This window comes from Amphiura filiformis, chromosome 12, assembly GCF_039555335.1.
Source record: "Amphiura filiformis chromosome 12, Afil_fr2py, whole genome shotgun sequence".
NCBI classification, from domain to species: Eukaryota; Metazoa; Echinodermata; class Ophiuroidea; order Amphilepidida; family Amphiuridae; genus Amphiura; species Amphiura filiformis.
The window spans coordinates 38,187,308-38,475,665 of record NC_092639.1 but is presented as its reverse complement, the minus strand read 5'-3'; the positions used below and the strand labels follow the sequence as shown (position 1 = coordinate 38,475,665).

Sequence of the window (288,358 nt, the reverse complement as noted above, 5' to 3'; positions counted from 1 at the left end):
TACAGCAGGATGATTTAAATTGTCAATCTCGACACAAAATTACATGATATGTTGAACACCAATTCAACTATGTTTAATTTGGAACTTTATACTGAATGCAGAATTTATCACACTATGAAAATCTAAATTTGATTTTCCCGCCAAAACAATAATTTAACTATCACAAGCAAAGCTTTCTTTAAATACCTAATTCATCATTAATTCCACTTTATAATTTACAAACAATATTATTTTACTTACACGAACAATGTCTTAAACCAGCATGGTTCTCACAAAGTTGGAAAAGTCAAAGTGTCAGCTTCAACCACGACGACCATTTTAAACTTCGCCAAACCCGACTCAAACACGAGGCACAAATTAGCTTCTATTGCTGATTCTAGCTTCCATAAGACCTGGTATATCTTTCTGTATGAAGCATCGCAAACTGGTAAAGCCCTTTTAGCCATACGATGTTAGTAAAGAGAAATATCCATCATGCTGAATAAAACAACATTTCACTTCCTCAGTGAAATGGGCAGCAGATCTTATCTCAATCGGATGTTAAAATTGAATGCCCAGATATTCTGTGAACATGCATCCACCAAGCCAGAAACTAATTTACATGACACACAAAAATCTGAATATTGACAATACCTAAAGAATTGTCCACAAAAGAAATGGGCTGACCTAGGATCCAGGTCTGACCACTACATACAATACACACACACATCTAGATTGCAAGCTTCAGTGCACATACCTGCAACTAGATTTAAGGGATCACGACATTAAGGTGAATTACCCAGAAAACAATCCACTTTTATTTTAAGGGATCCACTCCAATTATGACAGCCGCCAAAAATTCAAAATGGCCACCGAAATCAATTTATTTCCTTCAAACATACAATAAGCCTACATCAATCTGGTAACATGGCAGATTGGACATGTGACATTAATGTTAATAACAATGACACACACAAATCCCATACTTAATTACTTAATGCACATACACCCCCCCGCCCCCCCCCCCCCCGCGACCTATATATGTTTATCACATTGAGATGATGATTTCATTTCGTATATTATAACATTTTAAAGTGCCATAGAAATATATAAAAAACATTTTTTTGGCTCATACGGGTATACAAGAACAAGAACACATGGGTGCTAGTTTGGGCTACAGGTTGTATTACTACGTACATTCATTAGCACATGGCAGCGGGCGGACATGTCATTGGCCAGACATTAGGTATTGAGGGGTATTGGGAATATGGTAAAAGGTACCGAGTGGTCCCAGAAATGGGTTATGGGTCCCGGAGGAATGGGGAGAGTCCCATGGTCGGTGTTAGGACACCTAAAACAATGGGAAGGTCGGTTTGAAAAATATTGGATAGGGTGAGGGGTACTGGGGATGTAGTTAAGGGTCCCAGGGTTTGGATAATGGGTACCGGGGACATAGTTAGGTGCACCGAGGAAGGGCTAGGTGTACTGAGGACAGGGTAAAGGGTACAACGGGTTATGGGTCCCCGGTGAAGGGGCTATGGGTTTCACTCCAGGGATGATTGGTTATGGGTTCCAGGAATGGGGTTAGAGGTCACATGATCATATTTGAGGTCCCAGGGATAGGATATGGGTTACTGGGATTGAAGTTGGGGCAATGGGTTACTGGGATTGAAGTTGGGGCAATGGGTACCAGGAATTGGGTAAGGCGTACTGGACATTGGGTAAATAAAGTGAACTGGATGTGGGCTAACAGGTTCCGAAGATGGGATTAGGGTCCCAGGGATGCTTCATGGGTCTCAGGGACGGAGTTTGGTGCTCCATGAATTCAGTTAAAGGTGACATAGTTAGTGTTAGAGGTCCCAGGGAATAGGGTAATGGGTATGAAGGCCAGGGTTAGGGATATGAGTACCAGGAACATGGTAAGGGGTATCAGGCATTAGATCTGGGGAACCAGATGTGGGGTTACAGGTACCAAAGATGGGATTAGGGTCCCAGGGATGGGTCATGGGTCTCGGGGACGGAGTTCCAGGTTCCAGGAATAGAGTTTAAAGTCCCATAGTTAGTGTTAGAGGTCCCAGGGAATAGGGTAAGGGATAATGGGGATAGAGTTAGGGGTCCTAGGTTGGGGGTAACGGGTACCAGGAACAGAGTAAAGGGTACTGGGCATTGGTTAAGGGTAAACAGGTTGTGGGGTTGCATGTACCAAAGGTGGGATTAGAGTCCAAGTGACGTGTTATGGGTCTTGCGCGAGTTCCAGGTTCCAGGAACGAAGTTTAAAAGTCCCAGCGTTGGTGTTAGAGGTCCCAGGGAATAAGGTAAGGGATAATGGGATGGAGTTAGGGGTCCCAGCGTTGCGGTAATGGGTACCAGGAAAGGGGTTAAGGGTACCAGCATTGGGTAAGGGGTACCGGATGTGGGGTTACAGGTACCAAATATGGGATTAGGGTCCCAGAGACGGTTCATGGGTCTCGGGGAAGAAGTCAGAGGTTCTAGGAATGGAGTTAAAGGTCCCATAGTTGTTATTAGGTGTCCCGCGGACATGGTTAGGGTACTGGGGATGGAGTTCCGGGTTTCCAGGTTTGGCGTTAGGAGTCCCAGGGATGGTGTTAGGGGTACCGAGGACTGTGTAAGGGTACTGGAGTAAGAGACTTCGTATGCTTAGGGTACTAAGGATATGGTTAGGGTGCCAAGGATGTGGTTATGGGCTGGTCCGAGTAAATCAAACGTAGCCGGAACATTTCAGGTTATGGGCCACTGGGCAGTGGATTATGTGTCCCGGTGTTGTGTTAAGGGGTCCCTTGGATGGGTCTAGGGGTCCCAGGGATGGGTAGGGCTACTGGCCAGGGATGGTGTTAGGGGTACCAAGAATACAGGGTTATGCCAACCGAGGAGGGTATAAGGGTAGGACATACGGGTACTAGTGCAGAATACATGTTATGGGTTATAGATATCAGAGTACTATGTACGTTTAGCAGGGTAGGCCTACGGGGTTATGAGTTAGGTACCGAGTTATGGGTGATCGGGGTAAAGATCAGGATTACGGGTTAGGGTATGGGTATGGGCTGGCCCCGGTACATCAAACTTAGCGGGTACATAATTATTATTATCATATCCAGATGAGGAGACATGAAGACATTTAAGGTGGAAGTTACAGATCTTAAATTCAGGAACTTTTTTTTATAATAAAATGTTATCATAAAGAGCGAATTCATAATTATAGGTAAGCATTTGAATGTGGGGGTGGGTGTATGGGGGTGGTGTGGAGTGTATTTGCAGTGCAGTATGGAGTTTGTGTATGTGTTGGTATATTAATTAACATGTTACTTGCTTAAACTTATATTTTACAATGCTCATTGCATGTTTAGAGGAAATAAGTTGAATTTGGCGGCCATTTTGTATTTTTGGCGGCCATTTTGAATATCAAAATCATCAATATTAGTGCATACATGTCATAGATAATATCCTAGACCTAAAACAATAGCTATTGTACCCATAAATTAGGAAGGGTCAGTTTGAAAAATATTGGAAAATTATTGCCAAAATGGTCGCCATTTTGAAAAACAAGATGGCCGCCATCTGCTGCATCTGGATTTTTGTAAACATGTATAAATATGTTACTTAGGACCCAAACAACATGGTAGGATAGGTGGCACATTGTCTTCAAAAAAAGGCCACGGAATTTAGTTTGCTGCTTGACTAAACTAAATAAGTGCAATATATTAGCTTGATTATGTTAATGACGATTACGACGACTACTATTATGATGATAATATAAGTGATGATGATGATAATGATGATGATGCTGATGCTGTTGCTGCTGCTTCTCCTGATGATGATAATGCGACGATGATGAAAAAGATATGACAAGATTAACCCAAATCGATGATAAAACCTTGAGGAGATATTCTCAGTCATTACAAACCTATTAACATTACTGCAACTTATGTACGTGATTACATTATAATAACACCCAATTTAATATAACACATCAATTTTCATTTTACACTCTCTATATCGTTTTTTGTACGCATACATTGAGACCAAATAATTTCATTAACTGTTGGTGAATATTAAATTAATTCAACTGAAACTGTACACACTGTAATTTTCGATCCCGTAATTCTTTAAACTATTCTTTTAAGTTCTTAAACTTTTTTTTAAGCCGGCGTTTATTAACATAGCCTCTCTACTAATAGTTGGTTGAAGCCATTAAACTCGGTGCTGTTTAAAGCTTTAAGCAATAATTGTTTAAAACTTTGACTAATAAACGTATTATGTGCTTTAAACCAAGACAGGTTAAACCCTTAAACAGTACCGTTGTTTAAAAAGTTCTTACATTAATTGTTTAATATCTTAACCAATAATAGTTTAAAGTGGTTTATTTTCTTTCTTTCTTTCTTTCTTTCTTTCTTTCTTTCTTTCTTTCTTTCTTTCTTTCTTTCTTTCTTTCTTTCTTTCTTTCTTTTCTTTCTTTCTTTCTTTCTTTCTTTCTTTCTTTCTTTCTTTCTTTCTTTCTTTCTTTCTTTCTTTCTTTCTTTCTTTCTTTCTTTCTTTCTTTCTTTCTTTCTTTCTTTCTTTCTTTATTTATTTTATACTGAAACATAATTCATGATAGATTTGAAGTCATCAGATCTTGGTCAACTGTGAGATTCGTTCAAAAATACAATTTCCTGCATAAAGTATTTTGGTTTGTTTTCGTTTCTTTTTTTATCAGTTCAACCCGCTATGTATCAGGGCTATGTATCCGAGTAAAAAATTAAAATCTAGTAAGCCTTTCTCTCTCGCATGCACTATGATACAATGCTAAAGTACAATGCATCAACCCTAATAAATTCACATACTCGATACGGTATATCCTACATTGTAAGCTATTGTACGTATGCCCTATACTGAACATCGCGGCACACACATTGGTGATGCACCGTGCACGTAGAACAGTACAGTACAGAATGTCAATCCCAATGATGTTGATAAATCTAGCAAATAAACCTATAAACATCTATCTCAACCAAATGTCTCAACGATGTCTATGCATAACTTATCAAACGAATCGCGAGTTGGGTGCAAGCTGATTGACTCAAACCTACCTATTTGAACGAAGATTCAGGAGACCATACGCAGCACGACCAGCATACACGTGTGGCCGCCATTTGCCTGTGTCATTTTAAACAATAATTGGTTACAATTCCGCGGCGCGAGATAACTAACCCACTTGCTTAAAGGCTTTAACTTGTGAAAAGTTAACGGATCTTAAACTTTTCTGTTTAAACCTGTTAAACCAAATTGTTTAAAAGAAAATGTGTGCCTTTAAACAGATATTGCTTAAAATCTATTTTCTTAAACAGCGCAATCTTGACTTTTGCGGTAAGAGTGTATGCACGATTTACCCGTCTCTGAATAAATATTTCTACACTTAACATAACATGGCTGCAATTTTTGCTATTAATGTAAATTAAGTAGGTAATGGGGCTACGCATTCTGCACAAGAACATGTAAACACAATAGGGAACAATTGCTCGCTACAAGAGGAAACTGAATTGTAATGTTTGTGTGTATGTATAATTCGAATGCTTACATTATTAGTACACAGTTTTCAATCATTTATTAGTGGGAGCTGGTAGCTTAATGGTTAAGGCATCCGTTTAGAGATCAGATGGTCGTGGGTGTGTATCCCAGCAGGCACATTCCCTTACTTTTTTTCAAATTTTGTCTATTTGTTGGCTTGTTTAACACTTTGGGTTGATAAATTGTTCTTTCTTTCTTATTAATGTAAAGCTACAGCGTATGAATGTTGTGTATCCAAATAAAAGATGAATCGATAAATATGAAAAAATAATCTTCATTGATACGTTTTTGTCTGTCTTTTTTGTTTTTATACCGCCTTTATACAAGCCGACATTTTAACATTTTCTGTAAAACGCTGTGTGTTTGCTGGGATAATTGAACCACCTTAATCAAACTTTGCCCAGGTATATCAACTAGGCGTGGATCCACGGTTTTGAAACGAGGCAGGCCCGACACTACATACCTATCCGACCCAAAGCGCTGAAGGACTGGCACCCCCTCAGCCCCCCCTTTTTTTTTTAAATGTGTTAAAATGTAGTTTTAGCTCAAGGTCATACGCCCACTGTAACAATACACACCCCACCCCACCACAGCATAGTATTATTATTAATGGTATACATTTGTGTTCTAACAAATATTATAACAAGATATATAGTTGGTGCATACGCACCAATATGAACCTCGCGCCAATCGATCCGTGTTCAACGTATAAGTGACGTATATTTCATTGCTTAAGCATTGGAGAAATAGGTAACCTTGAAAATAGGGACCCAAATTTTATGATTTTTCTTATAACTTTAATACTGTTAGGTGTACGACCCCAGGTTTGTTTTATTGTATTTGAGCCCGATCGGACAAAGTTTGAAATTTGAACCCTCTGTGATGACCTTTGACCTCGGTTGACCTCTATTTTATTTCAGGCATGTCTTCCCCTCGTATCAAGGATTCCACCTACCTAGTTTGGGCCTGATCGGACAAAGTTTGAAATTTGACCCCTCCATACTGACCTTTGACCACGGTTGACCTCAATTGTATCTCGGGCATATATTCCCCTCGTATCAAGGATTCCACCCACCAAGTTTGAGCCCGATCGGAAAATGTTTGAAATTTGACCTCTTTGTAATGACCTTTGACCTCGCTTGACCTCAATTTTATTTCGGGCATATATTCCCCTCGTATCAAGGATTCCACCCACCAAATTTGAGCCCGATCGGACAAAGTTTGAAATTTGACCCCTCCGTAATGACCTTTGACCTTGGTTGACCTCGATTTTATTTCGGGCATGTAATCCCCTCGTATCAAGGATTCCACCCACCAAGTTTGAGCCCGATCGGACAAAGTTTGAAATTTGACCTCTCCGTAATGACCTTTGACCTCGCTTGACCTCAATTTTATTTCGGGCATATATTCCCCTCGTATCATGGATTCCACCCACCAAATTTGAGCCCGATCGGACAAAGTTTGAAATTTGACCCCTCCGTAATGACCTTTGACCTTGGTTGACCTCGATTTTATTTCGGTTGTTTATTAATTGTATTGAGCATGTCCCTTATGGTACACCGTAGTAACCTCAAACACCCCTATCGAAGAAAAATGTCGATATCAATTTGCCCATGACTATCACTGACGTGTCACTGGCCTCAATGGTCATGTGCAATTCAGCCTCTACACAGCAAACAAAAGTCATAGAACGTCTAAAATATACAAAAACTCTGAAAATACTAAAATTTCACGTTTATTATATTACACATTATCATCGTTTGAATATTTGTTTTGACGTACGTGTCATAAATATTTAAATGAAGGTAAATGTAATTTACTATATTCAGGCTTTCCCCATGTCCCCACGTTCGATTCAGAAGTAAACACTAATAGCTCGCGCCTACCGGCGCGAGCAACAAGTTTTCAAAAGATCCTTGTAATTATTAATTAACCTTTAATAGTAGACTCTATCCACGCGGGTGGTTTTTTTTAATTCTTAATCAATTCTTTTTAGATTTTTTTTAGAATTCTTTAGAATTCTTAATCAATATTTTAAGCAACTGGCTGTTTTGTTCACTCGCATATGAAAAGGTATGATTACAAAAACGATTCTCTTATAAATGCATCTACGCAGTTTCCACCTCGATACACCCAAGCACACAGATATCCAGCACAGCGAGTCTAGCCTAGTACGCAGTCTGTGTTATACTACACGGTTTTACATCATAAGAACTGTGTGAGATCCAGTGGAAAATAGGATTCTGTGATTGTTTTTTGTCAAAACCTCAAGTGTTCCCTTTTATATCAAACGAAAGCTAACACTTACCCTAAAACACTTTTCCCTATTAGGTCAACAGATAACGCAATTCAATGTTATAGCAAGGCGAATGTCAGTGGTAAATCTGTTGAAAAGTACCTATCCAAGCACATTTCTGACCAAAATGTAGGCTTTAAAAGTCAAAACCTAAAGTGTTCCTTACAATATTTTTCAAATTTTATGTCATTAAATGAAAAGAACACACTTATATTGTCCTTATACAAGCCTCATTTTAATGAGCAATGGCCAATTCTCTTCAAATTGCAAATCGTGTGCAAAAGGTTACTATTTTCGCCTGTTTTGTCATACGGTTGTAAATTCCATGAACTATGACTTTGCTAAATATGTTACGCCGCGCTGTTTAAACTTTTAAACGACGTTTTAGCAGTGTATTATATATTTTTAAAAAAAATCACCTACCGTGTGTCCCCTCCCGATGCGCTCCCCTAAAAACAATGTCAGTTTATACAGGGGTCTATTAGGTGAAATCGCATATTCATAAAATAAATATATTATAACAAATTTTCAAAAGAATTATTCAAAAGCTTAATATTTGTGTAAAACTGGCCAAAAGAGATGCACACCGCGCTATTGGACCAATGTTTGATTTTCTGCCTGGTAGATCGAGCTGGACACAACGCGGTAAGCAGCTGTCTTAGCAACTATTTAATAAAAATGCACTTAATTTGATGCTCACGTGACCCATGGGCGCCGCCATACCAAGACCACTAACAGAACTTTTCAGACAAATATCGAAATTTTTAATGTTTAAGGATAATTCATTACACATTGGGAGATTCTGAATTTTTCGTATGTTTTCTTCAAAAACTAAATTTTGGAAGTTTTTATCGACGGAAACTCTTACAATAATACTACAAAGTTGAAAAAAAAAACCCGACATGCCGCGTTTTCAATTGAAATACACGGGAAGACCACCCGCTGTGCCAAAGGTCACTTTTCCTGACTTCCTGTCTACAAGCTGTAATGATATCGCCCATCTGGTCACGTAGGCGTTATATTAAGAGCCTAAGATCACTAGTAAGGCGCTCTTACGGGCCCGATTCTGTTTTAAATATTTACAGCCCTTACCCTGTCCACCCACCTGGCAACGCCACTGAAAATATTTTTAAACACTACGAACAAAATAAAAAGTACTGGTTCAAATGGCACGTCTGTTGGGCCCAAGTTCTTCTTCCCGGGGAAACCACAACCGATGTCAAGTAAGTAAAAATGGGTAAATAAATTTGTATAGTCATTCATGATGTTTGATATATTGAAATCATCTATTTGAGTGACTTGTATACAGTTCATTTAACCTTTAATACGAAATTTCAATCACATATCCATATACTTTACCAGGCTTCAATGATGTTCAGTTCAGTTCCCATAACCCAATGGGATTTCTGACCTTGTATTTCGGGCTTTTGTACACATGTGGCACAGTTGACCATACCTTGCATTGGGATTGTGTGCAAATATCTGGTGTTTTCATCCTTTTATTTAACATTCAAATCATTGAGACTTATGAATAAAATTAATGCAGTGGGACAATATGAATGTTTCCTGTAAGAAAGTCAAGTTATAAGTCTCAACTATTAGCTTGTTGGCTGCAGTTTTAAAAGTACCATTTTGTGTGTGTAGCAATGGGGACTTTGCCTTTAAAATTAGGTTATATTGATCAAATTTACCAATCATAGTGCATTGTAGGAATGCCTTTAAGCCTCCTCTGGAAGAAGATACGACGCGGCTTCAATTTTGCAGCCAAACTTTATTCCAAAAGGGAACTGTGCAGTTGGATCGTAAATAGAAAGCCGTAAAACTAATATGGAAAAAAAATGAAACAGGATATTTGGGTAAAATATATTTTTTATGGATCGATTGACTTGCACTTGTGATAAGCGCCTGTTATTATGATAAAAGGGAAATGACCTAATCATGTAGAAGTCCATTTCAATGACATATAAACACAAGTTTATTCTTGTATTGGGAAATTCCCAGAAATATATTGACATCATGGGAACAAACATGGAGGGGGCAAGTTTTTATGCAATGTGTAATAAAATGGGCAAATATGAGGTTAATTTGTTCAGAAACCCACATTCAGGCGTCAACATTGCAACATTGGGGGATGATTGTATGGACCACCCCTGGGGACGATTTACCCCCCCCCCCCATCTCCCGGGATCTACGCCTATGTGCGTAATAATAGGTATAAGAAGGTTTCTTGCGCTAATGTGTCTAATTAGAGATGATATGAGAGGATATTGCCAATTGGGAACTGATTTGATTTAATACTAATAATAATAATAATAATAAATAACTTCAGCATTGTAAGTGTTATATACCTCTCTTTATTAACGCGCTATGTATGGGTCTATTAAAAAGTATAGAGGGCGTTCCAACTCCATTATTTACGCGGGAAAATAAATTCAATGTTTTTATGGAGACATGATTTTGTCCACCTAAATGAAAAATGTCTCCCGAATATACTTTATATAATACATTTTGTCACCTGAATGTCCCTACCTAGTAATAATAATTACATTTCGTAACATTGTCGCGTAACACTTTGTTTAACGTTGTAAATTGGCAATATTCCCTGGCCAAACTAACCATAAAATGGTGTAACTCTTGGCATAGCCTTCTTCCATATCCGCCATTTCTTGAAAACGTCTCCAAGATCAAATAACATGAAACCGTCAACAAAAGATGAGATTTTCATACCATTGGAAATCTCTGGCTATATACATCCCAAAAATCACAAAATCCCAATTTACAAAGTTTAAGCCCAATCGACCAGCAGCATGATAGCGACACTCTTTGACCACAATGATCTCATATGACCTTTGATCCTGGATGACCTCCGTTTGTTGACCTTTGACATGTTCCCCCTCATTACCGATTTTAACCAAAAGTAGTTTATAATACTTCTCCTTAATTCTGCCCCCCCATGATTCCAGTATTCCTCTATCTCCCGTGTAAATTTGAGAGATTTGGATCAAAACTCATTATGGATCACAAGAGCCTCATCGCAATGGCATAGTCCAATAACCTCAATTACATAATCATAGTGCAAAATTTGACCTCAAGTTGCAGAGTATGAGTTTTTGTATCCAAATCTTCAAAGGTCATTTAATGAATGTACAAATGTATTGGGGTTTAAGAACTGTTCCCCTGATAGATGAGCATGTTGTGGATCCTAGTGACTACCAGAAAGAGACGAGAACCTAAACCAAGAAATAAACTAATCAACATGAGGGAGTGTCTCGATCCCTTACATTCCGAGACTCTCGGAGTCCATTCAGCGGTTGTTACTCTCCAAAGGTGTCACCACCGGCGCCCTTAACAAACCGACAAACCCTATCAGATCCGATTTAGTCAATCCAAAAGATAAAAAGATAAGACTGATAAATTGGATGTGGTGTGCTGTACCACATCCCTTATCATCTTACATCGGTAAGAGTGCCTGCTCACTCAGGGAAAACGTGGGGGTGTATATGGGAAAATATCATCTTCACCTGCCAATGAACATGCCTCATGCTCCACCCACTCCATTGATTGGGATGAGGTCAAAATCTTAACGCCTTGGATTGACTACCCTAACACGCACTGACACTTATAAGTACTTACCGAACTTTTCTTTGTTATTTGCCAAATTTTGCATTTCAAAAATACCAAATGACAATTTGAATGACTTATCCTTCACTTTTAAGCAATTTATAAAGCACGAGTTTATTCAAAATAGGGGAGGGGGAGCAAAAATGCAAAATCACCTCGCTAATTCGCTCCTACAATGACTTTCGGGAACAAATGCGCACAGTGTAAGCTTTGCTAATGTTGATCTGAAACAAGATGCAAATGACAAATTTTGAGCCGGGACAACTTCCGCCTACCACTGTCGGTAGTATGCCACTGATCAAAATTTACTTTACCCCACACTTCCTCTGCTCATGTATTTTCTTCTGGATAAATTCCCTTTTACCAAATCCTCTTTCATACAATCCTTCCTTCCATCTGATACCACTTTTCACTTTAGCGAGAACAGAAAATGAAATAATAATCAAGGTCAATTTCGGTTCTTTTCACTAACGAGAGCAAAGAAATAAATTTCCTCCATTCTCAATAAATATAAGGCTGATGATATTTTGTTATTATGGGATGGAAATAGTACAAATGAACCACTTTTCAACACTGAGCAATAAAAGTTTTGTATTATCTAGAAATATACATTGGCAACATAAGCAAAATGGCCTTAAACTTTCCTTATTTTCGCTCTTTTTTCTTATCCCAAAAATCCAGGTTCTGTATTAAGTTTCAACATTATAAAAGGTCCTGCTATCACCTGTTTACATAGGTATAACCTTCTATTTTCGTTATATAAATCACATAAATAAAAGTTTCAACGATCGACACGTACCGGATAGGACATGCTAAGTGGCCTAAGTGTTGAAGTACGAATTCGATATATGATCTAAAAATTAGAGCAATTATGCAATGTTTCTCCGGATACTTAATAAAAAAGTGATACTTTTAATAATTGGAATCACATAGACGCTTACCTTTTTTTCGTTGAGGCCATGGAAGCACGCAAAAACAAAAATAAGTTTCCAAAACAAAACGAACGTACGGATGGTTCTATCGGTAAACGGTAAACGAGAGCTAACAGGTATACTGAGTTCAGAACCCAGGCACAACTGCGAACTTAAACTGTTTAACGGGATACTACACCCTGCCCAATTTTGTGCCTATTTCTCAAAAATTATAGCGCATTTATAGTAAGATATATTATAGAGGAAAGGACTACAACTACTGCACTGAACATTTTATTTCAGCACAGACAACAGTTGTGGAGTTAAAAAGAGAGAAACCCAATATTTGATCAATAAATCAATAGCTACTTGTCTTGAGTCACTGAAATTCCAGTGTAGTAACTAGATTCCTTGCCCCTATAATATACATAACTTTTGTTACCAGTGTGTTATTACTTTTTGAGAAAAATGCAAAAATAGTCACAAATTTATCAAGGGGTGTAGTACCACCTTCATGGATCGATCAATAATTAAACCAGAGAGATCTTATTCAGTAGGCGTGGATTTTAAAGAATTCACATAATTTGATTGTTTTTCGGGTATATAATATCACTCAATAGTGTATAGTCATAATCATAAGAGAGCGCCGCCACGAAAAGGCAAATCAATTCTTAATGATAGCGTGATATTGCGTTCGTGTAATACGCGTGCGCGAACTAAGAACGCGGTTCGGCGGCTTAGATGTTTTGGTGATGTTTCGGTTTCGTCCATTTTGAACAATGGGGATGTCCTCACAAAAGTAACTTTATTTTTTTCCTGGAAAAAACAGTTTTTCTTACAAATTGCGTCCCCAAAAATATATGTTCCACCATTTTACCATAAAAACAAGCAAAGGTGTTCCCCCCTTTTCTGACAAAAACCGTGACTAGGTGTAAATATTGATAGGCGAAGTGCCTACTAACAGTTTTCGAAGGCTCTGGCATGTGGTTTCAGTGCATTTGTTTAGAAAACATCCTGACATTTGACACATTTCCTTATGTTACGAAGGCCACATGAAAGATCTATACGTTACCATATGTTTGCACTTTCCTGTCGCACTCCTGTCAGGATCTCAATTGTCATGGAACAGTTATTATTATATACTGCGAACAAAAAGTATCTGTACACTTAAAAACAAAAGCAATCTTAAGGTGGTATTACACCCCTTGATAAATTTGTGACTATTTTTGTATTTTTTTCCAAAAAAACCCCACACTGGTAACAACAATTATGTATATTATAGGGCATGGAATCCAGTTACTACACTGGAATGTAAAGTGACTCAAGACAAGTGGTACATTATTTATGTTAAGAAAAGAGGCACTCCTAAGAATGTACCTCATTTCTTAACATATATAATGAACATCTTGCCTTGAATCACTGAAATTTCAGTGAAGTAACTGGATTCCTTGCCCCTGTAAAATACATAACTTTTGTTACCAGTGTGTAGTTTTTTGTGAGAAAAATGCCAAATTAGGCACAAAATTTATCAGGGGAGTACCACCTGAAATACACAAATAAGGTAATCAATAGATGTATTATTTTGTTAGGCGTATTGTGACACGTTATTTGGCTTTCGTTCCCTCAATTTACATGAATTTGATTGGAAAAGTTACATCAATTTGAATGGAAAAGGAGGGCTTTTAAATTTGGGATATTTCTTCCTTCAGGTTATTCCCACCGGCTTTTGTAACGGGCTAATTGACAGATGAACACACACTCACCGTGCTCATAATTATCGTATTTCGGTAGAAATATCTATGTACCCAGCAAACGCAAAATGTTTTACAGAAACCACGTTTAAATGTCGGGTTATATAAAGTTTATAAAAACGTTTTAATAACATTCCAAAAAAAACATTTTGAAAACTTTATCCAAAACATTCTAAACAGAATGTTATTTTGGGGTTGAAAAAATATTTTGCGAAAAATGTTTGCCCAAAATTTTTGCAATAACGTTTTAAAAACGTTTTCATGACCTTTATATAACCCGACATTTATATGTTATTAAAACGTTTTGAAAAAGAAAACATTTTAAGAACATTTCGGTGTTTACTAGACCTGTGCAAATATTTTAACATAATGTTATTTAAGACTGGGGGTCTGGATCAATTCAGCAATGTGCGGACAAAGCCAAAAATAAAGGTTCATGGAATTTGCCTAAATCTTGTGATAGGAAAGGTATTTGGGTCTAATGATTTTGTAACTTGATCAAAAATTCGAAAATCCCTTGTTGCCATGGTAACGGTTCTTTGAAGATTGCCACAGGAAAGTTCATTTTTCAATTTTACAGTTCGAAAAAGACACATTTTTCTAGCTAGCACTAATGAAATTGCTAGAAGTATGGAACAATTTAAATTGCTGCTGATAAATACCTATGTATTAGACGTTACAAAAATAGTATTGCCAGTTTTCTCACCCACCTAGAATATTGTGTAATATGCAATGCAAAATCCTCTTTTTGCAATTTTTTTCATTAGTAAAAGTGGTATAACTTTGAAATTCAATAACTCTCAAGAAGAAGTTTGCTGATTAAAGTCAGGGGCTGGATGAGAATGACTATTAATGGGGATGATCAACCAACCAATAAAAAAATTGGGGTCTTTACCCCATAACGAAGTTTTACTTTGAAGAAAGTTCGCTATTTTCGATAAAAATGAACTAATTACATAGCACTTTCACAGTATAAAAATCCTTTATTGGCTTGTGATTTGCAAATAACATACCCAGAATAGTTCATTGACCCATCATAACCATTGGTTATCATTTATTTAAATAATTTTCACTTAGTAAACTGCCAGTGACCCCTCCCCCAGCCATATGGTTTAATGCATGAAAAATGTGCAAAATGGTTACTATGGGCATTAATTTCTTGGTGGTGGTGGATAAATCGATTATAACTATTGAAACCAAATAAAACACATTATATTTCAGTTGGTCACTACTCTGGAGTAGCCTAGGGGTTTTCCATGTATAATAATCATTTCTACTTCTTATTTAGGCCTATATTCACTACTGGACTCATTGATTGACTTTATCTGAAATACCTCACCAATAATCTAAATATGGTTTAAACATAATGAGAATGTGATAATTTCGTGGATTTATAATATTAAAGTCCTTTTTACCAGTTGTTTCTACCTTATCTGGGGTTTATAGCAACAACAGCAACTGACATACCAAGTAACATTTTTCTTTGTTTTATACAATGTTATCTATAAATCTAGTTCTAAGACTGCATGATACTGAAAACAAATCTCAAATGTAAGAAAGATCAAACATTGTACAAAACAATAGAAAAATGTTTATAAAAACATGGGGGACTGGACATTGCACTTGAATTATTGTTTTTAAAATGCAATATCACATTTTTTTTAAAGTTAAATGTGGACATGGTGAAGCCATTGCCAACCCATCATAAAGTGATGCTCAAGTCTTTACTTTGTGTAGATTGTTGTTAGAATTATAAACGGAGTCGCTCATGTGTGGGATTTTCTAATGAGATCATGAACAGTGCCTGGCAGATGTCTGTGAGAGTTTTGATGCTGACACTGCTAAGTTTGTCATCTTGTACTCTAAATAATCTATTTGTCCCCAAATTTAAGTAATAGGAGTAATGGGATGATAAAGTTCTGGTTTCTGCACCGTTTGCTTTAGGCACTCTTGATATACCATTGTATCTGCAGGATCTGCAAGTTCATCATTGGTCTCTCGTAAAAAAACTACTTGTGTGTTGTGGGGTCAGATACTCGTCTCAGATGTAGGCCTACTAAACATGCTAAATGCCCTCTTGTTGCTATTTTACATCCGCCAAAAAACGCATTTGCTTAGCAACAGCAGAAGGGTCTCTTTATTCCGAACCCGGATTCCCAGTGACCTCTCCATGCTCATACCCATCAATAATAAATTCTTTCTGCTTCTTGGAAATTGGGTTTGTTTGTTTCTTGCTGACTATAGGTTAAATACCACTAATTATGTATTACACGGGGTTCAATGGCAAAATGGCTAATTTCGGGTGGACGTTTCTCATATTCAGAACTCTCACAGTTAAATGCCACTAATATCAGGTGAAACTATATGATTTAGATGCCAAATGATCAAAAACACAACATAGATTGACCTGAGACTTTTCTTGTTTTAACGCACTGAACCGTAAACACCTCAAAATGGCAGTGCGCACTCGAAGCTGAAAGTTACAATATGGTAGGGCGAATATTTACTAAAAACCGTAGCCGTGCGTATGAATTTTGGTACTATTACAACAAAAATGTCATATAATGAGAGAAAATATACCATTTTGAAGCATCAAACCCTAAAAAGTACTTTTTTGGCTATATTACTTGGTCAATTTCAGCGATTTTAAAGCAGTCTTTTCAGATGCCATGCAAACAAATAGTTACTCGTCGTATTTCCATGTATCGCCCAGGCCTATTAGTGGTATATAACCTTTAGGGCCAATTCATGACCTAATCATATCTCTGATTCAGAAAGAATGCATTGCTGTCCGTTTGTATTTCCTCTTATCTTGGCTAGAAGGCTTTTTAATTTTGATGTTTGTAATTTTGTCATATTTTCCTGACTGAATGTGAGCTACTAGCGTCAATGCTTCAACGCTTTATGTATGTCGATGTACATGTTTCCTTGGGTAACTGAATAGCGTTTGCAATACCCCTTGAATCCACCGTAGCTAGTAGATTCATTTACTGAAGATAAAGCTTCACATACTTCCTATTGCTGATTGGTGTTCTCGTAGAATTGGTGAACACTGTTGAATGTACTGGGTTAGTACTAGTAGCTGCCTGATGTTAAAAGCAGGACATAGTTCATGATGTTGATGATTTTCAAATGTTTCTTGGTTAACATTTTCTGATGTTGAATTCTCCCTGAAGATCCATCTGCTGGAGATGAAACTTTACATGCTTCCTGATGTTGAGGGCTAAGCTTAAAACTTCCAAACGGCGTGCCAAAAAGAATTGCTTGCCCTTCCGGCCTGCCAACAAATCTTTGCCCCCCCCGCACATGACATATGTTTGAGTTCCCAATTTGCAAACCTTATAATAATGGTCTAGATGTACATGTATAATGCAAGCGTAGTGAGCAAAGAATTTGGCATATTTGAACATTTCTGCACTGTTTTTCTAAGCCCTTATCAGAGCGTGTCTGTAGTATAGTCTGCCCTGTAAATGTGCTCCAATGTCCATTGCCACCACCTAGCTTGAAGTGGCAAACAAAAACCTGGGCAAATCATTATTGCACAGCCCCTGATTGGTGTTCTCGTAGAGTTGGTGAACTCTGTTGTTTGTACCGGGTATCTAGCTGTCTGATGCTAATAGCAGTGGCAAACTTACAAAAACCTGGGCAGATCAGATATGTCGTTTACCGGTATATTGACACTACCCTATATGAGCTCCTCTGCGACGGCTAGGAACCATGGTATCCCCATGGTATAGGTTCATTTGACCTGCCAAAAATTGCTCCCCCCTTTTTGGGGGTTGCCAAAAAGCCTTGGCCCCCCCCCCATAGTTACCCTTCCTACAGGGCTTATCATTATTGCACAGCCCCTGATTGGTGTTCTCGTAAAGTTGGTGAACTCTGTTGTTTGTACTGGGTAGCTAGCTGTCTGATGCTAAAAGCAACCTGTCTTCCAAGCGCTGCCCTCTATCTGTATTTGAATAGCGCTGCGATCTGTCTAATCTGCTTAACATGCTTAAAAGGCCTGTATGTATAATATAGCTTGTTTGTACCATTTAAAACTGAGACTCAAATTTAAGAAGACACTTAATCTTTTCATCAATAGAAATATATTCAATAATTATTTCATTACGGTTATTTAAACACAATCCTTTTAAGCGAAACTTGTCTTTTTTGCCATAAATTCCCCTTAAAAAATACACATTTTTTCAAAAACTTGGTACTTTTAAAAAGCCAGAACTTCTTTAGAAGTTGAGACCCCAATTTTTTGAAACTATATATCTGTCAGCAAGGCTTCACTCTAGCTATGCCACCATACAATTACAAAATATCAACTTCTTCTTTACAGTTACACCCCTTCAATGTTGGGGTAAAATGACATTTACAATTTTTGCCCAAAAATGTGTTTTTTCTACTTAAAATTAAAGGATCTTTTAAAAGAGTGACAAGCTCTTTCTTCATTTGCAAGGACTACCAAAGCATGCCCCTATCTGAAGAAAAAAAATAAAAAATAATATCACATCTTATATATTTGTGGCATTCGACCAAACTTTGCCCTTTTTCAAAAATGAAAATTGTAAATTTTGGTCATTTTCGACTAATATTTGTTTTGTCCGTTATCATGCCAACAGGTCAAATGCAACTTTTTAAATGTAATTTTAAAATGTCCCCCCTAAACCCTTTCCATGCTAAAAGAATCAAGGATTTCTATTTTTTTGAGTTTGTCCACATATTTAAAATTTTGCTTGACGGTAACAGACCCCTAGTCTTAAGTCTTTGGCAAAATATGTTTGCAAAAATAGTTTACAATACCATTTTGAACACATTTAAAAATATTGTTGTAGTGTTTTCATACAAAACGTTATAAAACGTTTTCATGACCTATATATATACCGACATTTACATGTTATTAAAACGTTAAAAAACCCATTTTAAACACATTTCTGTGTTTGCTGGGTGCAAATATTTTAACATAATGTTTTTTAAGAGTTGACAAAATATTTTGCAAAAAACAGAATGTTATTTTGGGGTTGAAAAAATATTTTTGCGAAAAATGTTTGCCCAAAATATTTACAATAAGTGAATGGATACTTCTTGTGCGCAGTATATTTCTATAGTAAATGAAAGTTATAGGTTTATGGTTGAATCCAACCAAAAGTGTCCACGGGCCAAAAATAAAAGTCCAAAATAAAAATGTCTCCACAATTTTTTCCTTTTGCCCATTGATTGATGGCATGTTGGCCTTATAGGAACCAAAAGTGCCATCACTAATCTTGAAAAATAAATCCAGGACGTGTGATAGTAAATGTGACATCAAAACCCAATGTTACCTACGAATACCACTAGGATGCTTTCACTATCGCAATACTAAATCAACCTAAAACAAATGGAATATTCCCATTAACACTTTTTTCGTGTAATGTAGACCACGGGGTGTCAGGAAAATGCTAGCTCAACCAGAAAATATTTGTTTTTATTTTTATAACGCGATCAATATGATCTTAGTCAATTTATGCTAGTTTATTTTTGAAAATGAAGTTTAGGTCAGTTTCTGTATTTTATTTATCAAATGAGTATGAATAAATTTACATATTGTGCCCTGAACATGCCGTGTACACTTTTCGTTGGATTCGACCATATATAGGTTAATATACACCACGTTTACCGGTACTGACTACGTTTGAGACCGGACTCTTTTCAACGTCAATAAATGTTAATCGCTTCACAATATGTTAACTAATATGTGAGTGTGGGCCAAGCAAATCAATAAGCAAACTATTAAAGAGACTTGTAATTGGCATGCATTATGCATGTGTGATATCATGTTTGAAAATATCACACAGAAAGAAATACAACCGTCTACTATATATATGTAGTGTGATCAAGTAAATTCAGTGTGAAGTCGGGCATATTAAATATTTTACATGATTTTACATGGGTTGTATCAAAGATACTCACACAGTATTGATCCCTCTTTGATTTTGTAAAGCATTATCAAATTTACATTTTGCAAAAAAAAAGAAGATCATTTTGTTCAAAAGATATGAACAGTAGAAGTGTTTCTAAAACAATATGCAACAAAAGAAATGATTTCTTTGTTTGGCTATAATTATGTGAAAATTAATATGTCCAATTTTGCTTGATCACATCACATATCTTAATAGCTCTCAGATTTCGATTTAATTGAATATTATAGTTTATTCATCAAACACAGCTTTTAAAGTAAACATTCAATATCATAAGCAACTATTATAAATGGCAACTAATGCTTCTAGATTATACGAATATGAGACAAATACATAACATCAAGGGCGGCGGAACGATTTTGAAAGGGGGGGGGCAGTCAAGGTGATGTAGAATATAAAATAATCCCTGCGACGCAGGGGGTGTCTGAGGGGGGATGTGCCCCCCTCAGAAGTGAGAAACTTTTGCAAACTGAAGGCCTAATTGAAGCCATTTGGTGGACCATTCTGGCACTATTATTGTGTACAATTTTAGTTTGAAAAATCCGAAAAGGCCCAAATTGAAGCCATTCGTGGAAAGTTTTCACTATTAATTGTATATTATTGCTTTTAGTGTTGGGTGTCCAAAGTAGAAGCGAAAAGGGAAATTCATTTATCCATAGGCCTATACACTGTGTATTAAAACAGGGGAGTTGGAAAATTGTGGAAAATGAAGGTCCAATTGAAGCCATTTCATGCATCATTTTTATACTTTCTTTAATATAATAGAGATTTGATTATTTATGTTCACCCAGACATGTGACACACAACACATTATGGGTTAAAAGTGGGGGGGCAGGCCCCCCAGTCAAAAAAGTGGAGGGGCCACTGGCCCCTGCCCCCCCGGTTCCGCCGCCCTTGCATAACATCGAATATGTGGAATTTCATGTAAATATATGAGGCCAGATCAACAACTGCAACTTTGAAATTGTTTATATCACCGCTTTGCTTTATCCTAAAACCACCAAACAGCTCGACAGTTTACAGCACAAATAAAATCGAGGTCATCCAAGGTCCAATGTCATCCCGGGCACCTATCATAGCTGTGTTAGCACCAGTAGCAATACTGTTTGACCCATTATGACCTTTGTTGATGAGGATAATGTCACATACGATTCATTTTACCATGAGCTCAATTGGGCATACTCTTAACGTTTGACCCCATATGACCTTTAACCTCGAGGCCATCCATTACTTTAATTCTGTAACCTAAATGAATAGGCCCTATGGCAACAAAAAAGCGTTGAAATACTTTCAAGATGAAAATGACCAGCTGCTTCAAGTCTCAAACGGTGATAATTTTTGTTTTATTTTCAAGTTAACGGGGTACTACACCCCTGGTCAATTTTTGTGCCTATATTTGCATTTTTCTCAAAAATTATAACGCATTGGTGACAAGTAAGATATGTATATTATAGGGGCAAGGACTACAACTAATGCACTGAAAAATCAGCAACTCAAGGCAAGTAGTTATTGATTTATTGATCAAATATTGGTTTTCCCTCATTTTTGAGTGTAACTCCACAACTGTTGTCTGTGCTGAAATAAAATTTCCAGTGAAGTAGTTGTAGTCCTTGCCCCAATAATATACATATCTTACTTGTCACCAATGAGCTATACTTTTTGAGAAAAATGCAAAAATAGGCACAAAATTGGGCAGGGGTGTAGTGCCCCCTTAAGTTTGTTAATTTTAATTGAGTGTTACAAATTTGTTTTAATTATTTGAGACTAGAGAAAGCTATTGTTTACCTGAAATAATAGCTTTTTAACATTAATGATAATTTTCAGTAAAAAGTTTTAGCATAATTAATTGTTGACCTAATGTTACCAATCACGAACTGTATCTAGTTAATTCGTACATTAATTAGTTATTCATCAAAGGTATGCAATTGTTTAATTTTTGGAAACAAAATAAACTATAATAATTTCTATCATTTATGTAAAATCCACATAAATATATACATGTAGAATGATTTATTGTGAATGACAAAAGCATACAATACTTCATACTCGAACACAGAAATCACAATACTCTGCCATTAAGTGTTAATTAAATCTTAGCTAAATAATTAAATATAAGACTGTAAATCTAGATTTTAGTAGCTGATTTTGCATTAAAATATGTGCTTAACTTGTGCAATACAAAAACCTCTATTGCTCTAGTAGTTTGAATTTCACAAAAATTATAACAATAATGGTCATGTCAAAAAAACCCATATCTTCATAGACTTAACGCATGTTGCTGCACCACGGCTCTTCCGCAATTGACTTCGATTGTGTTTGCCTTAATTAATACCACAACAGTAGTTACTGATGTACATAAGTAATAAATATTTTTAAAAGAGAAATGAACAAATAAATAAGTTAAAAAGTGTATAAGTGTATAGTTAAGAATTGGTCAGAAATTGTTATTCATATCCGTCGGACTTATGAATTCATAAAACCACTGACCGTGGTGGTGAATTCTTTCTGGACATGCTGGAAGCGGTTCCATGACCCTGTCCCAGCTGTCGAGATGGAGCACTCGATACCATCGATGCCGACCCCCTGCTGCCTTGAACATCCTCACTTTGGTAATAAATCGCGTAGATTTTGGGCAGATATAAGCAAAACAAGGAGAGGTATGTATTCACTAGCAAAGGTACACTCAAAGCGCCAATCTTCTGTGCAACATCAATGGCTGTGGTATACACTGGTATGGCAGCTAGACAAACTATCAATGTAGAATAAACGCTAACAGCGATGAACTTGGATTCGTTGAAATTATCTGGCACTCTGCGGGCTCTGAAGGCGTAGTAACAGCAAGTAACGATGACAACGGCATTGTAGGCACAAGATGCGTAGAAACCATAGCCAAATTGACAGATAATTTCCAAATATGGCTTGCGTCGAGGAGGAATTAAAAGATCTGGTGTTGATGGAGCAAAGAATATCGACGAAATTGCCACCAGCACCTGTGAGCAGGGGAAAGCGAGAAGGGAAGTATTAATGTCATGTTTTATTAAGTCGATGAAGTTTTGGATTTGCTACACTAAGCTTTTGGTAAAACTACAATCACAGTTACAATTTGAAAAAGGACTTCAATCATGATATTAAAATGTTTTTAAGAGTGTGTCAAGGGTAGCGGCGTTTTTACGTTTTTTGAGACCTGAGAGGGGAAGTATTAACTTAAAATGAAATAAACCTGTTAAGTTAAGTCGATAAAGTTTTGGATTTGCTACAAATATATAGCTTTTGGTAAACTACAATCGCAAAAGTAATTGATATAAAATTTCATATGCTAATTTGATAAAGGACTTAATTCAATCATGAATTTGAAATGTTTTTAAGAGTGCGTCCACGGTTCGGGCAGAGACATTTTTACATATTTTTTGTGAGACCTGAGAGCACATCAGACACAGCATATTGCATTTTGAATACGGGGAATGTCCTTCTGATATCAAATAATTTCGATTTTGTGAAATTCGCACTGTAATAGACATTTTATGGCAAGTGATTAAAAATTAATATTTTTGAAATTTAATAGTCGTGGAAGTTACTCGTATAAATCTAATAATGATAATGTACTTAAAATGTATGTAGCTGGGATGAAAAGTCGTCCATCATATAAAATATTTGACATTTGGTGTGGAATATATACAGCCTGTCTCAAAAAAATTTGTGCAAGTGAAAAGCGCCCTCTCTGGCAATTAGAAAATACCATTGTGACATGATGCTTATATCAACGTTAAGGGCGTAGTCTTAGCTCTCAAATGCCGTTTGTTCTGTTCAATTTGCTTGTTTTAATCTCGAGATATGTTTAGTTAAAGACGAAAGGGTAAAATCACAATTGTGCCACTTTTACTATGGAAGAGTGGCACAATTGTGATTTTACCCTTTCGTTGTTAAATAAACATATCTCGAGATTAAAACAAGCAAATTGAACAGAACAAACGGCATTTGAGAGCTAAGACTACGCCCTTAACGTTGATATAAGCATCATGTCACAATGGTATTTTCTAATTGCCAGAAAGGGCGCTTTTCACTTGCACAATTTTTTTTAGACAGGCTGTACATCCCCCAAAAACATAAACATTTGGGACAAATGTATATCTTCAATAAAAAAGGTCAAAGTTTAAAATTAACTTATCATCCCAGCTACATACACATAACAACCGTTGCCCGCCCGACAGCTCCCAAGACCATGAAAGAATCCTTTTTTGAAGCTAACTCGGTCATCTTTACTGATATTTGAGGGAGGTAATTTCGCAGATTTGAATGTTCCTACAATCTGCGCACGTTATTCTGCTGCTTCAGGTTTGAGAGGCTTCCAGTATGCTTTCTCACATGCGACGATCAACAATGGACGAATGATTTAGATTATCAGGACTCAAAAGTTATCGACATGACCACCAGATGGCTGAAAGAAGCCATCTGGATACGCCGAAAAGTAAAAAGACACGAGTCAGGCCTATTCACACAACCAAGGGCTATTTTAAAGGTCAGGTCTATTGCAAAAACAAGTTTATCTCTTTTCGAAGAGAATAATTATTACATTACATGTTGACACTTGTTGCAATTTTTTTATGCGTATTTCTCCTGAAAAAGGAGAAATTGTGTGGGTAAAGTTCAGCCTCGTACGTGTTCTTCCCCCGTTTGAAGCGTACGTGTTCTCCCCCGTTTGGCTGATGACGTAGGTAAATGAAGCGGACACTATACCATGCTCTCATCATTCAATCACAATCACTTTGACAAGTTTGACATTAGCAACAATGAGTTGTACTATCATTTACCATAACAAAGCAAACAAAGCCAACACAGTATTGTTACTATTCGTTTGCTTTGTAATATTTCATCCAACTGAAACTATAATAACAACATGAGTTTGTGGACTATGCTAGTCTCAGATGAAATTCTAAGCTCAAATTATTTATTTATTTTTAGGCCTAATATTTCTTATGATATGATATTGATTTACATATGAATTGTAATATCACATATTTACTAATATATAAAAAAGAAGCGGCTGATTTTATCCATATGTTTAAAAACCATTAAATTTGTAACAATTTTTAGAGTTGTTTTCTGTGAACAACAACAGTATACGTTATGTCCATTGAGAGCGTTTATGGTCCCTTTTCTCAAAGCGGGCACATCTCATTTCATGACGTCACCGTTTTTCAAGGACAAATCTGTCTCGTTCGAAGGAACTCACCGCTTAAGTTGACCTTTATATAACCCGACATTTAAATGTTATTAAAAGGTTTTGAAAAAACCATTTTAAGAACATTTCTGTGTTTGCTGGTTTCAAATATTTTAACATAATGTTATTTAAGTATTGACAAAATATTTGGCAAAAATGTTTGCAAAAATAGTTTAAAATAACATTTTTTGAAAACATTTAAAAAATAGTGTTGTAGTGTGTTTTCATACAAAACGTTTTAAAACGTTATCATGACCTTTATAATAACCCGACATTTTAACGTTTTTGCCAAAATATAACGTTTTTAAAACGTTTTTGTGTTTGCTGGGATGTTGTTTTTGCAATAGACCTGCCCTTTATGAGGAAAAGTCATTGCAAGCGGGCAAATGGAAAGTTTTGGACAGAATTTGTAATCGTTAGCAAAGCGTGGGGTGGGGTGCTCGGCAGATCTAAAGTCTGCACAAAAATTAACTCAGCTGTTATAAATACGCCTATAGCTTCAGAACTAATAATTGTTTTCACAATATTTCAACATAGAAAGAAGGGTAATTTATTTACGCGTATTTTGATACCTCATTTGTCAAATGTTGTTCAATATTACAGTAGTGCTTTTAAAGAAAAATACCCGAATTTAAAAGTTGCAGTTTATACCGATCAATGGTTATTACGCAGCATTGTGGCACGTAAAATCCGCCATTATCTTCGCGCTGACTTCAAATCCATACAAATAGCTGCAACTTTTAGATTCGGGCATATTTCTTTCAAAACACTGCTGTGTTGTTAATATTGAACAAAACTGGACGACTGAGCTATTAAAATCCGCATAAATAAATTATCCTTCATTCTATGTTGCAATATTGTGAAAACAATGATTAGTTCTGAAGCTATATGCGTATTTATAACAGCTGAGTTACTTTTTGTGCAGACTTTATTTAGTTGTGATATAAAATAACAATATTCATGTGTAAACCGTCCATTTTGTACACAAAATTTGTATGCACAATGTTCTTTATACTTGAGTCTATAGTCTTTTTAAAATGAATATTCAAGTTATAAATCATGATCATATAGGATCGGAATATCGAATTTGCATTTAAGGACAAACACTATACAATAGCGCCTCGTACAAATTGGTTTCTTCCAGAACGCTATAAGAAATTCACCTCCCTTACAAAACATTATTTTCATAAAATGACTTCTTGCTTACACTCGTAAAACAGGATATCACTTAATGGCTTTATTGATACGAATGCGTGTTTAATTGTCATTCTCATATTACGATGTTGAGCACGTTTTCCACTAAAGAAGGAATCACACTCTAAAAGCTTTTATCTATAGTGTATAAAAGCAGTGATATAAATTGTATATTTAATTTTGTAGCTACCTGTGTCGTAAGATGTTCTCTGAAGTGGACTTAATTTCAGATAATATAAGTCAAAACATTAATTTCTTGAACTTGCTTTTCACTTAAAGAAGGAGTTTAAAACTCTACAAAAGCTTTAACTATGATATGTAGTGTAACAATAGCTAAATTTGTTTACAACAAAAAGACATTGAAACCGTTATAACCATAATACATTTTAGTGTGTATTTTGTCATTTTTATGTGAATTGTGGAAAAAAATATATGAATGAATGATTGATTGAAATGAACATTGACTAAGTCAAATTGCCACTAATTATGTCTAATTAGCTTCGGAATAGTTAATGATATGAAAACCAAACATCAGTTACGTTAAATTGTTGCTCTGCCAATAACCAAAAAGGTACGCAGAATCAAGGTTCAAAATAATTTTCTTTTACCTCAAGTTAGCGCTTATGTATTCCTTTCTACATGTCCTATCAGCATCTGGTATTTTGACTATAACTTGAACTGACTGAATTTGCAATAATTTGGGTGGCTGTTAATCAAGTTGTGTTTTCATATTTCCAAGGTGTAACAATCAAGAATTTGCATACAAGGAGATTTGAACTTGACAGGACATGCAGCAACAGACTGCAGTTAAAGTTTACAAAGTAAACATTTTTTTGCTCGTGTTGATATGTTGTAGATAATGTCGCACCTGAATAATGTCTCCCATGTGTTTAGTTGTTTTTTAAATTTCACCAAAATGTGCCTGTTTGTCTTTCTGTGCCTTTGTGCCTTTTTCAAGCAAATTTGGTTGGCATGGGCATTTATCTCTTCAGAGCAAATTCATTTGTCTATTGTGAAACAATTCTTTCATCCCGATGTATACTCCGCTTCGCGACCGCGATTTCGCAGGCCGCGAAGTAATTTGAGCTGAAATGTTACGACTTCCGCGAAGGAATTTCCTTCGCGGAGCAGGTTTCTTCGCTTCGCGGAGAGTTGGATTTGGTTCAACTTTTGGGGGGTAGGCCAGCGAAGTTTCTATATGAAAGCACAGAGCGGGCAACAATTCTTCGCGATACTCGGTGATATTTTGATGAAGTATACATGAATGCCTTCGCGCGAAGCTGCGAATTAATTTTTCATCACAGGTTCTCGCGTAGTGGCGAAGTGGAGTATACATTAAAGCTTAAATAATTTTTGAAATTTTCTTTTGGATCTAATCACTTGGAATTTTTGAAATGTTTTTGTGAATCACAGATCAAGTTTTCTTTTAATTTTACAACTTAATTCATGTTTCAAAATTAGTCAAGTTTCATGTTTATAAGTTTAAGTGGTCATATATCAACTCTAGTGAAAGTAAGTAAGTACAGTTTTGTCATAAATGCCACACTGAAACTAAGTTTAGGCGCCGGAATGTTGATGCCATTTAGCAAAGTCTTCGATCCTGACTCCACATCGCAGCGCGATGCAATGCTGCGATGTTATAAAATCTGTGAGCCAGGTTTTTATGAGCTCAGCGTTGAAAATTTTCTTCGCGCGGTGGATATCGCAGCCGTGCACGCTTGTGATTGGCTGCTGGAAAGTCAAGGTCGGTACGGTAGAATGACCTTAAAAGGAGATGCAGACCCCACATGCTTTTCAAACATCGCAACATCGCGCGATGAAATTAAAATGTACATTTTAATTTCACCGCGCGATGCTGCGATGTTTGAAAAGCATCGCAGCATCACGCTGCGAAGTGGATCGGAGTTTTTTGATTGCGAGTCTCTAGGTTTCTGCTCCCTGTTGGCTTGTTTATTTATGTGTAATAGCGCACTGGCTTTTCCTGTAGAGCCAGGCATTTGGCCATGTTATTCCTGCAAGTGGCCATCTTGAAACAAAATGATCATTTAGTGTCGTTTGAGTGCAGAAATTGTCGGATCGATACAGTCTTTTTACCGTATTTGCAACAGACCCATTCCATGTCAACTCCAGGGATGTGCACCGCAGCACCTCTTCAATTTTTTTCTTTTTCTGTGTGGTGGTAGATATTGATGAGAAAGAAAAATCCCGAAAATGTGAGCTTCATACTCCATTTCGTTTTCCCGTGGCATCAATTTGAAATTTAGTGGGGTCATCGTAAAAAATGTGTCGCAACGCGAAAGACAACGTTTGGAGGTCCATAAATGTATAAAGGGAACCCTTTGCAACTTTGAAAAGTATGTATCCTGGGGTTCTTATTTGTGTAGAATTCAAATCTGGCATCAGAAATCTTGTAACTCCTTTACTTTAAAAGTAATAGGGCCCTCAAAATGCAACTTTGTCCATCCAGGACCAACTTTGGGGGGTCAGAACTCCAAAAGTGAAAATAATTTTATGGTCCACTTTTTTGCCAGTCAGAGCCCTTTGGTAGGATATTACTCTTATCCAATATTGAGCCTATTAGAATACTTTTAGCTGAGATATTACCCATGCAAAACCCCAATGTGTACATTTTGACCCCCCTGAAAACCAATGTCAGACATTTTGATCGACCATCAATTCAGGTATGTTGAAAATATGTCCTTGGACAAAAGATATTTGGTCTCGATGGACGAAGTTGCATTCTCCATTTGACGGGTCTACATGCGAAATCTGTTTAAAGTAAAGGAGTTAAGTTTTCTGATGCCAGATTTGAATTCTACACAAATAAGTGCCCCAGGATACATACTTTTCAAAGTTGTAAAGGGTTTCCTTTATACATTTATGGACCTCCAAACGTTGTCTTTCGCGTTGCGACACATTTTTTACACTGACCCCCCTAAATTTTAAATTGATGCCACGGGAAAACGAAATGGAGTATGAAGCTCAAATTTTCGGGATTTTACTTTCTCATCAATATCTACCACCACAAAGAAAAAGAAAAAAATTGAAGAGGTGCTGCGGTGCACATCCCTGGAGTTGACATGGAATGGGTCAACATAATTATTAATTTCAGATGCAACTAGAAAAAGAGAACCAAGTGCAGATAATAAACCTTCATCAAAGTGAATTTTTTGTCATTTGAAGAGACTTTTAAAGTTGTTATTTATATGCGTTGAAAAGCGTAAGTAACATTCCCAGTTTCAGTACAATTAGGCAAGGTAGCAATCCAAATTTGCTCCAACAATGCTCATGGCAAAGAACAATTAAAAAAATATTCACCCATTAAACAAATCAATGTAATTTTTTTCAATTTATTCAATAAAGGTAGACTAAATCACTGGGTAAGTGGTCTAGGTGACTAAACAAATAGTCATTTGACTAATCAACCTGAAAGATATTTTTCACCTTATTTTTTATCTTACAAGCTCACTTTCTCATGAACACATTTTTATAAGCTGAAAATTGTTGTGTGACCCTTAAGGGTATCCGTAGGGAGAACACTTTGTTTTACGGCCAGGTCTGGCCAGGTGCATGTTTGTTCGCAGTCTACAGGTGTAACTAGGTTGTTGTATATTCTATAATTTTCCTGGTGTGTTAACTGTGATTACATCTAGACACCAGTTTATTTTTTATTTGAACGGCACCCTAATTTAATGAGAAAAACGCCGAAAAAGAGAGGCCCGGCAAAAGCCGATTTGCAGACAATTTTGTAGCTACAGACAGCTCGTATTCCATATAACAACTACGGAAACCAATCAGTGCCAGAAGTGTTGATTTATATTTCATCCACTTAGGTTTGGCTTAACCCACTAAAAGGTAAAACTTTAAGGCTGATCATTTTAATTATAAATGTAGTGTGTGTGTAAAAGTATATTTCTCAAAATGGAGGAGAGCGCCTATGACTATTGTCCGTTCTGTCTACATGGTCTATGATAATTATTTTCTTACCGAAATATATTCACTTAACACAGACCACGGTTGCCAAACAAATGAGGGCAAACCGCGGGTCAAATCATTGAAAAGTCGCCCATAAATGTAGTGTGTGTGTAAAAGTATATTTCTCAAAATGGAGGAGAGCGCCTATGACTATTGTCCGTTCTGTCTACATGGTCTATGATAATTATTTTCTTACCGAAATATATTCACTTAACACAGACCACGGTTGCCAAACAAATGAGGGCAAACCGCGGGTCAAATCATTGAAAAGTCGCCCAATATTTTTTTATCAACCGTTGGTTTCTATGAGATAAAAACTACCAGAAGTCGCGTAAGCCAATGTTGAGAAGTCATGCAATATTTTTCTTAACCATCAATTGGTGTCTATAGGACAGGAAATTGTCGCGAGGAAAATCTTCAAAACTCATCCTATTGACCTAGGCCTATTACATCGCGGGTTTGGCAACCCTGTAATATATACAGTTATATAACATCGCACCGCATTGTGAGGTGAACGAACTGAATGTTGACATTGTATTCAGGATTTAAAACAAGAACCAGACAATGCGGTTGGTATAAAACATAGCGTGTGATATCGTACAAATGTGAAACATGTAATATGACATATACTTAAGGGATCTGGAATGAGCGTTTTGAGCGTTTCGACAGTATTTTTTGTGGGAAATGAGAGCACATCAGACATATCGAATTGCATTCTGAATACGAAGAATGTCTTTCTCATATCAAATAATTTTCATTTTTTGAAATTCACGATATAATGCAAATTTTATGACAAATTATTAAAATTTGATATTTTTCAAATTTTTGATATATAACAGTCCTCGAAGTAAATTTTATAAATCTAATGACATATTCTTAAAGTGTATGTAGCTGGGAGGAAAAGCCGACGATCAATTGAAAATTTTGACCTTTCATATTGAAGATATGGATTTTATTTCCCAAAAGACCTATTTTTTGGGGGGAAATCCATATCTTCAATACGAAAGGTCAAAATTTTCAATTGATCGTCGGCCTTTCCTCCCAGCTACATATACTTAAAGAATGTATCATTAAATTTATAAAATTTACTTCGAGGACTGTTATATATCAAAAATATCAATTTTTAATGATTTGTCATAAAATGTGTATTACATTGCGAATTTCAAAAAATCAAAATTATTTGATATCAGGACATTCTTAGTATTCAGAATGCAATTCGATATGTCTGATGTGCTCTAATGTCCCACAATAAATACTGTCCAAACGTTCATACCCCAGCCCTTAACATAAAACAAAATAAAACGGTCATGATAATATGACATTAAGGGCGAACACCACTAATGAAGCGTCTTGGTTGAAATGCACGTGAAAATTAATGTCTTTCTTGCTCAATTTGAGGCCTTTTTGGCTCTCATAGTTGCCTGATGTACCCCGTTACATTTTATTAAGAAACAAGGTAGTATAGTTTCTCTCCATTGATTTTGCAATAGCGTCTCCAGGAGGGGGCTCAGAGGGGCTTTCAGATTTATGCGGTGGGGGGGCTTAATGGCTAAAATCGCCAAAAACCGCCTGATTTTACATATCCCTCTAGCGTTGGTTGTCAGTAGATTGCAGTCACTCCTCATCAAGTGTTGACAAAGACAACAGTGGTTGTTGAAACGTACACAGTAAGTGCATTTTCTTGGATCAGATACTACGAACTCTGGTTTACTAGTTTACTCTACCGATCCTGATGAATTTGTTCAATCAATAACGATATCTGGGGACCAATCACAAGCCAGATTCATTTAAAGATGCATTACATCATGACCAATTTTAGTTAGGCCAGAAATTGGCCTAACTCTCCATAGAATCCCGTGTTAAAAAGTTATCCGCAATCCAAAGTCAGTAGTCCACTTGGGAAGCTAACAAACAGAGGGCGTACGGTGACTGAAAAGATTAGATGTGAAAATCTATCAATTGTGCACAAATAATAATCAGAGTTTTAAGCTTAAATGCAATAGCCAGAAGCACAATTGGCAAGTGGAGTACGGAGAAGTCTAGCTACACCCTGGAAGGAAAAAAAACAGTATTTGAAACGAGGAAATGTGCAATATGACTTAATGTAATACATTAGAAAAGGCTTAAAAGGCAACTATTAGGCCCTGATTCATATTTAATCATCATTTAGGCCTGTAAATTAGATTGTCTGTGTAAATTTAGCAGGATCCGACTTTTTATGACGACTTTCAAAATGTGTTACATTTTACACCAAGTTGTTTGTGAGGTGGCGTTAGCTGTATGGGTTATAGGTTGAACTTTTTACAATATTTCTGGAAAAAAAATCCTGAAATCCATATATTAATTTTTACAATGGATGTCGTCATCTGACCTTGCAGAAAGGGGAAGTTTTGAAGAACTGAGTTGTTTTCCCGGCCCCTGTCTGTACAGAAAGTCAGTGGGGGTTATTTACTGGTGTGCACCCTAAAAGGCCCTTGTCATAACCAATGGTGGCGGCATGATTTTTCCCGTGCATGAGGGTTTAGGGAAAATTAAATTATATGTCTAAACTTGAGGTTGCATGTGTAAAACATGGTCTTTTTTTAACGCATGTTTGGGGTATTGAAATGATATTTTTTTGGCTTGCACAATCATGGTAAAGATCCATGTTTATACATAAGAGATTATAGGACATACAATACTTGGTAGGCCTAATGATAATGCGTAAACTTTGTACCTGTTAGGGAACTGAAATCAGACTGAAAACACAAACGTCATTCGAGGCTCTGTCTCACCAGTTGCATTTACAAGGCCCTTGTTATAACCAGTGGTGGCGGATGATTTTTTTTTTTTTTTTGTGGAAGGGTCACACAAGGTTCTGAACAGAAACGTCACATACGGACCAACCCACACTACCGAGAACCGCGAATGCCGAGAACCGCGAAAGCCGAGAACCGCTCTAGTTTCTAAGAGTGATTAGGTCTAGAAGTTTTTTTGGTTTTTTTTGTTAAACAATAATCAGAACGTAATCAACGATTGACTAAAATGTTGTGTTCTGATTATACTGATTTAAGTTTTCCTATAAAACGAGAAACATATATTAAAAAACACTGAGCTTACCTCTGTGAGGATGATGCAAGACGCCATGAAAACTTGACTTCCTGGACTTTTGAAACGAACTTTCTTGCCAGGCTTTAAGTTGAAAATCCTCCAAATGCGATTTACCTTGAGGAGTACCGGTGCAAAGGAAATGCAAAACGATGTTGATATACACACGTCAGCGACCACACAGGTAACATTGGCTGGTCTGAGAAGATTCAAGACGACGACGACGCAGAAAAATCCTAAACCAAACAAGTTGATGGAACAGAGCTCTCTACTGCTTGCTTTAATGAGGGAGTGTTCAGAATAGTAGCATAGTCCAGCAGCTGCTAAGGCAGTAAGAATAAGACCTAAACCAGCACCAGCTATTGAAAGTATAAACACTGGATTGCGATAACCGAGGTAAGATGGCTGTATAGGTACACATGCTTTGAAATCATCATTTGGCCACTCTGTTTCGGGACAGTCTTGGCATACTGAAGCATTGTTATCATTCGTAACAATAGCATAGTCAAGACATTTCTGACAACCCCAACAACACTTCTTCTCCAGTGGTACCTCGATGTAACCAGGCTGACAGATTTCAATACAAAGAGATATTGGTATTTCTCGATCGCTTGTTCCCCACTGAAATTCATTCTCGTCTAGATGAAGATGATTTTCCTGGTGGGAGTCCCATTTGCCAACGTTTACCAAATCATAAACCCCGTTTTTAAATTGCCAGTTGTTTATTTGATAGGATCCAGACACCTCCCCGTTTTCATCAAATTGAAAATAATTGTTACCTGTAGATGGTACGGAGACTTCAAGAAGCTTCCTTTTCAAGAGCCATCCATCAATGGGTCGGTCACTGGATCCATTTTGACGAGGACTTTCTTCCAAACTAGCGTTTAATGCATAGGCTATTGCGTAGACTGCACTTATCACTTGTTGAGTGTTCCAGTGGACTTCAGGAATTGGACAAGAAGCCCAATCGGTACAATTTTGAGCGACTTGTATTTCATGAAGTTTATTTCGGTACCACTGACTTGTTTGCTGCTGATTGTTTGGTAGTTTACTGTAATATTCCTGAAAGGTATCGGGTAATTCACTGTGAAACTGAACGAAAATTCCGCCCACCAAAACATCAACAAATTCTTGAAATAATTCGGTATAAGTTGGACTCCAGCTATCGCTTCCGATGAAAGTCAATTTTCTGGATGTTTTTAACTTTTTGGCAGCTTTAAGAACAGCAAGTGCACCACGCCATGCTGCGAAAGATACAATAACTGTCACTTTATCGTGTTCTGAGAGTCTTTGTGCTATGTCGTCAATGTCTCTATCAGAGGGAGGTAATGCAACAGGCAGAATGATTGCAATACAAATATCATACATCTCAGCTAGCCGTACAATTTGTCGTGCACCAGATATACCGTAAGAATCCAGAGAATAAAACAACGCGATATACTTCCAGTTGAAATGTTGTAAAATGTCAACAATCACTTCTACCTGGAATTTATCAGGAGGAACAGTGCGAAAAAAGAAGGGGAATCTTTCCGAATCGCTCAATTCGTCACTCGTGGCAAAATACGAAACAATAGGTACCGTCACAACTCTTCCCGCTTTTGCAGCAATTATACTGGTATCGCTTCTACCTGTCCCTACGATCCCTATGACTGTACCTGTATTTGTTCGATTTTGATTAGGACAAGTTTCTGTATATTCATATCTTCCAAGCGAAGTAGTCATCGTCATCACTGTCCACAACGTAACATCTTCATTCTTACATTGATTTCTTAATTCATATCCCAGATGAACACCAGATAACAAATCACTTTGATTATTGATCGATTCTATAGCATAAATCAGGGCTTCAATAAAACTCAAGGTTGTAGCCAGTATTTCTCCATCGCATGTTTTAGAAACGTAGGGCTGGACCAGTCCACCGATGATATAATCACCATCTTTTTGATCAATTTCGCAAACACTTTGCGGAAAAGCAGTGTTCACACTTTGTGTAGTCTGAATGTGAAGGGAAATTGCGATTACAACTTGTAACCACATCAGCAAAGTTATTTTTTCCATAACTAAATTGTGCAAACGAATCGCCGTCTGGATCAAAGTAAGTGCAACTCTTTTTCATGGTCAAGGAAACCAATTGGTTGATGGCTTACATGGCCAATGAGTATTTATATAATTTATATCAAAGTCACCGAAGCAATCTATGCATATGCATGATGCGCTTGCAACCAGGAGGAACTATTTAATGGGGAGGGGTCAGGTATATATAGTTGTGGAATAAAGGAATATTATTGCATTTTATATAATTTATTACTCTATTGTGTTGTGGCGGTATTTTATTACAGGTTACGTACACCCTTTTGCCAGGTTTGCACATCAATGCATCTCGTTTCAATGGAATTAAACGTGCTGTCAATCATACATATAGATATAGCCTGGCTGATTATTCGCCGTAGAAGTGACGTAACTAACTACCATAGCAATAGAGAAATACAATGTTGAATATATCGCCCTGACAAAAGCATAGCATTGTTTGTTTGCTTGCACTTCATACTCGAACACAGAAATCACAGTACTCTAGTGCCATTAATTGTTAATTAAATCTTAGCTAATTAATTACATATAAGTGTAAATCCAGATTTTAGTACTTGTTTTTGCATTAAGATATGTGCTTAACTTGTGCAGTACAAAAAAACTCCATTGCTCTAGTAGTTTGCATTTAACAAAAATTATAAAAATAATGGTCATGTCAAAAAAACCATACCGTAGAATTCCGTCTAGAAGCATATATGCCTCTAAACGAGGTTTTTTTTTAACGAAAGATATGAAAGGCCAATACCCTTCTCAAAAACATTGCAATAGATTGGTCTTACAAATATACATGTTTGTACAGCCGCCTTTATCAGTAATATAGTTGTTCAAACTCCAAATAACGTTTTTGTTGAGAGTGTCTGCCTGTTGTCTCTTGTGTCAAAAAAACCTCGTTTAGAGGCATATATAAAAATTATGCTTGTAGACGGATCTCCATAGACTTAACACATGTTGCCGCACTACGGCTCCTGTACCACAGCTCTTCCGCAATTCACTTCGTTAGCATTTCGCTTAATTAAAACCACAAAAGTAATTACGGATTATTAATTATTTTCTTGCTAAACCCCCAAAAGTTTGTTCAGATGTAACATCTTCCCCAAATCCGGGGTCCCACTATAAGACACATGGCCGGTTGTGCTTAAAATCTAAAATACGTTTTTCATATCCGTCGTACTTAAGAATTCACAAAACCACAGACTGTGGAGGTGAATGCTTTCTGTAAGCGGTTCCAGGACCCTGTCCCAGCTTTCGAGATGGAGCACTCGATTCCACCGATGCCGGCCGCCTGCTGCTTTGAATATCCTCACTTTGGTAATAAATCGCGTAGATTTTGGGCAGATATAAGCAAAACAAGGAGAGGTATGTATTCACAAGCAGAGGTACACTCAAAGCGCCAATCTTCTGTGCAACATCAATGGCTGTGGTATACACTGGTATGGCAGCTAGACAAACTATCAATGTAGAATAAACACTAACAGCGATGAACTTGGATTCGTTGAAATTATCTGGCACTCTACGGGCTCTGAAGGCGTAGTAACAGCACGCACCGATGACAACGGCATTGTAAGCATAAGATACATAGAAACCATAGCCAAATCGACAGATGATTTCCAAATATGGCGTCCGTCGAGGAGGAATTAAAAGATCTGGTGTTGATGGAGCAACGAATATCGATGAAATTGCTACAAGCACCTGTGAGACAGGAATGGAGAGAGGTGAAGTATTAACTTAACATAAAATATATATGTTTTATTAAGTCGATGAAGTTTTGGATTTGCTACAAATATAGCTTATGGTAAACTAAAATCACAGAAGTAAGTTAATATGGCGCCAATCAAATTAAGAAAAAGGACTTAATCCACCAACAGAATCCATTTAACCACCATTCATTTCAGAAAAGCATATTTAATAAAACATCAAAAGTCCCCCCGAAAATCCCCATAGTGGAACAGTGCTTAATGTGCATAAATCCAAAATGGCCGCTTATGCAGGGGTGAAATTTCAAAGTTGGTCTAATCCTGTTAACAACCATACTAATGTCTTGCTCTCATAAGGATTCAGAAAAAGTATAGTTTGATACAGTGCTGATTAATAATCAATTCTGATTATACTGATTTAAGCTTTCCTATGAAACGAAAAATTTAAAACATACTGACCTACCTCTGTCAGGATGATGCAAGACGCCATGATAACTTGACTTTTGGACTTTTGAAACGAACTTTCTTGTCAGGCTTTAAGTTGAAAATCCTCCAAATGCGATTTACCTTGAGGAGTACCGGTGCAAAGGAGATGCAAAACGATGTTGATATGCACACGTCAGCGACCACACAGGTAACATTTGTTGGTCTGAGAAGATTCACGGCGATGACGACGCTGAAGAATCCTAAACCGAATAAGTTGATAGAACATAGCTCTCTACTGCTTGATTTAATGAGAGCGTGTTCAGAGTAGTAGTATAGTCCAGCAGCTGCTAAGGCAGTAAGAATAAGACCTAAGCCAGCCCCAACTATTGAAAGTATAAAAACTGGATTGCGATAACCGATGAAAGATGGATACAAAGGTACACATGCTTTGAAATCATCATTTGGCCACTCTGTTACAGGACAGTCTTGGCATACTGAAGCATTGTTCTCATTCGTAACAATCGCATAGTCAATACATTTCTGACAACCCCAACAACACTTCTTCTCCAATGGTACCTCGATGTAACCAGGCTGACAGATTTCAATACAAAGAGAAATTGGTATTTCCCGATCGCTTGTACCCCACTGAAATTTATTCTCGTCTAGATGAAGATGATTTTCCTGGAGTGAGTCCCATTTGCCAACGTTTACCAAATCATAAACCCCGTTTTTAAATTGCCAGTTGTTTATTTGATAGGTTCCAGGTACCTCCCCGTTTTCATCAAATCGAAAAAAATTGTTACCTGTAGATGGCACGGAGACTTCAAGAATCTTCCTTTTCAAAAGCCATCCATCAATGGGTCCATTTTGACGAGGACTTTCTTTCAAACTATCGTTTAATGCATAGGCTATCGCGTAGACTGCACTTATTACTTGTTGCGTGTTCCAGTGGATCTTTGGAACGGGACAAGAAGCCCAATCGGTACAATTTTGAGCGACTTGTATTTGATGAAGTTTTTCTTGGTACCACTGACTTGTCTGCTGCTGATTGTTTGGCAGTTTACTGTAATATTCCTGGAAGGCATCAGGTAATTTACTGTGAAATTGAATGAAAATTCCGCCCACCAAAACATCAACAAAGTCTTGAAATAATATTTCGTTATAAGTTGGACTCCAGCTATCGCTTCCGATGAAAGTGAAATTTCTGGATGTGACTAACATTTTCACAGCTTTAAGAACAGTAAATGCACCACGCCATATTGCGAAAGATACAATAACTGTCACTTTATCGTGTTCTGATAGTCTTTGTGTTATTTCGTCAATTTCTCTCTCAGAGGCTGGTGATGCAACGGGCAGATTGATTGCAATACAAATATCATACATCTCAGCTAACCGTACAATTTGTTCTGCGCCGTGTATTCCGTAAGAATCCAAAGAATAAAACAACGCAATATACTTCCAGTTGAAATGTTGTAAAATGTCAACAATTACTTTTACCTGAAATTTATCAGGAGGAACAGTGCGGAAAAAGAAGGGGAATCTTTCCGAATCGCTCAGTTCGTCGCTCGTGGCAAAATACGAAACAATAGGTACCGTCACAACTCTTCCCACTTTCGCAGCAATTATACTTGAAGCACTTCTACCTGTCCCAACAATCCCTATGACTGTACCTGTATTTGTTCGAGTTTGATTAGGACACGTTTCTGTATATTCATATCTTCCTACCGAAGTAGTCATCGTCATCACTGTCCACAATGTAATATCTTCATCCTTACATTGATTTCTTAATTCATATCCCAGATGAACACCAGATAACAAATCACTCTGATTATTGATCGATTCTATAGCATAAGTCATGGCTTCAATAAAGCTCAAGGTTGTAGGTGATATTTCCCCATCACATGTTGTAGAAATGTAGGGCCCGAAGATTCCACCAATAATATAATCACCGTCTTTTTGATAAATTTGGCAAACACTTTGCGAAAACATAGTGTTCACACTATGTGTGGCCTGAAGGGAAATTGCGAATACAACTTGTAACCACATCATCAAAGGCATTTTCTCCATAAATAGATATTGTGATGAATCAAACGAATCCGTGTTTGGATCAAAATAAGTGCAATTCTTTTTCATAGTCAAGGAAATCAATTGGTTTACATGTCCAATGATGAGTATTTAGTTTATATCAAAGTCACCGACGCAATCTATGCACATGCATGATGCGATTGCAACCAGGAGGAACTATTTAATGGGGAGGGAGTCAGGTATATATAGTTTTAGAATAAAGGAATATTATTGCATTTGATATAATTTATTAATGCATTTCGTTGTAACGGTATTTAGCTACAAGATACGTATCTCCTACATTTTAATTTATTCGCACCTTAATAGCTTGATTTTATGCATGTTTCTCTTTATTCGCAAAATAAGCGTGAAGTCGTTCATATATATTTTTTCATTTCCTAAATATTAATCTCGCTATCTTGATGCATGGATTCTGTAAATCGCACTATACTATTACGTAATGGTTTGTTTCAATCTGCTTGTATTCGGGGTCCTTTTTTAATCTTTTCAGTTGCTCAGAAACTAAAACGCAAGGGATTATGTGAGTTGATCTGTAACTTGACTTCATTGCAAAGGTTTGCACATCAAATTAAACGTGCTGTCAATCATACAGATAGATATAGTCTGGCTGGTGTTTGAAGTTGTCAAGCGCCCCCTCTCTTTATCATCAAAATAAAAATAATTAGGCTATAAATTAGACAGGATATATATGAGTTCAGTTGAAAAAACTAGAGGTTCTTTTGGTGACAGTGTTGAATGGTAAATCCTTCCTTCCCCTCCTCTCCCTCCTCTGTCCTCTTTTCTACTCACCCCTCCTTTCCTCTCCGAAAAGTTTACAAATTTGATCAATTATGATCAATGACTGACAGAAATAAGCATTTAAAAAAAACACGGGTCTTTCATTCTAGGCTCATTTTAAAGGAGGATTTCGTGATCCTAGCATCCTCTTTTTATGACATTTTTCAGTAGATATCCACGAAAAAAGCTTATTTCCAAAATTTCAGTTGATTCCGATTTTGCGTTTGCGAGTTATGCATGATTATGTGTATTACACTGCTCCATAGACAATGTGTTGTAATTTCGTTCTGGTGCACCAGAACGAAATTCAAATTTGGAGATATTTTTGCTAAACGAATTAATCTGCAAGAACTATTTGGTACATAAACATTATGTAGCCAGAGGTATCCAGTGGTGTAAAAATCTCAAGTTTTTTTGGAAAAGTGGGGGGATGAGGCTGTGGATCACGAAATGCCCCTTTAATATCATCATCATTATTATTATTTATTATTATCATTTATTATTATTTTGATACATCCTAGCAGTATTGATTGTAAACAAACTATGAAAAGAGCACGTTTCAAGTCATGCCTGATAATTATAATATATATTTTATTAAAGGCGTCATATAGTAGTGATTTACTAAATGCATAATTAAATTAGGAAAGCTAGACGGAACTCTTAACGTTATATAATTGTAAGCATACTCACAAATAGATTTTTAAATTGATTGTTTTGTTGAAAATCTGTTGTTGTCAGAAACGAGATATTTCACGCCTTTTTAAAAGCAGCTTAATAAATAATGCCATTCATAAAGAACGCTAGTCACTAACGACTAAAGGCCAACTCAGTCATTTAATCAGGCACTGGAAGTTTCGAATTCAGTGTTGAAATGAGCAAAACCTTTTCACGTTAAAATTAATTTTCTCGGCCAAATTAAAAAGTAATTATGTTCATTTTTTTCAGTGAATGTCAGACAAAGGATTTTCGATTTTAACAGGCTTCACCTTAGCCCTTGAGCTTTTTCAAAGTAATATAGTTCGTTAATGAAGGATTTTTCTTTCTAACGCACATCATCGGGGGCTATATCATAGTTTTGTCAGAATTACCGTTTTAATCAACCCATGGATGAATGACTCTGCAAGCCACAAAAGAAAAATCGATTATTTCTGAAGTGAAAAAGGTTGAAATCAAAACGGAAATTCTGACAAAACTATATTATATGGACCCACACGATGTGCCTCACAGAGGTGGGAAAAATCTTTCTTCGCGAACTATATTAGTTTGAAAAAAAAAATCAGGGCTGTAAAATTAACAATCTTACACTAGAACTTAGAAGAAACAATTTCATGCCTAATTTTAACACCAGGCACACCAGGATAACAAAAATGTATAGGGTGATTTCACGAAAGTCATTGGTTCGTATCTGCCTCAAGAGGACATGATGCGTGCAAACGAAATCCCCAGTTAAGGTGATGTTGATTGACACATTTGCATGTCTTCTGGAGGCAGATTTGAACATATGACCTTTCGTGAAATCGCCCTATAGTAAAGCAATATGATTTTTAAATGCTTTTATGCTTTTTTATTTGACCAAGAAAATTAATTTCAACGTAAAAATAGGAATTAGTGGGTTTTTAGCGGGTTCGCCGTCGGACAAGTTTAGAACTTTCAAGCTTTCGTAAGGAGTAGCTCTGACTTCTACAGGACAAAGTACCTAAGAATGTAGACCGCCCCTTGCCTACTGATGGCTCTAAAAGAGCCGTCCACTGAGGACTGCCCCTTGTCAACAGAGAACAAGCAGATCTCGCCTATCTGCTAATTTTAAAGGTTCTGGTGGCTCTGAAAAGAGCCGTTCACTGAAGACTGCCCCTTATCTACAGAAACAATCAGACCTCGCATATCTGCTAATTTTTTAGAGGTTTGGTGGCTCCGAAAAGAGCCGTTCACTGAAGACTGATCCTTGTCTACAGAAAACAAGCAGACCTCGCCTATCTGATAAATTTAAAGGTTTGTTGGCACTAAAAGAGCCGTTGTCACTAAATTAAAGAGAGTCAAGGATAATGGACATTATGTTACAAGTGTAACTAATAATATGATCCTTTTTTGTGTGTAAGAAATCATTAACCAACATTGAGGTGTGAAAATTTGACTTCATTCATACGCGCTTTTCATATGTACAAATTGTCCATTGAAATGCGTGTGAGATTGGCCGTTTAAAAATTAGATTGTGATTTGCCTTTTTGATACAAACGAACGGTATACGCACGGTCCACGTTGGAATTGACATTTTTTACGGCATCACGACGGTTCAGGCAACGCGCCTTATTTTCACCACGAAATCAAAAGCATGCTGTATTCGCCGTAGAAGCGACGTAGTTAATCGGATTAACTACCATAGCAATAGATGAATACAATTTTGAATATATCGCCCTGCACTACAACGGTAACGCGGTACCTATGCATTGAACCATAGATGTTAAAGAAAGGCTGATCACTCGCACCTGTCAGATTAGTATCTCTGAAAAGAGCGGTATTGTATTTAATCTATGTTTGCTCACATACACTGGTGATTAGTACAATCTGCTTGTAGTGCAGGGCGATCTATTCAAAAATTGTATTCATCTATTGCTATGGTAGTTAATCCGATTATTACGTCACTTCTACGGCGAATTGAAGTAGGCATAAGACCTGGTTACCACTAAATTTCAAGCACCTCGCATCATATGTTAGTCTTTATTTTAGCCTCTTTGTTCTCCTTCGTGATTAAGGAGCACAATCCAGTTTGGAACCGAGGCTACCAATTTGTACGCACCTTTAAACACACGGTCCATGCACCTCGTATGGAACATCGCAATCTCTCTATTTGCTTATATATAAAACATCCTTTGGCCCACAATAGAAGATAAGTTTTGGTCATCATCTATAGTCAATGGCTATGAGGTCCTAATTGCGTGTTCTGAAATTTGTGGAAGGAGTAGCATTTTAATCTGACAAGCTGCTAGCTAGCCCAATTATATACCTTTTGATGACCTAAACCGGTATGTTTATCATATAAGCTGTCAAAAACAGTAATGCTTGCGACCAGTGTTGTTAAAATTGGTGAAAGTTTGTAACAACTAATGCACACTAAAGTCAAGGTAATTAGACTTCCTGGGGAAGTTTGGGTCAGAGTAACTTTATTGTTTTACTAGAGAATGCACTTGACGAACGGTTTTATTTTCACCGTGTTTGTGTTGATAGTAGACAGGTTGTTATCGCTCATTTTAGTGGGTGAAGTTCTTTTCTAAAAACAAAACCTTTCAGCTCCTCAACTGGATTCTAATGGCATATATATCACGTATATTCATAGATTCCTACGTTGACTTCGATATGCAACTAAATACTTCCACTGCGATTACGATAGCCTTAAGTGCCGTTATTTTGGTCCGAATATGAAGGCTACTCGTGTGCATCAACACATACTACATTTTTGTCTTATGTATTGACAAGAAGGATATCTTAATTACCATGGATAAAATACATTTGATAATGTGGTTACAACTTCTAATCACGTCTGCTCTTCAAATTCGGACCACACAAAGTGTAAACACTAATTTCGCGCCAAATGTTTGCGAGATTCATCAAAAAGACGGTGATTATATTATTGGTGGTATTTTCAAACCTTACGTTTCTTCGGACACTTGTGATGGAGTAATATCCTCTGAAAGCGTAAGCTTTATCGAATCAATGACTTATGCTATAGAATCTATCAACAATCAAAGTGATTTGTTATCTGGTGTTGATCTAGGATATGAAATAAGAAACTCTTGTGAGAATGAAGATATTACATTGTGGACAATGATGACGATGACTACTTCGGTTGGAAGATATGAATATACAGAAACTTGTCCTGATCAAAATCGAACAAATTCAGGTAAAGTCATAGGAATCGTTGGGACAGGTAGAAGTGCTTCAAGCATAATTGCGGCTGTTGCCGGGAGGGTAGTGACGGTACCTATTATTTCGTATTTTGCCACGAGTGATGAACTGAGCGATTCGGAAAGATTTCCATTCTTTTTCCGCACTGTTCCTGCTGATAGATTTCAAGCACAGGTGATTGTTGACATTTTACAACATTTCAACTGGAAGTATATCGCGTTGTTTTATTCTTTAGATTCTTATGGTATATCTGGTGCACGACAAATTGTGTGGTTAGCCGAGCTGTATGATATATGTATCCCAATCAATGTGCCTGTTTCAATACCAGCCTCTGAGAGAGATATTGAAGATATAGCAAAAAGGCTATCAGACCACGATAACGTGAAAGTTATTGTATCATTTGCAGTATCTCGTGGTGCACTGGCAGTTCTAAAAGCCGTCCAAAAGTTAGAAACATCCAGAAACTTTACTTTCATTGGTAGCGATGCCTTGAGTCCAGTATTTATCGCCTTTAGGGACTTTGCAAGTGTTTTGATGGGCGGAATCTTCATTCGGTTTCGCAGTGAATTACCTGATACCTTTCAAGAGCATTACAGAAAATTACCAAACAACCAGCAACAAACAAGTCAGTGGTACCAAGAGAAACTTCGTCAAATTCGATTAGCAGAAAATTGTACCAGCTGGCCTTCTTGTTCCGTTCTGAAAGTTCATTGGAACACGCAGCAAGTAATAAGTGCAGTCTATGCGATAGCCTATGCATTAAACGCGAGTTTACAAGAAAATCTCCGTCAAACTGCTGGATCAAGTGAACGACCCATTGATGGCTGGCTTTTGAAAAAGAAGCTTCTTGAAGTCTCTGTACCATCAGCAGGTAACACTTCTTTTCGGTTGGATGAAAACGGGGATGTGCCTGGAACCTATCAAATCAACAACTGGCAAATTATAAATGAGTCTTATGAGTTGATAAACGTTGGCAAATGGGACTCACTCCGGGACACGCATCTCCATTTGGAAGATAATAAAATTCAGTGGAGAACTAGGGATGGTCAAGTGCCGATATCTCTTTGTATTGAAAAATGTCAGCCTGGTTACATCCAAGATCCACTGGAGAAAATTTGTTGTTCTGGTTGTCAGAAATGTCCTGAGTATGCGATTGTTGTGAATGAGAACAATGCTTCAGTATGCCAAGACTGTCCCGTAACAGACTGGCCAGATGATGATTTCAAAGCATGTGTACCTATACAGCCATCTTTTCTTGGTTATCGTAATCCAGTGTTTATACTTTCAATCGCGGGTGTTTTTTTAGGTCTTATTTTTACTGCCTTAGCAGCTGCTGGACTATGCTACTATTCTGAACACTCTCTCATTAAAGCAAGCAGTAGAGAGCTATGTGCCATCAACTTAATTGGTTTGGGATTTTTCTGTATAGTCGTTGCCTTGAATCTTCTCACACCAACCAATGTTACCTGTGTGGCCATTGATGTCTGTATATCGACGTCGTTTTGTATTTCATTTGCACCGGTACTCCTCAAGGTCAATCGCATCTGGAGAATTTTCAACTTGAATCCCAGCAAGAAAGTCCGTTTAAAAAGTCCAAAAAGTCAGGTTATCATGGCGTCTTGTATTATACTTATAGAGGTAAGCTCTAAATAGGGTTTTAGTGCTGGACCATGAAGTCCATCCAATAGAAATGTATCTACTTGCTTGCTCATTGAATTACTTAAACTGGTGATATACGGTATCCGGGCAAGTTTTTGCCAAAGGAATAATTCGAGACCAGTTTGATTAAAATTGGGGCATTTTTCAATTGTATACACATGTTGAATTTGACCTTTGACATTTTTGCCTATAACTCTAACTCTAGAACTATGTGTCGGAGACAGGTCATCTTTATGAGGAGAGCAATACGTTGGTGTGGCTTTTTAATAAGATTTTACCAACTTTGACATCTCACTCCTGCATAAGCGACCATTTTGGTTTTATCAAATTAGGCACTGATCCTCTACTCGGATTTTCGGGGATTTTGATATGTTTAATTAATTATGCTTTTCTAAAATGAATGGTGATTTAAAGGAATTCTGTTGCAATTATTGGTGGGTTTATTTTTTGTTCTAATACTTCATATTGTTTTCCTTTTTCCTCAGGTTCTTGTGGCAATTTTATCAATATTTGTCGATCCATCAATACCAGATATTTTAATTCCTCCTCAACGGAAGCCATATTTGGAAATATATTGCCGATTTGGTTATGGTATCTTCATAACTTGGCCCTACAATTCAGCTATAATCGGTGCATGCTGTTACTACGCTTTCAAAGCTCGTAAACTACCAGATAATTTCAACGAATCAAAATTCATCGCTGTTAGCGTTTATTCTACATTGATAGTTTGTCTCGCTGCCATACCAGTGTATACCACAGCCATTGGTGTTGCACAGAAGATTGGCGCTTTGAGTGTACCTCTGTTAGTGAATACATACCTCTCCTTGTTTTGCCTGTACCTGCCCAAAATATATGCGATTCATTATCAACGTGAAGATATTCAAAGCACTCGGGGGACGGGATCGGCATCCGTGGAAATGAGTACATCATCTCAAAGGGTTGGCTAAGGTCCTAAAATGATTTAAGACATCTCAGTCATTTTTTTGTGTGAAACAATATAACGTTCGGGGGGGTCAAAAAGATTGGTACCCATCAGCTTGTCTAATTCTAGCCACATACTGTATGTTACGCGTGTAAGTAACAGCCAACGACGGTGATCGATTCTCTAGCGATGGCGGTGCTCAAATATACGGTCTTGATCAACCTGTATTAAATCTCCGAGATTCCAGATTTTATGTAGACTACCAAATATAGAAAATAATGAGATGTCGCTGAATATTCATGACTTTAGCCATCCAATCATTTACCGAGATCTTGTTTGTCAATATTGTTTGAACATAGACTCTGGTTTGAAACGTAAACACTCGCGCCAGTGACAGTTGTTTCGTATTGGGAAAATACATCCTTCTCCACCGCAAGATTGACAGCAAATGGGCGGTCTGATCATCGTACAACAACCAATGAAAACAGCGTATTTCGTCAGTGCATTGGGTCATTTACATACATGTACAAATATTAATGAGCTAAACAAGTTGTATAAGACGGTCTCCGATCGCGGTTTGTATTAAAAATCATGAATATAAAACTGACTGTGCCAATAGCTGTGAGTGCGCTTCGCTTGCCAATGATGGTGTGAAATATAAATGATCAGTGCAGAAATTTTGTTGATTTTATTGGCCGTATAAAGCGGCCTAGGCTTGAGGAAATTAGCTGGCCATAGTATATTGAGACCGTCTTGAACAAGACTAGTCTAATTCCTAATGCCTGCTTCTCCCAAATTCAACATTTGATCCTCTTGAAATGACTGCAATAGTGTTTACTGACATACTATGACATTGATGGTATATTGATGCCCAGGAAACACAAAATGTTTTCGACATCATTCGCAAAAGGTTATAAAAGGTTGTCAGAAAACGTTTAAATGTCGGGTTATATAAAGGGTATATTAAGAGTATAAAACGTTTTCATAACCTTAAAAAACATTTTGATAAATCTACTGCTCAGCAAACAAAAATGTTTTCCAGAAAACGTTTAAATGTCGGGTTTTTTTATAAAGGGTATAAAAACGTTTTAATAACATTCCAAAAACATTCTTGTAAACTTGATACAAAACATTCTAAACAGAATGTTATTTTGGGGTTGAAAAAATATTTTGCGAAAAATGTATGCCCAAAATATTTTCAATAACGGTTTAAAAACGTTTTCATGATCTTTATATAACCCGACATTTAAATGTTATTAAAAAAAAAAAAAAAAAACATTTTAAGAACATTTCTGTGTTTGCTGGGTTCAAATATTTTAACATAATGTTATTTAAGTATTGACACAATATTTGGCAAAAATGTTTGCAAAAATAGTTTACAATAACATTTTTGAAAACATTTAAAAATATTTTTGTAGTGTGTTTTCATACAGAACGTTTTAAAACGTTATCATGACCTTTATAATATAAATTTATATAAATTATATAACCTGACATTAAAACGTTTTTACCTAATCCAAAAGCCAAAATATAACTTATTTAAAACGTTTTTAAAACGTTTTTGTGTTTGCTGGGTGGGTACCAATCATATTGATACACCCTGTATTACAAAGCTGTCAATTGATAGTGTTTAAACTAGGAAGCAATTGAATACCTGAGTGGAAGAAGGGCCCAGCTCCAACAAAACTGTTTTTGAGATATTAACAAAAAACTTAATAATCGGAAAAGTTTTATAGACGGAATGTTTTCATCTTCAGGGGACCTTTAATACATGGACATACAGTATTACATACATTCGAAATCATGATGTTTCCATGGCAACGGTACAGGTCTTAATACGAGCTGGAGTTGGGCCCTTCTTCCACTAATATACTGCAAGTGCCAGTTCCGTAAGCAGATTTGTTATAAATAGCTACAGAAATTTGAAAATTGTCCATTAATTGCACACGCAGAAGCATGTAATATGTTAACAAGTAGATTTCATGGATGAACAAAATTCCTCTTTAACCCAATATTTGTGGAAGAAGGGCCCAACTCCATGGAGTTGGGCCTTTCTTCCATGAAAGCCATGATTAAGTGTATGTGGAAGACTATTTAGAGAGTGGATTTTGGCTCATCTATCACACACAAGGAAGAACAGTCTGCTGGAAATAAAATGGTGGGTCTAACTCATTTTTGTGAAAAATTGTGGAGTTGGGCCCTTCTTCCACTCAGGTATTCAATTGTTTACCTGCCTTTTGCACTAACAGTCTGTTGAGAACTCATCACGGACGTGTATATAGTACTGCCAGGTAACAGTTCAAGATTATGAATATAACAAAAGTGAGGGTTGATGACAAAATTTAAGGTAACCAGGCCCCATGTCACATGGGGAAAAATGGTAAATCACACTCAGCATTTCTGCTCATTTATCACCATTTTGCAGAATTCAGCAGCCTGTTTCAACAGATTGTGCGTGATTTCTGCCGACCTTACATACTGCAGTTACTGTCCGTTTTCCAATACACAATACACAGTGCTCCATTGACACGTAACCTCTACAAATAGCGTATGTTAGAAGTATGGGTAATTGCCTAGTTAACGTCGCTGTGTGAAAAATAACCGGCCAATATTAAAAGTACTCTTCTAAAATTCTAGAAAATATAGTTTTGTAACATGTCCTAAATTTTAACCAATTTAGATGTTTGGAAATATTCGTACTTTGGTGTTTTAGTGTATGTTATAGGTAATAGTACATTGCCTAGTTAACGTCGCTGTGTGAAAAAATAACCGGCCAATATTAAAAGTACTCTTCTAAAATTCTAGAAAATATAGTTTTGTAACATGTCCTAAATTTTTAGCTAATTTAGGTGTTTGGAAATATTCGTACTTTGGTGTTTTCTGAAGGATATGTAAACGACAGATAACACCAAAAAATATGAAGAAATTATTTCCAAACCGTGTTAAGTCTGCAAACCACCATGCTTCTCATTTTCAAGAACGCTGGTTAACAATAAGCAGAGTATTGTCTCATTTCGTAAACAAAAGCCCACACAGAATAATTGTTCTCTAGCGTTCGCTTTATAATCGGAGAATCGCTTTATAATCGGTTATTTAACCAGAGAAGATATGATTTAATCAGTTGAGCTGTTTTCAATGAGTGTTATCTTGGTTTAATAGCTTTTAATGGGGTTTAAGTCCTGCAAAGGTCGTGGTGAATTCTACGGTAGACATGACTGCATCATGAGGAAATTGATTAAAATTTTAAACAATCTTTGTAAAATTTACCGCAATTTCCTGTGATTTATCAAAATTGAGCACGATTTGTAGTGATCGGTTGCAATTTAGCAAGATTTGCAGTGATCGATTACAATTTAGCATAATGTTAGGCAATTTACATCAATTTTTCACAATGTTACCGCAACTTATAGCAATCTGGGTGTTTTTGTGTGAGATCATTTCTCCCCATTTCTCCCCTATGTCAATAGGGCCTCATAGTGACCGCAAGCATGTTTTCTTAGATTTGAGCTATCAGTGACGGCAAAGGATGTAGAAAATAATATTTACATATTTATGAAACTTAAATCGATGGAATTTACCATTTCAAAAGTTGCAACCTTATTGGTGTGTGCACATCATGTCATGAGTTTTATTGTTCTTAAAAAAGGTTAATGTTTACCGTAGCAAGCCCGTAGCAGGCACTTTACAATTGAATTTGATTATAAATTCTCCCGAGAAGAGGGTATCCTTAGAAAAATTGGCTAAAGGCAAAGGTCACACATTTTTAATGCTTCAAATCAAGTTATAAAATATCACAAATTGTTCTTCTGGTCCGAAGGAATACAAAATCAAGCCCATTTATCATGTTTATCTCCAGAATAAAAGTAATAATGTATAGGTCAATGATGGTCAAACGGGGTATTAATAGCAATGAACATTGGTCTATTTAAATTTTCATACTATAAAAATGGATTAACATGCTTTGAGCGCACTGATTCCAGTAAAGTTTTACAGCTCAGATAAATAGGAAGACTTTACAGTCATTCTAATTCATTCTACTTGGTATGTTATTTACCGGGCTGAGAGGTTAATTAAACAGACAATAATACAACAACTTCCTATAAGCAGGAAGTAGTGTCGGTTCATATTGTTATAAGATACACAACCAGATTCCAATTGCTGTGGACCATAGAAGTACACCGCTAATAACCAACTACTTTGCGGCTACTCACGGGTACTATTGCAGTACCAATCCAGTATCGGTGTGTGTACTATACGTGTGATAGTGTACAATTGGAGTTTTGCATGGGTAATATCTCAGCTAAAAGTAAATAGGCTCAATATGGGATAAGAGTAATGTCCTACCAAAGGGCCCTGACTGGCAAAAAAATGGACAGTAAATTTATTTTTACTTTTGGAGTTCTGACCCCCCGAAGTTGGTCCTGGATGGACGAAGTTGCATTTTGAGGGCCCTATATCTTTTAAAGTAAAGGAGACACAAGTTTTCTGATGCCAGATTTGAATTCAACACAAAAAAGTACCCCAGGATACATACTTTTCAAAGTTGTTGGGGGGGTTCCCTTTATACATTTATGGACCTCCAAACATCGTCTTTCGCGTTGCGACACATTTTGTACGCTGACAACCCCCCCCCCCCCTCCCTAAATTTCAAATTGATGCCACGGGAAAACGAAATGGAGTATGAAGCTCAAATTTTCAGGATTTTACTTTCTCATCAATATCTACTACCACACAGAAAAAGAGCTGGAGTTGACATGGAATGGCTCATCAACTCAGTCTGCCAGGATGCCTTGAAACTACCAACTTGCTACTTTACCCTCATTTCGCGGTAGCACGTCACAATTACTTTGAACAAAGATATGATGTAAATACTGTGTTAATATTCTCAGTAATTAACAACCCATTAACGGTACGAAATCCAGCCATCTAACCCATTAACTCCGTAATTAATAACACACACAACATCAAATTAATAAAACACACAAATTTTCATTTTACAGCTCTATCGTTTCTTTTATACATATAAATTGGGAACAGCTAACTTCATCAACAAGTGATGTACTACAAAATATCAAATTCATCTCTGAGTTAATGTCTATACTTATCATCGTATTTTTGGTATTAAAGCCATATTATAATATTTGCTGAGGAGGGCGCCTTCAATATTTTTCAAAATTCTGTTTACACGATTGTTATGTACTTCAGTAAACTAACATGCCCTGCAAAATCAAGACTTGAGGTGCTGTAGTTTTGTCAAAATCCGAGATTTTGAATAAACCGTCTTCATCATGTTAATAGACGGTTTATTATTACGATGGAAATATTAGTCGAAAACGGGCAGTCGTGGCATATCAAAAGAACCGACACGACTCACGCTCGAATGAGTCGCTCGGATATGAGCCGGTATTAGATAACAATTTTCTTTATAATGCCTTGTCTGTTTGGCCCCAAATTAAAAGAGGACATATCTGACAGTAAAAAATTAACATTTTATACCATAATAACACAATTATTTTTCCTACGGAAATGTTATAATATGGCTTTAATATAAAAATATTTAGTTTAGTTGGAAGAAGGGGCTATCTTGCACCCTCGGAAATCAACTTCTTATCGAAGGTTGGAGATCAGACGAAATGCGTAGAAAACGATAAGCTATGTTAAAATTTCAAAAATTGTCCCTAGGAGTTAATAGGGGTAAAATTGCATACAACAGGGTTCAAATTTGCTAAGATTTTGTCAAAAACCACGCCAAGGTCTTCTGGTGATAAAGGTTCAGAAAAACTATAGTTTGACCTATCTGCGACATACCGTTCTTGAGACATAAGCAGCAAGGTAAAAATGCGGAGGGGGGGGGGTCAGTTTGTTTGGCAACAAAATAATGTTATTTCTTTTTTAACATAGCTTATCGTTTTCTTCGTATGTATTCAAACTAAAATATGAAAATCTAAATATGCAACAAATAATATTCCACATTTATTGAAAACATGAGCTTTTGGTGGATTCTTGTTAGCTGTGGGTAGTGGGTGCAATGGTAGGGACTGTAGAAATCCAGCAGGACTTAAAACATTATATTAGGGATAACCATCAAAATTTCAACTCATCAACAGAAGCTAAAAAGTATTTTGGTGGTTAAATGGTCAAAATCGGTGAAAAACTTTTCGAATTATGAATTTTCAAAGTTTCCCATTCTGACCGGTCATTGGAACGAAATAAAATGACAAGGTCCAAAAATAGCAATTGGAAGCCAAATTGGCATAAGCATATATTTACCTTTATATATTTCTTTATTTTAACATATATGCAATATACATGAAACAAGCATATTGTGAAAGTATCAAAGGGGTTTCTTATGAAATGGCACTTTACTAGTCAATGGCATAAATTATTTTTTCAAACCGAGGCATTGAAATCATGCATTTAGAGGACATTTGCCATAAATCATCCAAGATGGCCGATATGGCACAAAATCAAAATTGCACCAGGTGAACTTTTTATTTCCACAACCAAAAATTTCAATGTTATTGGGTTTAATATGACCAATTAGTAGGTGTATGCAAACAAAATCTTATGTGTCATTGAAGGTCATTAACTCATTCACAACAATAGAGGTTATCCACTTCACTCATCATGCTCATGTGTGACTTCTAACAAAAGGTGCTGGTTCCCGTAGTATTCCTCATTCAAAACAATTCAATGCTTCACCTCGGAGTTACCTGCATGACTTTCGCGGGCTATTTTGAAACAGTTATGGTTGCACATTCAGGTACTTCTTTTGAAAGTTCTAAACAAGGTATAGCCAGCAGCAAGTTGTAGATGGTATATAGGCCTAAATATAAGAAAACGTTTAGGGTTGGAATCAGGTGAACAATACATCGAATGAGCACGAAACTTCACATTTATGTTCAGAAAGGTGTCTTCTTAGCATGATTCGAAAGGAGTATGGAAATTCCAAATGAAAGCTGGTGATTTAATTTGTAACTCGAGATCTACTTGTTCAATTTTTAACCTTTTTACAGAGGGTATGATAGAGGTATTACTGGCAACTCTGCCAAATTACAGCTCAGTATGCCACGTTTTTCACCTGATCTTATTAATCTGAATATTTTGTGCCATTCTTGAGCAGTGCTGAACTCAGCCACTGGCAATTAAGCGCACTGTGGCGATGGACCAATTTTGACTCGTACTTTGACTCGAAAAATGAAATAAGTTATGGTGCTGTAATTTGCAAGATAGTTACAAAATATAATTGGCATTAAATTCCCCGATTTTTACAGAAAAATATTGAAAAATAAAAGAATGAGATCAATTTAGAAATGTCTGTGCAAGCAGTGCACAGTTGAGCTCCCTGCATGTCTATGGGAGTGTTCTAATCAAGTTGATGGTTCATTGGTCATCCCTAATTATATCCAGTAAGCCGGATGCTCTGAAATCCAAATTCCCGGCAACAACCAACACCCTTGATGTTAAAACCTCATTGTGATGTGAATTAAACAAATCTGGCATATATGTATTTCATTTGAACAGAAACATTAATTCCATTAATAGTTTCTTGTTGTTAGATCATTTTAAGTTAATATAATGAATTACCAAAATACCGTATCTTGGCGGCCATTTTGTGGTTTCTTTTATGCCAATTAGAGGGTCAAAACTTTGCAATTACTTTTGGGAATCATGATTTTTTTTATTAAGCATACCAAAATTTACTTTAAAATGTTATGTTTGGAAAATAATTGGGCATTTTGCACACTAATAAACATAATTTAATGATTTTGGCGGCCATTTTGTTTTTATGCAAATTTTGACCCAAAAATCTAAAATTTCAACGGCCAACAACTCACACGCCTTTGCGTATTTCATTATGATGTGATTCCATATGGTGGATTGCTTGTTACAAAAAAATGCCATCAGAAGTTCTATATTGATCTCATGGCTGCCATCCATTAGCATATAAAATCATATCAGAGAAAGTAGTGTTTATAGTCATCTACACGATCATCATACAGTTCAAAGATGCACTAGGCCTGATCATCATCAACAGCGTGATTAAGGCTAAAATCGTTATCATCTTGGGGAGCTCCGGAGACAAATGGCTGAACTGCTCCTTTCAATGCTTCTGGTATTCTCGCTTGTATTGCCACTGGCATTTTCGCTTGTATTGATCCTCGTATTCCTGCTCGGATTGCTGATCTGGCTTCCCACGGCTTTCCCTCTGGAAATGATGCAGCATCATCTAGCTGTTTGATGAACGGCCTGACAAATTTATAGCAAAAAGGCAAGAGGGTTATCTCACACATCTTACCTGATTTTGCGATAAGGGACGCACCATTAGACTTCAAGGGGAGCTAAGAAGTTGGGGTCGGGGCAAATCTATTTTCATGCATTTATACACAGTTAGGTGAGGAAAGTTTTTTTAGTGTTGGTGGGGAAAGTTTTTTTGCTCATGTAGTGGGGAAAGTTTTTTTCTTCAAAACTTCCTAACCCCCACCTTGAAGTATAATGGTGCGTCCCTAAGAGCACGTGAAGGGCTGACGGACCTGCATAACGTTTGGAACATGAAATGCTAGAGTGACCAATTTAACACTGTCAGTTCATTTTAACAATTTCATCCAATGACTTTTTGACCTCATTTTTGTGACATTAAAACAGGATAACATACGCAATGGAAATGCTGTTTTCTGATAACTGAATTAAAGTGAGCAAATGTGAGCCTCATCTTATCATGCTTATATTATTATTGGATTCATATTTTCCTAAAATCTCCTTTGATTACTTTACATCATCATGATCATTAACTTACAAAATATTTTCAGGCATAGCATATGTGAATTTGACTGGTGGTTGGAATCCATTGAATGACCCTTCATTTATGCAATGATAGGCTCCAATATCTAAAGAAATAAAAAATAATAATGATTAAAACAAAAAGACCAGGAGCAAATCACATCTTGAATCAGAATTGTGCGGTCAATTTTGTTTTATTTCGTGTTTAGAAAATATATATCATCAGCTTTAAAATGGTATATCATTTGACTACAAACGACATCCAGAAGCGGGATTTTGGTTTGTTGAACTATGCGCCTTCAACAAAATGGTACCTTTTTCGGTTCTACATGTGTCTCTTTTTCCACTACTGCTGGTAATAAATATCATAATTGGTGGTCATTTCAAATCATCCCGGCCAAGGCAACGAGGTTCAGGAATGTCCTTTCATTGTTATTTGTTGGTTATACATACCTAGACAAAATACAATTTAATGCTTTGTAACCCACCACTTGAACAGGATTTAGCCAAAGCAAACAAAGACTAGAGCTATTTAAGGATTCTATAGAAGATTGTTATCCTCTGCAGCACTAGGATTATTGATTGGTTTAAACGGTATCAAATGAGAAACATGTCGCAAAAGATTGAGGTACCTATGAATACGACCTCCACGCACATTTTACACTGTAACCCAGAATACAATTCGACGACTTTACGGCTCATTCGTAGTGTACGGCCCATACACAAATTTGGACTTGATTGGTTTAAAAACAAACATTAATTCAACGCATATGGTTCAAACAAATTTAGCCTTAAGTTAAACCATGTTGGCTAGGCTAAGCTTACATACTAGCCGGGAGTAGGCTATTACTTATGCCAAAAGCATTATGTACCTTACTCCTCGACTAGGGAAGGAAAGTGTGCACTATTTTATACTAGACGAAATATGCAATATAGTGACAATTTTGTTATCAAAGTAGCAAAAATCACGGGATTATTTTCTCGTATATGAAATATATTCTTATTGGAAGTGAATTGTACAAAATAATGTACTTGCATGTACTCATGTTGATGCGTCTAATGCACGAGCACCGCAGTTACCGCATTAACATCTCAGTACGTGCGCACTATTTTATACAATTTCACTCCCAACAAGTGATACGCATTTATTAACATCGTGATCAGATTTACCTATGCACAATAACACACATTTAACAGCCATGAAACTGTACCTTGTGCAACTCTGTTTTGAAAAGAAAGCCGGAATAACGTAAGTTGATATTAATCAACCTGATATTCCACAGATAAAATCAGGTATTAAGCCTCAACCTAATCTTAAGGGACACACCATTAGATATCGGGGGGGGGGGGCTGGAAATATAAAATTTAAACTAATTGTCACGCCATCTGAGAAAAATAACAATTGCTCCACACCTGACAAAAAAAAAATCACTCCACCTCAGACTAAAAATAAAAAAAATTAAAAAAAAAAAAGAATTGCACCACCTCGGACCAGAAGGAAAATTATTTGGTGTCAAGGGTGAAAAAAAAAGGTCACAATTAGTGAAGAAAAACGGAATAAATAAGAATTTAAGTTATGCGAGTTACAAAACATTTGCACAGGTAAAACTCACTGGTGTTCTATTATTTTTGATGCCAGTCTCAATAACCCCAGGGCTGTCAACCTTTTGGAATTGCTTGGCGTGAGACAGAGACGTGCCGGGATTTGCTGACTCCAATGTTCAGTTTGTATCATGATTATTTAAGCCAGGGCGCTCGAGAATGTAAAAAGGGGGGGGGCAACAAATTATTCATGACGATGCGTGAGATTTCACTCATTTTCCAGCTTTTTGCGTGAGATTTACTACCTAGGCGTGCGATTATACTACCTTGGCGTGAGACCGTGAGAAAGTGACCCAATGCGTGAGAGTTGACAGCCCTGTAACCCTTAGTTATAAACCTAAACCTAAACTTCTAAACCATCCCTCCAACTTATAAACTAAGCCCTAATCTTAACACTAAACCTAACCTAAAACTTAACCATACTTATTACCCTAACATTTACCCTAACCCTGACCATACCCCTGTCCCCAACACTAATCCTAACCCTAACCCAAACCCTAAACTTATCCCTAACCCTTATTCAAATATAAACTACCCTAAACCCTTGCTTTAACCCTTTACGGACAAATGAACCTTCCGAATAATGGGCTGTTCCCTATCGGGTAGCCTACCCTCATAGAAGAGCCAATCTCCTATGTTGAGTTCAGGAAGTTCGCATTTCTTATTGCAGTAGTCCATTTCCGCACATGTATCTCCGTACACAGTGGTTGTGAACTTTGGTTCCTCCAACAGTTTCTGAGCAACAAATTATTCATGACGATGCGTGAGATTTCACTCATTTTCCAGCTTTTTGTGTGAGATTTACTACCTAGGCGTGCGATTATACTACCTTGGCGTGAGACCGTGAGAAAGTGACCCAATGCGTGAGAGTTGACAGCCCTGTAACCCTTAGTTATAAACCTAAACCTAAACTTCTAAACCCTCCCTCCAACTTATAAACTAAGCCCTAATCTTAACACTAAACCTAACCTAAAACTTAACCATACTTATTACCCTAACATTTACCCTAACCCTGACCATACCCCTGTCCCCAACAATAATCCTAACCCTAACCCAAACCCTAAACTTATCCCTAACCCTAATTCAAATATAAACTACCCTAAACCCTTGCTTTAACCCTTTACGGACAAATGAACCTTCCAAATAATGGGCTGTTCCCTATCGGGTAGCCTACCCTCATAGAAGAGCCAATCTCCTATGTTGAGTTCAGGAAGTTCGCATTTCTTATTGCAGTAGTCCATTTCCGCACATGTATCTCCGTACACAGTGGTTGTGAACTTTGGTTCCTCCAACAGTTTCTGCGCAAAAATTTTACAAATAGAAATTATTAGCATGAAAATCAAAACCAATTAACACAACATACAACAAATCCGCAACGAACCCAAAAGAGGGAACAAAAATCAAATTAAAGGAATGCCCGCAATCACAACATTATGTCCAATCTGTTTGAAAAATAATTATCAAACACGAATCACGTGGTTTTATTTAGAGCAAACTCATATTGACCATAAAAACGAATAAAAACAGCCGTCTATCATCACGCGATATTAAAAATTCCAGGGATCCGAAATTGTCTGGTGCAATGACGCGGCAGTATACAATGAAGGCTGACGACAATTGAGCACAAATAACCATGACGTCATTGGAATAGACAATTTCGGCGCGGGAATTTATAATATTTTTCTAACATAAGGCATAATGTTGTGATTGCTGGAGACTTCCTTTAAACGCTTCATATTGGTTTCAACGCTGAAGAGGGATGGTCTGCTAATTTGGAGATTAAAAAAATAAATTTGCCAAAATGGATTTTTTTTATACTTTCATATATGGATCTTTACCTGAAACTAATAAATTTCGGTAAAGCACCCCAGTTGCTATGGTAACATAAAAAAATGCCATTTTAGGCCTATATTCACCATTTGTGCAATTTTAATAACAATAATAAAAATACACAGGCTTTATACAGCGCCATTTCAGGTGATCACATCGCATTAAAACAATAAACATGAAAAAAAACCACAATAATTAACAAAAACGAAGCAACAAAAAAGCAACATGAAACAATGCAAGAACTATAATTGTGGAAAAAGGTGGGATTTGAAGCCCTTTATGAAGACCGGATGTTAGCCGATGGATATTATGGTTTGAGGCAGACTGGATGGTGCCGTAAAAAGAATGTCTTGTCAGTGGCTGATTTGAGAGTTCTGCTGTTTATCTTAGGTACTTCAAGGCGAGTGATGTCGGTGGATGAGCGCAACCCCCCACGGGCAGGAGAGAACAAAGTCAAACGAGACGACAAATAGACTGGTGCAATACACTAACGGCCTTAAAGGGGGACTCCGGCAATCATAACATTATGCCTTATATGTTAGAAAAATAATTATCAAGCACGAATCACATTGTTTTATTTAAAACAAACTCATATTGACCATAAAACGAATAAAACAGTCGGCTCTCAACACGCGATATTCAAAATTCCCGCGCCGAAATTGTCTAAGTGCAATGACGTAATGATTATTTGTGTTCAATTGTCGTCAGCCTTCATTGTATTACTGGGACGTCATTGCACTCGGCGCCCGGGAATTTTGAATATCGCGTGTTGAGAAACGGATGTTTTTATTCGTTTTTATGGTCAATATGAGTTTGTTTTAAATAAAACCATGTGATTCGTGCTTGATAATTATTTTTCTAACATATAAGGAATAATGTTGTGATTGCCGGAGACTTCCTTTAAACACACACAGCAAGATCTTATAAAGCTACCCGCTCCTTGGCTGGCAGCCAATAAAGTTGAATAAAAGCAGTCAAATTGTCAAGTTTTGAAGCCCGCGTTTAATACTAAAAAACATATAAAGGCACCTAGGCACTATAAAAAAAAACATGGGCCAATCAGTGGTCCACATCAGCTCAGCTTAGGAACAACAAGAATGAAAGGGTACAGTAAAGCATTTTGTAGAGGACTGTTACTGCAGACACTTGACGTCTTTGATGGAGAGATGTGATATTCAGCTTTGTACTTTCTTCCTTTTCGCTCATGCCTATGATTCGAAGGGCCTCCCTCTGGATATAGTCTAGAAATCTTAGAGTGGTGGCGCTGGCACTCATCCAAGAGAGTCAGGCGTATTCTATCACACTGCGAGCTTGAGCTTTGGAAAATAAATAAAGGTTACATTTTTTTTACCATAAGAACACTCTATACAGATAAGTATATCTATATCTATATCTATATCTATATCATATTATTAAATATAATGTATATCATCTATATCTATATCTATATCTATATCTATATCTATATCTATATCTATATCTATATCTATATAAAGGCGGGGAAGGGACTGAGCAATTTTTGACAAATTATATACTCCCGGGCATATATAATTATTGCACGTATCAATGCGTCAATACATAATTTTTGTATTTTATTCAAATATTAAGAGATGTTAAAATACCTCATTTACAGGAATTGGCGGTACGTCACCGTAATCAATCAAATTACGACCAAAGGTTGCGAAGATGCCGTTGTTGACAAAATAGTCATATCCTTTCATTCTGTCCCCTGTAAAACACCGTAAAACTGGTGTTAATTTTACACTATCTAACTACCAAAAATGTTTGGAATTAATATCTACGACTCTGAGAACATAAATGTCATAAACTTTCTGACTTTAGAAACTCTATTTTAAACAGACAAAATAGCCAGTGGGGTTTCTTTCACTTAACCTTGCTAGGAACCCTTCCCAGCAGTTAGGCATTACAATGAATATTATTTTTGCAAATACACTTCTGACCTTCAACACAGTCATGTCTTCCGAATTTATTCCTTTCTCTGCTGACCAGAACTGATTTTCGTTAATTAATGTTTTTTATCAGAGATAGTCACCACAAAGATACTGAGCTTCTAATATCTTTGGTCACAATCAGTTAGCAGTCGATTCAAGCACATAAAGTCATAAACCAATTAGTGATTTCATGATTGGTCAGTGGTTGTGTTGGTCAACTATAATTAATTGGTGTTGGTTTAAGGATTAGGTGCACCGCGTGCAATCACTATGGACCACAATGGCCTCATCCAGTGGCATATTATCAATAACCTCAATTAAACAATCATAGTGCAAAATTTGACCTTAAGTTGCAAAGTATGAGTTTTTGTACTCACATTTTCAAAGGTCATTCAATGAATGCACACATGTATTGGGGTTAAAGAACTGTACCCTGATAGATGAGCATGTTGTAGATTCTTCACACTGTAAACAACTAGTTCATGTGCAAACATGTTCAAAACATACAAAATTAGAATGGTCAAATGTCACCGTCTATCGGGTTCTAAGAGGCGGTAAACTGGTTTAAACCATACAAAGGTCACGGGTTATTTGGTGTTTTTATAAGTCCATTAATTTTGTATTTTAAACAAAGAATATACACACATCATTTTATCCCGTGCATATCAGAAAACAATAATAAAATAAAATCCTAGCATATTGTGGTTTTATTTCTGAGCTGGGCATAATTTTAGCAAAACAATTAAGGAGTAAATCTAGCAAGAGTGAAATTAGAAGCTATTCACAAAGTACATGCCTATATGTGGCCCCTCCGTAGAGGGCGCCACAAGGCGCCACAAAAACAATACCTTTATTCTCTAAGTTTAACCAAATAGACAATTTTGCTGAACAGTCTGGTGTTGTTTAATGCCTTTGCATTCAAATGTACAGGAAGACCTGTGTCGAAAGTTACCTCCATGCTCCAGATGTCCTATCTACACGCTGTTATGACAGCGCGGAGATGATCACGTGCGTGCGTATTTATAAAAGATGTATTTATGATTATAGTCGAAGCCTGATTAAATTGCACTTAATAGTCACTAAATTTAATCAAACGGCAAGGCACAACACGACATACAATATCAAACATAATCGACATTGAATTTTGTAAAAAGTAAACCTACTCAGCTTCCGGATGGATCTTCTTGACTTTGTCCAATTCCTCCTCGCAGTCGAACGTCATCATTTTGACGCCATGATCCCTGGCATATTCGAGATGAGAGCATTGCTTCCATGTGTTAGCATTAATGATGCGTTCAGGATGTACGCCGATTGTTTCTCGCAGCAACTTTAACTCACCCTTCATAATAACAATGATAGAGGTATATATCCGATGTTAGTGGAGGAAGGCGGGTGGGATGGAAGGAGCCATATTTTTAACAGTGTACTTTAACACACCACAGCGCGTGCGTGTCGACGCGATACTCGTACTCGCTATGCGAACCAATCGGAGATGTATAGCAACAACGGGACTGATCGATTCTAAGCCCTAGGTAATTCCTTGTAAAATGTTGGGTTTAATTTGATTAAAATTTGGTATACTTATGATTATTATGTTTAGTTGAATTGAAGTGTTTAAGAATGAGAATAAAGGTATTGTTTTTAGCGCGAGACATCATTATTTTTGGTGTAAAACAACGAGGCGATGATGTCGCCAGTGTATATGAGACGATAGATACACGACAGCGGCTAAAACAATTATTTCATTCTTTAAGTGAAATTAGTCAAGGAAGCCAATAATCGTATTTATATTACCATAGGTCTTGTGACTCTTGAGTTATGGCCAAAAATATACCAGAACGAAACTGTTGGGTGTTTCGTAGATTTATAAATTTAATAGGAAAATATTGCATGGTGATTTAAACTGTTATTTTATATAAAAAATGTTTTTTACCTTACTAGCGCAGTCGAAGCCACAATTCAACGCATACAGCAAGCGCAGAACATTCACATCCGGGTTACATTTTACAGCTTAAATATAGAATAAAATAATCACATATAATCATAAGAATAATAATGGTGATGATATAATTCAATTCAATAATAATAATAATAATAATAATAATAATAATAATAATAATAATAATGATAATAATAATAATAATAATAATAATAATAATAATGATAATAATAATAATAATAATAATAACAATAATAACACTAATAACTATAATAATAATAATAATAATAATAATAATAATAAGCATAATAATAATAATAATAATAATAATAATAATAATAATAATAATCCCTTGTCGAAATTTGATAGAGATTTGATACATATCAAAACTCTATCAAACGGAATTCCACAGAATTGGGACATCATTTGATAGACTGTTTGATAGAGTATTTGATAGGTATTTGATAGGATCTATCAAAACTCTAGCAAAAAAAACAAGTTAAGTCCATATTTAATAGAGATTTGATATAAATCTATCAAACTCTATCAAATGTGTCCAAATTTGATAGAATTTGATAGAATATAATAAATAGATGCATGTGATTTTCAGCTGATCTCTATCAAAAGTCTATGAAATGTTTAGGTGGATGGTCACACTCCTATCAAAACCATATCAAATATAATATATTTCTGTCATGCATCTCTTGTTAGCTGACTATATCGGACCTCTCTACTATCAAAAGTCTATCAAACACTCCCACTCTTGTATATATCAAAAGTATATCAAAATTTTAGCTGGCTGACGAACCTCTCACCTATCAAAAGTCTATCAAACACCTCCACTGGATAACGATCCTCTCCCCTATCAAAAGTCTATCAAACACTTGCAATCTTCTATATCAAAAGTCTATCAATTTTTTAGCTGGCTGACGAACCTCTCACCTATCAAAAGTCTATCAAACACCTCCACTGGATAACGATCCTCTCCCCTATCAAAAGTCTATCAAAAACCTGCAATCTTCTATATATCAAAAGTCTATCAAATTTTAGCTGGCTGACGAACCTCTCACCTATCAAAAGTCTATCAAACACCTCCACTGGATAACGATCCTCTCCCCTATCAAAAGTCTATCAAACACTTGCAATCTTCTATATATCAAAAGTCTATCAAATTTTTAGCTGGCTGACGAACCTCTCACCTATCAAAAGTCTATCAAACACCTCCACTGCATAACGATCCTCTGCCCTATCAAAAGTCTATCAAACACTTGCAATCTTCTATATATCAAAAGTCTATCAAACACCTCCACTGGATAACAATCCTCTACCCTATCAAAAGTCCATCAAACACCTCCACTGGATAACGATCCTCTCCCCTATCAAAAGTCTATCAAACACTTCCAATCTTCTATATCAAAAGTCTATCAAATTTTTAGCTGGCTGACGAACCTCTCACCTATCAAAGTCTATCAAACACCTCCACTGGATAACGATCCTCTCCCTATCAAAAGTCTATCAAACACTTGCTATCTTCAATATATCAAAAGTCTATCAATTTTTTATAGCTGCAGGCTATCGAACCCGAGTGCACACTAGCTAGCTATATCAAAAGCCTGTCAAACATTTCCAATCTTCTATATCAAAAATGTATCAAATTTTTAGCTGGCTATCGAGCCTCGCCTGTATCATAGAAAAAAAAAATTGGGGGGCATGCATTCGGGTTTTGCTTGAAATGCATCCAAAACTTCAGTTGGGCGATATAGGCTTGCTATATAGACACGCTTTATTGCTCGACGCATGCACTGCGTACAGGTAACAATGCCAAAGCGTATTATCACGCAGGCTGTTTCCGCGCACGGTCTGCAAGGACCCAAATACCCCAAATTTCTCCCCATGGCTAACGACGCCATTGTACGTGGCAATCTCCCCTTTCCTTTTCTATGGAATTAGTCTATATCTGATGTGTCAACAGTCTAAAATTTAATGTAAATTATTTTAATGTTAATTTGGCTGCATGGCTCGTACAGATTGTCATTGCATTGGAATCTTTAATATTAGCTTATAAATGTGCTCTTTAGAGGTAAACCAGACCAACCCACAGATCACATGTTACTTAATATACTAGTAGTCATGTGTGTGTTAAGTCATCAAAGCATAAACAAATTGAGTAACAAGTAGGCCTGTGGATTGGCCAGCTTTACCTCTAAAGCGGGCCAACCCATTGGTCTAATTCAGTCATGTTGTTGTGGGGTTATACTCATCATATTACCCTTATGAAAATAGCAAGCATTTTGGAAGCTTAAAAATGGTAGTTTTTCGTGGGTAAAAAAAAGGGTAGCAAAATTGCAATTGCTAATACGCGGAAATGAAATTTAGGGTATGAAATTTGATGCAATATAAAATCAAAATTCGCACGTTTTCAGCTCATTTGCTTCCGACAAGTGTTTACATGAAGGAATCAAAAAATCTCAATATTTTATTTCATAGGTGAAGTTTTGGCACGAATTTGAACAACGTCCGGTTTCAAAAATTGAGTGATTTTTTAGGATTAAATTTGCACCTTTTTTCTTTGCGGCAAAATAGCAAAAAAAGTAGATGGTCATCAATATATTCTGTTAAAAGAATAATATTCTACACGTGATAAGCTTTAATTTGATACCAAACTTTTTATCTATAGTACGTTTTTGCAGTGACAAAACGCCATCCAAACGTGTGTATTTTCCTGTGTATTTCAATGGCGCAATCAATGGTGGTGCGCTCTCACAGACGGCATAGGAAGCGCAACATGTGACATACGAGGCTGGCGAAGATACAGGGCTGACAGCCCCATTCAAAATACACGGTTAGCAATTACAAATGGAAAATTAACATACTTGCAGTGTGGTACACTGTCGTACCCCGACGGTTTTAGAGTAAAATAATTTTGCTTTGACACCACATAACAAATTTAGAATTGTTTGTAAAGATTTCATGATTATGTGTTAATCCAATGGCGACCTCAAAATTGGCGATATCGCTTCCATCACCGCCTGCGCTCTCACAATTAGCGCATCTTTCACAAGCATTAGCAAGCTTGAAATACGCATGTGCAATCTTTCAATACGTATGCCAAGTGATGTGCGCATGGTGCGATATAGACATCTGTTCCAATTTGCAATTGCAAACTCATGATCATGAACTGTGCAATGTGCATTTTGTGACTATGGTATGTACATGTAGTAGGCCTATATGTACCAAATTAATGTGTACCGTATCATGCAAACAATTTTTAGTATGAACTACGATATTCAGATATAGTAGGTAAGCTTATCAATTTTATTTTAAAAATTAAATCAAAATGTCGACTGTATATAGCCTACTTACAGTTTAGTACACACCCCAGGTACACATACCTCGAGCTGCCAATAAAATTCCTTTTCTGTAACACAACATTTGCCCCCAAATTTTGAAAAAAACTGCAACACCAACTGTCATGACCGTTTGAAATGTGAAAGCTGCCATGGTATTGATGGTTGCAGGTCCCTCTTTTCTAGGAGCACCATGCAGTCATATTTGATAGGAATTTGATAGTGTCTAAAAAGTATAAAATCAGCTAAGTCATATTTGATAGGAATTTGATAGTGTCTAAAGTCTAAAATCAGCAAAGTCATATTTGATAGACATTTGATAGAATTATTTTTGATTAAGTCATATTTGATAGGAATTTGATAGTGTCTAAAAAGTCTAAAATCAGCCAAGTCATATTTGATAGACATTTGATAGAATTATTTTTGATCAAGTCATATTTGATAGGAATTTGATAGTGTCTAAAAAGTCTAAAGTCATATTTGATAGACATTTGATAGAATTATTTTGGATTGAGTCATATTTGATAGGATTTTGATAGATTATTTTTTGATTAAGTCATATTTGATAGGAATTTGATAGGAAAAACAAATTTGATAGAGATTTGATACTATCAAATCTATATCAAAATATGATTTGATAGGGTTTTGATACATCAAAACCCTATCAAATGCTCATTTAATAGACATTTGATATACATTTGATATATATTTGATAGTCAAATTTCTGCAAGGGATAATACAGACTTGACATTTAATATGGAATTTTTTTTTTGCAGAATTCCAAGACTGGTCTGGAATGGGTCTGCAAAAACCGCACAAGGTAAATATTAGTTAGTGTGTGTCGGGAGATGGTGTAAAGTAATTGTTTGACAGAAAGTGGGCTTTCCATTAGTTTACATTATGGCGCTCAGAATGTAGTGAATTAGCCTAAAATGGCGGATTAAGGCGACTGAATTCGATTTTTGTGAGGTTTAAAATGTCTGAATTTGAGCAACATTATTCTGATATTATCAAATTTATTGAGGTTTGAGGTGATTTTGCTGAACCTAAATATCAATAATTGTTCGTCAGAACTGAAATGCACTCGCAATCTACCAGTTTTGAAAGTGGGAGGAGCTTTACAAAATATGGCTCTGAAAAGTGGTACGCACTCAGAAAGTTTGAATGGTCCCCTGGGGCCAGATGTAATACACTTACTGTATACAAAGAAATAGCATGAGTTCATTGGACAACCAAGAATCCGCGCAGTTGCTTTGTACCGTAAGTTTATAACATTTGACCTCAGGGGGGCCATTCAAACTTTTTGAGTACATACCACTTTTAAAAGCCATATTTATAGCTCCTCCCATGTTCAAAATATTGATACATTGCAAGTGTATTTCAGATGTGATGAATGCCAATTGCTTACGAAGTTTAAGAAATATCACCTCAAACCCCTTTATATTTGATAATAACAGAACAATGTTGCATGAAGTCAGAAATTGTGTCCCCTACAAAGCTCAAATTCATCCTCCCTTAATCCGCCATTTTAGGCAAATTTGCTAAATTGTGAGCATCATAATGTAAACTCATGAAAAGCTCATTTTCTATCAAACAATTATTTTACATCATCTCCCGACACACCCAAATTAATATCTAGCCCGTGCGGTTTATGCAGACCCCTTCCAGACCAGTCTTGGAATTTTGCGAAAAAATATTCCATACTAAATGTCAAGTCTGTAATAATCCTTATTGACGTGTATCTTTGCTTACAAAATGCTTTCGTTACACTTTGCGTTGTTATTAGCCATACTAACCATAAAATGGTGTAACTCTTGGCATAGCATTTCTCCATTTCACATATTTTAGGAAAACGTCTCCAATATCGAATAACATAAAACCGTCATCCAGGTCCTAAATATGCAATTATAAATTTTTTTAAAAGTTGTTAAAGTATTGAAAGACAACAAACAAGACTAGATATATTGCAGCGTTATAAGACTACGAAGTCTAGCCGTGACCTTGAAATGACCTCTGATGACCTTGAAAATTGTCAACATCGTGATAAATGTCAGTACTAAGTTTAAAAATTATATATCCAATAAGCTACAACCTTGGCGGAAATTCGTTGCCACACCTGCACGTTCTGGTGTTAAAAGCACGCAATCGGAGCCAAATATGTGATAGTTCCGTATTATTTTGTATAACAGTTGCAAATGTACATGCAGCTTATACTCGCCCCTTCCCCACCCCCCATTTTTCAATGTTGGGAGACTGTAATGAAGAAATGATGACGATTTTGTCCAAATCAACATTGCAATAGGGGAGCGGGGCAGGATGTTGGCCAATTAACGCTCAGGTGTGGCAACATTTTTCGCCAAGGTTGTAGTTTGACCTTTGAATGACCTCTGATGGCCTTGAAATGACCTTCATCATGCTTTGAATCATATCACATCACATATACTAATTTTCATTCAAATTGGACAAACTTTTTACCCTTTTTGACCTTTGGTTGACCTCTGGTGACCTCCATCATATTTGGAATCATATCAGGATCACATAAATTATATTATACTAATTTTCATTGAAATTGGACAAACTTTCAAATTTTACCCCTTTTGACCCCAAAACAGACCCCTCCTCGATGTTTAAGCCAAGTCTGATTACAATCATGTACATATACTGCTAAAGCCCTTTTGGCATTATTCTGATGGTCAAAACACTTAATATGAAGCAAATAGTGAATTTTAAAGTAATTTTCAGTAATCAATCCTATTTGACCCTTGCATGACCTAGAAATCCAAAGCTGTATTGACCCTATAGACATCAACTTGTGCCGATGCATATGTGTCAGTCGTATCTCTGTACCATGTAATCTGTAGGAAAAGAAGCATTTTGAAGATATTTGGTTATGTGCCGGAAATACTCTCTTAATGACCTTTGACCCCAAATCTGTGATTACCCCATAGGCCCCAACTACAGCCAATGCTGATGGCCAAGTGTCATTACTGTAGCATGTCAAATGTAAAGGCTGGGGTAGTGGGCATTTTGCCCAAGTTTGATATAAAATTGATCGGTTGAGCCCATATATATTGGTCAAGCTATGAGTTTTAAAATATTGGACGAGACGTAGTCGAGTCCAATATTTTACAACTCATAGCGAGACCAATAAATATTGGGCGTAAAGCATCATTTTATCATTATTATGTTTTGGATCCAATATTATCACAACTTGGATCCATCAAAACATAATAATGGTTATAATCGGTCAAATAATGAAGTAGCTAGAGCAAATTATATCAAGGTTGACAGAAGAAAGAAAGAAGAAGAAACTGCCCAAATGCAAAAGTCCAGCCGTCGCCCGGCTGGACTAACTACATATACTGCAGGCTTAAAGGCTACGAAGTCCAGCCGTGACCTTGAAGTGGCCTCTAATGACCTTGAAAAGATTTGGAACACAATTGCCTTTTCGCGAAAAATGTAGCGATTAAGTTTAATAACAATCTAGCTAATAAAATATTTTGCCCTTTGTTGACCTCTGATGATCTTGAAATGACCTCCATTTTATTTTTAATCATATCAATATTATATACATATTTTAAGAAGAAGAAGAAGAAGAAGAAGAAGAAGAAGAAGAAACTGCTGGGATACAAGAGTCCAGCCGTTATTCGGCTGGATTAAGAAGAAGAAATAACCGAAATACAAGAGTCTAGAGGCTAGACTAAATATTGCTTTAGTCAGTGGCGTAGCGTGGGTCATCACATTAGGGGGGGGGGGGGGGGGGGGCACCGACCATGATTGGGGGCACCGGGTCTGATTGGGGGGCACAAGCCGTTTTTCGGCAATTTTCCTATGGGATTAAAAAAAATATCAGATCGATTGGGGGCACGTGCCCCCGTGGCCCTATGACGCTACGCCACTTGCTTTAGTCATAATTTATAGGAAAGTTAATATGCGTAGCATGTTGCAGTCGCATCTCATCCAAGAGAGCACAAGAGGTAAGACGCACCTCTATGGTTAAAATTCAATTTAGTTTCTGTTCTTCATAATAGGGGCTGTTCAACATGTTCAATAATTATGACTCCCGGGGGGATAAAATTTAGAAACGGCCCGCCAAAAATCGTTTCACCCTCTAGGCCCGCCAAACAATCTTTACACCCCCTTGCACATGCCAACTTTTTGGGATCCCAATTTTGAAACATAAAATGGTGTAGATATATATTGCGAGGGAAGCGAGCAGGAAAATGTGCATATTTAAGCGTTTCCTTACTGTTTTCCTAAGCCTTTTACAGCGTTTTGTTAAAAAGATGCCCCATGAATGTGTGCCAAAAATCGCTTGGCCCCCCTCTCGGATTGCCAAATATTGCCCCCCCCTTTGGCTGGCCAAAATTTCTTACCCCCCCACAATTTTACACTCCCCAGGGCTCATAATTATTGCACAGTCCCTTAGGAAAGACAAAGCATTTGCTTTCATGAGAATTTACAATAACACATAATTCAGCAGCTGTTCAATCACCGGGAGCTATACCGGGCCATCACTCATATTTCGCCATGGTAACTATTACGTGTTCCTATGGTTACCATGCATTTGATATGTTAATGAAACTATGTTAATGAAAATGTTATGTTATCTGATACTTTCATTACTGTGCATGTGAACTATCATAGTGCACATAGGCAAATTTATTCGCTTTATATTTGGATACTTTCAGCAGCTGCATGAGCCGGTGCCATCACTCATTAATGTCCATAATTGAAACTGTTTACTTGTTCCATAAGCATTTATAACGTTACTGAACTTGAAGTGCAACATTAAACTGATCTTGTTTGAATACAATGTTACATCCAGCAGCTTCTAACAAGAATCGTGACAATGATTTCAATTTTGAAATGTGTATACAGGGTATCCCAGAATATAGTACCGGCCAATACCCATTATTTTCACATTTTTTTGGAAACCGTGAATACCATTCTATTGGTCATATTATTGTAGATAGAACTTGTTGAAATTGCACAATATCTTTCAAAAGCTCATGTTTTCCATGTTTGGCCGACACCATCTCTATTTTTCTGTACACCCACTAACTAATTTCAGTAAAAAATGATTTTATGTAGGTATTTTCATTTTGTAATCGTGTTTTTTTAACGGCCGCTATTAGAATGTCGATATCTATGTGATGTTTCCAAAGTAATTATTGGGTGGAATAATGAGGGTTTACTCCAATTGAGTGACCTAATGTTATCCATTTTTTATGGCGGAAGTTTTGAATATAATTATTATGGTGTGCGGTTCATCATTTGTAATACTGGTAAATAGATCGGATTGTGCTGTAGAAAAAAATGCTTTTTCCTTTTACCTTGCCGTAGAGTGTATTTATGTCCAAAAGCATATTGGCACACCCGCAGCCACGTGGATGTGCATGAAGACGAGTTATATCCATTGTTATGTATTACTTGGGTAAAAAATGTCAACGGAACACACACAAATGCATTTTTAACCCCCAATATCTGAACTCATAATGAAAATTTTGGTTACAGTCATATCCAACATTACATCTATGCCAAATTTGGTGCTTTTACTATTAACGTGCACGATTTGTCCAGTATATTGCATCATATGGCTGGATTATCGTGGTGATAAAACGTTATGGGTCCTTATTACTGTAAATAAAACAAAAGCACGAGCTTAGGGCGCTACCTTAAGGGCGTACTACACCCATATATTGGTTTGATTGGTCTAAATAAATATTTTTTTCATTTATAGCTAGGCGATATATGCACGGATCATGTGAAATAAAAAAAAAATATGAAAAAAAAGAAGAAAAAGTGCTTTTAAACAATTGTAGTAAGTCATTTTAGCCCTATATATATTTTGTTTACTGTATCCTAGTTACTCAGATGCGTGTTTCATAACAAACCATGATTTATTCTATTCAACATGTTCAAGTAGGGTACATGAATAGAATACATTAAATCCTTTGTTATACTCTCTATAGAAAATCTAGTGGTGCATGCAAAATATATAAACACTTACACAATAGATGCATAGTCATTAGTCAATAATACTATAATGTGTTGTTAGGAGAAGAAAAGGCTACTAGGTCACCGTATGTCAGGTTATAGGTCAATTGGTTCAGGTCAAATTTAAGCATCCATTTTGAATACACATGTGAGAGTTTGTGATATCATAATGAGGAATAATTTTGATATTCTGTCTTTAACTGGATATATATCGAGAAGTGCAAGGTGGATATACTAATATACCTTGGGATGGTGAGTACAATTTTGAATGCCTAGTTGAGATGGATTTCACAAATAAATATAAAATAGTTACCAAAATCACAAAAGTTACGCTTACGGAAAACTACCCAATATGGTGGTATAGGTGACAAGAAATACAATTTTTTTCAACATTGCTGTAGTATGGTTGTGGTAACCTGTTACCTGTGGCTTAATTAAGTTTCAGTGAAATAATGTCGCAAGTTAAAAATACAAAATATAGCTCAACATTGAAAATAGAAGCATTTTAACCGGTTCGTTTTTGATAGTTGTGGAGCACCAAGTTCATGAAGTCATAAAAGAAATCAGGAACCACTTATTCCCATTTTACATATCAACTTTATTTGAAATTATTTCCCTAACGTGTTAGCAACATATATATATTAACGAAATCCGTTGATAGTAAGCTTTCCAAAATGAAGTGAATTTAAATCATCAGTGATGTACCTCCTTTTGGCTTCTATCTTCAAAAGCATGTAAGCTACGTTGATACCGATGCCACCAATAACACGAGAAGATTTGCCCCTTCATTTTGCATACCACTTTGTCCAATTTTTTTTTTGTAATTTCTTCACAAAATGCAAAAAATGCACAAAAAATCAATGGGTGTAGTATTTTAAGGGGCGCCAAATTGACCAATTCAGCATCAATTCTGCGCCCTCCAAGTGATGAATGTCAAAATTTTTGCTTCGCGCGCATTCAACACATCAAGTAGTCATTTGAAATATCAATTTAAGACCGTAAGACCGTAATTCAACTTCATTATAACCAAAATGAACTAGTGGTATTTGTGCGAACATTCTATTGCTCCGCGAGCAATTGTTTGATGAATTGGGGGGGGGGGGACATTATGTATCCTTAGCCCCGGGCGCCACAACCCCTAGCTACGCCACCGGCCCGAAGTCCTCGTTGTTTCGATGTATTGTTCAGTTGAAGTCCTCGGAAGTAATGAAAGGCAAACGCACCCCAATAATGTGCAAGCGGGAACATTATTATGAGATTTATGGTTCATCGAACTTCTATTCAGCATGTTTAGTAAGATATCTAATTATACATTTGAAAGAAAATTGTGCATGACCCATGTGTCAATAACGTTCCTAGTTCGCTTGCATTCAAACGGGACGAAGTAAATTAGGTAGAACGACATAAAACATGTAAAATGAAAGTAAATTTACCTTTGTCATAACAAAAAGGTATATAATGATTAAAATCATTCTTATTTGCTTCCTTGGTGTCTTTTTTCAAAATTATTCATCCTCCATTAGGCCTACCTATCCAGAATATAGACCTTAAAATGAGACAGATATCCAACTAGTAAAGTACGGTATCGTGTAACTGTTGCAAGAGAAATCAATGCTTGTGAAGTTTGCTTGCATACCGTATTAATTCTTATGAGCTAGAGCAGCGGCGTTGCCAGTGCTCCTGCTAAATCACAGGGCGTCGGTACACGTCGGTCCGTGGTGAAAAAAATGGTGTCAACAATTCAAAATTTCGTGTGTACCAGCCTGTTATCCAGGGTAAAGAACCATGCAACATCTTGCCCAAATCTGCGATGTGATTCTTTTTTTCTTTTTTTTTGCCTGTTTACTTTCAAAATTAACCAAATTTACCCAATTGAAGGATATTGGTATCCCGGGAATGGTACATAAATGTTCAATGTGCGCCGAAAAATGTCTGGAATTTTTATTATTCTCATTTGGAGTTAAGTATGTTAAATAAAACAAATTAGTTGGGGAAGTGGGATATTGCAAAATCGGTTTGCGAACTCGCTCTCACATCGGTTTGCGAGCTCGCCCAATGACGTAACCGGGACAAATGCGCAGATTGCATTTTTGTTCACGCCAGTGAACGTTGATACAACTTGCCACATCTCATGCACAGTTTATCCCTTACATACTCTGTGCCTTGAATAGCTATTGTAACCCACCAACCCTGTGGTTAAGAGGCTAGGAAGTAATTCCTGATATCTCATACCCTCGTTTGTATGCCTTTATCTAATCCTGCTACCCATAACAAGGACAATTTAGCACATTTAATCTTGAGTGAGACTGCCCAGTGTAAGAATTTTTTAGTCTTTTTTATTGTTCACGGAGTGAACATTTCCCACACTTGAAGCCACATGTCATAATGCACAGTTTATCCCTTACATACACTGTGTCTTGAATAACTATTGTAGCCCATCAACCCTGTGATTAAGAGGCTAGGAAATAATTCCTAATGTCTCATACCCAGGTTTGAATCCTTTTATCTAATCCTGCCCACATGACAAGGACTTTTTAGCACATCTTATCTTGTATTGAGACAATGGCAGCCAGGACTATGTTTTTGCCTTTTTTCTATTAAAGCATGTTTACTATTGGATTGAGCCATCACATGATTATAATAGGCTTTACTGATTGGTGGGTAAGGTCAATGCTATTGTTTATTTTGTGATAAGGCTGTGCACATTACCTGCATATATGAAAAATACACTGCATATTTTGATACAGGCGATTTACTCAATTACTTCCAACTGACGAAATTTAGTTCCTGTTATCTACCCAGTAATGTTTGCTTATCTTAATTGGAACCCTTATATTGGGCCAAGGTTATTATCAGCATAGTATAATTGAATTTCAAAAGGCCTATGATAGTGTATTGGTTTGAAAGTTTGTATTTCATTGAGTCGTTTCTTGCTGTAGAGTCAGGAGTCAGGATGTAGGCATCATTTATGCCTCAAATCACTAATTTATTGTAAGATCAGTGCAGAGTAGGTTTGATATGAAAATGGAAAGTTGGAACAAATTACTATACACCTGATCCGTGAACTGTGCCTTTTTGAAAGACTCTTCTTGTTGCTGGTAATACATAACTGATTGGTTAATAAAAATTAGGCAGGTCACTATGGTCAGTATAAATGTGATTAGGCATATCATCTGCATAGAAACCTATTCAGCAAGCTGCAATAGGCGATTTACTTCAGAAATAACTAGAGTGCGCAAAATTTAGTCCATTCTCTATAGTTAATTGAATGTTTATTGACTCTTGTAATAACCAAGCAATGTGTGTGTAAACATATCCATTGTATAATATATTTTCTGTTACAAAATAATAATTGGTGTTCATAAACCTGGAATAATGAGACAAATATTCCTGACAAAAGTTAGCAAGACCAAAATGTATTGTAATGTGTTTACTTTTGTGATAAGGCATCTAGCTTATGTATAGAAAACTATTCAACAAAATAATTTGACCCTGGAATTTGACATGCAGTGTTCATGAAACACATTAGGCGATTTGCTTCCAAATAAAACTTCTTTTAAAAAGGAATGGAGCGTCCAACTGGAAATAGCATCTGATGGGCTGATACTGCAGACATGTTGATGTAATTTTCATCGTAATAATAGCTACATTTATTTCCTGTAGGTGGCTTAAAAACCTAAATGCAAAATGAGGTTTTTTTGAAAATTATTTTCCATAGTCAAGATGCAAGTATCATTATTGCCTCAAATCGCTTATTTATTGTCAAATCAGTGCACAGCAGGTTAGTATTATGAATATTAAAAGTTAAACCAAAGTAGCTCAAAGTACTATACACATGATCCGTGAACTTTGTCTTTTTAAAGACGCATTCTTGTTAATGCTAATTAATATTAAACTCGACGGTGCTCCACTTATCAACATGATCAAAGTAAAACATATCATACCTCACGCTTCCTCTGCTCATGTATTTGTTTCTGTATAACTGTCCTTTTAGTGACTCTTCTTGCATACACAGATTCGTCTTTCCATCTGGTGTCAGCTGAGACGGACATTCTCCACATCCCATTCATCTTATTTATAAGTCGTGTCCAGACGGAGGCTGAAATTATAAGGCGTCGGGAAATTCGGTAAGTAATTCGGGGACCGTGAACACAGTAGGGGGTGTCGTCACCTTAGACAATACTTAGTGTCGTTGAGGGTACATAGTCTATGGTCGTTCTTGGTGTGCAGAATTGTAAGGACATGACTTGCCCATCGCATCACTTTGAGGAAACTGCCCGTCAAAAATGACGGGTAGACAGGGGGCTAGCTAAGATACTGACGTAAGTCTTGTGACACGACGAAGACCGATAAATCAGTCAATAGAAGTAAAGTACTGATTTGTCTTCGTTGGTTAAATATCGACGTGCAGAAGGAGTGGTGCGGAAGTTAGGGTTTGAAAGAGAAATCAGTGGGTGGAATTTAGAGATGGTTGAACCCATGACCTCCGCTGTATTGCTAGACAAGTATTTTGCCAAGTCTGATATTTCAGGGACATGTAGTTGGAAGAACTTGTACTGACCGACTTGCAGAAAGGGTAGCTATCTTTAATAATTATGATATCTGTATTTTAAATCTCGGTATAGATCTTACTTCCCTTATTGTTGTTGACAATGTCATGAATGTGGTCGATTATTATTTTGATGGTACAAACTACATCAAAATTGATTGGAACTGACAACTTGTACTGAGTTACGTCTTTCTGCGTAAACTGAAATTAGAATCTCTGAGATACGGCTTCTAACTTTCAATATTGTCAATGGTAGAATGTGTTATTATACAGGGTGTCTCAATAAAAATAGGCCCTGTGGATTAGGTGACGTAACTTAAAATGTCGGCAGTAAAGTCAAAACTTTTTTGTAGATTCAAAAACCATGACATTTCGTCTCTAAGATGGAACACAATTCATCAAAATCTGTTCAGGCATCACTGAGATAATTGGGATTGTACGAATAGACCCATTTTGGGCCGTTCCAATGGGGTACTACACATAATGCTCTGCATTGTAGTTTAGAATGGAAGAAAGAAAGAAAGTTTACTCTCAGTCTTGCTGGGTATGAGTTGAAAACATCAACCAACCAATCAATTAATCTCTCAAAGAATGTTTTCACATCTTTCTCTTTGGGTTAAGAATATATGAAAATATAATCCTTATAAAAATATAGTTCCTACATCTGTCAAGCAACCAAAGGTCCATGGAGTCAGTAAAGTTTCATAATGTACACATGCGTGACCCAGGAAAAAAATTCTTTTTTTCAGAGAAACTTGCGAATTGCGATCTGCTGTAGTTGATGTGTTAACATAGCTTTACATGGTTTAGGAGTCATTTATTAATCTACTAATTCGCAAAACGTATTTCTTCGACTGATTTGCACCAGGACCATCACTCAAACATTATAAATATTAGAAAATGATAAAGAAATTATAATAAAGAGTGTATTCTTTTTAAATCTTGTATTTGTGCTATACCTTTCAGATAAAAATCCTGCTTATTATAATCAAAATTCCTATATATGGATATGAAAATAGGCTATGAAAATCACTAGTCGCGCATCAACTAGCGTTTTTGGGCCACTAAACGCCATTCGTGATATTTCATTCTTGGGAAAGAACGTGTTTTTGGTCATGCATGTGTATACTATGAAACTTATGACCACTTTGGCCCTCTTGTTGCTTATGAAATGTTTGAACAATATTAAAATATATGTTTTCACATAGGTGTGAAAAACATACTTTTACAGATTAATTGATCAGTGGTTAATTTTTTTACAATTTCATTTCTTTTGTCCATTATATACTGCAATGCAGCACATTAGTGTTTAATGTGTATTGCCCCATTGGAACGGTCCAAAAATGGGTCTATTTGTAAAATCCCAATTATCTCAGTGACGCGTGAACGGATTTTGATGTTTTGTGCATCATTTTAAAGAAGAAACGTCATGGTTTTGAATCTTTAAAAAAGTTTTGATCTTACTGCCGACATTGTAAGTTACGTCCCCCGATCCACAGGGCATATTTTTATTGAGACACCCTGTATATATAATAATCTTTATAATCACCAGAAAAAACAATGACAATTATTCAATAAATTACCTATTATAGTTCTGTATACTTCATTATCAAAGAAGAACTTTAATCATAGGTTAATGAATGCGTCTTACTTGTTGAGAGTGAAATTGTACAAAATAATGCACGCGTACTGAGATGTTGATGCCTCTAATGCACGAGCCCCGAAGGGGGAGTGCATTAGACTCATCAACATCTCAGTACAAGGGCATTATTTTGTACAATTTCTCGAGCATTTATTAACCTATTTCATACATGAGATAAAAAGCCACAAAGTTGCTAATTTTATAACAAAATTGTCACTGAAAAAACTTTCATAAATTGCTGCAAAAGTACCACACATTTAATGTGTAACTTATCAGTCCATGTTTAACACTTTAAATCAAGTTAAGGGGCCTGGCAGTCATTTAGTTCTGCCCAAATTTTTAAAGAGACGTATACTTGTGGAACCGTGTATGTCAACGATACACATACACCGGTCAGACCAGTTAGGACGAGCCAGTAGATGGTTGACGTGGATAAAGTGCTCGGAAAACGAACTCGATCTAAAAATTTAATATACCTATTATGCGTACGTGCAGATCTATCGATCATGTCAATGAAAATGAAACTATATACATGTACCAAACGCGTTGAACCCAGGCACGGCTGCGAAATTTTCAGTTTAAAACTATCTAAGGGACCGATCAATATTTAAAATAGGGAGAATGGTGTTTGATAATATCGTGTTCCCTGACCCTCAGTGGTGTTGCAAGATTTGTTATCTTTTTCAAAGGGGGCCAAAAAAATCTTTAAAAATCCGGCCAGCAGACCAGGGGGCAGCTGGCCCCGGATCCACCACAGCGTTCCTCTCTCACGTTCATTTTATGTTCCAATCCCTGATTTCGCAGCTGTCTTCATTGTGTATCCTCCGTTTTTACTAAAACAAACAATTAAAGAAACGAGTTCCTACCCCTTTTACTATAGGAAAATTATTCACGCGACCCATCTAAATTCCCTCATTTCTTCAGGCAAAGGTTTTGAAGGGACCAGTATTTTGTTTTACTATCGTATACAAATCCTGACAATTTGACAAAAATATTAATGTTCTGACATCCACAAAACTTAGATAAGGCATATGCAGGACTTTTGCACAACCGAATAGACAAAGTTCATGAATCTTTGGCTATTTTTTTCACATAAGAATATCATTACGTATACTTGTTATCAGAACTCGTTCGCAACAGTATTATGTCAAATTATTATATTTATAAAGTAAATGGAACTTATTGACCTGTGCCTATAGGTTGTGAGTCTGAATTTACTCAATGTTTAGCAATTCACCTTTTCGGTAAATCCCATAAGCCTTTGCGAGTACACCTGAGAATTTGTCATTTGACGTGACGCCGACTTGCAGTGCGCAGTAACGATGTGCGCAGATGCGTGACGTTAAATGACGAGGTCTCAGGTGTACTCGCAAAGGGTTATGGGATTTACCGAAAAGGTGAATACCAACTTGGTTGGAACTCTTTCAACGTCAGTTAATGTTATTGCTTTGTGTTACTTATGGTTCAGTGGCTCAGATAACCAACTTTTGAACAAATTAATGAGAAAAGTATTTGACTTGTTGTCATAGGTTTATGTATCACGTTTGAATGTCATCACCAATAAGGGTTACGACCCGTCTAATATTATTGTTAATTAATATAGGCGACATTCGGTACATTCGTATGGAAATCAACACTATTCGGACTATGTTCAAGTCTGGGCTTTGGCACTTTGCACGTTTACAATGAAAAGTAATGCAATTTGCCACTTAAATATACTTTACATGTTCTAGGCCCTATAGTTTTATTGATTTTTTTCCAACTTAAGTCAAAAAAGAAAAGATAGAAAATCACGTACAAAAAGCACAAACATTTATCGTAAGCCATAAGCTTCATAACGAATTAGCGTTGTATTCGTTGTGGTATAATACTAGTGAACTCAGTAAACTCGTCTATCTAATAGTAGTGAACTCAGTAAACTCGTCTATAATTAATCAAAAGAAAAACTCTAACCTTGTGTAGGTCCCGGGGGCACTTCCATGACAGATATGCATCATGTGCCTCGGGATAGACCCCCCTTTTCAAACCGGCTTGTACCCAATGACCCCCTTTTTGTGTTATGGTCCTACCTATTACTCAATGACCCCCTTTAAAAAAATTCATGTACTCAATGACCCCCTTTTTCTATTTCCTGCTATACCCAATGACCCCCCTTTTAATTCCCAAATTTAGGTGGTATTTGTGTTCTCCTCCAGAAATAATGAGATTTTTCACATTTCCAAGGTCAGTGGCCAAGTTGTTTTTACGCAGTTTGGCACTTATTTATGTGTACTTAATGATACTCTTTTGGCAATGCTGTACTCAATGACTCCCATTTTACTTTTTGTTACCCCAATGACCATCCTTTTTCAAAGTTTCATACTGAATGACCCCATTTTTATTCAGGTTGTGTACTGAATGACCCCATATTTTTGTAATTGTACATTTGACCTGAATGCCCCCTACTTTTAACATGGCCGAGGCACATCCCTGCCATTTCAGATAGGGAGTGCCTCCCCCGGGGTGTAGGTACGTTGTTAATATTCATAGTAATTAGCAACCCATTGCCGCTGCGAAATCTAACCCATCTAACTCATTAACGCTATAGCCCTAACACCCATAAATATCACAGAATACCACCGCGAATGCATGAATCCCACGTGATGCGATCACGCAATCACCCCAAGTGCTATATGCTCAGGGAATCGCTGACCGGACCATCACAACATTGTGGCTACCGGTCGGTGATCGTGTTTAAGGTTCGAATCCCAAGGGTACCAAGTGACTACTTTGTTCATCTTCACTCCTTTTTCATTTCTTCTTTAACTTCCGATAGCAAAATGCAGTGTTCAGTGTTAGGGTTAATAATAATAACAAAATTAAATTAATCAAACACACAAATTTGCATTTTACAACCCAATCGTATCTTTTATGCACATAAATTGGGAACAGCTAACTTCATCAACTACTGATGTACTACATACAGTGAATAGTAAGTTAATTTTACTTAATGTTAAAAATAAACCCCATCTCTGAGTAAATATGTCTATACTTATACCGTAAATTTTGTTATGTACTGTAAAGCTATGGTGTAAACTTTTCCATCTACCATCCACAGTATTTAAGCAATACTTTTCAAACAACATTTAAACATGATTGAATAGTTTGTATTTAAATACAAAAATATGAAAATCTAAAATCTAAAATCTGAATATATCAAAAGCAAATAAAAATATATGGAGGAAATGGCCGGAAGGCCAAGCAGGCTTGATATGGTCAACCTCTTGAAAACAAACTTTGAAGCACCAAACGATCACAAGGACCACAGGGCTAGGATACCGACATTTTCACGTATTTATTGTGGGACACATCAGACATGTCAGACATATCGAAGTAAATTGTATAAATCTAATGACAATATACTTTGATATAAAACCTGAAAAAATAGGTCGTTTGGGGGAAAATCTATATCTTTAATATGAAAGGTCATAATTTTCAATTGATCGTCGACTTTTTATCCCAACTATATACACTTAAAGTACATATCAATAGATTTATACAGTTTACTGTTAAATTTTAAAAAAAAATCAGTTTTAATCATTTGCCATAAAAGAAGGACATTCATCATTTTCAAAATGCAATTCAAAATGCAATTTGAATTAAAATTCTACCAGGGTTCGAACCCTCAACCTTTGGATCTATAGTCCAGAGGCTATACTACTATGCTATGAGTCGTTGTGCCAAAAAGGCGCACCCGGTCGTTGAAGCTTTATCATAAAAGATATAACTATTGTTACTTCTGTTGAATATTTGTACACGGATATATATACACCCAATTCTAGTTCGCACATAGATATTGAGACACAATTAGGGTTAACCAAGTGCCGAAGGCACGCGGGTAATGTCTCTTTTATAGTTTTGCCGATTATTGACAACATTCCTCTCAGTATGCTCTTGTGTGCACGTCCCACCATGTTCCTGTAATTGTGTTTCATGTTTAGACTACGGTTTCATGTTTGGACTACATACAGTCCATCCCAATATCATCAGAAAAGTATCTGTTCCTGATATTAGATTAGCCAACAAACTGTGAAAATACTCAAAACAGTAACTATTGAGTCAAAGCTGTAAGCGTATTATGTTATTAATGGAAATATGTTGTGCTAAGCAAATAGCCAGTGTGGCTCCTATGACTATTTGATATTATTCTAATCGCAATATAAAAACTAAAGAAGCAAATAAATTGGCTGGATCATGTTAATAGAATGACGACGACGATACTGATATGATGAAAATATAAGCTGTAAATTATAACGAGGATGTCAACGACGACGATGATGATCTGATAAAAATCCTAAAGTTTCATATAGTTAGCATATACGAGGGTCATTCAAAAGTTCTGCCTCCACCCTTATATCTCAGTTTCATCAAGTAGCAGCCCATTCATATTTTCCATGATAACCTATGGTCTTATCTAGCGGATAAGAACAGTTTGGTTTTAATATATTTTGTTGCAAGCGAAGTAAAAATGTAAGCAGGATTCAGGACCGCGGAAATGGAGAAAATCTGTACATATAAGTAGATCAAATTGAAGTTACTATAAAATACTTAAATTGAGCTGACATAAGGACAAATATTGAAATATATGTCTTTGTTCACGGAGTGAACATTTCCCCCACTTGAACCCATATCTCATATGCACAGTTTATTCTTTACATACACTGTGTCTTGAATAACTATTGTAGCCCGTCAACCCTGTGGTTAAGAGGCTAGGAAATAATTCCTAATGTCTCATACCCAGGTTTGTATCCCTTTATCTAATCTTGCCCCACATGACAAGGACTTTTTAGCACATCTTATCTTGTATTGAGACAATGGCAGCCAGGACTATTTTTTTGCCTTTTTTCTAAGCATGTTTACTATTGGATTGAGCCATCACATGATTGGGTAAGGTAAACGCTATTGTTTATTTTGGGATAAGGCTGAGCATATTACTGCATATATGAAAAATACACTGCTATTTTGATACAGGCGATTTACTCAATTTAATACTTCCAACTGACACAATTTAGTTCCTGTTATCTACCCAGTAATATTTGCTTATCTTAATTGGAACCTAAATAATTATTGGGCCAATGTTATTATCTGCATGGTATATTAAATGAATTCCATGATAATGATAGGCCTATTGATTTGAAAGTTTGTATTTCAATGAGTTTCTTGCTGGATGGAGAGTTATAAGCCAGAGTCAGAATGTAGGTATCATTATGCCTCAAATCACTAATTTATTGTAAGATCAGTGCAGAGTAGGTTAGATATGAAAATGGAAAGTTAGAACAAATTACTATACACCTGATCCGTGAACTGTGTCTTTTTGAAAGACTCTTCTTGTTGAAGATAAAATGCATTTTTAAAGAGTTATCTTGATGTTTGGTTATACTCATAAGACTTGCATATAGAGCTACTCTCGCAAGCATGGTAACATTGAATGTTTTACAACTTTTTACCATTTCCGGTATATCAAATCTTATTTTGGTTCTGAGGTTACCTACAAAAACTAAGTTATATATTGTAGGGGGGCATTCCAGTGTATATATAAGAGTGGAACCTGTTGAATTATCCTCGTTTAATGGCAACATTAACCACGTTATTAAACGTTCAGGAGGTTTCATTCAAAATTATATTACAAACAAGCAAACTTTGAAGCACCAAACGATCACAAGGACCACAGGGCTAGGATACCGACATTTTCACGTATTATGGGACACATCAGACATGTCAGACATATCGAAGTAAATTGTATAAATCTAATGACAATATACTTTGATATAAAACCTGAAAAAATAGGTCGTTTGGGGGAAATCTATATCTTTAATATGAAAGGTCATAATTTTCAATTGATCGTCGACTTTTCATTCCAACTATATACACGTAAAGTACATATCAATAGATTTATACAGTTTACTGTTAAATTTTAAAAAAAAATCAGTTTTAATCATTTGCCATAAAAGAAGGACATTCATCATTTTCAAAATGCAATTCAAAATGCAATTTGAATTAAAATTCTACCAGGGTTCGAACCCTCAACCTTTGGATCTATAGTCCAGAGGCTATACTACTATGCTATGAGTCGTTGTGCCAAAAAGGCGCACCCGGTCGTTGAAGCTTTATCATAAAGAGATATAACTATTGTTACTTCTGTTGAATATTTGTACACGGATATATATACACCCAATTCTAGTTCGCACATAGATATTGAGACACAATTAGGGTTAACCAAGTGCCGAAGGCACGCGGGTAATGTCTCTTTTATCAAAGGTAATTTAAAGATAACAATGTAAATCATTTCACAACAATCAATATTTAGTCATGAACCATCTATAATTATCTTCATCATTGCTGCATAATTCAACGAAGCATTAATTGTCATTAAGGCAAAAAAAGTCGTCATTATCCTGGGGAGCGCGGCAGACAAATGGGTGAACTGCTTCTTGAATTGCGTCTGGTGCTATTCTCAATTTGATTGCACCTGGCATTCTCGATTGTATTCCTCTTCGTATTCTTTCTCGGATTACTGGTCTGGCCCTGGCTTCCCACGGCTTTCCCTCAGGATAGGTTGCCGCGTCTTCTAGCTGCTTGATGAATGCCCTGACAAATTTATGAGAAAAATACAAGTATGAACAAAATGGTTCTTGCCTGATTTCGCAATTACAGGCTGTATCAAAATGTTTGGTATTCATCGTTTTTAGTGTTTATTGACAAGCCTGCTTCTTCAATATGCAACCATGGATCCTCTTGAACTGCCCAGGATTTATAGTTTTATGACCTTTCATAAAATATATCTATAAAATAAGGTAGCTCCTATGTTGTATTTTGTTGTGGTAGACTTGTCCATTATGACTGGAAACTGATGGGTACCAATCATTTTGATACACCTTGTAGATAGGATAGGAGGAACCGATACTTGAGTAACAAATTTACCTTTTCGGTAAATCCCATAATTCATTGCGTTTAGACCCGCAGATGTCGTCATTTGACGTCGAGTTGACTTGCAATTCGCTGTAACATGTGCGCATCGGCGTGACGTCAAATGACGACTGCACAGTCGGTTCATTTAACATATTGTCCTCCGTAGAATTATTTCTTTCATTTTAATGAGATATTTAATATAAATAACTTACAAAAAGTTATCAATTTGAGGTGCCGCATAGTGGAATGTAACTGGTGGTTTGAATCCATTGAATGACCCTTCATTTATGCAATGATATGCTCCAATATCTAAAGCATGAAACATAAAATAATAATGAAACTTGGTGAAAATCAGATTCAAACAAACGGATGAGGAATAAAGTGCAGGGTGTCCCACAAAGGTTACTCTAATTAAATGTTAACAAATATAAATGTGGGGGAGAGGGGAGCCTAGTAAGAGGTATGGGTTGTGCTTACCAGGATACACTAATTCATAATCAAATCATGTCCATTCATAGTTTATGTTTCATACAAACAAAGGCCCACCCACTCCTCAATATACGCGCATGATTTCTAAGCCTAGAACTCGGGTGTAATTATACAGTAACATGACAGTATGCGACCTACGACAGACTTATCTGAAATATTACTAAATTACATTTCAACTGCATCAAATACCGCCCGCGGGGATAGATATCCGATAATAATTATGTTAGCCCAATAGGCTCTTATATACGTATGGTTATATGCCCTATTCCGTGTCTTCCCAGCATAATAGTGTTATGATTGCAGACCAGATCTGCTCTACTTTTTAATCCCTTGATTTTTGGTTTCTGCACAACTTAAACCAAAACTTATAATTTGAAATTAGGGAATGTCGTAATAGGACCTATAGTAAAAAACACATATCGTGTTTATATTTGGGAAAGCAGTGAAAGCTACTAATCCGTCGGTGTTGTTGGATGGTGACTACTTTGTTAGTCCCTATTGATGAGCTTTATTTTGATTGTTTAGCATTAATTTTGGAATACGGAATAAGCAGGAAAGTTATAGGATTTAATAAGCTGAGCTACAAAGAATGAAGACCAGGCCATCATATAACCTACCTTCATAGAAGAGCCAGTCTCCAATATTGAGTTCAGGCAGCTCGCACTCCTCATTGCAGTAGTCCATTTCCGCACACGTATCTCCGTACACAGTGGTTGTGAACTTCGGTTTCTCCAACTTTGTCTGACCAAAACAAATATGAATAAAAATTATTAGCATGAAAAGCAAAACAAACACAAATAAAACAATGAAAGTGAAACCCGGGGAGCGAATTCTTATAACGCTCAACTGCATCATACTGTTTCAAACTTAATGCGTATAAAAACAATCACTTTTTATATGATGGGTGCATCTCTAAATATGACAAATCTTCTCAAATGAGTTTCAAAACCACTACATGGTCAACATCATTTTTACTTTAGAACCGAGGATATTTCCTAAAGCATCAACAGAGAAACAATACAAGAGAAAGATAAACAAGGAAGGAAGCAGGAAGAGAAAGATAAGCAAGAACAATAAAATAAAGAATAGAGCCCCGCCCACACTACCCATCCCAGCTACCTTCGACGCGGGGTCACCAGTCGTCTAAGGGTATTTAAATAAAGGCACTTAATTTAATGCCCACGTGACCAGGTGGGCGCTGACATTACAGCTGCTAGACAGGAAGTCTGGAAAAGTGACCTTTGGCACAGCGGGTGGTCTTCCTGTGTATTTCAATTGGAAACGCGGGATACATGTCCAAATGTTCTAGCAAATTTGTCATTTTTTGGCAACTTTGTAGTATTATTGTAGGAGTTTCCGTCGATAACTTTTTTCCGTTAATAAAAACATCCAAAATTTAGTTCTTACTAAAAAGAGTCCCCCAATGTGTAATTAAGTTGGCTCATACAGTTTCAGCAATTTTGATGATATTTGTCTGGAAAATTCCTATCTCTTAGCATTGTAGCACATCTACTGACCACTTGGTGGTCTTGGTATGGCGGCGCCCATTAGTCACGTGGGCATTGAATTTAGTGCCTTTTATTAAATAGCCAATGGTTACTGGTCACACTTTCATTACGCACACTCTAACTTTAAATCCAGGATCCGATCCTGATTAATTGTGGAAAATCGCTGTATTTCCAACCAAAGTAAAAGTAAATTTAACTATTTAAAAGGATACTAGTGGTAAAATCCCATACTTTGCGTTTCTGAATTTCAATTTGGATATGCATTCTTGCAAGTAAGCAAAGAAACTCAAGAATCACTCTGTATTGGGTGGAAATTACAATTTGGCATAGGCATATGCAAATAAGTCAACGCCAAGGTTTTAATAAACAATACTGGGATGTGCAATAAGTATATGCCCAAGGAAAGGGTAATACGAAAATGGGAGAGGGGATTTTAGCATTCACAAACTAATTTGGTAACCTATGTCAAAATGGGTGATATTTTTATGTATCGTATCGTATATTTAGACTTTTCTATGGTTTGAAAATGGGATTCATTCGAAAATGTTATCCTCCTGGGTACGTAATTATTGCACGGCCCTAAAGCGTATTAACCCATCTTGTTCGAGAAATGTTTAAATAGTAAGCCTACCTCATCTAATGGAACCGGAGGTACGTCACCGTAGTTAATCAAATTACGACCAAACGATGAGAAGACGCCGTTGTTGACGAAGTAGTCATATCCCTGTGACAGCCCTGTATATAACACCATGAATATATTCATATAATTAAAAAAAATTATAATAGCTAAAGCAAAAGTGTAGCAAGAAGAGGAAGCTTGGTTAAGACTGTGAGAAGAGCATGGTAAGCCCTATTGATGAGAGAAAGATTGTTTAAAACCAACATGATTCCTGATTCAAGTAGGCCAAAATAATGTACCTCGGGAGTATATGAAATATGCGCTAAACTTTGTAACACCTGTTAGATTTGGGGCCTTTGGTTCACTATTTTTGACCAGATTGAAATTGCATTCCAATCCAATATGGTGGATTTACCATACCCTGTGGTGGTTGTGGTGGGTGTGGGCCTTCAACAAAACTGTGATAACAATACAAAGATACAAGGTCCTGGAGCAGTATGAGGCCCATTGGGGATATATAAGAGGGCCTAGTTTGCACCTCTCTGAGAGTTATGATTTTTTTAAGTGTCTATTACTACGCACTCTTACATCCCAAATAAAAAATACTTGGTATTTTGGAAACGGCTGAGCCGCTACATGGTACGGCAAAATATCATTGTGAACATGGTGAATGATTTTTTGACAGGTTGAGAGGTTTTTATCGGTATTACCGATTTTGTGTTGACTTGGTATGAAAAACATCATAAACAGAGGACATGTTGAACTTTTTGTGCAATTTTGTGTGGGGGATGCGGTTATGGATGCGGGATGTGCGTGTGTAGTGTGCAGGGGTGGGTGGGTTTATGCGCGTACCCAAGCATATTAGTTACCTGCCAAACCAGGTTTGCCATCGCCTGTTTCGTCATCTGGACGAGCAGGATGAGTCTTCTTGCGCTTTCCGTAAATATTGACGACCAGGGTGCCAGCGGACTCGTTGAAAAAACGTCCCGGTTCTGAGATGACATGAACAGCAGACTCGTCAGGAAAGTGCTTGGCAAGTGCTTTATTCACTGCCTCTGCGAACTGTACACCAAATTGTAAAGTACATGTTTACAATTAATTTTTTAATTTAAATCTGATCAACCAGACATACTTATTTTGACGGACGGACCGACGTTGCGACTGAAACCTTCAGTCTTCAGCTGGTTTGTGATGCAAATGACCTTGAATACCGGACACTTCCGGTATTGATGACAATCGACGAGGAATGTCCTTTATGATTCGGTCCCAGCCGTATGACAGAACAACCCAGCTGAAGACTGAAGGTTTCAGTCGCAACGTCGGTTCGCCGGTCAAAATAGGTATGTCTGGTTGACCAGATTTAAATTAAATCTTAATTTCGACATATCCAGATGAATGAGAGTCTACACAATTTGTTACAAATTTACCACAAATATTCCGCGCGCTGAAATAAAAAAAATTCAACAACAAAACAAAACAATGCAGTACAAAAGTGTGAGGGGTGATCTGTCAGTCGGAAGATAAAAACGTGCAATTAATTGAACGTAGCTTCTCAATTTTTCTCAATTACTGGTTTTTTTCGTCCTTTCAATTTTCATGTACAAAAAGGATTTGAGAATTGATTGACTTCTTCACTTTTAACCATTTCAACCAATTTCAAATATATATGTTTACGTGCTCGCGGGAATCACTAACATTAATGTACTTTAAGATTAATAAACTGACGTGAACATTTCATTGGAAAAAATAGAGAAATTATAAAAAAATTAATAAAGTCAAGTCTGGACGCACTATTGCTCCATAATTAACCAAGGATGTGATATAACTGCGCATGAAGCTCTCCACAAGTTACAAAATTGTCTATTTGGCCTTGTTTTGGTGTAAAATTATGCACACCTAGCTGCGCCACTGAAATAGTTTGGTAAACACTACGAAAAAATGGAAAATACCGGTTCAAATGGAACATCTGTTGGGCCCAAGTTCTTCTTCCCGGGGAAACCACCTCCGATGTCAAGTAGGTACATTTTAAAGCCAAGTTTGGCGCCATCATCAAACACCTTCCTGGCGTCGCCGATGGCTTTTTCAAAAATCGGTGGGTTACGACTTCCACTGCCAATGTGGAAACTACAATGGTAAGAAATCAAAATGGGTAAACAAAATTAGTGAGGCTACTCATGATGTTTGATATACTGTAATCATCTACTTTAGTGAGATATGAAGTTCTTATTGAAGGTCTAATAAGAGAAATATATCACATATCGATGTACTTTACCCGACTCCAATGATGTTCAGTTCTAGTTTCTTTGCCTTGTTAAGAAGATACGACGCGTCTTCAACTTTGCAACCGAACTTTATTCCAAAAGGAAACTGTGCGGTTGGATCGAGGATAGAAAGCCGTAAAACTAATCTGAAAAAATATGAAAAAGGACATCTAAATACATTGGATTCAATGACTTGAACTTAAAAAATTCTGATTACCGGTAATTTATATTAGAACAGAACACCGTGGCCATGATGGCACACGACACGGCATAAACGATATAATTGACATATCACGTGACACGTAAGTTATATTAAACATATCGATATTGAATTGTGTAAAAACCTACTCAGCTTCCGGGTGGATCTTCTTGACTTTGTCCAATTCTTTCTCGGAGTCGAATGTCATCATTTTGACGCCATGTTCCCTGGCATATTCGAGATGTGAGCATTGTTTCCATGTGTTAGCATTAATGATGCGTTCAGGATGTACGCCGATGGTTTCTCGTAGCAACTTTAACTCACCCTACATAAAAATGATAAAACGATTTCCCATGTTTAGAGGATTAACTTTGTATATTTCCCTCCCGGATTTCCCTAACAGGACACTCGTGCATATCTTAAAACTTCCTACGAACATGACGAAGCGCTATTTTGTTCTGAAGTACATCTTTCAGTACAACAGTAATGTGATTAAGTATGCTAATTATATGTTTAAAAGTTAACAGAAGAATATAGTATGGTAGATTAAAGTATATACCATTTGTACCTTGCTAGCGCAGTCGAAGCCACAATTCAGCGCAGACAGCAAGCGTAGTACCTTTACATCCGGGTTACATTTTACAGCTTAAAAAGGAGTAAGATAATCAAACACAATCATAAAATGTGTGAATAATAATAATATAATAATAATTATTTAGGAGGAACATGTAAACAGCTGCCTCAAGAGGAAAACAAATAAGCACCAATTGCTTACATTGGTGAAGAGAGTCCTCGATATGAGAGGGGTATATGGATAAATCAATTTCAGGTAGTCCCGAGGTCAAAATAATGCCGGGGAGTCAAACGTTAAATTTTGCTCAATTGTGCTTAAACTTGGTAAAAAGAATCCTCAATGTTAGGAGAATAAATATTTCAATATTATAAAGATGGTCATCAGAGGTCAATTCGTCTCTCGGTCTTGCTACTGGTGCTCTCACAACTACAGATGCTCTAGTAATGATAATTATGCTTATAATATTAATCATCAAAATCATTGAATTTTTGGCCGAAAATAAATGTTGCCTATAATTTTATCCATAGCCAGAATGTCCCAAATGTGGGCGGGAACATTATGTGGGAATGTTTGTAATGATTGTGATATAACTGGAGGAAACCCATAGCTATACATTGGTACCAAATACAACAGTATATGATGTTAATAATAGAAAATTTAGGGGGTTGCAACAAATGCCTTCCTTCGAAGCCCGTGTTACAAAACATGGCGCAGTGGAGCGAGCAGTAGTGTAGCCAGGATTTCGGTGTGAGGGGACAAAGTCAAATTGTCGTCCCTATTTGCATTTTTTGTCCCATTTTTATTATTTTAAGGACACTTTACTCTTTGCCGTCCCCATTTAATCCCTGGAAAATTTCTAGGGGCACTCTGCTCCCTAGTAAGTCCCCTCCCTTCCCACCTCCGGCAGCTATACACCACTGACTGGACGAGAGTTGATTATATCATAATACTTCCTCATACATGATTGTACTACACTTTGCTTTGTCATACCCATACTAACCATAAAAGGGTGTAACCCTTGGTATAGCCTTCTTCCATTTCCGCCATTTGTTGAAAACGTCTCCAAGATCGAATAACATAAAACCGTCGTCCTGATCCTAATATGTAATTAAACATGGAGATATTACGATGCGCAGGTGAAATTCGTAAATGGGTACGCCAGGCGCTTACCAACAGGCTATGCCTACATTGAAAACCTAAGGACCATGCTGCAGAGGTTAATAAAAAAGTCAAAGCCCATTGAATCTCGTTAACCTTGACGTATTTTGTGATGTTACCTAGGTAAAAGCAAAAAAGTCAAAGGTCATATTTTAACTTCCTTCAAATCCTGAAGAATCTCGTTAGAAGATTGTCTCCACTTTCTACTATGCTTTGTAGCTTAATGAATGCTATGTAAGGAGTTTCTTCAAATCCTGAAGAATCTCATCTGTAGATTGTCTCCACTTTCTACTACGCTTTGTGCTCGTCTGTAGATTGTCTCCACTTTCTGATGGCTTAATGAATGCTTTGTATGGAGTTTCTGATGGCTTAATGAATGCTTTGTATGGAGTTTCTGATGGCTTAATGAATGCTTTGTATGGAGTTTCGTTAAATCCTGAAGAATCTCGTCAGTAGATTGTCCCCACTTTCTTTTACGCTTTGTGATGGCTTAATGAATGCTTTGTCTGGAGTTTCTTCAAATCCTGTAGAATCTTGTCAGTAGATTGTCTCCACTTTCTACTACGCTTTATGTAGGGTAACTTATGCTTATTTGAAGTATCTTTTTTTGGATTGATTGTATTTGTCAGTGGATTATTTCACTTTATTAATATTATTTTACGGTAAATAATTGCCAGCTTACTAGTATTTATAGGGATTTAAAGATTTGGGTGAGGTATGCTATACCAATATAGAACATTTTGTTTTATATTCAGTTTTTTGTTGCCAGCTTCCTGTGTGTTTTAACATACAAAATTCATTGAGCGAGTTGCCATTGTTTCTTCTTTTTTAGATTTCTATTTATTTAATTTTGCTATAAATGTTGTTTCCAATTCAATCCTCTCTGTTTGATCCAAAGAGGTATCTGTATTTTGCTTAAGATGAAATTAACGTGAATACAGAAGTCAATTCTTGCGTGCCCAGCCTGTATAGTTGGCTTGTTGTACACATTTTTCCAATAATTCTTGTATTATTAATAATATTTATTGGAAGATAAATAATTTAGTATGCTTGCTATCATTGGTTATCTCTATTATTTAGAGGTTAATAACTGCGCATCGGTTATTTGGAGGGCATTGTGACAAATCTAAACATTTTGCCTTTGGAACCGAGGAATATCCCGAGGGGCGTAGCCCCGAGGGATATTCCGAGGTCCAAAGCAAAATGTTTAGATTTTTCACAATGCCCGACATATTACCGATGCAAAGTTATTAACCTCATTCATAACTTTACAAAATAACACAAAATGTTCCTCAAAAGTTTGTAAAAATAAACTATTTTTACATCTTCCCTTTCCCAAAATCGATCAGGCTAAAACAAGACGACCAATAACAAAAGTGCGTATCAGAATCTTTGCAAATATGGTAGCGCGCAATCCAAATACGGCAGCCAGCGCTCGCGCAGTTTGTTGGACGCACAATACGGCGCACGCAGAAGTCAATTGTGTGCGACATTGGAACAATTACGCATTTTGCGGTCAATTGTGAGATATTAATGACCTCGATTTGCGTTCGCGTTTTCGCAAATAATAAGATATGATTGGATCGCACGCATCGCGTTTATTAATGAGGTTATGAATATGTCTTAATTGCTATAAAGTGCTATGAAATCCATTATTTATCTCAATTATATTGTTGATAGCTTTTTAAATGGTCATCATGATCGTGAGGGCAATGCTGAGTCTAATCATTGTTTTGTTGTGTTTTCCTGAAGTCTCGAGACAATGAGACACAAACAAACAAACAAACAAACAAACAAACAAACAAACGAACGAACGAACAGAAGAAACACTCATAACTCAAACTGAGTGCATGTAATGGTTTCAAATGTGTACGTGGTCCTGCAAGCGGAAAAGATTTATGACATTTATGGTTCAGCAAATTCCCGACAACTACCGATACAGTCAATGACATTAAAATTTGTTCAATAATAATCTGTAACAATAATTTTCCTAATTCACTTCATTCAATTAGGCAGAATCGGATAAACAACGAATTAAAATGAAAGTATAAAACTTAACCTGTGCACGACTGTGTTTTGGCATAGCATGGTTGGGGTAGGGAAGTCTTGTAATAAGCTAGTAGAGTTGCACCCTATTCGGCAATCGCTCCCAAAACTCAATGGAATTATTTTTTGCCATTTTGGTGTCAGTTTTCTTCAAGTAAAAATCATTAATTCTCCATACAGATCCATAACAGAGATTTTAAAATGAGACAGATTTCCAAACTTCTTGCCTTTTGTCTCAATCAATCAATCAATCAATCAATCAATCAATCAATCAATCAATCAATCAATCAATCAATCAATCAATCAACCAATCAATCAATCAACCAACTAATTAATTAATTAATAAGACCCGGGTCAATATTCATATTGTTGGTTTTTTCTACATTAAAATTAATTATGTTAATTAATTAATGCTTATTAGAAATACAATTAAATGAAGACCAGGGGTCTAGTACTCCTAAAAGTGAAGTGTGCACTTAACTCGGTCCACCCGTTACCGGTGTAATAAGGATAATAAGGTAATAAGGACTGAAGGAAATGGCAATTTCTTTGTCAACTTTGTAGAGGTCACTGATCAAAAATATACTTTACCTCACGACTCCTCTTTTCTTGTATTGTCCTCTGGATAAGCGCCCTTTTACCAAATCCTCTTTCATACAGTCCCATTCCATCTGCTGTCAAAAGCAAAATCATAAAATAAAGTGACCTTTGGTTCTTTTCAACAATGAGAGGAAATATTTAATATTCTCTATTCTAATTAAAGAGGCTTCGTCCTTCCATCCATCCATCCATCCATCCATCATTCCTTCCTTCCTTCCTTCCTTCCTTCCTTCCTTCCTTCCTTCCTTCCTTCCTTCCTTCCTTCCTTCCTTCCTTCCTTCCTTCCTTCCTTCCTTCCTTCCTTCCTTCCTTCCTTCCTTCCTTCCTTCCTTCCTTCCATATACCTCATCTATTTGAGTATCAACGCACGGGCTTTACGTGCACAGTTTACCTATGCACGATCCTGGAACCTAGGATTGATTGCAGAAATCTGAACCGGGGATGGTCCCCCTTCTCTTCCTGTACACGGGAACAACGACTTTACGTAGAAATTTTGGCCGAAAATCAATTGTGCCTATACTTTTGTACATAGCCAGAATTTCCCAATTTTGCAAGGGGCGCCCACATTATGACGTCATAGCGACGACATCCGACAATTTGATGACGTTCTTTATTTCCAATTTAAAACTGTATAACGTTGAATTCAAATGTTATTGCTGTGTCGTCAGCAAACAGGACATACATAGTCGAGCAGAACATATTCCGAGTGTAAAGTTCCCGGGTTTAACAATAGGTATGACTTACATTTTTTGCCTTTATGTTGATGGTTGAGGTTTAAAATAAGAATCTATATATAGTTTGATCAGCTCGTAATCGGCGGGCCTTATAACATCATTAATTAATATCAATATAATTTTATTTGGAAAATTGTCTAGTGACATCTCGCCAGAAGATTATCACAAAATATAGACCAGACAGATCAACTATATCACTCTTAACGTGGGTCTACTTTTCGGCGTAGAGGCAAAAGCCTAATAATTCCCGCCGATTAGCAGCTGATCAAAGTATAACAGGTCAAAGCTTACCATGCTTACGGTCAAAATTCAAAATTCGATTTGGTAAAAACCTATTCTTACACATTCCCCTGGTTATAAGGATTCATAAAATATATTTGTACTTAGAGATACCTACGACTTACCAGTCTGAAGTTATTAGCGAAAAAGTCGAAGGTCAACATTTGGGCTCCACACGGGTCAAAACAGAAAATATCCTCCGATATTGATGAAGTTAGTCTCAAATTGTTTGTTTTGTTATAACAATCTAAAAACGAATAGTTGGCACTCGCAGGACATTTTGTTACCTAAGTTACACAGCAAAATGGGTCAGCATGGTCAGTGTCCATTCAGCCCTGTTGATTGTGACCCATTTTGTTTCCTTGGTAACAAAACGTCCTCCATAGTGCAAACTATTCATTTTGGATTGCTATATCAAGATAAACAATTTGAAACCATTTTGATCGAACGAGGACATGATTTGTAACCCACCACTTGATCAGGATTTAGGCAAAGCAAACAAATACTAGAGCTAAAATAATTCTTAGATATAGGTAGAACCTTATTATCCTCTTCACATATTCACATATATAGGATTATTGATTGGCTTAAAAGGTGTTTGACTAGCGCTATCAAAATGAGATACATGTAGCACCAACTTGAGGTACCTATGAATACGACCATCATGCACATTTTACATTGTAACTCAGAATACAATTTAGGACATTTACGGCTCATTCGTGGTGTACATATCATACAGATGATTAGGTATACAATTTAAATTTTTGTTTATCATAACCATAACATTTCAATGTTAAACATAGCACAGACCGGATAAGACAAGCATATCGATTGGTTAATACATGTATGGTTGAAACTATTGAAATATAGAACTTAAAGTGCACAGAAAACTTTAAAGAGGTATAAATATGCAATGTTGCTTGCTTGAAATAACACCAAAATTATATCTGAGGCTTACCGTTTTTCAGTGAGAAAGCCATGATAGTGCTATAGTAAGCTGAAAGAACCAGTTCCCGAAACGACACGATATGTACTAACACAGGGGTCTATTGATCATCATGTTCATGCCAGTTAAAAATGAAAACTGCCAAACTCATTGAACCTAGACGTAGCGCATGTGAACTTTTAAGATTCAAGGGACCGATCAATATTTAAACCAGAGAGAATGGAATTTTTTTTAAAGGAAAGAAGGAACGAAAAAGGAGTGAAGTCACTTGGTACCCCGGTGAACCGGGAACCCCTCGTGTGCCAAGTAGAAGACCCCCGACCGGTAGCCACAGGGGTTTTGCTGGCCCAGCCAGTGATTCCGTGTGTATATGACTTAGGGTGATTGCGTCATGGCATTATATTACATGCGTGCGCAGTGGTTTTCCTTGTAAGATTTTTAGATGTTAGTGTTAATGTTTTGACGTACACACAACATACATAATTATGCGGCCCTTTTGCACAACCGCGGAGCCGCAAGGATAAAATTCTTCAACCATCATCAGTATGATCCAGGTATGATGTTAAATTATTATATTTATTAAGCCATCATGCAGTTATTGTTAACTACATGTATGCACACAACACAGGGGCACTCACAATAGGCAATTGAACCCTACTGGTAGCGCTGTGTTGTAGCTATTGGGGAAGAACTAGTTAGTATCATAAATCAAAAAGTATAAAAGCTATGATTTTAGTACTTGCTCTATGTTTCAATTACTTATTCTTTTCCAAATATCTGAATCTTCAACCCGGTACAAGCTTTAATAACGGGGAACATACATTTTATTAAAAAGAAATCCTACCATCTATCCAAACTCGCCGTGTTATTCCAATGCACATTTTGCTTCACCGGGCAGCCATTTTTTGGTCGTATTTGGAAGATTGGTGTCATAAAACCGTCATAGGTACAAATTTAGTACTTTCTGTCAATCAATTATGGCTTTAATATTCTCTACATGTCAATCTTTAAATAATTGGCATAGTCCTTATCATAACGGTGGTCCGCCTTGATGAGTAAATGACAGCAAACAGCTGCAAACCAGTGAAAAATATTACAAAACTCGGTCAGTGGAGCTCCGCTCGTACATGTCAATAGAGTCATTATCGATTGGATTAGTCGTCCGTAGCTGACAATTCGGTCGCTCATTGGATCAATATTATCAGGTGGTAATAAATTTACATTGGACAATAGATTACTATATAATGGTTTAGTACTGCATATATCGGTTTAATCTTCAATAAGCGGGGTTATGGCTGGAAAGGTCACGGTGATCGCCGTGGACGTAAGTGCACTATGCTTATTGACCTGTGTCAATAGGTATATGAGGCTGAATTTACTCCACGTTTCTCAATACCGACTGCCCTGGGAGTTGGACTATTTTCAATATCCGTGAATGTTATTGCTTTATGTTACTTATTGCGGTTCAGTGGCTCATATAAATAAATTATTATTCCATTGAGTTTGGCCTTGTACCTTAATGTAGCTACAATTCAGGGACTGTTCAATATTTACGCCAGGGGTACTGGGAGAAATGAAGGAAAAAGATTAACAAAAATCGTATTCTTCCCTAGCATCCGCCAAATTTTCGGACCCCCTCCCCGTTTTCCCAATTTTCTCCCCGGAGGGGGTTCTCCCTGGTTGAAGGTATACGGGGATGTGCCACGGTTTTGGGGTACCTTTTCAGCAATTTTGGTATATCAATGGGTGGGCTTTCAGAGGCGCCCAATGCGCCCAATTGGGCGCATTTGGGGAAAAGTGTCCCTAAAAGCGCCCAATTAGGGCAAATTTGGGTGCTTTTTGGGTGTTTTTTGTAGAAAATTGGTATACTGATGGGTGGCAAAATCAGCAAAAATTAGGTATAGAGAAAGTCAGCATCCGAAAGTCTACGTGGCACATCCCCGTAATTTTTTCCCGAAGACCCCCCCCCCCCCCGGGATTTTCTCTAACTGCTATTAATAGTTAACCTAATTTCAGTTTGTTTTTATACCTAAAAACGATCAGCAGTGTAATTCTCCAAATGTATTTTTTGACATGTAGCAGCATTTCAAGGCAGCATTTGATAATATCTGGCGAGAAGCACTTTGAAAATATATGCGAACCATCGGAGTAGACAAGCTCCTGGTTGACCTCATCGAAAGCATGCATACCGAATGTTCGGTTATGGTTATTGGCAAGATCACCGAATGGTTTGAAACAGTATAATAATTCCTTTGTTTCAAGTTATGAGATTTAGTTTATCTTATGTCCAGAACCCAAATATCAGGCCTCTCGGCCTTTTGAGTATCATCTCGTTCAAATTGTGTGTCTTTTCATATTTTGTATGTTTGATTTGAATGAAATAAAATGATGTATGTATGTATGTGTTGAAACTGTAATTGTTTGTCACAAAGTAATTTAACATTTTATCATAAAGAAACTGGATGAAACTGAACTAAGCAACTGGAAAATTTTGAATCACATGGAAGACTCGTGGACCTCGATAAAGCAGATTAAGCATGTTCGATGGAGCATTTAAAGAATAGTGATTTAAGTGTCTACCTGATTAAGTTGATCACCAAAGCTAGACTCCAAATCGCTGAATCAAATTCATTGCTCCATTTAAAGTTTCCTCAGGTCAGCAAGTCGTGCCCTCTTTGCAGAAATCCATATCATACAATCACATGTAGCAAACGGCTGCATGCAATTTCGTTACAATTACATTTCAAGACACAACCGGATCATGATCATCAATATCCTTGAAACAGAACTTAAAAAATACAACAGGTGTAATATCTACCGTGAAAAGATCACCTCGGGTGCCCTGACCGCGAATGACGATGATGAAATTGAATTCGCAAACATCTTTCAGGACATTCAAGCAAGAAAACCAGACTTATTTCTCATTGATCACGAAAACATGAAGTATTTCATATTGGAAGTAACTTGTCCTTTCGATGCTTTCATTGAGGAAAGTTACAACACAAAGTTCCAAAAGTATACTCCCTTTTGTAACTTCCTCACATTGGGCGGATTTGATTGCAAAATCCCTGTCTTCGTAATTGGGTCACTCGGCCATGTTCATCGCCGTTTCAAAAGTGGGTTGAAGAAACTTGGCTTCCCCAAACGTGTTGCCAAGGGTGTTGCCAAGTATGCCTCTGTCAGTTCCATGATTGGAACCAACATCATCTGGAAACTGCGAAACAGGCTCACCAAAGTCAATTTTAATTAAAATTCTTCCTGTTCATTTTCATGTTGTTTGTAATTTATTCATGTAATGATTTACAATGCCGCTTTGGTGGCCCAAATGTATTTGTTCATTATTGAATAAAAATTTCGTATATATGTATGTATGTCATAGTGGTAAGTACTCAGAAAGTTTGAATGCTCCCCTGTGGCCAAGTGTTATAAACATGAATAAACAGCGTGAGTTCATTGGACAACTAGAAATCCGCGCAGTTGTTTTTGTACCGTAAGTTTATAACATTTGACCCCAGTGGGGGACATTCAAAATTTCTGAGTTCGTGCCACTTTTAAAAGCCATATTTTAAGCTCCTCCCATTGGTACATTACAAGTGCAAGTGCTGACAAAGTTTAAGAAACATCACCTCAAACCCCAATAAATTTGATAATAACAGAACAATCACACTATTGCAAAAAGCCCGAAATTGTGTCCCACACAGAGCTCAAATTCAGCCTCCTTAAATCCGCCATTTTAGGCAAATGCACTGCAATATGAGCACCATAATGTAAACTCATGGAAAGCATAATTATTATCTATGAAACAATTATTTTACACCATCTCCCGACCACACACCCCAATTAATATTTAGCCCGTGCGGTTTATGCAGACCCCTTTCAGATTAGTCTTGGCACTTCGTGAAAAATATTCCATACTAAATGTCTAGTCTGTAGGGTTCCTTAGGATTCGGGCAATACTAACCAAAATTGAAGAATTTTGATCCCTGTGTTACCACCTTATAACCCGTTGAGGATTCAAAATCACCACCCCTTAATCACTCAGAACGCTACTGACTACTCTCTATTGTCATCCCAGCAAACACAAAACGTTTTCGACATCATTCGCAAAAGGTTATAAAAGGTTGTCAGAAAACGTTTAAATGTCGGGTTATATAAAGGGTATATTAAGAGTATAAAACGTTTTCATAACCTTAAAATACATTTTTTGATAATCTATTGCTCAGCAAACAAAAATGTTTTACAGAAAACGTTTAAATGTAGGGTTATATAAAGGGTATAAAAACGTTCTAATAACATTCCAAAAACATTCTTGAAAACTTGATACAAAACATTCTAAACAGAATGTTATTTTGGGGTTGAAAAAATGTTTTGCGAAAAACGTTTGCCCAAAATATTTGCAATAACGTTTTAAAAACGTTTTCATGACCTTTATATAACCCGACATTTTAATGTTATTAAAAGGTTTTGAAAAAAACATTTTAAGAACATTTCTGTGTTTACTGGGTTCAAATATTTTAACATAATGTTATTTGAGTATTGACAAAACATTTGGCAAAAATGTTTGCAAAAATAGTTTAAAATAACATTTTGGAAAATATTAAAAAATATTGTTGTAGTGTGTTTTCATACAAAACGTTTTAAAACGTTATCATGGCCTTTATATAACCCGACATTTTAATGTTATTAAAACGTTTTTACCTAAACCAAAAGCCAAAATATAACTTATTTAAAACGTTTTTAAAACGTTTTTGTGTTTGCTGGGATGTTATATAACAATAGCCAGTAAGTGACTAGTGTTTTGAGTGAAATTACCCAAGCACCATTCGCAAACAAAATGTGGCTCTCTTCTTTCATTTATGCTTTTTGGCAGGCAAGGCCCTTAAACTAAAAGGCAAAGTAATTGAGTTCATATGTCCCAAAATTGTATGCACAATGATAATACTTAATAGAGATATAACATGAAGTGGCGTGCCTGGGCTTTTTGTAGGGGAAGAGGGGGGTTCAAGTAGGGTTGTGTGCCGGTCAGGATTTGTGTTGATTTGTTGTCATGTTTAATTGTAACACTTTGGGTTGGTAAACCTGTTCATTCTTTCTTATTAAATATATTGAGTTTCCTCTTGTAGCGAGCAATCGTTCCCCATTGTGTTTTACTAAATCTTCTTTTAAAAAATGCATTATTTCTTAGTAAAGTAGGTAATGGGGATACGCATCCTGCACAAGAACAAATAAACACAATGGGGAACGATTGCTCGCTACAAGAGGAAACTGAATATATTTAATAAGAAAGAATGAACAGTTTACCAACCCAAAGTGTTACAATTAAACATGACCACAAATCAACACAAATCCCGACCAGCACACAACCCTACTTGAAAAAAAGCAAGGGAATGTGCCGTCATGGGAATCGAAACCACGACCTTCCGATCTCTAGACGGACGCCTTATCCATTAATCGTCCGCAGCGAGACCCAGTAACAGTTGGTAACATCAGACCCAGTTTTAACCACCGTTTATCAGTGGGAGCTGGTAGCCTAATGGATAAGGCGTCCGTCTAGAGATCGGAAGGTCGTGGGTTCGATTCCATGCCGGCACATTCCTTGCTTTTTTTCAAGTACGGTTATGTGCCGGTCGGGATTTGTGTTGATTTGTTGTAATTATTTCTTAGCTAAATTAGCCTTTTAAGTTTAAAATAGATCTTTTTAAATTAGCTGGTCTATTTGAGATTCTGCACTTGTGTTTGTTACATTACGTGTTATGCAGAGAATGGAAATAAATTGTCAAATAAGTAAAATGTGGCGATAAACAATTTAATTGTGGTAATTTATAGAGCGTTTGAGAACAGAGCCATTTTTCCAATGTTAGCCATATAACTAAAAAACTGCAGTGTAATTTTTTTAATATTTCAATACATTAATCTTTTAGTGGAATATTAGTCAAGGAAGTCAATACATTTTTCAATTTTATTTCAACAAGTTAAAACTGATCTCCGCTAAAGGTTTCAATTTAGTAGTTACTGCACATTAACCTTAATCACGCTATTAGGAAAACGCGGGGGGAAAACATTATCATGCATTACCATGGCGAAAACATTATGTGTGTATTAATGAGTAATAGCATCCAGTATCATGCAGCTGCTGTCTTATATGTTCTATTGTATTGAACATTCACATAATATAAATTACAGTTTCTCCTATGATCGTTCGCTTCATTAAGCATTTAAAATGTATTTTATAGCATTTACTTATACATGGTAATATTATTTTTCTTTATTATTTTTATTCTTTATTATTATTATTATGATTTTTGTGTGTATTGTTGTTTACACATGTCCCAACTTACACCTAATCGAAATCAGCCATAATTCAATTTCCTTGGGACAACAGATCAATATTTAAAGGGGCATTTCGTGATCCACAGCCTCATCCCCCCACTTTTCCCCAAAAAAAGTTAAGATTTTTACACCACTGGATACCTCTGGCTACATAATGTTTATGTACCAAATATTTCTTGCAGATTAATTCGTTTAGCAAAAATATCGCCAAATTTGAATTTCGTTCTGGTGCACCAGAACGAAATTACAACACATTGTCTATGGAGCAGTGTAATACACATAATCATGCATAACTCGCAAACGCAAAATCAGAATCAACTGAAATTTTGGTAATAAGCTTTTTTCGTGGATATCTACTGAAAAATGTCATAAAAAGAGAGATGCTAGGATCACGAAATCCTCCTTTATTTAATGTCTTATCAAGACATTAAATCCATCATAACACCACATCAGTTAAGAGGTCAAAGTAGTAATTGTGTTTCCTTTTTTTTCGGCTTAAAATGATAAGAAAACATTTTTGAAAGTTGTTACTAAATTTAATTTCATACTGTGTTGGAAAAATAAAGCAACATCAGACTTTGAAAGAAATCGTTTATAGCTTTAATTGAAATGTTACCCCGAAACGTGTTTTGTTTTTAACAGTTAGAACAACAGAAGCTTACCTTTTTTCAATGGGTACGCCATGTATAAAGCTGAAAGAAAATTCCGAAACGAATCTATCGGTGGAAAATGCCTACCTGTTGAACAAGTTGACACTAAATTCACGGTTGTTCTATTAAGCATTAACACGCAAACCGAATGACAAATCCCGCGCTGGTTTGCTATAGCTAGAACATAAGGCCAGTTGTCGATCGGTTATGAACAATACATATTCGACCCCTTGATGATGTTAATTACGGCTGACAAATAAAGCCACGTTTAGTTTTGCGAACTTTGTCTGTTAAATGCGAGTAACAAGCTTGAAAGCCCGCCCGCTATAAGAGCTGACACCAGACCGGTAATGGCGGACTAGTATTTCTTTTTTACAGAAAGTCTACTAATTTGAGAAGGGAAGGACCTTTTACAATAGTAATGTCGAAATTAGGACTTGCTGTCAATAATGTGGGAAAGATGTAAGGTATGAAATACAAGTAGTATTTCAAGTCAAGAAAACCTTCGACACCACAGCTGCCCCTCCATCATGGCGCCGTATTCGTCACTTGACGCTAAAAAAATTTCCTCATTTTTTTTTCATTTATTTAGTAACTACTATTACAAAAACAACAGCCCAAGTTGGTAAAAATCACACACCTCTTTTTTATTATGACTATTGTAATTTGCCGGCAATCCTATGGTTTTTGCCGACAACAGTCACTTTTTGCCGACAAAATTAAAAATGGGGCGGGAGGGGGGGGGGGGTATCACCCCATACCCTCTAGCGCCGGCCCTAATAGTCAGTCTGCGTATTGAGAACCAAGCCTGAGTATCAAAAACTGAAGAAAAAAAAATCGGATTTTATATGCGCAGAACAAAAAAATGGGACTCCTTCAAGCAGATGCGTAGTGCGGGAGAAACGTACCAGGATATTGTCAATAGCCTTAGTCGGAGGTCCCTCGACCCATAGTCTCAAACAGCTCAAAACAAAATGTTCATGCGTTGCTGTTGAAGAACTAGTGGATTCGCCTGCCATCATGGGGATTTCTGCCATGAAGATATCGAGGCGATGACACTGTGCTAGGCACACCTGAGTTCAGAATGTTGACTCGTAATCACCGTAGAAGTGATGATGTAACAGGATTAACTACCATACCAATAGGTTAAAACAATTTTTGAATATATCGCCCTGCACTAGAAGCAAGTTACACTCATCACCTGTATATGTCTGCAATCATAGATTGAATACAATACCGCTCTTTTCAAATATACTAATCTCACAAGTGCGAGTGATCAACATATTATGATTATTCTATAGAACTACGATCCATGTCTTTATCCCTGTTCTTTGACATCATTCAATGCAGAGATACCGCGTGAACGTATAAGTGCAGTGCGATATATTCAAAAATTGTTTTAACCTATTGCTATGGTAGTTAATCCTGTTACATCACCACTTCTACGGTGAATAGGGGAGCAAAGGACATACCGTCCTATGCATGTCACAGGACGATAGTCTCAATTATGAGGATACTGTGAAGTCTTTAATTGCAAACCATCATGTTCAAATTGCAATTTCAAATAATTATTCCAAGGGTATTCGCTGCCGAAGTGATGATGTAACAGGATTAATTACCATAGCAATAGATGAATACAATTTTTGAATAGATCGCCCTGCACTACAACGTTCACGCGGTACCTATGCATTGAACCATCAAAGATATGCTAATCACTCGCACCTGTAAGATCAGTATCTTTGAAAAGAGCGGTATTGTCGTCAATCTATGATTGCAGACATACACAGGTGATCAGTGCAAACTGCTTGTAGTGCAGGGCGATCTATTCAACAATTGAATACATGAATACAAAACCCACCCAAGTCCATAGGAAGTGATTTTGAGAGAAAACCCTGTGTATCATTTTAATTACTTCAGTTATATTTACCTGGTCAATATGGTAAGTTTTACGTGCAAATGAGTGGGTTAAACTGTATTAAGTATGGCGATTAGCATTTCAGGGACTTCGTGGGGTTCATGTTAAATTTTGGACTTGGGTGGTTTTTTGAATCATATACAAAGACAACAATGTTTGAATGAGATTACCACTAGTAAGATAGTACAAAATAAAGCACACAGGTATGTATAATGTTGGAAAGCATTCTGCCTTGTAATATAAACCACATACTTTCCTTTATTAAACCCTTTTTTTTTTTCAAAAGTCACTCTCCAGCAATGAGTGTGTTACAAGCGGACTTTTATATATACTGGATTTCAATCAATGTGCTACAAGACTCAAATCATAGACTTGGGTTATTCTTTCATACATGCTATTTTTCACATGCTCAATAGACACAGTGGATGAATTTGAGTTGTTTTTTTCATACATATGACAGGCCTATGCATAGCAACAAATTCCCATGCTTAACTCAATTTGGCCACAGTATGGACTTGGGTGGGTTTTGTATTCATATATTCAATTGTATTCATCTATTGCTATTGTATTAATCCGATTATTACATAATTTCGACGGCGAATATCAGGAGGATGAAAGTCAATAGGCCAAATATTGAAAGGACAGGTCATATAAAAGGTCACGTCGAAAGGTATACCAGCTGACACAAGCTGCATTCTAAAGTATGATAGTACATGAGCATATTTATATTTTATTGTTCTATACCTTGCAAAATAAAGTACATGAACACAATTTTAACTTATTTATACAGATGCCTACATCATACACTGCAAAATAACTATAATTTAAAAATTAGTGACTTCAACCATGTTATAAATAATGGCGCATATGGACTCCATTGTCACAACTGGGATTTTAGGCACAAACTAAAAGTGACAATCTTACCATAACAATACCACCAGCAAATAAAACTAAATAAGCGCACGGACCCTTAAATCTTGCTGGGAATTTCAGGAGGGGGCTATCAAAAGAGCCCATGTGCACCATTAGTCATTACGGTATGTTCTTTTTTTACATTAACGAATTTATATTACTGCTGTTCGGCATGGCCGGTCGGCGGTTACATTGTTTATGCTCATTTAGGAGGATGTTATCCAGCATCATTATCTCGACAGTGAACAGTCACCGTCAATGTGATATCAATTCATTACAAAATAGTTCACATTTTATGTTTCATGCGCGTATTTTTTTTTTTGGGGGGCTTTAGGGCGAAAAAAAAGGGCGGCAAAATTTACCTTTCAAATGCGGGTTTCTCAAAACGACTCGCGATTCACCAGTCTATGATAAATCACCAACGATATGCAAGAACCGCTTATTCCATCATCCTTTCACTACTAAACCTATGACAATTTAGATCAAATTCAAAATGTCCCAGATAACGCTTGAGGTTCGTTTCCAATTGTTGTTCAAATTCCTTGGGTACATCATTATGATGACGATGATGCTGACGATGACGATGATGATCAGTGTACTTCGGTTAGGCCTATATATATAATTGCGCTTTTATAAATACGCACGTGACTACCTCCGCGCTGCCATAACAGCTTATAGACAGTAAGTCTCGAAGTGACCTTCTACATAACGAGAGGTCTTTCTATACATTTGAATGCAAAGGCGGAACAACATGTTACTGCTTTGCAGCAAAATTGTCTATTTTGTTCAACTTTGTGATTATATTGTAAACATTTCCGTCGTTGAATATTTTTTCCGTCGTCAAATACTTTCAAAATGTTGTTTTACAAATTCGGAATTGCAACATGTGTACAAATTTTACGATTCAATTAATACTTAAATTTGATGATATTTATCTACGGAGTTCCTATCCCGTTCTGTATCGTTGGTCAATGCATGATGATTTGGTCAAGCTTGCTGGTCTTCGTATGTCGTGCCCATGGGTCACGTGCGTATTTATAAAAACGCATTATAACCGAAGTACATGTACACTGATGATGATGCGGATGATGTTAATGATGAGGATGATGGCATTGATGAAGATGGTAATGACGACGACGATGATGATAACAAGTCATAAATTGACGACTATACTTTGAACAAGATACGACAAGATAACCGATATAACAATTAGAATGAAAAGACAAAAACTATTAATTAACATGCTCAATAACTAACAACCCATTACCAGTCCGGTCCGACTGCCTGATCAGGAAGTACTCCCGAATCAGGCAGTATGTTGCCGAGTCAGGCAGTATGGTATCCCACAATGCAATGCTCTATTTCAAATAGAGCATCTTTTGATATACCGTTATTTCTTGGTTTAGAGTAAAGAAGTAGGTAAAATATATAAAATTATCAATGAATGTACAATTAGTAGTATTTTTTCATCAATTTTAGTTAAAATAAAGTTAATTTGCATATTTAAATTGTTTTTTTATTTAAATTATTTTTCTCCCGGTGGAATTTTTTTTCGCCCGGTGAAAAATTGTCAACTTACATGTAGCTCATGTGTGTCAAAGTAAAATGTCCCCGATCTTTTATAAAATCACCATGGACAATTTAGTCCTTAGTCTGTCGAATTCGGAAGGGTTACCAAAGCCTGTGTTGCCTAAATCGGCAACATGCTGCCTGATTCGGCAGTACTTCCTGATCAGGCAGTCGGACCGGACTGATTACCGCTACGAAAACGTCAGAAAGGAAATGTTCCATACAAATGAATAACACCCATTTCAACTATGCTATACACCTAAGTTGCATGTCACACTCTACATGGTTTCTAAAATTAGTAAGTAAGTAGTAGAAGTAATTAGTAAAAATTAAGGTAATACAAAAAATGTAGTTCACAGCATATTACGAATGGTAGTGAACTTTAGCAAAAATTGCATTGCTCAATTCATAGCGAACGTGTAGAAGAATTCAAATATCACAGATATACGTTTGTAGGTCCTGTGGTTCTTGAGTTATGTTGTAAAGAGGGCTGAAACAACAACACTTTTGTAAAACGTACATAACTCATTAACATCAATACATTAAGCAGGTTTTCAAAGTATACGATTTGTAGAATGAACTTTTGCAAAACACCAAAGTGTTATTTTTCAATAATATATTGATTCAGATAATGAAAATCGATTTGTTTGGCTGCTTCGACCAACAATACCTCGTATAACCTTAACTTAACCAAATAAAAGGGTTTGCAATATGCCCCTTCTCGTTTATGTTTTATAAACATGCTATTATACTATGTCAAGCTATAGCTAGCCTGTCGGTCGTATTCCCTTCTATACTAGCTCTATACTAGCTAGCATCTTCTGCACCTCTTTTGAGTATTATGACAATCATATTGATAAAAACCATTTCTCATAATATTGATATCATTTCAACATCATTTTTATGAACTAATTTTCTCTTCTCATGCACATTATATAAAGCGGAAATAACACCCCTCATAATGTACGATTTCCGTTAAATTTTAAATTTATTATTTTTTTATTCAAAATGTTGAAATAATATCAGTAATAACTGCCGGGAAGGGTTGCTGTCCATTGTAAGTTGAAATAAAAGTGAAAGAAACCCCATACTGGTTATTTTGGCCATGTAACATGCAGTTCAATGGGAGGACATATTATCATAATTCTTAAATTATGATAATATTTCGAACTTTGCTCTGTTGACCTATAAAGACAACAAATTTGGCCGATTCCATTTAGGTGCAAGTTGGGACATGTGTAAACATTACAAATATGCAACAAAATCAGGTTTGAAAAAAATTAACCGATTTCATATTATAAGATCGTACATTATGGCTTTATTTTTTTCAGTTTAATAAAAACAAATTCAAATCTTCTCTCAATCTGTTGCAAAATGTTTGTAACGATGATCTAAGCATTAATACCTGTTTTGAGATGGTCTTTCATCAACAATATAGGTACTAGCCATATAAATGAAAGTTTTGACAATAATGAAATTTTCCAAAATAATAAATAATGAAATCATGACCTCATATTTCACTGAAAAAAATGTGACGGGAAACTAATCATTTCATTTCATTAGATACGGTATCCAGAAAATTAGAAGTAAACCACAGTCAAAGAAAATCCCACTCATCTCATTTGTGTCCCAAGGAAACCAAGGAATGTGAAACTGAGGCGAGACTCAATTCCAATAATAAGGTCACGTGGATGCCGCCAAAACAGAACTGAACGACTTAGACAAGTCATTGGCAATAAGAACATAATATGACGTGATTAAAAGTTGTTCCTTTGCGTAAGGGACGAACGGACGCATCATTTGACTTTCAGATGGGCAAGCTTTCGCCGTTTCGCCGCCTAGTTATTTTTTACAAATATTTTCATGCATTTCATATGCACAGTTAGGTAGGAAAAGGTGTGTTTTTTAGTGTTGGTGGGAAAAGTTCTATGTGGATGTCATTTTCCGTCCAGCATTTCTTTTCAAATTCTTCCCGTCAGCATTTGTGGCTACATTATCCAAACCAGATAAAGCGTTTGAAGTTAATTTGACTCCCCTCTCAGTGGTAAACGCGACATTTCACTCTTTTTTTAAACTTTTGCTCACAACTAAACACCATTCCATCATGCGCTCATCCATGTTACCAGGCATTTCAAAGCATTTTTACGGTACGAAATACCTTAAAAATAATATAATATGGAAAACACAGGCCCAGGTTGGATGTTCAATTATTATTGTTTTACTGAAACTCGGGATTACAATCGCCAGTGAGTGTATGTTGGCCTATCCAATAGAGGTGAGCCCTTTTTCAGTCCTGTATTCACTATTTATAAATAGCAATATATAAATTCTGGATAGAGAGAAATGGAGGTTGCCATTTTGGCTGGGCGCCAGTATGTCTGGAGAGTTGACCTCTAGCACAGTGGGTGGTCTTCCTGTACTTTTCAATGGTAAGTCGGTTGACTTCAGCTACTAGTCGCTCAAAATTTGGGGTGTTTTATCGAATAAAAACCATTATAAAATGAATGGCGCTCGGTAAATTTTAAAACGCTTTCGGTAACTTTTCTCTAAAATCAGTTTCTCATAACATATGTAAGTTACAGAATCCCCAAATCTTCAGATTTTTGGCCCATATAATTTTTGTGAAAATTCAAGAATACCGACATCTTGTTTTCCTATTCATTTGTATGGAGTGAATACTTATCTAGACACTCTTTGGTGATACGATGTTGTGTAATGGCTGCGCCCATGTACCCCATGGTGATATATAAATAGCTATTTATAAATAGTGAATACAGGACTGTTTTTTATAGGTTAACAAACAAAACTTTCCGAATCAAAATTATTAAAAAGATGTCAAGTGATTTATATGACTAATAGGATCACCATAATCTTATAATCAGACATAATGCTATTCAGTAAATATATCTTTAAAATGTATAAGCTACAGCATCACAGTTACCATGATCATCATGACCGCATATTACTAAATACACTAATCATCATTAAGGCTAAAGTTGTCATCATCGTCGTCGGGAGCTCGGCAGACAAATGGTTTCACCGCACCTGATATTGCTCCTGACACCCTCCCTCGTATTGCTCTGGCTCTGGCGTCCCATGGCTTTCCCTCTGGATGGGCCGCATCGTCGTCTAGCTGCTCGATGAATGCTCTGACAAATTTATAACATAAATACATAGTATGAACATGATCAAAACAGCCTGACATGACAAACAGTGACTGTTTTCGACGGGAATAAGCAAACTATGATGCAATTGTATCCGTTTATCAGTACAGAGGTCATGGGTTCAATTCCCGGGCGGGATCACTTTTCCTATTTCCTCCTTTTAATCATTGCTTGACGGCGAAACTGATAAAATTGCATCTAGTTTGCTTATTCCCGTGAAAAATCTACCACTGTATTATGTTATGTTCCTCTACAGCATGAGGACGGCTCTGTTTACGCTTGTCAAGCCCGAGTCACATTAAGATGACTTGCACGAAGGAGGTAGGGTTAAGTGACCGCTTATAGGTTGAATTCCCAGTCTGCTTAATCGTAAACCAGCGGTCCTGGGTTCAATTCCCGGGCGGGATCACTTTTCCTATTTCCTCTTTTAATCATTGCTCGACGGCGAAACTGATAAAATTGCATCATAAAAAGAGCCTAGTTTAATAAAGGTATACGGTGGTGTGACACAGTTTTGGGAACTTTTCAGCGATTTGGATGTATTGACGGGTGGAGTTTCAGCCCCGGGGTTTCAGCGCCCAATTAAGGTAAATTTGGGTGTTTTTTGTTGTTGTTGAAAAATTAGTATACTGATAAGTTGCGAAAACAGCAGATATAGGGAAAGGCAACATCCAAAAGTCTGCGCATAAAATTTTCGAAGATCCCCCCAGGAAAACATCACCAGGATCATAATTTATCGAGGCAACGCATAGTAGAACTGTAATGACTGAGAAACATGCATCATTAATCTCCAGGTGCACTGACATATAAACGGCATACGGAGATGTGTGCTGCTCTTTAGATGTTCTTTTCCACGCTACGCACAGATATACCTTATTTTAACTCTTTTAATTCAAATCCCTAAATGTTCGAAATATCCATAGATCCCTATTTTCAAAAAATCCTTAGATATTGGTTTATATTTTCGGTAAAATTACCCTAGAAATCCCCCTCCGGAATTAATTTACATGATCAATGGTTTACCTATATTAACGGGATATTAACGTTATCACTGGTTATGGAAATCCAGCGCAGAGTGATTTAGAATAATCAGAAACTTACAAGATTTTTGGAGGCAACGCATAGTGGAATTTGACGGGTGGTTGGAATCCATTGAATGACCCTTCATTTATGCAATGATACGCTCCAATGTCTATATAATGAAAAATAAATATTAAACGTTAATCAATACAAATACTATTGCTATGGTTACTTATCTATAGCCCGGAGAGCTTGATTGTCTAACTTTGTCTGACTTGATTGTCTGATCCGGAAATGTCTACCCAAGGGAACCCCCCGGGGGAACCCCCTGGTCTACCAGTCCTTAAAACTATGTTTTCACTATCCTAGCTGCTATGCCAGTGTATTCCAAATGGTCTTCTATGTTGACCATAAGTTCCTCTCTCGGATATCTCTTGAGCAAGCTTTTTGCTCCACTTGACAGACAGATATAACACGCTATGTAATAGTCCAGCAAAATACCGCAGTTCGTTGATGCTGCACTATTGGCTCTACTACCGCCTTTGGCGTATTTTATTCTCTCCAACACACAAGAACCGCGTTTGAAGACTTCAATTAATTATGGTAACTTTAGTACCACCACAGGCTAACATATATTTCACAGAGGTCCTTCTTAGAACATCAATCTTCTCCTACTGAGATCATTTATTATCCAGGCTTTTTTATATCTATTTTTTACCATTCCAGAATAATCTCAACTATTTATGGCATATTACAGCATTTAATCACCCCCATATATTTCATGTTACATCATTTCTAAAAATAACTCAACACAAACAATCAGAATCGTTCACATGTATATATGATTAATGTAATAGCGCCACCACTTTATGTTCTATAAACCTGTGGGGAAATCATGATCATTCAAGTGGTTTACATTAGCATTTGATAATTAGCATTTCGTATTGAGTTTCCAGAATATCTAATGACAAAATATTTAATTTTGAATGTCTAATGATAAAATATTTCACTTTCAATATTAAATAAATATTAAGGCTTATTTTGGGGGCATGTAACAAAAATATATGTAAAACCTACCCTCATAGAAGAGCCAGTCTCCAATGTTGAGTTCAGGGAGTTTGCAATCCTCATTGCAGTAGTCCATTTCCGCACACGTGTTTCCGTATACAGTGGTTGTGAACTCTGGTTTCTCCAACTTTTTCTGGAAAAAAGAAAGAGATGCAATAACAGAATTATTAACATGAAAACAAAAACCAACACAAACACTCAACCAAAAACCATCTGGGCTATCGGGAACGAAAAAAGGTATAAATAGATGTTTTGAAGTGATTTCAAGTGATCGCCACACGCAACGTGGGGGAGAGGTCTAGTATTTCTCATTGACAAGAGTGTGTCATCCGTGAACAAAATTTCACGTAAATATGGTTTTTTTTTCACGAAGACGCCTTAACGTGAAAAGGGTACTAAAATCAATCTAAATCAAGAAAATGGTCATTCTAAACAAGACCTCACGTATAATGATGTATTATTAATCTACAACTGTGACGTCATCGGAGGTGTTTCAACAACTTCACTAGCAACAACAAATCTTCGGAGAAATAACATCCACTGAAGACGCCCGGTGAAAGCGCTCCGGTGAGTGAACCAAATTTGAGTAGCGTAGAAGTTAAATTTTACTTTCTATGTGACCTTTGGTATTTCACTCAGAACGCTAGTCAGTCGATGGTCTATTGTTATACAAGACACACTCTGTCACTTAATTAGGTACTGGAAACGATCGAATTCGGTGTTGAAATCAGCAAAATTTTCAGTTACACCTTTTCACTTCAAAATTTATTTTCTCGTTCAAATGAAAAGCAATAGTTTTCATTTCTTCGGTAAATGTCGGACAAAAACTATAATGCTTGGTACTGTATAATTTGTTCACACCCTGGTGTTAAACTTAGGTATGAAATGTAGGCTTCTAGTGTATGATTTTCGATTTTCACAGGCTTCAACTTGCCCCATGAGCTTTGGGGGGGGGGGGTCAACGTTTTTGCTTTTCAAAGTAACATAATTCGCTAATGAAAGATATTTCCCAACTTTCTAAAGCACATCAATATAGGGCTATATACAGTATATCACAAAGTTTTAGTCAGAATTTCAACTACTGATTTTGTCAAAATCAACTCGCGAATGGATGGATGATTTTGCAAGCCACAATAGAAATATCGACTATTTCTGCTGGTTATATATTAGAAAATCACAAGAAAAAGGGTGAAATCAAAACGGAATTCTGACAAAACTATAATAGATAGACCCATAGATAGAACTATATTAGTTTGAAACGCTAAAAAGTTAATTCCTAAAAACGCTCACGGGAGAGTTGAGGCCTATAAAATCATGCCACCACGATTTGTTTGAATTTATAATTTAAAAAAAGATATATCCAAGCACCATGTGTTTATCCGAAATTACTGAAAAATAAAATTATTGTTTTTATTTGAAAATTAATTTCAAAGCAAAAAGCCGTATCTCTGGATTGTGTTGATTTCAACATGTATCGATCGAGTTTTAGCACGATTATGCATAACAATAGAGGATGGTCAGTAGCGGTCTGAGTGCTTTAGGGTCCATTGTCAACATCTTCGAAAAACCCGAAGTGTATATTTTGTGAGAAGATTAAAATCAGCATTGGAAAACGATTTGCATAAGATGGGTATTTGTCCAAAACCATTTAACAAAATATGAGTGTGCATATCCGATTTTACAAACATAAATTTTACATATCTCATGGAAGCACTCAATCAATGTTTTCATAATACGATCGTAACAAAATATTCAGATAATCAGATCATTATCGTGTGACCCATCTTTACAGCCACTAGCATATTTAGATCACTGAAAATAATGATATTATGACATATGTGACCAGTTAGGAAGCTTAAATGATAGGGCAAGTACCTCAAATAATACTCTATTTTCTTGAATTTGTTTAAAAAAGTGAAGTTCAGAAAAGGGTGTATTACATGAGATTCTGCACTCCAGAGTCTCGAAAACACAATACATGGACATTTTTTGGGTGGAAAAAAACTAAATCGACTTGTAGCAGTAAGCTTTTAATCATCAATAAGCCATTCAAGACATCATTTCTGCATTTTTCTTCAAATATCTGTTAAGAAAGGGAATTTTAGTTACCTCATCTACTGGAACCGGATCTACCTCACCGTAATCAATTAAATTTCGCCCAAAGGATGAGAAGACTCCGTTGGTGACGAAATAGTCATATCCTTCCAGTTTGCGTCCTGTAAAACACCATGATATAAAAATAAGGAAAGGGAGCATATAGGCGTATATCCCAGATAGACGCATTATAATATTTTAATAAAGGGGTGGGTGGGTGGTCCATCTAATCATCCTCACACAATGTTAAACACATTAACATTATATTTGACCATTTTGCAAATTGTTGTGTTTTTTATTTTTGCTGTATCGATTCTCTCTTATAACGTTTTATAAATCCCATCTCCAATGTCTAGAAGTAACCTACGTCACTGAAGGGGAAGCTCTGAGAAGAGCATGTTGAATCTTGTTGGTAAGAAGATGCCCGGGTATTTAAGCTAGCAACTACTTTAAACTGTTGCGATTTGGTACTTCACATCATCTTGCGAATGGTAGTGAGTTTTGGCAAACATTGTATCGATTATTTCATAGCGAGCGTGTAAAAGAATTCAAATATCACAGATATAATTTTGTAGGTCATGTGGTTCTTGAATTATGTTGTAAAACGTACATAACTCACCAACGACAATAAATCAAGCCCATTTCAACGTATTTGATTTGTAGAATGAACTTTTGCAAACATCAAAGTGTTATTTTTCAATAATAAATTGATTTAGATAATGAATTTGTGTGTGTGTGTGGGGGTGTGTGTGTGGCTGCTTTGAACAATACGTCGTATACCCTTAAGATTGTTACTTTATAAATCAAAAGGTTTGACTAGAAAGTCCAAACTACACCCTCACTTTGCCTGTCACTCATGTAGTGCAAAATTCTGTACCTCTGGATTATCACCATATGCGTAGAACTTTGTTCAGAACTTTGCTTTCAGAATCAATAAATGTAGAAATTACACAATTTATAGCTTTATGAGTGCCACTCCGATATGGCAAATTTCCCACAGCGTATTAAAAGTGATGGTCAGTAAAGTGGGGGTGTGTGTGTGTGTGGGGGGGGGTTGTTGTGGGCATTATTGCCACTACGGTTTGAAATGTGTATAGGGGGGACACGCGGCCCAAATTGTTAAAAAGTGGCTGAAAGAACAAAAAATGGGTAATTTGCCGAAAGGTGGGGGGGGGGACACGTCCCCTTGTCTCCCCCGGGATTGACGCCCATGGGTATGGGGGAGGGTGGGATGTGTTAGCTACCTTCAAAACCAGGTTTGTCATCTCCTGCTTCATCTTCATGATGAGTCTTCCTGCGCTTTCCGTAAATATTGACGACCAAGGTGCCAGCAGACTCGTTGAAGAAACGTCCTGGTTCAGAAATGACGTGAACAGCCTTCTCGTCTGGAAAGCAATCTGAAAGTCCTGCGTTCACTGCCTCGGCGAACTGTACATGAAACATGTAAAATGGATAGTGCGTGTTTACAATATTGTAAATGATCTTCCATTTATTACGTCAAGAAACCTTTCAAATGATATACCATTTTTAAGTTCATGATGTTTATTTTTAAACACGAAATAAAACAAAATGGACCGGGGGAGGAATTTACGGCTCATTCGCCGTGAACGGTCACATATGTTCAAATATGTAAAATGTCCTGCTCGCTGCGCTCGCATTATACATGTATGATTAGAAAACCTTGCATTTGTAAAGTGGGAGGGGTTAAAGATTTTTGGCACGTCAAAAGGGTGGCAAGGTTTTTGACACGGTGAAAGGGGGGGGATTTTGGCATGGCCGAAGGAGGGGGGGGGGGGGGGGGTCAAAGGATTTTGGCAGACAATTTTTAATTATTGCACCACTCAAAAAGTGCAATGAGAGCAATATCTTTGGGCATCGTTGCAGTCTGAATCGTCACTATGCAAAAACTACAAAATATGTACCTCTGCAAATTTCTTTTCTGCACGTTCTCCTTCCGTCACCATGTTTCTCTCAAGCTTCCCGGGAAAACCACCGCCTATGTCCAATAGGTCCATTTTAAAGCCAAGTTTGGCGCCCTCGATAAAAACATCCTTGGCTTCGGCAATGGCTTGTTTAAAAATGTCTGGCTTACGGCTTCCACTGCCAATGTGGAAACTACAAAGTGAAATTGTGGTTACGGTAGTTATTAAAACTGGGCCTTTGGTCTAATACCATTTCATCTAATACCCATTAATGGTCAATACACGATAATTTACCAGACAGAAAGACTAATTACCACTTATAGTTTAATAATCATAATAATTATTATAATCGAAAGTCAATGTAGTTTTGTTTGGTCCAACAAGCAGTATGTTTACTAACCATATTGTCTAAATTGTTTTAAAATAATCATTTAGTCTAATAACCGTTTGCTCTAATAGCCGATAATACAAATGGTTTAATAACCAGTTCTAATACATTTGGTCTATTTAAGGGGGTACTACACCCCTCGATAAATTTGTGTCTATTTTTGAATTTTTCTCAAAAACTAATAACACAGTGGTAACAAAAGTTATGTATATTATAGGGGCAAGGAATCCAATTACTACACTGGAATTTCAGTGACCCAATACAAGCGGTTCATTATTTATGATAAGAAATAAGGTACCGCTAGGATGTACCTCTTTTCCGATCATATATACGGAACCACTTATCTTGAGTCACTGAAATTTCAGTGTAGTAATTGGGATCCTTGCCCCAATAATCTACATAACTTTTGTTACCAGTGTGTTATTATTTTTTGAGAAAAATGCAAAAAAAGTCACAAATTTACCATTAGTGTAGTACCCCTAAGTCTAAAGAAATTGTCATTGCCATAAGGTGATTACAATCGCGTCCGCACAATGGCTGTAAGAATAATATCGCTGTGAAATTTCGGACGCACCGATGGCGAAAACCTCGGGTTTTCTTTAAATTAGCTTCAATTTGGAATAAAAATGAAATGATATAGCGAGTGCCAGAATGTTGAGAAATAAGGTAGGAAGTTAGATGTCTAAATTAACTTTCCATAATGAAGATATCGATAATATACCGTAAACGTTCGCCTAATGGCGCTTTTGGATTCTTAGAAATGTGAGAGCGCCATCCTGGTAAAATCTCAACAGCATTAAGGATACGTGTATGTTAAATTGAGCAACCTGGACATAATGCCTCAGAAAAAATATCGTGACATGACCCAATACTTTAGGTCACTAGGTTAGTTGCTAGAGCAGCAAATTTTTTGTGGTTTCTTCAGGTATTCTTTCTCAAAGTGCCATTGGACTTAATTTGTAAATCGCTTCATACGTTATACCTAACTCATTTTGGTAAATCTTTTATAACATTGTAATTTCTTCATATTTTTAATATTCTTCAGTTCAAAATTACACCTTCTATTGTCTGACCCGTTAGCTCAGTCGGTAGAGGGTGCGCCTTGAATGGTGAATGGTACTTGTTCGAATCTTGATTTCTGACCCCACTTTTATGTGAAGAAGGGTCAAGAAATGTTTTTGGATTTTGTCCCCATTTTACGAACGAATATTGTGATTTTTTTTTAATTTAATTTTAATTTTCTTATTTTTTAAAGATAAATAGGCACTGCGAACAAACGGCAACAAAAACCGCTGACAAAATTTGCTCCACCTGCTACCTATCAATGCGTGATATATTGCACTACATTTAACAGTTAAATGACCTTTGAAAAATAGAACGGCCTCAATGTTTCAAATTGTGTAACTACATTACTTTATTCATTTATGCATTATAAATGATCAGCTATTTTTTCTTTTCTTAAAAGGATCGAACCCAAGTAGATCAGACCATTGATCATATAATTATCAGACCACGAAGTAGTTACGTAACTGCGTGATGGTATCGGAACCAAGCACTGTTCGTATGGCGATCATTACGATCACGCTATTTTGGTATGCCTTTTTGTGTACTGATTGTTTCGATCGTGGTTCATTACTTAAGCGCATGATCCCGTTGACATAGTAACATTACGTAACTTCGATACCGGGCTTCGATACTGAATAGTTGTTGAGTGCACATAATATGGAAAGCCATTGGGGTATTGTGTGCCTTCCAAAGTGCCTTATAACATGTTCTCATTGTGTTGTGGAATCCTAGCCAGTATTCAATTATAGCTATAGAGGCCTTGCGTTTATCGATTGGCTCCAAACAAAGGATTTGAACCGTGTTTGTTCCCCGTAATCATGGTGCAGTGCAGTCCATTCAATCAAATGTTGTCATCAACCTATTTGATCGTAGTGCATTTTGTTATGTGTGAGACGAACTGTCGCGGTAGATGCAATCATGCATGCTTTTGTTGAATGCATTTGAGTAGTCCGCCATATTTACGGGATGATACGTCATATGCACAGCCTCTATTCAGTTGGTCGTTGTATGATTTTGTTCGTTCACTCATTCAAATTTATTTATATCATTTGTTAAAGATAAAATCAAGAAAATAGAGAATAAAATTTCCTCAAATCAGAAAAAAACACATTGACAGACATCATTACTGCATGAGATTCGAACCATCAATCTTCTCCACAAGTTCTATTTATCCTCGCACTATAGTCTAATGCTCTGCTCACTGGGCCACAACGTACCAGGTGAATGATTACCGCATTATCATGAACAAGTTTGTTCGATCTGTTCATAATTGTATGTGTCGATAGGATTCACCCTTTAACTACACGTACCCTTAATGATCAGTGATAATAGTCGGCTTTTACAGGGATGGCGCTCTCTCATTTCCATGAGCTCCATAGCGCCATTAGGCGAACGTTTACGGTAACAAAACAGTTTTTTGTCATGCATGATTCTCCAAAATGTTCCCCCCAAAACGAGCTCCTAAAATTAATTTAATCTGCACTGCATTTGGTTCTGATAAATGGTGACATTATTTTTTGACCGGTTTGTAGCACAATACAAGAAAGGAGAAAGCAATCATTCGGTGAGGTTTTATACGGGGCACACATTTGAAAAAAAAATACATGGAACGCGTTTTTGATCTTGTGAACATAGTGCGTAAAAACCTGAAAACGAGGGATTTTCAAATGGATTCTGATAATTTGTACAAACATACAAAAATAATGTAAAGCTACATCCAACGTACCAACATTTCTCTCATTGGGATATTTAATTGCTGAGAAAATTTGACTTTAGAGAACAAGTTTTTACGTCTTTTATGCGTTTTTATATATACGTTTCTTTGCGAGCCCTTACCCTCTAACAAGAACATTTTTATATCAATGTACTTTACCTGACTCCAATGATGTTCAATTCTAGTTTCTTTGCCTTCATAAGAAGATACTGCACGTTTTCCTTTTTGCAACCGAACTTTATTCCAAAAGGCAAATCTGCGCTGTCATCATAGATAGAAAGCCGCAGCACTAATCTGAAAAGGTGACAAAATAAAGGAGACAATGTTTTATATTTTTAGGTAAACTAGATTCTTCTTGAAAGATAAAAATAGGGACAGCTGCCTCAAATGGGTCGTTCGATATAATAGGATAGTGAATACCTTGTTGTGTTGCCCTCAACCGACCGACCCTAAATCCTGAAAAATCAGGGTCGCATTTTTTTTAATGATGATTTTTACAGATTTGTTCAAAAAATCAATGTTTTACACTTAAAATTAATATTTTATTGAAAGACTAGTCTTAAATTGATTATCTAACATGTTTAAGTATCCAGAAGTAAAAATTGGCAAATGTCGCCTAATTGAAGAAGCATTATTTAATATTTGAGGGGATTTTTAAAAACTGAAGATTAAAAAAACAAAAAAAACAAAAAACGACCGACCGACCCAACTTTCTCATTTTTCCAACTTGAGGGCAACACAACGATATATTTTTGGCCTTAATAAAAAAAATATTGTGGATTTGCATTTTTTTACCATTTTTTCATCCTTATCTTGATTTAATAAAAGTTTTAAAAGTTGACCTGAAATGATATGGTCTCAGAAGAATGAGACTTTGCACATTTTATTCTGGTAATTTTCAGCCCATTTTACAGCCCCCAATCCCCCGCCCCCACCCACACGCACACACACACACACCCAACACCCCCACCGGACACGCCACTGCTATCCATGTTCGTTAATTATCCCTCAAAACATACCTTCCTTGGCGTAGATAAATCTAGCAACATTTGCTACCCTAAATAGCGCAACTATCAATATTAACAATGTTTAATACCCAACTGGCGTAATGAATGAGTTGTGATGATGCGCGCATACCGGGCATGACATCACTAATCAACGCATCTATATTTCATAGTCCATACAGGACCAACGCAATATTTAGCACCATAATCAACGCCGTCAGGCGTTGGTCCTTACACATTAGGTCGCTACCCCCAGCAGTGTCCCTCATTATAATAAACAGTGACCAAAACCAAACCAGTCGATGAGTTACGTCATGAATCCAAATATGGAAAATAGCCCGCCCACCATTCGGGCTATCATTCAACCGCATCTATTACATAACTGGGACTCTCAAGTCATCTCAAGTACTTGGTTTCTCAATCGATTGATTTTGATAATGCAATAAAAGCAATACAAACTTTTGAGGTCGCTTACCAGTGCGTGGAAATTAGTAGATATCTACTATTTCCATGACCAATGTAAATCGGGCTAGTATGAATTAAATGAAAGTTTTTGTTGCTATATCAGTGCAGTTCGAGATAGTGTAGGCCTAATCAGTGTTAACAAAAAAGTCATTTGTGTGATTCTAGGTTTGTTTTCCTTTTTTATTTAATATTGTCACATTTGTCAATAGGCCTAACCGTGATACCATTAAAAAGTCTAAATGAACATTAATTCTACATTACACATCTTTTATTTTGAACTGAACTTTGATTTATTAAAGTCATAATGTACAATCTTATATAAATATGAATTTGGTTAATTTTTTCAAACCTGATTTTTTGGCATATTTGTAATGTATACACATGTCACAACTTGCACCTAAATGGAATCAGCCAAATTTGTTGTGTTTGTAGGTAAACAGAGCAAAGTTCGACAAAGTCATAATTCAATAATATGATATAGGCCTAATGACTTTATCATCATGTCCTCCTATAGAACTGCGTGTTAAACGGCCAAAATAACAAGCAGTGTTTACCTCGTTATTTCAGCTCAAAACGGGCAAAATTCCCAATTCCCGATAATTAGGGCCTATTACTGGTATTATTTCAGCATTTTGAATATATAATGACAAATTTAGAATTTGAAGGAAATCGTACATTACGCCTTTAACACCTAACTGGAAAAAACAGAGTGAGTAAAATACAATAAAAGGCGATACAACTCGCAAGTACTGTTGATATTTCAAAAGCAAAAAAGGAACGGAAAAATTACAGTATATTTCTTTAATCCCGAAGACATGAAAGGGCCTGTGATTACTATTTGAATTTAGGGTTTTGATTTAAACTATTTTAATATCAAATCTTTAAAAAACAACATGGTCTTCTCGTTTCAACCGAGGGGCATGGGATTCACCACTTTTAATTGATCAATCGAAAAATTAATTGATGATTTAATAAAACAATATCAATTTAACGTATATAAATAATAAATAAATATTTTCTTTATATAAATAAATGGATACAAAATTAACAAATAATTCGAATAAAATGAATAAAACCATAAGCCTGATAAATGGTAATATAAATCAATAAACGAATCGAAAATAAATAAATGAATAATAAAACAAATACTGATGAATAGAAATAAATATATTAACGAATAATTAATGAATACACATTAGGTTAATTCCTTTTCTTGAAAATAATAAGTTCAGCAAGTTCTTTCTTTCTTTCTTTCTTTCCTTCTTTTCTTTCTTTCTTTCTTCTTTTCTTTTCTTTTCTTTCCTTTCCTTTCCTTTCCTTTCCTTTCCTTTTCTTTCTTTTTCCTTTCCTTTCTTTTTTTTTCCTTTCTTTTCTTTCTTTCTTTCTTTTTTCTTTTCTTTTCTTTTCTTTCTATTTATTTTTTCTTTCTTTCTTTTCTTTCTTTTTTCTTTCTTTTTTTTCTTTCTTTTTTTCTTTTTTTCTTTCCTTCTTTCTTTCTTTCTTTCTTTCTTTTCTTTTCTTTTCTTTTCTTTTCTTTCTTTCTTTTCTTTTCTTTTCTTTTCTTTTCTTTTCTTTCTTTTCTTTCCTTTCCTTTCCTTTCCTTTCCTTTCCTTTCCATTTCTTTTCTTTTCTTTCTTTCTTTTCTTTCTTTCTTTCTTTCTTTCTTTCTTTCTTTCTTTCTTTCTTTCTTTCTTTCTTTTTTTCTTTCTTTTTTCTTTCTTTCTTTCTTTCTTTCTTTCTTTCTTTCTTTCTTTCTTTCTTTCTTTCTTTCTTTCTTTCTTTCTTTCTTTCTTTCTTTCTTTCTTTCTTTCTTTCATTATTTAATACGGGCCTATAATTATATTTATTTCATTTATCATCATTTATGTTTTATTATTAAAGTAAATAAATGAGTGAAACCCAAAGTTTTTATGAAGCGTGTGTCCTCCAATTCTATATTTTTCTTAAACATGTTAAACGAATAGGCCAACTATCACAATTAATAGAGGTTGTGCATATGACGTATCATATACCGTAAATATGGCGGACTACTCAAATCCATTCAACAAAAGCAATGAGTGCAATCTACCGAGACAGTTCGTCTCACATAACAAATGCACTACGATCAAATAGGTTGATTACAACATTTGATTAAATGGACTGCACTGGCCCATGATTACGTTGAAGGACACCGGTTCAAATCCTTTGTTTGTAGCCAATTACTGATTTCAAGTACAATCTCTATACAAAAATAGTAACGAATTGTGGTTAACCAGGACAATATTAAATGTAGTGATAACAAAAGGAACTGATTGTGTGCAACCTACAGGTCAGTGAACTGAAGGTATTAAGAAGAAAACCGAGTATTATAATAGCATGAACATTGAACACATATCAACTGAAGAGGATTAATAATCAATTTCGTTACGCAATACTTGTGTCAATCCCAAGCTAGAAGCTAGTGTTCTGGTAGCAGGTAGGCAAGCCACACCTACTGATTAGTTATTGATGATATTCAGTCAATCGGATTGGCTGAATATCATTAGTAGCTGTCAGTAGGCGTGGTTAATCAGTTTGACATTTCCCCCGACTTTCCGGGAAGGATATGTCTAATGTAGAAGGACCCACGCCTGACGGCGTGGACTATCGTACTAAATGGAGCGTGGTCCTCCTTGAAGGACTAATATTTCATGAAGTAACACTGGGTATGTCCTCAGAGTAAGAGCTTGTAAAGATATAGCCGCGTGCTAACGTATAACCCGAACTAAATATCGAATTAAACTGGCCCGGGTAACTGTAAAACCTACTCAGCTTCTGGATGGATCTTCTTGACTTTGTCCAATTCCTCCTCGCAGTCGAATGTCATCATTTTGACGCCTTGTTCCCTGGCATATTCGAGATGAGAGCATTGCTTCCATGTGTTAGCATTAATGATGCGTTCAGGATGTACGCCGATGGTTTCTCGCAGCAACTTTAACTCACCCTTCATAGTAATAATGATAAAGAGATTTCTAATATAATAAACCCTTACACGTACTTCTTATGACACATAGTTCTTAATTAATATAATCTTTTATTGCAACTGTCATAGGCTTCGGAACCGAGGGAGGCTAGCAGTACCCCAATAATTATGATGCGGCGGTTCAAATACCCTTCAGCCCCCCCCCCCATATAAGTAAAGATGAAGTAAACACAACTATGAGAGATACCAGAGAGAATGACCGTTTTAACCACCCCCGAAACAGGTAATCAACATTTGATTTTGTCAGCCCCCTATGTTTAAACCTTCCGAGACCACTAACAACGATGCAGTGGTATAGCCAGGAGGCTTCTTCTCCTTGAAAAACCCTGGCTAAGCCACTGCTGTGATGTAATAAAGTCTCAAACATTATATTTAATGCTAAATTGCTAGTTTGTACCTTGCTAGCGCAGTCGAAGCCACAGTTCAACGCAGACAGCAAACGTAGAACAGTTTCATCCGGGTTGCATTTGACAGCTGTAATTGAATAAGACATGTAAAAGCATTTAAGGGTTAAATGTTGATTGTACTTTTTAATCTAATTTTAAGTATATAAGCATTTAAGGTTTAAATGTTGATTGTAGGCCTACTTCTTAACTTTAATTCAAAATGAAAGTCTAGCTATGTCGTTTATTTGTCGTACTTCGCGGTAACCGAGCGTGTATCGTGTCCTCTATACGAATGTCCGGCAGCTGTACTACATTTAAAGTTCGGCACTGACGTCAATGCTTTTTTGTGCGTTTACGCCATAAGCGTGTCGACAAACCGCCCTTGTACGCATGCGTGTATATGCTCTGCGAGATTAACTTTAGCACGCAATACGATACTGCTACCAGCGACCAGCGAAGTAAGCACATATACATACGTCACTATCAAACTTGAAATGAACACAGGTTAAGTAACTTCGTTATTTTCACAGCAACCAATCACACTTTCACCGTTTTTGAGCCAATTTTTTACCGACTGAATATACTCTCCGTTTTCGTTTATGTTTCGTTATATCAAAACAAAACAGCTTAAATGAAGACATTCAGGCGACGAAGAAACATCTTCTACAGGTGGATGGACTTTCTATTGTTACGAGTCGTACTTGACTCAAGGCCAAAATCACCTTTTTCCCGAACTCACACGAATGCACAACACAAATACACTGTTTGTTTAAGCTAACAAAATCTAAGTCTTTTATTGAAAACAGAGTATGATTGGTACATATAATAACAATATCGCATATACAATAAAATCACACAATGACAGTTTTACTATATCAGTACTTAACCAGCTGTCTTCTTGTTGGTGATCCTAGAGTTCTTGCAATGTTCTGGACGACTGATGTAATATATCCTTATTCACTTGTTCTGCGAAAATCAGAGAAGTCCATAGTACACTTGCATTTATAAATCCTTGCGTATAAAATCCTCATACGAAAATGATGATGCTTCCTCCAATCTCCTTTGCGCTGCTATCTCCACGAATGTATCTCCTTGCGCTGCTTTCTCCAAGAATGGTGTTTCTTTCACCAATCACTCTTTTCCAGGGAACAGGTTTCTTTAACACAGCTCCGCTGTTTTTTGACAGATGCGTGGCCTTCACAAACCCAGCAAACTCCAGCAATTTGACAGAAGAACTTTTAATCCTTTGATGAGGAAGAGCACTTTTGTGTGCTCGCTGTCTTCTTCGTTGCTGTATTAAAATTAGCTCAATTATTGGCTATATAAACTGGTTAAAATGTACTTTTTTTTGAAGCACGAAGACCATCACACACATGTGGAGTTTTCAATCTCACATGACATTCTGTAAAGTCCCAACAAAAGCCTTCAGCTTTTTATATCAGTACTCATGCAAAAAATCCCATCATCTATTAATAAACCATTACTTCAATCACATTTTCACAACATTGCTGTAATCTTGGGATTTCCCAATATTAATTATACACATTCACCTTTCACATTACATCACTTCCTGGGGTTTTTCCTGATGGTGCAATAATGAACTGGGGCTTTCAAGTTCCAAACATAGCTCTGACTTTGTTTACAATAATTTGGGGAATTCAAAACGACTTTCCACACCATTATCTTGCACGTACAAGGGGTTTCCCATCTCATGAAATACTTTCAGCTTGTAAACAAAGTTAAATAATTAAATTAAATCAAATTACTCAGGGCACATCACACCTCCCCTTAAAAGAAGAAAGTTCGAATGTAATGAAAACTTTCTTAAATGTTTTCTTCTTTACATCAACTTCAACATATTATCAACTTTGAGTATTTAACTCATCATACACAGTGACTACTTGTCACACACAACTTCCCTTTTAAAGGAAATTTTTGTTTATCAGCCCTTTTATGCAATTCTGGACAGGGCATCAGCCATTACATTGTCTTTTCCCTTAATATGTTTGATGTCCAGATTGTACTCTTGCTAGGTCAAACTCCACCTCACCAGTCTTTGGTTTTTGTTCTTCATCCTGTTGATGAAGGTGAGGGGATTGTGATCTGTGAAAACAAGCACAGGGTATACTGTGGTACCCAAATACACATCAAAATGTAGCAATGCTAATAGCAATGCTAGACACTCCTTCTCAATTGTGGAGTAATTTCTCTGGTGCTTGTTGAACTTCCTTGAAAAGTAAAATATGGGGTGGTCAATTTGATCTTCACCCTCTTGCATCACAACACCTCCACAGCCTATGTCACTGGCATCAACAGTCAACTTGAACTGCTTCTGAAAATCAGGTGCAGTTAGCACTGGTGAACTCATGAGTATTGATTTGACTTTGTGAAAAGCATTTTCACATTGTTCTGACCAAATGAATTTTGCATCTTTCTTCAACAAATCAGTCAAAGGACTTGCTATCTCTGAAAAGTTTGGACAGAACTTTCTATAATAGCCAACCATTCCTAGAAATCTCATGAGTGCCTTCTTGTTTACAGGTGTGGGTATTGCTCAATTGCTTCAACTTTGGCTTTGATAGGTTTCACCTGACCTTGACCTACAACATATCCCAAGTATGTGACTGTGGCATGGCAAAACTCACTTTTTACCAGATTGACTGTCAATTGTACTTCTGACAGCTTCTTAAACAATTGATGGAGTTGTTCCATGTGTTGTTCCCAAGTTTGACTGTAAACAATCAAATCATCTACATACGCTTCACATCCCTCTATGTCTGCCACAATTTGGTTCACCATTCTCTGAAATGTTGCTGGGGCGTTTTTCAACCCGAATGGCATAACTTTGTATTGGTAAAGACCAAATGGTGTACAAAAGGCAGAAATCTCTTTGGCACGGTCTGTGAGTGGAACCTGCCAGTACCCTTTCAAAAGATCAAATTTGCTAACAAATTTTGCATTCCCAATTTTGTCAATGCAATCATCAATTCTTGGAATTGGGTAAGAGTCTGTCTTTGAATGAACATTTGCAGCTCTCATGTCTGCGACCAATCGGTATGAACCATCAGGCTTGGGAACAAGAATACATGGTGAACTCCACTCACTACTACTTGATTCTATGATATCATTGTCAGCATATAATTAATCTCATTTTTGAGATGTTCCATTTTCAATGGATTGACTCTGTAAGGATGCTGCTTGATTGGTTTTGTATCACCAACATCTACATCATGAAATGCAGCATTTGTTCTACTTGGCGTATCAGGAAATATATTGTCAATTTGTGAATCAAATTTGCAATTTGACTTTGTTGATCTTGAGAAAGATGACCTAACTTTGAGTCCAAATTAGTGAGCACATCAGAATTGTTCAATTTTACATTATACTCTTTGTGCTCCAGCTCTTTATCCTGGTCAAATGTGACATCAGAATTGTCATCTTTACTCTTGTCTACATTGGCGATTTTGTCTACATCGGCATGTTTGTCTACATTATCAGCATGTTTTACTGTACACACAGGTTTTGGAATGCCACTGTCACTTCTTTCAACATACTCTTTGAGCATATTTATGTGGCATAACTGCCTGCTCTTGCGTCTACCAGGAGTCTTGATAATATAATCTACTTCACCCACTTTTGACTCCACTTCACATGGGCCATGATATCTGGCTTGTAATGGGTGTCCTGGAATTGGAAACAGTACTAGAACTTTGTCACCTGGTTTGAACACTCTCTCTTTGGCATGTTTATCATACCATTGTTTCATTTTGGCCTGACCCTGTTTCAAGTTTTCTTTGGCAATATCAGTTACTCTGTTAAGCCTATGCTTAAAATTGGAGACATAATCCAACAAATTGATATCTGATTTCTCATTGAGCCACTTTTCTTTCAACAACTTTAAGGGTCCGCGTACTGTGTGTCCAAACACTAACTCAAAAGGACTAAATCCTAAAGTTTCCTGAACAGCTTCCCTAGCAGCAAACAACAACAAGTGCACTCCCTCATCCCAGTCCCTCTGAAATTCCAAACAGTATGTTCTGATCATGTTTTTCAATGTTTGGTGGAACCTTTCTAGTGCACCTTGTGATTCTGGATGGTAAGCACTTGAGGTATACTGTTCTATACCTAATTGATACATGACCTGCTGAAATACTCCAGAAGTAAAGTTTGATCCTTGGTCTGACTGTATGGACTTGGGGAGCCCCACAAATGTGAAGAACTTGGTTAAAGCTTTCACTATTGTCACTGCTTTAATATTTCTCAAAGGTATGGCTTCAGGAAAGCGTGTTGACGCGCACATAATTGTCAGAAGGTATTGATTACCTGACTTAGTCTTTGGTAGGGGGCCTACACAATCAATAATAACCCTACTAAATGGTTCATCAAAGGCTGGAATTGGCTTTAATGGAGCAGGAGGTATTTTCTGATTTGGCTTCCCTACTACTTGGCATATGTGACATGTTTTGCAATATTCAGAAACATCTTTTCTGAGAGTGGGCCACCAGAAATGTCTCAGAATTCTTTCATGAGTTTTCTTAACACCCAAATGCCCTGCCATGGGACTATCATGTGCTATGTTAATAACTTCAGTGTGGTAGACTTTTGGTACCACAATTTGGTGCACTACCTTCCACTCTTCATCGGCAGGCACATCAGGTGGGCGCCACTTTCTCATTAGCACACCATCTTGTTTGTAAAACAGACAGAATTTTGTTCTGCTTCTTCTAGGGTCAATGCCCTTTGATTGATCTCTTTGAGTTCTGGGTCATTTTGTTGCTCCAGAATCAGCTTGTCATGACTTAATGGGTCTTTCATGGTTTCCCCAATTTGTTCATGCTCAGAGGCTGTGTCACTTTTAGGGGTATTTTTATCCCCAGGAGAAGGAAGTTTATCTTCTTTCTCATTCAACTTTGACACAAATGTGTCTTCCAAATTGTAGCCTAAGTCATCAATTTGGTTGTCCTCAATTGTTTCTAATGAGGCCTTCTTACTCATTGTCCGTGTCACTGCACATGCAGGAAATATCTCCTCTTCCTCACTATTATCAGCCTGTATACAGGGCTTATCTGTGACTATTGGGTCAGGAAAAACCTTCCCCCCTGCCAAATCATTTCCTAGCAACATGGACACTCCTTTGACTGGCAATTCATGTCTAACTCCTATGGTTACAGGACCAGAAACTAAGTCAGATGTCAAGTTAATTTTGTGGAGAGGTACACTAATTATTTCCATCCCAATACCCTGGATCAAAGCATTACCTGCTGAACTATCCTCATTAAAGGGCAAAGTTCCTTCCAGAATCATAGACCGTGCACAACACGTATCTCGCACAATCTTGATGGGCTTTGGACTACCATTCTCACCAAGTGATACTACTCCCTCTAACACAAATGGTTCAAATTCTTCACACACCTTGTCTGTCTCACCTCCCTTTTGTGGGAATTCTTGTTTCTTGATTTGACTGACTTGTTTCTTTGACTCAAGTGACACTGCACATCCTACAGTATTACTAGCAGTTTGCTGCTGTTTTTGTGCGTCTTGTCTGCCTTTTAAGAAATAACACTGGGTCATCGTATGCCCTGGTCTCTTACAATGAGTACAAGTTATTTTGGCTTTAAATTCAGTCCCAAATTTTGCTCTGTTACCTGAACTCCCTGGGGTCCCTCTACCACCAGCACTATGCTGTGAATTAGACTGAGATCTCCCTTCTTGTGTACCACCCTGATTTGTTCTAGGTTGATTATGGCTGAACCCGTTTGAATAACTTCTGTTATGACCAAATCTACTCCCATTCAATTTGTGAGTTAAGCCATAGTCGTCCGCCATTGTCGCTGCCTCATTTAGCGTCTTAATTTTGCTAGCGCTTTCATCCAAATGGGTTTTAATGTCAACGTGGACACATTTCTTGAACTCTTCTATAAGAACCAATTGCTTAAGTTGGCCGAAATCATCTTTGACTTCTTTTGAACCAAGCCACCTGTCAAACATGTGTTCTTTTACTCTAGCAAATTCTACATGCGTTTGATCTGCTTGCTTTCTTGAATCTCTGAACTTTTGTCTGTATGCTTCAGGCACCAGTTCATAGGCCTTAAGGACTGCCTGTTTGACTTCTTCATAATTATTACACTTCTCTATTGGTAGAGCTGAGTAAGTTTCCCTGGCCTTCCCCACAAAACTACTTTGTAACAGTAGGGTCCAATGCTCTGGAGGCCATCTCAAATTTGTAGCTACCTTTTCAAAATGTTGAAAGTACTCGTCAACCTCTTTCTCTTTGAATTTAGGCACAAGCTTTACATACTTTGTAACATCAAACCCTGACTTTGACTTTGAGGAGAAACTTGATGAGTATTTGTCACCTAGCTTAGCCAACTTCTCTTGTTCAAACTCAATTTCTTTTTCTTTCAAATGTGCTTCCAGCGCCATCTTTTCATGGCGCGCTTTGTCTTCCATTGCCATTTTCTGTTTCTCCATATCTAATCTTTCTTGTCTTTCTTGTTTTTTATTCTCTAACTTGATAATTTCCAGTTTTTCTTTTTGATCCATTTCCATTTTCTTTTGGTCCATTTCCATTTTCCTCAATTCTAATTGAATTTCCAACTCTTTCAACTTAAATGCTGAGTCCCCACCAATTTCTACTTCAAGTTTCTCTTCCAAATAGGATTCATCAAAAATATCTTCCCCGACCAAAACATCTATCAAGGCATTTTTGATTATTTGCTTTCTTGTAGCTTGCTTTACTTTCAAGTCATAATGTTGGGCAAATGCAAATAAATCAGGCTTCTTCAACTCATCAAACTTCTCCCAATTTATAGTTTCAAGAAACTCTTCTGCTTTGAACTCTGCCATACTGTACTTTCACTTTCAAGACTCAGTAAATGAATGTTAACTTTTTTTACAGTGTATTATCCCGGACGAGCCCCCAATTTTTGTTACGAGTCGTACTTGACTCAAGGCCAAAATCACCTTTTTCCCGAACTCACACGAATGCACAACACAAATACACTGTTTGTTTAAGCTAACAAAATCTAAGTCTTTTATTGAAAACAGAGTATGATTGGTACATATAATAACAATATCGCATATACAATAAAATCACACAATGACAGTTTTACTATATCAGTACTTAACCAGCTGTCTTCTTGTTGGTGATCCTAGAGTTCTTGCAATGTTCTGGACGACTGATGTAATATATCCTTATTCACTTGTTCTGCGAAAATCAGAGAAGTCCATAGTACACTTGCATTTATAAATCCTTGCGTATAAAATGATGATGCTTCCTCCAATCTCCTTTGCGCTGCTATCTCCACGAATGTATCTCCTTGCGCTGCTTTCTCCAAGAATGGTGTTTCTTTCACCAATCACTCTTTTCCAGGGAACAGGTTTCTTTAACACAGCTCCGCTGTTTTTGACAGATGCGTGGCCTTCACAAACCCAGCAAACTCCAGCAATTTGACAGAAGAACTTTTAATCCTTTGATGAGGAAGAGCACTTTTGTGTGCTCGCTGTCTTCTTCGTTGCTGTATTAAAATTAGCTCAATTATTGGCTATATAAACTGGTTAAAATGTACTTCTTTTTTGAAGCACGAAGACCATCACACACATGTGGAGTTTTCAATCTCACATGACATTCTGTAAAGTCCCAACAAAAGCCTTCAGCTTTTTATATCAGTACTCATGCAAAAAATCCCATCATCTATTAATAAACCATTACTTCAATCACATTTTCACAACATTGCTGCAATCTTGGGATTTCCCAATATTAATTATACACATTCACCTTTCACATTACATCACTTCCTGGGGTTTTCCTGATGGTGCAATAATGAACTGGGGCTTTCCAAGTTCCAAACATAGCTCTGACTTTGTTTACAATAATTTGGGGAATTCCAAAACGACTTTCCACACCATTATCTTGCACGTACAAGGGGGTTTCCCATCTCATGAAATACTTTCAGCTTGTAAACAAAGTTAAATAATTAAATTAAATCAAATTACTCAGGGCACATCACACTATGTATAGGGTTGGTTGTTCTCGATATTTAATATTCTTTTTTAAAAGAGGCTAAATCATACGAAATAACCCTAGAAAGCTCAAAATATTTGAAAAATCTGACCAACAGTAACGAACATATTTTGAATTTTTTTCAAAACAATTCTGTCAAAATCTATCCACTTTGACCAAACACGGCTGTTCTACTTTCATATAGTCTGTGCTACAGACCGTGTACCTATATTACCCATAGGGAGATAAACTACTGGGAACCACACACTCTTGGAAAACCCCTCGCTCCGCTCGCTTTTCGTGGGGCATCGCGGTTTGTGACTCGCGGCTCGTGTCCCCTGAAATCTGTGACAAAGACTAACTTTCATACAGCTAAAGAAACTCGTAATCGGTGGTGCGGATTAATATCAATACATTTTATTTGGAGAATTGTCCTGTGACATGCTAGTCTCCACAGCAGCCAGTTTGGTTCCGCCCCCTCCACACAAACAGTCTGCCAATGACAACGAACGAGTTCTTTTTGATTGGCTAGCCGTTTTCCAAGACGTCATCCAGCACGTGCTGCTCGAGTATCTGATTATTCAGCCAGGAGTTCAACCCATGGGCAATCAAGTTCCCGGATGCAGCGCTGCTGATCAGGTTCTCTTAGACTTTGCATTGTCGCCATTGGCAGACTGTTTGTGTGGAGGGAGCGTAACCAAACTGACTGCGTAGGAGACTAGTGACATGCCGCCAGAAGTATCACGAATTATTAAGTCCTATACTTTGTCTACTTTATTTAACACGCGCAATATAGACCAGACAGGTCAACTATATCACTCTTAAAATGAGTCTACTTTTCGGCATAGTAGTAAAGGCCTAACAATTCCGTCGATTACGAGCTGATCAAAGTATAAACCGCAACATCTGAGTCTGGTCGGGCCGGTAGGTGCTTTTTCGTCGTCTCAATGTATCTGTTTTTGTTATACTTCATGCACCATTAGCTTCCATCATATACTCACCATAAAATGGTGTAACTCTTGGCAAAGCCTTCTTCCATATCAATCATTTTTTGAAAACGTCTCCAAGATCAACAGTCTGCCAATGACAACGAACGAGTTCTTTTTGATTGGCTAGCCGTTTTCCAAGACGTCATCCAGCACGTGCTGCTCGAGTATCTGATTATTCAGCCAGGAGTTCAACCCATGGGCAATCAAGTTCCCGGATGCAGCGCTGCTGATCAGGTTCTCTTAGACTTTGCATTGTCGCCATTGGCAGACTGTTTGTGTGGAGGGAGCGTAACCAAACTGACTGCGTGGGAGACTAGTGACATGCCGCCAGAAGTATCACGAATTATTAGGTCCTATACTTTGTCTACTTTATTCAACACGCGCAATATAGACCAGACAGGTCAACTATATCACTCTTAAAATGAGTCTACTTTTCGGCATAGTAGTAAAGGCCTAACAATTCCGTCGATTACGAGCTGATCAAAGTATAAACCGCAACATCTGAGTCTGGTCGGGCCGGTAGGTGCTTTTTCGTCGTCTCAATGTATCTGTTTTGTTATACTTCATGCACCATTAGCTTCCATCATATACTCACCATAAAATGGTGTAACTCTTGGCAAAGCCTTCTTCCATATCAACCATTTTTTGAAAACGTCTCCAAGATCAAATAACATAAAACTGTCGTCCTTATCCTAATAAATAAATATCATATGCAAACATGGAGTTATTCGAAGATGAAAGTGGTATCAGTAGTGGCGGATCCAGAACACCTGTTGCCGAGGAGGGTATATAGATTTTTGATAAGTTTTTCTAAAGCGCTCTACATGACCTGTATGGAGAGGGGATGACCGAAGGGTCGGAGTCGAGACATGTTTGCAAAAAGTAAGTTCAAGATTAAGGTCAAGATCACCGATTCGATCATGTGTATGACTGCATTGTGAGGGGAGGGGAGAAAATGTTGCCAAATTGTATATCAATATCGACCTGATCGAGTGTTTTTATAGGGCTGCATGACTCATCCTAGGTGCCCGAGTGGGTAATTTAATCAAGTATTTATGTAGCCCTGCGTGACATTGACCTGTCCCGGGCCTGACCTAGGAAGAAACTGATGGGAAAATGCCCGGATGTTAGCTTCAAAATCAGTGCGCGCAACGAGCTCAATTTCAAAGGCGGGCACAATTCCAGTAATAGGCTCACTCCAGTAATACGCTGTGCAACAGTTAAAATTGAAAAAATGGCATGTTCCGTTGGGGAATTTTATTCTCCCTCCTATCAGTAGACCACAAAATATACCATACCTCACGCTTCCCCTGCTTCTCTATCATCTTCTTGATAAATGCTCTTTTACCAAATCCTTTTTCATACAATCCTTCCTTCCATCTTGAGCCAAGTTCCACTGTATACCCAGGGAGCAGGGATGGTCCACCTGCATCGGGAAGATATAAAAACCTCATGGGTGTCAAACAGTTCAGTGGGGTCAAATAAACACCCCTAGGGTGGACACGTAAAAAAATCTTCTGCACGGGGCCTACAACAGGGGGGGTCACATGTGGGGGTCCATTTTAGTAATTTTTGCTCAAAGTATATCGTGTTTGGTGTCAAATGAAAGGAAATTTAATTTCAAACACAGTAGGTGGTGTTTGTTTTGTCAATTTATCATCCTGCAAAGAGTTACACTTGATTTAAGGTGTACATTTAGGCCTACACTATATAGTAACGGATGATTGAAATGCTAACATTGGTTAATGAGGTTATACATCGTGTATTTTACTGTCCCTATCTAGAATACTAGAAAATGCTAAAGGTGCCTTAAGACTTACAGCTATTTCAGTGGAATGTTTCATTCTAATAGGAACTATTTTCTGTAAATCCTTTGTCAATCATGACCATCATCTATAATATATGGCTGATACTACATGTACATTCACATGCACATCAAAGCCAACTTTGTACCTCTTGTCTTAGAGTCCATTAAACGTACTAAGCTTAGCTACATTGTGTTATCATGACAAATGTTGAAGTCATACAATAATACTTCAATGGTACCTCTAATATCCTATTAGATGTCTTCTTCAGATCCACTTTCTTCTTCATCACTTGACTCCAGTTCACCTGCCAGTTCCATTTCCAGCCGGTCTTCTTGCAGCTTTGCTCGACTACCGTCAGGATGTCCTCTGCAGATTCAGCCGATATTGCAGCGTCTGGATGCTTTTGAACACTTGCAGTTTCTCTGGCACCCTTTCCTGCAGGAGCAGTTGGTTCCTTTTGACACATTTTGTGGCCATGGTGGATTTCACATTGCTTGTGAAACTACGATCTCCCCCTCTAAAGTCCATCCGCATTCCTTTGCGATGTATGCTGTTTTATCTATGATGCATGCATATGCTGCTCTCTCCAGGTGAAATGCATCCTCGGTTGGTGGTAATCTCTTTAAGTTAGTAATATCATTCTTCAGAAATTTGTGAGCCCTGAGCTCTGTAAAACTATTACACCGGGCGATGTCATTGCTGGAAGAGTAGACTGAAATGAACAACTGCCGCGCCTGGTCAATGACGTTATCTGTCAGGTTGTGGTCAGCCTCAGCAAAACTAGCAAGATGGTCCAGTGGAACAGTCTTGCTTTTCTCTAACCATGTAGGTTTTCCTATGAAGAAACGGTAACTGGCCGTAATGTCTCATCCACTGAGACTGTGGATCAGTGGAAGGGCCTGACACCAGGGGTAGCGCTAACTTCCCAGATAATATATGCATATATTGGCCCGACGTTGGTTTTCGAACGCCAATCTTGGCATCGGCATTATTTTGCTGCCCATATTGGGCCAATCTTGGCTTACCATTGGTAATCTTCATATTGGCATTACAGTGACAGCCTAAATTGGTCCAATAGGCCCAATATTTGCCCAAGCCCAATCTTGGGTCCATGAGCAAATGATATTGGGCCATTATTGAACATATATCGGGCCACCATCGGACCAATTTCGCCATGTTATCTGGGTTGCGCCATGGGGTCATAGGCGCATTCTTTTAGCTTTTGGCGCACAGAATTACTATTTAGAGGTTGCTAAAGGTCAATTTAACCCCTTATATCTTTTGTTTTGGCTCCATAGTTTTAAAAAATGTGCAATTTTTGATCCCTTGTTTGAAGACCTAACGCTATACCCCTGCCCGACACAGATCTGTATCTAGTTTGTCTGCTACTGCTATTTCATGGATAGGGAGATAGCTCTCCTGGTCAGTTTTCATCCACAACTTTAACCCCATTTCCTGAAGCATGGTCTTAGTAGTAGATGCATAACCCAACAACATCAGTGTCATTGGTGTAGATTACTATCCGCTTCACACCTCCCACTTGAGTAGCATAGACAGAGTGTAGCAACATCCGTGTATCCGCTTCTTCATGAGTTGACATTAGTTGCTTAACTCAGAGAAGATGTAAGGAAGTAATTACAACTTCTCAGCTCAACTGCAATCTCACTTCCATTGGTCAACAGGGTGCATTTTTGTTCAACACGGAAACCTCCCGCAAGAAACAACTTCATCGATCCTAGACATGGGTTGACCATCTCATCACTGACCCACTTCTCACAGAGGTACACAGGCAATGCTGATTTGTTGTTAGATACGCTGAAAAAGCTTTGGGATCAGGCGCACAAAATTGGCTGCTCACTTCATACACTTTTCCACCTGTTTCAGCCCGTCTGGTAAGCTCTGCAGACTTCAGGCTGTTGGCATATAATGTCTGTCGCAACAGAAGTGTATGCTCTCTGTACGTTGGGATAGATTGGACATCAATATCTGGAAAAGGAACATCTCTGTTCAATGACCACTTGCGAATGACAGACAATGCATCAACAATCACACACTGGTGCTAACAATGGAATCTGTGGGACGCAGATATCTTCAGCAGGTTGCACTCCAGTCTCTTCCTTCAGGGCTCTCACAAGGCAGGATTTTCTGTATTGACCCAAGCTATCAAACCCAGACTCAAACTCAGGGTCCATGCTTGCTTGTGGTCAGAGAGAGAAAGAGAGAGGTGGCCAATACTGAAAGATGCAGATATGATGCTGCATTGCTACATTAGGCTATATGATCACCGGCATGTCCAGGATCTGTTCCTGCGGGTGGCTCAGAGGGGTTTTCAGGGTTATGCTAAAATCGCCATATAAAACGGCTGATTTTACATGATTTTTAACAAAGTGCGGGGGGGGGGCTTCAACAGACGAAGCACCCCCAGACACGCCACTGATGATGGCTAGCTGGGTCAAGGACTGGGTTGGGTAAGGTCAATGGCGTCGGGTCTCTGTTACTAGGCAGAGGGTACTCAGGATAGAAAAAGGTGTCAATTCTAAAGTAGGAGTGGGTCTACAAGAACGTGAATCGTGAAGAGGATCTAGCTACTTGTTATCTATCCAAAAACATGAAAAGAATGTGAAACAGCACATCAGATCAGTGTCTTGATTGCAAAATTTAACGAAATATGATACCACACATGCCATATATGCGTAGCTCTACTTCATCTGATACCCCCACCCATTATCCAGAAGCCCCCCCCCCCACCCCACCCCCACCACACACACCCCCCTACATGGTGGCCCAGTCCAATCAAATGTATGGCATAATTTTAATCATTAATTTACCAATCTTTGTGCAAATAAAAGGTGATTTTGTCACATTATAGTGCACTATATTATGTATTATGCTGCAAAAATGGGGTTTCCGGGGGGCAAACTTTGACCCCCCATAACACCCCCTGTGCAGCTGATTTCAAAACGTGTCCACCCTAGGGATGTAGCCTATAGTCCATAGAATCCATCTATATAGGACACCTTTTTATATCTTGCCAAGTCAGTTTGCATCAAAATATGTGGGTTTGCTCCCTGGGTAGTATCAATACAACAGAAAACGATATTATAATTCTTTCGACAGATTTTCCCAACTACAAGCTGTTATGGCAGCGCGGAGGTGGTCATGTGCGTATAAAAAATACGTATTTATAAATATAGTCGAAGCATACTGTTGAAACTATTTTAGGGGAGAAAGGACAGTGCACTTGGCAAATGGAAGATTTTTAGCCGGGGGTGAGAGTATTCGAAATATTTTGCACGGGGATGTGCCATGCAGAATTTCTGATGCTGACTTTCATTATACCTACTCTTTGCTGTTTTTGCTACCGATCGGTTTACCAATTTTTCACAAAAAACATCCAAAACACCATTTTGATCTGCACTGAAAACAAACCCATCGATGTATCAAAATCGCTGAAAGGGTACCCCAAAACGGCGGCGCATACCCGTATACCATCAACCATGAAGAACCACCCCCGGGAGGTTTATTCATTTTTGTATCTAAGTAATGTGACGTGGACACTTGTGGAGGGCGTTTACATTGTTTTGACAAAAATGAATAAAGGTCGTCCGGGGAATTTAGTGTAATAAAAATAATGGTAAATCATGTTTGATAAGGTGCCGTGCAATAATTAAGAGCCGTGGGGGAAATTAAATTGGGGGCAAGACATTTCTGGCGAGCCGAAGGGGGGAGGCAAGTACCTTCTTAATTAAACGCTCTAAAAAGGCTTAGAAAAACAGTACGGAAACGCTTAAATATACAAATTGTCCTGCTCGCTGCGCTCCCAACATATATCTAGACCATTTAATGTTTGCAAATTGGGATCCCAAAATTTTGGCATGTTCAAATGGGTGTGGGGCAAAGATTTTTTGGCGGGCCAAGGGGAGGGGGCAAACGATTTTTGGCAGGCCGAGAGGGGGGGTCTTAATTATTGCACAGCCCTAACTTCTATGTAGCTTTGCCACGATTCTTCAATGATATAAATAAATCTTTACGGTGTTTGACGTCTGGTATAATTAATTTATTATACCATTCATTACCATATCACATTATCGTTTCAACAAACAGCAAAATATCATTTTGTAATGTTTACCCGCGATTCTCTATCAAATCATCCAGGGATCTTTGCAGCATTTTATAATAATATCAAAATTAAAAGACATGATGAGAGTTTGGGATCAAGAGGTGACTGGATTATTCATACATGCCCTCTCTGCCACCTTATTTATGTTTGCACATAGGTAAAAATATCATTTCATGCTCATTAATGCTCATTAATTAGTCTCCGTGGCGTTGATTTTGGTGACCGATAATCTCATCAGCTTTAATGACTTGAATTTGGACATTGGACACGTCATTTTTCTTTTAAAATAAGGTAACCTGATATATTTGGGAAATGGAATTCTTTAAATTGACGTATATATGACATAAAATGCTGTCCTTTCAAGCATTCATGCAAAAAGATTACGTAAATGGTTTAGTTTTTTGTTTTTTGTAAATGAGACAAATTCCCTATGGAATTACTGACATTTATACAGCGTGATATACACAACATTTCGCCATACTTCATTTTAGAAACGCTTGCTGTTAGAATAAGAATTTTTTTTTTAATTGTAATTATTGCACAGGTGTAAAAACTGTACCATCAGATAGGTAATGGAATATATGAATATTAACTGTACATATATCATAACAATTTTTGATAACAACTTGCGTCACAATTGATCTAGTATAGAAGGTAGAGAATTTATTTCAATCTTATATACGCCATTTTTTTTGGAATTAAGTAAAAATTAATTCTGTAAAAACTGCAATTTTTGTATGTAATTTTCACATTAGACCCAACAAAAGATTACCGTTTTGTTGTTATGATAATCTAATCTTTTGATTTCGTAAATAAAATTAGGGGTCTAATGTGGATTTAGGATGCAAATTGGAACAATTCATTGACTTGTCAAAAGCATTTGCTTCAAAATGGAGTTCGGATGCACTTCGTAATACAACTTCCGCTATTTGCGGGAAACCACATGCACAGCAGAGCACGTGGCCGCCATATCAAAATCGATTTTATGTATTGTGTATGTAGGACTATTCATAGGACCCTCGTATTAATTGTCTCTATGCGCTTGAGAACTAAACAATATAAATAATGGTAGCTTGATTATAATACACATTAATGTTTTAAGCAGATAAAATTCCAAAATATGATGTAGTAATGAAGTTGCGATCTATTAATATTATATATGTTTCAATTTTCACGATGACACTATCAAGTCCTTCGTGGTCTAGCGGTCTAAGGCGCTGGTCATATGGTATACGTGATAGCGGCGCAGTGCAGCGTGGGTTCGAGCCCCGATTAATCGGATTAACTACCACAACATAGAGGAATACAATTTTGAATAATTATATCGCACTTCACTACAACATTCACGCGGTACCTATGCATTGAACCATAGATGTCAAAGAAAGGCTGGTCCTGGATCTTTGAAAAAACTGTATTGTATTCAATCTTAATTTATGTTTGCTGACATACACAGGTGATTAGTGCAATCTACTTGTAGTGCACAGCGATCTACTCAAAATTGTATTCCTCTATTGCTATGGTAGTTGCATTCAGCAAGTTTATAAATTGGCTCAATACTTTTTTGGTTTGTAGACCTATATCATGGCAACTTGTGCAAATTTAACGATATTTCTTGAGCAGTGTATATATTGCTTTTCCAGACTTGATAGTCCAATAATTCCCGCAGAGGATGATTTAAGCACTTCCCACCACGCCACTGTGTTGACTTGCGGTTAGCACAGCTGTGTGAGTGAGCATGACACCACTGCGCGCACATTACATTGACTGGCATGGTTAAATTTGAATTTGGACTGATATATTTACTTTACAATAAAAACGCATTCACAATGCTGGTCGATTTCACATTTTATGTTACCTACAGAAGGTGTGAATTATCCTTCATGCATACATCACTTTAGATCTGAAATCGACCAAATAATAATGACACACGCACAATTCTTAAACAACATCTTTTGCACAGAATTCAATGGGATTTGAAAAGTAAAGTGGTAGTTGAAACTCTGGTGATAACACGTTTGCAGTGCATGATGGGGCTTCCTTAAATCATCCTCGGAAATTCCCGTGACAAGTGCAAATCATGTTAAATTGAGCGAACTTGCTCATTATTACACACTACATTTTTTTGCACAAGATTTGCAATTCAAAGAGAATTGACCATTGCTAATGAATTGACCATTAAAATGAGGCGAGTACTGGGCAATATAAATGTGCTCTTTCATTTTATGACATAAAATTTGAAAAATATTGTTAGGAACACTTGAGGTTTTGACTTTTAAAACCTACATTTTGGTCAAAAAATGTGCTTGGATCGGTAGTTTTCAACAGATTTACCATATTCGTCTTGCTATAACATTGAATCGCATTATATGTTGACCTAATGGGGAAAAGTGTTTTTAGGGGAAAAGTGTTAACTTTCGTTTAATATTTTTTTTAAAATCTGATTGGATAAAGGGAACACTTGAGATTTTGACAAAAAGTAATCACAGAATCCTATTTTCCACTAGATCTCACACAGCTCTTATGATGCTATGTACTCAACCGTGTAGTATAACACAGACTGCGTAATAGGCTTGACTCTATGTGCTGGAAATATCTGTGTGCTCGGGTGGAAACTGTGCGCAGATGCATTTATAAGAGAATCGCCTTTGTAGTCAAACCTTTTCATATGAGGTTCTCAACAATGGGCCGTAAATAAAGTTAGACTCAACATTGCGACTGGGTAAGGGGCCTGACAGACCAAGTCATAGTTAAAGTGCTCGGATACCAAACTCGATATATCTGAAAACTAATTGCATCATCTCTTTGGAATCATTTTTGCATTTGGAAATTGAATAATATAAAATCTTACCTTTTTTCGATGGTGAAGCCATTGCCTTAGTTAGCAGAAAGAAACCAAATTCCTAAACGAGACGAACGTACGCTTCGCGTCTGGTTCTATCGGTTGTGAATATACAAATACAGCAGTTACTGCAGTAAAACTTCATAAATATTCATGAGCAAAATCATTCCATATTATTGGTCAATCGCAAACGACACGACCTATTTCACTGTGCGACAGTTTTCCATATCTAAATGTCAACGTCATACCATAGAATGGTAATTGAATACATGAATCCAAAACCCACCCAAGTCCATGGGAAGTGATTTTGAGAAAAAAAAAACTGTGTATCATTTTAATTCCTTCAGTTAGATTTACCTGGTCAATATGGTAAGTTGTACGTGCAAATGGGTGGGTTAAACTGTATTAGGCATGACAATAATGTTGGAATGAGATTACCACTAGTAAGATAATACAAAATAAAGCACACAGTTATGTATAATGTTGATAAGCATTCTGCCATGTAATATAAACCACACACTTTCCTTGATTAAACCCATATTTTTTTCAAAAGTCACTCTCCAGCAATGAATGTGTTACAAGTGGACTTTTATACATACTGGATTTCAATCAATGTGTTACAAGACTCAAATCATAGACTTTGGTTGATTCTTTCATACATGCTATTTTTCACATGCTCAATAGACACAGAGGATAAATTTGAGTTGTTCTTTCATACATATGACATGCCTATGTATAGCAACATTTTCCCATGCTTAACTCAATTTGGCCAAAGTATGGACTAAGGTGGCTTTTGTATTCATATATTCAATTACAAACACTCGCTGAGCAGCAAGACCTTCCCTCTAAGCTTTTAATCCGATAAGCTGATTATCGTTTTGTTTTCATGAATTGGAAGACATTCTTTGATGTATTACTGAGCTCAATCATCTGAAATTACTTGAGCGTGAGCCATCCAGGCTGGTGGCTCAGCATATTAGTATTTTATTAACAAAATTTTCTCCAAATAAGTTTCCTAATGAGTTTGGTTTATTAGGGAAATAGAGCATTTATTTTTATTAGCAGTAGACAGCACGTACATTAAGTTAACAATAAAAAACATATTATGCTATATCAGCAGGAGATAACATAAACTGTGTCAATAATACAAGCTGTGTCGCAACGATTGGTACCCATGATAACCCATCAGTTTTGATTAGTCTAACACATCAAAATTCACCATTAGGTTCAAATAAAGTGTAGATTATTTTTCTACAATGTTATCAATATATACCTTCTGGACATTTCAAGAATATCCATTTTGTATTTGGAAGGGGTAGGCTTTTCAATAAACATCAAAATTGATGGGTATCATTATGATGCAACCTGTACTTTACTGTACTTCTGCAATCCATGTAGGACACTTTTGCAAATTAGATCTCATTTGCTGATGTTGGTCACATCGTGTCAGAAGAAGACGTTTGTATTGTAATGATTATTTCTCAAAAAAAAATCTGAATGCATTGATCATTTTCAAACAAGAGATGTCATTTTAAAGTTAATAAAATACGCCTTTACCTAAAACTAAATTATTATAAAAATGGTATTGAGCATTCTGTTTCTAGAAGCTCATTTTCAACAGAATGATATCAAATCATTACATTTCAATTTCCCCGAACGCAAGAAAAGGAGTCCTATCTGATTGGCTATATCGATCGCTAGATCGCTCAGTGCTGAAGTACAAACATAAAGGAGTATTTCGTGATCCTAGCATCCTCTTTTTATGACACTTTTCAGTACATATCCACGAAAAGAATCATATTCCCAAAATTTCAGTTGATTCCGATTTTGCGTTTGCGAGTTATGCATGATTATGTGTATTACACTGCTCCATAGATAATACGTTGTAATTTCGTTCTGGTGCACCAGAACGAAATTCAAATTTCGCGATATCTTTGCTAAACGAATTAATCGGCAAGAAATATTTTGTACATAAACATTATGTAGCCAGAGTATTGCAGTGATATAAAAATCTCAACTTTTTTGGAGAAAAGTGGGGGGATGAGGCTGTGGATCACGAAATGCCCTTTTAAAATGTAGAGATGTATTCAATTCGTTAAAAATCAATATTCTATTATTGACGCAGATAATGAAAGTTGCATAGTGTGCATTGTATTATAGACTTGTGATTTAATATTCTATACAGCACTTGGATTGAGCTTTATACGATTTTAATTCTCAAACAGTTGAATATATCACAATTTTAACGAACAATTTCAAAATGATAACGTATAAAATGCAGTAAACTATATGCGTATAACGACAACAGAAATCGCCTATTAGTGTATTGAATTTCCAGTTAGTGTATTGAAAACATAACCTGGGTTTTACCTGACAACAAATCGAATTTTCTTGTAATAGCAACATCATATGGGGTACTGATCTGCACAAATCGTAAAAACGTGTAGAATAGAAACGCTGTGGTATCTCATATCGTGTAAATGGTATGCTTAGCCTGAGTCGCTCGGCCTATCTCGAACAAAATCGCAAAGCGTAGCTTTTGAAAAACGAGATTATTCGCCGTACTATCACGGCAATTTTAGACACGAACATATAAGGATGATGATGCTGTTTAACGTTCCGGGGTTCCGAGCACTAAAGCGAAATTAATTACGGGTTATAATGGATATGTTAACAGGCCAGATTTACCATTGGGCCAAATGGGCCCGGGTCCAGAGCCCAAAACACTGCCCTGTGCATCTTTCTTTTAACCTCAATAAAAGCTTGTTTTTGGGCCAAAAAAAAGTCCCCCGCTATATGTTAATGCACCCGCATTATACATAAACCAAAACATACATGGCCACCTTACTTGAGTGCATATGTCTTCCTCGGCACATGAGTTCGAGGCCTCCAAATTTTGACCTGGCCCAGGGCCCCCAAAGGTAAATCCCATCCTGGTTATTATAGGGCCCGGACTGCTCCTTGTCCATGGGCCCCTGATGCTCTTGCTACGCCCCTAACGATAACGCTGGTAGGAAGTATGCTTCGTTTCCAATTGTTTTTCAAATTCCCTGGGTACATGATGATCATCATCATCATGTGATGCTAATGACGACGACGATGATGATAATAATAATGACGATGATGATGATGATGATGATGATGATGATGATGATGATGATGATGATGATGATAATGATGATGATGATGATGATGATGATGATGATAATGATGATGATGATGATGATGATGATGATGATGATGATGATGATGATGATGATGATGATGATGATGATGGTAACACTGAGAAAGTCATAAATGACGACTACTTTGAACCTTAATGTGACAAGATAAACGATATAACAAATAGAATGAAAAGACAAAAACTCTTTATTAAGATGCTCAATAACGTACATCTTTGTTGGTCCTATAGCGCTATCGGTGACCGAAGAGGTACCGATGGCACTTTTTTTATCGTACCCTGAACATTTGTACAGTGCATTCGTTTTTATTTAGAGGAAAAAACAATAACACTATGCAACTGTTAATTATTATGCTTGCTACAATGTATTACATCTCCAGGGAGTGATGTTAAGAGTCATCGGTACCTATAGTACCAAATAGTTCTATAGGACCAAATTGAATGAAATATTCCATACGAATGAATAACACGCATTTTCAACTAGGCTAGATACACCTAAGTTGTATTTCACACTTAATTAGGACTATAAATGCGGAATAGCTAAGTATTAATGAGTAGCCTAATTAGTAAATGAATTTAACTTTGACCAAATAAAAGGTTTGCATAATATGTCCTAGACTGACCGACAGTCTCGGTTCAGTTCCATCTCTGGATAATGTGACAATTGATAATTATCCATATTACCCTAAGACCGAGAAACCGAAGAAGCACAAAGACGCAAAATTTGCAAATCTCGTTGGCAATCAAACAAGATATTCATTTATTGACTTTGGTTTCCAAACCAACACCAAGTCCCATGATCTCAGCCGTAAACTATAGCCATGTATACGTATATGAAGGGCAAGAAAATTGAGATGACAGCGACCAGCGACTGACTCCTGATTGTAGCAGTGGCCGCTAGCCCGCTACCGCAATCATTTTTTCCATAAAACCCCACGTGATCACAATTGCCTGAGGGTGTGCCCCCACCCTGGCATAAATTCTGGGTGTTGGACCCTGAACCCCTAGAAAAATCATGGCTGACACACACGTGATCCACACTTGCCCTAGGCCGTGCCCCCACCCTAAGCCCAAATTTTGAGTGTTTTGACCCTGAACCCTTGGAACCTTAAAGCAAAAAAAAAAAAAAAAATGGCTGGAATTTCAACAATCAATAGGGTACTGGTGTATACAAGTCAAATGCTCCCAGGTGAATGGCCCAAGACTCAACATGATAAAATATTAATGTTATTACACGACGTGTGTATTATTATAATTCAAGAAAAGAGAACTCAAATCTCATTCTGTTTTGCTTGTGCGAACCATATGCAGTTTTTAAAGGACAATACGTTGGTGTTAAACGACACCTGTCCAACAAGCTCCGACGATGATGAACAACTGCAATAATTAATACACATAAATTAAATATGCAGAATATATTTCCTGATATGTGATCCTGCTCTTCCCATGCTATCACAAAAGAGGGACCAATTGTAGTCTCAATCTACTAATTGGAACTATAGCTTAATTAAACAATGCATCTTTGACGATGTAGACACTCTCTCATACTCTTTCCTAGAAAGGGAATTTTCTAATAACATAATTCGTCGGCTGTATTCCATAGTGGCGTATAGTGATTTTTGGTCATTTTTTTGAAAATTGGCACATATGTTTTTAATGATGTTCTCTTTCATTTTTTCTCATCAGTCATAATTAGCTAATTAATTAGTAATTAATTAATTAAATGTGGCGTATAGTTACAAAGTGACATTTTTTGTATTCCATAGTGGCGTATCGACCATACGCCACTTTTTATACACATTTATAATTATGAAATATCGGCAAAATGAAAAACATCGTATGTCATAGTGGCGTACGCGTATCGGACCTATACGCCACTATGGAATACGAACGACGAAAAGTAACGCCATAGGGATTACACGGCGACCGAGGTGGCGTACGGTTAACGTAAGGTTAGGGTATTGCGTTTTGTTCGTTTTCCATAGTGACGTATAGTTTTATTGTCAGTTTGCCGGCAATAGTATGTATTTATTTCTTTTGAAAAATATATAACAATAAAATCTATTTAGTTTACTACAGAAATTTGACATCATTTACAAAATATAATGAATGTCTGATTTACACAACTCGATTTTAAATTGGCATTTCTTCAAACCCGAATTTCTCGAAAAGTTGTTTATTCGCGGCGCCCCACTATACGCCACTATGGAATACGGACGACGAATTTTGATGACCAGCAAAAGCTCTCCTTTTCCTACATCCTATTTACATGTATATACAAATCACGTATTTTTATTTATAATTTTCCTTTAATACTTCTTGATGCCAGTTGAGTGCTCTGCCTGTTAAAGCACTACCTTTCAGAACTGACTGTACCTGAATAAATAAATTTAGCTATTGTTAATTGAATTGTTATACTACACATGCTTCTGATTTATCTATTTATTTTGTAACTCTGCCCAATTGCCCCAATGGGAGTGGTGGGTGGGAAATTTTTTCTAGATGTTGTCTTGTTCGATTTCAAACCAGCAATGATTTGATCACCAGGATCATGCCCAAAAACCCGCGACATGCGACGACTCTCATTGGTTCCCAGGTCAATCACCACAACGCTGGCATGACAACATGACCTCTGGCCCGGTAAACAATTGGGGTCGTCAATTTCTCAGCAAGGGCAAATTGAGTTTAACTTGCTGCACATCGTTAAACTTTATTATTATCCTATTGTCCATATTACGTATAATTGTCGTGTGCGGTTTGCAAATGTTTGCACTTATCTAGGGAAGCCTCTTCAAATATCACCGCGCTGCCAAGCTGCGTTGATTGGTCGGATGCAATATCGTTGCAGTGAGAACACGAACGTGGTGTATAGATAGATCGCATGACCCAGGATCGGTAAAAGTGAACTACCACAAAGTTCTGGGAAATGGAAGGCAACTTGCCTACAGATTCGGAGGGTCCATGTATTGGATTGATTTTTAATGTTGTATAGTCTACATTACCAGTCATTATCCATGGACCCGAGGGAGGGTCTAAATATGTCCCTTCTCGTTTATTTATTATTCCCTTCTATACTAGCTAAAATCTTCTGCACCTCTTTTAGCTTCTTTTGACTATTATGTTAATCATATAGATAAAAAACCCATTTCTCATAATATTGATATCATTTCAACATCATTTTTAAGATTTAATATAGTTTTTATTTAAATAAAATATGAACAGCTAAATTTGCAAAATGTCGTATGTGAATTTATATCATGCTTTTTTCGTAATTTTGGGTTTTTACTGGGGGGGGGGGCAGGGCAACAGGGGGCAAGAGTTCTGACTGGGCATTTGCCTCCTCATGCCCTCCCCCGTGGCGCCGCCGCCACTGCCTTTGTGTTCCAGTAATCTAAGAAATGTGAAACATAGAAGATTTAATTCCTATGATAAAGTCACCGTGACGTGGATGCCACCAAAACAGAGACTCAGACAAGTCATTGGCAATAAGAACATTTAGGTCTAGATGACGTGAAAGTGGAATCGACAACACACGGTTAGGAGTTCACTCAAATGTTTTACCGAAGACTTGGGGATACTGCAATACACACTGATACACATGGCCAGAGAGTGTTACATGTGTTATCCAATGGACGTGAGACATTTTGTAGGTTAAAAAACCGTCGGCAGAGTGCAACATAGGTAAAATACCTATTGTTTGCAGCACAATCCCCTCATCATGCTCATTGTACAGTTTTGATGTTATGTAAAAATAATCCTGGTGGCCACTAAGCTAACCCTAAGAAATCACCTTCACATTTAGTTGGGTTTTTTTAGTGTTATTGGTTAAAAGCATGGCAGCTATTGTATTCTACTGCCCTTACGATAGTGTTGCAGTCTGCCGACGAAACAAAACTTTCCGAATCAAGGGGGATATCAAGTGATTTATGTGACACTGCAAAGCTATCCAACAATTTTGGTTTTGATGTTTCTGTGATTCTTAAAGCTATATCTGTAAAATGTTCTTTAGGTACATCATCAATATGATCATAAAGACCGCATAGTTAATGCAACACTAATCATCATTAAGGCTAAAGTCGTCATTTTTGTCGTCGGGAGCTCGGCAGACAAATGGCATCCCCGAACTTTTTGATATTTTTCTTTCATATGAATGTATTTTCTCCCGTATTGCTCCACGTTTTGCTCTCTTTACTGGTGCTCCTCTTGCTTGCCATGGCTTTCCCACCGGATGCGTCTCACTGTCGTCTAGCAACTCGATGAATGCTCTGATAAATTCAAAATATAAATTCAAGTGTGAGAACAGTTATAATTCGCCATGATCTCCATTATTTGACAAATAAAATTACTTAATTAATTAATAAAATCTTTAAATGAACTACATGCATCGTAATTCAACTTAATCCCCTGAACACTACTCGTCATCTAACAGCATTTCTGATTGGTTGATAACTGCAAATGCTCATTTCAATTGCCAATTATGATTATACTTTAAACTATTTGTGGTCAAACTTGCATTTGCAGATGATCTTATTAATACCTCGATTGGTTCGAAATTGGACACAATATTCATTTTGTAGTTCTCATTCATGATCATTGTTTTTACCTATATTAAAGTTACGAAAATCCCGCGCTGCGTGATTAGAATAATCAGAAACTTACAAGAGCTTTTGAGGCAAAGCATAGTTGAATTTGACTGGTGGTTGGAATCCATTAAATGACCCTTCATTTATGCAATGATACGCTCCAATATCTATAGAATAAATGAATAAAGATAATTGTCAAAATTAGCGTTAGACACACAAACCTGGGATCAACATAATTAAGGGTATAGAGTACCGAAGTGATGACGTCACAAAAAACTTTTTTTGCATTTCAGCATTTTCATGACCATAATTCAGTAGAACATGATGAAAAACATCCACAGTCCAAATTTGGTGGGAATCGGATCAAGAGGGCCCGATGTAAATTGGCCTGGTTCATAACTGTTTGGAACCAGGCCAATTTACACAGATTTCAATGGGGTTAATTAGGTATTCATGCGGCCATATCTCGGGCCCTCTTGATCCGATTCCCACCAAATTTGGACTGTGGATGTTTTTCATCATGTTCTACTGCAATATGGTCATGAAAATGCTGAAAATTTTATGACGTCACACTTCGGTACTCTATAGCAATGATGTCATGCATCGTATTAACATGGCTATATCATTCTTGTATGCAAACATTATACATGTCTACCGGGTAGCCTATACCATTCACAATCATCTACCATTTACGTTGTGTTCAAACTTCATCTTTCTTTCTTCTCGGTTGATTGGACAAGGCCATTAATTTATAGCATCACGTCAACTTATCCTGGAACTTATTAACCTATTACTACGGGATTAAGAGGCCCAGACATCAAAACTTGTAGTCCGGCTGCAAACTATTGTTTTATTTGATTAGATGGTTTTGCCAGTTAAAGTGTTTTTCTTTGCTGATTATTAATCTATAGGTGGTACAAAATGAGATTATGGGGGATGTAGAATTGTCACCCCTGGGCAATTCAAGATTTCCAAGGTCAAAGTTTATACAGGGGTCAAAATTCAAAATTGCACATTTTTTTTAAAAACCAATACCAAAGTGTTCCTCTGATCCTCAGGATTCAGAAAAAGTATAGTTTGACCCACCTCCGACTTATCGTTTCGGAGTTATAAGCCAAAAGGTCAAAGGTTAACTTTGAAGAAGCACAGGGGCTGAAAGAGATACAATGATCCAATTTTGATGAAAATGGTGTCAAATTGTTGGCACTGTTATCTCAATCGAATAAAGAATAGTTATAACCAACTGTAATGACTCGTTACCTAGGTAAGCATTCAGAGAAGTACCAGTAGGTCAACATCAGTAGGACTCAATTGACAATTACCTATTTTGATGTGTTACCATGGCAACAAGTCATTCTATGTAGTTCAAACTATTCATTATTCGAGTTGTGGTACAGAAAGACCAATTTGAGACCATTTTCATCAAAATTGGAGCATTTGTCAATTTCAACCCCTGTGGAGTTCTCTATTTAACCTTTGACCTTTTTGCTTATAACTCCACAACGATAAGTCGTAGATATGTGAAACTATATATTTTCTGCAACCCTTATGACAAGAGGAATAATTTGACATATGTTTGGACAACATTGGACAAGTTTATAATTTTGACCCCTGTGTAAACTTTGACCTTGGATATCTCGAATTGCCCAGGGGTGACAATTTTACATCCCTCGGAATCTTATTTTGTACCACCCATAGAACAATAATCCAGAAACAAAAACACTTTAACTGGCAAAACCAACCTACCTTGGTCTGCCACCGGACTATTGTATGCTAACAGAGCAGTTTGGAGAGCCATGGAGTCTATAGGGTTGATTGCAGATATCAGAACCGGAGATGGCCCCTTCTCTTTTCGAATAGCTCTGACACTTAAGGGGCACAGGGATGAATCTTCGTGTACACAGGACCAACGGATTTTACGTTAAGTTCGGTCTAATATGAACTGATATCCCGGACTATTATACATTCACATTTCACCTAGAAAAGACTGATTCATTAGGTTTGTAATATTCAAACATAACTAAAATTGTTTTTACAAGAGGATGGTCCCATGGACAGTGTCATTCCGTTTTTCCTCCATCAAAATATTTGCCCCCCATATTTTTCTCATGTACCCTGTGTTTGGATTTTGTGAGTAAAAGGTGTGTTAACCCAATATTATTCAGGTATTCTCTCATGTCTATCGGTCTTCAAATGGGCTATTCCTGAAAATAGATGCACATCCCTTATATATAGAGTTCGGATTTCCGGACTTTTTGACCGGTTAAGATTGCTGGAAATTCAGACTTTCAAAGTGTCTAAATACGAAATAATCCAGCCAAAAATAGGTCAAAATCGAAAATCCTAGAATTGGGGGAGGGGCGGGGCTCATTTCAAATAATTCCTTAATTTTTCATATATTCTATTGCATTTCCAACTTTTCCCCGCAACATTGGCACTGGACTTGAAAACCTGAAAATCCAGACATTTCTTTTATGTTTATTCAGAATTTACTCCTCTATAAGGGTGTGCTCTTATTTTCTGAAATAGCGCAATGCACATGGCTCTAGCATAAAAATGGACTGACATACCAGCTTAAATTGTCCGGGTAAATTGTAGATTTGGAGCATATAAAAGTTTACATATTTAAAATGACAAGGATTTGGAAATCCATATGTGAGGTCAAATTTGGTAAAAATGAGCAGTTTTATAGACAATTTCAAAAAACGTTTTTTTGATCCATTTGTTTTCGGAAATGTAACAAAAAATTATTTAGTAAAAAAAAATCTTATAAATTTTTAGGAAAACTAGATATCTAGGAGCTGTTGTTTATTTAACTTCAACAAAAATATTTAAAATTTGGGCAAAAATCATGGGTTTTTTTTGTTACGTTCCCAAACAATTGGGTAAAAAAACCGTTTGGGGGGATTTTACAAAACTGAGCATTTTTGCACAAATTTGACCTCACGAGTCTTTTCTAAATATATATACTTTTATATACTTTAGACCAACAGGTAAGCAGTTGTGAAGCCAAAAATGTCCACAATTCCAGGTTTAAGACAAACCTTAAAATCGGACCTCTTCTCATATCCCTGTCCAGTCATATCTGGAGGCATCCCTTGAATTTAGTAACCTCTGAGCACTATTGGGTTTAGCCTGGATTCGGCCGAATGTTATAAGTAAATAAATAAATAAATAAATAAATAAAAGCTAGCTGAGTTAATACAGAACATGTGCATCAGGCCATAGTGTAGCCTACCTTCATAGAAGAGCCAGTCTCCTATGTTGAGTTCAGGGAGCTCGCACTCCGCATTGCAGTAGTCCATTTCCGCACACGTGCTTCCGTATACAGTGGTTGTCAACTTTGGTTTCTTTAACTTTTTCTGCAAAAAAAAGGCAAAAAAGATTATTAGCATGATAAAACAAACAAACAAAAAACACAACCAACCAAATGATTAGCCCGTTGGAAGTGAAAAACATCTTAAATCCATGACACTTTTTTTCTGACATAAATTTGACCCTTTATCATAATAGTTGATGTCATTTATTTTGTTTGACAAAAAAAAAATGAAAAAAATATCCAAAACGTGATATAAACAAAATGTTCTTAACGGGAGATTTGCGTGATTCAAGCATCCTTTTTAGGGTATGATTCAACGTGGCACACTGTTTAAAGGATGTGTCCGGCAATCACAGCATTATGTCTTATATGTTAGAAAAATAATTATCAAGCACGAATCACATGGTTTTATTTAAAACAAAGTCATATTAACCATAAAAACGAATAAAAACACGCGATATTCAAAATTCCCGCGCCAAAATTGTCTAGACCAATGACGTCCCAATAATTCAATAAAGCCTGGCGACAAATGAGCACAAATAACCATGACGTCATTGCTGTAGAAAATTTTGGCGCGGGAATTTTGAATATCGCGTGTTGAGAGATGGCTATTTTTATTCGTTTTAATGGTTAATATGAGTTTGTTTTAAATAAAATCATGTGATTCATCTTGATAATTATTTTCTAACATATAAGACATAATATTGTGATTGCCGGACAATCCCTTTAAGGTATTTGCCTTCAGTGCGGGTAGTCATTTTTGGAAATAAACCATAATTTCCTTTTTTCGCCTGGGTGGTTCAAAAACTCCACATGACTCATCATCACAAACCATAGCATCCGAATATACCCTTCTTTCTCCAGATCGATTTTGGGAGTTATTACTGAATAAACCGGTCAAATATATTTTCAATAAGCATCGTAAGGTCCTGCCAAGAAGGTGAAAATTATTCCAAAATTTTATCAATAACTGTATTACAGTGACCATATGCTGATATGACCTAAATACAAATTGGACATGAATATGTCAAACAACTGACCGAAACTGCAAGAAAGATTATGCAGCACATAAACATTTATGTAGTCCTAGGTTCACTCACTAAAAATATGTGACGGAGATGTGCGATCACAATGACCCGCTTTGTTTGGTGTCCAAGTCTCTCACTGTAAGACCCCTAGTTTTGACCTGAAGACCCGAGCGCAAAAAGACCGTAAGTCCACTTGGCCCCTCAACATGTATACACTAACGTTGCGTATAGTTTCGTATAGTTTGTTAATGTTTTATACATGTTCAGGGGCCAAAACAAATCTTTCACAACCTTTCATGATGTTTTCACCCTGGAGTACTTACAATATCCGGGAACTTACAATATCCGGGAATTGCGACTGAAAAAAAGGTCACGTTTCAAACAAGTGGTATATCATCTCTAAGACCTGAATTGACATAGGTCAGTATTTTTCCCGGCATGCTTAGTAGGCACATTCGGATTGATTTGGTCACATTTATATATTAATATTAATACACAGGGATATTAATCATCTTCCTGAATAGCCAGACTATGGTACAGGTCACTGACATGGCTTTTTGCTTCCGCAAAGGGCCGTCGGTTGTACTGACCTCCCTTCTCTTCTCGAACTGTGACCTGGATCTCGACATTTCACCCTGTGCAGTATCATCCTCCTGACTGAACATCCATCTCCTCATTATCTTTATTGGGTGACAATTACGTCGGCTTGCAAGGATTATGACACAGCGACAGCAAGCTTTTAATAATCAATTAGCAATTTAAGATATCATTATGAATGAAAGGGACTTTTAGATACCAGAATAGTCGACTGCAGATGCATCGGATAACGCTTTTTCAATGGGAAATGAAATTTGCTGCTTGGGTGATGTTAGCATTTATTCCGTATTGAAAAGCGTGTTCCGACGGATCTGCAATCGACCGGCCCCATACCTACCTCATCTACTGGAGCCGGAAGTACGTCACCGTAATCAATTAAATTTCGCCCAAAGGATGAGAAGATGCCGTTGTTAACGAAATAGTCATATCCTTTGAGTTTGCGCCCTGTAAGACACCATAAATATATTGATATCATTAAACTAGAGGGTCATACCTTCGTGGAATTTTAAGATATGTCCATTTCAGACCAAAACGGTTAGTCAGTAAGTAACATACACAATATAAGCTGATACCATTTCATGGTTCAGCAAAAACCTAATGTGTAAAGCAAAGGGTGAGGCAAGAAGGGAAAGGGGCTGTTAAAAGAGCGTAGTGAACTAGAGAGGCCAGACTAGCCCTACCATATGGCCCTCAAGGCGGTCAATAGGTTTTGCAGTTCTTTGGGATTGCCACAGTCATGACGGTCTAAAGCCCATATTGGTAGGGCTAGATTATGGAGATGTATGTGGGGCGCCTGTGGAGTAGGGCAGGGTGGGTGTGTGTGTGTGTGTGGGGGGGGGGGTGTATGGGGTGGGGTATGTACCTTCCAAACCAGGTTTGTCATCCCCTGCTTCATCAGCTGGATGAGTCTTCCTGCGCTTTCCGTAAATATTGACGACCAAGGTGCCAGCAGACTCGTTGAAGAAACGTCCTGGTTCAGCGATAACGTTAACAGATCTCTCGTCTGGAAAGTGCTTCTCAAGTCCTTCGTTGACGGCCTTGGCAAACTGTACACAAATTATTTGTATCGTACGTGTTATTGTTTGTAAATAACCTTCCAAGCTGTTTTCAAGTCCCAATATGCTGGAATTGTGTTGTTCTAATAAAAAATATAATATGTACCAACCAATTGCGGATTGCAAACTTTTTAGTCCGACATAATTTGTCCATGTACATTTTTCATGTTTGCCACTCATTGATTGAATATTGTCACTTTTAATGAATTCTGAACATGTTTTTTAAAATGTTTTTTTGTCACATTTCTAATGTTGCAACTTGAGGTCAGCATATTATACAACTGATCTGATGACTGAGTGCAATGTGACCACTTGTAAAACCCTTTGGGCTGCATGGTGGTCTAGCCACTTCGTTGGACTCGTAATTATCTGAATTATAAAAACAAATACGGAAACAGTTAATGTACCTCTTCAAATTTAATGTCATCTGGCGCCATGTTCTTCTTCCCAGGAAACCCACCGCCGATGTCCAGAAGATCCATTTTAAAACCAAGGTTGGCACCCTCGTCAAAAACCTTCTTAGCGTCGCCGATGGCTTGTATAAATATCGGTGGATTACGACTTCCACTGCCGATGTGGAAACTACAAGAGGTAAAAAAATGTGGTCACGATGCTTGATGCAACTGATATGATGTACATGATATGAATCAAGCCAAATGGGCATTAAAATTAGCAATGCATTGCGGGACAGTTTCGGACACGTTGAATTGTGACCTATCGGGTAATATTTTTGTGCATACAATATATTGTTTAAAATGTTTTACTAGAATAAAAAAAGACAAAAGATGGTCATCCCACAAATTAATTACTAACAATATTTTAATAATAACATTAGTACAATAATAAATGAATGAATTAATAATAAATTAAGCAATTTCCGGAAAGGTCAGAGTTCAACGTGAACCAAAAGTGACAAAATCGCCCCACAATGTTTTACGGATTTGTAATGCCGATGGCGCTTGTTTAACATGTTAAACCTGTATGTAACAAGAACATTATTTAATATCAATGTACTTTACCTGACTCCAATGATGTTCAGTTCTAATTCTTTTGCTTTCTTAAGAAGATACGGCGCGTTTTCAAGTTTGACACCAAACTTTATTCAAAAGGCAAATCTGCGGTTGGATCATAGATAGAAAGCCGCAGAACTAATCTGAAAAGGGGGACAAAATAAAGGAGACAATGTTTAATATCTGCTTAATATATGAAGAGCTTATTTCCAAACCGTGTGAAGTCCACAACCACATGTTTCTCATTTACTTGTGTGACACAATCACAATTATTACTTTGACAAGTTTGACATTTAGCAACAACGAGTTGTACCATCAACAAGCCTTTATTTACCACAACAATGTTGGTTAACAATATGCAGACTATTGGGAATCAAAGGCGTCACTGAGCATCCATCCACTGTTTGTTTTGTACCAGTGCATCCAACTGAAATTATAAGACCTATAACATCACAACCCGTTGCAATATCGCACAGGTAAATCAGAAACATGTGTTTGTGGACTTAACACCGTTTGGAAATAAGCTCTTCATAATATTATAGGTAATAAAATAGGAACAGTGCCTGAAATAGGTCTTCGGATTACATGGATAGTGAGAACCGCCATTACATTAAGGTTCTTATAAGTGCACCTATGACCAAATTTACTTCCACTTAGATTTGAATTGTTTATGTGGACCATATTTTCATCCTCAAACTGTTTTGGTAAAATTTGTATAAGTTGACCTCAAATGATCTTTTAGACTTGCATACCACGATATCGATAGTTCACGTAGCGGATGCTATGACCTAAGTTTGGTTGAAATTATAAATAACTGGTCATTTGACACCATTCTTTTCAATCAGCGCATTTTACAAGTTGACATACAATGACCTTTGACCTTGTGTGACTGGGTATGATGAACACCGCTATTACTTGAAAGTTCTTTGGTGCAACTGTTCATATGTATGATATGACTCAAGATAGACCAAAAATATAATCAAAAGTCTAACATTAAAGTATAATAATGCTGCCAAAAGGTTTACAATCATACGACGTCAAAATTCATAACATAACCCGCAAATAAGTTCATCAAGATTGTCAATAAAACAGATAATTGAAAGATTCTTGAAAACAAATCCAATATTTTGGGTTGATGTTACGCACCTCACTGACAGTTTTGTGCTAAGACTGCGACAAAACATACATTGGAGAAACCGCTAGACTTTTTGGAACTAGACTCAAAGAACGTAAAACCGAAGCAGAAAAAGCTTCAAAGAAAACAGATCATGTCGAAGAGGACAATCATGTTATTGGATGGGAAGAATCACGCCACCTGGATAAGAAAAGGGGACCAAAAACACTCAACATCAACCCAAAATATTGGATTTGTTCACACGAATCTTTCAAACCAACTTGTGCAACTGTCCAGGACAACTGAACCTACTCAGCTTCAGGGTAGATCTTCTTGACTTTGTCTAATTCCTCCTCGCAGTCGAATGTCATCATTTTGACGCCTCGTTTCCTGGCATATTCGAGATGTGAGCATTGTTTCCATGTGTTAGCATTAATGATGCGTTCAGGATGTACGCCGATGGTTTCTCGCAGGAACTGTAATTCACCCTACATAATAATAATGATAAAGAGATTTCTGATTATAATTAATTTACACTCTTGGACCTACACTTATTAACCTGTTAACAATAATAGGCCCCTACCGTCACACGCTCCTTTGAGGAATATGCCTCGTCTCCCCTACCTGTGTGATACTCGCCGCCATGATATTTTATTTCAGGCACTTTTTGCCCATTTTAGTCCAATTTTGGATTACTCTTGCCCCATCCCCCCTCTGACTCCCTTTCCTCACTAGGCTCCAAAACATGCTCATCTATCAGAGTACAGTTCTGTAACTCCGATACATTTGTACCTTCATTGAATGACAAAACCTTATACTCATTTGAGGTCAAATGTTGCGCTATGATTGTTTAATTGGGGTTATTGAACTATACATTGGGATGAGGTCACTGTGGTCCATAGTGCCTGGAAAATCCTGGCGCTGCCATTGGCAGCTGTGATTAGATGGGATCAGATATCCTGTAAAAATGTATATTTATACATAGCAAACAATTATGTTGTTTAAGTGCCAACAACAAATCATAAGTCTGGCACTTGTGTGCTGTCATATTGTTATTTTGTACCTTGCTAGCGCAGTCGAAGCCACAGTTCAACGCAGACAGCAAACGTAGAACAGATTCATCCGGGTTACATTTCACCGCTGTAATATTGAATCAGACAAAGTACTTGGTAAGCAGGTATAAAATATATTAATAGATTAAAGTAGATTTTAACTGTCATTCAACACAAATGCAATACGAAACTGACCACTCCTCTCCCAGGCTTTGACCTTATTTGCCTATAACTCAAAAACAGTATCTCGTTATTGTCGTAGATAGTTCAAACTATGCTTTTCTGAATTTTTGAAATGATAGGAATTTATTGGTATGGTTCCCATATATTGAACGTTTACGAGTGGATATTCATACGTAGTGGTAGATAAAATGAATTAAAGTTTTAACTTCAACACTACACTATTTTTTGCTCACCTGGAACGTTTTCACTTGTCTGACTACCGTCTTCAGCAGATGGTGATGCTGTGTTGATATCTTGTCTACAATCGGGATATCTCTCACTGATGACGTCATATGATTGACAGAATGACGTCATAAGGATGTTAGTGTTACGATGTAGCGCCACCCCCTCCCCCGGGCATCAGCAGGTTATCCCAAATATTTCAAGACCTTGGACACGATTTAGTCTTGATTTATGACGTCATTCTATCAATCACATGACGTCATCAGTGACGAATATCCCGATTGTAGACAATATATCATCACAGCATCACCATATGCTGAAGACGCTAGTTGGACTAGTGAAAACGATACAGATGAGCGAAAAACAGTGCAGTGTTGAAGTTAAAACTTTAATTCACATTGTATGTGGTTTGGGACCAGAAAAACTTTGAAATGTTGCAACCTTTTTTCCCAAAAAAGTTCAGTCAGAATCAATCCACTTCAATACAATCAAAACACTGTGGGGTTTTGTTTTTTGTCACCTCAGGCATGTCAGGCGCAATTATTACAGTTACTTTATTTTCCGCCATTATTGACTATGTACTAACCATAAAATGGTGTAACTCTTGGCATAGCCTTCTTCCATTTCCGCCATTTCTTGAACACGTCTCCAAGATCGAATAACATAAAACTGTCGTCCTGGTCCTAAATGTACAATTAAACATTACGATAAGGATAATGAACTGGATGCAATGCATTAGTCAAGATTTTTAAACACTTCAGAACGTTCCTGCAATCTTATTGGTTCTTACCCGTCTGATATGACGGTTCAGCACGTGTGCATCGACGCGATACGCGTACTTGCTATTTGATCCAATCGGAGGCGCATAGCAACAACGGGAATGACCGATTTTAAGCCCTAGGTAATTCCTTCTAAAATATAGGATTTAATTTGATTAACATTTGTAATACTTTAATAATTATTTTAAGTAAAACAACGATGCGAAGCCGATTTGTTTTACGCCAAAAATAATGATGGTGATAATAATGGGACGATAGATGCACTCCAGTGGCTAAACACTATATCTATATTCTCTAATAATCGCACACGCCGTGAAGTTAATGTACATGTATAGGCTCACGAACTAAATACAGTAACTCCATGGCAAAGTGCGATTATTTTGGCAAATACATTTGCACGAGTACAGTACGTCACTACTTCGAGTATATCAGTTATATTAAAACAATAGGTAATATTAATTGCTGCATTCATTTATTTTAGTTTTAAAAATTGTCTTAAATTAAAACACTGTCTCTTTAATTTTAAAATGTATGGTTCATTATTCCAAACAAATTATATGCAGTTTACAAAAAGAATGCTTTGGTATACATGCATGTAGCATATACATTAAAAATTTCGATATTACTATTATTCTTTAAAGTCTGCAGTATACATAGTTTCATTTCATTTAATTTAATTTTTGACAGGAATTTTAACTTGCCTTTTTGATGCTAGTTTTCTTTTATTTTATTAATATATACAGGCCAAGATCTCAACGTTAGAAAGATTTTCAAATTAATAATATGCAAGCGAAAATACCTTTATGAAATTTTTCAATACAGACTTGACATTTAATATTGATATTGAATATGTTTTTCGCAAAATTCTAAGACTGGTCTGGACGGAGTCTGCATACACCGTACGGGCTAAATATCAATTGGGGTGTGTCGGGAGATGGTGTAAACTAATTGTTTGATATAAAATGTGCTTTCCATAAGTTTACATAATGGTGCTCATAATGTAGCGAATTACTTTATGCAACATTGTTCTGTTATTATCAAATGTATAGGGGTTTGAGGTGATATTTCTGACTTCTCGTCAGCAATTAGCATTCATCACAGCTGAAATATACTTGCAATGTACCATTTTTTTGAACACGGGAGGAGCTTAAAAATAGGGCTCTTGAAAGTGGTACGTGCTCAAAAAGTTTGAGTGGCCCACTGGAGTTAAATGTTGTAAACTTACGGTACAAAAACAACTACGCAGATTCCTGGTTGTCCAATGAACACACGCTGTTTCTTTGTGTACAGTAAGTTTATAACATTTAGCCCCAGGGGATCATTCAAACTTTCTGAGTGCGTACTACTTTTAAGAGCCATATTTTTAAAAGCTGCTCCCACTTTCAAAACTGGTAGATTACAAGTGCATTTCAGTTCTGACGAACACTTATGGTATTTAGGTTCGGTATATATCGCCTCAAACATCAATAAATTTGATAATATCAGAATAATGTTGCTCAAATGCAGAAATATTACCCCCACAAAAATCAAATTCAGTCTCCTTAAATTTGCCATTTTAGGCTAATTCGCTACATTATGGGTGCCACAATGTAAACTAATGGAGAGGAAGGAAAACGAGCAAGGTACACCAACTTGATGTGGGGAAACAAGTAAATACAGACTAGACAATATGCATGGGGGGGCAAAACCAGCAAATGTAGGCATAGGAAGTAAGCAAAGTTCGATAGCCAAAAATTACCAGTTCCAAGGCTCACAAAAGTGCTAAACCTGCAAAAACAACAAGGATCAATGGTAATACAAAACTGCGCATATAAACAGACACGCTAAACCAAACATCCAGAGTAGGCACAAAACAAGCAAAGTTCGATGGCCAAAAATTGCCAATTTCAGAGCCCACAAAAGTGTCAGGAAAACAGTACACTGGAAGTGATGAAAATCACTGTGTACATAGCAGTCAAACACTAAACAGACAAAAAACAACCGACGTTTCGAGCAGATAAACTGCTCTTCTTCAGGGACAGACAACAAAATATAAAAGCAAACAACGAAAACTACATGCTGTAATTTAAAAACAAATTCAAGTCAAAAACTGAAGGCAAGTTCAAATAGAACTCAGTAGCAAACAAGATAAGCTCAGAGCAAAATAAGCATGTCTTACTTCAATGAAGCACAGTTTACTACCTGTCTAGTCTGTATTTACTTGTTTCCCCACATCAAGTTGGTGTACCTTGCTCGTTTTCCTTTCTGTTGTTTATATTCAAGGTATCCTCTTGTATCATTTATTGATCCTTGATGTGTTTTGTGTCCTCGTCCGTTGGATTCACCATTACCCACTTTTAATGGAGAGGACATTTTCTGTCAAATAATTATTTCACACCATCTTTCGACACACCCTTTTAATATTTAACCCGTGCGATTTTTGCAGACTCCTACCAGCCCAGTCTCTGAATTTTGCGAACAAATATTCCATATTAAATGTCAAGTCTGCTAGAACATCTTAAAATTATTTAATTTTGTAGACCCTTATGGCGCTACACTATTACAGACTTGACATTTAATATGGAATATTTTTTCACAAAATTCCAAGACTGGTCTGGACGGAGTCTGCAAAAACCGCACGGGCTAAATATATATTAGGGTGTGTCGGGAGATTGTGTAAAATAATTGTCTGATAGATAATGTGCTTTCCATAAGTTTACATAATGGTGCTCATAATGTAGTGAAATTGCCTAAAATGGCGGGTTTAGGGAGGCTGAATTTGAGCTTTTAGGGGGACACAATTTCGGACTTTATGCAACATTTTTCAGTTAATATCAAATTTATAGGGGTTTGAGGTGATATTTCTTAAACTTCGTCAGCAACTGGCATTCATCACAGCTGAAATACACTTGCAATGTACCAATTTTTTTAACATGGGAGGAGCTTAAAATAGGGCTCTTAAAAGTGGTACGTACTCAGAAAGTTTGAATGGCCCCACTGGGGTCAAATGTTTTAAACTTACGGAACAAAACAACTGCGCGGATTCCTTGTTGTCCAATGAACTCACGCTGTTTCTTTGTGTACAGTACGTTTATAAAATTTGGCCCCAGGGGGCCATTCAGACTTCCTGAGTGCGTACCACTTTTAAGAGCCATATTTTTAAAGCTCCTCCCACTTTCAAAACTGGTAGATTACAAGTGCATTTCAGTTCTGACGAACACTTATTGGTGTTTAGGTTCAGTAAATATCGCCTCAAACCCCCCACAAAAATCAAATTCAGTCTCCTTAAATCCGCCATTTTAGGCTAATTCACTACATTATGAGCGCCATAATGTAAAATAATGGAATGTACATTTTCTGTCAAACAATAATTTTACACCATCTCCCGGCACACCCCAAATAGTATTTTAGCCCGTGCGGTTTATGCAGACCCCTACCAGACCAGTCTTGGAATTTTGCGAAAAAATATTCCATATTAAATGTCAAGTCTGTACCATACCTCACGCGTCTTCTGCTCCTCTATCAGCTTCTTGATAAATGCTCTTTTACCAAGTCCTCTGCCATAACATCCTTCCTTCCAGCTTGGGCCAAGTTCCCCATTAGCTATATTAGAACAGATAGAACGATATTATAAATCTGACTTTTTCTATGGGCGGCCACAGTCCTTTTTCTGAAATGTTATTTTTTGACCAATTTGCTCATATCTTTCCATATATTTCCATATTAAAACTTTCATGAAATTAGGAACATCCAGATTGCTCATTTAACAAAGTATGTTCATTCAAAAAAGGTGGGGTGGTGTCATTTTATTATATGTACCCTCGGGTTGGAGATGAGATCGAGAATAGACCAAAAGGGGCTGGGGCAAGCATGGCAGGTCAAAAGCCGACTAGAGATTTTGGCAGGTCTGCGTTGACCCCGTGGACACGGTAGATGTGAGTTAACTTTTCCGACAGACCCTTGAGTATGGGAGGGGACATTGATCTGTCTCACTTGGACTGTAATGTCTTTGAGATCTTTCTTCTTCTTAGGCTTAGGCGTTTTGAGCATCCAAGTCTCGTATCCTTTCGCTTTTAGCGCAGATTTGATATGGGTTCTTTCTTGTTCTTTATCGTCCTCGGAGGTAACAAGTTTATCAACTTTGTCCAGTAGCGTTTTCACAACTGATCGTTTGTGCTCAAGATGGTGGTTGGAATCAAAGTTCAAGTACTGGTCAGTGTGCGTGGGCTTTCTGTAGATTGCGATCTTCGTGCTACCATCGTCATTGACGTGTATACAAGTGTCCAGGAAAGGGAGTTTGCCCTCCTGTTCCGCTTCCGTAGTGAACTTGATGTTTGGATTTATACTATTGACGTGTGTGGCAAAGCCACCAATGTCGTATTCATGAAGGAGAACGAATGTGTCGTCAACATAGCGAACCAAACAGAGGGGGTGGGGTGCCGTTGCGAGGGCCCTGGTCTCGAAAAATACATGGTGTTGAGACAGAATGTAAGGAGTTCAAGGATGTGATTAATTTTTAACGGCGTGCGGTCTTTAAGAGTGATATCGCTTTCCAACTTCAATAGCATCATTCTACATGCTGCTGGTTTTTTATGTCACGCCAGTCAAACAATTTTTAAGGCCTAACTCAAGATCTGCGCATTAAAGCATAGATCCTGGAAATAAATTTGGTGCATTTCCCCCGACCAACTGACTGACAAAATTGTGTACAGTGTGCGTGGGGGGGGGGCACTGATTGCTCCTGATCCTAAAACAACCTTACCATGATTGATTAGCTTATTGGGATTTTTTAAAAGTTTTTCGGGTCTAATTTGCATTTGTTATTACCAGAGTGTTATTACAGTGGCAACTCGTTATCAGGATTTTCATGGTTCCTGGTAACAAGAAGTATGTTTTACATTCCCAAGCATACAGTTTACATGTTATTAGAACTGAATAACACAAACTCCTGATAACAAGAAGTAAAATTTGAATTCCGCACAACTTCGTGTTAATGAGTTTCCACTGTATAAGCAATCTGCATTTATAAACTTTTTTTTCAAAGAAACAAAATTTCAAATTCACACGTGAAGTGGTGCATAAAAAAGTAGATGTGAATTGCAAGACTTACTTTTTGTTTTCCTACTTTTGGGTTTCCTTGATGACCTTGTTGTTTGATGTTGTGCATTATCAGCAGGAGTCTCTTCTTCATGTTCATCTATAACTCCTGAAGATGAATTATCTACATGTGTGTCATCTGAAAGATAAATTTGAGTACAAAATATATCATAAGACAAGTATACTATATGGGCGAAATTACTTGCCAAATAGGATATGTTGGTTGGGATTTCCTTTTTTATTTTCTTCCTGGAAGCACTGAAAGAATCCAATGGTAAAGAGAAAAATTGGGCGACTTTTTTGGCAATTTCTCGACATCCCCGATTATTTAATATTTCTATATATAAATTATATAACCAATTATCCTACATGTCCTAGGCAAGCAAGCCTGGCTGTGCAGTGGCATGGTAAAATATTTGGTAATGGTGTCATCTTGTATATGGTCCCCTTGTTTTTAGCCCTTTTTAATTAACAGAAGCTCGATTATTCTCATTTGATGTTTGTTTTATTTGGGTTCATTAATCATAATTTATGGCAATGATAGTTGCAAATTAGAACACAATATCCTAGGATTTACATCATGCGCATGAAAAAATACCATAACCTGTAACCTATAATTATTTAAACACCACAGAATGTATATTCGTAATTTTTTGATGGTATATATATCGAACATACAATATTAGTTATGTGGAAGTAGTAGTTCTAGTATTTGAGCGTGCACGTATTATCGAGAATCTATTGTTTAGCGTGCGGGTTTCAGATAATGCATTGTTTAGCGTGCAGGTTTTATATAATGGCTACGAATGCATGGAAGAAGAATACATAACGATGAATAGAAACGGGCACTAGAAGTATATAGTATGATAACACATGTTCAGAGGTGTCATGTGTCATATCTATCCTTCCAGTTTACACAACAGCAACAACAACCTACCTCCATTAAAAAGAGATTAGGGTAATTAGCAAAGAAGATATTAATGGCACACGACTAAGGTTTGACTCAAGAGGGCAAAGAATATCAGTCAGGGAAGTGAGTTCCAGGATCTGTGGGTATAGACGAATCTAATTTCACGCATCCCTACACCTTAATAGCCGCCATAGTTGGGTCCCCCCTTAGGTCTATTCCACCTAAAATGTGAAATGATGTGGCCTTGGCGGGGATATGAAACTGCATTCTATCACCAATGTTACACGTAGACAAAAGAAAGTGTACAACACAATACAATTCAACATCGATTTTTAAGCGGATTTAATCTTTTATGTGCAGATGGGACCCAATAATGGCCGACTAAAAATCACTTGGCTCGTTGGATTCGTCTATAGGCCTACCAATGGCTAGAATATTAAGTTATGTGTATGTCCTAGTAATTTTAATATGGTTAAGAACTGGGCTTAGTGATGGAGTGATCAGGGCCATAACAGAAAAAAGAACAGGATATCATGTCACAGACATCATGTCCGAAAAGTGTACAGTCAGCCAGCTTTTTAAAAATTAAAAAGAAAGAAAGAAATGAAGAAGGAAAGAAAGAATGAAGAAAGACATAAAGAAGGAGAAAAAGAAAGAAAGAAAGAAAGAAAGAAAGAAAGAAAGAAAGAAAGAAAGAAAGAAAGAAAGAAAGAAAGAAAGAAAGAAAGAAAGAAAGAAAGAAAGAAAGAAAGAAAGAAAGAAAGAAAGAAAGAAAGAAAGAAGCTTATTTTGCGCTTTAGAAAAAACCCGGAAAATCGCCAAAAAATAATGTAAAACATCACTGGGAAACATTAAGGGGATATAATACCCCAATTTTCATCAGTACCCATCTTCTTTTTTTTTGTTGCAAATTTATGAAGTATTTATATATGTTCATCACCTCATGTCCTGAACTTATAAAATATCTCTACATACAAAGTGCTTTTTAACAATTTTAGAAAATCATTTTAGCCCTATATATTTTTTTTTTTTTTTTATCCTGGTAACTGAGATGTGTGTTTCATAACAAACCATAATTTATTCTATCCAACATGTCCAAGTAGAATACATGAATAGAATACATTAAATCCTTTGCTACACTATCTATAGAAATGTACTCACTGATTATAACACTGAATAAATTAAATAGGCCTAATCTCTTCCACATAGACAATTTAATACTACACCTTCTATAAACTCTTCGGCATCACAACCGCGTTTAAGCCGGTAAACAAATTGCGCGGAAAACTAGTGCATGTTAAAGATAAGCCCCCCAGAGACAAACAGTCCAACCTTGTCTACGGTTATAAGTGTGGGGATTCGGACTGCACAGAAGCGTATGTAGGAGAAACAAAGCAATCCCTTAAAGCTCGTCTTGGTCAACATAGACGGCCTAGTTCTACTGACTGGCAACCGGATTCTGCTATATACGCTCATGCCAAAACTTCCGGACACCAAATCGATACGGAGGATGTTATCATTCTAGATCGTGAGGAGAGGTGGTTTGAGCGGGGAGTTCGAGAAGCGATCAGGGAACGAGTGGAGAAGCCATCCCTCAACAAACGAGGGGGCCTGAGATTCCAACTGTCGCACGCCTGGGATTCATCGATTGTCAATATTCCTTGCCGATTGACACGTGACCAGTCTCCGACTACGATCAATACCGGAGCATCTTTGCAGTTGCCAGATGAAGTCCAATGAGATTGGATGAAAATTCGCAAAATTCGTAAGTTATTCCAGTATTTTATTTATAATTTCATCTCTATGTATCTTCTATAATGTGTTGTTAGGAAAAGAGATTAAAAAAGGCTATAAGGTCATCAAAGGTCAGGTTATAGGTCAATTGGTTCAGGTCAAATTCAGGCATCAATTTTGAATACATGTGATAGTCTTTGATATCATACATGTCGTAATGAGGCATCAATTTTGATATTTTGTCTAATACTGGAGATATAATGGAAATGTGTGAGGTGGATATACTAAAATACCTTGGGATGTAAATGGTGAGTACAATTTAGATTGCCTAGTTGAGATGGATTGGGCAAATAAATATAAAATAGTTACCAAAATCACAAAAATGAACCTTACGGAAAACTACCTAATATGGTGGTATAGGTGACAAAAAATACAATCTTTTTCAACATTGCTGTAGTGTGGTTGTGGTAACCTGTTACCTATGGCTTAATTAAGTTTTAGTGAAATAGTGTCGCAAGTTCAAAATACAAAATATAGCTCAACATTGAAAATAGAAGCATTTTAACCGGTTCGTTTTTTGATAGTTGTGGAGCACCAAGTTCATGGAGTCATAAAAGAAATCAGGGACCACTTATTCCCATTTTACATATCAACATTATTTCCCTAATGTGTTACCACTTTTTGGCTTATACCATTAGAAGCATGTACGCTTCATTGATACTGATGCCACCAATTGAACGAGAAGATTTGCCCCTTCATTTTGCATACCACTTTGTCCAATTTCTTTTTCTCATTTCTTCACAAAATGCAAAACAATGCAAAAAAAAATGCAATGGGTGTAGTACCCCCTTAAATGTTACACATTACAACTCACGAGCGTAGTGAAAAAAACCGGATGGTGTTGCTTGTAATGCAAACACAAGCTCATGTACACGTGTGAATTGTGCATCATTTGTGTCAGTACTGCATTGAACTGAATCCGCCCAATACTCCTCTGCCAGCTAAAAAATATGCACCGACGCTGTGCTTCGCGGACTTCGTCATGTTCGTGGGTAATTTTGTTGTGGTAGTGGATGTAAAATAGTAGCAACATAGCAAGAAATATGGCGAAGTTTTAATGTTTTCCTGAATGACGCTGATGTTATGAAAAGTTTTAGTTTATTTTGGCTGATTTTTTCATTTTTTTTTTTTACTTTTTGTTTTGCACGACATTTCATATCAGCTGTAGATTGCGACCCAATTCCATGATTGACAGCTCAAAATCTTGAGGTTGTTGACATTTCCCGTAAAATACAAAGTATTAAAAGTCACTTAGTTTAAAAGTCACACACAATGATAAAAACACACGCAAAGTCTCAAATTAAGAGATTTTTATTTTTATTTGCGAGGCAATAAAGACTTGTTTTTATCATTATAACCCGGGGGGGGGGCACTCCCACTTTGAAGGTGACGCGTATGTAGGGCTGTTAAGACCCCCTTTTTCAGCATCGCTCTCACCCAAAGACCCCATATTTTTTTACGAACACATGATCTGTCACCCAAGACCCCTTATTTTTCCAATTGATCTGTCACCCAAAGACCCATATTTTTCAATTTGAACAGGGTAAGATTTTCGAGGTTTTTTGACGCTGTTTTTTGTCATGTTCTCACCCAATGACCCCATATTTTTTGCATTTTGCTCTCACCGAATGCCAAAAATCATGCTCTCACCCAATGACCCCATATTTTTTGCATATTGCTCTCACCGAATGCCCTTTAGTGCGAAAGTGCCAGCCCTTCACCTATATCCATTTGATATTGAAGTGCCCCCCCCCTGGGCATTATAATAAGTTAAACTTCCAAGACTTGGCGCCTTCAACACTGAAGCAAAACATCTTGTTTTCAGTGAGCAAATAAATACTAAGACTAGAGAAGAAAACAACAGTACTGTTTCTATGTTTTCCTTTTTTTTTTAATTCTTTTTTAATCTGCCGGTAGGGGATCATAAATATTCTTGAATATATAGAAACAGGGCCTAGTGTGTGTGTAAATTACCATTGCAGGATTTTCATTTCAAGAAATAAAAAACCGCATTTCACATTTGACTTTTTAGACCTGCTACAGGAAACAAACATGTTATTTTTTTTGTTTGGCCTAATGCTAAACACATTTTTATTCAATCTAGTCAACCAGATCATTCCAACATACCTTGGAGCATAGATTATCTAAATATATGATCTATGCTTGGAGCATGGAGGTAGTAGAGACCAACGTTACGGTCAGTACCACTGACCTTCATCTGGGTCGTTAACACATTGATTCCCGTTGGCTACTCGAACACTGTCCAAGCATATCTGGTCCAAGGTATGTTGGAAAAATCTGGTTGACCAGATTGTATTTAGGGAAACACCATTTGATATCAAGGGGGGGGGGGGAGTTTTTGTAAGAAAAAAAATTGCCTCGCCATCTGGACAAAAAAACAAAACAAAACAAAAAAAATGGTCCACCAAAGAAAAAATACTTCACCTCAGACCAAAAAATAAAAATTTGCTCAGAAAAAAAAATTGGCGTCAAGGTTCAAATATTGTTTTGCTTCACCGAGGTGCTAAACAAATTGTCACGACCCCAACTACCAAATTCAGTCTTTCTTTGTTTATCTTCTTTCTTTCTTACCAGCGACTGGCGCACACTCCACGCAGTTGTTGGTTTGACGCGCGCGTTACGGCAAGAACTGCCGGACAAGATTTTGTCAGAAATTTCAGTTAGAAACGAGTGCGTACTGCACGCATGGATTATACCCCTTAAACCAGTTTACCGCCTCTTAGAACCCGATATACGGTGATATTTGTTTACTAACTACCATAACATCAATAACGATATTTTATTTACAACAAATTTGGTCGATTCCATTTAGGTGCAAGTTGGGACACGTGTAAACATTACAAATATGCAAAAAATCAGGTTTGAAAAAAATTAAGCAATTTCATATTATAAGATCGTACATTATGGTTTTAACCCTGCGATTGGCAGTGATTGATAGTAGTTTCGGGTGCAGACTGCATGTGGTTATCATGAACGATAACGACAAAAACATGTTGTGAAGGAGACTAACATTTAGATTGACCCATGACCTCACATGCAGACGAGAATATAATGTCGTGGAATTTGAGAAATGAATATTTCAAATAACACACAGTTTTGGTTTGTGGTATGAAAAGATTGCAACTAAACATTGCTACTTTCAGATATGAGACGCAAAAACCAAATCTAGTACAAACATTCATTATATTAAAGTTATAGCAAACAAATGGTAGACATTGGATACAAAACAAATTACACCTAAATTAAGTGTAAATTCAGGGTTAAAAAATCTATAAGGTACACGTAAAAAAACTGTTTCAGTTAGATAAAGATACTTAAATAAAATGTGTACAATTTTATATGTTAATGAAAATCTCTATATTATATAATTTTGGAAAACGCAAATTTTTTTACTGTGTAGAGCAACCACAGCTAACACAGCTCTGCAAATAGTAAATCTTGTGAGTGTTGTTTTAAATCTACTACTGTACTATGTGTAAAAATGGTTTCATATTATTGTCTACAATTTATTGAATAGGCTGGCGTCATAGCAACGGTTTAACATTTAATAACCCATTAAGATTTAACGGCTGAGACGTGTTTGATATCAAAATGGTGTCAAAAATGAACTTCTTCAAAAGTGGTAACCACCACCACCACCGGAAATTATGTTATATCCTACTAGTTTGTGTCTGACGTCATCTGTCAATCAAACTCGAGCACGGTTTGTTTACAAGTGTCGTGATGATATGAGTTGCTGAACGCGGCGGTAAAACCGGGCACCATATTGTTAATGTTGCACCTTCAAACATACAAACCATCTCAAAAGTTAGGTCTTTATAGTCAACAATGCCTAGAAAAGTTGCTTTTTGCCTTGTAAAAGTACGTAATATTTCGCCATTTTCTGCTATTCCTTTTCTCCGATCTGCACCAGATATATCGACCTTCCTTTTACGCGCTATGAACCAATCAAGAATCGTAGGGAGTTTGATTGACAGTGATTCTTTTTATCTCTGTCTTCAATTACATCAAAACCAGCAATACAACTCAAAAATGGGAACAAAGTCTTTTAATGGTAAGCCTTAAAAGTAAGAAAGAAAACAGAATAATGAAAAAATCTTACCATCCATATTCAAGCAAATAATCAATTATCATTATGAGCCATGACATTTTCAACATGTAAACGGGAAAATAGTTTTATTATATTATTTACTTTTTTCTCTTTCATTTGACACCACTCAGGGGGTCATACCTTCTTGGCATTTCAAGATATGAAAATGACCCAAAATGTGAATATTGACCCAGGCCTTATGATGAGTGTCATCCCCTGGTGGAGAAATATTTTTATTTTTATTCTTTACTTTTTTCTCTTTCATTTGCTACCCCCGGTGGGGAAATTATTTTTATTATATTTTTAAATGTTTCCTTTTCATTTGACACCACTCAGAGAGTCATACCTTCTTGGCATTTGGAGATATGAAAAGGACCCATATGAATATTGATGCGGGTCTTATAATGAGTGTCACCCCAGCCGGGCACCCCGGGTGGGAAAATAGAGGACACGGTGGCTCAGTGGTTGCGGCCTTGGACTCTTAATCTGAGAGCTTGCTCGAGCCTCGATCCGACGTGCTCGAGTCCCCGTCTCACCACCGTGTTGCGTGCTTGGGCAAGGCGCTTTGCCTCGCTTGCCTCACCCCACCCAGGTGCAATGGGAAGCGGTTAGGGGTAGTCACAGTCGTTGTACTGCGGAACCCTGCGACATTTGTAGGCAGCAAATGTGGTTCCGACATAATTATTCTAATAACGACGGAATTAATGTAAAGCGCTTTGAGGCTGTTATGGCATAACGCGCTATATCTGCATTTTAATTTTATTTATTTATCATGTTTATTGTTATTATATTTTTTTACGTTTTTCTCTTTCATATGACACCACTCGGGGGGCCATACCTTCTTGGTATTTGGAGACATGTCCATTTCAGACCAAAAGGTTGCTGAGTAAGTAAGTAAGGAAGGTAGTAAATTAGACTAATAATAGGCTGAGACCATTTCACGGTTCAGCAAGTTTCAGCATCGTTGGAGCGGTAAAACAATAGCGCGACGTCATAGGTGCGTATCAAGTTGTAACTTTGTATTATTTGACATAATTTGTACTATTTTGGTCAAAACAATTGGTCAATAGTAAGTCCATGAAATAATAGCGAGTGCCAAAATTAACCCACTAGACTGTAAAAATCGGATATGAGGGCCATATTAAAAACTACTATTATTACCGGTCATCAAGGGTGAAATTAAGCGGGAGACAGGACACAGGAGCCGTTATAGCCCCCTGAAACCCTGAAATGGCCCCTGGTCCCATCTAATTTTAAGCTGACCAGGGGACACTTTTCTTCAGAGACTGGCCCCTGGTTACTACACCCAAAAATTCTCGCGTTTCACAATACGATGCGCCGCCAGCGATTACTCTTGGCAGTCGAATTTTTGACTCCAGAGTCGACATTGCCATCTAGCTGCTATTGAATTTTCACACGAGTGTGATAATAAATATGTTGAAAACAGCTCCACGAAGGATTCCCTGTGATCAATAGATAGAAAATGGATCTATAATTGTAAATTGTTGTTATAGTGTGCATTCGCATGTAACATCATTATAATGACATTTAAAACCACAATGATGTATGTTCCTGTATTGTATTCGTATTACGCGGGCTTTGGATGTCGACCTTTTTCCATGATGCACTGCGTATTTTGGCCTCGAACCAGCGACCGCTGGAGGCGCATCGTATTGTGAAACGCGAGAATTCCATAGCCATTAATGCATGATCAACTTATTCAGAATATTGGCCCCTTGTTGATTAGAAGTGGCCCCTGGTACCATGTTGAATAAAGTGAACCAGGGGCCTTTTTGTGTAAAAAGGAGCCCCTGGTTCATCATTTCTTATTTTCACCTTTGCCGGTCATCACTAGTAATCTGTTGACCTTCTCATGTCACTGAGATGACTTTCCGGTTTCCGATGATTATTTCTATTTGATACTTAGAATTATGGCAAATCTATCAAATTGTAGGAAATTGCAACACCGTGTTAGCTATGTAGCAATACATAATCATATCATGACCCAAGTATTATGTCCACCCCGAACAAACAAAATTATCTTATCTACTCAGGGAGGGGGAGGCCCTTACGTATATTGGCACGCGTCATGTACACCTTTTTTAATAAATCTGCCACCCAATGACCACTTTTTTCATCAGCTTACACCCAATGTTCCCTAATTTCTTAAAAAGTGACACCAAATCTGCAAAATTTTTACGCGCATTTTTAACAACTTTTACATTTTTGTAACAATTTTAGCTTCAAAAAGTTTTTTTCACGGTAAACGACACCCAATTTTTAGCGTTTTCACACATTAATGACCCCTTATTTTCTTGGAGCCGCCACTGAATGTCCCCTTTTTCGATAAAAATTACCAGATACGTCACTTATTCGAGTGCCCCCTCCCCATCTACTCAAACCATAGACAGTAGATTAGAGAGAAGAGCATGCTACACCAACACCTATGATATGATTAGAATAACAAGATACTCGATAAGTGCTCGGATACCAAACTCGATATAATATCTGAAAAGTAATTGAAATGTTTCTTTGGAATATTTGTTGATTTACATAACATGATTGAAATAACATATTAAAAGCTTACCTTTTATCAATGGTGAAGTCATGGTACATGTAATATTAAAGCTCAGGAAACCAAATTCCCTAAAACAAGACGAATCGCGTGTGTATCAATCGGTTACGAAGTATACTCCAGGCGTGTACCCAGGCACGACTGCGAACTTGGCTACATCATAGTAAGGGACCGAGCAATATTTAGAATTATACATGGTGCACGTGAGATGAGCATCACTAAACGAAAAGAAAATTACAAAAATAATTTGCAATTCAAGAATTTCAATGGTAAAAGTGTATACATGCAGGGGTAAGTGTGCGGAAGAGTTTTAATATTGTTCTGTTGTTTGCTCACCCATACCAAATATGTGCGTGTTTATTCTTTTAATAGGAGCCCCCGCCCCCTCCCGAAAGGCTGACGACCGGTACGTCCCTGATACTGATACTAATACCGACTGACCTGGGAATTTGACTCTTATTCTATTATTATTGTACATTTTCACGGGAAAATTGTCTGGACACGTGACATCCATGGGCGCAGACATATTAGCATTATAAAATGTGACCCCGAGCACAGCGGGTGGTCTACCAATGTATTTGAATATTTAAATAGGAAGAATTCCTTTGATGCAAAAAAAATTACCTGTCGCAAGTTAATAATATTATGGTAAGAGTTTCCGTAGATAAATAATTTTTTTAAGTAGATATTTTTGAAATTACGTTTTGATGATATTGTGAAGAAATTAAGATTGCATAATATTCAATAAATTTGCAATGCACGCATTTCTATCGAAATTGCGGCCAAGAATACTATTCCAATTCAAAATTACTAAGACTTGGATAGCGTGGCGACCGTCTGATATATATTTTAAGAAGTTAAATGCTTATTACTATATTTCACTTAAAAGTGATCCCAAGTTAAAATTTTTATATATTTTTTTTAATTTTATAGGCCGTTTCCTTATATTATGTGTACAATTTGATTTGGCCTCCGATTTTGTGCGAATAAAATCATATCATATCATATCATATCATATCAAAATACGGTAAAAGTCAGAAGACAATATACAACAAACAGACAAAAGAGTTCAAAATTATGCTACTACTTTTAAAACAGAGGAGCAAAACAGGAGAATGTTAAAGGTGGGTAACCTGATTGACAGCCTCATCCTCAACTTTACCCTATCAAAATGCAGATTTTGGTATCAGGTGAAAGCTCATATGTTTCTCATTAATATATTGAAATTAGGCATTCCAAATCAGTATATTTCCGAAGAAACCGTCAAAAAATGTCGAATTAGTCTCAACTGTGGTATACCACGTTTTCGACTAATTCAATTAGCAGTTTTTTGATGATATCTTCGGAAATACACCGATTTGTAACTCCTAATATCATTATTTTAATGAGAAAAATAGGATCTTTCATTTGATATCAATTTATTACATGATCATGATGATTATCATTGATAAAAACACCGTGGACTACCAGTTTTACGCTGTATTAAATGTCAGTAATTCCATAAAGAATTAGTTGCATTTACAAGGAACATTTACATGATCTTTTTGCATGAATGCTTGAAAGGGACAAAATATTATGTTATTCGTAAGTTTTAAATAATTTGATTTTCCAAATATAATCAGGTCACCTTCCTTTAAATAACAAAAGAATATAAAAATCTTTTGAGGGATAAAATAGAGGAGAATAACATAAACCAAAAGATTGGAACTTATGGTGCTATTTTTGTCAAACAGAATGTCAAAGCATCGGAGAATACTATCAAACCAGGGAAGTGTCACTAGGTGGCACTTCCATGATCAAACAAAATAATATTGTTGAGATCTGAGATTATGGACTATTATTATCTATTATGAACATGTTTATGTATTTCATATAACCCTAACCTGCCCAATCCTCTCTCCATTATCCCCCCCCACCATGGCCATCCCTCTAATCTCACCCCTCACCGAATCAATCATCCCCCAAGGTCCCTCTGTTGTTTCCCCTCTACCATGGTCATCCCTCTATTCCCAATCCCTCACCAACCAATTACCCCTCCAAGGCCCTCTGTTATTCCCCTCTACCATGGTCATCCCTCTAATCCCAATCCCTCACCAACCAATTATCCCTCTAATACAGTGGCGTAACTAGACATTTTCATTTGGGGGGGGCAAGCGGGGGCAAACATAATAAATGAGGGGCAGGAATCGAGCACCTTTTGGGGACAAAAGAAGTGTATGGCGCGAAGCGCGCGAAAATTATTGGCATATTGAAGCTAAACTGGTGACATATGGTAAAAAAGTGGAATAAATGCGCGCGAAGCGTGCAAAAATTTGTGTTTGTAAGGTTAAAATGACCAGATATGAGGTTAATTAATAACTCTCAGAAGTAGGCCTAACTTTAACTTTTTCATTTGGGGGGCAAGGGTTCAAAATGGGGGCTCCAGCCCCAGCCCCCCCCCTGCCCCCCCCCGCTGGTTACGCCACTGCTCTAATACCCCTCCAAGGCCTCTCAGTTATTCCCCTCTGCCATGGTCATCCCTCTAACACTTGATCTCCAGACACCCCGACCTTGCTTGTTGTATATAAGGGCAGCCAATCAGGCTGAGTGGTAGTTATCGTAGTTATCAGTTATAATTAGAGACAGGGATAAAAAGAATTTATCGCGTCTGATGTCACTGTCAATTACGATCTTTGATTGGTTAACACAGGTTAATCAGCGCGTAAAAGGAAGACCGATCTATCTGGTGCTGATCGGAGAAAAGGAATAGCAGCAAATGGCGAAAATACCGTAGTTTTACAAGGCAAAAAGCAGCTTTTCTAGGCACATGGTGCCTTCGGTTAAGAAAGTTTCCTACTATAAAGACCTAACTTTTGAGATGGTTTGCATGTCGAAAGGTGCAAAATTAACCATATAAGGCGCCCGGTTATAAATCCGCGTTCAGCAAGTCATCATCACGACACTTGTAAACAAACCGTGCTCGAATTTGATTGACAGATGACGTCAGACGCGATAAATTCTTTTTATCTGTGTCTTTAATTATAAGAGAGAATGCTGAGTAAGAGTTAAGGCAGTTGGTGATTCTAGTTCTTGTTTGGATATCCTGATAATATGTGACGTGTCATGTCAAAAGGAGACACTTTTGGGTAGGATCGTAAATGGAGAAATAGCCAAAAATCTGCCGGTGAGTGATTTTTTCACAATGTGGGTTTGTTGCGAATTTGTGATGTTATTAATGTGAAAAATATTGTCTGATAATTTCAGACTGGAATATAACTGTCATCTTGTATTTTTTAAGACATTTTTCAAGTTAATTCCTACTCTCAACATTGTCAATAATATTTTTAAAGGCCAATATCTCAACTTCCAATTTTATAATACCATAACTTCCGAACTCAATATCTTCACTTAGGAATGTCCGATTTCATTGGAGAAAACGGCGCTGTGGAGCAAAATATCTCTATATTTAAGATATGTAAAAACCTCAAAATTCATAACCCGCCCAAAAGTGTCTCCATTTGACATAACACGTCACATATATACTTATGAACGAAATATTATGTCTCTATCGTGATTCTTATATAATTTGTCGACCCACAATCTTAACACTGGTGAACAGCGGTGGGATTAGAACCTACACATGCCATCGAAATATTTGTGGATTAGAAGTTCACATGCCATCAATCTATTTGCGGATTAGAACTTGCACATGCCATCGAAATATTTGTGGATTAGAACTTGCACATGCCATCGAAACATTCGCAGATAAGTACTTGCACAGGCCATTTCATCGAAACATTCGCAGATAAGTACTTGCACAGGCCATATTGCCGGGATTGGACACGCCGTCAGAATTAGTATCCTCGCCATTGAAAGACAGCTACCAAACAAAACAAATGGGAAAAGAGGATGTTGAGCAGAGTCAACAAGACGGGCAAAACAAATTTGCGGACTGGTTCCCTGAAATATTTAGAAAACATCATGAGGAAAGAGTTCAAAGGGAGACACATCTCGAGAAATTGCAAAGCGAATATCATAGGTTAAGAGATCGACTTAAGGCATATGCAGAGAAATTGGATAAATTGTACAAATGGATTGAGCATTTGGAGAGCCTGGAAAAGTCACATGAAGAGGTCTCAAGGAAGAAACAAACTAGAAGGAAGAGGAACGTTAAGAAGTCCAGAAGGATCGGTGATGTTGGGAAATCCAGAAGAAAGAGGAATGTTAAGAAGCTCAGAAGGAGTGATGTTGGGAAATGCAGAAGGAAACAACTTGGATTGAAAGAAATACTAATAAAAAAAAAGTTACAAAAGAGTGAGTTCGCATTGAAACAACAATTAGAGCTTTGTAATATGCGTGAGACATACTACCTGCAGCGACTTCAAGGAACTAATGAGACATAACTAAGCAGGAAATAAATTCAGACAGATTTGTCAGAATATGAAATTGGACCGACCCAACGATTATTGATAATGGATAATGAGTGCCTAGCGTTAGATTTTCAATGTTTTTGAGTTGCACAATGCTGTGTATGAGGTCACCAGAAGTGACAAATGTTTGAAGTCTCACTTTTCATGCTTTTATTGGGAATAATTTCAGCATGGCAGTTGAGGCTATACTAAAGTTGGTTTTTTCTTTGGATATGGGAATACTATCTAATGATATTTGATACAGTCACACTTGCCACGCATGAAGGAATGTAACTTTTGGTAACAGTTCTCATGCTGCAGGCTCTGGTGGCCAAATACAGGCATAGTACACATCACTTTAGCCCTACAGACAAGGACAACTCCACCTGTTTCACAACACAGTATAACCTCATAAGGACATTGGGTGCCACTTCTACCACTTCTGTTCTACTGTGTCCCTGCAGTTAAGGACACTAGCACCTGCCCCACCCTTTTCAACCTTGATCAACATTGACCTCAATAGAGGGACTATTTGTGTTTTCATGTTGAAATGTTGGCCACATGTGGTCCATGCTCAGTGCACCCTAACTGCCAATGTGATAATGCCAATGGGAAAGTCACTGTGATGCCAGTTAAGAGTCAGGGCACTACAACCTCTCCCATACCATGGAAGTACTACTAAGTAGTAGGAAGGATGTTAAGTAATGACTTTATGTTCATGTGTTAACTTCGGCAACTCATATTTGGTTTCCTTGGGACCCAATATTTCTTGTGAACGGGGGTGTTTTATAAGCGATGGGTCGACACATTGCTTGTTTACACTCTACGGAAGAAAGTCACTCACATAATGGATCAGTAATCCACCTGTTACATCAGGTAGTGTTGGAATCAAGTAAACTCTTAACAACTCTTCAATTATTGGTATGGACTGAAAGACTCCATCAGCACAAACTGGATGAAGAATAATGTCCTGTATGTGGCGATGGAAAAACTGTTGATACTTCAAAAATTAATATGACTTAACCCTTGGACATGACAATGAAATGAATTATTTAAGTTTCAAAAGGACAAGAGTTTACACTCTACAGGCTTCAGGATGCAACGACGAAGGTCTAGCCAGCTGTTAATGAAACCTTTGTATACTAACACAATGAAGTCGTGGATTTTGTTGTTGTTGTTGATATGTGCATTGAATTGTGTGTGCTCCATATACTTGCTGCAGTAGTGTGGTAGCTGATGATTTAGTTTTGTTTTGAGAGGGAAACATGGGAGTTGTGTAGCGCTCTCTGCGGCAAGTCTATTTAGCATAATAAAATGTGCATAAAACTGCATAAACCTGCATACTAAAATGCCAAGGATTCTCAGGCTAAACATTAGGCGGAGGCGCCGTGTTTAATGTTAGCTTTGGCCTACCCGGCTTTCCCGGGTAGGAATTAATGGCCTTTAATGAGTCTGACCCTGTTCTGTCAGTATCCGTGACATGAAACCTGTGGCACACAGATTAAGTTTCACCATATGGTTTCACTCATCATCAAACTGCAGTGTGCACAACCATGCATGCCATGCATGGTGCTGTGCAATATGATATCTGTGATCAAAGCACACAAGCAAGGTCCAAGGATTTGCGCACTGTGCAATGTGATACGGTGATCAAACCACACATGAAAGGGCCAAGGTTTTGCGCTTGCACAACAGATGACCGCTACGATGGAATATTCCTACAAGGCATGCTTGGTTTACCCACAAAGATATGGCTATACACGTGATACAGGGTTACAACTTATCCATAGTCGAATGAAATTCAACTTGAAACTTCATAAATCTTCTCAAATTCCTCAGTATTATACGATTATGACTTTATCCAGGAAGAATACACATCTTATCACACATGCAGCTAATCATTTCTTCAAACCTGCGTAACTAGTGAAATCGCCTTAACATAATTATAATTTTTCTGAATTTATAAAGTGAGACTAGATTAAACTTATTTAAATAAGAAATTAGAGAACAAATACAAGTGGCAATGGTGCTTATGAAGTCGGGTTATTTAATTTAAATGGTAAGCAATGATTTTGAAATTTGTGAAATTGTGACCCGTGCTAGATATTTTTGTTTTTTACATTAAATTACCTTTATTTACAATGTCCTATAATAGGCCTATGTTTGAATAATTTCTCATTCAAAAACGGAGCTCAAAAATTGCAGAACTTCAAGCTGCAATGAAGGAGTTTTATGGAAATATTTCGGGCCAAAAGTATGACGGCCTTTTTCTCCGGGCTGAGTTTTCATTGAAATTTGCTAGGCAAAATCGTTTGCTTATTTTATCGATTTTGATCGAGTTGGCCTACTTCACAAATTATTGTACTAACGTGTAGCTGGGTTTGGATTTTAAACTGATCTCACCATGCTCACTTTATCATGATAAATTAATAAGAAATGAAAATCTCTGTCAAGGCGATTTCACTTTTCGTCATGTTTAGGCCTAAGTTTCCAAAAACCCTGCTCTGCATTTTAAACTTCCCGGTTCTATACGCAGACTCTTGTAGAAAGTTAAGTTCAATATTTCAACAACAAAAAACCCTGGTAGAAGTTCGAACCTCCACGAATTTGGAAAGTATATAACATTAGTGTTTGAAGTGGATATTTTCGGGGTTCTTATAAAATTTGCATTAAAACGCACGGTAATTCAAATTTTCGATACGTCATCATATCCACTTTCTGTTATGTTAACAGTTCCTTCTGTACATTAATTTTCACTACAGCTACAAAGACACAAATTTAAAGTCGCATCCCTTTCTCGCTCCCCTTTGTATATTAAGTCCACATCCTTTCTATTATGGTATTAACATACAGGAAAATGAAAGGCTTACTACGGCCTACATCAAATTAACTGAACTGACACGGTTAAATTTTAACATGGAAATTATAGTTCATAGATGCTCTGGCTAGCACGATCCCGCTCCCCTTTATCGTATTGTTGTAATAACTGATGTTCAATTCATTGTTACAGCTTCAACTATCGGCTAAGTCTGCACCCGTTTCTCTCTCCACTTTCTATACCATGAATACGACACGGATAAGTTGTATATCATGTATATAGGCCTGCAACAAATAAAAGGGTGCGGTCGCGGGTTTTAATGCGGAATTTCTAGATCGGTCGTGATGTTCATAGATACGATACTATAGCTCGAACCCCTTTCTCGCACCACTTTCTGTTTTTCAGTACAGTACAAATTATGGGTGACTTTTCTTTACAGCTACAAAGACACACATTTAAAGTCGCATCCTCTTTTCGCCCCCCCTTTGTATATTAAGTCCATATCCTTTCTATTATGATATTAACATACATGGAAATGAAAGGCATTATAGGCCTACATCAAATTAAATGACACGGTTAAATTTTAACATGGAAAATCTAGTTCATAGTTAAGCTATGATAGGGCTAGTGCGAACCCGCTCCCCTTTCTTAAATGGTTCTGGTGACATCTTGTTCAATTCATTAAGGAGTCCCTTTTCTGTACAGCTACAACTATCTCATCCCTTTCTCGCTCCCCTTTCTATTACCATGAAGGAACATGAATATGACACTTAGCACCGGAAAAGTTGCAATGTTTGCATAGGACTGGAGCAAATGAAAGGGTGTGGTCTCGGATTTTACCGCGAAATTCTAGTTCGGTCATGATGTTTATAAATACGATAGCTCGCACCCCTTTCTCGAAACACTTTCTGTAAACTGCAGTTTCTTCTGTACATTAATGTTCACTACAGCTACAAAGACACAAATTTAAAGTCGCACCCCTTTCTCGCTCCCCTTTGTATATATATTAAGTTCGCATCATTTCTATTATGATATTAACATACAGGAAAATGAAAGACTTTAAGGCCTACATCAAATTAAACTGACAAGGTTAAAATTTTAACATATAAACTTAGTTCGTAGTTAGATGCTTTAGCTATGATAGGGCTAGCACGATCCCGCTCCCCTTTCTCGTCTTGTTCTATCGCATCCCTTTCTCGCTCACCTTTTACAATGAAGGCACCGGAAAAGTTGCCATGGTTGCATAGGCCGGGAGCAAATGAACGGGTGTGGTCTTGAATTTTACCGCGGAATTCTAGTTCGGTTATGATGTTCATAAATACGATAGCTCGCACCCCTTGAAAGACTTTAAGGCCTACATCAAATTAAACAAATAAAAGGGTGCGGTCGCGGGTTTTAATGCGGAATTTCTAGATCGGTCGTGATGTTCATAGATACGATACTATAGCTCGCACCCCTTTCTCGCACCACTTTCTGTTTTTCAGTACAGTACAAATTATGGGTGACTTTTCTTTACAGCTACAAAGACACACATTTAAAGTCGCATCCCCTTTTCGCCCCCCTTTGTATATTAAGTCCATATCCTTTCTATTATGATATTAACATACATGGAAATGAAAGGCATTATAGGCCTACATCAAATTAAATGACACGGTTAAATTTTAACATGGAAAATCTAGTTCATAGTTAAGCTATGATAGGGCTAGTGCGAACCCGCTCCCCTTTCTTAAATGGTTCTGGTGACATCTTGTTCAATTCATTAAGGAGTCCCTTTTCTGTACAGCTACAACTATCTCATCCCTTTCTCGCTCCCCTTTCTATTACCATGAAGGAACATGAATATGACACTTAGCACCGGAAAAGTTGCAATGTTTGCATAGGACTGGAGCAAATGAAAGGGTGTGGTCTCGGATTTTACCGCGAAATTCTAGTTCGGTCATGATGTTTATAAATACGATAGCTCACTCCCCTTTCTCGAAACACTTTCTGTAAACTGCAGTTTCTTCTGTACATTAATGTTCACTACAGCTACAAAGACACAAATTTAAAGTCGCACCCTTTCTCGCTCCCCTTTGTATATATATTAAGTTCGCATCATTTCTATTATGATATTAACATACAGGAAAATGAAAGACTTTAAGGCCTACATCAAATTAAACTGACAAGGTTAAAATTTTAACATATAAACTTAGTTCGTAGTTAGATGCTTTAGCTATGATAGGGCTAGCACGATCCCGCTCCCCTTTCTCGTCTTGTTCTATCGCATCCCTTTCTCGCGCACCTTTTACAATGAAGGCACCGGAAAAGTTGCCATGGTTGCATAGGCCGGGAGCAAATGAACGGGTGTGGTCTTGAATTTTACCGCGGAATTCTAGTTCGGTTATGATGTTCATAAATACGATAGCTCGCACCCCTTGAAAGACTTTAAGGCCTACATCAAATTAAACTGACAAGGTTAAAATTTTAACATATAAATTATAGTTCGTAGTTAGATGCTTTAGCTATGATAGGGCTAGCACGATCCCGCTCCCCTTTCTCGTCTTGTTCTATCGCATCCCTTTCTCGCTCACCTTTTACAATGAAGGCACCGGAAAAGTTGCCATGGTTGCATAGGCCGGGAGCAAATGAACGGGTGTGGTCTCGAATTTTACCGCGGAATTCTAGTTCGGTTATGATGTTCATAAATACGATAGCTCGCACCCCTTTCTCGCACCACTTTCTGTGAACTGCAGTTTCTTCTGTACATTAATTAATTTTCACTACAGCTACAAAGACATAAATTTAAAGTCGCATCCATTTCTCGCTCCCCTTTGTATATTAAGTCCATATCTTTTCTATTATGATATTAACATACATGGAAATGTAAGGCATTATAGGCCTACATCAAATTAAACTGACACGGTTAAATTTTAACATGGAAAATCTAGTTCATAGTTAAGCTATGATAGGGCTAGTGCGAACCCGCTCCCCTTTCTTAAATGGTTCTGGTGACATCTTGTTCAATTCATTAAGGAGTCCCATTTCTGTACAGCTACAACTATCTCATCCCTTTCTCGCTCCCCTTTCTATTACCATGAAGGAACATGAATATGACACTTAGCACCGGAAAAGTTGCAATGTTTGCATAGGACTGGAGCAAATGAAAGGGTGTGGTCTCGGATTTTACCGCGAAATTCTAGTTCGGTCATGATGTTTATAAATACGATAGCTCGCACCCCTTTCTCGAAACACTTTCTGTAAACTGCAGTTTCTTCTGTACATTAATGTTCACTACAGCTACAAAGACACAAATTTAAAGTCGCACCCCTTTCTCGCTCCCCTTTGTATATATATTAAGTTCGCATCATTTCTATTATGATATTAACATACAGGAAAATGAAAGACTTTAAGGCCTACATCAAATTAAACTGACAAGGTTAAAATTTTAACATATAAACTTAGTTCGTAGTTAAATGCTTTAGCTATGATAGGGCTAGCACGATCCCGCTCCCCTTTCTCGTCTTGTTCTATCGCATCCCTTTCTCGCTCACCTTTTACAATGAAGGCACCGGAAAAGTTGCCATGGTTGCATAGGCCGGGAGCAAATGAACGGGTGTGGTCTCGAATTTTACCGCGGAATTCTAGTTTGGTTATGATGTTCATAAATACGATAGCTCGCACCCCTTGAAAGACTTTAAGGCCTACATCAAATTAAACTGACAAGGTTAAAATTTTAACATATAAATTATAGTTCGTAGTTAGATGCTTTAGCTATGATAGGGCTAGCACGATCCCGCTCCCCTTTCTCGTCTTGTTCTATCGCATCCCTTTCTCGCTCACCTTTTACAATGAAGGCACCGGAAAAGTTGCCATGGTTGCATAGGCCGGGAGCAAATGAACGGGTGTGGTCTCGAATTTTACCGCGGAATTCTAGTTCGGTAATGATGTTCATAAATACGATAGCTCGCACCCCTTTCTCGCACCACTTTCTGTTAACTGCAGTTTCTTCTGTACATTAATTTTCACTACAGCTACAAAGACATAAATTTAAAGTCGCATCCATTTCTCGCTCCCCTTTGTATATTAAGTCCATATCTTTTCTATTATGATATTAACATACATGGAAATGAAAGGCATTATAGGCCTACATCAAATTAAACTGACACGGTTAAATTTTAACATGGAAAATCTAGTTCATAGTTAAGCTATGATAGGGCTAGCGCGAACCCGCTCCCCTTTCTTAAATGGTTCTGGTGACATCTTGTTCAATTCATTAAGGAGTCCCTTTTCTGTACAGCTACAACTATCGCATCCCTTTCTCGCTCCCCTTTCTATTACCATGAAGGGACATGAATACGCAACTTAGCACCGGAAAAGTTGCAATGGCTGCATAGGCCTGGAGCAAATGAAAGGATGTGGTCTCGGATTTTACCGCGGAATTCTAGTTCGGTTATGATGTTCATAAATACGATAGCTCGCACCCTTTCTCGCACCACTTTCTGTGAACTGCAGTTTCTTCTGTACATTAATTTTCACAACAGCTACAAAGACACAAATTTAAAGTCGCATCCATTTCTCGCTCCGCTTTGTATTATTATTAAGTCCATATCCTTTCTAATATGGTATTAATATGCTGCAGGGAAATGTAAGGCAAATAGGCCTGCATCAAATAAAACTGACACGGTTAAATTTTAACATGGAAAATCTAGTTCATAGTTAAGCTATGGTAGGTCTAGCACAAACCCGCTCCCCTTTCTAATATGGTTCTGGTGACATCTTGTTCAATTCATCAAGGAGTCCCTTTTCTGTATAGCTACAACTATCGGGTAAGTCCGCATCCCTTTCTCGCTCCCCTTTCTATATATTTCCATGAAGGGACATGAATACGACACATAGCACCGGAAAAGTTGCAATGGTTGCATAGGCCTGGAGCAAATGAAAGGGTGTGGTCTCGGATTTTACCGCGGAATTCTAGTTCGGTCATGATGTTCATAAATACGATAGCTCGCACCCCTTTCTCTTAAATTCATTGGTCCCTTTTCTGTACAACTACAGCTATCGGGTAAGTCCGCATCCCTTTGTCGCCCTCCTTTCTATTACCATGATATGAAGGGACATGAATACGACACTTAGCACCGGCAAATGGAGCAAATGAACGGGTGTGGTCGCGGATTTTACCGCGGAAATCCGGAATTCTAGTTTGGTCATGATCATGATGATGTATATAAATACGACAGCTCGCACCCCTTTCTCGCACCACTTTCTGTTAACTGCAGTTTGTACCTTAATTTTCACTACACCTATACAAAGACACAAATTTAAAGTCTCATTCCTTTCTCGATCTCGCTCCCCTTTGTATGTTAAGTCCAAATTTATTATGGTATTAACATACAGGGAAATGTAAGGCACATAGGCCTGCATCAAATTAAACTGACACGGTTAAATTTTAAAATGGAAAATCTAGTTCATAGTTAAGCTATAATAGGTCTAGTACAAACCCGCTCCCCGTTATAATATGGTGACATATTGTTCAATTCATCAAGTTGGTCCCTTTGCTGTACAGGTATAACTATCGGTTAAGTCCGCATCCCTTTCTTGCTTCCCTTTCTATTACCATGAAGGGACATGAACACGACACTTAGCACCGGCAAAGTTGCAATGGTTGCATAGGCCTGGAGCAAATGAAAGGGCGTGGTCTCGGATTTTAGAACAAAATCTTAAGGCCCTTCACAATATTGGTTTTGAGTTTACTGCCGCATCCAAAATTGAGAATTGCAAAATATTTAATTAGGCCTATTTGATATTTATTTGACATTTTCTCTATTAAATGACATTTTAATTACATTAATTTGCTACTCATATAAATCATCCTAAATTAACTATGATGCTGAACAAACAAAGAATCCCTCTGCATTATTATCAATGTATGAAATCAACCATAATTGCAATATAATAATACATTTGATACGCTTAAAAGTAAAAAAAAAGTAATTAATAATTATTTAAAGCTACCTCGTGCCTTTTAAAAAAACAGAAAACAAAAAAATACACTATTATTAAGGCTTATACGCATTTGATATAGGCCTACTGCAGGGCCTATAAATTATAGAATAATGAAGTTTCAAGTTTCTTTCAAGTTCACAGAATTTTATTCACAGTGGATGTATCACGTGTATAGGTACATCTCTGTGGGTAAACAAATCATGCGTTATAGGAATATTCCATCGGAGGAAATTTGGGGGTCATCTGTTGTGCATGCGCAAAACCTTGGAGCTAGCTTGCCTGGTTTGATCACAGATATCATATTGCACATACACACACAGTGTTGTTGCACACTGCAGTTTGATCGGTGGGGATCGGTGACACCACATTTTGAAACTTAATCTGTGTGCCACGTGTTTCATGTCAAGGTGCAGGAACCCGGGCAGGGTCCAGGGTCTAGAATTAATTGTTTATACTCTACATGCTTTGCCTGTCAGCAGTCAATTACAGGCATGCATCAAAGTGTCTCAAGAGAGCATTGGCCAAAGCTAACATTAAACACCGGGCCTCCGCCTAATGACGAGTAAAATTATGTAGAGCTCCCAAGATTGAGGAGTTGTATTGCATTTTTATGCCTTTAGTTTCAAAATCATGGTGGTAGACTTGTTTTCTGCGATAAGTGTTAGACTTGTGTCAAGTCTTTGGAAGCAAACCAGCCTCATTTCAAACGGCATAGTTCAATAACCTCATACAACAGTAAGTGCTTCAAATGCAAACTCAAGTTGTGGAATGTAAGTTTCTGTACCCAAGGACGCTCAGTGATCAAATTGTCTAACTACATTGCTTGAATAAAAATACATTGTATATCCAAAATAGTCTCAAGTACATAGTTCGGTGTCATGCATCTAACTCACAATTTGACCTCAAGTTTTAAGGTATGACAAATGAGTGACTGTTCTTAGGCATCCAGTAGTTTCAAACAGAATTTTGGAATTAAATCTAATACTGGAAATTACTTTTTGCAACAATTGCTACATTGCGTCTGGAACCACCAGACTTCATCAGGCAACTGACCCGTTGGACTGGTCACGTGATAAAACTCTGCCATTTACCGCCATTTGAAGGACACTGGACACTCAATTAAGAACGAGGAAGTTGTTATTCTTGATCAGGAGGAACAATGGCATAGGAGAGGCATAACAGAAGCCATTTGGGAACGCATTGAGCAACCATCACTAAACAAGAAAGGGGGACTCCGCTTCAACTTATCTCATGCATGGAACCTGGCCATCGGGACGATACCTAGCCGTCTATCACGTGACCAGTCCAACGGGTCAGTTGCCTGATGAAGGCTGGTGGTTCCAGACGCAAAGTAGCAATTGTTGCAAAAAGTAAGTTCCAGTATTAGATTTAATTCCAAAACTCTGTTTTAAGATATGAGTTTTTACACCTAACACATTAAAAGGTCACGTAAAGAATTTACAAACATATTATGAATAGAGACATGTGTTCTAATAGATGAGCATGCTTGAGATCCCAAATGGTTTCCCAGCATTCAGTAGAATTTTCACTGTACTATACAATATTGTGTTTAGCATAAAAACAAAATAGGAACACCATGAGCACATCACCTAATTTATGTGGTGCATTGTGGGATATGGTTTAATGTTTGTTTATCTTATCTTATTAATGTTACTCATAAAAATGTTGTCAAGTAAACTTAAACTTAATATGATTTCCAGATTTGTTCTCTTTTTGTTTTAAATTTAAAATGAGAGGTTCAAAACTACCTGGGCAAAACTCCAGCGTTTATATTCCAAGCATTGATCTTGCTGGAAGAAGGACCTAACAGGATTGTGCACATCATTAGAGGGGGCTTAACTACCAGAACACTCAAATAAGAAACGTCTCCTCCTTTTTCAGGCAATATTCCATACGTTAAATACAAGACCAGATATGTGTAATAGTATTTAGGCCTACAACCTATTTTTTCATAAAAAAATAATAATAAAAAGCCCCTCCTCCATTTTCTTGAAAAATCAGATGAGAAACATGTCTCTGCCCAAGTGTTTCTGGCATGTTATTAGCCTTTTTATTTAAAAGGTGCCCCCATGAAAGTGCTTCCTCTTTATTCCTTCGGCTTGCCCCCCCCCCCCTTTCGGCTTGCTAAAACACCCCCCCCCCCCATTTTAAACTCTCCCGGAGCTCATGTTTCTTATAGAAATTTTACAAATTAATATCAGACTAGTATTACCAGAAAAACATTTTAAACTTGAACTTCTACAATTTCATCATGTCTAATTGACCTCGGTAATTGACTAACTCCATTTGCTCCAAAAGTGTGCAACACAGCACCTTTCTTTTTACAGTCCCCACTATCATGACATTTCCTTAATTGAGACTAAATAACATTATGACATTCTGAAATGATAAATATAAACACAGACATCCTTGGGGCATGGGCAAAGCAGGTCTGTTAAAACAATAATTAATATATCACAAGTCATATACTTTAGTATAATAACATATAACATCTTTCAGTACACAGTTCTTTAAACCCAATATATTTGTACATGTATAGAATGACCTTTGAGTCTGTTGGATAAAAAATCCCATACTCTCTAACTGAAGGTCAACTTTGAGCTATATTTATTGAATGGAGGTTGAACTTTGCCATAGCAGATGAGATCATTTTGACTCAATAGTAGTTTTTTTTGTTTTAAAGGTCCACCACCACATCTGGAATAATGAACTACATAATTGAGTTATGTGGCCCAGGGCATGTCAGTCCAGACACTACATAAGTCCAGACAAAATATACAAGTATACAGGAGTGTGATCTATAAGGACAAGGTCGCCTACCAACTGGCCAGTTGACCAGGCCAACGATTGTGGACCGTTAAGATTTAAGAGGTGACTCTAATTTTGCCATTCAAAACATAGACCCTGGAAATAGATGTTCAAAATCACCCGGTAATTCTGAGCCATTCCAAATTTTGCTATATTCTTTCGGTTATTTGAACTGGTTAACTGTATTATTTGATTACTTGAGCAAAGTTGTTTTGCACGTTCCAAATTAATTTTACTTCTTTGGTTCTTCAGTCAAACTTTATTAATCCTTAATTGATTAATCAGACTTGTTTTAAAGTCTATTAATATTATTTCCAACATTCAATTAGTGCCTTCAGTCAGTTGATTTTATCTTACTCAATTTTATATTTGTAAACTCTTAGAACATGTAGAATACTTGATTTCCATTTTTTTTTCATTAATTTTTTTCCAATGTTGATTCTGGGTGTTTTTTTTTCTAGTGCTTACTTCATTTATATTATTTGCAGTTTTAATGTATATCTCAACATTGCTCGCTTTCCATGATAACGTGCTTGACAGGGGGATTGTGTTGATTACTTGTGGGTGATATGTGTGTACTTGTGTTATTGTTCAGTTTTTGAAGTATATTTGCGCAAATATACTCATTTGAGTCAGTCTCGTCACGTTAACAACATGTGTCATGCACATCCAATTCAGTCAGTCAATTTACTCATTCACTAATTTAGATTTATTCGGTATACATCTGAGTTACTCCTAGCTTAGTTTTGTTTTGGTTGATTTAATTATGTCTCTTTTGTAGCTAGTTCAAAAAAAACTATATACAAAAATTTGCTTATCGTTCAGTCGACCAGGAGTTCAAACTTTTTGAGGGGGAGGGTAGTGTTGAGATCTGAGTTAGTAGATAATTAAATCTGGTAAACCAGAAAAACTCACTTTTTGGTCAGATGGAATCACCGACGTTTCGGCCAAAACCTTTGGCCTTCAGCTGGGTGGATGATTTAGGGTCATCCGAGGTCAAACCTAAATCATCCACCCAGCTGAAGGCCAAAGGTTTTGGCCGAAACGTCGGTGATTCCATCTGACCAAAAAGTGAGTTTTTCTGGTTGACCAGATTTAATTATCTACTAATTGATCAAATCCCAGATGACTGAAAGTATACACAGTGTTGTTGTTGAGATCTGAGATTATGGATTATTATGATCTATTATGAACATGATATGTATTTCATATAACCCTATACCTGCCCAATCATCTCTCCATTATTCCCCTCCAACATGAATCAATCATCCCTCAAGGTCCCTCTGTTGTTTCCCCTCTACCATGGTCATCCCTCTAATCACAATCTACATCTACATCTACATCTACAGAAATACTGGACAGGACCAATTGGTATATAACGTCCAGATGTCCTCTTGACCTAGAGGGTTGAGTGCAGATATCAGAACCGGTGCTGCGTGCAAAAGCACATACTTATGCAAAATATGATGTTTTGCATATGCAAAACTACATACTTTATGAAAGTATGTACTTTTGCATATGCAAAAACACATACTTACGCAAAACATGGAGTTTTGCATAAGCAAAACATCATACTTTACGGTAAGTAGAGGGCTATACAAGCTTATACAAAAATAGATGTTTTGTCTAGAAACACGTGACGGGGCATACGGGCTGGCTATATGGAATCAGGGCGCATACTACCAAAGGGAGCACACCACTTAATAATGTGCCGTACCATTCATTCCACGGAGCTTTTGAGGTAGCTGGAGGTATTTGGTATTTTAACAGTCTCATCTCTCGCTTATACCTCATCCAAACTGAGATTTGGCTATCATCCTTAGCTCATTTACTTCCAATTTTACTAATTATATTTAGTACACTGTGTGAAAGAAATACGGGTAAAAAACTACGGGCAAAACGTGGGTGGGGGGGGGGCAATCACCGTAATGATGTACAATAGGCCTAAGACATTTCTTTTATACGTTTATTATTATATATGCTTATATATATAGGCCTACCAAGTTGCATATGCAAAGCACATACTTTTGGAAAAATATGTCACTTTGCATTGGCCCAATCATGCAAAATGACATATTTTGCAAACGTACGGTATGAAAGTTGGCATAATTAGTAAACTTAGGGGTAAAAGTGGTATGGTGCATAACCACCACCGGAAATATAATTTTAATTATAATAATGTCTTAGTGTATTCTATATTAACAAACGTATAATAAGTTGCATAAGCAACATACTTTTGGAAAATGTAATTTTGCATAACCATGCAAAATGATATATTTATGTATGTGGTTTTGGCCAAACAAAACGGGGGGTGCATAAACCACACCAAAATATAATGTACTGTAAGACATTAGGTCTTTATAGTATATACTAAGTTGCATAAGCAAAAGCATACACTTTTGGAAAAGTATGTAATTTTGTATAACCATGCAAAATGACATACTTTGCCAAAGTATATGGTTTTGGCAATAAACGGGGGGGCATAAACCACCACCAGAAATGTACTGTATTATAAGACATTATGTCTTATATACCTTTATTATTATAGTATAGACTAATGAGTTGCATATTAAAGCAAAAGCACACATTTTTGGAATTTGAAAAGTATTTAATTTTGTATAACCATGCAAAATGATTATGCAAAAGTATGTGGTTTGGGGAAAAAACGGGGGAGGGGGTGCATAAACCACCACCAGAAATATAATATACTATAAGACATTAGGTCTTACATTATACGTTTATTAATATAGTATAGGCTTGAGTATGTTGAATCAACAAAAGCACACACGTTTGGAAAAGCATATGTAATTTTGTATAACCATGCAAAATAATATATTTTGCAAAAGTATGTGGTTTTGGCAAAAACGGATGGGGGTGCATAAATCACCACCATCAGAATTATAATGTACTATAAGACATTAGGTCTTATATGTTTATTAATATAGTATAGACCTATACTAAGTTGCATAAGCAAAAGGACACACTTTTGGAAAAGTATGTAATTTTGCATAACCATGCAAAATTACAAATTTGGCAAAAGTATGTAGTTTTAGCAAAAGGGGGGTGGGTGAATAAACCACCACCAGAAATAGAATGTACTATAAGACATTATGTCTTATACGTTTATTAATGTACTATATAAGACATTAGGTCATTCATATGACATATAATGGTAATGTACTATAAGACATTGGGTTATTCATATGACATAGGCAAAATGCAAAATGACATATCTTGCAAAAGTATGTGGTTTTGGCAAAAACGGGGAGGGGAGTGCATAAACCACCACCAGAAATAATGTACTATAAGACATTAGGTCTTATATACGTTTATTAATATAGTATATACTAAGTTGAATAAGCAAAAGCACATACTTTTGGAAAAGTATATGTAATTTTGTATAACCATGCTAGTATATACTAAGTTGTTGAGCAAAACCACACCTTTGGAAAAGTATGTAATTTTGCATAACCATGCAAAATGACATACTTTGCAAAAAGTATGTGGTTTTAGCAAAAACAGGGGGTGTATAAACCACCACCGAAAGTATAATGTACTATAAGACATTAGGCCTTATATACTAGTATACGTTTATTAATATAGTGTAGGCCTATACTAAGTTACATAACCAAAAACACACACTTTTGGAAAAGTATGTAATTTTGTATAATCATGCAAAATGACATATTTTGCAAAAGCATGTGGTTTTGGCAAAAACAAGATATTAGGTCTTATACGTTTATTTAAAATATAGTTACTAAGTTGCATAAGCAAAAGCACATACTTTTGGAAAAGTATGTAATTTTGCATAATCATGCAAAATGACACTATTTGCACGAATGTGGTTTTGCATTGACGCAGGATTGTTCATTGCTTGAAAGGGTAGGCATACGCTTTAATATGCTTGTCCTGAAAAATCTTAAAAGAGATACTTTTAATTGAAAGTGTCTTTCTACAAAGCAGCAATTAAAAATCATTTGCAAAATGTGTAATGGCCTATAATAACATTCTGGATTGATATTTTGAATATTGTACACATATATTTAGCATGTTATATATGTCATGTAGGCTAATAAGGCTTGTTATGTCTCAAAGTCCACGACAGTTTCAAAAACGAATGCGAAATGAGGATATTTTTTTTTTTAAATTTTCGACTGCTCAAAAGTACACAACATAAAATTGTGGTTGATTTACACAACTGAAGTACAATATTCATTGTTTTTTGCCTAAACAATGCGAGTATTGAATCAAGTAACTCTTCTTCCAAATTTGTCAGAATTTCATGATTTTACGGCAAAAATATTTTTACGGCAAAAAATAAATTTGCTGTTTCTTAGCCTAAACAAACACCAAATAAGTCTGTGAGCTAATCATGTAGTTGGACTTCTCACAAATTATGTCAATTTTTCCACTTGACAAGTAGAACAGTGTTCAAATAACCATAACCAGGAACTGGTATGCTCTGCTGTAGTGTTACTCATTGTCATTGAATCACACAAGTAAACAATTCACAAATAACATTATGCTTTGATAACCTGTATTTCCCAAATCACTGTTGACACAATGTGACAAAAAATTGCAGGTAATACTTTGTTTCACCTTGTATTTGGTAATGAAGTGACGTCCGTTTGTTGTGTGTTTACGAAGCGCCCTTGTACATACAGGTAACACAACTTTTAAAAGTTTCCCTGCATAAATGTTTTTCAACCGATTATGTAATTGTATGGCATGTTGGGCATCTTCAGTGTTAAATATGCAATGATGCTTCCCATGTTTCAGAGCAATTGAACAAAATTTGAAATGAAAAGTTGCAATGGCATGATATCAGAAGCACATTCTTCGTATTCAGAATGCAATTCGATTTGTTTGCTGTGCTCTCATGCCACACAAAAAATACTGTGCACACGCTCATACCAGTCCAGAGCCCTTAAAAAGAGCTTTACTGTAACTTTTAAAACATGATATAAAAACTGGGAAAATCTGTTCCAACTGACCAGCTGGGGAATCAAAGGATGTATCCAAAAGGATACAACAGTGTCACACTTACCCACTAGCAATGGATGAAATTAAAAACAGGGAAAATATGACAACATCCATGGGGGAGTAACAGTAACATTAAACATATAAAAAAAGTTTAAAATCCGATGTTTTTAAAAGACAATTTTTTTCTTTTTCAAGGGATTAAATAAGAGACCTGCTCTCAATATAGTGGAGACCAGCTCTCTTAAAATATGGTCAAACTTTGTTCAACTACTCATAGTAACTTAAAATAGCTTGAATGGATTTCCTTTAAAAAACACTGAAGATGCACAACATGTTTTTTATTATATTATGCTTTTTCTGTTTTTAAATAGGCTAAAACTACATTAATTTATTCAAACATTTATCAGGGGGAACTTAGAAGTTGTATTATCTGTATATATGAATAATGTTTATACACTCTGTAGATTTGGGACAGCAGGTGCGATTAAACAGCAACGTGAGTCAAATATTGTTACCGAGTCGTCAAGGCCAAACACACCTTTCACCCAAATTCACTTCAGAATGCACAAGAAAAAAATGTTCGAAAAGTTAACAGTATTTGAATAAATAAAAGTAAAATATGATTTATAATGTTCTGATACATAAACATAAATAAATGTCCAGTTCTATTAGCACATTACATATTCACTCTTTCACAAAATACGATGTAATCTGGAAATTCCCAAGCCTAATTTTAAACATTAACCTTTCACTTCCTGGGGAATTTCCAAAATGATGTTATATCTACTTTACACTAGGGAATTGTGAGTACATAAATAGTTCTGACTTTGTTTACTGTGATTACACGGTAAAGGGAATTCCCAACTTTCATGCAGTAGCTTTAAATTGTAAACAAAGAAAAATTTTCAAATTGAATTACTCAGGGCTACTGTAATAATGTTCTCAAGCAGAAGCAGATGTGTCTAAATGTTTAAAAACCTATGCCTTGGAATGAATTGGATAATGTGACATGTGGTCTCAACAATTTGGTTATTTTGATACACAAAATAACATAGCATAGCTTGAGACGTTTCCAAAACTAAGGAAATGATAATTGATTTCAGGACGTCAAGTACAACTCCAAGCCTTATAGTGGTGAAGGGTAGTAAGGTTAGCCCTACTAGTATATGGCCTTTTGACTGTGGTGATCCAAAACCATGCTATATCATAAAACCTGGCTATATCCAGAGAACTGCTAAACCCTGTGACTGCTATTCCCCAGAAATCGGGTGGAGCGGTTATAGTGGGTTTTAGCAGTTCTCGGATATAGCGTGTTCAAAACGCCCTATAGTAGGGCTAAGTAAAGTGGAGCATGTGTCCTCATATAAATATCTTGGCACTACATGTATGATTGATGACAAACTCAATTGGCATACACATGTAGAATACTTGATCAAAAGACTGAACTCTAGAATCACATTGGCACCTCATTCGCTAGTCAAACTGGGTAACAATGTGTGACCTACAATCCCGGAAAAAAATGTGTTCGAACACCCACTGTAATTCCCATGTTCTTCTTAGTATAGTGTGCACACTATATCCACTGGAAACTAAGGATTATAGTAGTGTTGTCTCAATGTTTATCTTAAGCATACTCCTCCCTTTCCCCACCAAACAATGTTGGGAGAAGATATGGTGAAGATGCGCATATTGGGCATGCTAATATTGTAAGGGGGTAGAAGGGGGACCATTTCCAATAAGGCCTTAAAAGTGTTCAAACAATTTTTTCTAAGATTGTAGTTCTTTTTACGTGATAATCAGAAAGAGCAGAAGGACACAGCCTAAGTAATTTGCTGAATAGTACAATAAAGTATTACTTGACTTGACTGGACTTGACTTGGCTAATCATTCACAAAATCTAATCATTCACAATATAATTATAGTTTACATTATTTGCTAAATATAGTTTCCATATGTTTTAATAACATGCTTCTCATTCTAATAAGGTAGGGATTTGACTTGAATTTTTAGCCATGCTGTCAGCTTTACAATGAGTTCTGCTAACACTGGTAATATGAAATGACCAGTCACTGACATTTCCTTCGAAACAAATCCATGTAAATGTGCTGGTCTTAAAAGCCTTGCATTTTTAAATAGATAAAGTGTATATATTTGTTCATCATATTTATGCAGCTTGTATCATTCATTTTTATACACATCTGTGGATGTTGACAATTGAGAAAATTTCCCCGCTGCTAAACATGAATGACTGTGTCGCTGTTGTCACTTGTTCCCTTGTAGCATCAATGAGGGCATCAAATGATTCTATGGATAAAAAGAGTCAGAGAAAGAGAAGATAATAAGAAATACATACATTTGTACAATTGACTGTGGATACTCATGAATGTGTTATTAGCATTTTGGAACAGTAAATTCTATAATTAATGGAACTTAATTTAATGTCCTGATCTACTCGTACTGTTAGCCACACTCCAGCAATAGTGGAATTCCTTTCTTTTGTTTGAATAAACATAGTTCAAAAGCATTTGGGACCAGGTTGCTTTTGTATTACATTAATTTGAAAATGGCACATGGACACTTAAAATGACATGCGTAAGAATATTTGTGTTGTGTATCTGGATAATATTGTTTCCAGAATTGCTAAGTGGAATAAGATTTATATATAGACAAAGCAACTTCAAACAGTGCAATAGGGAGACCGAGGAGTCTTTGCCCTTTTTCCGACTAGTATCTATATGTCAATTTTAAGGTTAGAAGGGACCTGACTGACCCATATGAGAGCCATGTGTCTTGGCTACATACAAACCCAATCTCAGGACTGCAAGCCTTACAATACTAACAGAGTAAAGCAGACAAACAAATTTAGGGAGCGGGGCAGGATGGCCCATATGGTAGGGTCAGTTCGCCCTAAAAAGTTAAAAATAACTAAACAAACATTTAGTAAAGGGTACTAGTATATTGGGCAGTTATTTACTTCCGGGGAAGAACAGGGTAAAGGGTAAAGTTCAAAATTACGCAGACCTGTTCAAAACTCACACCATCGTGACTCTATGGTAATACTACTTCAGATAAGGTATACTTTGACCAATCTATGATGTACGGTTATGGAGTTATGGGCAAAATTGGGACGTCATAGGTCCAATTTTTCCTCCGATGGGGGCTAAAATGGAACTTGCTCTGATTTTGATGAAACTAGTCTCAAATTATTTGTATTGTTGCAAGAAATAGTTTTAACGATCTTGGGATTAATAGGGGCTGTCAGCCAATTTCGCCATCTTGTGGATACAAATGATCTGTGTGTTCATGTGTTAGACACTACGCGCAGGTCGCAGCTTGCCACGCATCGATGGTGCGTTTAGCTGTTCACATATAGATCGAACGAGCATCGCAGCGTGCACCCACAAGATAGCGGCATACAACATCACACTGATTATCTCTATTTTATATGCAAAAACTCAATATGAACTGTGAAAAGGGCTAGTGTAGGTTCATGGCTAAAGCCCCAAGAAGTTAGAGAATTAACTGAAATTGCAGGGCAAAAATGCAACCTGTAATTATAGAAATGTATACAAACAAGCCTGACAGGGGGGGGGGTCCAGGGAGGCATTTACGTTTTAGACCTTCAGCTACAAATATTCTAATTATATGAAAATATAGGGATTATAGGGCTGTTAAAAACTTTCTAAGGAAATAGAGAAATCTTAAAAATATAGGAAATATATGGCCACTTGCAGCCCTGCTCATAGAGCTACATGATACACCTTACCTGACTCAAGCACCTGTAAAATGTACAACATTATCTGATTGCAGCTCTTGTAGGGTTCAGCAGAGAGAACAGGAAAGTATTTTTGCAACTGTTACAGCACTCTTGTTGTATTAAATCTTGTTTCACATATTCAGCTCCGACTACTTTCAACATGCAAAATCTGGAAAAGAAAAAATATAGGTTGAAGAAGAACTTCTCATAACAATACTAATTATGGCGTGTCCGTCCGTCCCTCTGTCCGCGCGCTATCGCATATTTATGAATATAAATGAGCTTATTTGCAAATTTTACCTATATTTTCATTATTCCACTCTGCAGATTAAACGCAATCACCGATCACCTTCAAACTTGGTATTGTAATGGTGGCCTGACGTGCAGTATAGTTTTGTGCCATGTTATTTGCATATCATTATGAATATTTATGTCCTTATTTACAAATGTATTTGCATTTGCATATATACAAAACCACATACTTTCAAAAAAGTATGTAATTTTTTGCAAAACCATGTGGTTTTGCATGCAGTACTGATCTCCCTCTCTTAACTTTGTATTGCATTTTTATATGAAAATGGAAATGGTCGTGTGTAATGAAGTGGTGTTCCTTTGTGCAGTAAATTTCAATGATCGCGCATCATATTGCATTGAAACACTCCTAATTTACTAAATATAGACCCTATCATAGTAAATGTGTATATTTTCTGAAAGGAAAATGTCCAGTCTGTCCAAATATGGCATGTCAGTAGGGGCTAGTCTGTGCAAATCCTTGTATGCATGAAAATGATGTCAACAAGAAGCACCGCCTCAAAAACATGTAACATCTAAACCACAGCACATATAAAAAAACCCAACCTTATCAGTGCAATGGCCCACCTAAATATATACTTTGAAAAGGTTGCCACTAGTTGATGAACTGTTATGATGTACACGGAATGACATATTACAAAATTTTCAGTCAAAATAAGTGGAAAATACAGGATATAATGCTTGGACTGCTTAAGACTTGCCCCTTTTTTGGAAAGAGTAAACTTCTTTCTTCAAGAAAATGTATAATTTTGATATAATATGTAGTTTGTAAATTAAGAATGTTTCAATGTATGATGGTGCGCGATATGTGTCCCAGGAACCAGGGAAGTGAGACAGATGGAACATCTATTGAATTATTTACGTAACATTGTATAGAAGGTACACGCCAAGCTATTGTGCTAACAATGTAGTCAGCCGCACAGCATGCCTTTTCAGTGGATCAGGTATGCCGCTTCTATTTCAGTTTGTTTATTTACAGGTTTATATTGTTATTAACAAAAATTGTTTTTTTCTCGATTAATTTTCACATAAAATGTGACAGAACTTAGTTAACATCAAATTTATAGTCCATAAATTGCACAAAATCAACCAAAAATAATCATATTCAGCCATATGCTTACAGAATTAGAATATTGGAAATCAGTCATTTACATTTAAACCGCCAATTATTGCTATAAATATGCGCATTTGACACGTAAATTTATCTCACATCTATATGTGAGCCCAGGCCACCCCAAAATTGCTGTTGACAAAAATATTCTTGACTCTTGAGTCTGGTATTATATTTCCATTTTGCGTAAAATTAATTTCATTTCATTTTATTTTCTGTTTTGTCACTGCTATGAAAGTATGTATTTTTGCATGTATACCCGGTACATGTATGTACAAATTGCATTTATGGCTACAGGAGACTGACTACATAGGGAAAATTATTTTGCAAAAGTATGTAGGTCCCTACTTTTGCATACATGCATGTATGCAAAACCACATACTTTTGGAAAAGTAACGGGTATGTAAACCGTAAACAAAATTTAACAGTACATACTACAGTATATGTATGTGCTTTTGCACGCTGCCAGTTCTGTGTCAATAATGAGATCAAGTAGCGTACGGTATGCATTTTTGCATCCTTTGTGACCTGAACGGAGTTACTTTGAGATTAACTCTAGCGTCAAATTTGCACATGTAGACTATACGAATTCCATGCTAGAGTCCTTTGCCATTTTTTTTTGGGTCGATCAGCGTTGATTTAATATCATAAGTTCATAACTTAAATCATGAAATGTACGGTTGTCGGTTGGCATGACATCACTTGTGATAGATCGCTTTTGCTGAGATTTGGCTGAATTCAGACACGAAGGGGACACATACCGTTGCACTATGGGGAAATTGTCTTGAACTAAGAGGTCCTGCACAAACCAATAGGGATTTCACAAGGGTGTCCCCTTTGACAGACATTCTCTCGGTCGGGCTGTTTAGATCTATTGCACCCATGCACTTTCGGACAATGCAATGGCATGTTTTGTGATTTCACCCACTAATTGCAACAGCAATTCAAGTGTCCCCTTTTGTAAGACAGGGGCCGAGATGGAACAGCCAAATCTTGGCAAAAGCAACCAATGGGTTTATATTCGAGAACTCCAGCTTCAAATTTGCACACGATAGTTACCGGTACTAGAGTGCTGTGCCATGTTTTGTTGGTCAGACAGCGGTGCAATTTTTTGCACTGAAGGTTATCTATATAAATAAAAGGAAGTCGCTAAATCTTGTGCGCGAATAGACTCAGAGATGATTTCACTTTCAGCTCTGATTTATTCGTACATTGATCAGGTACATATTGCCATTAAACCATCTGAGGTTCATTTTGCAAAAATTGATGGTAACTAAGAGAATAACATAAAAACTGTCGTGTTGCTATGCAAAATCGCATGCAGTGGCATTGTGGGTAATAAGGACAGTGTGAACCGCGTAATAATATTTCTTTTAAAAAACCATACGCAGAGCAACATTGCCCTGTTTTCTGCCAACTGCGAGGTGGCCAAGAAATGATTCAGGCTATCTAGATGCACAACATCGCGTACTTTAAGAATGATCTTACGAGCTTTTCGCCCCTACGCAGAGCTACGCACCCCATTTTCCGCCACTGCACCGAAGTTGGCAGCCAAGAGATTAAGTCTACGTCGCGTGAATTTTATTATTTATTCTAGGCCTATAATGAATCGTCGTTTAGTTTTACAGCCACATTCATACGGGAGATTGAGGAATATACGGGGAATGCATTGCACTTTATTTGGTTGAAAACGGTCAAGACCAAGAATTGGCCTCAAAATCAGTGAAAATATGGTTTTTCCCGGGATTTTTTGTTGTCAAAACTCAGTGGTAGCGCGTACCGTAACTAACTGGCAGCAGGGGGTTGGCGTTAGTACGTCGGCGTACTGAGCAATGTGACGCGCATATAGACAGAGAAATAGAAAAGAAAAGAAAGGAAGACAAAACTGAAAAGGTAGGCCTATGGATGGGTCGGGTTGTGGATTATATGCATGGTACTGGATTCGGTTAAGAGATTACCCGCCAAGATGATAAAAATCGTGAGGATACGAGAGGAAAGAAGGAAGCTAAAAATGAAAGAATGAATAAAATAAAATTCGGGGGGCGAATTAAAAAAATATTAAAAAAAAAAAAAAAATAAATAAAATAAAATAAAAAAAAAAAAAATAAATAAATAAATAAATAAATAAAAAAATAAATAAATAAATAAATAAATAAATAAATAAATAAATAAATAAATAAATAAATAAAAAAAAAAATAATAAAAAAAAATATATAAATAAATAAATAAATAAATAAATAAATAAATAAATAAATAAATAAATAAATAAATAAATAAATAAAAATAAATAAATAAAAAATAAATAAATAACGTAAAAAAACTAAAATAATGAGAACAGAATTAAATAGATAAAATTCAAACGGGAAATCACAAGCTAAGCAGGAAATATGAAAAATGGGAACAAAATGTAGAAAAAAAGCCAAAACTAAAATAATGCATGGGAACGGGGCTCAATAAATGAATAACATGGAAACGGAAATCACAAGCTAAGCAGCATGGGAACAAAATAGACCTATGCAAAAGAAACTGAAGAGAAAGAAAGGAGCTAAATGAATAGAAAAAAAAGAAGAAGACAAAAAAGTTAGGCCTACGGGTAGGCCTATTATACAGGTTATGATTACAGTAACTAAATGAAACGGGAGCAAACTAAAGAGGGAAAGAAAGAAACTAATCAGGAAAATTAAGGGATAAAAGAAGTTAAAATTAGAAACTAATCACGAAAAATAAGAAAAATAAATAACAACTGAAGGAAACGGGAAATCACAAGCTAAGCAGCTGATAAAAATGAAGCTATAAAGGAAAACGTATAAGAAAGGACAGATTTAGAAAATAATGGGAATGGGGTTAGGCCTAGATAGATAAATAACATGGAAACGGAAAATCAAAAGCTAAATAGCATTTTGTTTTAATGGAAACAAACTAGGCCCGTGCAGAATAAACTGAAAAGAAAATGGAAATGCAAGAAGGGACAGGTTTAGAAAAATAAAATTTACCTTTCAATGATTCTACCTTTTCAGTAATTCCTCCTGTTTTAGTGATCGCTCCCATTTACTCATCTAGCGGGGACCCGCGCGAAGCGCGGGTATCCCGCTAGTTTATTGTAATTTTACGAACATTTTTGATGCAATCGCCTGTGGTTATCGGCTGTATGTGTTTAATTCTGAACTTCCATTGCTTTAATTTATACGGTGTCATGCTTCAGCGAATCCTACTAAATTTTGAATGCAATGGTCTCTAGCCTAGAATGTGAAGCTATCGGTGAGCAAATTCTTGACTACATGTAAACTTCACGAGCAATGGAAGAAGCGATCTATCACAAGTAACGTCAGGCCGACCCGTCCGAAAGAATGACTGAGAAGTGGGCAAGTGATCTAGATGGAACTAGCATCCAATGTGATGTGAAGCTTCATGTACACCGGCAGCGTGTTCGCCCATGAGTGCGTACCGCAGTGAATCCAACCATGGCCATGCCATCGCACTCGTGATTAGTTTAGTACTATAATTAAGACTTAAAGCCATATTATCATAACATTTGCTGAGGAGAACGCCCTCAATTTTTTTTTTTTTAATTCTGCGATTGTAATGTACGTAATTTTACGATTGTAATGTACTTTAGTCAATAAAGATACTCTGCAAAAATCAAGACTTTAGGTGCTGTAGTTTTGTCAAAATCCGAGATTTTGAATAAAACGATGGAACCGGCATTTTACGATGGAAATATTTGTCTAGTAACACGTATGCACAGTAGGCCTACGTACATGGTGTGCAGGATCTACTAATCTATTTTTACAGAGACGTTATAATATCCCAGTGGGCACAGGTTAGGATTTCGACGTTGTATCAACGTTGATACAACGTCGAAATCTAACCTAACCAGATTTCAACCTGATTTCAACCTAGAGATTGGTTGAAATCAGGTTGAAATTTCAACGTCGATACAACGTTGAAATTTCAACCTGATTTCAACCAACTTTCAATGCAAAAAATTAAGAAGGTTGAAATCAGGTTGAACTTCGACGTTGATACAACGTTGAAATTTCAACCTGATTTCAACCAATGTTTCAACGCACAACTTAATGGCCTTTTTAATACATAAAATATTATTAGGACAAAATAGGCCTATGCTTAGTATATTAACATGATTAAAGTAAATTATATCCATGCCGCATGATCTCCCGATTTATGCCGTACTTCCGTTTCTCTTCTTCAAAAGTGGCCCGCCGCGGCGTTCACTACCTCCAACAAGCATGTAATGACTTACGCGAAAACACCGGGTGGTACGGGGTATGCTATACGGCCCCGTCGCCGCTCAATTGGCGGGCTGATGTTGATATGGGAATTCCTACAACTTGGTGGAAGCTGGTGCGACAAACACTTGTTGGGGATGCAAAAAAGGGGGTGCTTAAAAGTTTTGACCCTTCTAGGGGGGAAAAAAATAAAAAAAAATAAACTAAACATTTTTTCTGTGAAAATTGAGTTTACATGATTTTCGATGGGATTGACTCATAATTTTTATGTCAAAAAGGGGACCCTGAACTATTTGAGAACTGATATTTTTTTTTGCATCAGACCCCCCTAACAAGTGTTTTTGAACGGTCCCTAATAGGCCTATTATTATTTCGCATAATCTTTTAACCATTTTACTAACCCGTGATATCGCCCCGGGGTAATGCCCCGGGTATCGCCGCCAGCGTAGCCGGCGTCCGAGGTGCAGAGGTCGGCACCCATACTCCGGGTGTGGAGTGAGTGGGCCGTACGCAGCGGTCATGTAGTTGGGCCCCTAGCCCCTGGCTGGAGCCGGCCGCATCATAGGCCTCTATGTTGTCGATCATAGTCGGCGAAAGCAGGGGAGGGGGAACGCACTCTCTCAATTTTTGTCATGGGACGGCAAGTGTTTATAGGTATGCCTATACACGCACGTTTGGCAAGCTATTGTAGGTGGGTGCGTACGCTCGCACACATTACCGGTAGGCCCTACACACACACGTTCGCAAGTGTTTGCAAGTACGCACGCGCGTGCACAAGTGTTTGCAAGTACGCATGCGCAATCTCAAGTGATTATATGATATTGCGGTTTATGGGTACGCATGCACATGCTCAAGTCTTATGGGTACGCACATGCGTTCGCGAGTTATTGCGGGTACGCACGCGCGTACACAAGTACTGCAAGTACAAACGTACGTTCGCAAGTGTTTAATGGGCACGCATTTGGCATGCGAGTTCGCAAGTGTTCGCAAGTGTTTTCGTGTTTGCATGTGCGTTCGCAAGTGTTTATGAGTAATCGCGTGCGTGCGCAGGTTATTTGCATGTGCGCATGCCCATTCGCAAATGTTTGCGAGTACGTAAACACGTTCGCAAGTATTTGAAAGTACGCACACGTGTGCGCAAGTGTTTGCATGTACACACTCGTTCGCAAGTGTTTATGCGTACGCATGCACGTTCGTAAGTGTTTGCAAGTACGCAAGCGTGTGCGCAAGTGTTTATGGGTGCGCACGCACATCTGCAAGTGTTTATGGATACGCACCTGCGTTCAAAAGTTATTTCGGGTACGCACGTGCGTGCGCAGGTGTTTGCAAGTACGTGTCGCTTTCGCCCAACACTATGGGATATTGCCCAATGTACAGCAGTGAAAGTAAATCATGTAAATGGAGTTACACACGTACGAGCATGACGAGTGACGTACATGAACTTGAGGCCTAAATTTGCAAATAAAACAGGTTAGTAAACATTTAAATTTTCTTTAAAAGTCTACTGGAATTTTGGACATATTGCAGCATGTATATTTCAACGTGTTTTTCCATTTTGTATCATCAGGATATGTTAAAATAGTTAAGCTTACTAAGCAGTTAAGATACATGCCTGTTGTTCATGTTGTTCGAGCATATGTGAGTGGACGCGGCGAATCAGCCGTAAACTCGGCAAATTGTATTCTGAGTTAAAGTGTAAAATGTATGTGAAGGTCGTATTCATAGGTGTATCAATTCGTTGCGACAAGTATCTTATCAAACGCTGTTTAAATCAATCAATAATACTAGGCCCTACTACTGAAGAGGATAATAAGCTTCTACCTATTTCTATAGAATAGTTCTTGTCTTTGTTTGCTTTGGCTAAGTCCTGTTCAAGTGGTAGATAACAAAGCATTGTATTTTGTCTAGGTATGTATAATCAACAATGAACAATGAGAGGATATTTCTGAACCTCGTTGACTTGGGGATGATTTGAAATGACCGCCAATTATGACTGTTGGATATTTATTACCAGAAATGTAGAAAAGGAGACGCATGTAGAACTGATAAAAAATACAATTTTGTCGAAGGAACAGAGTTCAACAAATCATAACCCCGCTTTTGGATAGGCCTATCGTTTGAAGTCAAATGATATACCATTTTATAGCTTATGGTATATATTTTCTAAACACGAAATAAAACAAAATTGACCGGGGCCGACTTTACGGCTGGTTCGCCGCGTCCAGTCAGGCGGCGGATGACATGATCGAGCCGGCAACTCGTGAAACCGCCCGGCCGTATGGCATTTTCCATATATCGGTTAGTTTTTGTGGGGTTCATTATCGAACCCCAACGGTTTTAGCTTGTATTTATATTATTTATCAACATAGGCCTATTTGTTTGTGATATTTCAAGCGTTTTAAAATTTCAAAATAATCCCATTCAATTACACGGTTGACGATGAAAATTTACTGAATTTAGGGACTGCATGTCATACACCACCTGCGTCCAGTCACATATTCTCTAACGCAATGCGAGGGTAGGCCCTATCCTTGAGCAAATTCGTTGCTAGTGTTTTTCGAGCAACATGCCTGCTGCATGCTGTAGGGCCTATATACGATGAATGCACCATTAGACAGACACGATACCGTCATGACAGTGCCTTGACTTGTACTTTGTAGAAGACTCGGTCAGTTTGGAATATTTGCTGGGGCAATGCAAATGTAATTAACAAACTAGGCATGCTAGGCCCCTAGCCCTAGTCATATCGTACAGTAAAATGTCTTGCTTGGTACTGCTGGGAGCATAGATAGGTGAACCCTAGGCCCTAGACTACGTCATGTGCATGTGCATGATGTGCTAGGTCGTGTATAATATACTGGTCTATATAGGCCATTGTTGTAATTTCGTTCTGGACATACCAGAACAAAATTTAAATTTGACGATATTTTTGCAAAACAAATTAATCTGCAAGAAAATTTTGGTACATAAACAGTATGTAGCCAGAGGTTTCCAGTGATATAAAAATCTCGACTTTTTTTGAGAAAAGTTAGGGGATGACCGGATGCTGTGGATCACGAAATGCCCTTTTTAGTACATGTCATTCGATTTATTAAGTTTACTTTGAGGACTGTTAAATGTCAAAAGTTGCAATTTTTAATAATTTGCCCTAAACTTTTTTTATTGTATCGCGAATTTCAAAAAATCGAATTGATAAATATCAGAAGGACATCCCCCGTATTCAAAATTTTCGATATGTCTGATGTGCTTTCAGGTCCCACAAAAAATCTGTGCAAAGGTATATAGAGCCATTTGAACAGAGGCCATTTTGTATACAAAGTGTAGGGAAATTTATTAGTATTGTGCACCCGGAAGAAGACCTTAAAAACCTGTTCTATAGGCCTATGGCCTATATTACTGAGATGTCAAACAGGTTTTACCGGCCGGATTGACCCCGGTTCCTAAGCTAAAGACGTTTTTGAAAGGCGACGCCGCTATTTCAACGGCAAAACTAGCATTAAAACTTGTTCCGTTAGCAGTAATTCGGTCAGGGCCTACTTTTCTTGTGAAATCGATTTGTATAATTTCATATCTATTTTAGTCATTAGGCCTAATAGTTTGCATCTTTAATTTAAATCAGAACATGCCGACCTCACGAAGAACATGGTCCCTAAGGACACCACATTGTCTCCAATATAGCCATATACTTTTAGCCGGAACTCATCAAAATTGCACCTTTCGCGCAGTGATTTGGTGTAATGCGCCCTTAGTCTGACTTGCCATTCAATGTAAATCAGCTCAGCGAACTCAGTTTTGTTTTTTAAACATGTATAAACTAGAGCAAAAATAAGCTACAATTTCCCTCTTTTTGGTCCGAAGAATGGCCCTAAGAAATGTACAGCAGAATGACCCTATAAACAGTCAGGAGTAACTGGTCTACCTTCAGTAGGGCTATCTTACAACTTACATTACGCATATTTAATCATACTGCATATCTATGTCAAATATAATGTTTCTGTGTAAAATATGGAAATAGTTGTGTTTTTATTTTAAATGATAACCCCTAAATTGTTATTTTTGTCGTTACAGCTGACGTGTCGTTGCGCCACATGATAAAGGAATCAAAACAAGATCAGTGAACTTGGCCATGCAATAGACAGACTATAGTCCATGACAATGTAGGCCTACAATGTATAAAGCATCCAGAAAATTGACTTAACATCAGAAAGGTTAGATGCAGCCAAAGATTTCGGATGAACTAGCCACTTGAGAGAGCCGTAATTTTAAAACAATGGCATGGAGCAACTCCTAGATCAACCCTCCTTCTTCCTGCGAATTCTGCCTTTGGGTCCATCGTAGAGCAGACGTACCGTACTACTCATCAGTTCAAGTTCTAACCTTGTTAGTCATGAAGGGTTAAAGGGTCCTTCATTCCATCTAAATCCCGCAGATGGAATGTACTCCCGCCTCAAATTCCAGGAATTGTGAAACGGACCAGCTTCAAAACGGAGGTTAACAGCTATCTAGGCGCCAACCCATCAGCTTAATGATAACAGTTGTTATTGCCTTGATATGTGTCTTAACATACAAAGAAAGAAGGTGAACAACTAAGCAAGCAATACAGATTCTGGTCTAGATTTTCTTGATATTGGTAGTGATGACATCATCAATGCGAAATAAGCCTACTGATAGGGTTGACGTTTTCGATGCTTATCTCCTTCAGCTAAAACTGAGCACGACAAGGATCCTTTGAACATGTGTTAAAGGGTAGAGTGCAAGCGCAGAACAGTTCCAAAACTATTGATTACATTCTCTGTATGATCTGATCATCAGTCTAAGAAAGTTAGTGTGAAGTTCTTCCATGAGAAAAATAAAAGTATTTAGTTGTATAATCTGTCAACAATTTCCAGTTTAGTTAGCGTATATCAAAAGTCAGGACTTAGAAACCATATGTTAAAGATACCTTGCATGGTATCAGAAGTTTTAAGTAAGTTGTAACGTGAAAAGAAGATTTTTACGCGTTTTCTTCAAGTTAATATTGAATGGATATTCCAAATGCGCAAGCCAGGAAACCCCTTATTAACATTAAATACGAGGTTCATTCAAAAGTTCTACCTCCATCGTCACCTCTCTATCTTACGTGTCAGGCAATTGAAATTAAACATCCCAGCAAATACAAAATGTTTTCGAGATCATTCGCAAAAGGTTATAAAAGGTTGTCAGAAAACGCTTAAATGTCGGGTTATATAAAGGTTATATTAAGGTTATAAAACGTTTTCATAACATTAAAAAACATTTTTTGATAATCTTCTGCCCAGCAAACACAAAATGTATTACAGAAACGTATGTCGGGTTATATAAAGGGTGTAAAAACGTCTTAATAACATTCCAAAAACATTTTTGAAAACTTGATACAAAACATTCTGAACAGAATGTTATTTTGGGGTTGAAAAAATATTTTGCGAAAAATGTTTGCCTAAAATATTTGCAATAACGTTTTAAAAACGTTTTCATGACATTTATATAACCCGACATTTAAATGTTATTAAAACGTTTTGAAAAAAAAAACATTTAAGAACATTTCTGTGTTTGCTGGATGCAAATATTTTAACATAATTAGTTATAAGTGTTGACAAAATATTTGGCAAAAATGTTTGCGTTGATAGTTTACAATAGCATTTTGAAAACATTGTTAAAATATTGTTGTAGTGTGTTTTATACAAAACGTTTTAAAACGTTTTCATGATCTTTATATAACCCGACATTTTAATGTTATAAATACGTTTTTACCTAAGCCAAAAGCCAAAATATAACTTATCTAAAACGTTTTTAAAACGTTTTTGTGTTTGCTGGGATGATTATACCCTTACATCTTGGCTACAAAATAAAAATTATTAAATGTAATGTTTGGTTTTTAAGATGTGTTTGTTGAAGCGAATACAGATTTGGTGCGCCGGAAACGGTCTGAAAAAAGGCAAGTTTGATTTAAAAGGTGGCCTACATCTATGTGGAAGTCATTACAGATTTATTTCTGAAAATAATTAAATTGCTGTATTTTTGTTCAAATACTTTAATCAATATCTAATGCTTGCATGTAGTGCAATTTAACTGGGTATCGTGTATTTTGCACCCTCAATTCAGCATGATCAGTGCTTTAATTAGAGCCTATGTGCGCTGATAAATTTGGCGGCCATTTAGGATTTGAAGGTTAAAAGTAGGTCCAATCATCAAATTGAGGCTTATTACGGTAAACTGATATGAAAAGGTGAGAAATTAGCACAAGGTTTCAGGTTTACTCAGTGGTGGCCATCTTGAAAAAACAAATTGATCAAAAATTTGATTTTTGGACAAAATGTGATTTTTGATCAAAATGAGATTTTTGGTCAAAAATGAGATTTTTGGTCAAAAATGAGATTTTTGGTCAAAAAGTAGATTTTTGGTCAAAAAGTAGATTTTTGGTCAAAAAGTAGATTTTTGGTCAAAATGAGATTTGTGGTCAAAAATGTGATTTTTGGTCAAAAATGTGATTTTTAGTCAAAAATGTGATTTTTGGTCAAAAATGTGACCGCTGCACACGGCACTCCACACCCGGTTGCCTGCCGCGTATGGGTGCCTACTGCACGGGGCCCTCTGCACCGACCACAACGCATGACCGCTGCGCACGACCTACCAACTCCACACCGGGTTGCCTCCTGCGCGGGCTCCCGCGTATGAGTGCCAACTGCGCATTCTGCACCGACTACGATGCGGGCGATATACCCGTGGCAATTCCCCAGGGCGATACCAGGCCTATAATCATGATATAATACACCAGCCGGCCGATTGTGAAACTCACACGGGTAAGTATCACTTTATTACTATTATTTAGTACTTAGGCCTATATTTGAATGGTAATTTACAAAATCGGGATAAAATCGGGTTATAATCAGGTTGAAATCGGGTTGAAATCGGGTTGAAATCAGGTTGAAATCAGGTTGAATTTCGACGTTGATACAACGTCGATACAACGTTGTATCAAGGTTGATGCCCATTTGCAAATACAACGTGATTTCAACCTTATTTCAACGTCGAAATCGGACGTTGATACAACGTCGATACAACGTCAGAAACTGACCCGTGTGCCCACTGGGATGGCTTTAATTATTGTATCCAAGGCAAGGGTTGTTCGTTCGTGTTGTAGTTTGAAATTTATGTGATAGGACCTAATTTGAATCGCGGTTGGATCGTCACGTGTACAGCTGTTCAAATTCAAGCAGTGTTTTAACTTTGAAAGCTAAAAGCTGTTGAAATTTCTAGCTGATACATACATCAAACGTATGGAGCTGCAGTATATTAAAAGCCGAAACTCACATACCTGATACATGACATACATACGTACATCATACATGTATCTATCTAGTCCGAATAATCAGACCCAGAACAAAATATTAATTTCTGACATGATCATGGTATCTATCTATGACAATAATTGACATGTCTATGTACTGTGTACATGTATACGATGCTGCCATGGCCATGGTGGATGTATGTAATGGGGTGTAGCGTGTGTAGTAAACACTGACACGTCGTCTTATAACTAATTTGCAAAGACTTACCTGGCTACCAGTACACGATCATGTCAGAAATTAATATTTTGTTCTGGGTCTGATTATTCGGACTACCTGGCTACGAGGAATGATTCAACCACACCAACTATCTGACAGTGATGCACAGATTCTCACATCGAATAAATATACACTACTTCGCCTAGCTGAGCGATATAAAGCGGCGGACATTATTGTGAGAATGACAAGCTGTCTATATTCATGATATTGGAAAAGCACCGCACACCACTAAAATCGTCGTCATTGATTTTGCCACGCAAGTTCCATAACTTTTTTTATGCAAAAGAAGATTTTTTTCTTTACAGTTTCGAATTATAAATTCTGTATCATCTTAGAGAAGAATATTTTTCATAACAAAGCATGAATGGCTCAATATTATGAACATTGCTCGTCTACTTGTTGAGAAAACTAGCGATATATAAAATTCCGACTGCTAACTACATTTTGGCCTTGTATATTCATGCGCAGATAGCCGTAAATATTGCCCAAAAATTCCTGTTTTATTTAAACCTGTGTGGCATTCACATTTACAAATTCTATTCAAACATGGTTTTGAACACTAAAATTGCTAATATTGTATCAATTTGTCACATTTTGTATGTAAAGATGGCACTACATGACTGATAAACTTAGGCAGAAGTCTGATTTAGTGGTATAAGCCCTGGAATTAAAATGACCACGTGGTGATACATAACTGGGTGGAATATTTTCTAAAACAATGCAAAAATTCTTCAAATTATTTGCGAACCACGCAAAAGGTCAATCAAAATTGTTAGGATATAATGCAATATATTTCTTAATTCACATTTGATTCACAAGTTGACAAATATTTTTAAAGTTACGAACACGTATATTTCATTATAGGCCCTATATCACCAAACTCGATTGAAGAGTCTATGCAAAACATCATACTTTAAAAGTATGTACTAAATTATGCTATACCGGGGATGGTCCCCCTTCTCTTTTCGAATCGCTCTGGCACTTTAACGTGTGTGCCCCTTTGTTTGTCCAAATATGTTGGTTTATGTTAATCTCTTGTTTTACATTACATTACATTACATTTACATTACATATAAATATTTATATAGCGCTGCTACATTTAGAACGTTGTTTTGTTTTATATTATTCTCCTCTGGTCCTCTATAAGTAGCACAGAATTTCGGACTCTTATTTGGTTTTATATTGTTTTTCTCTGTTTTATCCCTCTGTTGTGAAAAATACGACGATCAATTGAAAATTCTGACCTTTCATATTGAAGAAAACTTGAAAATAATTAGAATTAAAGTACATATCATTAGATTTATACAATTTACTTGGAGGACTGTTAATTTTCAAAAATATCAATTTTTAATTATTTGCCATAAATGTGTTTTATATCGCAGATTTCAGAAAAAATCACAAAATTATGCGATCTCAGAAGGACATTCCTCATATATTAAAAATGCAAATCGATATGTCTGATGCGCTCTCAGGTCCTACAAAAAATACGCAAAAACGTTGCTATCCGAGCGTTGCTATCAATGCAATCAAAACTCATATATTTAAATTGATTATTTTGATTTTAAATAATTCGTTTAATTAATTCAGTTCCAATGTATAGGGCGGTTCCAGTTGCCACGGGAAAAAGTGGCAAATCTTCCAAGCCACTTGCACCAATATCACATCAAATTAAAGAGGGTATCAAATTAAAGAGGAGATCTTGATATATTTGAATGGAAAAACAGTAAGATTGTATTATGGTTTTAAGGGAATTTTGATGATTGATTAATTGGTATTTCCACTACAAAATTAATTGGAGAGAATGGTCGCACAAAATACCTAACAAGTTATATATCCCATGAAAGGTCTCAGCTAGAAGAGCCCAAATTTACAACTACAATTTGCATTGTACCTGTCTCTGTATCAAAAATTTATCAAAACATACATACCCACAAGACTAATGTATAATTATGGGGGAAGGGTGTAGGGTCAATACGCCTATTCTCGGTCACACGCCTATTCTCGGTCAGTTAGCGATTTGAACAACCGCTGACGATCGTTGCTTTAATTTCAGCCGTGTCTTCCGAACGAATCATTTAGCCGTACCGGTGCTGCAGGTTTTGGTGACTTTTTAATATCACGGCAGCACAGTTCACCTCAAATAATAGATTTTGAGATTGTATGGTGACCTGAAATATCGGCATTTAAAAAAAAATAATGACGCCATTTAAGAGGGGATATTGTAATATAATCAGTGATGCGAAATTGTACATGCATTTTAAAGCTGTAATTTTAACAAGTTGATCCACCTGCATCGTAAATAACACCATAGCAAATGATTGGTGTTGTGTTTATGTAAATTCCCATAGAAACAGGGGTGTCCGAGAATAGGCATACGAATTCCGTTGGCATTCCTATTCTCGGTCAGTGTTCCCAAGTATGAGCTATGTTGACATTGTTGTTGCCATGTGTCCTACAAATGATCATGCATGAGCACATGAGAAGTGTTGCATTTTGCTCTGCAGGCTTAAATTAGGCCTATAGCCATTTGTCGAATACAAATGAGCGAGGAGAAATTATTTGTGACCGCCCGCCCCTCCCCTCCCCCACCCATTACCCCATCCCCTAACCTGTCGTATTTTCGAGCTTTTTCTGTTTTATAAATTGGGTCAACAATGTCACATTTCTGGCGGCAAAAATGGTTCCTGCCCTGGACCGAGAAAGGCGCTATAACTGACTTGCGCAGATTACATACACTATCTCCTCGGGCCTACACGTGCTATTAGCGCAATTTTGTCATTACTTTATATACATGTTAGCACAAATAGCACCGCTATTTTCATGGGTGTGCTATCTGTGCAATTGACAGTGTTATTTTTTGAGGACTTAGAAAAAAACCCATTAGGGACATTAAAAATAGCTTTAAATGTTAATTTTAGCGCAGTTATCATGGTTATGCTATTTTTGAGTTCTCCTATTACTTGGAGGGGTGTTATTAGCGCTGTTGTGCTATTCTTATGGTTAGCCCCTAGCGTGCTATTAGCGCTATGGTGCTATTCTTAAAATGGTTAGGCCTTATAGCGTGCTATTAGTGCTATTGTGCTCTGGAAATTGTTTTGGCCTTAGGCGGCATATAGCGCGTTATTATCGCAATAATGTTATTTATTATCGCAATAATAATTCTTGTACACTTGAAGGGGTGCTATTAGCGCTATTGTGCTATTCTTAAAATGACCTAGACCTTATAGCGTGCTATTAGCGCTATTGTGCTATTCTTCAAGGGGGCACAACACTAAATCCTTCCGCATTTGGTGTAACCTTGTATAGTTCCGGCAAAATGTATCAGCCTCTCGTGGGTACTAAATCCAAGTGAATCGTGCTTGTTTTTATGGGAACAACAGAGTAGGACCTCAACATTAAAAAAATCTATTCAATAAATGTTTCAAATCGATTGTGAATTAGTGACAGGCTGTCGGAATAATATCAAGGCCGGAACTGGTAAGGAGGCAAAATTGTCGGCCGTAGCGCAAAATTTTTGACTTTCATCACTTGGGTGCTAAATTGGTCAATTTGGCGCCCCTAAGGTATGTTGCCCCCCCCCCCCCTCCCCGTAGTTACGCCACTGATCGATCTGCAGTGGTATTAATACCAAAATTAATGCAGTTTCATCAGTAAAACGTGAGTTTTGGTGATTTGTATGTCCCCTACCCTTAATATTGTTATTATTTTAAGTTACCTGACAACTAATGGCTTAATTGCTTTTAAAATAATTACTAGAAAGTTAGAACAACCAATTAGCTACATACCAAAATGAATTCATTTTCATCAGCAAAACTTGAGTTTTTCGTGATTTGTATGTCCCCTACCCTTAATATTGTCATATTTTATGCTGTTAGATATGGAATATTAACATATTTCTCATATATTATGTTTAACTACCTGACAACTAATGGTTTAAATGCTTTTAAAATAATGCTAGAAAATGAGAACAATCAAATAGCTACATAATTATTGATACCAAAATGAATTCATTTTCATCCGCAAAACTTGAGTTTTGGTGATTTCCATGTCCCCTATCCCTTAATATTGTCATATTTTACGCTGTTAGACATGGAATATTAACATTCTCGTATATTTTATGTCTATCTAGCTGACAACTAATGGTTTAATTGCTTTTAAAATAATAATAGAAAGTTGGAACTATCTATTAGCTACATATTGTTACCAAAATGAATTCATTTTCATCAGTAAGACCTGTGTTTTGGTGATTTGTATGTCCCCATACCCCTTAATATTGTCATATTTTACGCTTCTACACTTGAAAAATGGATATTTTTTTACATTTTTAAGTCTATACAGCTAACAACTAATGGTCATTTTGCTTTAAAAGATTACAAGAACCAAATAGCTATGTATTGATGCCAAAATGAATAAATTATAATGAATAAACATCGAGTTATGTTGGATTGTATGTCCCCTACCCCTTAATATTGTCATATTTTACACTGTTACACATTGGAAAATTAACATTTGTTCACACTTTATGTAGACCTGATGGTTTTTCTGTTAAAAATAATACTGGAAAGTTAAAACAATCAATTAGCTACATGTTGATACCAAAATGAATTCATTATTATGAGTAAAGGTTGAGTTATGGTGGTTTTATTTCCCTAACCCTTAATAATACCATATTTGACATGGTTATACATGAAAAATTAACCTTTTCTCACATTTTATGTCTATCTACCTGACAAATAATGTTTGCTTTGCTTTAAAATAATACTAAAACATTTGAACAATCAATTAGCTACATATTAATTCCAAAATGAATTCATTATCATGAGTTGCAGTTGAGTTATGATGGTTTATATTTCCCCTATCCCTTAATATTGTTACACACGCTGCTACATGTGGAAAAGTAACTATTTTTTACATTTTCAGTCTATTTTCCTGACAAGCAGTGGTTGATCTCACCCCGCACATATAAATATTCAAAATATTATATGAATGGTAACTTACCAAACAAATTTTGTTAATGGAACTTATATAGTTCAGCTGAGTGACATATTTTAATATGTTGGGGTGTTTTACGTGTCTTAAAAGACACGTAAAACACCCCAACCCCGAACCCTATACACACCCACACCCACATACACACCCCACCTACCCCAAACCTACACAACACAAACCAACATGCACGCAAACATGCACTTATATAAATATTATTTTGAACCAGAACATCAATGTTTGCATAGACATGCTAGATATGCTTGATATTAAAAACAAAATTAAAAAATGGAGCTTAATTAATTTTGAAAATAGAAATTGGCACAATAGTAAAATTTGAAGCCAGTGCCATAAAAACACACACCCTACGCATTGTTGTGAAAAATCTGATTTTCCACTAGTGTATGGACTGGCCACTTCCAATCATGATCTAATGAAACCTAGGTTTGCTTTCAAATAATACTAGAAAGTTAGAACAATCAATTAGCTACATAGTCATACCAAAATAAATTCATTATTATAAGTAAAAGTTGAGTTATGGGGACTTATATCTCCCCTACCCCTTAATTTTGCCCTATTTTTTGTGATTTTATGTGATTATACGTCCATATATAAAAGGACCTGTAAAAAAGTGTTACCACAATTTGAGACCACTGCCTACCTAGCAGTGATCTACAGGGTCCATACAAACTACCTATGGTGTCAAACCTTGTATGTAGTGGGGGTGTACGAACTCCTTATTTAGGGCCCTGTGTGATCTTGCTCCTGGACTAGTCGGGCGTACCACCGCATTCCGCTGTGCGCTCCCACAAAATAGGACCACCTCGGACCCCGATCGGATGGTACGAAAATGTTTGCCAAAAAACCGTTTTGAAAGGATCGCTCCTTGTCAATATATCTGAGAATACTGCACGCGTATTTTTATTATGCGTTTAAGTTATCAAAACCGCATCATACCGATCAACCAGGCTTCCAAAGAGAATGACCGAGAATAGGTATAGAAAAACTATACGGTGACCGAGAATAGGAGTTTAGTGACCGAGAATAGGCGTTGTCGTCAACTTTGACCTTTTGACCTTGTACTTCCAATACAAGTTCAATGGAAGATGTCATGCAGGGTATGTTAAACCGGATGTTGTGGGGAATACACGTTCCCATATAGCTAACTTTTATAATTATTTACACAAGAAATAGAGCGGGTTGTTTCTTAAGTGACCGAGAATAGGCGTATTTACCCTAAAGTATAATACATTTACCTGAACAAAAAACGGTGCAATTTGGGAACAAACGCGAAATGTAACGAACATGGGCCCACCTCAAAACACATGGTCATTATCCTTCATGTATATCAGACTGTTCTACAATCCATCGAATATATATTATATATAGAAATCATTTCAATACACAGGACATAGGTAAGAAATACATTTGGTTGGGTTTTCTAAATGGAATGGTACGATACCATCTGGAGTATTCTACCAGAGTGAGGGAATGTGGCTAGCGCCCTCTGACTCCCTAGCTCAGCAGCTTTAGGGCGGAGGAACCATCGGGTTCAACGGCCAGTATGTTCCTTTAGTTTCGTTTAGTTCATTTATTATCATGTAATTCAAGGCCACAGGCCCACAATACAATATATTTAGTACATAATACAAACAAAACATCAATAACATAATTTAATTAGATCGAATATCTAATTTTCATTGTATAAAAATCATATTTAGATAAACATTGTAAATCATGAGCATTTTCGGTGCTCATTAGTGAAATAAATTTTGCTTCATTTGGTGCATTTATAGACCGTATCAGATCTTATATCTACAAAAAACGGACATGACATAATAAAATGATACTCATTTTCAATGCTTGCGGTGTTACAAAGTGAGCAAATACGATCGTAATAATCAATATTTTCCCTTCTATTTCGACCTTCAACATGTGATTTGAACATCTAAGTCTAGAAAGAGACTTACGACAACGATAATCACACATTTCAAGCAAATATTTTTCTGGTGTCAACAATGTTTTAAAATTTCTATATGTTCTTAACTTGGGAGTATTACACACATCAGCAAACCATTCTTGGGACGCAATATCACACAATCGTCTTGAAATTGTACACATAAAAATTTCCACACCTTGTGTTATCCATACATAACCAAATCCAAGACGAAAAATCATGTTTTTAACAAGGGTAGCCCAAGTAGTGACATTTTGTTCCAGCCTATACCAGTTGTGTTCTTTTCAGTACTGTAAGTATTAAGTCATTTCCATTAAACAAAAACAAAACTGCTACTGTAATGTCATAGAGCGTACAGTCAGCGGTGCACCACGGTGCGCCATGCTGAATACTGCATAAAGAGCATAGGAGGTGCTTCATGGCTTTGATAGGTTAAGGTTGAATACTGGTCTCTCAAAAGCACCTTGTCAGTTATGTGCCGGCTGGACTTGTTCCTTAAACTGCTCGAGAACAGTGCGTTTAGACCATGTGTTGTGTTTCTGGTAGGGTTAAATTTAGTTCTAAGGTGAGCTGCCATCCCGGTGGGTTCAGTCTTCACTGACAATGTGTACGCATGATGGTTCCAATTAGGGGTACTTTTCAAGAAATGTCCGCGGAATTTTCGAGGACAAAATTGTTCGCGATTGTCCAAATTAGGGGTGTTTTGGAGCAAAATTGTCCTTGAAATGAAAAATAGGGTGTATTTCTAGGACTTTCGTCCGCGTTTTACTGCTACAGTTTTCGTTATTGTCCTCATTTCCCCGTGAAATAGGGGGGAAATTCAAAAGCGTCCTTGAAATGGTAAAAATAGGGGTATTTATTTCGGAAAAATGTCCTTGATTCCTGGTGATAAGGGGGTGAAATGAAAATGCGTCCTCAAAATGATAAAAATAGGGGAGGTATTTGGGGGCAAATTTTCCTTGATTTCGCGCAAAATAGGGGGTAAAATTGCTGCAAATGTCCTCGATTCCCCGTGAAATAGGGGTCATTTTCAAATCCTGGAACGGTCATACGTCCTACCTTTAAAATACAAACTGAACCCACCGGGGCTGCCATGTCTCACTTTACTATGGTCCATTCAGTGTCCTTCCCCAAACCCAGCTATAGTTTAAATAGTTTGGAACTACCTATTCCAATGGCAGATGAAGCCAATACAATTGGACATGACATAATTATCATGTATACATAATGCGATAGAAAAGGATTTTTACGTGCTGAAGGCCACAATCTACATACCTCAGTTAACATCTAAAGAGAAGATAGCTGTAAATTTATGTAATGAGCACCATTGGACTGTTTACCAAATATGGGCATTATAGCAGAAATGTAATGAAATACATGAATGGAAAATATCCGGATGGTGTCCAAATTTGGCTGGAATAAACCTTATGGTCGATACTATCGAGTGAGTTTGATATTTTTATGAATGAACTGTAGCATAAATGGTAGCAATGACATTATCGGGCCTTGATTCACTACAAAACAGTCAAAATGATTGTTTTAAATTAAATCGGTACGTGAATTGGTTTTTAAGTTTTTAATTTTTTGCATGAAATATGAAGATAACAAATTCAAATCAATATTAATTATGATATTTTGGCCTAAATACATTTTGTTCAGCAAGTTTCGAAAGGATTTGATACGTGCAGGTGGCATATACCCGTGAGTGTGTGATTATTACGTAGTCAATTCACCACATACGGGTCCTCCAAATTTTTCTAATGCAGCATGACTCGAAGCAACTCGAGAACAAGCGTTTGCCCGGGGCGTTTGCTTGAGGAAACTTCCCACATGCACAGACCACTAATTATCAACCAGTGGAGTCGTGTTGGTCAGATTGTAGATGGTTTCATTTGGAATCCGATCCACATGCTTGATGTTTAGGGACCGTTCAAAAACACTTGTTAGGGGGACCTGATGCAAAAGGGGGGCTGAAAATTGTTGACCCTCCTAAGGGGGGGGACCTGAAAAAAATAACCACAAATTGTCCTAGAAAAATTAATTTCAAATGCTTTTCTATGGGGTTGACCCATAATTCTCATGTCAAAAAGGGGGACCCTGAAATTGTTGGTCTGTAAAGGGGGGGGGGCCGAAAATTTTTCGCGATTAAATTGTTTTGTACCAGGCCCCCCTTACAAGTGTTTGTGAACGGTCCCTTAACATGACTCTGTAGCAAGATGTTGCAAGGGCATTGATCTTGTTTTCCATGTCCTTGGTGATTACCCATGACTCACACTCGTACAGAAAGACAGTAACACAAGTTGTCTCAAAGAGCTTGATTTTTGTTACGATTGGCAGGGATGGGCCTCTCCAAAGGCGTTCCAGTTTCCAGAAAGCTGCCCAGGCTAGTGCTTTTCTTCTTTTTAGGTCTCCATCACTAGAGCCCATCTTGGAACCCATGTACTTGAAGTCTGTAACATGGTTGATGGTACTACCATAGACTTCAAGTGCTGGTTGGGCGTTACAGTTTGCAGTCATATATTCTGTCTGATGGTTGAATCTGCATGATACCCAACTTGGCAGTCCGCGTGGCTCTTGCTTTCCAATAACTTTCTCAACTACTTCACGAACCGCTTTTTCAAAGGTCTCATACCTATCAGAGATGGGTGTGGCATCATCCATGCTTAAGACCTGGAATCTGCTCGATAGCTCCAGCTGAAATTCCTCCTTTGTATCAGGATCTTGCAACTTCATCCAGTTGAATTTTGGTCTCTTGCAGGGTTTTCCTTTGCTTGTTCGCAGACTGGCAGCTAGACGGATAATACGATGATCGGAGTCCACTTCTACTGAGTTGTATGCTCGACAGTTACGGAGAGAATTTATCCATTTGCTGTTTATTAGAATGTGATCTAACTGTGCATGGGTTGATCCAGCTGGATGGGTCCAAGTCCAGAGACGGTTCCTGGGTTGGGGAAATCGGGGAATCTCATCTGGGCCGGTCTGAAATTGTACTCCTGACAAGTGTTGACCTGACGCTCACCATTGTCATTGGTCGAATTATGGTAGCAGTATGGACCAATGACCCAAGGATGGGAAAGATTATTATCTGTTCATTTTGAAAATCAAGCATAGGACAGGCATTTTGAATTTGGTCTATTATATCTAAAAATGACTTTGTCAAGTCCACATGCATATTACATGTACCTAGACACCAGCTTCACCACGATCGGCCTGACAATACCTTTCAAGTAATTGTCTCTCACATTCACCATTTTGGCCACCATTTTGAATTTTGGAACTTAAAGTAGCCATTTTGGATTTTGGAAACTATTTAAATGACTTCTTCATGTCCACAAACTAGTAACTAGACTTCAACGTCAAAGCTCACAACTATTGGCTTGAAAATACCTTTCAAGTAATTAAGATTATTTTGTAATTAAGGTCATTTTGGCCACCATTTAGAATTTTAAGCATATATAAAGCCATATTGGATTTGCCAAAGTGTCAAAAAATGTTGTTATTGTTCGGACGAGACTCCGTATATATTATCGAGACATTTGGTGTGCTTTCATCACAAACTTTTTGGTCATGTTTGGTATTTTTGGCGGCCATTTTGAAAAAGAGCGCTAAAACACCTCCCTTCAGGACTAGATTTTTGGCAACATGTTTTTTCCTGTTCTTTATGGTCCTCTAAAGGTATGTAGATAGGTGGCTTACTTTCAGCAGAAAATGTTCACGGGTTTTCATCTTGCTCCCTCACTAACATGCTGCAAGCATTTTAAAATTTGTACCCAATAATTATTGTGACCTCCGAACCTGCGTGGGAGTCATATGTGACACGATCTGGTCCATGGGGGGCCAAAGGCGGCAAATGTGAAACTGAGATAAATATAGAGTAAAAAACCAATAAAATACATATAGAAAATAGACATCAAAAAACTTCATAACTCTTCAACCAAGTATGCTCGACCTTTGGTGTTTCAGTAAATGATAGCCTATTGTATATATGTATAATGTAATAATTATAGTATTTCAATTTTCAAAAATGCCTCCTTTGGTCCTTATGGACCAATATGAACATTGCACTGCCAAATTTAAACATTTCTTTTGTATACTTAGATCAGGTAGCTTCAAACCAAGTGATTTTCTTCTTTTATCATATAACAAACTGAAATGAAAACAGACTTTCCTTGCTATATATTTTAAGTTTCTAACAAAGGGTAGAAACAAAGATATCAATAATCATGTCAGTCAAGAGCTTAGGCAGAATAATAGGAAACCAAGTGACGACGACAACGACGACGATGATGATGATGATGATGATGATGATGATGATGATGATGATGATGATGATGATAACAATGAGTAAATCAGACGAAATGACGGCTAAATTGAACAAAAATGTGACAACGGCTAAAACAATTGGAATAAAAGTGCAAAAACTCTTTATTAATATTCTCATAACTAGCAACCAATTACCGCTACAAAAACCTCAGAAATGAAATATTTTACACGAATGAATAACACCCATTACACCCAAGTTGCATTTCACACGCTCTATTTTTTCTCTTACACTTAATTAGGTCTATAAAATGCGGAATAACCAAGTTTATCAATTTATTAGTAATTAGTAAATTAATTTAACTTTAACCAAAAGGTTTGCATACTATACCCCTTCTCGTTTATATATTATATTAAACATCCGATGCTGTTACAATGTCAAGTTAAAATCTTTCGGTCTTATTCCCTTCTGTACTAGCTAAAATCTTCTGCATCCCTTGAGTATAATTTTATACTAATCATATTGATAAAAACTATTTGATACCGTTTCAAAACAATTTTTATTTGAATAAAATATGAACGGCTAAATTTGCGAAATGCCATATATGCATTTATATCATGTATATCAAAAATGGCGAGTGAGATGGCAGGAACCATACTTTTCCAATTTTAGCCGTTAAACTGAGAAACTACAGTGACTCTGTATTTCGTATCAATACTATGATGGAGCTCCCTGCCTGATTCTATTATATCGGATGGAAGCTCCATGACGTCATTATCCTAACCATTATGAGTCGGCGCATTGACGACTGGACATTGTAATATTAAAGGACTTGCCTCACCCTTGTTGGGTCAGTTGACTGCACGCTGGCCGGTCGTCAACACCTCTTTACATACATAATTATAAATAAACAACATTTAATATTTTGTCTCTATTTTAACAATATTTTGTCTCTATTTTAACAAAACCTTCCGGAGTGATTTTATGTGACACTGCAAAGCTATCCAACAGTTTTATTCTTAAAAATATATCTTTAAAATTTTCTTTAGCTGCAGAATCAACATGATCATAACGACCACATATTAATTGATACACTAATCATCATTGAGGCTAAAGTCGTCATTATCGTCGTCGGGAGCTCGGCAGACAAATGGTTTCCTCGCGCATTGCATTCCTCCTGTCATTCTGTTCCGTATTGCCCCTCGTATTGCTCCTAGTATTGTTGCGCCTCTGGCTTGCCATGGCTTCCCCTCTGGATGGGTCTCTTCATCGTCTAGCTGCTCGACGAATGATCTAATAAATTCATAATATATATAAATGCAAGTATGAAAACGTTTATTCGCCATAATCACTATTATTTGGAAAATAAAATAAAAATTCAACGAAGGATAGGTCTCTCATCGTCGTCTAGCTGCTCAATGAATGCTCTGATAAGTTCATAATTTAAATTCAAGTGTGAAAACAGTTATCATTCGACACAATCACCATTATTTGACAGAGGATGATTTAAGCACTTCCCACCACGCCACTGTGTTGACTTGCGGTTAGCACAGCTGTGTGAGTGAACATGACATGACTGCTCGCACATTTGCATTGACGGCCATGGTTAAATTTGAATTTGGACTGATATATTTACAATAAAAACGCATTCACAATGCTGGTCGATTTCACATTTTATGTTACCTACAGAAGGTGTGAATTATCCTTCATGCATACATCACTTCAGATCTGAAATCGACCAACTAATAATGACACACGCACAATTCTTAAACAACGTCTTTTGCACAGAATTCAATGGGATTTGAAAAGTAAAGTGGCAGTTGAAACTCTGGTGATAACACGTTTGCAGTGCATGATGGGGCTTCCTTAAATCATCCTCTGATTATTTGAGAAATCAAATAAAAATCTTTAATGAGATACATGCATCGTAATTCAACTTAACCCCCTGAACACTACTTATCATCTAACCGTATTTCTGATTGGTTGATAAGTTCAAATGCTCATTTCAACTGTCAATAATGACAAGGCTTCAAACTATTTATGGTCAAACTTGCATTTGCAGATGATCTAATTAATACCTTTCTTGATTGGTTCAAAATTGGACACAATATTCATATTGGCCAATCGGCAGGTAGTTTTCATTCATGATTATTGTTTTTACCTATATTAAAGTTAAGCAAATCGTGATTAGAATAATCAGAAACTTACAAGAGCTTTTGAGGCAAAGCATAGTTGAATTTGACTGGTGGTTGGAATCCATTGAATGACCCTTCATTTATGCAATGATACGCTCCAATATCTATAGAATAAAAAAATAAGGATAATCGTTAAAATTTAATAACGATAGACAAACCTGGGATCATGTAAGAGTTTAGCAACAACACTGATGTCATTCACCGTATTATCATGGTTATATCACTCTTATATGCATCATTGCATCGGGTACACCATTAAGAACCAAGTCTAGAAATAAGCAGATCTGGACCAGGAGTCACACATTTATGATAAGAAAAGAGGTACAGCGAGAATGTACCTCATTTCTTAACATAATAATTATATAATGAACAAATTGTCTTGAATCACTGAAATTTCAGTGAAGTAATTGAATCCCTTGCCCCTAAAACATACAAAACTTTTGTTATCAGCGTGTAGTTATTTTGTGAGAAAATTAGTCACAACATTTATCAGGGGGTATAGTACCACCTTAAAGTTCGTCCTAATATGAACTGATATCCGGGAAATAAACATTCACATTTCACATACGGTATATTCAGTGGCGTAGCGAGGGGGTGGGGCAAGGGAGGGCACGTGCCCTGGGAGCGCATTCAGGACAAAATAATCTTATAGATCAATTAAAGACTAAAATTCATCTTCATTGTAACAAACATTAGTTAGTGGTAGGGCATAATTGTTCAAATTTTCGCGCGCAATTGTTTCAAGAATGGGGGGGGGGGGCATTACGTATCCCTAGGCCTGGGCGCCACAGCCCCTAGCTACGCCACTGGGTATATTCATACATAACTAAAATTGTTTTTACAAATGTTTTTAGAGGAGGATGGCCCTATCAACATGATCAATAGTCTCATTCCCATTTTTTCTCCATCAAAACTTTTGGTTTGGTTTTTAATGGAAACCCAATATTTTTCCCAGGGCCCACTTCCAAGCTTTTTCCGGTAACATTGGCACTAGACTTCCAATCGTTTTCAGTAAGCAAACCTGGGAATCCATACATTTTTTTAATGTTTAATGAGAATTTACTCCTCTTTAAGGATGTGCTCTTATTTTCTGAAATAGCGCAATGCACATCTGTGGCTCTAGTATCAAAATGGACTGAAATACCAGCTTAAAACTCCATAGATGTGAAGATCATTCGACCCAGGAAGTCGAAACATCATGTGATGAAATTGGTACATCCTGCTTTTAAGAGCAGTCTTAACCCTGGATTTATGAAAACTTTTGAGCCTCATATAAACTACTTAATTGCCCGGGTAAATTGTAGATCTGAAGTATATAAAAGTTAACATAATTATTTAGAATGACAGGGAATTGACGAATCCACTGATCTGTGGGGTCAAATCTGGGCAAATATGATCAGTTTTGTAGAAAATAACAAAAAACAGTTTTGGATCCAATTGTGTTCGGGAAATGTAACAAAATAATTCTTGAGTAAAAAAAATAATTTTAAATGACTAGATATAAAAATTTCTCAAAGTTGGTCAAAATTCATGTTACGTTCCCAATCAATCGGGTAAAAAACCCCGTTTTCCAAAACTGAGCATTTTTGTCGAAATTTGACCTCACAAGTCTGTTTTAAATATATATAATTTTATATACTTTTTTAGACCAACAAGTAAGTAGTTGTGAGGCCAAAAAGTTTCCATAATTCCAGATTTAAGACCAACCTTAAAATAAGCTAGTTGAGTTACAGAACATTTGCATCAGGCCATAATATAGCCTACCTTCATAGAAGAGCCAGTCTCCAATGTTGAGTTCAGGCAGCTCGCACTCCTCATTGCAGTAGTCCATTTCCGCACACGTGCTTCCGTATACAGTGGTTGTCAACTTTGGTTTCTTCAACATTTTCTGCCAAAAATGCCAAAACAGATTATTAGCATGAAAACATAAACCAAACACAACCAACCAAATCATTAATTAGCCCGTCGGGAGTGAAAAAACATGTTAAATCATGTAAATCAATGACACTTATTTTCTGACATCAATTTTGACCATGGTGTATAGTTGATGACATTTATTTTGTTTGACAATAAACAGGTGAACAAAATATCCAAATAGGTTTATATACAAAGTGTTCTGAACGGGGCATTTCGTGATTTTAGCATCCTATTTAGGGTATGCTTCAATACTAGGGCAGCGTGGCAAACTGGTTAAGGTATTTGCCTTAGCATACCATAGCATCCGAATACACCCTTCTTTCCCCAGATCGATTTTAGGAGTTATTACTGAGTAAACCGGTAAAATATGTTTTCAGTAAGCATCGTAAGGTCCTGCCAAGAAGGTGAAAAATATTCCAAATCGTTGTCCATAACTGTATTACTATACAGTGGCCATATGCCCGAAATACAAATTGGACGATTTTGTCAAACAACTCACCGAATCTGCAAGAAAGATTATGCATCACATAAACATTGATGTATAGGTTTCTGATCGTATAAAAATAAGTCACTCACTAAAAATCATCACAAACCATAGCATTCGAATACACCTTTTTTTTCTACAGATCGATGTTAAATGTACTTGGAGTTATTACTGAGTAAACCGGTAAAATGTGTTTTCAATAAGCAAGCTTATGTCGGTGAGACAGCCCGTCAGCTTAACACCCGAATCGCTGAACATATACTATATCCGGGAATTGCGACTGAAAAAGGTCACAATTCAAACAAGTGGTATATCATCTCTATGACCTGAATTGACATAGATTAGTATATTTCCCGGCACGCTTAGTAGGCACATCCGGATGTTTATAAAGATTTGGTCACTTGGTATTAGAGCTTATTAGTTCTTAAACATGGTATAAGAACTAATTTATAGTAAATCGGTCATACCAAGTAACTGATGAAGCATAATATATACAGGGATATTAATCATCTTCCTGAATATCCAGACTATGGTGCATGTTACTGGCATGGCTTTTTGCTTCCGCAAATGGCCGTCGGTGGTCTGGTATACTATCTCTTCTCGAACTGTGACCTGGGTCTCGACATTTAACCCTGTGCAGTATCATCCTCCTGACTGAACACCCATCCACTCATTACCTTTATTGGGTGAAAATTACGTCGGCTTTCAAGGATTATGACACAGCGACAGCAAGCTTTTAATAATCAGTAAGCGATTTAAGACATCATTATGAATGAAAGAGAATTTTAGACACCTACCTCATCTACTGGAGCCGGAGGTACGTCACCGTAATCAATTAAATTTCGCCCAAAGGATGAGAAGATGCCGTTGTTGACGAAATAGTCATATCCTTTGATTTTGCGCCCTGTAAGACACCATAAATATATTGATATCAGGAAACTAAGGGGTCATACCTTCATGGAATTTTAAGATATGTCCATTTCAAACCAACACGGTTAGTCAGTAAGTATTATACACAATATAAGCTGATATCATTTCATGGTTCAGCAAAAACCTAATGCGTAAAGCAAAGGGTGGGCAAGAAGGGAAAGGGGACTGTTAAAAGAGCGTAGTGAACTAGAGAGGTCAGACTAGCCCTACAATATGGCCCTTTTTAAACAAAGAACTGCAAAGCCCAGACCGCTCCAGGCGGTCAATGGGTTTTAGCAGTTCTTTGGGATTGCCACAGTCATAACGGTCAAAATGCCCTATTAGTAGGGCTAGCTTATGGATGTGTGTGGGGCGTCTGTGGAGTAGAGTGTGGGGGGTTGGGGTGTGTGTGTGTGTGTACCTTCCAAACCAGGTTTGTCATCCCCTGCTTCATCAGCTGGATGAGTCTTCCTGCGCTTTCCGTAAATATTGACGACCAAGGTGCCAGCAGACTCGTTGAAGAAACGTCCTGGTTCAGCGATAACGTTAACAGATCTCTCGTCTGAAAGTGCTTCGCAAGTCCTTTTTCGTTGACGGCCTTGGCAAACTGTACACAAAATATTATTGTATCGTAAGTGTTATTGTTTGTAAATAACCTTCCAAGCTATTTTTCAAGTCCAAAACAATCTGCTGGAATTGTATTGTTCAAATCAAAAATATAGTGTGTACCAACCGGGAAAGCCATTCGTCGCTTCTCAGTGCCATACATAACAATTACGGATTGCAAAATTGCAAAAAGAGTCCGACATACATTTGGCCATGTAAATTTTCATGTTTCTAACCCAATGATTTTATATTGTCCTTTTTTATGTTTTAACAAATTCTGAACGTGTTTAAAATGTTTTTTGTCACATTTCTAATGATGCAACTTGAAGCCAGCATGATATTATACAACTGACATGACCACTGATGACTGAGTGCAGTGGCGTAGCCAGGATTTTTGAACCGGAGTGGCACAACTTGTAAATGTACCGACGGAAATATTTTTTGCCGACGGAAGTTGTGATTTGTTGACCCAATTTGTTTTTGCATGGTTTGAAAAAGTGAAGAGCAAAAAAAAAAAGAGAAAAAAATGATAATGGGCGGAAAACACTTAATTTTTATATGTATAATTCACAATTTTCATCATTTTTTTACAAACTTTCAAGTGATTGGGTAAAAAATGTCTATTGTTAACCCATTTTTTTTTACCAACGCCTTCCGTCTACCGACGGCCTTACATGAACCGACGGCCATGACGAGCGGGGGGCACCGGCCCCCTGCCCCCCCCCCACTAGCTACGCCACTGACTGAGTGCAATGTGAGCCCTTTTGGCTTCATGGTGGTCTACCACTTCATTGGACTCGTAATTGTCTGAATTATAAAAACAAATACGGAAACAAATGTACCTCTTCAAATGCAATGTCATCTGGCGCCATGTTCTTCTTCCCAGGAAACCCACCGCCGATGTCCAGAAGGTCCATTTTAAAACCGTATTTGGCACCCTCGTCAAAAACCGTCTTAGCGTCGCCGATGGCTTGTATGAAAATTGGTGGGTTACGACCTCCACTGCCGATGTGGAAACTACAAGAAGTAAAAAATGTGGTCACGATGCTTGATGCAACTCAGACATGATGTACATGATTATGAGTAAAGCCAAATTGGCGTTAAAATTAGAAATGCATTGTGGGACAGTTTCGAGACACGTTGAACTCTGACATATTGGGTAATTTTTTGTGCATACAATATAATTTCCCCAAAAAAGTCAGAGTTCAACGTGTACCAAACCTGTCAAAAGCGCCCACAATGCTTTACGAATTTGTAATGCCGGAGTCACTTATTGTTTAAGATGTTTATTTAATATCAATGTACTTTACCTGACTCCAACGATGTTCAGTCCTAATTTCTTTGCCTTCTTAAGAAGATACGGCGCGTTTTCAAGTTTGACACCAAACTTTATTCCAAAAGGAAAATCTGCGGTTGGATCATAGATAGAAAGCCGCAGAACTAGTCTGAAAAAAGGGGGAAGAATAAAGGAGACAATGTTTAATATCTGCTTAATATATAGGTAATGGGAACGGTGCCTTAAATAGGTCTTGGGATTACATGGATATAGTGAGAACCACCATTACATTAAGGTTCTTATAATAGTGCACCTGTGACCAAATTGCTGCTGCATGCAGTTAGATTTGAATGGCTAATTATGTGGACCATTTTTTCATCCTCATTCATTTCATTCTGGTAAAATTTGTATAAGTTGACCTCAAATGATCTTTTAGACTTGTATACCATGATGTCGATAGTGGATGCGGATGCTATGACCTACGTTTGTTTGCAATATTAAAGAACTGGTCTTGTGACACCATTCTTTTCAATCAGCTCATTTTACAAGTTGACATACCATGACCTTTGCCCTCAGTGTGTGACTGTGTATGGTGAACACGTACCATCATTACATGAAAGATCATTGGTGCAACTGTTCATATGCATGATGACTAATATAATCAAAAGTCTAACATTAAAGTATAATGAATAATGTTTGACAGCAAGACTGTCGATGTACACACGATGCTGCCAAAAGGTTTACAATCATACGACGTCAAAATTCATAACATAACCAAAAACAACTTGTGCAACTGGCCAGGACAACTGAACCTACTCAGCTTCAGGGTGGATCTTCTTGACTTTGTCCAATTCCTCCTCGCAGTCGAACGTCATCATTTTGACGCCATGATCCCTGGCATATTCGAGATGTGAGCATTGTTTCCATGTGTTAGCATTAATGATGCGTTCAGGATGTACGCCGATGGTTTCTCGTAGCAACTTTAACTCACCCTTCATAATAATAATGATAAAGAAATTCCTGATTATAATGAATTTGCACTCTGGGGCTTACACTTATTAACCTGTTAACAAATGAAGACCTTAGCGCAAGAAGACCGTAAGTCCACTTGGCTCCTCAACATATATACACTAAAGTTACGTATAGTTTCTTCGGGTTTTATAATGTTTAATACATGTTCCAGGGTGAAAACATCATGAAAGGTTGTGAAAGATTTGTTTTGGCCCCTGAACATGTATAAAACATTACCTAATTATGCGAAACTATACGCAACTTGAGTGTATACATGTTGAGGGGCCAAGTGGACTTACAGTCGTCTTGCGCTCAGGTCTTCAATTATTATGGGCCCCTACTGCGACACGCTCCTTTGAGCAAGAGGAATCTGCCTCGTCTCCTCTACCTGCGTGATGCTCGCCGCCGTGATATTTTATTTTAGGCACTTTTTGCCCATTTAGTGCAATGTTGGATTACTCTTGCCCCTCCCCCTCTTGAAAGTCCCTTCCCCTTTGACTCCCTTCCCTGGAAAATCCTGGCTATCATTGAATACGGAATTAAAAAGACTAGTTTGCGTATGACGTCCTGTCAACCAGACCAAAAATGCCGTACTGCGCAGGTCATCAACCAATCACGCCGCGCCTTTGCCCTGACATCAGACGCAACATAGTCTTTTTAATTCTGTCTTCAATTATACGCCACTGGCAGCTGTATAATTTTAAAGTCAAAATTTATATTTATACACAGGAAAAAAGTTGTGCTCGGCTTAAACAACAAATAATAAGTCTGGCACTTGTGTGCTGCCATATTGTTATTTTGTACCTTGCTAGCGCAGTCGAAGCCACAGTTCAACGCAGACAGCAAACGTAGAACAGATTCATCCGGGTTACATTTCACCGCTGTAATATTGAATCAGACAAAAAGATAAAATGAATTCAAGTAGATTTTAACTGTCATTCAACACAAATGCAATACGAAACTGACCACTCCTCTCCCAGGCTTTGACCTTATTTGCCTATAACTCAAAAACGGTATCTCGTTATTGTCGTAGATAGTTCAAACTATGCTTTTTCTGATATCTTGAAATGAGAGGAATTTATTGGTATGGTTCCTAATTTTGGAACATATTGAATGTGTACGAGTGGATATTCATACGTAGTGGTAGATAAAATGAATTCAAGTTTTAACTTCAACACTACACTATTTTTCGCTCACCTGGAACGTTTTCACTAGTCTGACTACCGTCTTCAGCAGATGGTGATGCTGTGTTGATATCTTGTCTACAATCGGATATCTCTCAGTGATGACGTCATATGATTGACAGAATTGTCATAAGGATGTTACGATGTAGCGCCGCCCCCTCCCGGGCATCAGCAGGTTATCCCAAATATTTCAAGTCCTTGGACACGATTTAGTCTTGATTTATGACGTCATACTGTCAATCACATGACGTCATCAGTGAGGAATATCCCGATTGTAGACAATATATCATCACAGCATCACCATATGCTGAAGACGCTAGTCGGACTAGTGAAAACGATGAAATGTTGCAAACTTTTTCCCAAAAAAGTTCAGTCAGAATCAATCCACTTCAATACAATCAAAACACTGTGGGGTTTTGTTTTTCGTCACCTCAGGCATGTCAGGCGCAATTATTTCAGTTATTCTATTTTCCGCCATTATTTGGTAAGCAGGTATAAAGTATATTAATATTGGCAAAGTAGATTTTAACTGTCATTCAACACAAATGTAACCACGAAACTGACCACTCCCCTCCCAGGCTTTGACCTTATTTGCTTATAACTCAAGAACGGTATGTCGTAGATAGGTCAAACTATGATTTTTCTGAATTCTTGAAATAAGATGAATTCATTGGTATGGTTCTATATTGAATGTGGTTTGGGACCACCAGAAAATTGTTGCAAACTTTCATTTTTCCCAAAAAAGATCAGTCAAAATCAACCCACTTCAATACAATCAAAACACTGCATTAGGTTTTTTTGTTTTCGTCACCTCAGGCATGTCAGGCGCAATTATTGCAGTTATTTTATTTTCCACCATTATTGACTATGTACTAACCATAAAATGGTGTAACTCTTGGCATAGCCTTCTTCCATTTCCGCCATTTCTTGAAAACGTCTCCAAGATCAAATAACATGAAACTGTCGTCCTGGTCCTAAATGTACAATTAAACATTGTGATAAGGATAATGAACTGTGTGCACTGTGCAATGCATTAGTCAATGTTAATGCATAGGCTCAAGAGCTAAATGCAGTAACTCCATGGTAAAGTGCGATTATCTTGACATATGCATGAGTACATACGTCACAACTCCCTATTCCAGAAAAATACAGCACTAATTTTTTTGTAATAAAAAAATATTATCCTGTTTTGCCAAATGAAACATAGGCCTAGCTAAACTTCATTCCTTTAGTTAGTTCTAACTGGCAATAAAAGTCAAAATTTAATATTTTTGCAATTTGAGGGAAAATGGTCCAATTGTAAGACTTGGCACAAGTCTAAGCATTCAAAATCTTGAGTATAGGGTAAGAATTAGCTCATAATTTTAATATTATATGTTTTTGTTTTATTTGGTTATGAAAAAGATTGGAAAATGTGTTTTCCAAAAATGAGAATGCATAACTTGAAATTAGTCTTTGTTCAAGTCTTTGGGCTTGTCACAGAATACGAAACAGGTCGAAAAACGCCCTAAAAATGCATGTTTTTGGCCCTTATTTCCAAAAATTGACCAATGTTAAAATTTTACTTTCATTGACAGTTAGGACTAATTAAAGGATTAGGATTTAGGATTTAGCAAAACAGGATAATATTTAAAAAATTAGTGCTGTATTTTTCTGGAATGGGATTATACTTTGAGTATATCAGTTATATTAAAACAATATTAATTTCTGCATTCATTAGTTTAGTTTTAAAAGTTTGGAAAAATGTCTTAAAATAAAACACTGTGGAGCCACTGACCTGGTTTAACGGCTATGCTGCACTAAAATGTGTCAAGAACTGAAGAAGTCATGCAAGAGGGAAAGTTTTAAAATGTATGGTTCATTAAATTCCAAACAAATTGTATGCTTTGGTACACATACATGTAGACTATACATTACAGTCATTTTGTCGATATTACTATTATTCTTAAAAGTCTGCAGTATACATAGTTGTGTGTATGAAGTTTAATGGTTCACATGAAGTTCAATCATGATGGACCATAAAAGGTAGAGTGTTTTGACTGTTAACACTATAATTTGTCATAGCAAGTTTGGAAGAAATCTAATTTTTAACAGGAATTTTAACTTGCCTTTTTGATGCTGTTTTCTTTTGTTTTATTAATACAGGGTGTCTCAGAAAAAAATTACAGGGTGAATGAATTCGAGCGTAAGTCGAGAAATAGACCTCAGAATCCAAAAACCTAAACATCAGTGTGTAGCCCATCTTATTCTGCGTCATATACGCCAATTTTACTGGAATCGGTTGACTGATTGCGAAGAAATGAGCGATTACATAACGCATGCGTCAATTCACTTCATTCCAAGTTTGAAAGAAAGAGCATTCAACACAATGCGCAATGTAGTAGTTCCGGGTCAATGGGCTTCATATTTTGTTCTGTGAAATCCTTTTTGGTTCTTTTTAAACAATCTGTTTCTTGCAAAACATTTAATTATGTGTTTTTCAAATTTGAAAACCTGCACGATAATGAAAATGAAAGCTTGCATGTATAAGATAGTGCTTGGTACTTGTATAATATCTTGTTTTGTTAATCATTGTTAATGTTGATATAAAATGTTGCATAAAGAATAATTGCATAAAGAATTCCAGTTGGCTTAAAAATTCTCACACACATTAATGTTTTGGAATATTTCCAAGAAATTGTAATGCAAAGTTTAAATCTTTTAAAACTTAAACATTAATGTTGCATGGTATCAAAAATCACACGTAAAGCTGTAAGCACTTGATCATTGTCATTCTTGGCTCAAATGTTCTTTGAAAAATTAAAATATAAGTTTTCTCGGACAAACTGTCATTCATCTTCAGTGATAGCATGAATAACATAACAACACCGTCGGATTATAAAACAGATAATGTGGGCTAAATTTAATGAGATACACAAACTTTAGGAAGCAGTGAACGAGTATAAAATAAAAATTCCCTTTAAAAGGGAAGGCCAGCCTCAATGCAGAAGAGGTCTTGTAAATAGTTTGGGTCACCGTGAAAGGCATTTTTAGGATCACGCTTACATCCATGTTACATGACAGTTCACCAAACCATCAATGCTGAGAACATGCACACTGAAACAGCAAAAAGCATTAACTCCTATAACTCCTGTCAACTCTTTAATTCATTACTCCAAATTGTTCTGTATTTTTGTCTTTACTGTTTTTTACCCATGCTTATTATTAAAATCAAGAAATACACTGCAGTTGTTAGTTAATTCGCTATGTAAACTCAACTTACATGCATTTTATTTTAAAATGATTTTATATTATTTCGCAATGTAGGGGGCCTATAGTTTACTATAAAGTAGATAGTGGCAAGCACATGATAAAAGGACTGATCATTCACTACAATCTTCACTTTTAAACTGTATTTTTTGAATGTGTTGATTGTTAGTCCGAAACTCCTGCAAAGCTATGGACATGGCATCTTACCTACTCCATTCTGTAATAGTCTGCATTGTGTGTTTTCTCAGTCTTCAATCATTTTGTTGAATGTAATTTTATGAATCAAATAAAAAAGAAAAGAAAGTGGCCTCACTTTAGTTATGTGTCATTTTACAGTATTTATAATTTATAAAGTACGACAATAATTTATTTATTTTCTATAAGTGCATGCCAAAATATGGGATATATTGTTCAATATTATAGCTAACCCCTAAAAACTTAATTTTCCATCGGATTTTTCCCGTTGAAAAGACAAAACTAATGTTAAAGATAGCAATAATATCATCAATAACATTTTGAGTCAATTTTATCCATAAAACGATACAGGATAGGATAGATAATTACTTTGACTTCAATGTGGTCCATATAATGAAGATTTTGATTCTACAACATTATTAGATCTGTTATCAACATCAATTATGCACTCACAGGCAACCAAACATGCTATGCTCAGTAGTCCACTGATATGCATGACCTTGTTCCAGTGATCATTCCCCGCTAATTGTTGACCATGTCATTTTTTTGATATGCTGATTGCTGAACAAGTTTATGTTTATATGTGTATAGGCCTTACATATGATAACTTTTTAAGTCATAATTAATTCAAACATAACTTTGGCAATACTCAATCGTTTTCGTTCGTTGAAACGGCAAAACATACCTTCTTTTCCTTGCAAATCGAATTAGCAGACATCAAAAACATTTCCACCACGAGAAGTAAAAAAAATAATTCATACCAATAGAAGAAGGCTATAATCTTAGCTAATCTTTAGTGTACACAAATCCCATCTCAGAATTAGGTACCAGCCCTATGGGCTGGCGAAAAGCTCCTGTTGATCAAACTTGGAATGAACTGCATTGATGCGCGCATTATGTCATCGTTCATAAACTTTTTGTATGTGATGCACAATAAAATAGGCTATGCGCTACATTTTAAATTATTTGATTTTGATGTCTATTTCGCGACTTCAGTTCAATTTTATTCACTCGGTATTTTTTCTGGGACACCCTGTATGTACAGGGCAAGATCTCAAAGTGAGAAAGATTTCCAAATTAATATGCAAGAGAAATAAACTTTATGCGAATTTTTAATACATTATGCTAGAATATAAAGCCAAAATAATAAGTAGAATGTAGAATTTTGAAGATATTATTTTAGTAAAACGGGTATATTGAAAATCAGCAGGAGCGAAATGTCAAAGGCGGGCAAAATTGTTCATGGTCTCCCCTACCTCACTCCAAAAGAACTATGCAAATATTATCGGTCTCCCTTTGGTGGACGAATTACAAAATGGCTTGTCAAGTGGTAGATGCAAATAACACATTTTGTTCAATTTGGTCCCGGTATTTCGAGCCGTGGGGAGGGCACATTTTACTTTCCCTCCGAGTCCTGTCAGCATAGTCATATACTTGGGGGAGCCAAATCCCATATTTTGGTAGCAAGTGACATGTTGAGTTATAAAAGGTTGGCATATATAGGTGTTTTCTATGGGTCATGGGCAATAACTTCAGGGTGGAAAACTAAATAAATCCTCTACAGGGGGTCCCCAGCATGGGGTCAAAGGTTACATGGGGTCAAATTTCAAAATTGTTCGAATCTTGTTTTCAACCCCACCAAAGTATTTCTCTGGTCATAAGGATTCAGAAAAAGTATAGTTTGACCTACCTGTGATGTATGGTTCTTGAGTTATAATCAAAAGGTCAAGGGTCATATGCTCCGATTTAAACCAAAGATGTGTCAAATTGTTCCTCTTTAGAAACCACTTGTTTCGTTACCTAGGTAATGTGGTGAGAGGTCAATTTCCTGATGACCTCTGTTGACCTTGACATATTTTGCTATGTAACCTATGTAACAAAACATCCTAGATGGTGCAAACTTCTTTAAATATAAATGGTTTTGCAAGAGGAAACATTTTTGGTTAAAAGCGGAGCATTTTTACGATATTGACCACTGTTGAGGTCAAAATTTGACCTTTGACCTTCTTGCTTATAACTCAAGAACCATACATCACAGGTAGGACAAACTATACTTTTTCTGAATCCTTATGACAAAAATAATGCTTTGGTAGAGTTTAAAACAAGATTCAAGCAAATTTGAAATTTGACCCCATGTATAAACCTTTGACCCCATGCTGGGACCCTCTGTAGAGGATTAATTTATTTGAGTTGGTCACCCAGAAGTTGTTGCCTTTGACCCATAGAAAACACCTACTAAAATGATATAGGCCAACCTTTTATAACACGCCATGTCGCTTCAAATGGCTTGCTCCCTAGGTAATACCACAAATCAAAATGTAGGAGAACCCGGCGCAAAATGGAACCCGGGGCAAAACGAAACACACCCCTCTAAAGTTATGTATAAGTGCCCTCACTCTCCAAGCTCGATCGTGTATTTAGAACACGACATGGATTTATCATTGTTTGTGATAGGGGCGTTCGAGTGAGTAAGGTATGTGTGCTTTTTACAGAAAAAGTCTGTTTTTCATGTTTACACCAGCTACTACAATACCTCACGCTTCTTCTGCTCCTCTATCTTCTGCTTGATAAATGCTCTTTTACCAAGTCCTCTGCCATACAATCCTTCCTTCCATCTCGAGCCAAGTTCCACTTTAGCTATAATTAGAACAGATAGAACGATATTATAAATTCGACATATGGGCGGCCACAGACCCTTTTCTGAATTTTTTTTGACCAATTTGCTCACATCTTTCCATAAATGTCCTCATATTAAATATAGGGCTGTTTATTAGGAACATCTAGAGTCATTTCAAGTTTGTTCATGCAAACAGGGTGAGGTGGTGTCATGTGTACCCTCGGGTTGGAGAATAGAGTTTGATGACAGGTCAGGCCAAAAGGGGCTGAGGAACTCTGGGGCAAGCATTTTTCTTTTTGCAGGTCGAAAGCCGACAAGCAATTTTTGGCAGGTCCGGGGGGGGGGTTGCGGCGATGCTTTTGGTACCGTTTCTAATGTACACCCTAAAAACTTGTAGGAATCGTTAGGCACACGTTCGAATATGCAAAATTTCCTGCTCGGATCTGCACATCATAAGTGGGGTTCCCGGTCCTTGATTAGCTTGGAGTTAAGGGGAAGGTCAAATTTCAAAACTTGGATTACCGCTGGGGACCAACTCATAACCACTCGTATATAAATATAACATAAATGTTAACTAGTGGCAAATGGTGGTCATAGACCACAAACCTAGCTGGGGCGTGTTGGTGTTGTGGAGGTATCTGACACCTGCAAAATGTCCCAAAAATGTTCCACTGGTCATGAGGTTTGTTGTCACCGAGTTTGAGTCCCGTACTCCTTACAGATGTCCAGAAAATGCAACTCTAAGATCTTACCACAGATGACCTTTGACCTGACCCCTGCAAAATGTTCCGAAAATGTTCCCCTGGTCATCAAGTTTGTTGTCACCAAGTTTGAGCCCGTACCCTTTACAGATGTCCAGAAAATACATTTCTAAGATTTGACCTCTGCATGACCTTTGACCTGACCCCTGCAAAATGTTCCCCTGGTCATGAGATTTGTTGTCACTGAGTGTGAGTCCCATACCCCTTACAAATATCCAGAAAATAAAATTATAAGATTTGACCCCAAATAACCTTTGACCTGACGCTTCTAAAGTTTTCCAACATATTCCCCTGATCATTAAGTTTATTGTCACCATGTTTGAGATCCGTACCCCTTACAGATGTCCAGGAAATGCATTTCTAAAATTTGACCTTTGCATGACCTTTGACCTGACCCCTGCAAAATATTCCCTTGGTCATGAGATTTGTTGTCACCGAGTTTGAGCCCCATACCCCATACAGATGTCCAGATAATGTCATTGTAAGATTTTACCCCTTTAATGACCTTTGACCCCAATTATGTATGCACGTTATAGGCGTGTGGTATAGCTGATGCATATATGCAAATGACATCATTGTACTATATAATGTGTGCCAGAAGAAGCATTTTGAAGGTATTTGGTTAAATACTGGAAATGCCCCCTTAATGACCTTTGATCCCAATTCTGTTTAGACAATATGGGCACTGGATATAGCCGATACATATGTGCAAGTTACGTAATTGTAGGTGGTGTATCGTGTAGGAGGAGTAGCATTTTAAAGTTTGTTGGCAGAAGAAGAAAGAAAGAACTAGTGGCAAATGGTGGTCATAGACCACAAACCTAGCTGGGGCATGTTGGTGTTGTGGAGGTATCTGACCCCTGTAAAATGTTCCAAAAATGTTCCCCTAGTCATGAGGTTTGTTGTCACCGAGTTTGAGTCCCGTACTCCTTACAGATGTCCAGAAAATGCAATTTTAAGATTTGACCCCAAATGACCTTTGACCTGACCTGGTGACCCATGCAAAATGTTCTAAAAATGTTCCCCTGGTCATCAAGTTTGTTGTCACCGAGTTTGAGCCCTGTACCCCTTACAGATGTCCAAAAGATACATTTCTAGGATTTGACCTCTGCATGACATTTGACCTGACACCTGCAATATGTTCCCCTGGTCATGAGATTTGTTGTCACTGAGTTTGAGCCACATATCCCTTACAGATATCCACAAAATGAAATATAAGATTTGACCTTTGACCTGACCCCTGCAAAGTGTTCCCCAGATCATAAAGTTTGTTGTCACCAAGTTTGAGCCCCATACCCCTTACAGATGTCCAGAAAATGCATTCCTAAAATTTGACCTCTGCATGACCTTTGACCTGACCCCTCCAAAATGTTCCCCAGGTCATGAGATTTGTTGTCACCAAGTTTGAGCCCCATACCCCTTACAGATGTCCAGATAATGCAATTGTAAGATTTTACCCCTTAATGACCTTTGACCCCAATTCTGTATGCAAGTTAGAGGCGCGTGGTATAGCCGATGCATATATGCAAATGACATCATTGTACTATATAATATGTGGCAGAAGAAGCATTTTGAAGGTATTTGGTTAAATAACGGAAATGCCCCCTTAATGACCTTTGACCCCAATTCTGTTTAGACACTATGGGCACAGGATATAGCCGATACATATGTGCAATTGTAGGGTGTAACATGTAGGAGGAGAAGCATTTTTAAGTTTGTTGCCAGAAAGAAGAAAGAAAAGAAAGACTAGTGGCAAATGGTGGTCATAGACCACAAACCTAGCTGGGGTGTTTGACCTGACCTTTGACCTTAATGTTTCCCGGGTCACGAGGTTTGTTGTCACCGTGTTTGAGACCCGTACCCCTTACAGATGTCCTGTAATTGTATTTCTAAAATTTGACCTGTGCATGACCTTTGACCTGACCCCTGCAAAATGTTCCCCTGGCCATGAGATTTGTTGTCACCGAGTTTGAGCCCCGTACCCCTTACAGATGTCTAGAAAATGCATTTCTAAAATTTGACCTCTGCGTGACCTTTGACTTGACCCCTGCAAAATATTCCCCTGGTCATGAGATTTGTTGTCACCGAGTTTGACCCCCATACCCCTTATATATGTCCAGATTTTGCAATTGTAAGATTTTGCCCCTTTAATGACCTTTGTCCCCAATTCTGTATACAAGTTAAAGGTACTGGGTAAAGCCGATGCATATGTGCAAGTGACGTCATTGTGCTATGTAATATGTGGCAGTAGAAGCATTTTGAAGGTATTTAGTTATATACCAGAAATGTCCCCTTAATGACCTTTGATCCCAATTCTGTTTACACCCTACGGGTACTGGGTATAGCCAATGCTTATGTGCACATGACATCGTTGTAGAATGTTACATGTACGGGAAGAAGCATCTTTAGCTGAAATTACAGTTTTGGCCTATTTGACCCCTCTGTAACCTTTAACCTACTAAAAGTCAGGTGACGGGTATGGTCGTGGTCAATGATGGTTGTGACCAAGTTAGGTCAAAATCGGTCAAAGCATGTCTGAGCTAGAGCAAAAAATGTGCAGTTTGTTGCCAGAAGAAAGAATGGATAGCATTACAGTACCTAGCTGGGGGGTGTAAACCCCCCAGCTAGGTAAAGAAGAATCGGATAGAAAAACCCCCCAGCTAGGTAATTACAGAATATAAAAGCTAAGTCGAAAGTAACTGCAACCATGCAACATACATGCTTAAATTATATACAAGCAACAACAATACAAGCAGCAACAACAACACAAGCAAGCAAAGATTCAAGAAAAACACCTTAAAAACTTAAAACAACCAGTGAGGTTTGACCGAACGAAGGACCTGTCAAGTACAAGTCAAGTTCAAGTTTATTGCACTCGCAAGGAATGTGTACCTGTAAGCAATTCTCTATGAATGAAATAATTCAATAGGTCCAGTCCATGCTTTGACCAATTTACATAGCGCTACAGCGAAGCTTTCTTTTGACGTTAGGGGGCAAGGTTAAAGTTCAGCGTCCCCACGCACTGAGATTTTGACAATATAAAAAATCAGTACTTTTCTATGCAATAATATTAACGGTGGACAGAGTCTCTGTTTACGCTATTCTTTATAGTGTTGGCTATGGCCTTCCTGACATTTCTTGAGTCTGTGAACATTCGGCACTCCTGTATCCTGGACAGATGTAACGCCGTTGATTTGTTCTTTTCACTAATATCTATGGTATTTTAATCATAATAAGCCTCCACCTCAGACCAAAAGAAAAAAAGCTTTAGTGTCAATGGTGAAAAAAATATTGCCACAGTTAGTGAAGAAAAATTAACCTTATATTTGACTATTTTAGCTTTCAATTTGCAAATTTTCTCGCGTGCATGTTCCTTTTTAGCCGAAAACACCATGTTTTGGACCATATTTTTGCGCGCTTTGCCAAAATTTTTGCTTCACCGAGGTGCTATTTTTTCCCAACCCCAACTACCCAGCCCCCCTTGATATCTAAAATAGAGAGAAAATGGGTGTTTGTGACCTATATTTTGCAAAATATTTTACGCCAATGCAAGGAACTGTGAAAAAGTACCCTTGAACTGGCAATAGACATGAACATGAGGAAAGGAAGATTTACGTAACTTTTTACACAATGTTATATGACTGGTTCAAATCCCATTCATGTATGGCTGCCAGATCGGTGCCGTTGATGTTATTTTGGCCACAATAAAATGCTAACTTTCAGCCCGGAATTTCTGTTCCATTTTAGGACGTGTTTTTGTTGCTTTTTTTAGTTTGACCCTATTTTTAAAGCTATATAAAATCAATACAAATCAATTATCACTGTTGCACAAACTTTGACTTTGTATACGATGTATTGTTGGTCGAAGCAGCAGAAAAAAAAAGTAGTTCACAGCATCTTGCGAATGGTAGTGAGCTTTAGCAAAAATTGCATTGCTCAATTCATAGCGAGCGTGTAGAAGAATTCAAATATCACAGATATACTTTTGTAGGTCCTGTGGTTCTTGAGTTATGTTGTAAAGAGGGCTGAAACAACAAAATTTGTGTACATAACTCATTAACAACAATAAATTAAGCAAGTTTTCAAAGTATGTGATTTGTAGAATGAACTTTTACAAAACACCAAAGTGTTATTTTTCAATAATATATTGATTCAGATAATGAAAATCGATTTTGGGGGGGGGGGGGCTGCTTCGACCAACAATACCTCGTATACCCTTAACCGTCAATAACCTATGAGTGATTTCAGGCATATTCACCCATTTCCGGTTCCGCCACATGGCCTCGATCTGGTAGCGTGCATGAATGGGAATTGAACTAGTCATATAACATTGTGTTAAGTTACGTAATTCTTCTTTTAATCATGTTCATGTCTATATTGCAAGTTCGAGGATCTACTTGCACAGTTCCTTGCATTTCGGAACAGTGGCAGTCCTGTATACACAGTAGCCACTGGTGACTATTAAAGGACCAGCTTCCAACTTTCCCATTATGACCACCATCTACCAAAGGACCCGCAGAAAATTTCCTACATAGTTTCCTACATAGTACATATTTTGTGAATTTCCGTGGCCTTAAATTCTTTTTTTTTTTTTTGGAGTTGTTGGTGTCATATTATTATTAATATTGGAGCAGGGTGAAAATTTCTACCAAAAACCAAAAATGTCCATGCATATTCATTTGTACAAAATTGAACAAGCTAAGGTTATGCGTATAACTATAATGTACGTCAGGGTAATTATATCACTGGTCTTTTCGTGTCATTGTTCCTAGAACCAATGACCGTGGAACAAGGACAGGACAGGGCAGAGAGGTGATTACGGGCAAAAGTTTGAAGCGTTCTGGCGGTCAATTTTTAAAACTTAACAATAGAAGATTAAAAGGCAAACCATTACGGTGTTTGAAAGATGATTCAGTAGATATTAAAAGATTAATAGAACTGACAAACTCTTTCAAACTTTTGTTGCTAGTTATGCAAAATTGAACTGGCTAAGGTTATAATGTGTAATGAACGTCAGGGTAATATCTTACTGGTCATTTTGTGTTATTGTTCCTAAAACCAATGACCGTGAAAGAAGACAGATAATTATATTCCTTTAAGGTTATACTAAACTTTGTAATGATCGATCCAGAATGAGACTGCATGTAGCCCCCTTTAAAATTATCTATTTCTGGAAATAAATATCGTAGAGAGAAAACGCAAACTACGTCTAAAAGCTGAAAGTGTAAGGGTTATTATTATGCTTGAATTTTCCACTTGGCTCAAAAAGAAATGTACTTTTCAAACATTTCAATTTTTTTTCAATATCCGGAGCATCAAGATTTTTGGGAACACGGCCATAATTTCTCAGTGGAAGTGGCGATTTTGTTGGGAACTACGACGCACATTACAAAAAAGTCAATAAAAGAATTTGCATATTCATTCTTGATATTGCTTGTCTCGATTTGTTTTAGTAAGCTTACATGTTTGCCGAATTTGAAGTAAAATGGCCTCCACTTGTATGTCGTTTTGTAACCAGTAATAACAATTCCGTGCACGATTTCATAGACAAAATTCTGACCTACATTATTTCTATAAACCCTCTTATATATGCAGGTGCTATTTAAATTTTTATTTCGATAGCAGAAAATTGAGATATTTGCTATTTTTCCGACTCGCTGCTGTCAAATTGTCTAGTTTCGCGATAAAAAGATACAGCGAAATCAATTTGTTTTTAGAACCATTTCACCTCGTTTCGGCTTGTGCTTTGAAGTACAAACTTCAAAATTGATATAGTGATTCTATATTTCAAGCTGCGTCATACTGTGTTTTTCTTACCTCTGATTGTCGCTGCTCAAGGCCAAAATTCGAAATTTTTTGGACAAAAGTGACACTCTCATTTTTTTAAAAACACGCTGTTTACGTATACGACGGGCTCTATTTGCCCGATTCCTTACGTCATAGTGGTGTTGCCGAGTTTGGATTTTAAAATATTTAGGTATTTTCTAGCTTAAAATCTAGCGCCAATGAACCTGGTGAATGGGAGGGGAAAATGTGGGGGGGGGGTAGTTAGGGGGCGAAAAAAAATGTGCAAATTTTCATGCTTGCTGCGCTTGCAACAGGTAGATATTTAGAAATCCATTTAAGGTATGGGTATGGAAATTGGGGATCCCAAAAAATTGGCATATAGGCCTAGGCCTATGCAAAGGGGGTGGGGCATTTTTGGCAGGCCAAGGGGGAGGGGCCACAAAAATTTGGCAGTCCAGGGGGGTGCGGACAAGCGATTTTTGGCTGGCCGAGACGGGAGGCAAGCGATTTTTATAATTAGTAGGCTAATACCGGTAGGCCTAGGCCTACTGATTGCACAGCCTTTCGAGAAAGCAATTTTTGGCAAGCCGGGGCCGGGGGAGGGAATAAATTTTGGCATGTCGAAAGGGAGGAAGAATGACTTTACCTAGCACACATTAAAGGGGCATTTCGTGATCCACAACCTCATACAACCCCATAGGCCTACGTCCTTTCTCACAAGTTAAGATTTTTATACCACTCATCCCGCTCTGGCCACATGTTTAGGCATTTTCACGCAGATCAATTCGTTAAGCAATGGAAAATATTGCCAAATTTGAATTTCGTTTTAAAAGCCTACTCCCCATTAAAAAAAAAAACCACTAATTTTGGGGGGTTAAAAAAAAGTTCTGTCAAATGAAACAAAAGGCTGCCTCAATCCTAATTATTCATTTAAGGCCAGGCCTTCATTTCTGAAAATAGCGGGAGCTCAGTTAGTCACTGTACTCAGGAGACAAGGAGCTCAATTATATAATATCAATATTAAACCATAGGAGCAGCTCAATAAATGCCATTGGTAAAATTATTAGGCCTACGATATTTTATTTGACTGTGATCCGTTTTAATAGGCTATATACACTGTATATACCTTTAAAATTTCTAAAATTGGTGGAATTGAACAAGCTCTAAATTTCTCATACGTCCAGCATAACCAAGGGCAACTGGGGTGGGTGGGAAAGCCCCTAGCTATGGCCATACCCGTAGTGGCGGAACCAGAATTTTTTTCGCGGGGCATGGGGGGAGTGAATTTGAGACGGGGGCACTTGGAAATCATTGCACTAAATTGCCGCAAAAAGTGGAAAATTACATAATTGTGGGGATTTTGCCTAAAAACTGGGTGGGAAAGAAAAAATATTGGGGGAAATACTGTCCCCCCCCCCCCAAGCGGCGCCACTGCATATCCATCCATGATGCTAGATTCTTAGTCAGTGGGAGTGGTCTAGTTCGTAGACACTTTTCTGATTGGACAATCGCATGATTTCAGGTGCCGTCTATCAGGCCGTAGATGACCCCACGTCATCATGCGTCTTGATAATGCGTAACACACGTGTAGAGGTGCGCGTATGTATCGCGCTGGATGCGTAGACTAGTGCGGAATACGCGAATGCGCTAGCAGTACGCGCAACAGAATACGTGAAGTTGTAAACAAGTTTCGTTCATTTTATAATGAGGGGAGTTTTTATGACGGTGGGGGCTTAGTTTTTGCTTTAAAAATTGTTTACAGTTATTAAAATAATATTTAACTGACTAAGAATGAGAATAAACGATAGGAATTTTTATTTTGCCTATCCTCTACCTATGATAGACGACAGGCATCCACTACTCAAAATATTGGACCTGCCTGTCGTCTATCACACGGTAGAGGATAGGCAAAATAAAAATTCCTATCGTTTATTCTCTAAATGACGGAAGTTCTGGCGCTGAAATTCAATTTCAATATCACGAGTTTTTATCAGGGATTTTACCAAGGGAAGGCGATAGGTGTAGGATTTTGCTGATATACCAGGCAACCCGAGAAAGGAACTGAGGTGTGGCTAAATAAGGGAGTGTTCATTATAAATATTTTCCATTATCATACTTTCGACGCCGAGAGCATAATTATTTGAAGCGTACATCGTGTCAGTCACATGGTCACATATTTTCTGTTGAAAGAGAAACGCACATGTCTCTGATTAGCTCGGGGATTAGCTCTGTGCGCGCTGCGTGCTGGCCTGTTGTTGTCCCGGGTTGTTGTCGAGTGGAAATGGGAAATTTATGAATGAACTTCCGCAACTTTGCAACATCATCACGCAGCGGCGTAGCTGGGATTTTTTCCAGGAGGGGCAAGACTGTAGGCCCTATGGGGCGGGGCCCAAATCTACCAAATTTCCCACTGGGGGCGGGGGCCCAAATAGACAATTTTTGCCAGGCTTATTGATAATAATCGTATATGGTAGGCCTATTGAGCTCAGTGTATTGCATATCGTTTGGATTCCCCATCTCTCTGCCCCTCCTCTCACCCTCTCTTTTTTTTTTTCCTCTTCCCCCCCCCTTCATGCCATTTCTTTTTTCTAAGTGTCCAGCTTATTATTGTATTCCTAAAGTTCCAGGTTTTCACCAAGGTAGGTCTAAATATTTTACAGCAGAGCCTTAATTAGGTAAAACTTCTATCTTCGAGTTAGGTTGTTTTACCAAATTAGGGCCGCCCTCTTTCCCTCTTTTTTTTTTTTTTTTTTGGGGCGGGGGCCCAAATAGGCAATTTTGCAATTGCCCCCCCCCGGCAGCTACGCTACTGTCATCACGGTAGACATACGCGGTAGCCTACAACTACAAGAAAGGTTTACAGACAAATATAGGTCTAGTAGGCCTATCAAAATGTTATATTTTTATATTTTCTGGTGGACTCGCGGAGAATATCATGTCATGGAGGTCCCGGCGCTGGGTTGGGGGGGGTCTCAAGGCATTTTGGTATGCCTACCCATGCTTGATTCCGGGAGGTTTTTAGCAGGCCCGACCATTTTTTTAAATAAAAACCACCTCGGGCGGGTCTCTTCAAAACATTTGTAGGCCTACCGCGGGGATCAAAGTCACCCACATTTGGCCTAATTTGACGCTTTTTTAAGGGCACTTTTGCCCAAATGCGCCCAAAAGTTGGTCTTTGCTGTAAACCCACCCATCATAGTCGTTGAAAAGGTAGGCCTACCCCAAAACTGTGGCACATCCACGAACCCGAGGGAGAGACCTCCGCGGGTAAAAACACACCTAGCGGGACCAGATTTATAATTTAAAATAGGCCTACATTTTGGAAGCCAGTCATCACGACAAAACGGGCCATGGTAGTGTTAATGGTATTAACACTTTGATTTTAGCTTAAATGATGAGTGTAGGCCTATAAATTGCAAATTTGCACACACCCCGGGGAACCTTCTCAAGTTGGTTTGGGTAAGGATGTGAGGCTGTGACTCCGAAAAACTACGGTACGATTTTAAACCAAATTTGAATAAAACAGACCCAAAATTGTATCAACTTTTGGACTGAAAGTTTTCGCAAATTTTTACTTTTTCGAGAAAATCATTTTCAAGACACTGAGGGTCAATAAAATCATGGCTAAAAATACAACAGAGTCTAAACTAAATGGCTGAAAATGCACCCCAAATCTGCCGCACATCCCCATGACACCGTATTTCACCTTATAGATTTTGAAAATTGTCGCAATAAAATAGGCCCGAACTTATCCCAAATTATCCCCCGAAAAAAAATATTTTTTGCAGGTGAGGTTGGAGTCTTATTATTTTTATTCTCAGAGAGGATAGGGGTTGATATTTTTAGCAGGGTACAGTTTGTCTTGTTTTTGTTTTGTTTTTTGACGTTGAAGTTCCAGATTCTTTTTTTCATATATTATTATTCATTTATTATTTATACCCTGTAGCCTACGTGGGGAAAAAGACACACGACAGCTACAGAGAAGCCACGAAAATGTGCCAACCGAAACACCCGAACAGGAAGATAAAATAAAAAAACAAAACCAAAAACCCAGGAAATTTCCCGAAATAAGTTCCAAATTCTTTGTCCCCACTAAAATATATTATGAACACTCCCTTATGAAGTCTGCCCTCTTCCGGCTATTCTGGTAGTAGGCGTTGACAATTACCTTAATATTTTTGAAGCATGTTTGAACCCGATTTGTTCTCTATTCACATTTTTAACGTTGCAAGTAACATTTCAAGACCTCTATTTGTGACAGGTATTTAATTATCTTGCTAGAGATGTGCCTAAAGTTGAAATTCAATATTTCGGATCGCAAAGATCGAGAGATATAAAGTTCCTGAATATCAGTTTAACACCATGGATCATATGGGCGTCTTATATGAACGATTATGATAGCTAAGCAAAATGGCTGGGATACAGGGTGTATAAATACTACATGAATATTCATGAACTATACAGATTCCATTCTTCTCTAATAATAAAGATGTCAATCACTCTCCTAGACGACAGTTGCTTGGCGCTTGTAAACAAATCGAATAATAGTGCTTGACAAGAGCTAAAAAAATAGGCTAAAAAGTAAAAACACATTTTCACACATTTTTTTCCGGATTTTTTTATTTCACATGATAAGTAGACATATTTTCTTACGTATAAGGTAATAATATATTTTTTCTGGAGGTAAAGCCCTTCAACACTTTGTTTAACCTTAATATAGGTTTAGACTAATTTGACTGATAATCTTCTCTTCACTTTCATTCATATTCTACATAACAATCAATTGCTTTTGCAAGCATTCCATCCGGGATTCCATCTTAGTTTTCTATCTACAACAATATTTCCTCCGTGCTCTTAAAACATCACCATGGTCACACTATTACTTGGCATCTTCCTTTTACCTATGTAAATGCTAATATGGGCCAAAATGAGGACAATTGTGTTCTAAAATCGAGCCAAAGGAAATTACACATTGCAGCTTTTGGTCAATTTTGTCCCAGTATTTCGAGCCTAGCCAGTTCGGCTAATAATTTATATACCAGGGGTTTGGGAATTTCAGTTGGAAATTCCTGTTTTTTAAAACGTGTAATTCTTTTTCCGGGCTGCAAATTTCAAAATTAAATTACCAAGATGTAACTTTGTGATGTTTGACATAATGTGTCTTATTTGGTCAAAACAATCGGTCAATAATAAATCCATGTAATCTTTTTTGAAATAATAGCGAGAGCCAAAATCAATATCCCACTAGACAGTGAAAATCGGATGACGGCCATCACTAATATAAATATGTTGACCTTCCTGTGTCAGATGCATTATGACTTTCCTGTTTCCGATGATTATTTCAAGGCAAAATCTGATACTAAAAAATTATGGCAAACCTATCAAATTGTAGTAAATTACAGCACCGTGTTTGTCATTCAAAATGACTCTCGGCTGAAAGAAGTTTAAAACCGGGGCTTAAAACTTTCTATCGGCCTCGCTACTCGGCCTTCGGCCTCGTTGTTCGGCTTCGCCAAGCCCCCCCCACCCATATCCGAGGTCATTCTTGAAGGACTACACCGTGCTAGCTATCATGGAGTAATGTAATAATTATGCCTCATCCCATCAGGACCCATGTATGTGTCCGCCCGGACAAACTGGTTAAACAAACTGCAATTTTGGGTTAACTCTTTCGTGGATAGGGGGGGGGGACTCGCATATTTGCACGCGTGTCTGCCACCCAATGACCCCCCCTTTCACCAGCTTACACGCAATGACTAAAAATTTACACTAAACCTGCAATTTTTGCGCGCTTCTCGAGCATTTTTGTACAATTTTTACATTTTTGTAGCAATTTTAGCTTCAAAATGTTATGTTTCCACGTGTAATTACCCCTTATTTTCTTGGAGCCGCCACTGAATGACCCCTTTTTCGACAAAAAAAATACCAGATACGTCACTTTCATATTCGACCCCCCCATCTACTCAAACCATAGACAGTAGAGTAGAGAGTAGAAACCATGCACCAATAGGGCCTATCAATGATTGGAATCACAAAATACTCGATAAGTGCTCGGATACCAAACTCGATATATCTGATGAAAAGTAATTGAAATGTTTCTTTGGAATATATGTTGATTTTACATATTGAAATAACATATTAAATGCTTACCTTTTTTCGATGGTGAAGCCATGGTAGTAAGCTCAGGAAACCAAATTCCCTAAAAACAAGACGAACGTGTGTGGATCTATCGGTTACAAAGTATAAACTACCAAAAGTTGAGTGTGTACCCAGTCAGTCACGACTGCGAGCTTTGAATTGGCTTCATCATAGTTAGGGTTAGGGACCGAGCAATATTTACTCCTGGGAGGAATGCTTCCCATTTTTGGGACGGCAAATTTCGCGTTCGCTTACAAAATTCATTTACACCCTGCGGTTACTATGGTTACACACTTGATTTCTCAACAACAAAAAAACCAGTTTATTTATTTACAATTTGGTGTTCCCCTTTTCACCCAAAGAATTCATGCCCCCCCCCATTTTTTCCTTAACATTAGTAATGCTAGCATTTGTACAATGGTTTACTTTGTTTTCATCAATAACATAGACAAAAGTAATAAAATTTATTAACATGAGAATGGAATTCAAGGTGAGATGTGGATCATCTCTATAAACGCAATGAGATTATTGACAATTCAAGACATTCACGGGTAAAAGTGTATAAAGGACAGTCTGCGGAAGATTTTTAAATTGATTTGTTTTTTGCTCATCCATATCAAGTATGTGCGTGTTTATTCTTTTAAAGTCTCATTCAGTGATCTCAGCGAAAGTGTGAAAAAAATAAAGTTGTTTGTAAATTGCTTAAAAGTGAAGGATAAGTCATTCAGAATGTCATTTGGTATTTTTGGAAAGAAAAACTTGGCAAAAAAACGACGAAAACAGCAGTATTGACAAAGTTGAAGCCCCATTCAAATACATGTATCTAACTTATAATTTAGGCCTATATTATACTGTCTGTATATAAATTACAGATTCATGTAAAATTCCTTATTTTATCGTATATACACGGCTTTCAGCTGAATCACTAGCAGGCTATGTTAGCACACCTATGACAATGACAAAGGTTCCAAAATCTGAATTTTGATGATTTTTATGATCGTCCGGATGAGCAAATCACTGAATGGGCCTTTAATAGGAGCGCCCCCCGAAAGGCGTTACGACCGGTACGTCCCTGAAACTAATACCGCCTGACCTGGGAATTCGGCTCTTATTCTATTATTATTATTGATTTATTGTTTAGTGTGAGGTCAGATGCACAGCAAGGTATGAACCAAAGGTGTCCGTGTGTTATTGTCAATTTTTAATGCAACATATCTTTTGAACAACTGAAACATGTATGCTCACGCACAAAGGTAACGACCCGTCTGCTATATATTTTGAAAAAGGGATCTGGAATGATCGTTTTGAGCGTTTCGACAGTATTTTTTGTGGGACATGAGAGCACAACAGACATATCGAATTGCATTCTGAATACGAAGAGTGTCTTTCTGATATCAAATAATTTTCATTTTTTGAAATTCACGATATAATAAAACAATTTTATGACAAATTATTAAAATTTGATATTTTTCACATTTTTGACATCTAACAGTCCTCGAAGTAAATTTTATAAATCTAATGACATATTCTTAAAGTGTTTGTAGCTTGTAGGAAAAGCCGACGATCAATTGAAAATTTTGACCTTTCATATTGAAGTTATGGATTTTTTTCCCAAAAAGAAGGTAAAAGACCAATTTTTTTTGGTGTTTTGGGGGAAAAAATCCATATCTTCAATACGAAAGGTCAAACTATGGACACTACGAATGAACCGTAAACTCGGCAAATTGTATTCTGAGATACAGTGCAAGATATACGTGAAGGTCGTATTCATAGGTGTCTCAATTAGACGCGACATGTTTCTCATTTGATAGCGTTTAAACCAATCAATAATCCTATTGCTGAAGAGGATAATAATCTTCTACATAAAGAATCATTAAATAGATCTAGTCTTTGTTTGCTTTGGGTAAATCCTGTACAAGTGCTGGGTTACAATTGCATTGTATTTTGTCTAGGTATGTATAACCAACAATGACAATGAGATGACATTCCTGAACCTCGTTGACTTGGGGATGATTTGAAATGAACGCCAATTATGGCTTTATTACAAGCAGTGTGGAATAAGAGACACGTGTAGAATCGAAAAAAGGTACCATTTTGTTGAACTCTGCTCCTTCAACAAAATGCTTCTGGATATCGTTTGAAGTCAAATGATATAATATTTTAAAGCTTATGATATATATTTTCTAAACACGAAATAAAACAAAATTGACCGGGGGCCGACTTTACGGCTGATTCGTGTATTGTCCAATCACAATTGATCGTCGGCTTTTCATCCAACCTACATATACTTCAAGAATAAATCATCAAATTTATAAAGTTTACTTCGAGTACTGTTAAATATCAAAAATATCAATTTTTAATCATTTGACCATAAAATGTGTATAACATTTCGAATTTCAAAAAATCAAAATTATTTGATATCAGAAGGACATTCTTCGTATTCAGAATGCAATTCGATATGTCTGATGTGCTCTAATGTCCCACAATAAACGTTCATACCCCACCCCTTAAAGGCTTAGGCCCTTCACAATTGATTCTTAGTCTACTGTTTACTATTTTAAAAAAAGGCAGGAGGTAACTTTTAATTATTTATTATTAATTTCTTACCATTTTCTTTATTTTGAAACGAGTGGTCACAGCCCAATGTCTCTTTGCTTGTTCAGCATCATAGTTAGGATGATCAAGGTAAGAAAGTGGCGAACTAATGTAATTTAAATGTCATTTAACAGAGATTATGTCAAATAAAAATCAAACAATTAAATATTTTGCAATGCTCAATTTTGGATGCGAGAGGGAAACAGTAAACTCAAAATCAATTGCGAAGTGCCTTATTAATACATTAAGTGATCCCAGCAAAGGTGTAAAAAAAAAAAAAAATGTAAATTGCCTATTAAAGTTGTCGTTAGGTATTTTTGCTATGAATAATTTGGGGGAAAAACGAGGAAAAAGGCAGTATTGACAAAGTTGAAGCCCCATTAAAATATATCAGTGTATTTAATTTCTCTAAGTATAGAAATTACAGATTCTGTAAAATGTCTCATTTTGTCTTTAATACGCGGCTTTCGGCTTAACCACTAGCAGGCTTTGATAGCACATTTATGATACTACATTTGTAACAAAGGTGTCAAAATCTGAACATTGATGATTTTTACGATATGTATAAGCAAATCGAATTTGGCCTTGTAAATCAGCTATGGCACGATTTAGGGGGAATTAAGTGTAAGGTTTTTCAGGGCTCATTCACATTCACGCCCTCTATTGAATTCCTTAACATTTTAGAGTTTTAAAATCTATTTCTTTTGTTTTTCATTGTATTATGAGGAATATTATGAGAAATGAAAATATTAAAGCATCTTGACTTTGTTATATTAGGGTTTGAAAATCTATTTCTTTTGTTTTTCATTGTATTATGATTATGAGAATTGAAAATAAGCATCTAGAAAAAAAATATTCGTATGTTTGACTTTGTTTTATTAGGGTTTGTAAAGCTATTTCTTTTGTTTTTCATTGTATTATGAGGTAAATTATGAGAATTGAAAATAAGCATCTAGAAAAAAGTTTGACTTTGTTTTATTAGGATTTTTGGGATTCTTTTTAAAACAAATATAATTGTTTTCTATTGTATTATGAGGAAAAGTATGATAATTTGGATTTACAAAACCTAGTCAAACATAAGAATAACCTTTTTGAGATGCTTATTTTCAATTCTCACAATTTTCCTCGTATTATAATGAAAATCTGTTTCTTTTGTTTTCATTGTATAAAGAAGAAAATTATGAGAATTGAAAATAAGCATCTAGAAAATAAAAACTATTCTTATGTTTGACTTTGTTTTATTAGGATTTGTAAATAATTATATTTCTTTTGTTTTTTCATTGTATTATGACGAAATTTATGAGAATTAAAATAAGCTTCTAAAAGTGTCATTTTTTATGTTTGACATTGTTTTGTTAGGGTTTGTAAATCTATTTCTTTTGTTTTCATTGTAGTATGAGGACAAATATGAGAATTTAAAATAAGCATCTAGAAAACCAATTCTTATGTTTGACTTTTAAAGTTTGAAAGTCTATTTCTTTTGTTTTTCATTGTACTAGTATTAGACAAATTATGAGAATTGAAAATAAGCATCTAGAAAATAGCTATTCTTATGTTTGACTTTGCTTTATAAGGATTTGTAAATATACAGGGTGTCCCATAAAAATTTTTCCAAGTGCATATGGAAAGGTTTCTATACAAACACGATTTTCTTATAAACCATCATGCGCAGTTTCCACCTCGATACACCTGAGCACACATTTTCGTCCAAGAACTCTCAGGCAAGCAGTGAATTGTCTCCGCACAGCCTTTGGTTACACTACACGGTTGAAAGCATAGCAATGTAAGAGCTGTGGAGCTGCTAGCTGGTAATTTGTCCTCTGTGATTGTTTTTTGTCGAAACCTTTAAAAGTGTTCCCTTCATCCAATCAGAATTTTTTTTATATCAAACGAAAGCTAACACTTTCCCCTTAGAAACACTTTTCGTCATTCGGTCAACAGATAACGCAATTCAATGTTATAGCAAGGTGAATGTGGTAAATCTGTTTAAAACTACCTATCCAAGCACATTTTGTGACCAAAATGTAGATTTAAAAAAAGTCAAAACCTCAAGTGTTCCTTACAATATTTTTCAAATTTTATGTCATTAAATGAACAAGCACACTTATATTGTCCATATGCTAGCGTCATTAGAATGGCAATGGCCAATTCTCTTCAAATCTTGTACAAAAAGATACTAGTTTGGCCTGTTTTGTCATTCTGTTGTAAATTCAATGAACTATGACTTTGTTAAAAAGCGCTTACAAATTGATATCGATTACAATTTCTTGGAAATATTCCAAAAACTATCAATGTGTGTGATAATTTTTTAAGCCAGCTGAAATTCTTTAGGCAATAGTTCTTTATGCAAAATTTATATCAACATTAACGAAACCGAGTATCATCTTACATGCAAACTTTCATTTTCAATATCGTGCAGGTTTTCAAATTTGAACAAAACCTAATTAAATGTTTTGCAAGAAACAGATTGTTTAGAAAGAACAAAAAGGATTTCACCGAACAAAATATGAAGCCCATTGACAGTGTTAACCACAAGTGCGCATTGTGTTGAATGATCTTTCTTTCAAACTTGAAATGAAGTGAATTGACGCAAACGTTATGTAATCGCTCATTTCTTCGTAATCAGTCAACCGATTCCAATAAAATTAACATACGATACAGAATAAGATGGGCTACACGCTGATGTTTAGATTTTTGGATTCTGATGTCTTTTTCTCGACTTACGTTCAAATTCATTCACCTGGTAATTTTATTTATGGGACACCCTGTATTTCTTATGTTTGTCATTGTATTATGAGGAAACTATGAGAATTTAGATTTACAAACCCTAATAAAACAAAGTCAAACAAAAGAATGACTTTTTTCTATATGTTTATTTTCAAATTCTCACAACGTTTCTCATAATACAATGAAAAACAAAAGAAATGGATTTACAAACCCTAATAAAACAAACTAAAACATAAGCATAAAGGTGTTTTAAAGGAGCATAAAGGAAATCCTAGAACTACTGAGCCAAATTTTGTAGCAGGGACTACAAAATTTGCAACCCCCCTCTAATTTTCAATTATAAACGTCATAATACCTTTATATTTGGTACAATGTATAGGGCCCCTAATTATGTGTCTTCTCTACCCTGTAATACCAAAATAAGTACAAACATTCCCAACATATTGTCCCTATGTACAGGCAATAGGCAAAATTGATTTTCGGCTACAAATTCTATACAAATGCGATTTTCATCGAATTTTCTCCTCAATATAAAAGGAAAATATTATTTCAACCTAACCAAGTAAAATGTCAGTAGCTCTTGGAATAATTTTACAAGAGCGAAATGAAATTCATTGATTTTACTGTAGAAGCCAATGGTGGGCCTCCCCCTGGTCATCTTTGACGGCCGGTCCTACCCATAAGGTGCTGGGGTAAAACTTTTATCACTGAAATGAGCGCAAAGGATGGATCTACGATTAGCTTAGGTCGTTTGGGCGTAAACGCGTGCGTTTGTTTATGACGGATAAAAAATCTTTACAGGGATTCTAGGGTTAAAACAAACATCTGAAAAAGTTATTCTTATGTTTGACTTTGGAGTTGTAAATATATTTCTTTTGTTTTTCATTATATTATAAGAAAAATTATGAGAATTGAAAAAAAAAATAAAAGAGTTATTCTTATGTTTGACTTTGTTTTATTAGGGTTTGAAAATCTATTTCTTTTGTTTTTCATTGTATCATGAGAATCGAAAATAAGCATCTAGAAAAAGTTTTCCCTGTGTTTGCCTTTGTTTTATTATGGTTTGAAAATACATTCCTTTTGTTTTCAATTGTATTATGAGGAAATTTATGATATTTGAAAATAAGCATCTGAAGTTATTCGTATGTTTGACTTTGTTTTATAAGGGTTTGAAAAACATTTCTTTTGTTTTTTATTGTATTATGAGGAAAATTATAAGAATGGAAAATAAGCATCCAAAAAGTTATTCTTATAATTGACTTTGTTTTATTAGGGTTTGAAAATACATTTTTGTTTTTTCATTGTATTATGAGGAAAATGATTAGAATTAAAAAGAAACATCTAGACAAAAGTCTTTCTTATGTTTCTGTCTTATTAGGATTTGTTAACCTATATTTCACTGTATTATGAGGAAAATTATGAGAAGTGAAAATAACTCTAGTGTCTACACCCACGTTTCCAAGGTCAAAGAATGAGAGCAACGATAACAATCTTAGATCTTGTGTTTCAAAATGGCGGCCAAAATTTCAAAATGGTTGCCAAATATTCCAGATTTGCTGAAAAATTATTCGAGAAACGTGGGTCAAGTTGGATATTTGGCTGTGGCATCAATGTTGAACATCAAATGACTGTCGATATTTTGTTTGTTCAGAATGTTTAATAATAATAATAATAATAATAATAATAATAATAATAATAATAATAATAATAATAATAATACGACTCTTGTATAGCGCTTTACACCGAAGTCTCTTAGGGAGGACAGTTTTTATGGTCTACTTAGCTCAGCAATGCTTTGCTGTCTTCGATAATGGTTCATGTACGCTAGAGCGTTCGATAGGAACAAGCGAACAGTATACGAATTTGCTGATATCTATCGGAGCGTTCAGCAGAGCAGCAGGATTATAAACACGGTCGATGGTAAAACCAAAATCAATTTCCTTTGTGTTCAGTAAGTACATAACGACCCACTCATCAACTACTCAAGTGGTCATTAAATAAGCATGTCTCTAAGAGTCTGCGCTCAATAGAAAGTAAATAATATGTGTAAGTGGTGTAATTAGGTTTCAAGTGGTTGTTAATTCAAGCATGGTCGTAAAATTGATTCGATCGATATTTTGGTCAATGCTTTGTATCGGAGCAGTGTTGTCAATTGAGCGGAGCCTAAAAGAGTTTGCTACAGGCTTTAATGGGTTTGGGCTTTGATAAAAGCCAGGCACCTCTCCGATACAATGCGCTATCGGAGACAGCAAAGCATTGCTGAGCGCAGTAGACCATAAAGACTGTCCTCCCTTAGCGCTAAAAACATGAAAAACAAATAACGAACAATACCTACACAATACAACCTACATACATTATGTGCGTGTGATGTAAATAAATAAAGTAAACATGAGATAAATCAATTGTCACAAAATGCTAGAGTAAACAAATGTGTTTTCAAGGAAGATTTAAATTGTACACGAGTCTTAGAGTATTTTACATTATAAGGTAAATCGTTCCAAAGTTCAGGAGCAGCGACATAGAAATATCTCAGTCCATATGATGTAGTAGCAGCTGATGTAGAGACGTTTTAAGGATGAACGTAGATTTTGAGAAGGTTTGTATTCCTGAATCAAATCAGCAAGGTAGTCTGGAGCAAGTCCATGAAAACATTTATAAGTCGGCTCACCAGGCAGCCTTCAATGGAGTGTGCGTGAGAGTTGATAAGGCACTCATTGCAAAACAAGGTGTTTGAAAAATGACTGATATACTGCAGCTCTACGTATCTCATCTCCAGGAATCACCATTCCCCCAAATCAAAGTTCAGGTCTCAGAATCTTATATGTTTCAGATGGACATTTATGTTTTAAAAGACCATACATGACAATACATTAAAAAAGATTATTGTTATAGCCCCCTCCCGAAAATAGTGCATTGCATAATGTACTTGCTCATTAGCAATTTGTACAATGTTATTACATACTTGAATGGGGTTCTATATGATGGACTTTTTCATATTACATGTAAAGTTTATGGAGATGAAGATTATAGGAAGCTAGAAAGGGCACCACATCCTCATGTTAAAGGCCATTTTAGGCCATTAAAAAGAACCGAATACAATGATGTAACAAAATTCGCTTCAAATGTTACTTGAGCAAGACTAATATACTTCTGAAGAGGGGGCTATAACGAAAACAAAAAAATGTTCTATGCCTAAGCATGCCTTAGCATGCTTAGTAGCATGCAAAAACGTGTTCGTCTCAAGTTATTAAGTGTGCTTTGGTGACAGCAAAATATATTAATTCTATTTCTGTATTCGTGAATTCAATTATTATTATTATTATTATTATTATTATTATTATTATTATTATTATTATTATTATTATTATTATTATTTATTCTTTCTTTATTGAGGGTTATACTGTTTCAGTGACAAGCACTGCTTTTCAAGCAGGCCCTCATTGATACATGTTATATAGCAACAAAATATATTACGATACACAATATTTACAAAGTATCATACAGTATTTACAACGTATTTACAATATATTACAAATAAGTATAATGGTACCATCAACTACAAGATAATTATAAATACCATGATTCAAAATACAGAAATACAATAATTATATTTATATACAAAATCAAGCAAGTAAATGAATAAAATATAGAAAAAGACAGGCCTAAATTTCTTTAATTTTTGATTGAAATTGGCCTAAAGTCATATTTTGCATCTGAGCTCTTACTGTCGGTGGCAAAGAATTCCATGCATAGGCTGCCCTGACATGAAAAGTACGTTGACCTGAATTTGATTTAAATTTTGGTACAATCAATGTATTAGAAGTATGATTTCTAGTTATATGATTATGGTTATCATGAACAAAATCAAATTGAGAAGATAAGTACGATGGATATTCATTCTTTAAACATTTGAAAACAGTCATTAATAGAGTATTATGCCATCTTTGATCAAGTTTAACCCACTGCAATGTATTCATTAAATCATTAGTTGGTGTCCTTATATCTGCTGAGAGAATTATTCTAGCTAGATTATTATGAAGTACCTGAAGCCTATTATGGTACTCTACACTAAAATTTGACCAGACCATGCTTCCATAATCAAAGTGGGGAATAACAAGAGCATTGGATAACATTACAGTGGTTTTGTATGGAAGGAAATATTTTATACGTTTTATTATGCCAGTTCTTTTGGAAATAGTTTTACTAACATTATCGACATGAGCTGACCAAGACAGCTTGCTATCAAATTTCACACCTAGATATTTAAACTCATCTACTCTTTCAATATCATTGTTGTTATATATTAAATGTACATTGTTGAACTTTTCAAGCATTTTGTTTGTACCAAAGATCATAAACTTAGTCTTTTCAACATTTAAAGTGAGTTTGTTTACTTTGAACCATTCAGCTACCCTACTTAGACATGACTCCATTTGAATTTTAAGATCAGATTCATTTTTAGCTTTACACATTAAAGAGGTATCATCTGCATACATTACAGTTTTACATTCAGACACAGCATTAGGTAAACAGTTAACAAAAATTATAAACAGTAAAGGACCTAAAATTGAGCCCTGAGGAATACCAATATCAATTGGCCTAAAGTCAGAAAAAGTTGAGTTAACATTAACAGTTTGTTCTCTGTTGTTTAAGTATGATTTAAACCATAATAATTCATCCCCACATACCCCATATTGTTTAAGTTTTCTAATCAGAATATCATGATTTACAGTATCAAATGCTTTCTTTAAGTCTATAAATAAAACGCCTGTAGCATAACCTGTATCCATATTCTTTAAAATGTAATCTTGAACATCTAGAAGGGTTGTTGTTGTGGAATGATTTGGACGAAATCCTGATTGAGCATTTGATAATAGTCCTACATTACTCATATATTCATATAATTGATCATGAACAGCTCTTTCAATGATCTTTGATACAAGTGGTAATACAGAGATAGGTCTATAGTTACTAACATTAGTTTTATCACCCGATTTAAATATTGGAGTTACTTTAGCCTTCTTCCATGCATCAGGAAAAGTAGACCAATTCAAAGACAGGTTGCAAATATGAACAAGGCATTTTGAGATGAAAGGCGCAGCCAACTTTAATAACCTTACATTGAATGGATCTAATCCTGATGATTTGCAATTTTGCATTTTACTTATTTGTTTAAGAACAAATTCATTAGATATTGCTCTAAAACTAAATTTGTTTACACTATCATTTTGATGAGAACATACAGTATTACAAGTGCATACATAATTATCATTGTTATTATTAAATTTGCTCCCAAGTTCATTACCTATAGAAGTGAAAAACTCATTGAACTCATTTGCCATATCCTTTTTATTACCTGAGTAATTACCATTCTTTTTAACAACTGCTGTAGGTATACTTGATGTTTTGTTTGGTATAATTTTCTTAATTGCTTTCCAAAGATTTTTACTATTATTTATGTTGTTATTTATAGCCTCGTTACAATAACTCTTTTTCAGTGAATATTTCATATTGTTTACTTTATTTCTAAGAGACTTTGCTTTACTCCAATCTTCAGCATTATTTGTCTTATGTGCTTTTGAAAAATAGTAGTCCCTATCTTTACTTAGTCTCAAAATTCACTGTTCACCCATTCAGGTAAACAACCTTTAACTTTCTTTTCCTTAAATGGTGCATGCTTGTCACAGGCAGCATTGAATGAAGACTGCCATTCATTAAGTGCTTCATTGACATCATTTATATTACATATTCTACCCCAATCAATATTTTTGATTGTATCAATGTAATCTACTTCATTGAAGTTTTTGAAACACCTGGATCTTACAATTTTTGGTGGAAGTTTCAACTTATTACATTTTCTTACAGCATATATTAATGAATGATCACTAAGACCTAAACTATGAACACCAGATGAGATTATAAGTTCTGGTTTTGATACAAATATTAAGTCAATTTTTGTTTTACTAGTTTCGGTTATTCTTGTATAATCTGTTATAATTTGTTTCATATTAGAATTGTTTGCCAACCTTGTCACTTTTCTTAAATTACCAATTTTAACCTGATCTAAATTAAAGTCTCCTAAATATATACATCATCATATAAATCGTTACATTTCTTAAATATATCATCAAGATTATCAAGAAAATCAACAGTACAGTCTGGTGGGCGATAAATACTGCCAACTAAAATAGGCTTTGTATTGGTTAAATTAAGTTCAATAAAAATACCTTCAATATCATTATCATATAAATCCTCATTTTGTTTTGACAAAATACTGTTTTTAATATAACATAAAACTCCACCCCGTATTTTACCATTTTGTCTATAAAGTCTATAAGTATTGTAACCATCTATTTCTACTTCTGAGTCATCAACATCCTTATCTAACCAAGTCTCATTAATACATAACACATCAATAGCATTGTCATTCAAAAGGAAGTTAACCTCATCAACTTTGTGGATTAAACCCTGGATATTTAAATGAGCTATTTTAAGACCCTTCCTAATCTTACACTTTAAATCAATAAAACCCTCATTAAGAGGAAGTTCGTCATTAGCAAGTTTGTGAAAACAATTCTTACAATACCAATAATTATTTTGCTTAACATCATTGTCATCAACACATCTAAAGTGAAAATCAAGTGTACAATTATTACAAGTTACATAAAGATCATTTTGTAAGATTTTTCTTACACACTCACCACAAAAATAATTTTCAGTTTTCTTACAAATTTTGGCATTCTCTACAGTTTTTAAAGTTACAGTTCTTTTTTTACTTTTATCACTCACAGTTTCTTTATTAGTTCTTTCCTTTACCTGCTCCTCCAATGAGATGTTACAACACAAAAATCCTGGTGAAATACACTACTGAGACAAGACAAATAGTTCTCTTGAAGAAGTTGTGTTCCTAATCGTGATAAATGTAATCCGTCAGACTTTGCAATATGATGATCCAAAGTGATATTCATATTGTCTATGAAATTCAAGTTCTTGGTATAACACATGTCATAAAGTCTCGCGTTAAATTCCTTTATCCACGCACAATGTCGTTTGTTCCTTTGGATAGTCAAGCTTTTAATCAGGTGTAACGAAAATATTTATACCATTTCTGAAAATTATACTTGGCAAACATGTCACTTATTGATTGGTCAAGGTCGTCATGGTAATTTCTTTGTTTCAATCAGCGAAGATAAGGCCAATTGTGTAAAATAGTCCTAAAACAGCTTCAGCTTGGGCTACTTTCGTGACTTTGTATAGCAAAAGTGTCTGAATTGAGTTGAATCATGAACCATCTTGGCAAGATGGGTAATTTTAGACAATAGGGCATTTGAAGTGGTATTAAATTGTAAATAAATATCATGAACATCTTAAAAAAGTAACCAACCCCCTTAAATAATGGCCATTATTCAAAAACAGGCGATTATATTAAAAATCTGTAAAATGCATTAGTTCTGCACATTTTGACACCTCATTTGTAGCAATTGATTAAATATTGACGTCACAGCGTACATTTAAATCAATATAACCCAAGATTTGAAAGTTGCAGTAAATTCTATTGATTTGTATTCAGTATAATGGAAGGAAATCTGTGTAATGATATCTGAATGTTTTTGTATTATTGTAAGTGCATCTTTCAAATCTGGATCTCACTACATTAACTTGACCGGCGTTTTCTTGTTTTCTGGGCTATCGTATCAAATGAGGTGTCAAAATGCGCAGAAGTAAATTCTGCTTCCAACGCATTTTACAGATTTATAATTCAATAGCTCATTTTGAATAATGGCCATTATTTAAGGGTGACATGTACCATAAAATTTCTATATCGTGAATTTCAAAAAGTCAATATTATAGGATATCAGAAGGACATTCCTCGTATTCAGAATGCACTTTGGTGTGTCTGATATGCTCTCAAGTCCCACAAAAATACTGAGCAAACGTCGCTATCCGAGCCCTTAACTCTTTTATCCATTTTGCGTTTTGCACTTCCGTTTTCGGGGATCCATGGCAGTTGTTGCAAATTAATATGTTTTACACTTGAACCATACAAAGTAAACTATTCAAGAATAATACGTTTTCAAGTTACAGGTCAGCGAATCCCGTCAAGAGTTTTAATGTAATCCCATCATGCAACTGCGGGGAAGTAAAAAAATCGTACTTAGGCATATCTATTGCAAAAACAAGTTTATCTCCATTCGAAGAGTATATTAACTATTACATTACCTAGTGTGCGACCTTGACACGTAAATTTGGAAGGGACAACAAAATGTTAGGGCCATGGAAATTGGTTATTTGCATAATAAATACAATATTGATATGTCATGCTCAAATTCTAAGCTCGATCGTACGGTGAAATTGATCTTTTTTTTTCCATTTTTAGTCCAAGTATTTCTCATCAAGTTGATATACATGAGTTGTGATATCACAATTTACTAATACATAATAAAGAAGCGGCCTGATTTTATCCATAGGTGTAAAAACCATTAAATTTGTAATACTTGATTCAGCGTTTTTTCTGATAACAAAAACAGTATACGTTCTGTGCATTGAGAGTGTTGACAGTCCATTCTCTCAAAGCTGGCAATATTCATATCATAACATCACTGTAGTTTCTAGGTCAAATCTGTCTCGTTCGAAGGAACTCACCACTTACAGTTGGTTTCTGCGGAATATCAATTTTAAACGACTTATTTTTTCAAAAAAGGAGTCATTTTCATTGTCCTCATAATATAAGCTTGCCAATGATATGATGTTGTCCGAGCAATATATATGCTTTTTAACGTAATCATGTGAGCCATTGCAACAACAAGAATGGGTCCAAACCAACTATTACTAAAATATAAACTATTTTTCAGTTTAGAAAGACTTTCCCAATCTGTGGTCATATTGATGTATACCTACATGTATAATCTTTTCCAACTCCAGTCGTGACACTTTGTTAAATTTCTTTGGACCTTTGGATGTATTGTAAAAGGTATTAATAGTATTAGCATTTTTCTTTTTTAGGAATTTTTTGTTATCTCATCTTGTGATAGAGGATACACAGATAGAATATTTTGTTTAGTTGCGCTGGCATCCACTACTCAAGTAAAATGAATTAATAATAGGCTATTTTGTTTTTTAAAACATTTATGGTAACATTTAGGATAAAAGCCTTTTGGTCGCTTCATCAAATGAATTTAACTGATGAATGTACTAATTACCTGTTGTTATTTTCAGTGTAGGTGTATTATTTTGTTTCTTGAATTGGACCAAGTCAACAGGGTCAAGGACAACAACTTTTTGACCCAAATGTTGCAAATATGTTAAAATAAGATTTGCAAACGGAATGAAAAATACAAAGAATACTGTCACCGCGATGTATTGTGGGATCAAATTGAATGATTCCCGGATCAAGATTTTCGTGAAGTGATAACACACAAGGAAGTTGAACGATAATAATAATTATTACGAATCCATATCATACCAGGATTCAAACATTAGTTTATATGCCAAAACCTACAAGCAACAGCTAATATTTTAGATACAGCTGAAATTAAGTTTCACTCCACAACTATTATTCTTAAGGATATTCGGTACAAAGAAGCTTAAGGTAAAGTATCTATTTTCTGATTATTTTGTTAATTCAAAAGCTGAGTTTACTGCTTCTGTCACCGCAACGGCCTTTTTCATCCGATACATGTACATGGCAGCAGATTATCAACTGGTTAGCATAGCATGGTTATGGTACTCGCTTCTGATGCATGAGATCCGGGTTCAATGAGTCGACGGTGGCCACCTGCTGAGATACTAACTTAGAAGAAAATAGGAAATTAACGTTTGCTAAAGTCAGGCTTCTGCTCTCCCTATGATTCATTTTGTGTAAATTGGGTAAATGAAAGGCCACTAAAGTACCGTCCTTCGGAGAGTACGTTAAGCAAAGATTTTCAGCCATATCGAGCCCTTGTATAGATCATCATATAACACGTGTACATCTTGTAGTTTCGAAAAGAGTAAGGTGTTAACATCTGCCTATCTTAATCTGTGGTTATATTGGATGGATACCTATTATCTGTTCCAGTTCCAGGAGTCCTTAAAGGGAGTTGTTATCAAAATGAGAAAATCGTGACCTACCCTCTCTGTGCTGTTTTGCCAGACATGGCAGTGAATCACCTTGTTATGTTATGTTATGCGTCGTTACACTCGATTGGCAGTGGTCACTAAATCTTTCGCGATCAGAGAGGGGCGGTCTTCAATAATTAATGACCGTGGTGATCAGGGGGGCTGTGCCCTAACTTGACTTATATCATATCACGAGGGCTCTACGGTCACTAAATATTTTGCGATCAGAGGAACCCGGTCACACCCTATTGAAGAAAGCCGAACAGCTTGCCTCGCAATGTAGCCATATAAAAATATTGAGAGGCAAGCTGTTAGAAAGATAATGATCTTGGGTTCAGTGGGGATGTGGCTTGATTTCCAGATTCTGTCAAGTTTCCAGACGGCATCCCATGCAAGAGTCCTGGTTCTGTCGCTAGAGGCCATCATGGATCCAAGGTAACGGAAATCTTCAACTAGCTTGATTTCGTCACCATCCAAATTCAGACAATTTTTGCATGAGGTTGATGTAATGACCTCTGTCTCTCCAGTGTTGATGAGTAGGCCGACTTCCTTCGCTGTTTCACTGTGGGCTTGTACCTGCAGCTGAGCTTCTTCCTTGCTACCAGATAACATGGCAATGTCAACTGCAAAGTCAAGATCATTCAAAACTTTGGCAGGCTCCCTCTAGATCTTCTTGGGTGAGCTACAAAGCCATGTATTTCTTCAGCTTTCTTCAATACGGTGTCGATGATAATAACAAGAGAAATGGGGCCAGTACATCTCCCTGAAGTACTCCTGTGGTAACATCAAATTCCACAGTGATCTTCTCACAAGTTCCATTCTCTGGCACCACGCCTGCATTTCTGTGATCAGTGTGTCAACTTCCACTGTGTTGTAGGCTCTGCATGTCCTTGTTGAGTTAAGCCATTTGCCACATATCAGGGTGTGGTCGAAACCAACAGAAGCAACAGAAACAATTCACGCTCGTTGATTAAGATGTTAACAATGATTAAAGATGATAATTTCAACACCCGTATCACTTCTACACCAAAGAGTGTGGACCTCTCAGAACACCGCCGCAATGTTAAATATGTTCCATCAACACCTACACCTAGTGGTGTTAAATTTACACCACAGTGGTGTTGAATATAGGAATTTCAGGCAAAAGGATCAAATCAACACCCAGCGGTGTTGAATAAGAAATTAACAAACTCTACATGTGTCTCTATTTCCACATTGCTGGTAATAAATATCAAACAGTCATAATTAGCGGTCATTTCCAATCATCCCCAAGTCAACGAGGTTCCAGAAATGTCCTCTCATTGTTAATTGTTGGTTATACATACCAAGACAAAATACTATGTTTTGTAACTCACCACTTGAATAAGATTTAGCCAAAGCAAACAAAGACTAGAACTATTTAAGAATTCTATAAACATAGGTAGAAGCTTATTATCCTCTTTAACAATAGGATTATTGATTGGTTTAAAAGGTGTATCAAAATGAGATACACGTAGCACCAATTTATTTATTGATTTATTGATTGCTTGATTGATTGATTGACTGATTGATTGATTGATTGATTGATTGATTGATTGATTGATTGATTGATTGATTGGTTGATTGATTGATTGATTGATTGATTGATTGATTGATTGATTGATTGATTAATTAATTGATTCGTTCATTCATTGATTCATTCATTGATTGATTGATTTACAGAGCCAAAACACGACAATGAGCGAAGGGTACGTCATTTACTTACCGATCGGGTTGATAGTCTTCTTTATAGCAATCATCGTCAAATGTTGCATATATGGATGCGGAGGCCAACGTCAGGGTCCTAGTAGACCACAGCCGTCAAGAATACGTAAGTATAGTTAGGGGTTCATTCATATATTTTCATGACTAAACGGTTGTTTATGCCCGAGGGGCCGCTTGCATTTTGTGATTCTTATTTCATCAAAATAATAACAAAAAATCACATTATTAACATTAACATTATTAAACATTATTAAACTGGGTTTCAGAGCAGAACGGCAGTCCCTTGCTCAGATTGATGCGAGCGCTCTGTTAATGAGCGACAATGTTAATGTCACAATCCGCTCACAATCCTCCTCGAGCCACTTCCGGTCCTGCCGGGACTCGAACCCTCGTAAGGCGCGTCCGCGCGTCTTACTTCCTGGACTCACTGTCTGTACACACGGAGATTTTTTACATTACGTTAGGTAAGTATATCATAGAACCTCAAAATATTATTAAATAAAATTTACCTCAGAACTATATTGTTATAAGTAAACTTTTAATGAAATTAATTAAAACTTTTCATAATTTTGTAATTACATAGTTCTGAGGAAAATGTTACTTAGTTATTATGAGGTTCTATACTTACATAACGTTATGTAAAAATTGCTCTGGGTGTATTAATTTTTTGGATATCGAACTTGACCTGCTTCTGTACCTAGTATTTTTTTTGTCCCATTCTTTACATGTCATCTTGTGCGTTACTTGTTTTCTCACATCAATTTGGCATACCTTATTCTTTCTGTAGTATGCGGTGGCGATGGAAACATTCAAATTTAGGGGAATTACCATATTTTGTGCCGTTTTATTGCGACATTTGCATGCGAAATTTTTCAAATTCAGACTGTTTTAGTCCCAAAAAAAGGTGAATTTGATAATTGATAGGCTAGCGCGCGAAGCCCAAAACACATTTTTTATTCTATTAGGATTTTTAGGGTGGACGTCCCCTATGACATTTTTTGAGGGAGTCGTGTCTCCTCCACAACCCCCTTCCGCCTATGGATGTCTGTTTAAGAGCAAGCGCATCCAAACATTTCTGATATGTAATGTAATAAAATGAGAGTCCCTACGAGACTAATAAAACCGCTTCATCGTTTTATTCTCATTTTGACAGACTCCGTATACTTACCGCGGGATGACAACACACGAACAGTTCAACCCAACCAAAGGAATGCTGCACAACAGCCGCAGTCCTTTCCAGCACCAGTTCAGTATCCCCCGCCGTCGTATCCGCCACCGTATGATTCAGCAGTAGGCGAACCGAATAAGGGTTTTAGTGCTGAAGAAGTGGAGAAACAGTCCAGAGTCACCCTACCCGCAACGAACAATTACACGATACCGCCACACACCGTCAACATCCCTATATCTTCGTGTTAAAAATTGCCGTGGTAGTACGATAAATCCTCACGTTTTTCAACATATACGCATGGTGATTTTGTTCGAGATATGCCGTGCGACTCAGGCTATGCATACAATTTGAGATTTTGAGAGCCGGCCACACTGTTTCTATTCTATGTTTTACGATTTTCGCATGATCAGTATATGGCTGGCCGTAACCGCCACAACGTGGAGCTGCTACGCGTAGCTTACTTTTCGCTTCGCGGAGCTAAATTGACCAATCATGTTAGATCTTTTCATTACGCGGAGCCAGTTGATGCATCATCGTTCCAGAGAGAGAAAACTCTTGCCAAAATTAATGTTTACTATGTGGATTTTAAATGAATCGAATGTAAATAAACCACCAACAGTTGTACAGGATCAATACCAGTGTTTGATTAGTGTATAGTCAATGTTACCTTGCATGCATGTGCCATGTGTGTGGCGTGTTTGTTTGTTTGTCTACTGTGTCAGGCCAGGATCACTGACACCCACGGTACTGATACTGCCATACTATCACGGTGATCATATTGTTGAATGTTGTTGACCAACACTCAATGAAAACAGCTCAACTATGTTACATCAGATCTTCTCTGGTTAAATACACACTGCACTTGTGTCTGTTTTACCTGTGCAATGAACAATGAGCTGGTATTATAGTTTCAGTTGGGTGAATGATTATAAAGCGAACGCAAGGTAACAATACTGTCTGGGCTTTTGTTTACGAAATGAGACAATAGTCTGCTTATTGTTAACCAGCGTTCTTGAAAATGAGAAACATAATGGTTTGCAGACTTAACACGGTTTAGAAATAATTTGTTCATATTTTTTGGTGTTATCTGTCGTTTACATATCCTTCCTAAAACACAAAAGTACCAATATTTCCAAACACCTAAATTAGCTAAAAATTTAGGAAATGTTACAAAACTATATTTTCTAGAATTTCAGAGAATATTTTAAATATTGACTGGTTATTTTTTACACAGTGACGTCATATAGGCAATGGCATAATACTTCTAACATACACTAGGTCACGCGTCAATGGTGAGCGCACTGAGTATAGTGTATAGGAAAACGGGCAGTACAGTATGTATGGCCTACTACTAGTATATAAAGTAAATCCGAACTGGTTTGCTGAAGGTCGAATTCCGCAGGCCACGCCGCGCAAGATGTACAAATCAGCTCCCGGCGATACACTGCAGATCGCAGAATTGTGTGCATGGTTTACCACCACTCTGCCTAGCTATATAGTTGTGTACAATACTGTATGAGTTTCTTGTGAGTGCATGTCCATCTTAATAATAAGTCGGTTCGTACTTTTCATAAATTACTTTTTGAATCATAACTATCGTGACCGAGGATATCTTGCAACTACGTGAAGCTCGTCTGGCAAATTCTTAATGACTAAATTCGCTTCACGTAATGAGTAAGTCGTACTTGATTGGTCAGTTTTACCTCCGAGTAATGAAAACTCTAACATGATTGGTCAATTTGGCTCCACGGAACAAAAAGTCAGCTACGCGTAGCAGCTCCACGTTGTGGCGGTTGCGGCCTACCATATCAGTATCCCATATGATATTTCTATTGTAAGAAAATTTTATTTGTTGTCACGTAAATCACAGGTTTCGTTTAAATGTACTAACTGGAAATTAAATGTACTAATTAGTGAGGACCGGTATTTTGCTGTGGATATGTTTAACTGCAATTTGCGGGTAAAAATTTGAAATCCTGAGTAAAAATTGTAATCATATTCAACTCTTTGAGAAAAAATTTATATAAAAGAATGCATGTAAAATCCAGCTGCAATACAATGTGCATTATTGACACACTATCACGCTCTTTATCTTCGTCAATAATAGAATAATCGATTTCAATCGAATTGAATGCATGAGTTTGTAGTTGACTACTGAGCGACCTAAGCGATCGATTGCTAGCCAATCAGATAGAACTCCTTTTCTTGCGTTCAGTGAAATACCACTCGCCTGTCGCTCACTACCACTCGCCCGTCGCTCACCAACGGAGTATTAAATTTATATTTATCGTATAGGACGTCGACGGTGTGCGCCATGGCTACCTCCGAATGTATCGGGCCCGTTAGCAGCCGACAGTAGTAGAAATGAAAGTAAGCAGATGATGTTGTTATGACGAATCTCAATACGTCCGTTTGCACAAACTATAGGCCTTGCGGTTCTTGAGTTATTTAAAGACCAAATATATCAAAACGAAAATTTTGGACGTTTTTCCCCTCCTGAAAAAAATCATGCACATGTGACGGATGCTGACGCCCTTATATCAAGTCTTGGGATATCCTTTATAGAACCAATGCCATTCCTCTTCTGTGTCAGCTTTATTTGTCTCCATATTGTTTTTTAAATTATCGTCATTAATCATTGCTATCATGGCTATAATAACACCGGGCCTTTGGACTACCATTCATCATATGTACTTTATCATAATATTTAGAATGTGATAATATTAGAAATGATAAATTGATAAAACAAAATTACCGTTTTTGTTTTTGTTTAGATGTGTCTATACCAGTGGCAAGTGATATGAATCCGTCCGTCGAGTCGCCTATCATTACATCAGTAGACCAGCAGCCATCTCATCCGCCTCCGTCATACGAAGATACCATAAAGACGGTGTCTCCTTGAATAAATTAGAGTTGTTAGTGTACCCCATGTGTACTATAAGCAGAGATCAGTATATACAGATACACACACTGACCAAAACAGTTAGCAACCTGGACAACCGATTCTTTTGTTATGCAAGGCTCACTCAGTCATTTAATGAGGCAATACAAACGATCGAATTTGGTGTTGAAATGAGCTAAATTTTGAGTTACACCTTTTCAATGTAAAATTACTTTTCTCCGCCAAATGAAAAGCAATCATTTTCATTTTTTCAGTAAATGTCAGGAAAAACTGTAGTGCTTGATACTGTATTTTTTGCAGATCCTAGTGTTAAACTTAGGCGTGAAATTCAGTCATTTAGTGTAAGATTTTCGATTATGATAGGCTTAAACTCTGCCCGCGAGCCTTTTTTTTTTGGATCAACCTTTTAGCTTTTCAAAGTAATATAGTTCGCTAATGAAGGAGTTTTCCTAACTTTCTAACGCACATCACCGTGAGCGATATATCATAGTTTTGTCAGAATTTCCGTTTTGATTTCACCAGTTTTTACTGCCGGCTGAATAATGTTCAAAATCAACGCGTGAAATATACTAGCATTGTGGATCGATATCCCTGGGTTTAATAGAGGTTATCCACTTTCACTCATGTGTGACTTCTAACAAAAGGCACTGGTTCCCGTAGTATTCCTCATTCAAACTAATTCAATGCACGACCTCGGAGTTACCTGCATGACTTTGGCGGGCTATTTTGAAACAGTCATGGTTGCACATGCAGGTACTTCTTTAGAATGTCCTAAACAAGGTATAGAAGTCGTTGATAGGATATGCAGCTTATAGAACATGGGTAACCTCTATTATGTAGACCGGCATGGCTACAGTGTTGCCAGAACTTAAATATAGCAAAGAAATTCCCAGGCCTATAGCGCTCCTACTGATCATGTTAAGCACGATGAGGATTTTTCATCACCTGAATGGTTAATTATTTGATTTCATCATCACCGTGATCATCGGACCAATGTGTTGAAATTTGCTTCTCCTCACAACAACTTTGCCCAACAATCTTACATGCAATTGGGCAATATTTTAAACAAAACTTTCATTTACAAAACATAAATATTACGCTGTATGTTTTATGATCAAGCAAACTGTTTGGAACACACTTCCAAATAACCTTCGTAACGCCCCCAGACTTTCGTTATTTAAACGCCAGCTTAAAACCAATCTTTGTAAATTGATTGTTTTTATGTTTGATGGTAAATTTCGTGGTTTACGCGCTTTGAGTTCCTCATCGGAAGAGATTGTGCATTATAAGAACCATTCATTATCGAAACAGGTTTTTGTTTTTAAACAAAAACCTGTTCAAGCAATTATTTAAAATTGCGTGCCTAAAAACAGAATAACTTGGATGTTAATTCTTGACGTAGTGTTTCAATTGTCATGAAGGTGACTGGGTATGGTGCCTTTTGTTTGTGTTTGTTTGAAACTGCTTTTGGAAACCCACCGAAAGTCATAGGTCCTAATGAAGCAGCCAAAACAATACCAGGTTAAACATGAAGTTTATAAAAACCTATAACCTATAAAGGAAAAAAAAACCATTTGTGGCAACAATGAGCCTTGCATTGAAAGTCATGGTTAAAGTGTGTTGAGTACCACCCCAAAGTTTCCCTACATACACCTCCACTACCCACCTCACATACCTCTGCACCCACCCCACCCCATAGGCCTACATGATATTACATACTGGTACATAATAATATTTATATAGCACGACTATAATTGCTATACATTTAGGCATAGCGCTAAATTATGACAAATAGGGTTATAGGCCTATACATGTCAAATTAAAAACAAACCCGAACACAAGTCTGAAGGGTGTAATGAAAATGCCAACACGCGATGGGGGAGTCGGGGGAGTCGGGGCAGGGGAGTCGGGGGGGCATACAAAATTCACCTGGAGATAGGAGGGACAGAAGATTAAAATCCCCTATAACATTGTAAAAGAACACGCTAATTTTTCTAGGTTTGGACCGTGGATTTTCCCATGGACCTCAAGCGTGCGTCTCTTAATACGGACTAACCTATAGGTAAACAAACAAACAGACAGACAAAATGGTTTTCATGATCATGGAATCCATATAAATTGAAATTGCAGGCTATCACGGGAGCAAATTTTTAAAATTCACCTCATTTGCCAGAACAACCAATTGGGGATTTGGGCTACCAAATCGCTGGTCGGGCAATCTTGGCTTTCAATGGAAAATTGACCTGGATATGACAACAATGGAAATATCGACTATTTCTGTTGGTTGTTCTCGAGATAAAAGTACTGAGTTTGACATTTTCAAGGTATGAAGGGAAAAAGGGTAAAATAAAAACGGAAATTCTGACAAAACTATAATGTATAGACCTATACGATGTGCCTTACAGAGGTGGGAAATATCTTTCTTTAGCAAACTATATTAGTTTGAGACGCTAAAAAATGAATTCCGTAAAAAGCTCGCGGGCGAACTCAAGGCCTATAAAAATCAAAAATATCACACTAAAAGACACAATTTGATGCTTAATTTTAACACCAGGATTTTTAAAAAAATGTATATCCAAGCACCAAGTTTTTCACTGACATTACTGAAGAAAAAAAATATTGTTTTATATTTGACCGAGAAAATTAATTTCATAGCAAAAAGGTGTATCTCTGAATTGTGCTGATTTTAACGTGTATCGATCGACTTTTAGCGCGACTATGCATTTCTAAAGAATCGGTTGTCCAGGTTGGTGACTGAAAAGTATTGCAACTGTAAAATGGAACATCGCTTTAAAATATTTGCACATTCATCTACTATCCTAACCATAATAGGCTAGTCAATGGGATCGGATGGAAGGTGTCACCTGTGGTAACATCATGCACGGAAGGATATCCGTTTGATCGCAGAGACGAAGAAACTTAGTCCACAAAATATCCAGATGCCTTCATAATACAGCCTGTCTCAAACAAAAATTGTGCAAGTGAAAAGCGCCCTCCTTGTAAATACTGTTGTGATATGATGCTTACATCAACGTCAAGGGCGCAGTCTTAGTTTTCAAATGCCGTTTGTTCTGTCCAATTTGTTTATTTTAATCTCCGGTTACGTTTAGTCAAATATACTCAATTGAGTATCTTTGGTTTAGTTAACAACGAAGAGGTCAAATCATAATCATTGTGCCACTTTTACTAGGGAAGAGGGCTGAACATGTAAATGAATGATAGCATCAAGCTTATGAGGAGTTCCTTCGTGAAAAGAATGCATCCATTACACAACAATACAAATTTGCTTGTACTGTTTTTTCTGTTTTATCATTATGCAGGTATGACAATTCTCTTTTTCCACTCGAAACAGATTAACAAATAAATAAATAAAGAAATATATAAATAAAGAAATAAAAAAATATTTCACATTCTGCTGTAAAATAAAATGCATGTTCATGTCAATGATTTTATCATGTCACTCAAGACATGTTAAAAGACAAACAAATATTGCACACGGTTGTAAAATTAAAATCATGTCAACGAAAATTGCATATCGTATACGTTTGAAATTTTACCGAGCAATGGTTACATAATCATTTCGAATCCTACAAATGAATGTTCTTTTATTTTCTGTACTGTAAAAATATTTCAGTTGGATATACTAGTAATATTCTATTCAAGTGGCACAAAAGGTTTTTTTTTATAAATTTGTGTTTAGCGAAGCAGATATCTGGATTGCCGAAACCAAAATGAATGAAACAAACGGTATTTGAAAGCTATGACTGCTCCCTTGACGTTGATGTAAACAGTATTTTCTAATTGCCAAAGATTGCGCTTTCCACTTGCACAACGTTTTTTTTAGACAGAATGTATAGACGCCCAATGATTTTTAAATAAAATTGGTATCAGAAAATGGCGGTGAGAGAATTATTCATGGAAGTGTCGGGTAGATGAAATTAATAGCTTTTTATGTAAAATGTGACCAATTGCATTACAAATAGTGGAATTGCACACTAGGTATACACCAGGCACAAAAAGAAATTCGTCAGTTAAATTCATCCTTGCTGTTCAATAACTTCATAATTTTGGATTATTCTGAAATATACATTTTGTTAATTGGACTTTGCTTTCTCATTTGACACCCTGTTCGTGAAAAACGAACAAGAATTGACCAAGATATGCGCCTCCAAAGCCTCAAAGCCCAAAATCAAAAGTTGTATTTTCAACGATTTTCAATGGGAACGCATCGTTGTATTACACACAAGCACCACGGGCCAATCAATAAAGCACACAGTGTAACAGGACTTAGAATTCGAACTTAGTTTTTTTTTAATTGGCATAGGCTTTCGTGTTTTTCTGTTCGTTTTCGCACTTTTTACTAAATTAGGTTAATTTTTGTTCAAAATAATGCAAACACTGATGTTTGTACGTGTTGAAAGAATAAATATGCCTACCCTGAACAAATTTGGTGAGTTTCCCCCCATTCTTTAAAAAAAGCCGGAGTATCATTGTTACATCGATAACCGGTTGAAACCTTGCCTCTCAGTGGAAGGCCCCAGGCTACTTTGCTGACCGGGCCCTTTTCCTTAAATCCGCCTCTGCTTTCGAAGTTTAGGAATATATGTGTCTAACTAGTCTGTGAGTTTGAACTTGTAAAAAATTCTCAAAGGTAGGAAAGTTGGGCGTTATTTTTGATGAAAATCGGCGTCATGTTTGCCGTATTGAAAGCTTCTCCGAAAAAGCACTTCTCGTGCTTAGATTTTAAAATATTTATGTGCGGAAAAGTACAAAGTTAAAAACACCCAAATTTTAATGCCGGATATTGATAAAAAAAAATCCAATTATAAGTGGTGATCTTTTGTGCATTTCCTTAAGGATCTGGAATGAGCGTTTTGAGCGTTTCGACAGTATTTTTTGTGGGACATGAGAGCACATCAGACATATCGAATTGCATGCTGAAAATCAAAATTAGTTGATGTCAGAAGGCCATTCTTCGTATTCAGAATGCAATTCGATATGTCTGATGTGCTCGAATGTCCCACAATAAATACTGTCCAAACGTTCACACCCCAGCCCTTAACAAGACACTGATATTTCCCTTAGCAACCGGGAGACTGATATTAGACAAAATCAACACCAACAAAAAAAATGATAGGGACATTCGTGGGGTTTCCCCGGTTTTTATTCTACAAACCATTCAAAAGTTCAGGAATAAAGCATTTCTATGTTACAGGTCAATGAATCCTGTCAAAGGTTTATTTAACGTAATCCCATCATGCAACAACTGCGGGGCAGTAATTACAACACCCCGGGAAACACAACTTTTAAAATTGGCTCCAACCACAAAATTTGGGACACTTTGCATGTTGCCCTCCACGTCCGTAGGCAGGATTTTTTGGTGTGGGGGGTAATTTTGTGAAAAGTGGACTTTCTTCCCCAAATTTGGACCTTTTTTGACCAAAAAAGCTTTAAAAATGCGATTTTTTGGCTCGCTACGCTCACAACTTCTTAAACTTTGGTACACTTTTACAAATTTGGGTGGGGTGCATCGCACCCCCGTAACCCACCCCCTGGCTACGGCTCTGCTGTCGTCTATGATGGACCAGTAATAATCAATTAATTTTAGGTTACCAGCTCTTCTTACCGTGACCTCACGAGATATTACAGACTACATGTAAGATTGTTTGTTAAAAAAGGATTACAAAATGAAATAGCGACAGTATAATGGTGGCAAATAGGGTTTTCGGTCTCTTCATTAAGCGCTGAAGGTACTATGTAGGCGGCCGTGGACTGGTCCGGATTGGTCCAATTCAGGCGACAATTTTGTAAACGTGTACTGTAATATTTTTGGAAAAACCATGTAAAAAGAATTCTGCCACACTCTCTTAAAACCAAAGATTGAAAAATCGATCTTAAAGATTGTGTTGAGGGAAAAGTCTAAAATTTGATTGAAAATGCGATGGAATTTAGTTTTAATTTTCAATTTTACGACTGACTTCTCAATCTTAATTTGGACTTTTCCCTCACCCCAATCTTTCCATTTAAGAGAGCAGCAATGCATTGTGGGATAATCAAGTACCACATTGGGGTTTCCACCGATATGAAGTCACACGAATATTACAATTTAATATCCGTGTTATATGCAACAGACAACAACTTATCTACCGTACTTTATTTCTGTCTTGTATCAGGTGAATTTGAATTTGACACTGCGACTGGTTATTCTTAAGGCTATCAAGTAATATAATTATTCTACAGTACAAAGAAGCTTATTAAGGTACAGTATTAATTTTCTGTTTATTTTGTTAAGTCAACAGCTTAGTCAACTCCTGCTGTTTCCACCGGCCTTCTTAGACTAGATATGCACAGATTATCAACTGGTTATGGTCATGATGGTACTCGTCCCTGGTGCATGAGGGCATTAATGTGGTACCAGTTTTTTTTTCTGTGTGAAATGGGTGGGGGTTCGGGGAGGGGGAGGAGTATTGGAAAGTGTTCCTAAATTCACATGTCAACAGGGACCATGTAGCAGCCGCTAGATGCAGATTAGGTTCCGGGTCAAAGGTCACACAAGGCTACAAGAGTGACTGTCATTTTTATGAATTTCCAGAATTGTCAGAACATTTTATGTAAAAACCAATGGAGATAAATATCAAAACAAGAGAAAATTAATGTTTAATGACAAAAAAAACAACTTTTAATAAATATTAGGGAATATTTTGGAGGCACATAACAACTGGCTATTGTCAATGTATGTGCAAGTGGCATCTGCTATGTTATTTGTGGCAGAAGAGGTATTTTGAAGGTATTTTGTTCTCAGAACAGAAACGACCCCTTAATGACCTTTGGCCCCAAATCTGTGAACACCTCATAGACACTGGCTAATATCAATGCATGGTGGCGTTCCAATGGTATGTAATTTATGGCATAAGAGGCATTTTGAGCTGAAAATCACGTTTATGACCTTTATGTCAAGATTAGTTTGTCAGAAGCGGTAGTCTGAAATATCTCCATCAATTGCTGGACTATAACATAGTGTGTTATCTGTCTGTCAAGTTGAGCAGAAAGCTTGCCCATGAGATCTCCGAGAGAGGAGCTTAGGGTCAACGCAGAAGACCATTTGGTCCAAGAGATAGCAAGAATTTCTTTGACAAAAATGACCAGGTGTCTTGTTATGATAGTTGAATAGAACATCCTATGGGACATCTGAAAAATGAAGTCTTGAGTGTCGTGAGCGGTGGAGCGTGACATCAGAGGTCAATGACCTTAAATTTGACCTGTTTTCCTGTATAATTCGTATTATGTATGCCATTTATTTACAACAGCTTCGATTTTCACATTTTTGGTGTCTAATGAAAGATATTGAAATTATCTATATCAAACAAAACCAATATCAATGAGATTTAACAATGTTTCGACCCTAATTGTGAGCCAAAAACATCAAAATTTAGCATTTTTACCCATATTTTGCAAATTGACCTAACATAAAACTTATAATTTCCTGAAAACCGTGAATGTATTACTTAAACATTCTTACTCAAAAACTGACCCATTATGTTCACAAAAAGATGACCAAAAACAATGTGTGTGGGTAAAGTCGTTTTTGGGCAAGGACATTTAAAGTGCAATGACCTCTTAAATTTACTATGCAAGAGGTTTTCTGCGCATATAGACTGTGGGCTATTCTAACCCCACTCCCCCTAGGGGGATTTATGGAGGCAGGTATTTTTGGGACCCTAATGCATTGAGGTTTTGAAATCCGCTTGCCTGCACATTGGCCAGCGGTGGGTGAGGCGGTGAGGGCGCTTTTTTCCAAAATGGCCGCCAAAATCACAAAAATCAACATAACTAGGCCAGTGAAGCTCCTATCAGCATAATTATGATGTCTAGTACACCCATGTTTTTATGGTCAAGGAATCCAATAGTATCACTTACATCAACAGGGGACCTAAATTTCCAAGATGGCTGCCAAAATTTTAAAATGGCCGACATTGAAAATGAAAATTATCTATATCTCAGTCCTTTAAGCTCCTGCAAGCATAATTTTGATGTCTATACCCATGTTTGCAGGATCAATGAGTCCAATAAAATCACTAAGAACAGCCCAGGACACAAATTCCAAGATGGCTGCCACTGAATTTTAAAATGGCTGCCATTTAAATCAATTTTGTCTATATCGCAGTAGTTGAAGCTCTAAGGAGCATGTCTCTGATGCATTATGCCGTATTGTCGGAATCAAGGATTCCAGCCAATACATTTAGGTTTTGAAATCCGCTTGCCTTCACATTTGCCAGCGGTGGGTAAGGCGGTGAGAGCGCTTTTTCAAAATGGCATCAATAATGACACCATAAATAATCAACGACATGTCTATTACCTAAACACAAGAAGTATCAAAGCCTTAGTACTTTACTTAGTAGGATAAGTGGGTAAGTGCAATAGTTGTCCTGTGAACATTTGGCAATATATTATATATTGTACTCATAAACACATGTCAGCTACACATGGCAGCTATTGCACTTACCCACTTGGGCACTCAACAGTCGATGTCCCAACTCCAAGATCAACAACTAATCTAATCATATTCAGTAACTCTATTTGTAAAAGGATTAATTCTAGGAAAAAAATGAAACGATAGCTAAGAGTAGCTTGATGACGTAGCTCCCAGTTGCTGATTGGTGCTGGGTTTACTGTACTGGTGATACTGGTGTTGATACAGTAGCTCCCAATTGCTGGTTGGTACTGGGGTATCTATCTACTGCTGGTATTGGTGATGATAAAGTAGCTACCAACTGATTATTGCTAGGTTTAGCTATCTACTGTTGATATTGGCATTGATGAAGTAACTTCCTATTGCTGATTGGGGTTGATGAAGCAGCTTTCAATTGAAGTAAATGTTCATTGGCGCTAAGGTAGCCATCTACTGCTAATATTGGTGTTGACGAAGTAGCTACCAATTGCTGATTGTTGTTGATGAAGTAGCTTTCAGCCTTACTGTTCATTGGCTCTAAGCTAGCTATCTTCTGCTGATAATGGTGTTGATATAGTAGCTACCAATTGCCGATTGTTGCTAATGTAGCTATCCACTACTGATATTGGTGTTGATGAAGTAGCTTCCAATTGCTGATTGTTTCTAAGCTAGCTTTCAACTGCTGATATCCGTGTTTGTGACGCCCTATTGCTGATTGGTGCTTACTGGTGTCAATGGCGTTTATGAAGTAGCTCCCTATTATTGACAGGTGTTGGGGTATCTACTGCTGATATTATGAAATTAGATTTTTTAAACTATTCAACTGGAATCACGGTTTTGAGAGGCAACAGTTTCACACCTTATCCTAGGTGCATCTTCAGGCCGTCTGTTGGAAGCTACTTCATCAACACCAATATCAGTAGTGGATAGCTACATTAGCAACAATCGGCAATTGAGAGCTACTATATCAACACCAATATCAGCAGTAGATAGCTAGCTTAGAGCCAATGAACAATAAGACTGAAAGCTACTTCATCAACAACAATCAACAATTGGAAGCTACTTCATCAACACCAATATCAGCAGTAGATAGTTAACCCAGCAGCAATCAGCAATATGAAGCTACTTCTTCAAGACCAATATCAGCAGTAGATGGCTACATTAGACATGTTAGAGCTAATGAACAATTGAAAGCTATTCATCAAAACCAATATCAGCAGCACCTTAGTGCCAGTGAACAATTGAAAGGTACTTCAGCAACACAATCAGCAAAAGGAAGCTACTTCATCAACACCAATATCAGCAGTATATGGCTAACACAGCAACAAGCAGCAATTGGCAAGTACTTCGTCAACACCAATATTAGCAGTAGATGGCTACCTTAGCGCCAATGAACATTTACTTCAATTGAAAGCTGCTTCATCAACACCAATCAGCAATAGGAAGTTACTTCATCAACGCCAATATCAACAGTAGATAGCTAAACCCAGCAACAATCAGTTGGTAGCTACTTTATCATCACCAATACCAGCAGTAGATAGATACCCCAGTACCAACCAGCAATTGGGAGCTACTGTATCAATACCAGTATCACCAGTACAGTAAACCCAGCACCAATCAGCAACTGGGAGCTACGTCATCAAGCTACTCTTAGCTATCGTTTCATTTTTTTCCTAGAATTAATCCTTTTACAAATAGAGTTACTGAATATGATTAGATTAGTTGTTGATCTTGGAGTTGATCTTGGGACATCGACTGTTGAGTGCCCAAGTGGGTAAGTGCAATAGCTGCCATGTGTAGCTTACATGTGTATATGAGTACAATATATAATATATTGCCAAATGTTCACAGGACAGCTATTGCACTTACCCACTTATCCTACTAAGTAAAGTACTAAGGCTTTGATACTTCTTGTGTTTAGGTAATAGACATGTCGTTGATTATTTATGGTGTCATTATTGATGCCATTTTGAAAAAGCGCTCTCACCGCCTCACCCACCGCTGGCCAATGTGAAGGCAAACGGATTTGAAAACCTAAATGTATTGGCTGGAATCCTTCATTCCGACAATACGGCATAATGCATTAGAGACATGCTCCTTAGAGCTTCAACGACTGAGATATAGACAAAATTGATTTAAATGGCAGCCATTTTAAAATTCAGTGGCAGCCATCTTGGAATTTGTGTCCTGGGCTGTTCTTAGTGATTTTTTTGGACTCCTTGATCCTGCAAACATGGGTATAGACATCAAAATTATGCTTGCAGGAGCTAAAGGACTGAGATATAGATAATTATCATTTTCAATGTCGGCCTTTTTAAAATTTTGGCAGCCATCTTGGAAATTTAGGTCCCCTGTTGATGTAAGTGATACTATAGGATTCCTTGACCCTAAAACATGGGTGTAGACATCATAATTATGCTGCTAGGAGCTTCACTTACCTAGTTATGTTGATTTTTGAGATTTTGGCGGCCATTTTGAAAAAAGCGCCCTCACCGCCTCACCCACCGCTGGCCAATGTGCAGGCAAGCGGATTTCTAAACCTCAATGCATTAGGGTCCCAAAAATAACTGCCTCCATAAATCCCCCTGGGGGAGTGAGGTTAGCATTACCCACAGTCTATATGTGCAGGAAACCTCTTACATAGTCAATTTAAGAGGTCATTGCACTTCAAATGTCCTTGCCCAAAAACGACTTTACCCACACACATTGTTTTTGGTCATCTTTTTGTGAACATAATGGGTCAGTTTTTGAGTAAGAATGTTTAAGTAATGCACCCACGCTTTTCAGGAAATTATAAGTTTTATGTCAGGTCAATTTGCAAAATATGGGTAAAAATGCTAAATTTTGACGTTTTTGGCTCAAAATTAGGGTCGAAACATTGTTAAATCTCATTGATATTGGTTTTGTTTGATAGATAATTTCAATATCTTTCATTAGACACCACAAATGTGAAAATCGAGGCTGTTGTTAATAAATGGCATACATAATACGAATTATACAGGAAAACGGGTCAAATTTTAGGTCATTGACCTCTGATGTCACGTTCCACCGCTCACGACACTCAAGACTTCACTTTTCAGATGTCATAACAAGACACCTGGTCATTTTTGTCAAAGAAATTCTTGCTATCTCTTGGACCAATTGGAAAACACTAGCATAGGATAGTGAAAACATAGTCTTCAGGACATGGACTGAGACTGGTAGACCAGGGGTTCCCTTGGGTAGACATGATCTTGGACATTGCCGGATCTTGGATAAAGAACTGAGACCATCAGCGGAATCTCATCAGCACTTCAGCCAATCAAGATATCCAAGCCTAGTTAGGTAATCATAGCAAAGGAATAAGTTAATTCTTGTCTAAAAATGTGTAGTAATTTGATTGATTGCCATACTTCACTAATTAATAATTATCATCATAACATAAGTTGTTTGATTTCATAAACAACGTGTTTGTGTGTTTGCTGCCCGGGTTTGCTGATTGAGTGAACTCGGTATGTAGCAGCTGATTTTGGCCTGGGTCATTTTCGTGACCATAACACAGTGTTTATGGGGTGTTCACAGATTTGGGGTCAAATGTCATTAAGGTTCATTTCCGGTCTAGGTCTATGTTTAAAATGCTTCTTCTGCCACAAATAACATAGCACATCATTGACGCCACATTGGTAATAGCTTTATGATCTGATGATGCTCATCGATTTGGGATTAAAGGTCATCAGTCAGTGTCTGATGTTTTAGGTCGAAGGTCACACGCATGAGACAACTCTATTCGTGGTCTGTGACCACAGTTTATTTATTTATTTATATATTTATTGCCAGAGACAACAATGAGTGACAATGGGTACGTCATCTACATACCAGTCGGGGCAATAGTTGCCGTGCTTGCATGTATATGCAAATGTTGCCATAAAGCACTCCAAGGGGATGAGAGACCGCCATCAAGGCCCGTAGACACGAATATACGTAAGTATTAGATAATTTCTTTTTAATGGTCTGCGTGGGGTTATTGGGGGTGCATAAAGGATAAATGAAGACGAAGGTGACGACAATGACAGTGGCGACGATGACATTCTTGTTAAGCAATATCTATCACTGTCTATAGGGATCTACACAGTGTGGTCCAAATTCAACGTAACCCAATTTCAATGGTAAATGTTTCAAAGATCCATTGAAATACACGGTAAAACACAAGAAAGTAAACTCGTAAACTTAGTAACAAAGTTAAGAAATTCTAGTATGTATTTTCTAAAAGTATAAAGTCTGAAATTTAATAAAAAATTAGTTTTCTGTGACCATTTCAGTCAAACTTTTGAGCTACGGGCACCTAAACAGCGCCCTCACGAATTTCAGCCGACAATTGCGCCTCCTTACCAGTTCCGGCCCTGATATTATTCCGACAGTCTGTCACTAATTTCCAATCGATTCGAAACATTTTTGAACAGAATTTTAATCTTAATGTCCTACTCTATCGTCATTTTCATAAAAATAAGCAATATTCACTTCAAATTTAGTACCCGTGAGAGGCTGATATATTTCGCGCAGGCGCTATTTTTAACCGGGACTATACAAAGACCAAATGCGAAAGGATTTAGTGTAGTGCCCCCTACATGCGCATTGAATTATTGGAAGGGCGGCTGAAATTTGGTCATGATTCAAGTAGACGTTTCTTAGGTCTAGACAATATTGCATGAGGAAGGTGCCATTTTGCATGAGGGTGACGGCAAAGGTTTTTGTGTTTGCTGGGTAGAAGCTCTACATCCTTTCATATTCATTTTTGACAGACTCCGTATACTTTCCGAGGGAAGGTGAAAATGCCAACGCACCAACAGTTGACCGCAACCAGAGGGATGGTGCACAACTGCCGCACCCAGCACCAGTTCATCCCCCGCCAAAGAATAAAGATTTCAATGATGATTGGCCGAGATTGAAGAGAGGTGAGACGCTGGCGATACCGCTACCATGGCTACCGGAATGGCACAAAACACATGCCGTAAGGTCCGGTATGACAGGTAAGCATGGTAAGGGA

At 36.9% G+C, this 288,358-nt stretch overlaps 10 protein-coding genes and 1 long non-coding RNA gene across 13 annotated transcripts in view; 3 read left to right on the top strand and 8 right to left on the bottom strand.

The window, feature by feature from the left end:
• Window positions 1-44,085: 44,085 nt before the first annotated feature.
• LOC140166164 (metabotropic glutamate receptor 8-like) lies at window positions 44,086-47,442 on the top strand. Its single transcript, XM_072189558.1, has 2 exons — window positions 44,086-46,150; window positions 46,657-47,442. The coding sequence occupies exons 1-2, from the start codon at window positions 44,102-44,104 to the stop codon at window positions 47,116-47,118; spliced, it is 2,511 nt and encodes an 836-aa protein (XP_072045659.1). The 5' UTR covers window positions 44,086-44,101; the 3' UTR covers window positions 47,119-47,442.
• Window positions 47,443-54,325: 6,883 nt separating this feature from the next.
• LOC140165370 (ornithine decarboxylase-like) lies at window positions 54,326-58,388 on the bottom strand. The gene is made up of 3 exons (XM_072188691.1): window positions 58,088-58,388; window positions 55,891-55,981; window positions 54,326-55,343 (listed from the first exon to the last, which is right to left on the bottom strand). The coding sequence occupies exons 1-3, from the start codon at window positions 58,152-58,154 to the stop codon at window positions 55,109-55,111; spliced, it is 393 nt and encodes a 130-aa protein (XP_072044792.1). The 5' UTR covers window positions 58,155-58,388; the 3' UTR covers window positions 54,326-55,108.
• A 4,029-nt stretch (window positions 58,389-62,417) lies between these two features.
• On the bottom strand, window positions 62,418-76,638 carry LOC140165369 (ornithine decarboxylase-like). Its single transcript, XM_072188690.1, has 4 exons — window positions 76,489-76,638; window positions 68,341-68,437; window positions 63,192-63,268; window positions 62,418-62,597 (listed from the first exon to the last, which is right to left on the bottom strand). Exons 1-4 carry the CDS (start codon window positions 76,612-76,614, stop codon window positions 62,418-62,420), a joined length of 480 nt encoding a protein of 159 aa, XP_072044791.1. The 5' UTR covers window positions 76,615-76,638.
• An 8,395-nt stretch (window positions 76,639-85,033) lies between these two features.
• On the bottom strand, window positions 85,034-104,361 carry LOC140166163 (ornithine decarboxylase-like). 3 transcript variants are annotated; one of them, XM_072189554.1, is made up of 12 exons: window positions 104,164-104,361; window positions 95,129-95,208; window positions 92,334-92,430; window positions 91,328-91,404; window positions 90,909-91,084; window positions 90,572-90,706; window positions 90,249-90,423; window positions 89,169-89,361; window positions 88,312-88,415; window positions 86,790-86,913; window positions 85,896-85,992; window positions 85,034-85,362 (listed from the first exon to the last, which is right to left on the bottom strand). In XM_072189554.1, exons 1-12 carry the CDS (start codon window positions 104,207-104,209, stop codon window positions 85,134-85,136), a joined length of 1,533 nt encoding a protein of 510 aa, XP_072045655.1. In that variant the 5' UTR covers window positions 104,210-104,361; the 3' UTR covers window positions 85,034-85,133. The 3 variants fall into 3 exon arrangements, with proteins under 3 accessions (XP_072045655.1, XP_072045654.1, XP_072045656.1); XM_072189553.1 differs by having other exon boundaries at window positions 104,089-104,353; XM_072189555.1 differs by lacking the exon at window positions 104,164-104,361 and adding an exon at window positions 97,109-97,237.
• A 7,085-nt stretch (window positions 104,362-111,446) lies between these two features.
• On the bottom strand, window positions 111,447-253,811 carry LOC140166792 (ornithine decarboxylase-like). The gene is made up of 12 exons (XM_072190283.1): window positions 253,666-253,811; window positions 240,884-240,987; window positions 235,784-235,880; window positions 234,527-234,603; window positions 233,528-233,703; window positions 232,746-232,880; window positions 232,278-232,452; window positions 157,092-157,275; window positions 156,567-156,673; window positions 154,524-154,647; window positions 151,362-151,452; window positions 111,447-111,621 (listed from the first exon to the last, which is right to left on the bottom strand). Exons 1-12 carry the CDS (start codon window positions 253,685-253,687, stop codon window positions 111,447-111,449), a joined length of 1,467 nt encoding a protein of 488 aa, XP_072046384.1. The 5' UTR covers window positions 253,688-253,811.
• LOC140165519 (ornithine decarboxylase-like) lies at window positions 157,742-173,554 on the bottom strand. Its single transcript, XM_072188806.1, has 8 exons — window positions 173,548-173,554; window positions 166,734-166,859; window positions 165,123-165,226; window positions 161,452-161,548; window positions 160,472-160,548; window positions 159,721-159,896; window positions 158,304-158,437; window positions 157,742-157,866 (listed from the first exon to the last, which is right to left on the bottom strand). Exons 1-7 carry the CDS (start codon window positions 173,552-173,554, stop codon window positions 158,383-158,385), a joined length of 642 nt encoding a protein of 213 aa, XP_072044907.1. The 3' UTR covers window positions 157,742-157,866; window positions 158,304-158,382.
• LOC140166162 (uncharacterized) lies at window positions 196,673-214,327 on the bottom strand. Its single transcript, XR_011860818.1, has 3 exons — window positions 214,178-214,327; window positions 200,877-201,036; window positions 196,673-199,414 (listed from the first exon to the last, which is right to left on the bottom strand). It is a non-coding gene; the product is annotated as an uncharacterized lncRNA (long non-coding RNA).
• LOC140165517 (probable ornithine decarboxylase) lies at window positions 225,885-231,650 on the bottom strand. The gene is made up of 6 exons (XM_072188805.1): window positions 231,641-231,650; window positions 231,251-231,436; window positions 230,718-230,824; window positions 229,284-229,407; window positions 227,533-227,623; window positions 225,885-226,617 (listed from the first exon to the last, which is right to left on the bottom strand). The coding sequence occupies exons 1-6, from the start codon at window positions 231,648-231,650 to the stop codon at window positions 226,419-226,421; spliced, it is 717 nt and encodes a 238-aa protein (XP_072044906.1). The 3' UTR covers window positions 225,885-226,418.
• Window positions 253,812-268,383: 14,572 nt separating the features above from the next.
• On the top strand, window positions 268,384-276,283 carry LOC140166160 (uncharacterized). Its single transcript, XM_072189552.1, has 5 exons — window positions 268,384-268,564; window positions 270,775-270,922; window positions 271,970-272,199; window positions 274,300-274,354; window positions 274,759-276,283. The coding sequence occupies exons 2-5, from the start codon at window positions 270,790-270,792 to the stop codon at window positions 274,884-274,886; spliced, it is 546 nt and encodes a 181-aa protein (XP_072045653.1). The 5' UTR covers window positions 268,384-268,564; window positions 270,775-270,789; the 3' UTR covers window positions 274,887-276,283.
• LOC140166791 (uncharacterized) lies at window positions 269,263-269,685 on the bottom strand. The gene has a single exon (XM_072190282.1). The coding sequence runs from the start codon at window positions 269,683-269,685 to the stop codon at window positions 269,263-269,265; it is 423 nt and encodes a 140-aa protein (XP_072046383.1).
• A 4,737-nt stretch (window positions 276,284-281,020) lies between the features above and the next one.
• Window positions 281,021-288,358, top strand: part of LOC140166159 (uncharacterized) — a 9,227-nt gene continuing 1,889 nt past the window's right edge. Inside the window, exons 1-3 of the mRNA XM_072189551.1 lie at window positions 281,021-281,145; window positions 287,152-287,295; window positions 288,114-288,341. Of these exons, the coding sequence (XP_072045652.1) occupies window positions 287,160-287,295; window positions 288,114-288,341 (364 nt within the window). The 5' untranslated portion in view covers window positions 281,021-281,145; window positions 287,152-287,159. The remainder of the gene's footprint in view (window positions 281,146-287,151; window positions 287,296-288,113; window positions 288,342-288,358) is intronic.

Coding starts and splice junctions, on each gene's coding strand:
- LOC140165519 (XM_072188806.1), bottom strand. Junction 165,227..166,733: donor CAAAAGTAGGAAAACAAAAA/GTAAGTCTTGCA, acceptor GTTCTAATATAG/CTAATGGGGAACTTGGCCCA. Junction 159,897..160,471: donor GCTTCGACTGCGCTAGCAAG/GTACAAAATAAC, acceptor ATTATTATGTAG/GGTGAATTACAGTTCCTGCG.
- LOC140165370 (XM_072188691.1), bottom strand. CDS start 58,154: ATGGACTACTGCAATAAGAAATGCGAACTTCCTGAACTCAACATAGGA. Junction 55,982..58,087: donor AGATTGGCTCTTCTATGAGG/GTAGGCTACCCG, acceptor TTATTTCTTTAG/ATATTGGAGCCTATCATTGC. Junction 55,344..55,890: donor GCTATGCCTGAAAATATTTT/GTAAGTTAATGA, acceptor TAAATTTGTCAG/GCCGTTCATCAAACAGCTAG.
- LOC140166160 (XM_072189552.1), top strand. CDS start 270,790: ATGAGCGAAGGGTACGTCATTTACTTACCGATCGGGTTGATAGTCTTC. Junction 272,200..274,299: donor ACAATTACACGATACCGCCA/CACACCGTCAAC, acceptor CGGTGTGCGCCA/TGGCTACCTCCGAATGTATC. Junction 274,355..274,758: donor CGACAGTAGTAGAAATGAAA/GTAAGCAGATGA, acceptor GTTTTTGTTTAG/ATGTGTCTATACCAGTGGCA.
- LOC140166792 (XM_072190283.1), bottom strand. CDS start 253,687: ATGGCTTCACCATCGAAAAAAG. Junction 234,604..235,783: donor AAGAGTTACACCATTTTATG/GTTAGTACATAG, acceptor TCAATATTACAG/CGGTGAAATGTAACCCGGAT. Junction 157,276..232,277: donor ATGACATTGCATTTGAAGAG/GTACATTTGTTT, acceptor ATTTGTGTACAG/TTTGCCAAGGCCGTCAACGA.
- LOC140165369 (XM_072188690.1), bottom strand. CDS start 76,614: ATGAATGGGATGTGGAGAATGTCCGTCTCAGCTGACACCAGATGGAAA. Junction 68,438..76,488: donor ATGAGCAGAGGAAGCGTGAG/GTATGATATGTT, acceptor TTGCATATTTAG/GACCTGGATGACGGTTTTAT. Junction 63,269..68,340: donor AAGAGTTACACCATTTTATG/GTTAGTATGGCT, acceptor TCTATATTTAAG/CTGTAAAATGTAACCCGGAT.
- LOC140165517 (XM_072188805.1), bottom strand. Junction 230,825..231,250: donor TGACAAACCTGGTTTGGAAG/GTACACACACAC, acceptor GGTGTCTTACAG/GGCGCAAAATCAAAGGATAT. Junction 229,408..230,717: donor CTCCGGCTCCAGTAGATGAG/GTAGGTGTCTAA, acceptor CATTTTTGGCAG/AAAATGTTGAAGAAACCAAA.
- LOC140166163 (XM_072189553.1), bottom strand. CDS start 104,209: ATGCTTAATAGAACAACCGTGAATTTAGTGTCAACTTGTTCAACAGGT. Junction 90,707..90,908: donor AAGATCCACCCGGAAGCTGA/GTAGGTTTTTAC, acceptor ATATTTTTTCAG/ATTAGTTTTACGGCTTTCTA. Junction 86,914..88,311: donor CTCCGGTTCCATTAGATGAG/GTAGGCTTACTA, acceptor TGTTTTGGTCAG/ACAAAGTTGGAGAAACCGAA.
- LOC140166164 (XM_072189558.1), top strand. CDS start 44,102: ATGGATAAAATACATTTGATAATGTGGTTACAACTTCTAATCACGTCT. Junction 46,151..46,656: donor CTTGTATTATACTTATAGAG/GTAAGCTCTAAA, acceptor CTTTTTCCTCAG/GTTCTTGTGGCAATTTTATC.
- LOC140166791 (XM_072190282.1), bottom strand. CDS start 269,685: ATGTTATCTGGTAGCAAGGAAGAAGCTCAGCTGCAGGTACAAGCCCAC.